Raw genomic sequence first — 205,702 nt, forward strand, 5'->3', positions numbered from 1 at the left:
GTGTGCGTGCTCTTTAAGCCCTCGGGTAATGTGGAAGTCCGTGGCTTCTACGGGGTCTCCCGCCGTCCAAACCGCTTTTTTACGTTTCTTCTGCTTTTCCGGAAAAGCTGTCTACACTGGCCCTTTTCCAGAAAAGCTTTTCCGGAAAAAGGACTTATGCCCGAGCGGGAGCATCGTACGGTTTCCGGAATAGCGGCTGATTTTGTACAGTACAGCATCGTTGCTTTTCCGGAAATTCAAGGGCCAGTGTAGACAGCTCGCGGCTTATTCCGGAAAAGCGGCTGATTCTCCGGAATAAGTGGCCCAGTGTAGACACACCCCATGAGTACTGGGTTGAGAAACAGCTGCAGCAGCAGTGAATGGCTGTATCCCAACACCAATCAGTTACACCGCCTAACTAGTTATTTTACCCTGGGTCAGGTAATGCAATCCTTTTTATCGGGTCCTAGTTTAAACATCAGTTCACTTTCGTTTATTGTTGCGGGAAGTTTCAGATTAAAGAAAGTAGGACAGTTTGGGGATAAAATGAAATTTGTTTAGTAATGGAAATTTAGTGACAGCACTTCTCTTTAGTAAAGCTCTGTGGCCAAACACAGAAGGAAACAAGTGAAATAACTGTTTCACTGCTACAGTTTTACTTTGTAAATTTGTATTTTGTTGCATATAGAATTTGATCCATTCAAAAATACATTACATCCAGACAAGATTTACAACTGAACAAGATGTGTAAGCCTGGCCTTGGTGAAGCATTAGCAAAACTCCCATTGATTTTAACAAGGCAAAGATTTCACCCTCAACATATTTTCCCTGAAAAAACTAAATGCTTTATCATGAAAAAAAACCCACATTTTTGTCCCTTTTCTAGGTATTTATGTGGCCTCAATTACCATCACATCTGATCACTTAAATAGGGCTGATTTTATAATGGAACTGATCATTTTTACAGTGCAATTTTCCTGTACCAAAAAATAATCATATGACAGAATCAGACTTTGTAAGAAAACACTGACAATTACTCCAAGAATTAGTAGCTCGGGAATGTGGCTAGCACTGTTCCTGCAACAGTGCTGATGTACAGAATTTCTTAGTTTTGTAGAATTATCTGAGGCTTCCTGGAACTTGATGCCAAATTTATTATAATTAGTGACTTGAGATTCTTTCATGTATGTGATTAAAAGGCACCTTCCTACTAATTCTGAAACCAGCCCTGGAGGGAGTAGCACAGTGTCATTATGTTGCTAGGCATCACATTTGAAACACTTGGGTTCTCTGGTCCAACAAATCCCAGCAGGGTCAACTTAGCCCGTCCTTCTGAGTCAAATAAATTGCGCTCCATGCAATTACACATGTGGGCTTTTCAGGAGGGATGTTAAAAGCTGAAGTCTGTTCTGCTCTCTGTGGACATGTTCAGTCCCATGGCACCTGTAATAAGAACAAGGGTTTGCTCCATTGTTGCATGTTCAAAGCTCCCCTACCTCACAGGTGCACATGGGCTGTCCACCATTTGATAACTTGTCTGTCATGTTTCCTGCAGCAAATAGCATATTATTGAAGATGCGATACTTGTATTACTGCCAGAGCCACAGAAAGGTGAATGCACCGGCACTGGCTGGAGTCATTCCCCCTGCCATGACACTTTCCAGGTCTGCAACGCTCAGTCCCTCCCAGATAGGTGCTAGCTAGATGACATGTGAAAGGTGGGAGGAAGGGGGCGAGGGAGACATACAGGTCCTGGTCATACCCAGAGAAAGACTTTCTCTTCAGCATGCATGGGTCTTCTGGCCAAGCTACAGCAGCCCCTGTTGTGTGCAAGGACCACAAACACTAGCATACTGGCTGACTTACGCAGGAAAAACCAAACTATAGCCCAGAGCTTTCAGAAGTGGCATGCCAAGATTTAACTTTCCCATCCCCCTCAGTGCCAGACTTTTCCCCTCCCATCCTGCCCCCGCATCCTCCTTCACACACACACACCCCTCTAGTCCCCACTTTCCTGTGCACCCTGTACACACACTGGCAGGGCAGCAGTTCTGGGACTTGCAGCCCTCCTGGGAGCAGCACTGGGGGGAGGAAGGGCCAGGGGGGCGGAGTCACTTCCCTGCCTGGCCCAGCTCTGCCCCTCACCTGCAGGCTGGGGCTCCAGGGCTGGGGCAGGCAGGGGCTGGGGCTGCCCAGGGTTGTCTCCAGCCCCCGGCTGGGCACAGCGGGGCACTGAGGAATGGTCTCCACCGCCCCCAGGGAGCAACCTTGGCTTAGCCCAGGTCCCAGTGCCCCTTGGAGGCAGCAGCACTGTGTGACAAATTGCCTCACCCCAATCTGCAGAGCAGCCGCAGCCCTGCCCCCTCCCGGAGCAGGCGGCAGAGCCTGTAGTGGGGGAAGGGAAGTGTTAACCCCTTCGCTCCCAGGACCTGCACACCCCAGGGACGTGAACCCCAGTGCAGGGTCATGCTGCCCACTTTGCTTGCCAAGCTACCCAGCCCCTACGCCGTGGTGCGCGAGCCACAAAAAATCGTCTTCCGTGTGCCACTTAAGCGCTGTGTGTTGCCAATTCCTGCTATAGTCCAGAGTTGTGCAATGTGTTTCAGGTTAATAGGAATTCAAATCATTATAGGAGCATAAAGAGCTGTCATTTACCTGACAATGCACCATGCATGGCTGTAAATGTGAGTACCATAGAAATCAGGGCTGTTCTCATCACTTGTAATTAAATCGGGTGGTACTCATGCATCCAGAAGTGGGCACCATCTAATGTTGGATGAAAGACCAGATTCCTATTGTAACATCTGGGCAAGGAAGCTCAGTGGTCTATGGACCCACACTTACAGTAGTGGTAGCAGTTACTGAAACATACAAGTCCATGAGTTATTCTTTAGAAGAAAGGTATATGGGCACCTGTCAGTTACAAGTATTATTAGAACTGCCCCCAGAGAGGCTGTATTTAGCATATTCTGTGCCTGAGAATGAAAACATCTTTTGGACAATTTTATTGTAACTGATACAAACTACAAGGTTTACAGAGGTAGTGCACTTTAATTCATGAAAAGTCTTTCTCCACTTCATGCTCAGAATTCAGATTTTCAGACAGCCCACTTAATCTTCTAATCCAATAATCCGAAAATCCAGCAATTAAAGAACATTTTAGCAAAACAACCAGAGGCTTGAATGCATTGGCTTGCTTCATGTGAAATCTGCACCACTCCTGCATCTCAAAACATTGTATTCCTAAAGATGTTTGTAGCTTTTGGCTGGTCTATGTTTGTACAGTGTCAATCACAATGAGGCCCTGGTCTGTTGCTTGGTCTTCTAAGCACTATGATAATAAGAATATAAGAATGGTTATATTGGGTCAGACCCAGGGTCCTTCTAGCCCAGTATCCTGTATTTTGACTGTAGGCAGTGCCAGATGCTTCAGAGAGAATGAACCAAACAGGGCATTTTACTGAGAGCTCCATTCCTTGGGCTATGTCTGCACTGCAGGCTTCTTGCTCAAGAACTTTTTGTGGAAGAGATCTTCCGAGGAGTACAGGATCTTTTGAAAAAGGGTGGGGCTTTTTGTTTTGTTTTGGTTTGGTTTGGTTTTTTTTTTAAAGAACCGCGTCTAGACAGAGGTTTCACTTTTGAAATCCCCATTTTTGCAAAAGAATGCGCGGCAGCCATTATGCAAATGAAGAGCGGGAAATTCAAATCCCAGCTTCATTTGCAATTTCAATTTATCTAATTTACATCCCTCTTTCGAAAGAGGGATGTAGTTTACATATGCCCTGACTGCTTCTGGCATCAGAAGGTTAAGGACATTCAGAGAATGGAGCTCCGCCCCTACCCATCTTGGCTAATAGACATTGATCAACCTATCCACCATGAATTTATCTAGATCTTTTTTTTTAACTGTTATATTTTTTTTGCCTTCCCTACCTCCCCTGGCAAGGAGTTCCACAGGAGGATTGTGCGCTGTGTGAAGAAGTATTTTCTGATATTTGTTTTCAACCTGCTGCTTATTAGGGATGTGAACAGGTAACTGGTTAACTGGTTCCCCAGGAGCAGTCCCCAGCCTGCGGCCTGCCATGGGCGGAGGGATGCTCCACTCCACTAGGCCCCTGTGTGGCAGCCCACCCTGCACATCTGGGGTTTGGAACTGAGAACAGGCAACCAGCCAACCCTGTGCAGCTGGGGCCAGGAGCGGGGAGCCAGCAGCCAGCCCCACTTGAGGCTGGAATTGGAAGCCCCACAGATTGGGGACTTCTCCAGCCAGTCTGGAGTGGTCCCCCACCTGGGATCTCGCTTAGTTGGTTAACTGGGTAAATGTTAGATTAACCTAATGTTTAACTGGTTAACAGATTAAATAGGATTTTACATTCCTATTACCTATTAATTTCATTGAGTGACCAGCTGTGTTATATGAAGGGATAAAAAACATTTCCTTATTTACATTCTCCATATCATTCATGATTTTATAGACCTTGTCACATTCCTGTCTCTTTTCCATGCTGAATAGTACCAATCTTTTTAAGCTTGCTTTGTATGGAATCTGTTCTATACCCCAAATCATCTTTGTTGCCCTTCTCGGTACTTCTTCCAATGGGATGATCTCGGTACGTCTTTTAAATGGGATGATCAGAACTGCATGCGCTTTTCAAGTTGTGGGTGTACCGTGGCCTTAGATAGTGGCATTATGATATTTACTGTCTTATTACGGTTCCTTTTCCTAAGGGTTCCTAATGTTGTTAGCTTTTTGACTGCCGCTGTACACGGAGAAGCTGTTTTCAGAGAATTATTCATACTGACTCTGTGATCTCTTTTATAAGTGGCAACAGCTACTTTTAATGGTATTTTGTATGTATAGCTGGGATTGTGTTTTCCAATGAGCACTTGTTTGCATTTATCAACATTGAATTTCATCTGTCATTTTCTTCCCTGGTCACCCAGTTTTGGGATTTCCGTTTGTAACTCTTTAGAGGCAACTTCCTTCAGTAATTTTCTATTGTTTGTTTCTATTGTTTGCTAACATTGCCACCTCACTGTTTACTCCCTTTCCAAATCATGTATTACTGTTAAACAATGCAGGTTTCTGTACTGATCTTTGGGGGACTGTGCTATTTACCGCTTTCTATAGTGAAAAATGTCTCTGGCCACAAGGAAAGGCTCCAGCTGCACAAAAAGCCTCTGGCAAGATGGAAGTAGCAGAGCATGATTCTAGCAGCTCCCTGTATCCAGCAGCCTTTCCCCTCTGTCTCCTCTGCTAGAGTCTTTCACCGACACACAACTACCCGTTGCAGCATGGTGCAGCTTGCTATTCATTGTGGTGTGTAGCTGCACATAGCCGACGCACCACTGCCTGTGAAGTGCAGTGTAGACATAGCCTTCAGATGAAATACAGGAAAAGGGGAAAGGCTTCCTGACCGTAAGGGTAATTCAGCACTAACAAATTGCCTGTGGAAATTATGGAATCTGTGGTGTTGGAGGTTTTTAAGAACAGGTTAGACAAACATCTGTCTATATGATACTTAGTGCTGCCTCAGTGCAGAGGACTGGTCTAGATGACCTAGTGAGATCCCTTCCAGTCCTTCATTTCTATGGTTCTGTTTTATCTTTTGAGATTAATATGAACAATATTTAAATATATTCTGATGCTGGAATTCAATTTTCTAGAGAGAAATCAATAGAAACCTCTCTCCCCAAACACTTTTATATTTTAATATCTCATGGTATAAGCAAGTAGTTTTAAAATGAGGTGTAACGTGGGGGTATGTGAGACAAATAAGACTCCTGCATGGGGCATAGTAGTCTGGAAGGGTTGAGAACCCCTGGGTAGAGAGCCCATTTGACAAGGGGAGGCCCAGTTCAGATCGTGTTTTTCCTTGTAGCCCATCCCATCTCTAATGCTCAGCTCTGACGACTAACTCCCATGGCCCCGTCTCTGATCTAATGAGAAGATCCCCAATGCTACAAAGCAAGGAAGGAAAGAAGAAAGCTTGGAGAGGGGGAGGGAACTGCAGGTTTGGACTGCTAACATCAGTGATGCCTGAAAGGGACTACAATTGCTTACTTATGTCAAAGGGCATTGGCTGGTGGCCATGTGTGGTGGAGGGCAGGAAGAGGCATGTTCACCCATGGAGGGAGGGCAGAGCAGGCTGGTGAATGGTTGAGTTTGGAGCAGAGAATAGCACAGGCACTAGAGAGGCAAAGCTGCCGACAGAGGTTCTGGGGCCCCAGAAGGGGGAGGGCCCCAAGTGGAAAGGGTGGGACTAGACTCCCTCCTGCCTTGTCAGGCCTGTACTGCCCAGGGCCCTGTGACGATGATTTAAAGAATCTGGGGTAGCTGCCCCTCCTCCCCCATTAGCAGCCCTGGGTGCCACAAGCTGCTGCTGGCCTGTCCAGTGATTAAATCACTGCAATTTAAAAATGGAAGGGGGCTCCCTGCTGCTGCTACCACCACCACAGCCCTGGGCCTTCTTAAGCCATCCAAGCCCCTGGGCAATTGCTCCCTTTGCCTCCCCCTTTTTGTGGCCCAGTAGAGAAGGTTCCTAGTTCCTGTACAGGAAGGGGGAAGGCAGAGATGTGTTAAATCTGGGGAGAGGCTCCAGAGAAAGGTCTGAGGCACCCTGGGAGAGACTGGAGAATGACTGGGTTTTGCGGCAGAGGCTGGAAGGACATCCAGAGGAGGGCTTGTGCAGGAGAAAACACATAGGGGCTGTCTCTAGACTGGCAAGCTTTTCCAGAAAATCAGCTGCTTTTCCGGAAAAACTTACCAGTTGTCTACACTGGTCGCTTGAATTTCCGGAAAAGCACTGACGATCTCATGTAAGATTGTAAGTAATTTTCCGGAAAAACTATGCTGCTCCCGTTCGGGCAAAAGTCTTTTTCCGAAAGACTTTTGTGCAAAAGGGCCAGTGTAAACAGCACAGTACTGTTTTCCGCAAAAAAGCCCTGATCGCGAAAATGGCGATCGGGGTTTTTTTGTGGAAAAGCGCGTCTAGATTGGCCACAGACGCTTTTCCGCAAAAAGTGCTTTTCCGGAAAAGCGTTCTGCCAATCTAGACACGCTTTTCCGAAAATGCTTTTAACGGAAAACTTTTCCGTTAAAAGCATTTCCGGAAAATCTTGCAAGTGTAGACGTAGCCAAGATGTGTAACAGCTGAGGAGAATAAAACTGAGTGTAATGTCTGTTACAGAGTAGGATGTGAAAACAACATTCCAGCTGCTGAAACTTAGTTCAAAAGAGCACAAGCCCCACATTTCCAGCTAGCCCAGAGTTACATTTTCAGTACTGTGAATTGAATTGCAGGTTAAAATTCATGAGGCACATGCCAGAGCCAAGGCAGATTTACTATTACAGTCTGGTACTCGATGTGACTCTGGCAAACGACTAGCTTGGTAGCAGTACAAATTACAATATTTGCTTCCTGAGCTCTGTTGACCTTCAACCCCGTAAGCAGATAAGATGTAAAAAGGTACAGAAATAGACAAGAGCAGCTTTTATAAATGGAAGTACTGTCATATCAAAACTGGGTTGGGTGAGGGTGTTGGAGGAGGGGGACTTTGATGGACAAAACAATTGTGAGACAAAGACATTCAGCTCTGACATTGTCCTGACAATCCTGGGGAATTGAATCCATCCGAGTGATTTTGAGTTCGTTCCTCTAATCCCTTCATTTACCCTTTCATTCAGTGCACTAAACTGGGTACTCCTCCCGGGTGTGTGCTGCAGCTCTTTTGAGTGAGTCAGTGCTGTGTTCACTAGTCCTTTGACTTTGCCTTGAGCCTGAATCCTGCTCTTTTGGATTTTCTGGCTGTAGCATTCCATTACCAGGCTACCTCCAGCTTGTCTAAGGCCTGGGACATTATTATTAGGGATGTCAGAACTCAGCACAACACCAGAGCAGTTTCTGTAGTGGTTCTTCCTTCCTTTACTGAAGGTCTCAGAAAGCTTTGCTCATTCCTAGTTCTTTTGCCTTGGTTTCGTTTTATGTTGTGTGAACAATATTTCAGTGCAATAGCTAATGAGTTAATTAGGGTTCAGTAGGTGTTTGTGCAGAGGAATTAAGATGTCGTCCACGTCTGTTGTGTTTCTCTTGGCTTGGCATGTTTTATACAATTCCAATGACATCAAGTGCACCTGCACCCATATCTCCAAATGAGATTGGGTTATCAAACAACTGGTTTTAATGCAGTTGCCGTGTGTGTGTGTATGTGTGTGTGTCGTGTGTGTGTGTGTGTGAAATTCATCACCCCAAAGACAAACTGATGAACTAAGATGAAGCCCCAACTTTCAATTTGTTTGAAATTGTAGCTGTTGCCCTGCTTCACCCGTCAGAGATGCATCAGGATTTTCAAAAGGAGAGGGGCCACATTACCAGACACATAGCAATTTCCCCACTGACAGGATCTGACTGTAGCATGCATTGCATTGGGAGAGCTGTGCACCTATGTATGAGGTGTCTTCTCTCTTTGCATTGCTGCACAACACATGAATGTCCCTGCCAAGCCACCATCTTTCCTTCTGGATCAGGCCTGGAAGTGGAAGAGGTGGAGGAAGCAGCATGAGGAGATGGTGGACCAGGCTTCTGGGAAATGGGGAGCCAGGTCTCATGGGGGTGGAGCCCCAAAAGGAGTTACTATCCTCACTTCAGACTCTGCTGATCACTGACAGATTCAGCTGCCATTCCCTTCCCATCTCTAAGGACTGCACTGCATGAGAGAGACTAGCCAAGGCCTCTCCCATCCATCAGAGACCAGGACCGTGAACGTATAATACTGTCTATGGGGGATAAAGGGGCTGTTCCCCTTAGTTCCCCTCTTTGTTGTGCCCTGGTGACTCACTGCCACAGGCGCCTCCTGCTGGACACTCTGGGAATTAGCTTTTTAGCTCCAGTGCCCCCCTCCAGCTGGTGTCTCGTCCACTGTTACCTATTTTTCATCCACCTTCGTGTTAGGACCCATGCCCCTCCCAGACCATGGTGTCCTCCCCTCTGGGTACTGCCCTGCCGCAGTGCCCCCACACTCTGGGGTCCTCCCCCTCTGGGAACCTCCAACCCCCTATGCTCACTTTGCCTCAGTGACACACTGCCAGTCTTCATCTAGCTCTGTATCAGGGGCAAACTGCCATCTGAAATGGCCCCTCATCATTGGCAAGGGGGTGTGAACCTGCTGCCTTTGCCTGCCCTGGCTGCCTCTTTACCCCTAGTAGTCTCAGGCCTTGCTTCAGGCCCTGCAGCCTAGGAACTTGCCTGGCCAGAGCTTCCCCAACTCTGCCGCCTTTCCCCAGCCCTGCTCCTATGTCAGGAAGCCGCTAGCTTCCCTGGCAACTAGGTCCCTCCTGCTCCACAGCTGGAGCAAGAGTGAGCCCGAGTCTCTTCTCTACTCCAGGAGCCTTTATTTATACTTCCCTCAGATAGGCCCTAACTGCCACAGCTTCTGGCTCCACAGCTTCACCCTTCTAGCCCTCTCCTGGGCTGGGTTTTAACCCTTAAAGGGCCAGTGTGGGGCAGATGTCCCATCTCATGCCCCGAGCCCTGTGTTGGGGTTCCCAAATAATGGATCAATATGAACTCAGGACCAATGCTCATTACTCCCACGTTCTATTTAATACTGGCATAGTCAGAGCAGGGGTCAAGCGTATATCTCTGGGGGACTCATCACTGAGTATGTCTGCTTGACTCACATATCCCAACCCACGAAGCCCTGCTTTTCAGAGCCGTCAGTGTTCTCTCTGCCAATAAAAGAATGTTGTTGCTTTTTGCTAAATATTAAAGAGAAGAAATTGGTAAGTTTTAGTGGCCACTTGGTGTCTCTTCAAGACAATACTATTTCCTAGGCCATGTAGACAAGCGGTTCCCGCAGCCTGCTGCCGAGCCGGCAGACCTCTGGCTGCCCAGCGCCTCCCCTCCCGCCATGGCTGTTGGGAGAGGCATGTCCTGCCCTGCCTCTCAGCCAACCAGTGCTGGGCAGGGGCAGGGTCTCTTCCTGGACATGGAAAAGCGCTCTGCTGCATGGTGGGAGGGCCACACGGAGCCCAGTATGGCAGCCTTAGAGTAACCATGACCCGGGCAGCAGCACTGAGCTGGTGTCTGGGAGGCAGTACAGAGCTAGGTGATGGGAGTGGGGAGGCACTGGGAGCCCTGGGGGTGGGACTAGTGCTGGGGGTGGGACTAGAGCTCTTGGAGTGGAGGGCTGTAAGAGGCAGGGGGCTGACACTGGGAGCACCGGAGTGTCCAGGGTGGGAAGCTGGCACTGGGTGGCTTTGAGGGTGGGGCTAGTTGTGGGGAGATGATGGGGGCAGGGCTGGCACCTGGGGGGGCTCTGGGGATGGGGCTAATATTGGGGACTGGGGGCTGGCATTGGAGATGGCTCTGAGGGGGTTGGGTGCAGGGGGGCTCTGGAAACAGGAGGCTAGCACTGGAGGGGTCTGGTGGTGGTGACTCTAAGGGGCAGAGGGCTGGCACTGAGGCATTTGGGATGGAGAGCTGGCTCTCTGGGGGGCTCTCAAGGTGACAAGCTGGCACTGGGGGGATTGGGTGCAGGGGACTCTGGGGTCAGTGGCTGGCACTGGGGGGTAGTGGAGGGGTGGGGGGCTCTAGGGACTAAGGGTGGCACTGAGGGGCTCTGGGTGCTGGGGCTTTTGGCAGATGGGTAACATTTTATTTGCATATTTGTTATTTGCATATTGAATATGCAGATAAAATGATGATGTCCACCAAAAGTTTGTGAATGGGTTTGCCAGTCCCCGGTATAAAAAAGGTTGGGAACCACTGGTGTAGACTGCCCGTGATAAGCTGAATGCTGAAAAGCTGCTGCTACTCTACTCTGTTGACCCAGAATATGAGACTCACATGTGTATGATATTAATTGGGAAAAAGATAAAGAAAATATTAGTTATCAGAAGGCGAGTCCTAAATGGTTCTTCAGAAATCTGGTGCTTTGAAACTTTGTGATAGCAACTCTAAGCCTGAGAAAGAGAAAGTCTGAATATATGTTCATAATTTTAACTGCTAATAAATGGGGACATTTTGAAAGGCTTTAGACCAGGGGTTCCCAACCTGGGGTATGCGTACCCGCAGGGGGTACAAGAAGCTTGTCAAGGGGGTACGGGGAATATTTGGTAAATAACTAGATTATCCTAATTGAAATATTCCAAAAGTAGTAGTGTTAGTGACAAAGTTGTGGATTCTAGAGTCTAGAATTTATTTCCTTTCCTATTGAGTAGGGGGTACGGGAAGGTTTACTAAAAACCAAGAGGGTATGGGGACCGAAAAAGGTTGGGAACCCCTGATTTAGACTAACAATCAGACAAGACAATTCAAAAGCATAAAAGTATCAACCAAGCTCTGAGATCCAAAAGAAATTTAATTGCATTGATAAAAGGAATTAAATATAAGTGTCAAAACTAACATAGAAATCATACGCCAGGAGTAGCAATAACTACTTAGTGTAGGAACTGAAAATATGAGCTCTCCTTAGAAATTCTTTAGGACTCAGATGATCTGAAACACAGTGAAAACATAACTATGGCAAACTGAAGTCACTCATATAATGTATTGTGATTATTTATAAATTCTACCAAAAATAGCATTAATATAATCCCAAGGTTGAGAAATCAAGCACTCAAAAGTCAGGAAAAATAATTATGCTTGAAAGCTCAGTCACAATTCTCTCCCTTGGGCTTATACATTAAAATACGGGGTCTGATTCTCCACTGGTCTACACCTTGTGTTGTCATTTACATTCACGCAAAGTGAGTACAATTCTATCATTCTGAGTTGGTGTTTCTACAATAATACCCAATCAGAGTTGAGAACTACACCTGGGTCCATACTTTGAAGCTCTGGCCCATCTCTGCTTTGACTGGTGAAGCGAATAAAAGCTAATTGGAAAGTCTTACAATTATTGTAGCACTAAAGAAAAGGAGCCAATGAAACTGCTGAATTCTAAATTTGAACAGATGTGTTTAGAAAAAAATCTTCAAAGCCTTGAAGAAAATTTATTACTGGAATTCTGAGTGAGATTTTAAACAAACATTTGTATTGGCTTCCTAACTTTTGGCTGAATGGTGTTTTGTTTTGTTTTGCATTTTCTTTATTTTCAGAAAGTTATATAAATGCCAGTTCTCAAAGCTGAGAATCCCTTTAGTGAAAGGAGGAATAAATGAGACAGAGGTTATTTGTACAATTACATCAGAGATAAAAATGAGCACTCCATACTAGTGTTCATTTTCCCACTCTGACATTTTAACAAAAATAAGCCACAAAAGGCAGCAGCATTTTGAAACTAACAGGTTTTCCATACTTCTATATTTAGGTGCTTTTAAACACAGTAGACAAAACCCTGCTCCATCGCAGCCAATGGCAAAATGCCATTGGCTTCAATGGGGCCAGGATTTCACCCAATAGCTAGAACAGAGGGACCATGCTGCCAAATGAAAATAAATGTTTCCAGATGAAAATTAAAAAAAAAAAGTCAGGAGGTGTCTCCTGGAAAAAATTACAAGGCACGAGAGAAACCAGACTGCCAAAAGAGACACCATTCATGGATGGTGTCATGTGCAAAATATGTGTCCACTTTGCACAGCTACGGAAATATTTAGATGATGTACCCACTTGCAAGGCCTCTGAGTACCCCGGGCTGAGAACCACTATGCCACAGGAAGTCATGATACAGGGGTCCCCGCTGTAAGTTGCCCCATTTGTAGGAACTGATGTGTTATAAGTCCTCCTATTCCCTGCTATAAGTCGTGCAAAACACTCCCCCGCAATTCCCCGCTTTAAGTTGTTTCACTATAAGTCCACGTTTTTTGGAACGTATCTTGGACTTACAGCGAGGACTCCGTGTACTCCAAACAACTAGACACAGCATGCTCTCACCACCCAGCCCCGCACTTGTACAGGAGGAGGAATGGGGCCTTTGCCCTTTTCTGTCCCACTGCCTTTGTTCTAGCACCACTAACACCTCCCTTTCTCACCTGGGTTAATGGTGCTGGCTTCTGGCTGCCTCCCATACAGGACAGATATTCTAAGGCTCTAGGCTTGCTGTTACCAAATTTTGATGTCAGTCTTATGAACAAATCATGTGAGGATGACATCACACCACCACTCAGAACTGTACAGTGCTGGTGAGTCCACCTTGATAGTGGTCTTTAAGCTTGGGATGGCAGAGCACAATAAAGCCAGTCTCCCTGAGTCCACAAGCAATTGTACATTTGAAAACTGGTGCATGCTTAGAAGGGTTAACCCACAGCTTTCATTTTCTGCAGTTGCTAGGTAGTATGTTTTCAGGCAATAACAAGAGCTTTGATGATGTAATGTTCCTGTCTTGTGTTACAATGTCTGGGAGTGTTGTCACTTTCTACTCAGTGGGAATGGTTTTGTGAAGCTCTGAGCAGTTTCCACCTTGAAGAACAGTCTCATTCCTGTTCATATAATTAAATTAAACAATTTAATAGTTACTTGTTATCTTGATCTTTCATTGTAAAAGCCTTAAAGAACATGTGCACTCTTTTGAAGTTTTAGCCCACAGATACTACAACTCAAAACAACAAAATTGCTTGACACTTGTGCCAGATCTCCAAATACCCTTTAAGTTACCCTCATGTTGCCTAACTGCTTAACCTCCTCTTTAGATCTGAGTGTTTCAAAATTAACTGTATTACTCCTGCACCATATGTTCAGGTGCCCTGGGGGGAGAGGAGTTGTTTTTCAATTGGCTCACTGTTTCTTAATGAGGCTGGGGACTTGTGACCTCAATGTGTTGTGTTTGATAAATGGTTGGATGTATCCACATTACTTGCTGAAAACCTGCAAATACAAGTGCAAATCTCCAGTATTTATTGGAGAGAGAGCAAGTCCTACAGGCAAATACACAAACATAAAGCTTACACATCATAGCTTGTAAATTTAAAGTGTCAGCATTTATTACAGGGTTCCCTGATCCTTTTTATTACTTTTCCATCCTACCCATTTGTTAATCATTGCACTGAAACAGATATGAACTAATTGTTGTTTAACAATGTTTAATGAACTTTCTTTTAGCTCTAAGCCAATTAACACACACCTGAAATGGTTAAAGCTATTTGCATTAACTTTAGAGGACCCCCCCCCAATTAGACACTTTGTTTCTGAAACGCTGGTATACAACTTGTTCAGGATGTCATGCACTAGCACCATTATGCTAGGATCTGAGTTGATAATTGAGAATTCTGCCTACATTAAAGGATCTAACCCTGATTATATTCATGGAGGCTTCGTTCAGAATGAAAGCTCTAAAAAGGGTTGCTTTCATCTAACAGATAATTCACAGTTTGGTCCGGAACTTTTCATATAATTTGGGATTTTAACTGAGGAATCAGAACCAAAAGCAATAATAGCCTTGTTGTTTTTCTCTGCTGCCAGCTGGCTGAATAGGGACATATCACCTCCACAACTCCTGTTGGGATTTATAAATATCCAAAAGATAAGTGCAAGGTTTGTTTGTATTTGCATTCTCCAAGATCTCTTTTCTGGAGATGTGTTTGAGTCTTTGGTTTTAGGCTTGTATTGCTACAGAACTGATGAAAGTCCAAGATCTCAATCAAGGGCTTAACAATAATCCTCTGTTGCCCTAATTCTTCTCAGAAAACATCTCTCCCTGACAAGCACAGTCTTTAAGATTTTACTTCTTTCACTGCTTACAGAGTATTTCCTAATTAGAAGGAATTGTTTCCTCCTTGCCCCTTTATGCCTAAAGGACGTATTTATTCGAAGGCATCTCTCTATAACTCTTTACCTTGCCAGACACTGTGACTGTGATGACACTTTTAACAGATAAAATGTGACAGCTGAACACTTTTCTCAATCAGCGAATTTCCATTCATAGCAAGAAGCAGTAATAGCTGGAACAATCGTGAATCACAGAATGCCTATCCTTAACATAGACACTGCCTCTTAAGCACAATATTACAACCTAATATTCATTTGCCTTCTTAGATACAGTAATTCTTTCTCATAGGAAGCCTGACCAGAATTTTCAGACAAGGCTTTTAACAGGGATTAGAATTAAGAATAGGCTAATGAGAGGGAGAGAGAGAGAAAATGTGCTAGATAAGCACTAGACACACACAGCGGAGAAAGATCTAATTTCATTGTGGAGAAGAGGAAGGAAAGAAAGGGGAAGAGAAAGGAAGTAATATACTATACTATTTTTTAAAAAATTCATCAGTTGTCCATCTCCATGTGAGATGCAGGTTCCTCAAGGTGCTTCAAGCGTTTGTCTAGCCTTAAGCATATGAGTAGTTCTATTCATTTCAGGTATGTGAGTAGTCCCTTGCTTCCATTTAGACACATACTTAAATATTCTGCTGAATCAAGCCTTCAGACAGTAATACCAATTTATCTGCTGACCCTTTTTATCATGATAGAAGCCTGAGAAACATTACTGTCTGAGAAATGGTTTGTGATAAGTTGCAACATAAAATCATGTAGTTTAATCAAGATTAGGGAGGATCATTAGGAACTTTGGTAGCAGGGTGTATGAGAAGAAGGCAAATGACTGAGCAATGTTAAAGCAAATGAAATTCAGCATAGATGAATGTATGGTTTTATGAGAAGCAATTTCATTCCAGGCACATCTTATTTTCATGACACAAACGCTCTTACATTACTTTAAGTTATGGTAAGAGGAAGCTGCTTACCAAATTTGGTGGGCCTAGTTCTTACTGTTTAGAAGAGTTCTTGAACAGACAGACAAACTCTCTTAAATGTATAGTGGAAGATAATGTACTGTTTAAGAAAAACAAATACATGAACACTTTTTCTTCTAATGCTTGGCACTGTATCTGTGTTCTGCTAGCCCAGTCTTCCTTTTTTCCACAGAAGTGAGAGCCAGACTACTGCTTTATCACTGATAGCTGATGGAAACTGTCAGCTCTCTTTTAAAGCAAACTGTAGTGTAAGATTAGGAACAGAACACTTGCAAAACTAGATCTTGATCTCTTCCTCAAAGAACAGGATAGTCTCTCTTCCACCACAAGAAATACAAATGCAAACACCCCAGCTGCCCCTGCCATTCCAATAAAATAGACAAATATTTCAATTATATTCTGAAACTCCAAAAAGGAAATATAACTTAACTCCCACCCCACCGCCAGTTTGATCTAGTGGACAATTTTTTATATTACCCATTTATATTAAATGTAATTTCCCCTCATAAAGTACGGTCAGATTTAGCAGAGAATATAATAAATGGTTTTATTTCACATATTCCCATGTCCAGCCTCAACTCAGGAGGGCCTGAAAGCAATCCTAATCAGCATCTACAGTGCCTGCCCCAGGCCCAAACTGAAGGGAAGGATTTTAGGTATCCGTTTAATCAGGTATAGAGGGGCTAAAAATGAAAAGGGAGGTCCTCTAGTTTAAATGATAAGATTCAGACTTAGATAACTTGTTTTGGTGTTGACAATCATCTGGCCTGCATGTCTTCATTGAAAGGCTTTATTTGCAATGTCCAGTGTGTGGAATATATGAGTATAGTGCAGGACTTTCCCTTTGAGTTTTTAAGCTTCTATCAGAATTGGAAAAATATTTTAAAAACTGAATCAGTTGAGGCAAACTAAGTTTGTGGCATAGAATGATCTCAGGTAACATTTTACAGAACAACTAAATAACTTAGGAGTCTGAGTCCCATTTTCAAAAGTAATTTAAATCTAGTCTATACTACAAACCTATATCAATATAACCACATTAGTAATGGATGTGAAAAATCCACACCCGTGAGCGGTGTAGTTATATCAACCAAGCCCCTAGTGTAGACACCACTCTGTTGGGGGGAGAACTCCTAGCTACAGTCTATCAAAGAGGTGGATTAGTGGCACTGATGGGAGAAGTCCGCCTGTCTGCACAGGTCGCATCTATGCAGTTGCGCCACTGCAGCATTTTAATTGTAGACAACCTCTATGTTTCTGCAGCAAAATGACTAAATCAGTTGAAAGAAGGATACTGTTCAGTTGGTGTGCCCTCCCTCGCTTCAGTGCTATCAGTGAATGAGGGCTTAAACTGCTGCAATGCACTGCGGCAGTGGTTCAGTGAAGACGCTACCTTTGCTGATGGGAGTGGTTCTCACATAGCATGGAGGCTTGGAGCTCCCCTCTGCAGAGGAATGAGATAGCACTCACCGCTCCAACCCCACAAGGGGGCCTTGAAGGCTCAGGACTTCCTCTAGGCCCAGGGTGTTGCCAGAAATAAGGGGTCCAGAAATAAGGAGGAGGCTCTTGGATGAGGCAGCGGGTTGAGGAGGGCTCCAGTTAGGGTTGTGGGCTTGAGGATGGGCCTGCAGATGAGGGGGTTGGGCTGTAGGAGGAGGTTCCAGGCTGAGGCTAAAGGGTTCGTCGTGTGAGAGCGGGAGGAGGGCTGGGACAGAGAAGTGGGGTGCAGGATCTGGGAGGGAGTTAGGGTGTGGGAGAGGGTGTGACGGATCACTCCCCTCCCCATGCTATATGAAATGGGCTTATGGATATGAATATACATAATTCAAAGCAGTTTTGAGTGAATCATTTTGTGTAACCCATCAATCTTCATGTCATGATCCGCTGGTTCTGATGTATGAATCATGTGTGTGTGTAAAAACTAGACATGTGGAGTGGGGAATACTTGGTGGGTTTCAAATGTTTGAATGAGGGACATGGGGAGTGTTCCTCTCATGATGAGCAACTGTTAAACAATCACTTTTGTCCTTAAGTCTGAGCAGGGGTTGGTAGGGAGTGGCCTCAAATCTTTAACAAAAAGAATAAGAAAGCAGAGGCCTTGGTCTTTCGGCTGGGCAGCACCTGAAGGAAAGGACCCCAGTGTGGGGAGACAGCCCTGGTTTGGAGGGGCAGCTGGAAAAGAGGTTTTAGGGTGAGTTTGAGTAAGTTTGTACTGAGGTTTCAGTGTAGAATTAGCCACGTGTTTTGTTTCTTTTGATTTATAACCTACTTTGTTCTGCCTGTTCTCACTTATTACCACTTAAACCCTACTGCTTCCACTTAAAATCATTTTTATTTTCCATCAAACCCAGTGTAAATAATTGTAACCGAGGGAAAGGGGGAGGGCAACCAGTGTGCACATTTCCCCTTTCATTGTTAAAGGTGGCTTATCCTTATCTAATTCTTTGGGGTTTGCGCCCATCTGGGAAGTGGTATCCCAGGGAGTTGGGCCCTAAACTGCACTCTCCTTAGACCTGAAAAGGTTCAGTGTCCGTACTGCTTCTTGACCGGGGCAGGGACCTCAGCTCGGGGCCTTGGCTAGGGGAGACCAGCGGAGCTGCCCCAGCAGCACTGGGCAGTGAGGAGCCCCAGAGGATGGGAAGGTGAGTGGCAGTGGCCGTTTCAGCACCCTGAGAGGCACGCCCGAGGGGTCATCTGTGACTGGACCCCGTCAAAGCGGGTTCTGACCTTGGGGCAGGGGTGGGGATGCAGGCTCTGGGAGTTAGGGTGCAGAAGGAGTACTGATCTGGGGCAGGAGGTTGGGGTGTAGGCCCAGGCCAGGTGGCGCTTGCCTCTGGTGGCTCCTAGTTTGCAGGGCAGAGGTGCTAAAGCAGGCTCCCTGTCTGCCTTGATGCTGTGCTGCTCCCAGAAGTGGCCAGCACATCTGGGCCCTAGATGGAGGCCTGGCCAGGAGGCTCCAGATGCTTCCCATGCCCATAGGTACCACCCCCACAGTATTCATTGTCCATGGTTCCCAGCCAATGGGAGCTGTAGAGCCAACACCAGGGGCAGCGGGCAGTATGCAATTCCCCTGATTGCCTTTGCACCTAAGGGCCACACCGACAGGGACACACCAGCCACTTTTGATAGCTGTGCAGAGCCGACCAGACTTTTAATGGCCTGGCAATGGTAGCTTTTGCCCACAGTGAGGTGAACTGGTACTGCAGGGTTGGGGAGGAAGAACCTAGGCTCCGGGTTTCTGGCCCATGGTGTGGAAACGTGCTGTGAGGCAGATGAAATTAGGCAGTGAGCTGGATCCAGTGCATGGACTGAGGGGTTCCCCATTCCTGTCAAAGGTCATTCACTTGCCTGAGAGAATAGATTCCTCCTGTTGACTGATCACCAGTTACACAGGGGATTAGGTCATCTCAACTGCATTGCTCTTGAATGTGGGGTTTTCACACTCCTAAATGCCATAGTTTCCTAGAGTACACCACGCAGGAATATTAAGTTAACTGTTTATGCAAGGGGTACACAGTTCAGGATACACAGAGGCAATTCACAACAGTATGGACCTCGCCAGAATCAGAAACTAGTTAAAGTTCTAGCTAGCTCAGTGTCCGTGTTATCTTCTCTTCACAATAACATTGTTGGGAGTGTATAAACTCCCTGTAAGACAGAAGCCTTATCCAACTCTGCAATGGCCTTGTAACTGAAAATATGCTCTACATAGTATTTCTTTTAACATGTTAGTACCAAAAGTTTTCTCAGAAGATAATATCAGTATATGGCAGAAACATGCTTCCAAAAAATAAACTAACTCAAGAAGTTTCCAGAGACATATTTACATATACAGGTGGTAACTTTCACCCACTTCCAAAATATAACAGACTAGTCATGCAACAGTTTTCCTTGCTAAGCATAAACATCCTAAAAATCCTGGGAAGTTTCACTGAGAGAGTTTTCGAAGAATGGCCCAATACTGCTGTCTGATTTGTAGGGGCAGACCTTTGTTACTGCACAGAGTTCCACTGAAAATACAGGGAGATTCACATATGAAAATGAAATTAATAGGTAGCAGGTTTAAAACAATAAAAAGGAAGTTTTTCTTCATGCAGTGCACAGTCAACTTGTGGAACATGTTGCCAGAGGATGTTGTGAAAACTAGGACTTTAACAGGGTTCAAAAAAGATCTAGATAAATGCATGAAGATTAGTGGTTATTAGCCAGGATGGGTAGAAATGGTGTCCTTAGCCTCTGTTTGTCTGGGAATGGATGACAGGAGAGGAATCACGTGAGGATTACCTGTTGTGTTCATTCCTTCTGGGGCATCTGGCATTGGCCACTGTCAGAAGACAGGATATTGGGCCGCTAGATTGACCTTTGGTCTGACCCAGTATGGCCGTTCTTATATGTATAAGTGGCTACCAACATTGATCCAATTATAGCATTGATGCCTTATATTCCTGGGTTTGGATCACCTTGCAAGATTCTGGTTGATTCAGGCTTTAATACTCCTTTCTTGTAACAATTGTGGGGTTTGAAACAAGAGGTCTGATGTGGATGTTTGCAATTTTCAAAAAGAAAGTATGTCATACCTTTGAAAAGTCCAGGATGAGATGGGTTCTCTGTAATTCTTCTCATTCCCGAAGTGATGTTTTAAATTAGGGCAACTGCATTAGTAAAGCACAAAAAAAGGTTATTATTTTACCATCACCTTCTTATCCAAGCCAGCAGTTGGGCATGTACTTAAATACATCCCTTTTCTGGAAAATGTCACTGGGATTTAAGCACATGTTTGCAGTTAAACACATGCTTAAGAACATTCCTCATCAGAGCTGTTCCTGAATCAGTGCATTAGCCCTGGCTAAAACAGTACATGAAAGCAGAGAATTCCAGCAGGTTAAGATTTAAACCTATTTTAGCTTGTTCAGTGGTTTCATGAATTTGCGAAAGTTTTGGTGTTCTCTCTGATGAATGCTGATAGTTAAAGAATGCAAGGGAATTAAAACTGTTCTTTTAATTTTAAGAGACAACTTTTGCTTACCTTACTTATGTAATAGCGCAGGAAGTTTTTCTTACTTTGGCAAAGAAATTACTGGAATTGCTCCCTTAGCAACAAATCAATTGCTAACAATGTGGCTACCTTTTAGTACAGTTTTATTATGATACAATTGAGTAGGGCAGCATTAATAGTGAATTCCTTATCAGAAACTGCCAATGCTTCAAACAGGTTTACAGTGGATAATGCAAACCTAGGATTTCATTTTACTCTGGTGAACTTTTCAGTCAAATACAGATAACTAAGAACCCTTTAAAAAGTAAAGGCTTACTCCAAAAAAGACTTAGGCATATTCTTGAATTCAACAAGACTACTCACAGTGTAGTTAGACGTGTTTAAATCTTTGTAGGGTGATGGCCTAAATGTTATGAGACTCTACAAATGTTGGGAGTTTGGCTCTACAGAGCTGACTATCTTTCTATCATGCTTCCTCAGCTGATTGACACAAAGTAAACTTAGTATGAATGAAAGCTAAAAAACTCTCCAATATAGTAAAAAATTAATGTTCTCATGCTTTTATATTATTGTTACTGAGATTTGTTCCAGTCTGAGCACCAGTACAGTTAAACGGAACATGTCCACCAGGTGGTGCCATTGCACAATATCAGCAAAAGTGACTGTACAATATGCACCAAACTTAAGAGTTAGTTTACAGCTAGCCTGGTGAAATATTTTGGATGAGATATTTCTTTTTAGATTTGAATTTCCTTTCTTTTAAAAACTAGAAAATTGGAAGAATCAACCTCCAATACCGTTTATAGAAAAAAGAAATAATGAAATACAACAGAATTTGAATTTACTGTCCTTGAAACATGAAAGTGCTTTTATCCTAAAGTTTACAAGCTTTGCCTTGCACCTGTTAAGAATTTAAAAATATTATTTTTCTTCAATGAAAGCTCTAATTTTTCATCTAATAAAATGAAATGCACATGCACAGGCCAAAACTTCAGTACAAACTATAAAATGTAAACAAATCTCAAACGTTGCCTAGTTCATACCGAGGCATGTGCATATTTTTATTATAAAAACTGGGCATATGGTAAATTTTTCAAAAGTGTCTAAGTGACTTCAGAGCCTAAATCACATTTTCAAAGATGATTCAGGGACAGATTTTCAAATGTATTAGGGGACCTCAACCTAATTCCTATGCAGGATTCTCATGGGACCTGCACAGAAGTAAGATATGAAGCACTTTTGAAATTCCCAGTAGATATTGATAGGTGACTAGATAGCTTAACGATCTGTCTGGTAGGCATTTAGAAACCTAAGGGCAACATTTTCCAAAGTGTCATTGGAACCTAAGTCCCATTTTCAAGTGGGAATTAGGAACTTTGGGTATGTCTACATAGCATTTTGGAGTCTGTGGGAGCAAGCCTTCCATCCTGGGTCAGAAGACCCAAGCTACAACTTCAAGGAGCTGTCTACACAGCTATTTTAGAGCATTAGCATGTGCCCTGCTAGTCTAAGTCTTTGGACTTAAGCTGGACATCTCACTCCCACAGGCTCCAAAATGACGAACAGGCATATCGTTAACTACTTTTAAGAATCTGGGCCTTAGGAGCCTGTGCCTCATTTTTTCAGGAAGAACGGCTCTTGCGCAAGAGGGGGGTTTTGCGCAAAAAGGGGCCGTCTACACAGCTCCTTTTTGCGCAAAAGCCTCTTATGCAAAAATGGCCCCATAATTAATTATGCAATATGCTAATCCATGATTCATTAGCATAAGCTTTTGTGGAAGAGAGGTGCAGTATAGACATAGCCTAAATGTCTAAAGTAGGATCATCAGGTGTCCAGTTTTTGAACAGAATGCCCTGTCAAAAAGGGACCCTTAAGGTTCCAGTCAGTAATTAAAGTCCAGGCCACAGTACAGCAGGGCTAAGGCAGACTCCCTGCCTACCCTGGCTCTGTGCAGCTCTCAGAAACTGTAGCATGTCCCTTTGTCCCCTACATACAGGATGGCCAGGGAGCTCTGCGTGCTGTCCCCATCCCAAGTGTCACCTCTGCAGCTCCTCTTAGCTGGAAACTGTGGCTAGTGGGAGATGTGGGGACAGTGCCTGCAGGCTTTTAGGGGCCACAGGCCATGCCACCCTTTCTATGAGCCATGCAGAGCCAGCACATAAGGGGAGTCTGACCCGCTATGCTGTAGACTGAGAGCCACCTGAGGTAAGCACTGCCCAGCCAGAACCTACATCTACTGTTCCCTGACCCAGGTCGGAACCCCCTTGTGCACCCTTACTCCTTCCCAGAGCCCTGACTCCAACATCCTGCCCCAGCCCTGAGCCCCACCATGCACCTAAGCTCCCTTCTGGGAGTTTCGATTTGTATATTCACTCCACACCCCCTCCTGCATCCGCACCCTCTGACCCAGCTTTGAGCCTCCTCTTGCACTTGAAACCCCTTGGTTCCAGCCCAAAACCCCCTCCTGCACGCCAATCGTCTGTCCCAGCCTGGTGAAAGGGAGGGTGGCAGAGAGCAAGTGACAGATAGAGGGGGGTAGAGTGAGCTGGGGAGGGCCTCAGAAAGATGGGTCAAGATGGGACTTCCAGTGAAGGGGTGGAACAGAGGAGGGGGCAGAAGTGTTCAGTTCTGTGTAATTGTTGGGAACCCTAGTCTAAGGGTGTGTTTACACTGCAATTAAAAACTTGCAGATGGCCCACTGCTTTGGGCTGGCTGGGGGCGTGTTGAGGGAGGGGGTGTAGGCTCTGGCTGGGGTGAGGAACAGTGAGAAACAGTGTTCCCAGTAAGCTGAATGCTTTGGTAGCCACTCAGGAGGATAAGGGGAAGTTTAATTGCAGTGAAGAGGTTTGAGCTCAGGTTGGACCCCGGGCTCTGGGGCCCCATGAGGAGGTGAGGTAATATGAAAAATCTTACAGTTGTCCTATTTGCATTTTTAGATACCTAAAAACATTTAAATATCTGACCCAAAGTGTCTCTGGTTAACCTAGAAAGGTGTCCATATTGCTCCAACTAGAATAGAAATATACTGGACCAAATTTTGGCACACACTCTTTTCTCCTCAAAAAGATGGTGTTATTAATCTATTATTTATATTATTGCAGGACTAGATATGCTTATAAGTTGTAAAAATAACATTTTTCAGAGAGGTAGCCACATCAGCCTGTTTCAGCAATAACTAGGAGTCTGGTGGCACCTTAAACACTAAGGGTATGTCTACACTACAGCGCTAATTCGAACTAACTTAATTCGAATTAGTTAATTCGAACTAAGCTAATTCGAATTAGTGCATCTAGACCTAAAAACTAGTTTGAATTAGCATTTTGCTAATTCGAACTACCATGTCCACATAGAGTGGACCCTGAACCGAGGTTAAGGCTGGCTGGAAGCAGTGCCGGCAGGGCATCAGATGAGGACTTAGAGCATGGAGCTGCTGTCTCAGGCTAGCCGAGGGCTGTGCTTTAAGGAACCCAACCCCCACCCCAGACAGACAGTTCTCAGGGCTTCCCCGCTCACTTGTCTAACTCTATGAGGGTATGTCTACACTAGAAAGTTAGTTCGAACTAACGGACGTTAGTTCGAACTAACTTTCCTATGCGCTACACTAGCGCTCCGCTAGTTCGAATTTGAATCGAACTAGCGGAGCGCTTAGTTCGAACTAGGTAAACCTCATTTTACGAGGACTAACGCCTAGTTCGAACTAGCCAGTTCGAACTAAGGGCTGTGTAGCCCTTTAGTTCGAACTAGTGGGAGGCTAGCCCTCCCCAGGTTTCCCTGGTGGCCACTCTGGCCAACACCAGGGAAACTCTATGCCCCCCTCCCGGCCCCGGACCCCTTAAAGGGGCACGGGCTGGCTACGGTGCCCGTGCCAGGTGCAAGCCTGCCAGCACCCAGCTAGCAGACCCTGCACCTGGCACGGCACAGAGCCACCCACCCGATGCCCCCCAGCCCACCCCCTCTTGCCGGGACCAGGCTGGCGGCTCCCGGGAGCTTGCCCTGGACCGCAAGAGGCGGGCACCTTCCTGGGCTAGTGCGGACATCGTGGACCTCGTCCACGATCTCCGCACTAGGCACAGGAAAGTGGCCGTCTAGGGCAGGAGAGCTGCCAGCCTGGCCACCCAGGACCAGGTGTGCATGAAAATCAAGGGGGTCCACTGAGACCCCCGACACTGAGCCCTGAGCTTACAATGGCCGTACTGGGTCAGACCAAAGGTCCATCTAGCCCAGTAGCCTGTCTGCCAACAGCGGCCAACCCTAGGGACCCTGGAGGGGATGGACCGAAGACAATGACCAAGCCATTTGTCTCGTGCCATCCCTCTCCAGCCTTCCACAAACTTTGGGCAGGGATACCACTCCTACCCTCTGGCTAATAGGACTCCATGGACCCAACCTCCATCACTTTATCTCACTTCCCTTTCAACTCTGTTCTAGTTCTAGCCTTCACAGCCTCCTGCAGCAAGGAGTTCCACAGGTTAACTATTTGCTTTGTCAAGAACAACAACTTTCTCTTACTAGTTTCAAGCCTGCTACCCATTCCTTTCCTTTGGTGTCCTCTAGTCCTTCTTTATGGGAACTCAGGAAGAACTTTTCTGAATGCACCCTCTCCACCCAACCCCTGCTTTTAGAGACCTCTATCCTGTCCCCCCTCCGTCTCCTCTTTTCTAAGCTGAACAGTCCCAGTCTCTGTAGCCTCTCTTCATCTGGGACCTGTTCCCAACCCCTGATCATGTTAGTTGCCCTCCCCTCTCCCAGCCTTTCTCTTCCCCTCTCCCACCTCCTTTTCCCAGTCTCCCCCAGTTTTGTTCAATAAAGACAGAGTCAATGTTGGAAGAAACGTTATCTTTATTTTGTACATCAATAAGAAGGGGGGCTAGGGAAGGGCAAGTGGAAGAAGGTGAGGGAGGAATGGGGCACGAGCCCCCGATGGGGAGGACTGGGCTGGCTCTGCGGGCTTCTGGGGGTGGAAGCTCTCCTGCAGCCCCCCAATTACTCCCTCTCCCCAGATGGCAGCCTGCGGCAAGTGCAGCCGGGCTGATGGCCGAGTGGTGTGATGTGCCCAGTGTGGGCACTCAGGGCACTCCAAGCCAGAACTTCTTTGCAAGCGGGGCACCCCTTAGAACTGTGTGTCCGGGGTGGGGGTCGGGACCCTTTAAGCGCAGCCCTCGGCTAGCCTGAGACAGCATCTCCATGCTCTAAGTCCTCCTTTTATGCCCTGCCGGCACTGCTTCCGGCCATCCTTAAGCCCTGTTCAGAGTCCACTCAATGTGGACTTACTAGTTCGAACTAGCAAAACGCTAGTTCGAACTAGTTTTTAGTTCTAGATGCGTTAGTTCGAACTAGCTTAGTTCGAATTAACTAATTCGAACTAAGTTAGTTCGAACTAGCGCTGTAGTGTAGACGTACCCAGAGGGACAGCAAAGCAGTCCTGGCTTGGAGTGCCCTGAATGCCCACACTCGGCACATCACAGCACTCGGCTATCTGCCCGGCTGCACTTGCTGCAGGCTGCCATCCGGGGGGGGAGGGGTGTCAATCAGGGGGCTGCAGGAGAGCTTCCACCCCGAGGAGCCCGCAGAGCCACCCCAGTCCTCCCCATCGGGGGCTTGTACCCCATTCCTCCCTCATCTCCTTCCACTTACCCCTCCCTAACCCTCCTTCCTGACATACAAAATAAAGGACACGTGTGTTCAAAAATAGAAACTCTCTTTATTGAACAAAACTCGGGAAGACTGGGAAAAGGAGGTGGGAGAGGGGAAGAGAGAGGGTGGGAGAGGGGAGGAGGAAACCTGGGAGGAGGGAGCTGGAAGGGGGAAGCCAGGGGAAGAAGGAGGAAGGGAAGTATCAAACTACACCATATCTGCAGTACTGTGTACAGATGTGATCTCCTCACCCCAGAAAAGATATTTTGGCCTTGGAAAAGGTTCAGAAAAGGGCAACTAAAATGATCAGGGGTTTGGAACAGGTCCCATATGAAGAGAGGCTAAAGAGACTGGGACTTTTCAGCTTAGAAAAGAGGAGACTGAGGGGGGATATGATAGAGGTCTATAAAAGCACGCGTGGTGTGGAGAGGGTGCATAAAGAAAAGTTCTTCATTAGTTCCCATAACAGAAGGACTAGAGGACACCAAATGAAATGAATGGGTAGCAGGCTTCAAACTAATAACAGAAAATTCTTCTTCACAAAGCAAATAGTCAACCTGTGGAACTCCTTGCTGCAGGAGGCTGTGAAGGCTAGAACTAGAACAGAGTTTAAAGAGAAGTGAGATAAAGTCATGGAGGTTGGGTCCATGGAGTGGTATTAGCCAGGGGGTAGAAATGGTGTCCCTGGCCTCTGTTTGTGGAAGGCTGGAGATGGATGGCACGAGACAAATGGCTTGGTCATTGTCTTCGGTCCATCCCCTCCAGGGTACCTAGTGTTGGCCGCTGTCGGCAGACAGGCTACTGAGCTAGATGGACCCTTGATTTGACCCAGTACGGCCATTCTTATGTTTTTATGTTCTAAGCTCAGGGCTCAGGGTCGGGGTCTCACTGGACCACCTTGATTTTCATGCAAACCTGCTCCTGGGTGGCCAGGCTGGCAGCTATCCTGCCCTAGACGGCCACTTTCCTGTACCTAGTGCGGAGGTCATGGACGTTGGAGGCTTCCCCCCAAACCTCGATGAAGTCCACAATGTCCACACTAGACCAAGCGGGCGCCCGCCTCTTGCGGCCCCGGGCAGGCTCCTGTGAGCCGCCAGCCTGGTCCCGGGAAGAGGCGGAGGGCTGGGTGGCAGCGGGTGGCTGGCTCGTGCTGTGCCAGGTGCAGGGTCTGCTGGCTGGGTGCTGGCAGGCTTGCACCTGGCACTGGCACCGTAGCCTGACTGTGCCCCTTTAAGGGCTCTGGGGCCAGGAGGGGAGCAGACGAGTTTCCCTGGTGGTACCCAGAGTGGCCACCAGGGCCAGCTGGGGAGGGCTAGCCTCCCACTAGTTCGAATTAAGTGGCTACACAGCCCTTAATTCGATCTACTTAATTCGAACTAGGCATTAGTCCTCATGGAATGAGGTTTACCTAGTTCGAATTAAGCGCTCTGCTAGTTCGCATTATGTTCGAACTAGCGGTTTGCCTGTGTAGCGCCTATGAAAGTTAATTCGAACTAACGGCTGTTAGTTCGAATTAACTTTGTAGTGTAGACATACCCTAACATATTTATTAGGGCATAAGCTTTTTTGAGATACAACTCACTTCCTCAGATGCTGGAAAGGAAAGAAAGGCGGGGTTACGGAGATGGGAGTGTCACATCACTGCTAGTTAAATCAGAGTAGATGTGCCTCAGCTTCAACAGTGATGAGATGAGAGTACCCGAATGGGAATTTATTGTAATGAGAGCCATTCCATGTTTTTATTCAGACCTATTCTGACAGTGTCAAGTTTGCATATGAATTCCAGCTCAACTGTAAGTTGCAGTCTGTTTTTAAAGGGGTTTTTTGGCCTCAGAATGGCAACTTGCAAGTCAGTAACTGTGTGTCCAGGGAGATTAAAGTGCTCCCCCACTGGTTTTTTGTATGTTACATTCTTGATGTCTGATTTCTGTCCATTGGGCCTTTTGCATAGGGACAGTCCAGTTTGTCCCATGCACATGGCACAGTGGCATTGCTGGCACATGATGACAAATACCACATTAACAGATGTGCAGGTGAATGAGCCTTTGATGGTATAGCTGACGTGGTTAGGTCCTGAAATGGTGTCATTAGGCTAGATGTGTGGACAGAGTTTGCAACAGGGTTTGTTTCCTGGTTTAGTGTTTGTGTGGTGGGGTGTGAAGTTGGTGGTATTTGTTAAATTGGGCACCGGTGTGCTAGCCAATATTGATATATGGATTTAGGTCAAGTTGCATATATAATCTAATAGGTGCAGCTCATGATCCCTGACCACTGATATACAAATTAAGAAATCAAAAAAGGTTTGAATGCAATACCTCTGAACTATAAAGAAGATATTTAATCAACTGGACTGCAGTCTTGTCTTGAGGATTTAGGTCCCGAGCCTGCAAATATGTACACGTTTCACTTTAAACACTTAGGTACATTTATAGAACTACTGTGTTCATTGTTAGATTATCCACACCAGCCTCTGATAGTGTTACCTGACTATTGCAAACATACTGGGGGGAAAATTATAATACAGCAAATTTCATATTAATTTCTCCCTTTGTTTCTCTTTCCTGTTGAAGTTGGGAAAGGAATGTCTGATACTAGATTAACAAAAAGACATTTCAGGGTGTCTTGATTGCAGTCTATAAATATCATCATAAGCAACAAACATTTAATAATGGTGCTATCAGTCTAGTAGAGAAAGAGATAGTGAGAGCCAGTGACAGAACTCTGAAGCTAAACAAATTCAGATGGAAATAACACATAAAGATATACTCTAGACATTATTTTGAGGCAGTTCTATGACCTGTGTTATACTGAAGTCCAGGCTAGATGATCACAGTGATCCCTTCTGGCCTTGGAATCTATGAATCCACACTGGTCAGGGCCTCAGTGTGCTAGTGTAATACAAACAATCATAATAATAGCTATGTCCATTGCAAAACATTATGTAGTGCAGATTTCATTTACTGTGTGTTGTCTCTTTGTGTAAACTGCTGTGCTTGTTACCATGATGACTGAAGCAATGCTGTCAATATAATTTCTTCAAATACAAATTGTTAATTTCATTAAACTGAGTGACATTATATATGGTGGGCAAAACATTCAATTTAGGCTTATCCCTCTGTAAACCACAAACATTTGGGGGAGGTCTAGATTACCCTTTAAAAAGGTATTAACTACCTTGTGTTAATAGGCAATTAATTAACTCAGTGTATTAGTGTTAAGTTCACAGGTCTAAAAGGAATACAAAACCAACAAATCTGAATTCTGTCTTAGGTTATAGCTACACTGACTTTTTTGGGGGGAGGGGGTTTTGGAAGAAGATATGCAAATAGTGCTCGTATTTGCATATCTTCTTCCACTTCTTTTTGAGAAAGAGGTTTTGCTGCTATTTGGCCCTGTGTAGACGGGGCCAAATGTCGGAAAAAAACTCCTCTTTCGCAAGACCCTGTAAACCTCAATTTACAAGGAATAAGGGGTCTTGCAAAAGAGGGTTTTTTTCCCGACATTTGGCCCCGTTTATACGGGGCCAAATAGCAGCAAAACCTCTTCCGCAAAAAGAATTGGAAGAAGATATGCAAATACGAGCATGATTTGCATATCTTCTTCCCCCCAAAAATGGCAGTGTAGCCGTAGCCTCAAAATGAGATTTCCAAACACACTGAGTATTGGTCTAATCTGCTCAACAGCGTTAGGCGATGTCTACACTAAACAGTTAGGAGGAGCACAACTCTGCTGATGCATCTGAGTCCCTCTAAGATTTCTTGTGTAGCCACTCGATGCTGATGGGAGACAGTTCTCCCACTGACACCATTATTGGACCTAACCATGCCTATTACAAGATCAAGAACACTTATTTCTGTTCATCCAGAAATATAATTTATGCCATCATGTGCCTAAAGTGTCCGTCTGCTATGTACATTGGACTTTATGTATGGGTCTCAACAAAGATGCTAATTATCTCACCCATTACAAAGATAGCTTTCCCAATTCTCACCCCTAATGTCATTACCTCACAGACACTAACCTCACTCTCACTTTGTTCTAAAATTTGATTTGTCAATTTTATGTGTTCACTTTTTTTGATTGTATCACTTTGGTATATATGGTCGTGCCAATTTTCTTCCACAAATTGATCTGAGGAAGCAGGTCTGGTCCACGAAAGTTCATCACCTAATAAACCATCTTGGTAGTTTTTAAAGTGCTACATAGTTCTGTCTTTTGTTTTGACTTTCTTAAACTACCTCTAATGAGCAGTAGTGGCTCCCCATAGGCTCTCACGTTGGTGTAATTTATGTCACTCAAGGATGTGGATTTTTTCAGACCCCTGAGCGACATACGTTCTACCAACAGAACTAGAGAGCAGACATAGCATTAAGGAATGCAGGAAGTTGTAAAGACGGGAATTCTATCAGTTCAGACAAGCAGAGTTTGTTGACTGTCAATATTTAATTATGAATATGCGCAGCAGCCCTGCTCAACCAAAATTCTTAATCAAGATAGGGATCCTACAGTTTTTTTCTTGGGCAAAACTTCCACTGTTTTCACAGATTTGCCAAAGGAAGACATGCAGGACACTGTCTCAACTCATCAAGTTAAATATATACACTTATTTTTTGTCTGTACTTCAGTGTAAAGTTACCTTCTTTACAGGTATTTTTCAGGAAAAAGATTAGTTGTAATTATATCCTGAAGCCGCCGAGCAATATTGTACCGGACACACAATTGTTGCAATTATAGTTTATTATGTACACGCATAAACCAGTAGGGGCCCCCAGTCACCTAAATAAATGCACATAGTAATTTTATCTCATGAATTCTCTACAAAATGATTTACTTTGAAGGTATGGCAGATGGGATTATGTGTCCCCACTTCCTTTCTGTGCAGAGGTACCTTTTTTGACATGGGAAGTATACCTTACCCCCACCAGACCCTGCATCCCAATTCCCTGCTCCCCCTCCTGTACTGCTGCTCCAGGTCACAACTCCCTCCCAGACCCTGCACCCAATTTCCTAACCCTGGTCATAAACCAGATCCATAAGAACGTAAGAACAGCCACACTGAGTCAGACCAAAGGTCCATCTAGCCCAGTATCCTATCTTTCAATAGTGGCCAATGCCAGATGCCCCAGAGGGAGTGAACAGAATAGGTGATCCCTCTGTCATCTATTTCTAGCCTCTGACAAACAGAGGCTAGGGACACCATTCCTACTCATCCTGGCTAATAGCCATTGATGCACCTTACCACCATGAATTTATCTAGTTCTTTTTAAACCCTTTTTTGAACCCTTTAAAATTCTCGTCCTCACAACATCCTCTGGCAAGGAGTTCCACAGGTTGACTGTGTGCTGCATGAAGAAAAACTTCCTTTTGTTTTTTTAAAACCTGCTACCTATTAATTTCATTTGGTGGCCCCACTCACTCTTATGTTATAGAACAAGTAAATAACTTTTCCTTATTTACTTTCTCCAGACCAGTCATGATTTTATACAGCTGTATCATATCCCCCTTAGTCTCCTCTTTCTAAGATGAAAAGTCCCAGTATTTTTAATCTCTCCTCTTATGGCACCAGTTCCTACTACTGTTTGTTACCTTTTCTCAACTTTTTCCAATGCCAATACATCTCTTTTGAGATGAGGCGACCACATCTGTACACAGTATTCAAGATGTGGGCATATCATGGATTGATAAAATGTATCCATGCACCCCCTCTTGCACTCCTGTCCTAGATCACAGCCCCCTTCCAGATTCTGTACTTCCTTCTGCACCCCACCTCCAGGTCAGAATCCTCTCCTGCACCCGAACTCCCTCCCAGATCCCACACCTCCTCCCGCTCCCCAATCCTTTACTCCAAACTCACTTTTGTCCTCAGTCTACATGACAGATCCCAGACCTCCTCCATTAATATCATGAAAGAGTGTGACCCTTGACAACTTACCAAATTCTTGTAGTGGTGCCCCATAAAAAATAATTACGTGTCCCTGCTGTGTGCAGAAATGCAGCAGCCAGTGGAAGAGCTAGGGATGGCTGGCAGAGAGTCTTTTCAGTACGCTGTATTGACTAAAAATAACTTGACGGGATGGTGTATCGTACTGGCCCAGGATAGAGACAACTGAGCATGTGATTCTGATCTCCTGTTTTACATGGACAAAACTCCTTTAGCATCTAGGGAGTCACTCCTGGGCACAACTGTTCCCTCTGCTCTTGCCTTTGGCAAGCCTCAGTACAAGGGGTGTTCTAGAGTTGGGGTTTGTGAGGGGCAGGGTCTCTATGTAGTGCAGAAATCTAGAGTCAGACTGGACAGCTCCAAATCAGAGCAGCCTATTGGGATGCCTAAATTATGCAGGATCTTTTGGTTTACAGCCAACCCAGAATCCCAAGGGAACAGAAGTGAATTAACTATTGCTTTGCCCACACCTTTCCCTTGGCTTCCACATGTGTATACAGCCTTATGTAGCAAGTCAAATGACCAAGGGAGCTGTCTCTGCTAGGAAACAAGGTGTGTTCTTAAGTTAACTAACATAAGGTAAAACCTTAGGGAAGAGAAGGCAGTTTGTAGCTCTCACACAAGTTTGAGGTCAAGGTAAACCATAGGCTGTATCTGACAGGGTATGTCTACATGGCCACGTAAGCCCAGGCTCAAAGCTAACCCTGCTTTATGTTTACATTACAGTTGTGCTAACCCAGGGCTCGGACCCATCCCTATTGCTTTGCAGTGTAGCCACAGCCCCAGCTGACTCACATCTCAGTAGTCATCAGCATGTATCCCACAATTCCAGGGGACAATTTCCTTAATCTTCTATATCCCAACAATCTGCAAACCACTCTGTTGAAAATGCAAGTTCCCTCTTTTTTGTGGCTTGCCCACACCAAATAGTGGCAATTTAGGTCAGCATGCACCTATTCTGTTCTGAGCCCTAGGTTCAAGCACAGATTAGAAGAGTCTTAACATAAGGTTTAAATACAATGTAGAAGCTCAAACCCAGGGTTCCCTAACACAGATCAGGTGACACAAGTCCCAGTAATTCTGGGCTTACCTTGTAATGTAGATACTCCCATAGTCATCAGCTTGACCTCCTAACTTGTGTGTAAACTACAAATGGCTAAGATGTTTGCCTGAGGTCAATTACCCTTTGTTAGCTAACATGAAGTTAGCTTCTTTTCTAGTGAAAATGCACCTAAGATCACATGTATCTCAGCTGTACTATAGTCTCATCCCCTTTTTTCAGCCATTTCACTTGCCACAGCATAAAGTCGGTCTGCTCCTAAAACTAATGTTGAAATCACTTTGTTGGTTGGGGCTGTGTGAAAAAACCAAGCCCCTGATTGATATAGCTATGCCACATATTCCCCAGTGTAGACACAATTATGTGGGCAGAAGAATTCTTTTGTTGTTGTAGCTACCATTGTTCAGTGGTGTTACTATAGTGATGGAAAAACCTTTTCTGTCTTCAGCTGTGTTGACATCATGGAGTGTTGTTGGTACAGCTAGGAGAAGATATACCAGTATAGCACCCATAGCATGAGTGCTCTTATGGTCCTGCCAAATTGCCAGAAAGTCCTGCAGAGCAAGAATGTTTCTCAGCTCCTGAACTACTGGGATCATTCAATTTTCTTAGAGTGGTATGATGTTCCTTTCCACAGTCTTTGCTGATATAGCTAGAAGGATCAAAAGTGTTATGGATTGTATGAGAAGTGCTCCCATGCAGCCAGGACAAGGCAGAATGACATAGGAAAAATGCTGTGAGGCAGGACATGCAAGAAAGGGGGAAAGGGAAAAAAACAATAAGGCTACTTCTACATTGCAACGCTATTTCGGGATATGGCAATATCCCGAAATTGCTATCCTGCATCTTCACAGCAAGCCTGTTATTTCAAGCTCTCTATTCCAATGTCCCTGTACACCTCATTCCACAAAGAATAAGGGAAGTTTTGGAATAGCACTTTATTTCAAAATTTGGCGCTTTGTAGACAGCACCAAATGACAAAATAAGCTATTTCAAAATAGCATTGAAATAAGACATGCAATTTACATAGCTCAAATTGCGTATCTTATTTCAAGTAACAGTGCAGTGTAGATGAATAACCATTTAGGGAAGTCTTCTATCTTCCTTTTATCATAAGAAGAAGCTAAGTTGTCCATCGGGGAAGCATTAGGTAAAAACTGGAAACATTTCTTCAAATTACTCATTTTCCTCAAGAACCAACTCTATAGAGAGTTTGAAGTTTACAAACTAACCATTTCTTGGAGTTATGTGAGCCCAAAAGTGTTTTGACTTTTATAAATGCATGGATTTGTGTTTTATTTTTTCACTTATTTAACTAAAAAATGACTCAAATTTGTTAAAATATTTCAAGAGTAACTCACCCATAGACATTCTTTAAAAAAAAATCTGCTTAAAATTAAAGATTTGAAGAATACCAAGTAGGTAAAAGTAGGGGTTTAGATGTTGTATTCCTGAAAATAAAAAAGAACAAATTTCAGTTTTAGATTGTATTAAATAGTGTTAGTGGTTTTTTAACCAAGGCAATGGGCTTTTATCCTTTGTAATCTCATAACAAAGTTTTACTTTTCAGCCAAATCTTTATAGGTCATATTTTGAAGGGACAAGTTAAAAGCTGCATCTTGAAGTAGTTTTGTGATGTTGTGAAATGTATTTTTTTCTACTGTAAAATTGGTTATTCAGTATCTCTTGAAATAAAGAAGCTAAGAAAGGACATGTAAATGTAAAGCCTCAATTCAGTTTATTAAAGTGTAGGTCTACATTGGTTAGTTATGGTGAGAGGAAAGATCTGCTAGGAACCAAGTACCACATGAAGCCTAATTTTGTTTATAAAAATCAAGTTTCCAAAGTGGTCTGACCTAAATGCTGATCAATAAATTCAGTATAGGGATGTAAGTGACTAGTTAAGTAGTCGACTACCAGATAAGAATAGGCTTATCGGATAGTTGAGTGACTACTTGACTAATCGCTTCCCACTCGTCCTGCTGTCTCTGTATCAGAGGTAGCAAGGAGAGGAAGCAGGAGCCACTGCTGGGTAGAACCCAGAGCTTAAAAGTCACTTCTCCCCAGCACCATCTCTGTGGTGTGGGGTGGTGTGGTGTGGGGTGGGGGAGGCAGAGCAACAGTGGTCCTGGGGGGCGGCATGAGCTGGGGCTGTTCAGCCAGCTCTTACTACATTTAAAGTGCAGAGCCACAGCGGGACCGCCTCCACATCAACTAATCAAGTAGCCAATGGAAATTCCATTGATTACTTGATTAGTTAATTAACTGATACTTAACATCCCTAGGTCAGTAAGACAGCTGAATCTGGAGAATGTTGAACAAAGTTTGGAGTGTGTTAGGGCACCTGACAGAAATAATCCATAGCACAGTGGTCTAGGCCATTATTGTTTGTTTTGCTTTAGTCGCTTACTACATTTTGTATTGTTTTTTAAAACTGCCAGCTAATGAACTGTGCAGTCTGTAAAACATTAATCCCAATGTTAAAACAGTTTTGTAAATAAGGATCTACACCTCTGTTTAGAGGGGAAAAAAGGGTGAGGCAGGATATGGTAGATTACACGGTTAAGCTGATATATATGCTGTATATATTGAACTGAAAAGCTACCTTTAGCACAAGATTATGTTTTCACTGTATTTGTATTCACTCCTTTGACTGTCTCATCCATCTACCTTAGGGGGTCTAGCTAAATTAGGTTTCTGCCTTGCTAGCATTGTTAAATCAAGTACTTTCAAATCTTTACTTTCAAGCAGCCCCAGGTTTCAGGGCTTGTCCCACTTTGAACCTCCAAACCCCCATTTCAGTTGAAGGGCCATTTGCCCCAAACCAAATGGTACTGTAACCTAGCACACAAAGTCACAGCAACACTCAAGTTTGGCCTTTCTGCCTGGCAGTTTCCCATCAATGGAGGGATGTACGATGGGGTATTCCATATGCTTTGTGAAAATATGCTTCTGAAATGAATGAAATAACTAGAATATTTTTTATGCAAAATACTTCATGTGAGGTTTCATTGAAAAAGTTATACTCTACTGAATATGATTTTCCCATGTGTATGCATCTGTCATCTTTGTAGATCAAGTTAGGAATATGGTGTGTTATTAATGTAGTCAGGTTAAGTGCTAATGATGATTCAGTGCTTTAATGGCCCATTAGCAAAGTGACAATGAAGCTTAGCCTTCCTGCAGATGTGTGAGTCAGCCTATGAAGTATGGAGGCAAGGGTCTGGCAGAGACATGTGACCATGTCACCCGATACTGGAATCCATGTTAAACCATGTACTTTTCCATTAGTAGCTGGGAGGGAGTCCAACTAAAACAATGGACTTCCACATTATGTAAATCCTATTTAAGGATGAGGAGTGAGGTAATCCAGGTCATCAATTCTCCCTGACTACCCCACCCAACATGACTACTGGAAATGTCTTAGACCAACATGAGGGAAAGTTTGGGCCCAAATAGAAATGCTTTCCAGTCTGTGAAAGAAGCCAGTTAGAACAACTTTGGAGGTGAGATATTACATTGGTCTGCAAATTGAAACAAAGTTTCAGTTGTTTTGATACAAATTGGCGACTTTACATAATTTTGCTATGCTGATTTTAAAAATGGTATCTATTTTGCTCTATCACGTAAGGATTTTTCACAAATCAGAAAGAAAATAAATGGAAATTTTTCATGCTTTTTATTCCACCTTATACATTAAAAACTTGGTAAATAGTAAGTTCTAGTTCTTTTAGAAGATCTGTTGTAAGTCCTTGTTTAAAGAACAAAGGAGCAAAGTGTGAATTTTAACAACTGAGTAGTTTTAAATGATTAGATGCAACTGAATAAACACTTTTTTGACAACCTTTTATGCATTTCACCATCAGTCTCTCTTTTCAGGGACCAGCAGTAATCAGCCATAATGTTGACATCTCAGCGTCCTTGATATCTCTTTTCCGTTGTCTTGATATCCTGATGAAATCTTTCCCCTTGCTCTTCACTGACACTTCCAAGATTTTCAGGAAAATAAACCAGATGGGAATGCAAAAAAAATGAACTTTCATGCTCATGTTGCATCCAAGTCTCTCAAATTTGTTTAGTATATTGCCAACAATGTTTTTATAATCAGGATCTTTGTTATTTCCTAAGAAGTTTTGTATGACATTTCTGAAGGCCAACCAAGCTCTTTCTCTGTGTCATTCATGGTTTCTTCAGAGTTAGTGTCAAGGATCAATTTCCTGATCTAAGGACCCACAAAGATCACGCTTCTTAACTTTTTGGTAACTCAAAGCTGGGAACTTGTTGCAAATGTAACAGTCACCATTCTTATTTAATGCTTTCACAAAATTGTTTCATCAAACCTAGCTTGATGTGGAGTGGAGGTAGTAGTACCTTGTTGGGCTCAGTCAGTTTTTCATGAATTATATTCTTGGAGCCGGGAGTCAGACTTTCCCTTGGTGGCTACTGTTTCCTTACCCAATGAAGATCTCTTGTTCTGCTATCCCATTCATATAAAAAGCATGGCATTTTTGTGTAACCAGCCTGCTGACCAAGCAGCATACACAGCACCTTCAGATCTCCACATTCAGTCCATTCATGCTCTGGATTACGCACCTTTTTAAGGAGAAGCTCAAGATTTTCATAGGTTTCTCTTAAGTGAACAGAATGGGCAATAGGCCCAGAGGCATATCGATTGCCATTATAGAGTAGAATACCTTTTAGGCTTGTCTTTGAAGAGTCAATAAACAGTCTCCAGTCACCTGGTTGGTAAACTGTTCCCAAACTTTCTATTAATCCGGCAGTATACCAACAGACCACCCATAGAAAAATATGGAACAAACTCTTTCTCGTGGTTCCTGTACCAAGAAAAACTTGTCCCAGAGGAAAGCAAATTCTTTGCTTGAAGTCTGGATCCCAAAATCTCAGCAGAATCTTTAGGCAGATCCAGGTCTCTCACCAAGTCATTGAATTCACTTTGGGTGAACAGTAATGGCTCATTACTGGCATGTTCTGGTCAATAATCAGTATCTCCTCCAACATTATCAGCATCGGTGTAAATTAAATTAAGCTAGATGGCATTCATTTTGATGAATTCAATCAATTTGAGGTATTTTTGCATGCAAGTCCTTGAAAATAAGTCACAGCATATAATGTGTAACACATTATAATAGCATTTTTTTTAAAAAAAAGTAGATTCCAGTTTTCAGAAAAATCTGTACGTCATGGGCAAAAATGGATATAATTTTTTAACTCAGCACCCCAAAATAAGTTACGAACAGTTATTTGTTCTCAAACAATGGAACCCATGCATAAAGGTATTACATGTAACTATTCTCTTTAATGTATTAAGCTTAGCTTGCTTGGAGGTTCTTCTGCTTATTTTAGTAATTTGCTTTGTTCTGTCTGCTTTCTCTTATGACCACTTAAATCCTACCATTTATCTTAATAAAATCACTTTTGTTTGTAAATTACTGTTACTTGGGAGAGAGAGGAGAACATGAGCTTACCCTGCACCCCACTTTATACAGAATAAGATGTATTTATCTGTGGTTCAGGACCCACTTAGGCTGCACTTTTGGGTGCTGAGTCAAGTCCCAGTAGCTGAGCCATCCCAGAGCTGAGCTAATCTCAGTGTCTGTATTATACTGCAGAGTGCTGTGACTCTATCTCTGTGTCACTGCTGGAGAAGACCTGAGGGTCTGGCTTAGCTGGACACAGTTGAGAGGCACTCATAAGGGCAGGAGGGTGGGCTCAGTGATATTTCAGCACATCAAGTAACAGTCCCAAGGAAGGCCAGCAACAGAACCCATCATAAGGTGGATGAGCCAAATTTGATGGTGCTGAATCTCACTTAACACACTTGAAATGGTGAAAGGAATGCTAAATTACTAACCATGCTATACAAGAATAGAATGAAAAGTGAACGATTGGCATGAAAAGATTAAATAAACTCATGCTAATAAATGGTAGTCATGACTGCTGAATGTTTTAGGAGTAGCTGCCTTACTTTTATATGTAGTTATAATAGGTCTTTAGAATCTCTTGAATTTATATTAGAATCTTTAAGTAAAATTTTTCCATGACTATTTTAAACTTTGAATCAACAGTGTCCAACTAAAATGAAGTCATTTACAAGTAACACAGGGAAAAACATCTATTCCAAATTCATTGTCATTTGGGATGACTTGCGATCTATATTATACCTCTGATTATACCTTTCTTTTAAATAGTAAACCTATTTAGTGAAGAACGTGATAGCTCTCTAATGCCCAGAGATAGCTCAAGATACAAGCCGGTCAAATGTTTTACTAAACTACAAGAAAATAAGATGTTGACAAATTTTAATATTTCTTCATATTGCAATTTTTATAAAAGGTTACCATGCTAAAATACCTGAGGATTCTATCTAGCTTTCCCATGTACTTCATTTAATACCTTGGAGAAGTCATTCAAGCACTCTGTATCTCAGTTCCCCCTCTCTAAATAGGGATGATACTACAGTACTTCCCTACATTAGGGGCTGTTGTGAGGTGTTCAGACACTAGGATGATGTGGGTAGAGAGGCTATATAAGCACCTAGCTTATATAGATGCAAGATTAGTCTTATTTGGGGGGATTCCTTTTGAAAGGCAGAAGAAGATTTTTTTTAAATTATAAACTCCGTAGAAACTATTTCCTAATGCAGTAGAACATTGCTGGCTTTCTGCACACTTTGTCCTCACTACTTTGTTTTTCTAGTGTCCACACTACTTTGAATTCCTCCAATGATAGCATTTGGATATTATTACACCATTTCACCTTACTGCTATATAAAGTACTTTCTATTAATTAATCTACAGGCTTCCTTTATTATATGCCATCACCACAGGATGAATCTCTCTAGTCCAGAACTCTCTGGTCTGGCATCATCCGTGGTCCAGCATGTTTTTGTTAGCTGGATGCTTGCTTACCATGGGCCCTGGTTCTCAAGTGCTCTGTGCTGTTTTATTTAGCTCTAATTTATCCCTAAATGTCTTCTAAGAATCCAGTAAGCAATGGTAGTGTTGGCAATGCTGCTAGACAATACTGTCCTCCTGTGCTCTGGCAAATTTTCTGGTTCAGCACCAGTCAAGTCGAGAAGGTGCTGAACTAAAGGGCTGTGTCTACATTGGCAAGATTTTGCACAAAAGCATTGCTTTTGCACAAAAACTTGCCGCCTATCTACACTGGCCGCGAGTATTTGCGCAAGAACACTGACATTCTCATGTATGAAATCAGTGCTTCTTGTGCAAATACTCAGACGCTCCCGCTCAGGAATAAGCCCTGTTGCACAATTGTTCTTGCGCAAGAGGCCAGTGTAGACAGGCAGCCAAGACATTTTGCGCAAAAGCAGTCTAAATGGAAAAAAGCCCTAGTGGCCGCTTGGATGCTCCGTACCTGCAGGCAACTCCAGACTTCCTGGTAATCCGAGACCCCTTAAAGGCAGACGCAGCCTGCAGAGGCCACCAGGCAGAAGCTTTTTGTGCTGCCTCTGCCCAGCGCTCTGCCACAGAGCTCTGCTGCCGTCCCCAACAGCCACCAGAGCAGGATGGCCACTCCAGGGGGGGAACAGCCACCTGCACCCCCAGCGCAGGAGGCCCAAAAGGGCCGAAAACGAAGGACCCCGTCCTAGTCCCCGGGGGAGCTGGAGGCCCTCCTGGATCTGTGGGAGGAGGAGGAGGCCCTCCACAACACCCGCTCCCGTCGCTGCAACATGGGGATCTTTGACCGCATGGCCCAGGCACTCTTGCACCAGGGACATCCAGCCCGGACCCTTGAGCAGGTCCATGCTAAGGTGAAAGACCTACGCCTGGGCTATGTCTGGGCCAGCAAGGGCCAGGGGGCAGGAGCTGATAGCTGCCCCCACTACCAGTGGCCAGCCAGCACCCCAGGGACCGTCCATACCTGTGGACACCTGCAGGTGCCCCCCCATCACCAGGACCAGCGAGGCAGAGTAGGAAGATGAGCCAGCCAGCGGGTCGGAGGACGAAGCCAGCACTGCAACCCTCCAGGCGGAGGCCCTCTCCGGCAGCCCCAATGTCTCCTGTGCGTCCTCGGAGGCCGGGGAAGGATCCACGGGTGAGTGTTGCACTTTGCACTCACAAGGGTGGAGGGGAGCCAGGTGCCCAGAGGGGGAGAGCACGTCACTCAGGCTGCAAGAGCTGCACGCTGTGTAGCATTAGCACTATGCAGCACATGCAACCATGTGCAGCCTCGTGACCGAGTGGCACGTGGCCGCGGCAGGCAGCTCCAGGGCACGCCTGGGACTGTGCTGCTCACACACATCCGTCAGGACCAACGGTGAAGGGTGGATGCGGGCTGGAACCAGCCAGGGCCCCAGGGGCTCAGGCCAGAGCCCACACCTCCACAAAGGGTGCAGCACACAGAACGACACGCTGTCCCATGCCTGGCTGTGAGGCACAGCCACCTGCTCCTGGGAAAACTGCAGTGTCACAGCCCTGTGAACGTGGCCCACTGAGCCCCTCGCCTGCTCCCAGTGTCTTGGCTGGCCCCCCGAGGGAAGTGCCCACTGCGGCCACACATGTCCCTGGGCTACCGTGTGTGAGGGCTAGCGGGACGGGGAGGGACGAAGCACTCGGGCTGGCCCTAGGGCCACCTGAGTTTTGCTGCAAGGATGGTACACTCTTCAGTCACTCTCCTGGTTCTGTCCAGGAAACATCCCACGTGATGGGGATCTGAGAGCCCAGACCATGTCTGCCATATGTGCTCCCAGGCACTGTGTGGGGATTCATCTTGCTCCCTGTCAAACACCATTGATTAGCCCAAAGCATCACAGCCTCCACTGGCAGGGAGTTCCACAGATTAACACAACACAAGCGCCCTCCACCCCCAAGGGGCCAGGACACAGATTGGTGGTTACAATACATGGAGGAGGACCCTACTCCAGGGCGGTCCTGTATGCAAACATGTAACACGGAGGGAGGGAGGTAACCAAGTGGGCCCAAGCCACACTATTGATGTCACCTGGGCTCAGGGATGGAGGGAATGAGGTGTGGGGACAGTGGCCGGGCTGCCTGACTGACCCATCCTTTCTTTTGTTCCTTGCAGCAGGACCAAGCAGGAGCGGGGGACCCTCCAGCCCTGCAGCAGCGGCAGCACCCCCAGCCACCCAACCACCAAGCCAGAGGGTCCAGCAGCGGGACCAGCTCCTTCGGTGGCATGTGCAGGCTGTCGAATGGGTGGAGGCAGCCATCACGCGCCGGGTGGAGGTGGACCTGGAGTGGCACCAGGAGACCTGGGACCCTTCCAGGCCCAGTGTGTGCGCATGGTGGATGCCATCTCCACCCTCACCGCACACATTGGCCATGCCATACATTATGGCATGGTATTGCCACATGCACCCGCCATCCCTCCCCTAGCACTACCCGTGCCCCCTCCTGCTCCTGCTCCTGCCCCCATCATGCCCTCTCCTGCCCCTGCCCCTCCTGCCCAACTCCCCGTGCTGCCTGCCCCGACGCAATATGACCCCCATGTGAAGGTCCACTCCCGCAGAAACAGTCGCAGGAGCCACCCCTTCCAGCAGTAGCTCCCCGCTCCGAGTTAAGAGCCTCCTCCCCCTCCTACCCTACATCTCCCCCCTCCCCATTGTAAATAAAAAGTTCAAACGTTGTGTTCCAAAAAAAAAATGTGTTGGTTGTTCATTGGGAGGTAAGAGGAGGGGAGGAGGGAAGGGTTGGAGATAGGAGGGAGATGTCAACGGAGACAGAGGCGACCCTACTATGGGGCCTGGGAGAACATCTCCGTCAGGGCCTCCCAGATGTACACCCCATCGTGGTGCACCTGGTGGATGGCAGCTGTGTGGGGCTGTTCGAAGGCCTGGCCCTCTCCTGACATCCATGCTGGGAGGAAGGCCTTCCCCCTCCACTCCATGAGATTGTGGAGCCTGCAGCACGCGGCCACTACCTCTGGGACATTCCGCTCACCCATCTCCAGATGGGTGAGCAAACAACGGAACCGGTCTTTCAGCCACCCAAAGGCGCACTACACTTGGTTTTGGGCCCAGTAGAGATGGTCGTTGAACCGGGCCCAGTTGTGGTCCGGCCACCCCGTGGAGGGCTGCTTTAGCCAGGGCAGCAGGGGGTAGGCCACGTTCCCCACAACACATGTGGGCATGGGCACGTCCCCGACAGTAAATTTCCACTGGGGGAAGTAGGCCGGAGTTGCGTAGGATGCAGGCGTCATGTGCCCTGCCGGACCAGCCCGCATAAATGTCCAGGAAGCAGCCACGGTGGACCACGAGGACCTGGAGTACAACTGAGAAATACCCCTTTCTGATTATAAAATGAGCTGATCGATGCTCTGGGGCACAGACGGGAATGTGGGTTGCATTCAGGACTCCCCCGCAGTTGGGGAACCTGAGGGCAGCGAAGCCAGCCACCATAACCTCCACGTCACGCGGGTGGATGACTCTCTGGAGCAGGACGTCATTGATGTGTTCCCTGGGTAAAAAAAGAAAACTTGAGCAGAGCAAGAAGATGGCGTAGGGCCTTGCTCTACGAATGAACCATCACAAGGAAAACTACTTATTGGGAGAAAATGATATGGATATGTCTGAAGAACAATGTGGATCAACTTCACAATGCCTTTTAGTATAAGTCTGATTTAATAAGTAAATTCCCAAGCTATTTGCTATGCTGGATGTTGTTAGAAAAAATAGTTTAGCTTAGCTAATATTTATGGCTTTTTTAATTAGTTAACTGGTGATGGATTCTAACCAAATATACAGTACAAAAAGCTGCAGTAAGAGAAATCTAGAGTTGCCAGTGAGTGTCATTCTCTTACATAACATGTGCCTCTTTTTGGAACATCATGATCACAGACCATAATTGTGATGCCATAAGTCTATTCCCTATTTTACTTAAGCATAACTTGGCTTTCCCAAAGGAACCTGTAGCCAGACACAAACCCCATTTTGTTTTACACAAACCCCATCTTGTTCCCCCCCCAGAGAGCAAGAGAAAGGCAGTCAGCCTTTGATGCCCTGGGAACGCAGGTGTGGTGCCTGTCCCTGACTCTACCATAAACAGAAACCAGACAGTAAATGGGCGCTGACAACTCAGGGCCTCCTGTCGCCCTGATGGCTAGTACCAGTAATTGACACGCCTGCACTGTCTCAGGAAAGGAATCTTCGCCCATCACATACCAGAGGTGCCCATTGTCTGCATCTTCCCAGGTGTGAATTATGCTTTGCACCCTTCGTGGGAAACTTGGTGTTCAAAGCCATTTTTCCTAATTGGCCACTTGAGACCAGGAAGAAGCCTACATGACCCAAGGGGTATAAAAAGAGGTTCAGTAGCCCACCCCATTTGAGCTCCAATCATCTATACCTGCTGGCAGGTATTGTCTCCCGAGGTCTGTGGGACGCCCAACCTCGCCCTACTTCTTCCCGAGGGATTGAGAGAAAGACGCTGGCCACGCCAAGTCTGGAATGCAGGGGTAAGAATATATACCTGCTAGTTGTCTATTTTGTATGCATTTAATAAGAGCTCAGAAAACCAAAAGGGTTTCATGGTACCTGTAAGTGACTTAGTGTAATTTCTGTCCTGTTTTTTTTGTAGTGGCTTTGTTATCTGCAACACAGTAGTAGCATTTAACAGCTAAGTTTACCCTGTAACAATAAAATAGTAACTGTTTAAGCTTTAACCTGACTCCTTCAGTTGCTGTAACAGAACGAGGCACAATTTAAAAGAACTTCAGCCGGTCATTAGGGACAGATATAGGGAGAGCTTGGGCGTTTGGATTTGTGTCACACCCAGGTGGCAAAATCCACTGGGGCACCTTTCAGTCTTTCCCCAAGGCTGCCCGCTGCGAAGGAATTACGAATTCTAGCAGCTGAAATCCAAGGTGTAATAAGCTCTTCCTATAAACTCGGGGCGTCTGAGAGCCTGTTGGCTGCCCTCTGCGACGGGACCCCGGTCCTAGCAGTAAAGTCACAGACGTTAAACTATTTTTTGGGGCGCCCCCCAGCCTCCTAGGCTGCCCACTGCAACGAGACTTTGTGTCTCAGCAGTTGAAGACTTGGGTGTAACACACACGCACACACTGCCCTGACCGTCGGCTGACAGAACCCCATCCAATACTTGTTTTCAGTGGGACTTAGTTCAATCTTAAGTGCACTCTAAGCACAGACAGTCTTAGCTTTTTTGGCAACTTGAAATCAGAACTGTATCAAGGTAACAGTGAGAGTCGGGAAATAAGAGCTAGTTATAGACCTTTTAAGGACATAGTACATTTAGTGTTCCGAGAACTTTCCTCTAGAATTGATAACATGGGGGGGGGGCAGTTTAAATCATCATCCACCAAATGTCCAGTTTTGGGGAAAAAAAGTGGGGTGCAACTCCTAGCAGGGTGTGGAAGAACATGAAGGGTGAGGAGGGCAAGCAGCAAGGCCAGCCCTGAGCAGGAGAGGGGGCTTGGGAGACTTTGAGTTAGGTCAGCCCCACACAGGCAGGGGAAGTTGGAGCCAGTAACACAGGTAGGAGAAAGGGATGCCTTGAGCCTGCGGAAGGCAGGCAGTAGGAGAGTTCTGGATAGCCCTGCACATGAACAGGAGGCATGGGTATTCAGAAGGGAGAGAAGGACCTCAGGCTGGCCACATGGGTGGCAGGGAGATCTGGGAGGCAGACTTAATAGAGGGGGAGAGGGGCAGTGTGCCTCCAGCTGGCCCCATGAAGTGTCACATTTTCCCTTTGGGAAAATATGGTCAACCTAGCATTTTGCAAGGAGCCACTGCAGAAATGTCACAGCTGTGGTATGTCTCACTTTAGTTCTTTCTCACCAGGCAGGAAACACTGGAAAGGTTATGGAAGCTTGACCTCATGCAACTTGTAGTGTAGTTGAAGTGGTTCAGAAAATCTTCCAAATGCTTAACTGTGTCTACCTTTGCAGGTTTCCCATGAACACTTAAGGCTACGTCTACTCTGCAGGGTTTTTTGTGCAAGAAGTCTTTTGCGGAAGAGTTCTTGTGCAAAAACTTGTGCAAAAGCACATCCACATCACTTTTGCACAAGAGAGCATCCACACTGCATGGACACTCTTGCACAAGAAAGCTCTGATGGCCATTCACAAAATGGCTATCAGAGCACTTGTGCTTTTTCGGATAGGCTCTATTTGCGCAAGAAACTCCTGTGGAGCGTCCACACTGGCATGTGCCTTTTTGCGCAATAGCTGTAGTGCATTCAAAAGGGAGTTATGCCTCATAGAAGGAGGTTTACCTACACCACAAAAAGCCCTCTGTTCTACCGTTTTACTGTTAATTTACTTGAGCAAAAGCACACCTGAGGTGTGGATCTTCCCTGGGTTTTTGCGCAAAAATCTTGTACTGTAGGGCTGTGTCTACACTGGCCACGAGTTCTTGCGCAAGTACACTGCCATTCTAATGTATGAAATCAGTGCTTCTTGTGCAAGAACTATGATGCTCCCTCTTAGGAATAAGCCCTCTTGAGCAACTCTTCTTGCACAAGAGGCCAGTGTAGACAGGAAACATGAATTTCTTGTGCAAGAAAGCCCTATGGTTTCTTGCAAGAGAGCATCTACACTGGCATGGATGCTCTTGCGCAAAAGCACAGTTCTTGTGCAAAGGCACATGCTAGTGTAGATGCTCTCTTCTAGAAGAGTTTTTGCACAAGATCATGCCAGTGTAGACGTAGCCTTCATGTGGCCTAAAATTATTGTTTTCTTCTTGGGGGAGAACGCCCCTCCTTGTGTTGTTTGTTTCACTTTACATGGCATCTCAGCACGAGGTGAATAATGTCCTACAGCTGTTGCTACAGGGCAGCTTTGCACGTCCCCGACTCTCTTCTTGCTGTGCGGCCCCAGCCCTCGTGAGCGCGGTGCTTGCCCAGGGTCTCAGATTCCTTGAAATTCACGGAACGGAACCAAACAGCAACTAGCCGGAGCTCTGGCCTCTCGGCTTCGCGCGGAGCTTGTTCTGGCCGGGCTCCGGCAGCTCGAGGCGCGGCGGGGGCGAACGAGGGCTGAGCGGCTCTGGCCGGAGGCGCTCACGGGCTACCCCCGGGCACCGGGAGCAAAAGCGCCAAAGCCCTGGTGGGGGCGGGGCAGAGCCCGCGGCACGGGGGGCTTGTGAGCGGCCGCCGGCCCGAGTGGGGAGCCCCGCGCCCGGCTCACCTGCCCGCGCTCCCCAGGCGTCCCCGGCTCCTCCCAGGCTTGGGGTGGGGTCTCCTGGCCCGGCTGGCCCCCTCCCCCCGGGAGGCGGGGAGTCGCTGCTCAGTCCTCGGCGCGGCAGTGCCTGGCTCGGGCGGCGGGCAGGACGCGCGGGGAGCCGGCGGTGGGCAGGTGAGAGCGGGCAGCGCCCGAGCGGGGCGCGCTGCTGGCCGGGGAACTGCTGGGGGCGCGCTGCTGGCCGGGGGGGAGAGGGCAGCTGCTGGCCGGGGGGGCGGTTTCCAGCTCCGAGTTGCTCCTCTCGCTGACAGTCCGGGGCAGGGAGCGAGGCGGGCGGTGCTGGCCGGGGCGGGTGGGAGCTGCCCCGGGGGGGCACGGGCCGGGCTGCTGGCAGGGGCGCGGGGCTGGCCTGGGCGCTGGTGCCAGGCCCGAAGCGGGGAGGGGGCGGCGGGGCTGCCCAGGGGGAGAGGGGCGGGTTAGACCGTGGGGCTGACCCGCCTGACCTGGGGGCTGTCGCTGGGACGCTGCGCTGTGAGGCGCCCAGTTGCTCTGCTCACTGGCTTTCGGTCTCTCAGAGCTGCTGCTTTCCAAAGGCCATGGGCAGGGATTTCCCCTCCTCCCCCTCCCCGGAAGGAACAAGCTACTCAGCATAAGGCTCCTTGCAACGTCGTCTGACAAAAATGGGGAGGCTCCCTCCCTCCCCGAGACGCGAAGCCTGCGAATGAGGCGTGGCGGCATCGCTTCAGGACAGCCTCAGCAGCTTTGCCCTCCTGATGCCCCCTGAGCACTGCTGGGTCCGCTCACCTGGGCGGCAAAGGTGGGACCCCTAGTGTAGCCTGAGGCTGGTATGTCTACCATTGCACCTGTGGGGCTAAAGGCTGATAAGTTACCAGGCCCCCAGCTGTGCTGGAATGCAAGTGCTTTGGGGCAGGGACTGCCCTGTGTCCCTACAGTGCTTCCCACAATGAGGCTTTAACACCAGAATTGTTAAATAAGAAGGTAATCAAGCTTTGATTTCTGCTGCCATTGGTGGAGCTCAATCAGTCATAATAAGGGAAGTAGGGAGAATATTAGGGGAAGTAAAATCAGGGCATACTAGGCCTGTGTCTCCCCAACTTTTCCTTGTTGTAAAGTCCTTGGCGAGAACTGTATTCTGCTGCCTGCTGTGCAGTTCACTGTTGATACTTATAATAGCAAATATTGCACTGGGTGGTTTCAGATGAATTCACAGCATGGTGTGTGGGGCTGCATGCTAGGTTGTCTGTTGGCTAGAGTTAGTGTGGGCATAATTTTAGCCCCTTCAAACTGTGACCCTTTGGTGGAGATGGGGATGTGTCAACTTGTAGATACACATTCTTCAGCAGATTCCAGGGATTCCTGAAGTGTGTATGTGTGTTTGGGGGAGGATACACCTCTGATTTCTTATCCCTTTTATTATATACATTAACTTATTTTTGAGATCGGGATTGTGCCTTTTTTGTGTGTGTTCACTTGCATTCTTAGAAGACAATTTTCCTATTAATTCCTTTTTCCAGTTAACCATGTGAATGATAGGTTGTATATGTTTCTATATGCTGACAATTTTATAGAGAGATGAGTGCTGCCTCTGGTGAATATGTATTAGTGTCAGCATCTGGCTCAAGAACAAGTTGTCACAGCTTTTATCCTTTTTCTGTACTTCCTGTCAAGATGTAATTTTCTTGCCGTATGAGCTGAATTTTTGTGCAAGGTAGAATATTTTTAAAAAGATCATCACTGAAGATAATAGTATTCAGGGGGAGTTGTGGAAACTCCATACTTGGAGACACTTATTTTTTGTGTTGGTTTTTGTTTTACCTGAACATCTCCAGTGTGCTTGACTTGTACAAATGTAGAAGACATAGTCTCTCTCCCAAGGACTATATTAGACTCCATATGGATGTAAGTATGCCTGAATGGATCAGTTGGCAGGATTAGTTTTGAAATCATACTCTAACTAATCAGTGCAATGATATGGAATAGCTGCAGCATAGTTACACTAAACTTTGTAATGTTAACTTAACAGGAGCTTTAAACCCTTATTTTGTAAACATCTTATTTAAACGGCTAACACCAAAATATAGAATATAAACTTTGAGCACAATTCGAATTTTCCAGGGTGGTTTGAGTAAAACATGAATAAATAGAGATTTTAAAATCACTACTTTTAGCAATTTTTTACTGGACTGTCTCATGCAAAACACAGAATAACTTCCTTAACACATAGAATGTGTGACAGCCAGATGTGTTGATTTGTTGTTGTTAATTGATAGGCATGTGAGGTCACTATTAAAAGGTTTTCTAAGAAGCTGCATATTTGATTACATACGGGTAATGCTTTAGAGTATCTGTTGGAGATGAAAATGAAAATCTTGTAGAGAATAGAATATGTTATCAGTAGCTTTGCAGACAATGTGAAGGTAGAAAGAATACACAATCTTTCCCTTTATGTTCTTATTTCCGTTCTTTTAAGGTATTGTTTTGATAGTGCGTGTTTAATTGTTTGCTAATTTAGTCACAGAACAGAATTTCAGGAAGCATATCTTTTTTTTATTTTTACATTTCATATTGTCCACTAGATTATTGCTGAAAGGGTTTGTGGAAAAATTATGTTTTAAGGGGTGATATAAAGTCAGACTGACTGACTACACTTGAATCTCTTTAATCTGGCAAATTTTGGAAATAGGTTTTGCCAGATTATGAAATTTTCTGGGCCATGGATGTTCACCATAATGAAGGGCACTAGAGGTGCAGAGTCTGGGAGGGAGGGTGCAGTAACATGCTGAGGGTTGGGGTGTGGGATCTGGGAGCAGTGGTGACTGGTGACAGGGCAAGGAGGGGGACACAAGCCAGGTGCCCTGGCCCTGCCTGAGGAAGGGCCGAGACAACCCCCTTCTGCCCCAAGCCGCTCCCTGCCTCTACTCCTTCTCCCTAACATCTGCACCATCCTTACTCCACCCTTGAAGAACCAGCGGGGTCATGGCACTGGTGGTGAGGCCTGCTGGCGGTGGGAAGGGTGCTGGCCAGGTAGCTCCAGCTCACACAGTGCCACTCTCTAGCCACGCTGCCCTGACGCTCTCTGGAAGTGGATGCGGCAGCACTTCAGGGGAGTGCTGGGGTGGTCCCCTCCCTCACCAGTGTGACTAGAAAGCAGCATCCGTGTAATCTAGAGGCACCAGGCCTGCACCATCCCCGCCGCTGCTGAGGGACGCAGCTCAGACTCCTGCTGTTGGTTTTGGCTCTCCAGCCACTAGCTCCCCTGATAGCTTGCCCCTCCCACTTTGGGGGGGCGGTGCGTGTGGCCCCACATGCACCCTCACACATCACCTAGGAAGGGAGGGTGCATGAGTGGAATGGAAGTGTTCAGTCCGGCTATGAGGGGAATGGGGATGGGGCACTTACTTGGCACCCTGCTTCTGGGGGACCATGTGGCTCTGTGCCTCCTCCTGCTCCCTGGCACTGCCCCCTGCCACTATGAAAGTGGCAGGGGAAAAGCCTCCAGACCAGTGCTTTGCTGCACTACTGTTCCTACCGTTGGGAGGCATGCAGAGCCACTTCTTTCTCCTCCCTGTCGGGGTCCAAACCATGGGTGTTCCCTGCTCAGGGACACCCAGATTAAGGAGGTTCAAGTGTACAAAGAAATACTGAGTGAGAAGCAATCTTACTCTAGCCAGTGCAGTGGACTAGGTGACTTTATAATTTTCCTCATCTCTAATTATAATTATAATGAACAAACATATTTCGAAGCATCTAGAATTTTATCTAATTAAAATGGCTTAGAAACGGTTTTTGAACAGTTTTTATTCAGATTACTTTTTTACATACATACATATGGTGTTTGTGTAGTTCTGCACACACTGCAGTGGTTTCCGGTAAACAAAAATGTAGGATGTTTTTTGTGGCTAATTTTTTTCATATTTCTAAGATTCAGAGAAGTTCAGCGTTCCTTTGAAAGTTTCTTTCTGGAATACATGTTCATGGGATCGATCCCAGGGAAGATGAAATGTTTCTTGAGCCTGCTTCAGTGCAATGCAAACTCTAAAAAAATGGTAATCTAAAATAAATTACAGTCATGTTATAAATAACAATGGAAGTGGTAATGGGTGATTTTCACTAACATAGCAAGGAAGAGTGTGTTATGCTCAAAGTTGTGGTGATCTCTCTATGAGTGTGCATTGTAATTATCTGCTTATAGTAGATTCGCTGTGGCCAACCCGAGGCTCGCGAGCCTTCCCCCTCCCCCCCCGTGGCTTGAAAGCTGCCCCTGTGCCTTCAAACACAGCCCTCTCCTCTCGGCTCCCTGTGCTGACCTGGGCAGGGGAGCCATCTGGTGCGGCCATGAAAGCTACAGAAATAAAGATGCGGCTTCTTTTTTTGCTCGACCAAATGTGATCTGGGGCTCCTTTTAAAGGGGCAAAAGGGGCAGTCCTTTTTTTTTTTTTTTTTTTTTTTTTTATTCTCAACAAGTTTGCCCTGGCTTTTTTCTCAACAAGTTTGCCCTGGCTGGATCCACTGCTATCTTGGCTCTTTTCCCAGAATGGGTTGGTGGCCACCCCTGCAGTAAGTACTCTTATTTTCCGTGACAGACTAGTAGTTTCTATTATGTACTATAATAGCTATATTTGTTATACTAATACATGGTATAATTTGTACTATCCAAATTAATTTCTAGTGAAGAAGCATGTATCATATTTTTTTACATATTTTTAGCACTAAAGTTCCTGATCTTGCATTTGTGAATAGAAAGTTGGTTTTACTTTACAATGAACATTTGGAAGAATTTGAATTTGTTAAATTGGAAGTTCTTAAGTCCAATTTAGTAATTTCAAAATAGTTATTAGTGTAGACTATTTTAAAACCTGCAGCAGCGAGTCTCAGAGCTTGGAGCTACAGATGCCCACTTCTGCAGTATTGCTAAAAGCAACAGGGTAGACATTATGACTAAGACTGGAACTTGGGCTCTGAAGCCTACCTTCCTCCCCTGGGTTCCAGATGGTTCAAGGTTTTAAAACCATGTATAGACCTAGCCTAAAAGTGGGCCATGAATGAAATCAGTTTCATTTTTGCCTTGTCCTAGAAGTTTACCTTAATAGCAAGATCAGTTTTGTGGAGAATAAGAATATAATGGAGTTCCTACCCCACACTATGTTGCTAAAAATGGATCTATTTGGAAGCAAATTTAAAGTTGGTTTGCCTGGAGGCTGTGATGTCTGGAATGTATAAGTGAAATGGCATGACCTCTGACTTGAATACTTAACCCTTTGGCCATGGAACAACATGAGATAAATGTTTTTACAAACTGGTAGTAAGCCAATTAGTTAGTACAGATTACGGAGTTTAAGCTCCTCCCCCTCCCTTCCTGTTTTCTGTTTCTACTATGGAAACAAGCTGTTTGCATTGTAAACTGATTACATCTACAAAGGCTAGGAACCTGCAGAAACCTGTAATTTAAAATGGTGTCCAACAATCTGAAAACAAGGATTTTACACTTGAAACACCAGCAAAACTTTAAGTGTAATGTCTTTACTCTGCAGTATTGTGACAGTAGATGACAAGAAGAATCTTTTCAATGTAGAATGAGCTCCCTTTTAAATAATATCACTAATATTATTTGTATTATTGTAGCACCTAGGAACCCTAAGTTCCCTATAGCATTAAATTATCTTAAGTTCTTATGATCTGTTCTGTCAATGTTCTTATTTTTAAGTTAATTTTGTAATGTAATGCTTTTCAGCAGGAATTTCATTCAAGCTTCACATAAGACTGTTATATGAAATGCAAAAACCTGTGTGGCATTAATGTTGCAAAGTCATACTCTCACAGTTCATAAATGGAAGCATCTGATTGTGTTAGCAAAGTTAATTTTCCAGTAAATACATAATTTTAAATATTTGAGTTACGTTAGGTAAATCTTCTAAGTTGTTTTTCTTCATTTAAGGCACTGCTCTGGGTTGGGACTGCCCTGGGGAGAGAGGATAACCTCATCCCTCTCTCAGTGAAGCAGCTTGGGGCCAGGTGAGAAGCGCCTGTCCATGGCCATTGCAACTTCGGTGGGAACAGCCATAACAAACTCTTTGAAATACATAGTAGAACCCTTTCTTCACCACTGCCCCCTGTGGCCCAATGGGGTTATAACTGTTCCAGTCCCCCTTTCTGGCCCATTGCTGCTGTGGTGAGACAGGTTTTTCCTCTCTTCCCAGGGCAGGCTGCATACTGAACACCGTCATCCCCGGTCCCAACCCAGAGCAATGACTTGTGGTCTTTCTGCAGTATAACTCCCTCCTACCAGACCCCTCCCTGTCTATTTGATGAGACCAGTCGAATTCCATGCATATCCCATTACCTTGGCACAATCAAACCCTGATGTTGCTTTAAGTTATGATAAGAAGCTACATACCAAAATTGATGGTCCTAGCTTTCACCATTTTGGAGGAGTTTTTGAACAAGCAGACTCACAGACAGATAGAACAGATGTGCCTTTCTAAAATATATAGTTAGAAGATATATACTGAAACCCTACTGATTAAAATGATGCATATGACCATGGTAATAAGAACGTAACAATGGCCATACTGGATGAGACCAAAGGTCCATCTAGCTAAGTATCCTGTCCTCTGACAGTGGCCAATGTCAGGTGCCCCAGAGGGAGTGAAGAAAACAGGCAATTGTCAAGTGATCGATCCATCCTCTCTCTCACATTTCCAGCTTCTGACAAATGGAGGCCAGGGACACCATTCCTGCCCATTCTGGCTAATAGCCATTGATGGACCTATCCTCCATTAATTTATCTAGTTCTTTTTTGAACACTATTAAAGTCCTGGTCTTCACAACATCCTCTGGCAAGGAGTTCCATAGGTTGACTGTGTGTTGCATTGAGAAGTACTTCCTTTTGTTTATTTTAAACCTGATACCAATGAATTTCATTTGGTGACCCCTAGTTCTTCTGTTATGGGAACAAAGAATTCTTAACATCCTTTTTTTGGATGATTTTTAAAATTTATTTACAAACATGAGTCCCACATTTAGGTTTTCAGGTTCTTTACCTAGACTATATTAATGCACACTTTATTTCTTCTTAAATATAGAAGGGGTAGAGTGTGACCTGGAGTGTGTAGGGGGCAATCCTCACTAGAAATGCCAAGGTCAAGGCAGGCTGCAAAGGGAGAGCAGATACTCCCAAGGCTGGAGGATAATATTGAAGTTATACTTCCCAACCAGTCACCAGCTCTGCTTCTTATTCTATCAAGAATCAAATCAACCAGCCACCTTTCTGTATTCCATTTCTCTGGCTCTCAACCAGCACATAGGTCCAGTACAGTGAAAAGTTACTTAAAAAAACTCTGCTCACTGTCCAAAATGTTCTCCTGACCCCAAAGGGTCAGCCATGTTACCAGGTCAGCATAGGTTTGGCTTTTACCCAAAATTATACTCTGCTATCTTTTAGTGTCTAAAATTAAAAATGATTATTAAGAAAGGGAAAAAAATAGGAGAAATCTTAAATGGTCAGTCAAAGTCCATAAGGTTCTTAGTGGTACAGGTGACTTTGCTGGCTTGAAAGTCCCTCGGTGTAACATCCACAGCGTGGAGCGTCGTTGTTCAGAGCTTCATTTGTAGGAAGAATATTCCAGAGGAAAGAAGCAGGAATGAAGACAAGAAGCAGGACTAAAGATGAGATGGAGAAGATTGCAGCTCTCTTTTGTATTCTTTTGACATGTGTCTTGTAATTCCTCTATCCCAAGCACAGGCTGCCCAGCATATGGCCTGGAAGCCATAGAGTTTGGTCCATAGGCATGCCCCTGGAAGTTGTACTGTGGAGTTGTGTTACTGTCAGTTGACAAACATTGTACAGTACAAGAAAAACCTAATAGAAATTTTTTACTGCACTTGTGCACAAATAAATGCACTTAAAATATTTTTTCAAAATTTTCAGATAATTTTGTTTCTTTTTGAGGACTAACTATAAATGAAGTTTGAATTTCTAAAAAATTCAGGCATGTTGAGTTGCTCATTCATGTATGTTTACAGAGAAGGGAGAAAGTAATTCCTTTTCGTTTTGTGATTGAAAAGATTTTGCTCACAGATTCCAGGAACATTTGCTCTAAATTCAAGCATGGATGCAGGATGCTTCAGCCCAAAAGAGTTATGAAAGGGGTTCAAATGAAAACTGAGATGTAATTTGTTTAACTGTAAGACATAAAATGTTTATTACGTTATTTATAGACCAGACTTAATTGACAAACAATGTAATGGATCCATCACACGAGAGTTTGGGGAACTGAAAAAGAAGAGAATAAAGAGCTAATTTAATAACATATATATGAGAATCTTTTTAGTTTTACTGTAATATTTACTGCTGTCTATTGTACTGTAATTACCTAACAACTAATATTGATAAGTAACACATTCAGTGCATTATTAAGTTTGCTTCATGGTTTATTAATGCAGTCTGGCTTAAAATGAGCTCAATTTTTGAGCTTTGCTATGGAGATGAAGATTTAATATAAAGTGTAGTATTAAGGAAATGCCCTGTGTTCTTTTGGGCCAAGTCATTTTCTTTTTCTTAGAAGTTAGCCAGAAGTAAAAATTGGCTTAGCTTCAGCCTATACACCATGGTATTTTACCAATCTGGCTTCTAAATCCATTGCCATAGTGATAATGACCTAATAGCGTTGCCAGTCCTCCCAGCCAGTACTGTGATGGAAATCTTAAAATAGGCCACTAATACTAGGCACATTATGGGTATGTCTACACTTCATTCCTCTCTCTCTCTCTCTCTCTCTCTCTCTCTCAAGAGGAATGCAAATGCAGACACACAAAATTGCAAATGAAGCGGGGATTTAAATATCCCACGTTTCATTTATGTAATTGCGTTATGGTGCTATTTTGAGAGGAAAAAACGGGGTTATTTCAAGATAAAACCCTTCCCTTTAAATAACTCTTACACCTGAGGAGTAAGGGTTATTTTGAGGGAAGGGTTTTATCTCAAAATAACCCTGATTTTTCTCTTGAAATAGCGCTATTTTGAAATAGCGCCATAATGCTATTATGCAAATGAAGCATGGGCTATTTAAATCCCCTCTTCGTTTGCAATTTCGGGTGTCTGCATTTGCATTCCTCTTTCTCTCTGGAGAGGAATGAAGTGTAGACATACCCTATGAGCCTGAGTCTGAGAAGTGCTGAGTGATTCAGGGTCTAACATGGTTTATGAGAGTAAATTTTCTAAGCCAAAAGCATTTGTGTTCGTTGTTGATGAAGATTTTCAACAGAGTAGTGACTTTTCATGAAGAAAAGTATCTAAATGAAAGTGGAGCTCCTGAGCTGGTTGGTCATGTTCACAAAGATCTTACTGTCATCTCTAGGAACTATTGAAGAGATTTTTTGCATTCACATGCACACATTTGATTGCCAGAGTCACTGCCATACATCGATGACAGCATATCAAAACCTAAACTTTATCCGATCAGGGATGCCAGACTTCTTGCATCTCCTTCTCCAAAAGTGAGTGAACAGGATTTTCCAGAACTGTGCAAAAAGGATAATAAGGAAGATATGTGGCCTGTTTGGTGGTAGTAAGGAGTTTTGTTAAAGGGTGAGTGGAAAGGTGATGTCCAGTTGTGGTGCATTGTCTTTGGCGTGTGATCATTGTCACTAAATGGAGTCATGGAGTACATCTTGAATGCCTTATCTTGACACTAAACAGAGAACTAAGCCTTTTAGCATGAGTGAATAATACCTGTGCTGTAATTTCCAAAGCCTTCCCTCTGTGAAGCTATGCATTCTGCAATTTAAAGAGACAGGTGTGGCCTGCATATAATTGTACCATTTTCAGTCATTTTCTCTATTTAACACATTTGAAAAATTGTCAGTACTACTACAGGTAGAAAAATATTTGAATATATTTTTCAAATCCCTGCGTCAGAATTTGTCCAATAATAATTTTCACCAACTAGTTTGAACCAGCTACAGAATTTGATGAATATAGTGGAAAAAGCAAATGTTGATTTACTATTCAGCATTAATATTGGTCCAGTTACTCAGATGATGTGTGTTGGTGACTATTTGATGATCCCAGTTTAATTTGTTTGTTTATTTAGTGCCCACTATCTGTTGGGGCTTTCCAGACATGCGAGAAGGCATAGTGCCTGCCCTTTGACTCTAGGGATGTCTGTTTTTCATTCTTTATCATTTCTGTCTTTCCAACAATAGATCATGGAGTATCTTTTCTATCTTTTGTCTTCATTGACCTGTTTCTCTCTTTCTTCTGACTCCTTTGTATCTCCCCCTAACACATTAATTACACTCTACTTCCTCCCCCCCTTTTTCCCTTTCTTCTCCCATATCTTCCTCAAATCATGCTACTCTTTTCTAATTTATCCTATCCGTTTCTCCCTCTCTTTCTTCTACTCACTCTCACCCATCCAGACCTAAGCCTTGGAAATCAGGTTAGATGCTTACAGACAGAGGACTAAACCTACTACCTATAGCCTGGTATTAAAGAAGGGAATATCACTGTTCAGGTGGGAAACTAACCACCTGCTCCTAGTTGCTGGGATTCCTGCCAGGATTCTAATTGTGCTTCCTAGATCTGCTCATGAAGGATGGAATGCAGGCTCAGCTATCTGAATAGTGTGATTTCCCGCCCCCCCGCGCTCCCCACTAGGGATGTTAAGGACTAGTCAGTGGACTAGTCGATTTCCCCCCCGCCTGCTGCCTCTATCAGATAGAGACAGCAAAGGAGTTGGGGGGAAGAGAGGGTATTTGAAAGCAGCAGCTCTGCACAGCTGAGCCTGGGATCAGCTGTGCAATGCTGCTGCTTTGAAATGCTGAGGCAAAAACAAAGGCCACCTATAGCCTCCAGACTTGCTATGCACATATGCTGATGTGGGTGGTCATTTCCTTCCATGCAGTTTCATTTCTGTGGGGAAGGCCATCATTTTGCCCAAAGTACTGTCCCTGTATCATTTTTGATGACTTGCATCCTTTTGGCAAGTGGATGTCTGATAAATTGAAAGACTCTTGCTAGGTAGTGTTTTTCTTTCTGGAGAAAGAACATTCTTTCTCTGTGATTTCTCCCTGCCCCCAGTTTCTGAGCTCAGGGTGGACTTGAGAGCCTGTACTCCAACCCAACTTCCAATATCCATACAGCTATTTTTGGCATGCTTTGGGGGGATTGTGGTACTCATATCCCTGCTCCTGTGTATGAATCAGTCTCCTTAGCGAACAATTTTGTTTCATACCTTTTCTGATTATAGTCACACTGCAGGGAAATAAATGAGGTTTTTGTCAGGTAGAATGCCAACCAGTTTTCAGTAACAATAGTGAGAACCAACAGTGGTTGGGTTCCCCTCTGTTGCATGTTGGTAAAGCAATGAATAGCAGCAGAGGCACTGGGGCTGGCTGGCTCAGGAAGACAGCACTTTATTGATTTACTGCTGTTCGTTCTTTCGTTCTTACTTACTTACTTAGATCCTGTAGATGTTACCTTACCAAAGAGTTTCCTACTTGTCTCAGGTGAAGGATTTTTTCTGTCTTCCACAGAGATTGCAGATTTTGTTTATGTTGCCATATGTGGAAAGTGTATTACTTGCCCAGGGAATAATTATTTCAGACATGTTCATTTGAGCAGATTAGCAAACTTCAGAATCTGTGTTGGCTTTAGCTGTGTGTTAGTGGAGATAAATCTAAATGGCAACATTTTTTTCAATGTGACTGCATATTGCAGTTTGAGGTTTAAACCTGAGAAGCTAAGAGTAGTACTGCATGCGTAGAAGATTTAGTAAAGTGGTAGTCATGGCGTCACCAGTGTTTGGGATTAGAGCACAGTGAATTTGCTCTGACCTTGTAACATCTCTGCCAACAGGTTGGCAGTCTCATTGAAGGAATTTATCCAAGTGCAGTTCTATTTTAAGAGAAATGGAATGGGTGATGAAATCCATAGCCAGACATTTTAAATGCACTTTAAATACTTGTTTTTTTCACATGTGCCTCTAAGTAAGCATTGGATCCACTATATTTAAATTACAGTGTTCCATTTATTTGTCCTATTGAGACACACTATTCAATATAGAATGTAAACCTTGATTTCAGATGTGATGTAAAAAGAGCGCCTTTTTATGTCCAAGCAAAATGCAGGACAATGTAGCACTTTAAAGACTAACAAGATGGTTTATTAGATGATGAGCTTTCGTGGGCCAGACCCACTTCCTCAGATCAAATAGTGGAAGAAAGTAGTCACAACCATATATACCAAAGGATACAATTAAAAAAAATGAACAAATATGAAAAGGACAAATCACATTGCAGAACAGAAGGAGGATGCGGGGGGGGGGGGGGTGGGAAGGGGGAGGAAGGAAGGTAAGTGTCTGTGAATTGCTGATATTAAAGGTAGGGAGAGTGGGATGTTTGTGAGTTAATGGTATTACAGGTGATAATTGGGGAAACTGTCTTGGTAATGGGTGAGAAAGTTCAAAGTCTTGTTAAGTCCTTGTTGGCAAGTGTCGAATTTTAACATGAATGACAGTTCAGAGGATTCCCTTTCAAGTGCAGATGTAAAAGGTCTTTGTAGCAGAATGCAGGTGGCTAAGTCATTTAGAGAGTGTCCTTTCTGGTTAAAGTGGCAAGAAACTGTTTTCTCTTTGTGATCTTGTCTGATATCTGTTTTGTGGGCATTAATCCTTTGGCGAAGTGTCTGAGATGTTTGTCCAATGTACATAGCAGACGGACACTTTCGGCACATGATAGCATAGATTATATTTCTGGATGCGCAGGAATATGTGTTCTTGATCTTATAACTCACTTGATTAGGTCCAATAATGGTATCAGCAGAATGAATATGTGGACAAAGCTGGCAACGGGGTTTGTTGCAAGGGAAGGTACCAGGGTTGGTATTAGTGTGGTATGTCCTGTGGTGGTTGGTAAGAATCATCTTGAGGTTAGGTGGTTGTCTATAGGAGACTATGGGTCTGTCTCCCAGAGCCTCTTTGAGTATGGTATCCTGTTCCAATATAGGCTGTAGTTTATTGATAATGTGTTGGACAGGTTTAAGTTGGGGGTTGTAGGTGATGACAAGTGGTGTTCTATTGTTGGTTTTCTTGGGTATGTCTTGAAGTAGATGGTTTCTAGGTATTCGTCTGGCTCTTTCAATTTGCTTTTTTATTTCTCTGGGTGGGTAGTTGAGATTTATAAATGCTTGGTAGAGATCCTGAAGCTTCTGGTCTCTGTCAGTGGGGTTAGAGCAGATGCGGTTGTATCGAAGGGCTTGGCTATAGACGATGGATCGTGTGGTGTGTTCTGGATGGGAGCTGGATGCATGTAGGTAACTGTATGAGTCGGTGGGTTTTCTGTAGAGAGTGGTGTCTAATTTTCCATTGTTGATTTGTACGGTGGTGTCCAGGAAGTGGATCTCTCGTGTAGAATGGTCCAGGCTGAGGTTGATGGTGGGGTGTAGGTTGTTGAAATCTCTGTGGAATATCTCCAGTGTTTCTTGGCCATGTGTCCAGATCATAAAGATGTCATCGATGTACCGTAGGTAGAGGAGGGGTGAAAGGGGACGGGAGTTGAGGAAACGTTGTTCTAGGTCAGCCATAAAGATGTTAGCATACTGTGGGGCCATGCGTGTATCCATGGCTGTGCCGCTGATCTGGAGGTATAAGTTGTTCTCAAACTGGAAATAATTGTGGGTGAGAACAAAGTTACATAGGTCTGCTATCAGGTTGGCAGTAATGTCCTCTGGGATAGTGTTTCTAATTGCTTGTAATCCGTCTTCATGTGGGATGTTGGTATATAGAGCTTCTACATCCATGGTGGCAAGGATGGTATTATTGGGGAGGTTATCGATGTTTTGTAGTTTCCTTAGGAAGTCAGTAGTGTCTCGGAGATAGCTGGGGGTATTGGTTACGAAGGGTTTGAGAAGAGTGTCTTCATAGCTGGATAGACCAGTAGTGAGCGTGCCAATACCAGAGATGATGGGACGTCCGGGGTGCCCAGGTTTATGGATCTTGGGAAGTAGATAGAACAATCCTGGTCGGGGGTCAGAAGGTGATTCTGTGAGGATTTGTTCCCGAGTAGCTGTGGGGAGGCTTTTAAGGAGACAGTGTAGTTTCTTTTGGTAGTCCAAGGTGGGGTCAGAGGGGAGAGGTTTGTAAAATGTGGTGTTCGAGAGTTGTCTGGTTGCCTCCTGGTTATAGTCGGCCTTATTCATAATGACCACAGTACCCCCTTTGTCAGCTGGTTTGATTACAATGTCCAGGTTGTTTTTGAGACTCTGGATGGCATGGTGTTCAGCGCGGCTAAGATTGTGTGTCGCTTGTTGTCATTTGTGAATAATGTCAGTCTGTGTGTTGTTGCGGAAGCTGTGTATATAGAAATCCAGATTTTTATGTCCACTTACCTTGCAACATTTCTGGTTGAATTAGGCTGTGTCTACACTGCACTTTTGTCAGTAAAACTTTTGTTGGTCAGAGTGTGAAAAACACACCCCTGTCCTGACTAACAAAAATGTTACCAATGAAAAGTGCCAGTGCAGACAGCAGTTTGTTGGCAGGAGATGCTTTCCCACCGACAAAGCTATCAGCCCTCATTGGGGGTGATTTTATTTTGTCACCTGGTCCAATCCCCACCCAGGCTTAGGTTACCTTGAGTCTGGGCCATTGTGTACATGCTGGGATGGGGCATCCTCCCTCAGTGAGTCACACCTGGAATTCCCATTCCCATCTAGACAGTGGTGTAGTGCCCAGGGAAACTGAGGCACACACACACGTGGGGTTTCTACAGGACAAAAATCATATGCAACATAACACAGCAAACAGAGCAAATACAATCCCTACTTCATCGCACTGGCATATTACTTGGCCCAACTGTCGCTATTCTTTATGGGTTCCATAGTGACATGCTATCCTGACCGCCTGTAGTTCATAGGCATCCTATGGCACTGCAGCCGCAACTTCAGTGTGTGCAGAGATAGCACTGCTGAGGAAACAGGGAGATGTGTTGGGGGAGATTTGGGGCGCAGAGATGAGGCTTCCTTGTCTCTCTCCTACACAGTTTTCTAAATAAGTGTACCTGATGCCATTTAAGGGCCAGATTTACTGGTACACTTTTCCTACTTTGTCCTACTTTGATGATGGGCAAAGAAGCTGTTAGCCCGTTTCAATTAGAATAACACACGGTCAAAATTATTTCGTGGTTTCTTGTTTTGTGTTTGTGTATGAATTTAAAAAGAAGGCAATTTCAAGACACAAACTACATTCCAATGGAGTTAATGTTGAGAGTCAAGATCAGTAACTTAAAGGTAAAAATCATTACCAGGATATTATAATTATCCCCAACCCAAACCAAGCATTACAAATCCAAGGGAATGCAGAATTAGGAACAGGTAAAAATTGTCCAAACATATTAAAGTAGGGAGATGCATGGTTAAGGCTTCTAAACATGTTTGGGTTCTTTTCATTGAAACTTTAACTGATTGTTTTGCAGTGAAAACTAAAGATTCTCTCTGCAAAATGAAAAAAAAAAGTGTAGAATGTTTTGACATTACAGTGAATAAGCATAAACACGAGGAAACAACAACCTAATCTGCATTTACTAATTTAAAAAAGTCTATTATGTGCCCATTGGTGGAGTACTTTGAGTACTAAAACTACCTATTTGTATAGCTTAGTGGGCTTGTTTTCACTAAATTTTTGTGTTTTAAGTTAATTGATAAGCCATTAACTCGAGGTACAAAATGTATATAAAAAGTCTGATATAGATACTCCCCATTCACTTGTTCCAGGTTACAAACATTATTCTCTATCCAAGGAATCAGCCTTGTACCCTATTTTATATGAATGTCTCTATAAAACAATTTTTTAAAGCCTGATCTAGACACAGTTGTTGTCCCAGCGTAACTAGTTCACATACGGGTAGCAAATGTATTTATTTTGTACGGATATGGTTATACCACTTTATTCCCTAGCATAGACATAGGAGTTTGAGTACAAAGATTCTACTGATGTGCTATATTTTCTGTACGTGAATAAGCTATATTGGAATAACTGCATTCACATGAGGGTGTTGTATTGCTTTAACAATAACCAGTATTATTAAAGCAGTACCATTTTTAGTATGTATTATACAAGGCTGTATGTCTACACTACAAAGTTAATTCAAACTAACAGACGTTAGTTCGAATTAACGTTGATAGGCGCTACACTAGCAAACCGCTAGTTCGAACTTAATTCGAACTAGCGGAGCGCTTAATTCGATCTAGGTAAACCTCATTCTACGAGGACTAACGCCTAGTTCGAATTAAGTAGTTTGAATTAAGGGCTGTGTAGCCACCCGCTGCCACCCAGCCCTCCGCCTCTTCCCGGGACCAGGCTGGCGGCTCCCGGGAGCCTGCCCAGATCCGCAAGAGGCGGGCGCCCGCCTGGTCTAGTGCAGACATCGTGGACCTCATCCACGACCTCCGCACTAGGCACAGGAAAGTGGCCATCTAGGGCAGGATAGCTGCCAGCATGGCCACCCAGAAGCAGGTGTGCATGAAAATCAAGGTGGTCCAGTGAGACCCCCGACCCTGAGCTTAGAATGTCAGTACTGGGTCAGACCAAAGGTCCATCTAGCCCAGTAGCCTGTCTGCCAACAGCGGCCAACACTAGGGACCTTGGAGGGGATGGACTGAAGACAATGACCAAGCCATTTGTGTCGTGCCATCCATCTCCAGCCTTCCACAAACAGAGGCCAGGGACACCATTTCTATGCCCTGGCTAATACCACTCCATGGACCCAACCTCCATGACTTTATCTCACTTCTCTTTAAACTCTGTTCTAGTTCTAGCCTTCACAGCCTCCTGCAGCAAGGAGTTCCACAGGTTGACTATTTGCTTTGTGAAGAAGAATTTTCTGTTATTAGTTTGAAGCCTGCTACCCATTCATTTCATTTGGTGTCCTCTAGTCCTACTATTATGGGAACTAATGAAGAACTTTTCTTTATGCACCCTCTTCACACCACTCGTGCTTTTATAGACCTCTATCATATCCCCCCTCCATCTCCTCTTTTCTAAGCTGAAAAGTCCCAGTCTCTTTAGCCTCTCTTCATATGGGACCTGTTCCAAACCCCTGATCATTTTAGTTGCCCTCCCCTCTCCCACTCTCTCTCTTCCCCTCTCCCACCTCCTTTTCCCAGTCTCCCTGAGTTTTGTTCAATAAAGAGAGTTTCTATTTTTGAACACACATGTCCTTTATTTTGTACATCAGGAAGGGGGGCTAGGAAGGGGTAAGTGGAAGGAGGTGAGGGAGGAATGGGGTACGAGCCCCCGATGGGGAGGACTGGGGTGGCTCTGCGGGCTCCTCGGGGTGGAAGCTCTCCTGCAGCCCCCCGATTGCCCCCCCGGATGGAAGCCTGCGGCAAGTGCAGCCGGGCTGATGGCCGAGTGCTGTGATGTGCCGAGTGTGGGCATTCAGGGTACTCCAAGCCAGGACTGCTTTGCAAGCAGGGAACCCCTGAGAACTGTCTGTCTGGGGTGGGGTTCGGGTCCCTTTAAGCACAGCCCTCGGCTAGCCTGAGACAGCAGCTCCACGCTCTTAAGTCCTAATCTGCTGCCCTGCCTGCACTGCTTCTGGCCATCCTTAACCTCGGTTCAGGGTCCACTCAGTGTGGACATGCTAGTTCGAATTAGCAAAACACTAATTCGAACTAGTTTTTAAGTGTGGATGTGCTAATTCAAATTAGCTTAGTTCGAATTAAGTAATTCGAACTAAGTTAGTTCGAATTAGCGCTGTAGTGTAGACATTCCCTTTGAGAGTTCCGTGGAAGAGCTCATGATAGCACCCAAAGTGAAGGAATTTTTTTTTATCATCCTCAAAGTAATATAAAAAGGTTTTGTGTCCTTGCAGTACTGGCAAAGCCAACCCTAACAGACTCAGGATACGTCTACACAACAGCTTTATTTCGAAATAACTGATGTTATTTTGAAATAACAAAGTGCATGTCTACACAGAAAGCTGTTATTTTGAAATAATTTCAAGATGGAGGATTTCTTACTCCAACTCTTCACAAGGAGTTAGGGAAGTTGAAGGAAAAGTGTTCTTCCTTCAACTTCCTGCAGTGTAGACAGCATCAAAAGCTGTATTAAGCTATTTCGACTTCAGCTACGCAGTCGACATAGCTGAAGTTACGTATTTTAAGTTGAATTTTGCCCTGCAGTGTAGATGTTGTGGACAGGGGCAGATGACTGTTTTGCGGGGCCCCGGGCAGCGTAACTCCGCGGGGCCCTCCCTTTGCCACGGCGCATGCGCATGGCGTCACGGCGCATGCCCAGGGCTTTTTTAAGTGCAGGGACCGGGGCGGCCGCCCCGTTCGCCCTGCCCTATATCTGCCCCTGGTTGTGGATAAACCTCTGCTACATTTCCATATAACCATGCATCATTCTCATATAACTTTGTATTAAGAGAAACTTTGTAAGTCTTTATATAGATAGATCTTGTATAGATCTTTGCTTCTTATAGACCATAGAAACTTTGTATTAAGCCCTTTATTCTATAGGCCTTCGGAATAGGAAAATGTTTTTTTTCTAGTAGAAAAGATCTCTCTTCTAGTAGAAAAGATCTTTCATTGCTTGTCCTGTTGAAATGAATGAGGTGTGAATGGAGAAGCCTTGAGAGGTGAGCACCTCCAGCAGCATTTGCAAGGGTGGAGAGGGGCTGGGAGCCAGATCCAAAGACAACAAGACTTGTGAAGTGAGCTCATTGAAAAGAAGATTGGACATATAGATAGCCTTGGGAGTCATGCAGCAAGTGCCTGCCCTTGGAAGGACTCTCTTTGAATCAGCATTAAAAAAGGTGAGGTGATGACTAACTGGCTGAATGAGGGGGATAAATATGAGGCATCTTGCAGAGGGACCCCAGGGTTTCGTCTTGTCAACATGGGAGCATGGATCCGGATCCGGATCTGCAGAAGCCGGGCTCCACTCCTCCCCCATCTAACTCTCCTGGCCAGTGTAGTTAGGGGGAGCAACTATTGGTAACAAGACGGAGTGTGCGTGTGTGTGTGTGAGTGTGCATGAATGTAATGTATCTTATACATATGATAAAGTATTGATTGATCTATGTATGTTCAATAAATGTGGTGTGTTGCCTTATTCCCCTGAAAAAGATCCCCGGTGCTTCTTTAAGCACAACAACGTGCCCCCAGAGAGCAGTCCTCGTTTATATCTCTTTAAGAAATATTCTCTGAAAGACTTTTTTTTACAAACTTCAGATTTTTGCCTTTGGGCCTCTAAAAATACGTACTGGATACTCTCTTTATTTAAACAATAATGAAATCATTGAGTTACTGTATTAAGAAAATTTTTTTTGGAACAAAATAAAAAGCTTCCAATATTCACAATTGGAGGAAAATGTAGTAAAACAAAAAACCTCTTGTGGAGAAAGGTTTGGTCATATCAGATGTTTGGATACAAACCAGCTATTGTATTTGAAAGCACATACTCCTTTTAGAACCTTTAAGTGTCTTTTCATTACTCAGCTGTGGTTGTTGCCATTTTTGTTGTACTTTTAACAGAAACCTACAAAATCAACATATATAGCCAAGCCAAAATTATACTCAGTAGCATAGTTGGGTAGACATTTTTCTTCAATTCTCTTGTAAATCTGGCAGAAAATCAAAGGAGAAATTGAACATGAGCATATGTATATATTTAATACTGATATAAGTATTTAAAGATGGGGGGGGCTTGAGGTATTTTGGTTTTTTTTTAAGTATTTAAAGATCAGTAGGGCCTTGTACATACACAGAACTTGTACTGCTCTAACTCTCTGGTCCAGCTAAAGTGGTGGTAGTGTAGAACCAATTACAGGCAGTCCCCGGGTTACGTACAAGATAGGGACTGTAGGTTTGTTCTTAAGTTGAATCTGTATGTAAGTCGGAACTGGCGTCCAGATTCAGCCGCTGCTGAAACTGATCAGTTTCAACAGCGGCTGAATCTGGACGCCAGTTCTGACTTACATACAGATTCAACTTAAGAACCCCAGGCATCCCCAAGTCAGCTGCTGCTGAAACTGATCAGCGGCTGATTCCAGGAAGCCCGGGGCAGGGGCTTCCTGTAGTCAGCCACTGGTCAGTTTCAGCAGCGGCTGACTTGGGGACGCCTGGGGCAGAGCAGCTGAGGTGCTGCTGGGTTGGTCCAGTAGCGCCGCCGCTCCTCGGCACTACTGGACCAACCCAGCAGCACCCAAGCTGCTCTGCCCCAGGCGTCCTGATTCTGCCGCTGCTGAAACTGACCAGCAGTGGCTGAATCAGGACGCCTGGGGCAGAGCAGCTGGGGTGCTGCCGGGTTGGTCCAGTAGCACCCAGAGCGGTGCTACGGAACCAACTGGCAGCGCCCCAGCTGCTGTACCACAGGCGTCCGGAGCAAAGCCGCGGAGCACGGGGGCAGCGGGACAGCCCAGACGCGCCGTGGCTGTCCTGCTGCCCTCGGGCTCCGTGGCTTTGCTCTGCTTTGCTCCCCATCCCCCTGGTCTGCAGACCAGGGGGACGGGGAGCAAAGCGGCGGAACACGCGGGCAGCGGACAACCCAGACTCCATTGCTGGACTTTATCTCCCTCTTATAATGAAACTAGAGACTTCCATGATGGGAGCCTGCACTCGGTCAGAGGAAAAGCTGCATACCATCACTGGAGATTTTAAAAGCAGGTTGGTCAAACACCTGTAAGGAGTGCCCTAGAAAATATTCAGTCCTGCCACGAGTGCAGGGGCCTGGATTAAGTGGCCTTTCAAGGTCCCTTCCAGTCCCATGATTCTGATTTTTGGAGAAGTCGTCCCCCATGGAGCCTGGCCCATAGGAGAACATGGACCTGAACTACAGTTACTGTACGTGAATGAACCGATATGGAAATGCAGCTTACTGGTTGGTTGGACTGGTTTTGAACTCAGTGTTTTGGATAAGTTAAACCAAAATATTTCAATTTGGGTTGAACTGACCTGAAATGAAATGTTTCCTTTTGATTTTTTTTGGTACTGAAAATGGAAAGTTTTTGGCAAAATCGCCATTTTTCTGATGGAAAATCCCTGATCAACTGTGGTGGCTAGATTCATACAGGTTTGTATATCTTCTGTTGTCTCTTTGCTAATGAACTTAATTCTCTAGCTCAGTGGTCCCCAACGCGGTGTCCATGAGTGCCATGGCGCCTGCCGGGGCATTAATATGTGCCCGCCGAAACATCTGGGCTGGCCCCGTCCCCGGGCATGCGGCACATACGTGGTGCCGGCCCCGGGCCCGTGGGGGATCCCTGCCCCGGGCGCACGGCACATGTGCGGTGCTGGCCCTGGGATCAGGGTGTGTGGGCGACCCCTACCCCTGGCACGCGGCACATGAGCAGTGCCGGCCCCAGGTGCAGGGCGCGTGTGTGGCCCTTGCCCTGGGTGCGTGGCACATGTGCAGTGCCAGCCCTGGGCACAGGGCGCGTAGGCAGTCCCTGCCCTGGGTGCACAGCACATGCGCGGTGCCAGCTCCGGATGCGGTGTGCGTGGGCGGCCCCTGCCCTGGGTGTGGGCACATGCGCGGTGCCGGACCTGGGCTCAGGGCGCATGGGCAGTCCCTACCCCCGGCGCGCGGCACGTGCGTGGCCCCACCCCTGGAAGCGCGGCACGTGAGCGGTCCTGCCCCCGGACACCCGGCACATGAGTGGCCCCGCCCTTGGGTGTCCGGCAGCCACGAAAGGTTGAGGACCACTGCTCTAGCTGAAATGATCGAGATTCATGCTTCTAAATCCAGAGATCCTAGGTTCATTTCCCGTAGATAACTCAGAGAGGGCCATCATTATGTTTGGCTATGTTGTCTCTAATCACTAACCAGAAATCCTGACACCCAATATTCCAGTTGTGTAACCCTCTGGTAGAGTACGTGTTGGGTCTCTCACTATACGTTGGTCATAGATGATAACAGTGTGTCTAGCTCGCCAGTGAGAGTCTTAAAGTTGAAGTGCAAGAGGTCTGTGCAGTGATCTAAATATCCTATGATCAAACTCTGTCGGGAAAATTCAAAAGTGCAAGGACTTCAGAATAATTATGGTTGATTTAATAATGAAAACTACGCATTTGGAAATGAAGTTGGAGATTATATTAATATTTGCTTTGCTATGTCTGGTAATTGTATTTTGCCTAACGAGAGCGTTCCTTCAAGAACAGGGTGACACACTTAATTATAGAAGTAGAGGAAGATGGAAAGCAGTGTCTGGGAGATGTTGCCTGTGGGAGCAAAGCGTCCATACAGCTGAAATTTATGATTCTATGCAAATTCTTATTAAACAATCTGCACAAAATGTCAGCCATGCTAATATTTTCATTCAGGGTGGCTCATAGTCATTTTTTGAGTGCATAGGAATCAACTTGTCCAGAGTTCCCATGTTACCTACCAATCTTCCTTCTAATTTTTTCCATCCGTGTGTGGAATAAGTGTTACATGCACCAAAGCATCTACAGATGTTCACCACCCGTAGAAAAACATTCTGCCTGCTGCGGGTGGCCGCAGGCACTTTGCTGATGAGCTGAGTGGCACTGGAATCTCTACCGGGCAGCCACCTTGGTGCGCAGCTTATAGGGAACACTGCTACCCACCCACAGGACCTAGTAGCCAAAGTAGTAGGTCAGGCTGCCCCATCTGATGCCTTCATGTCATAGCAGAGAATTATTTTCCAAATTATGCGTCCTATCTGGAAAAACAGCTTTGGTTCAATCTCCTGGCTTTTTGGCTCTTGCAAGGATGAGGATGGATAAGATAGCCCAATATGGGTACAATGAGGGATTACAAAATACAGCTGGAGTCAGGGACAACGTGATTGTGGAAAGATGGGAAACCTGGTCATAGATGAAGGCATTTCTGGGTGGGGTTGTTTTATATAGATTTCCTGCAAAACCTAGGATTGGTCCTGATTTAAGTTCAGTGGTAGCTGGGAAATGTGTTCCTCTTCTAGATCTTTCAAGATTGCGAGGAGAGTGTTTATATGTAGAACTGGCAGATGGAAGGGACATTGGTGCTCAGTTTCAAAGTGATCACTGCAAATCCATTCATGTCTCTGTAACATTTAGTACAGAATATAGAACATTAATGTAATTTTCTATGGAATTTATATGTAGAGCAGTTGTATGCTTCTGTTCTGCCTGTCATGATAAACCATCCTAATCTTCACGGTGGTCTTCAGCCTTTCTTTGGTCTCCCTACCACTGTAAATCTTTCAGTGATGCAGTACTTCTGCCGCTTTGAATTGTGAATAACATGTGCAGTATAGCCAGGATTCCTGGCTACATGTGATTTTGCAAGTATGAAATCTGTCCTAGGATTTTTCATTCCATTTGGGTAGGGACAGACACTAGAATGTGAAAGTCTTTTTGGCTGCTCTCAAAAGGAAGCAAATATTTTTTAAACCCAGTGGTCTATTTTCCAGTTCTTCTTAAAGCAAAGAGTTAGCAGTTTGATGTCACCCTCAAAGAAGCTGTCCTATCATATAATTATCATTTTCATTTCTTTCCATTGTTGTCGGCCAAGTGGACACGGGCCCGTCACCCCGGGGCGCACGGTGCATGCACGCGCCAGCCACGGCCGCTGGCGTGCAGTCCGGGGCTTGCTCCCAGTGCGCACGGCACATGCACTGCCCAGCCCGGCCTAGCCAGCGCTGCTGGCGCGCGCGCTGGGCCGTGCAGGACCCTGCAGCCACCGGGGGAAGGGTGCTGCTGGCCGGCGCCTTGGAGCCAGTGCTGCAGGAGCTGGGCGCGCAGCTCCTGATGGCAGATGTCAGGGATGCTGTGCGCCCCTTACCGCTGCAATCAGGTGCCCCTCATCGGTTGGCGCCCTGGGCAGCTGCCTGGCTTGCCCATGCCTCCGTCCTGCCCTGGGTGCTACAGTTGTGATTATTGAATCTTGCTGCTTGGCCTTATTGCCCTGCAACAGGGGGATTGCTATTGACTCTGGCTGCTAGGCCTCACTGCCCTTTCAGAAGGGGGTGTCTTAGTGCCTGCAGCCACAAAGCTGGAATGTTGTATTGGAGAAGGGGTTTAGTGAGAGGCCCTGGATCCTAGGGCCTGAGACATTCATGAGGTGCCACCAGCACACTTTAAGAGGTCTGAAAGTCCTAAAGCCCCACCTCCTATAATACCAACTAACAAGTTGAAGTAAAGGAAGCAGCAGGTAAAATGGCACTTTATGAACTACCGGTATTTAGGTAGCTGATCCTGCATATATAAATAATGTCTTGATGCTGCAAACAGAATCATGCCTGTACTCTTTTCCCATCAAATATCAGAGGAGCTCGAGGCAGAAGGAAGAGACATATACAAGATCCTATTTGCAGGATCATACCCAGTGATGGCTGAATCTGTGATAAATGCAGTTTGAAATCCATCTCCTTCATCCCCCTCAAAGTGTAAATTGACGAGCTTTGATTAAATAGAATCCTTTGGCTGAAATTACAAGTAAAGGCAAATAACTGTGGCATGTGACAGATTTTTTTGACATAACCTCTCTTTGCAATGACTTTGTTTGGCATTATCAATTAAGTTGAACTGGCTTCACTCTTGTTTGAGTGGGTCCCCTGGATCTTTACATTTAATGCCCCTGTAAAATTTGGAGTCACTCGCTTTTAATGAACTTTGGATTTAGAATGCTTGTTGGTGAGTAAATGCAGCTGCTTAGTCCAATACAATACAACTGCAAAAAGCTATTACTTTCTTGGATTGTTTTCAAAGTTTCCAGGTGAAAGTGTTGCTCAATCAAATTTGGCATAACATGAAGCATTGGATACAATGTTTCTAGCCAGAAAACATCACACATTATTGTTCTAAATTCCAGCTACATTTTTGATCTTCAAAGGATGGTGGGGCTTGTCTATCCTGGGCTATGCATTTTTTATTTAATTGTAGCAATAATTTTTTGAAAAGTAAACAATTTGTTAGAATTAGTTACTTTTCATAAGCAGCTGAATCAGTACACACCCTTATGATGGTTTTCACTTTACAAACAAGAGAGAGGAATTTATTGTTAAGTAATGAAAATGACGACTTGAAAGCAGTGTCATGAAAAGTTGTGTAAAAACACTGTTCCTATCTTTACTGAAAATCAAGACTCCTATGCATTTGAAAAGGACTTTATATATGTACCTTACAGAGCAGCAGTCAGTTTTACTTCATTGAAAATATACAGTTAGAATGTGATACTCAAGCCAACAGTAGTTAGAGAAATCTCAGACCTTGAATTTGTCTCCCTTGATAAACTCTGCTTTTTTCCTTTAACACAGTGTTTCTCAAACTGTGGGTCGTGATCAACTTACATGGGGGTCGCAGGACAGTCCAGTTTTTGGGACAGTCATTTCTCCTCCCAATCTTCCCCGTCCAACCCCGCTGCCCCCGCAAGCCCTGCGTCCGGTGGCCAGTTCTCCCCTCCTCCTCCCAATGTCTCCCAGCCAGCTCTGCTGCATCAAACTCCCCTCCCCCCGTCAGCCCTGCTTCCCACCCGCCGGTTCCCCTTGATTCTGATCTATATAATCTTGAAAGAACATACCAGGAAAACAGTGGAAGAACAATGTACAACACTTAAATCCAACCTTTATATGATTAAAACAAACCACAATATGACTACGACTGCATCTTCTTGCACCTTGATTGGTGCACCCAACTCAATGCACATGGTTTACCAGCGAGCCTGAGCTCATCAGTTAACATGCATAATTACAGGCAGCCCTCCCCTCAGCACTGCTGCCACTGTAGCAGAGGCATTATTGTGTGTGTGGGGGTGGGGGGGGGGGAGAAGTAGGGGGATAGACAGGGGGAGCCAGTGCTCATGGGGAGCTGGCTCCTGTGGAGTTGCTTGTCCCCCTCTTACTCTCTGCTGCCTGTGAGCCGCCTGCCTCCCGCCCAGCGTGTAAATGTGTAACCACTGAACATTTCAGCAGTTAGAACATTTACATAAATAAATGCATTTTAACATCGTTAGCAGTCAGTGCTATTGATGTGGCATTTTTCTTTCTCAATAAAAATGCTATAGTAGCTCTTTCTGAGAGTAAATTCTAAGAAGGCTATAAAACTTCTGAATATTTTAAAGTGATGCATACCTATAGGGAGGAATTGATTCAATAATTTTTTAGAAAAAAGACCTATCATCTGTGTTTGAGATTTATAACAAACCATAATTGCCAATCTGTATAAAGCTTTGTTTTCTGAGGTATTTGTTTTAAAATTTCTGACTTGATATTTATGAGGTTTAACATATACATAATATTCTGGAGACATTCTGAAAGGGAAATATATTCATCCCAAATATCTAATGTATGAAGGAAGGTTTTGTTGTAGCTCTCAATGTGTTATAATTTTTCCCTATTACAAACTTCTTGTTGAAAATTATTGCAGAAAAACTTGTTATGGTCATCAGCATTCCAGAAATAACACAGGCCTTTCTTTTGTATGTTCTCTACAACAAAGCTAATAATATTGGGTGTATTTTTGTGTGTTTTTGATAAGAAAAGATCTAATCAAATTCTCCATACAAATTTTTGTTCTGAGAACATACCAAGCACAGGATCTGAATATTTATTATTGTTGCACGTACAGGAAGGTATTTCACAAGAGTGGTAAATGCAACAAGAAGATGATTAATTGAGTCTGTGAATTAGAAGGATTTGAAACAAATTCTGCTGAGCTCAACTATACTTTAAAGATGCATGCACATTTAATTTTAAGTACAGTTCATGCTCTGACTATTTGGGTGTTGGTTTTAACTATTAACAGTTTCGAGGTAATGATTTATTTGAAGCACAGTCGGTGCACTTTAATTTGTTTTCTAGCTGGCTGAAAAATAAGCTAGAGCAAGTTTACTCCATTGACTTCCAAATAGAGCCGTGGTTCAGATCTAATTTTTCCATAAAATTCATTGTAACATTTTCCACTTTTAACAACAGATTTTAAAGGGCTTTAAATAGGACTTTGAAAGAAATCCTATTATGTGATGCACACACTCAATAAAAAGGCTCAGTCCCTTGATATTACACAAGGAAACTACAGGCAGTCCCCGGGTTATGTACAAGATAGGGACTATAGGTTTGTTCTTAAGTTGAATTTGTACGTAACTCGGAACTGGCTCCAGATTCAGCTGCTGCTGCTGCTGAAACTGACCAGGGGCTGACTACAGGAAGTCCAAGGCAGAGTTGCTCTGCCCACAGCTTCCTGGAATCAGCCACTGATCAGTTTCAACAGCGGCTGAATCTGGAGCCTGGGACAGAACAGCTGGTGCGCTGCCGGGTAGGTCCCCCCAGGACCAACCCGGCAGCACTCCAGCTGCTCTACCCCAGGCTTCTACAACAAAAGCCTGGTCTGCTGGGGGGGGGCGCACTAGCTCCGGAGCAAAGCCCGCCGCCTCTGCGGCTTTGCTCCGGGTGTCCCTGGTCTGCTCGGGGTGTCCCTGGTCTGCTGGGGGGGTCCCCAGCAGACCAGGGACACCCCGAGCAAAGCCGCACAGGTGGCGGGGTCCCGCGCTTCCAAGGCTTTGCTCCGGAGCAAAGCCTTGGAGGCGCGGGACCCCGCCACCTCTGCAGCTTTGCTCGGGGTGTCCCTGGTCTGCTGGGGACCCCCCCAGCAGACCAGGGACACCCGGAGCAGCTTTTCTCGTCCCAGAGGACGCAGTGGCAGGACCACTGCGCGTCTGGGTGGTCCCGCCGCCGGCGAGTTCCGGGGCGAGAAAAGCCCCGTTCGTAAGTGCAGATCCGACATAAGTCGGATCCACGTAACTCGGGGACTGCCTGTATTGAGTTATTGGCATGGGTAATGGGTGAACGTCCATCTGGGGAAGGCAAGCCCCAGCCTTACCCCTTCCACATCCTTGCCCCCCACCCCCACCCCAGAGCCAAGTCTGCCCCCCATGGCAGCAGCCCAGTACCTACCCCAAAAGGGACTTATCCAAGCCCTTAGTCTCAGCCATCTCAGCAGGTGGATTGGCACCACCCTTCCCTATAGCCTGATCTTCCTGGCTGTCTGGAAAGCCGAGCAGCCATGTTATGGCCCCAGCCTACCCTGGCAGCTGCACCATTGCCCAAACCCCTCCTGGTGACCATAGAGCCTGACAACGGGAGTGTGGGCAATTTGGGAAGGTGATACCTTCTTTTGCTTAGGTTACCCACCCTCCATGGTTATTGGTCTTTTTGCTGCTGTATCCATTAGTGCCAGTCAATGTCACCTGTCTTGCGATAGATCTATTTGAAACTAAAATATAACCCCCCAATTAATTTATAAAAAGCTGGAGGAGAAGATTTAAGGGAAATTCTTAGGAAGTTTAACTAGCGTGGCTGCTGCCCTTTCACAAGAATGCAGATGTTTTCAGTAATCAGTCTGCATGTCATTCCCAGTGTTTAACAAAATGTTTTGAAAAATTGATTAGAATGTTTGTGAAATTTCTTGGTCTTTGGGGATCATTTGAGAAATCCCAGGAGTTCTGAGGGACTGCAGATACCAGGGATGACATTTTGAGCCCCGTCCGCGCCCCCTCCCCCCCAGGTCCATGGCAAAACTCCTATTGACTTTCTCCCCAGAAATCTTTCATGCAACATCTTGTTTTTTTGGGTCCGTAACATCCCTAAAAAATCCAGTCTGGGATGCATCCAATGAGTCCAAAAGAGATAGTAGAAGGGTATCTTAATTGTTTGAATACTGTTTTTAGACTATGTAACCAAGGCTCTGGATACTATTTGGTAAACTCATTTTACAGCTAGGCCTCTTAGCACTGTGGCGACTTCATGTAAATTACAATGGACTTGAATGAATTAAATATGAAAAGGACCAATACAATCAGTAAAGTAATTCTGGTGTCATTTACATTTTTCAGGGTGTTACTGATTTTTGGACTGATGCTTAGGGTTGCCAAATGCCCGGTTTTGAACCGGACAGTCCAGTATTTGAGCTTTCTGTTCAGGAAACAAATTGAGAGAATATAAATGAGAAAATAGAAAGGTCCGGTATTTTCTAAATAAGATGTAATGAAGATTGTGATATAATATCAAGTGTGTTTGGTATTTTTGTTGAAACCATCTGGCAACCCTATTGATGCTACATGCCCATATCATTGTGGAGGGTAAGTGGGGAAGAGCTGGGTTGTGGCAGTTAGGCCTTTTGTACCCAGGGAGATGTAGGAGGCAGTGTGGGATTATGGGATAAACACATTAGATGGATGTTTTTGTTAAAAGTTCACACCTTTTAGAAGAGGAGCAGTTCTTTACACTGACCAGATCAAAAGCAATGCAAAATCTCCCTCTTTGAGTGTCTCTTTTTTTTAAAAAAAAATTTGTCTGACCCGTTATTTCAGGCTGACGTTAGATTTACAAAGACATGGCTGCAGTGGTTTACACTTGGTTTACACTTCAAAGGTTATTGTAAGGAAAAGAACTAGAAGCATCAGTGAGAAAATTAAAAAAATTGTTTTAAATGATTTCTTGGAACCTGGAGGCTATTTGTGGCACAAGACTTCACTGCATTAAGTGGACCTTGTATGTAACCATTTTTGTGGTGATTATATACTTAGTGCCAATAAATAAAAGTCTAAAGCAGAGGTGGGGAACCTACAGCCTGAGGCTAATTCTGGCCCTGGGCTTACCTGGGTCTGGCCCCTGAGGCTTGGGGCTCCCCCCCTCCCCCAAAAGCATCAGGGAGCTAGCGCTGGTGCTCCAGCCCTTCAGCCTTCCCACCCCCATCCTGTTGCTGCCCCAGGCTGCTTCTGCACTCTACCACCCTCCCAGACTCACCAACCCTCCCACAATCTAAGCCTACTTCTTGGAAGCCCCCTTCCACACAGTGAACCCCTCCTTTTTGGTCCCATCCCAGAGAATGGGGGGGGGGGGCGGCACAAGATGTACTAGGCTTTGCCTCCCTAGGCTTTGTTGTAAGGGGAATGTGGGGAATATTTTTCTGCTTCTCAGTCCGGGGCCACATTAGTGAGGGTTTTTTTTTTGTTCTAGGGATTCTTTGCTTCTCACTTTGTGCAGCCCCCTGACTGATTTTTCTGTGGGTAAGTGGACCCTGATCCAAAAAAAGGTTCCCCACCCCTGATCTAAAGGACATTTTATTCCAGATCTGATTGGTTACTTTTCCTGTTTTATATGGGTGTTATGAGGATTCATGCTTGTACTTTGTTCTTGAAAAAGGAAGCTTGGGACAAGAAAATGAAGCATTTTACTCATATAAATTCCCCAGAATTTCATTAAATATGAATGCACATTTTCCATAGAATTTCTGTAGGAAATTCAGAAAATTGCATCCTACTTATTTACAGAACTCCAAATGCTTAATCTAAATACAGTACACTTCCGATAATCCGGCACCTTTGGGACCTAGGTGGTGTCGGATTATTGGATATGCCAGAGTACCAGGAGGTACTATAAGGGGGCATACTCCCAACCAATCCCACTCCTCCCTTCCCCTTTATGCTCGGGTCCTGGAGCCGCTGGTACAGCCACACGTCTCCCTCCAGGTGCTGGGGCACATGTGCTGAGTGTCCGGCTTTTCAATGAGCTGGCCAGGATGCCATGCGCAAGCCAATCTGCCTCCCCTCCCCTTCCCCAGAGCCAAACACCTCCTCTCCCTGCTGTCACCCAATCCCCCTTCTCCTCCAACCTTATGTCCGGGTCCCGAAGCAGCTGCCTGTGCTCAGCGGCCAGCTGCTTGCACATGCAGGCTGGACGCTGTGTGCGCTGGGGACCGTGAGCAGAATGGCATGGGTCACAGCGGCCCAGTCATGAGTGCGGATGACCTGAGCAATTCCAGGTGATGCTGGGCTATCAGGAGTGCCGGACAACTGGATGCCGGACTAATGGAGTTTTACTGTACTTTCTTTTCATCTGTGCAATTTTAAGATCATACACTTGCATATTGGGGAATAGGTCTTTCTGCTCTTAAATTTTGTAATCTACTTTGGAATTTAATTGTAAATTTACAAAGTATTTTATTAATTACCATTTTTAATCAAAGATAAGTCTAATAAAAGCTGCAAAATTGCCCTGAATTTCTTGTTTGCATTCTTTTTCAAAAGTTATATTCAGAACACACCAGTAGGTGATGGTCTGAGGATTACTAGGCTCTGGTTGTTTCTGTTGTTGTATTTGCATAATAATTTCTTAGGCTATGTCTACATTAGTACTTTTGTCACTAAAACTCTTCATCCTGCATATGAAAAAACCTCACACATCCTGACTTACATAAGTTGCACTGACAGAAACACTGGTATGGACAGCTTTTATGTGTCTCCAACCAACACAGCTGCTGCCTTTCATTGGGATGGTTTAATTATGCCTACAATAGAACTAAATACTCCCATTGGTATAGAGTGGCTACATAGGAGACCTTACAGTGGCGCAGTGTAAACTTAACCTTAAAAGTTTTGTATCTATTCTGTTGTCTTTTTCCTGGAGATAAATTGTTAATCTTAATTTGTCAGTAGAGACAACTTTTCTTTCTCTTTACAGAACTAGTAAACATGTCTTTGTAATATCAAACCACAGCATGCTGTTGAAAGATTTCAAGTACTGAGTAGTTTTGTTTACATTTCTTTGTTTTGTCATTGGTGGCTTTTTGCTGTCTAGCTAAAGTCAACAAAGTGCCTGTTTTATGCATACTAACACTTTGGTCCTTGAACCACATGTGCATCCTGCTAATTAAATATTAATCATGTTTCTCCTGTGTAAATGGTCACATGCAAATATGTCGTGCTTGATTCTGATGAGATTAATGTTGATTCAGCATATTGGTTTCTGCAAACTAGATGTCTTTTTAGGGAAAACGATTTTTGTAGATTTGTTTACATTTTCTAAAAACATTAACTAAACCATTTAAAACACTCTTTGCTGTCCTTGCAGTTCTTCAGTTTTTGTATGTTTAAAGACTACAACAAGTTCAGAACCAGGGAACGTGGATTAGAGTTTAAAGTAGAGGACTGAGAGCTTGAACATCTGGATTCTGCCCTGTTCTTCCAGTGATTTGTGACCATAGTTATTGCCATTTGGCTCTTTTCTATTTATTTGCTGTTTGATTCTATTACCCAGCTCAGTAAATTCACAGTTTTCTTCCAGGATCTGTTAGCCATCAAGTATTCAGTGCTAAAGTTGCTTTTTAAGGTCCTGATCCAAAGCCCACTGAAAACAGTGGGAATCTCTCCATCGTTTTTAGTGCACTTTGGATCAGCCTCAACATGAGGCAAATATCTATTAGATCTGTCATTGTATCTCCGTAATCATAATACCTGGAAGCTGTGTAGCTGTTTGAGATGATATCATACACAATGACAAAGGAAACTCAAATAATATGGGAAACATATGGCCTTGAAGATCTGAAACAATGACACTTATGAGAATTTGTCATTTCCGTCCATTGTTCATCTTCCATTTCCCCCCGTTTCAAACTTTCTTTTGTTCAATAACTCTTCCTATTCCCAGAAGTCTTAAAGGGATTCAAATTGCATGTTGTATATTTTATTTCCCTGTATTGAAACTAACTTGTACGTTTCACGAGGCGTACAGCTAGTTCGGCTTAGGAAGCCTAGTCCGAACTAGCTAGTTCGTGCTGCGTGTAGCTGTGCGGCACGCAGTCCGAACTAGCCGGCATTTAAAAATGGCACCAGCCGGCTTTATGCAAATGAAGCCCGGGAAATTCAAATCTCGGGCTTCATTTGCAATTCCGTATGACTACATTACCCCCCCTAGTTCGAACTACGGGGGTAGTGTAGGCATACCCTTAGAGACTAATAAATATATAGTATCATGAGCTTTCATGGGCAAAACCCACTTCTTTTTCTTCAGTCATTTGGACCATCAATTGGCCCGTTGGCATCAGAGCTCGGAGACAGGCTGTGTTGAGCAACACTTGCTAGATAAAATAAGTTTCCAGTATCCTTGGAGAATATTCTGAGACTGAGTAGGAGTTCTGGTTGTTTTTTTATAGCAAGGTGGAACTGTAGGGAGGATATTGAACTGGCTGGTTAATGGTGAGCTGGAAGGTCCCTTTAGTCTGAAAAAATGGATCAAATTCTGCATGTTGTCTGAAACCCTCCTGTCGGTCATAACATCTAAGGGGGTCAGTTCTTGCTGGGATACAGGAGGTGAGTGAAACTGTTAAAGTTTTCTGTTTTGATGACTATTGTGTGTCCCTTCTGACCATTTGAATTCTTGACGAAATCTTATGATGCTTCCCTTGGGGAAAAAACCAAGAATCCTTCTTACCTTGGCCCCTGATTTCTGTTATTGCCATGGATTTCCTGCATACTTCTTTTAATGTTGGTGTGAGGCTTGGTGAGCATTTAGGCTTTATCTGCACTGTGCAGCTTTTCGTGACAAGGCAGTGCCAATACAGCTCTATCACTGAAAGTCACCCTGTGACCCCACAGCGGCTTTCACTTTGTTCACAGGAGCGCGCTCCTGCCCAGAAAGCAGCATTCACAATTGCACGTGCCACGTCCGTTGGGGGTGTGTGTTTGAGTATCTGTGAACAGAAGTTTTGTTGATCAGATGCAAGTTTAGATGTTCCCTTCATTACCCAAGGTTTCTTGGCATGCTGTTCACAGAGAGCCACGAAGATTGAAACAGAAATTCAGATAGTTTTGGGGCCTTTGGGACAGGACAGCTGATGGGATTTGAGCTCTATCTATTTGAGGAATGGCAAGTTGTTTTGAACTCTCCCATTGATTGTCAGTTTTGAGTAGTATGTAGTAACCGTCTCCATTCCGGGGCATTTTGGTTCAGTTCCTTTTGGCAAGTCTGTCTCGAGCTAGATGAAATGTGGTTTGCAGGAATGCTATAGACCAAGTGGTATAGTCTCCCTTCAGTGGTGCTACTAATTTCAAACTCTTTGGTGCTATAATGAAAGTTTATCAACACTGGCTGTATGTTAGGCCTCCTCTACACTCGGGATTTGTCCAAGGTCAGTGGCCAAGCACGGATTCAGGTATGTCTGCTTGAAATTGCTCTAAGCGGCACTGCTGCAAATCATGGCTCTGCCCTAGATATGTGCAGCTATATGGTTGACTTGCCACCAATGGTGGAAGTTTTCACTGCAGATAAATTTTTAGTCTATGCTGGGTTAGAGAGGAAAGGGAGGCAGCAAATGCTTGTCCTTCTAATTTTTATGCTGTGGTAACTTTGTGCAGTGTTCTGTATTATGTGACATCTACAGCAGTTGTTTGCTATTTTAGAAGAATTCTTTGAAGAGAGCACCACTGTCCCAAGGTATGATGTGGAACAGCACTGGTACAAGTAGCTGGAAGGACATACTGAGAGAGTGTGTAATGTGCAACACGTAAGCTTGGCTATGGTCTGACAGCCTCTGCAGGCCCCTGGGCAAGCTGGAGGTGGGGGTGGGAGGGGAGGCTCTGCACTTCTGGCAAAGAGGCTAAGATGGAAAGGGTGGGGCTGGGGGGCAGCCAGACCTCAGTGTTGTCTGGAGTGCAGAGTGCCCCTTCCCCTCCCCTAGCTGCCCGGAGCATGCTACGCAGCAGTGGCAGCAGGGAGTCCCAGGCCCCTTTGAATGGCTGGGTCCCTGGGGCAATTTGCCTCTTTGCCCCCCTGTTGGTAGGCCTAGTAATATAACTGTAGAAACCAATGACAGTACCTCCTCACGAGTGTTGTGTCCAATTTTTTATGTCCATGTGCAGAATGAGTTTTATTATGTGCACCACTATGGAGAAGTGCGACACATGATCTATGGATGATCTGTAATGGAGGTGGGCTGAGGGGTTTGGAGTGTGGGAGGGGATTCAAGGTTGGGGGGGGATAAGGGCTCCGGTGGGGGGGATAAGGGCTTTGGTGGGGGGGGGTTGGGATGAGGTATTTGGCGTGCAAGAGTATTCTTGGTTTGGAGTATGGGAGCAGGCTCTGGACAGGTTATTGAGGGGGTGCGGAGTCTGGTCGGGAGTTAGGGTGCAGGAAGGAGCTAAGCATTGAAGTGTGGAGTCTAGGAGGGAGCTAGGCTGGTAAAATATGCTCAGGGTGGGGCTCTGGCTTGTGATGAATTGGTCTGGAGGGAGTTAGGGTGTGAGAGAGTGTCGGGGATGAGGCAGGACTCAGGGTGCAGGACGCTTACTTGGGACAGCTCCCATTTGGTGGTGGAGGGGCAACAGTTCTGTGTAACCCATACTGCCTGATGCTCTCCTGCAGGCATCATCACCACCCCCACACAGCTCCCATGGGCTGCGATTTCTGGCCAATGGGAGCATCAGCAGGTGGGGAGGGGGGGAGGCAGAGCTTGCAGGTGACGGCTGTGCTTCTTGGCACTCTCAGTGACACTGCTGCACTCCAGCCGGGGCGGGAATGAACGGTAGTGTGCAGCGCTGCCTACCCTTCACCATTCACCCCACCAGAAAGGGCTGGCCTAGAACATAGGCTTTGTAGGCTGCAGTCTGGGCTCCCCTCAACCTGGGTCCTTGGGCTGCAGTCCCTAAAGCTCCTTTCTTAATCCAGGGAGCTGTCACAGTTAGGGACGGGGAGGCAAGAGGAGCTCTGTGGGCGGCAATGGAAACAGAAATGATTTCACATAAAACAAGTAGTATAATGTGCTTCCTGGGCAATGTCTACACTAAGAAGGTTTGGTGACAAAAGTGCTGTCAACATACAAAAGTTGTCAGAAGTGAAAACTGGTAAAACCAGTTTTTCTCTCCCCTTGTTGACATTTTGTGGCCTTGTTGCTAGCTCCTCTGTCCACAGATAAGAGCAAAGCAATGTGGGTAAGCATCCCACAGTGCAGTGTTGTGGGAAGGCAGAGCTGCTCTGCGAGCGCTTCCTGCTGAGGAATGTCAAAGCAACACAGTTGTCTCTTCAGCCTTCCCTCAGCAGCAGCAGCGATCTGCCTGCTGCTGTGTTTCTAGCAGGGCAGAACAGAAATGAGTATTCCTGTGATTTGCTCTCTGTTCCCCAAATGGAGCAGCTCACTCCGCTGTCACGCACTTTCCAGAGCTTTGGAAGGGGAGAGCCTTCAGGGCAGCAGAGATCACAATCACTGAGCAGAGCTACCAGGACCAGCATTGTAGGATGAGTTCTCTTGGCAAAACAAACAGCAGAAGCCACATGGTTCTTCATTGACAATTAGGGTTGCCAGGTGTCTGGTATTGAACCAGACAGCCTGGTACTTGCACCTTCCGTCTGGTAAAAAAAAAAATTCAGAAAATACCAGACATCTAAAATGTCTAGTATTTTCTGTTTTTCCTGAGAAAATCAACAGAAGGCCACTTGGGACATGCTGGGGCCCTTGTTTCTCCCCCTCCCCCAACAACTTTTCCTGCAGGGTGGGTTTTTTTCCTCAGCTGAACTCTCCCCCCCCCCCCCCCCCGGTGGGTTTTTTTTGGGTGTGGTATTTTTTTGTGAAACCATCTGGCAATCCTAATTAGGGAGGGGAGAAGTCAAAAGTCTCTCCAGGGATGGAAGTTTTTTGTCCCCAAAACAGTGTGTGTGTGTGTGTGTGTGTGTGTGTGTGTGTGTGATGGAAGTTTTTTGTCCCCAAAACAGTGTGTGTGTGTGTGTGTGTGTGTGTGTGTGTGTTTTGTTAAAGTTGCATTGTAGTGTAAATGCTCTCATTGTTTTCTTGTCATGCCAGTGTAGACAAGGCTCTAGAGCAGGGGTGGGGAACCTCAGGCCCAGGGGCTGGACCTGCTCCTGCTTGCCTGCATCTGGCCCGTAAGGTTTGGGACTCCTCCCACCATTGGAGAGCCTGTGCTGGCCCTCCATTCCTCTTCCCCCCCCCCCCCCCCACTGTCTTCCCATGGGGCTGGAGCACACAAAATCTACTAGCTTGGACTCCCTAGGCTCTGGTCTATGAGGGGAGTGTGGGGAGTGTCTTTCTCAGTCGAGGGCCACATTAGCAGGGCTCGCCAAGCGGCGGCAAGCCCCACTCGCCTTTTGTGCGGTTCTGCGTTCTTCGCATGCGCAGATCACTCTGCTCCGGCTCTGCCGGGTTGTAATCTACTCGCCACGGGCAAGTAGATTTCATTATTCGTCAAGCCCTGCACATTAGTGAGGGTTTGTTTTTGTTTTGCTTCTCACTTCTGTGCAGCCCTGACTGATTTTTTTTTTTTTTTTTGTAGGTCAGTGGCCCCAGATCCAAAAAAGGGTTCCCACCCCTGCCCTACTATACTTAACATTAACAGGCTAAACTCTTGTCTAAGGTAATTCGCTTTAGTTAAGAATCTCTCAGTGTCTCTAACCAATTATATTGGCTGGGCTCTTTCACAAATGCAAAAAACACAGTCCTGTTTGCTTTCCTCTGTGAAGGACAAAGAGGTGTCCTTTTGCCTCCTCCTTTTATCCCCAAAGTTTTTTTTTTTTTTGTCCCCAGAATCAGGATGACCTTCCTTGTGTAATTCCCTGGTGTACTAGCTCCATGTTGCCTTCCTGTGCAGTGCCTGTTTTACATATAAACTAAGGCAGACATCCTTTGTCTGGTAAAAACCTGCTTGCCACCCCGGCTTTGATTCAAGACTTGAAAACCAGATTTTCCAGTATATAGATATAACTCCTTAAATATCCGTACGCACATCTCTCAGGGATTATGAGGCTCAGTATGGGCTAAACTATTATAAGAGCTCTCACTTGATCGTGCCTGGATAAACATTATCAAAAGCAACGTGTGGGTGCATTGAGTGTGTGCAGCATTATGGTTACAGAGCAGCGAGCTCTATGCTAGTTGGCACTGAGGATTTCTTTGGGTTGCACTTGTCACAGAGCTACCCTTAATTCCCTTCACCTTGGGAGGTAAACTCTGGTGCAAGTGCAGCTGAGCCTTATCCCCCTTAAAAGGCCTGGTAACTGACACAGTTTTACTGCTTCCATAGTGCTGACCTACCCACAATCCTTCCACCACCATTCATCTTTCTTTGGTAGACTTTAGCATTTGGCTCTCTGTCTCTAGTGTGTAATTATTGTCCCCATTCCTCTAGCAGACGACCTTATGGACATCTTCTATTTAAAGAGACAATGCAAGCAAAAAAAGAAGAAATCGCTCTGAAAAAAAACACATTTTAATTGTGAAGAATCAGATTTGTTCTAGTTTGATGTTTCCTTGAAATAAAAGAGCTTTAGTGCATGTAACCTGGAGTTGGTAGTATTGGTGCTCCTGCTGGTATAATTGAAACATCAGATTTGGGAATAGTCACACTATTTTCATTTCTACTGCTCAGCAGAGAATCTGTTTGAAATGCCAGGTCCAGGGGGCCGACAGAATTCCCAGTCCCCAGGGTGAGCGAAACATCTGTGGGGGCGGTGTCTTGAGTGGAAAGAACAGGGCAGGGCAGCGCCAGCCCTCAGTGCCGCCTGGAGCACGCTGTGTTCCTTACTCTACCCCCCGGCCAGCCCTTCAGTGTCTCCTAGAGCATGACGTGCAGCGCTCTGGTGGTGATTTAAAGAGCCTGGGGCTCTGGTTTCTGGGAGCCCCGAGCCCCTTTGAATCGCTGGGCCCCAGTGAAATTGCCTTCTTTGTCCCATCCTTTGCCCTCGCCCCCTCCCCCCCCCCATTGGTGGGCCTGGCTACGTCATGATGATGCATTTCCTGGAGCAAGCCAAAAGCAGAGATACCAGAAATGGTGAATGGAACTGTCAGGAAAACAGATGTAAATATTGTAAGATCCAAAAGTAACTTCAATCACTAACATCTCATTTGTATATAGGTGAGATGATATAATGAACCCCCCTTATACATTCTGCTTGCCCACATTTTTATGAAAGTAGCATATTCACTTTTAAGTAACCAGTAAAAATGCAGTGTTACCTATCACACTCTCTTCTACTTTGTTCTTAGTCGCTGGCACTCTTGGGCCATCTTGTAGAAGAAAGGTCTAGAATAAGTTAATAATTTTTGATGTTTGGTTAAATGTACTAGCAGTCTTGCCAGTGTCAACTAAATCAATTGTGATATTTATAGCATTAACGCCATTTCCAATACAATCACATCCCCTGAATCAATACACTTACAGTTGGCAAATGGCAATATTTTGCTAAAAATATGTAAGCTTCATCAAGCCTATTAGACTCTAGTGTAAGAAATATGAAATTATATTTTCCTCCTTGCACATCAGGGTGTTCTCAATACTTTTATGTTGTGATTTGGAAATCTAGAAATCTCTGGTGAGACATTGCCATGAAATGTGTGACTGATTTTAAAAAAAGTGGGGGGAGGGAAATACGCAGAAAATAAATACATTGAATTTATTTTTTCAGAATTTTCCATGAGGTCTGGCCTGTGGGTCTATCACCATAAGTTACTTTTGTTTGTGAAATAAACTTATAAGTGTCTCATTGAAAGTTAATGGCATTTTACTTTGGAAGCGGATTGGTTCATGGTATGAAGTAATGGACTAAGAGTAAAAGGACGTGAGTTCTAGCCCTTATCTGCCATTTGAGACCTTGTGTAAACCATATCATTTTCTCTATATTTAAGTAGTTTCTCTCACCAGCTGTTTAAATATTTCAGCTCTCTACAGAGGGAAGCATTCTGTAAATCAGTGTCCTTATTTTTTATTAGTAAAAATACATGTTGTTAATTTTTTTGGTCAGCACGTACATTTTCTCTAATCAAATAACCAAACATAATCAAAATTAAATATTCTTTGTGTCCTTTTTTCATAGCTGAAAACCTGTGTTAATCATGGAGCCATATTTTGCTGGTTTCAAGCATGTGCAACGGGACTATGGAGTTCATCTCAAGATTGCAAATGATGAGAGACACACAGCTAGAAATACACAAAACTCCAAGCCTGGATCTTATGGTGTCAGTATTAGGGTCCAGGGAATTGATGGGCATCCCTACATAGTACTAAACAATACAGAGGGCTGTTTGTCAGAAAATCCATTGTTATCTGAAAATGGGCCACAATTGACATCTCAGACAATTAACAAATCAGCTCCTAAATTGGGGGAGAAAAGTAGTGAAGAAATAAAGTTTCCTGGAACACAGTCCACAGAGCCCTCTATGTATAAAAACCTAAAGCAAACCAATATGAATGAAGGAGAGACTAGAGTCTCAGATTCTAAAGTTGGACCATTAAAACCATCTAATCTGTTGAACTTTCAAAGGCATCCTGAGCTTTTACAGCCTTATGATCCTGAAAAAAATAACTTGAAGTTGGATAGCTACCAATCTTCTGTGTGCAATAAGCCTAAATCTCTTACAGATGAAGGCAAGATTGAAACAAAGGCTTGGACTTCTTCATCTAAAGTAGTGACCCTACAGAAAAAGCCACAGCTTCTGGAGTCAGCTAAATCAAATGTGAAAACAATTCATTTGAACAGGTCCATAGCAATGGAAGACCAAAATAAGCATGTGTCCGAGTGCCACAGTGTTACTAGCAGCCCAAATGAAGGGCATGTATTGGAGTCACTTTCATGTAGTGATGAATCCCCATATGTTAGCCCAACAGGCCATCCAGAAATAAGGAAAACTAGACCAGATGTTCTTCCTTTTGGCAGACAAGATTCAGCTGGACCAGTATTTGATGGGTCACGAAGATCATCATCTTCATCAACCACTCCAACTTCTGCAAATTCCTTGTATAAGTTTTTACTGGATGACCAAGAGTATGCTATTTATGCTGACAATGTTAATCGACATGAAAACAGAAGGTATATCCCATTTTTGCCTGGAACAGGCCGTGATATTGACACTGGGTCTATTCCTGCAGTTGATCAACTAATTGAAAAGTTTGATAGGAAAATTGGGCGACAGAGAAGAGGTAGATCAGGAAAAAGGAATAGAATTCACCCGGATGATCGTAAAAGATCAAGAAGTGTTGACAGTGTACTATCTTTTGGCCTAGAGGAGAATTCAGATTACTTAGAGGAGTTGAGCAACAATTTGGGTAAATCATCAGAGTACTTGCTAAGGCCCTCAAAAATTTGCTTTCAGAAACAATTATCTCTTGAACAAAAGTTACCTTCCACAGATACACAAGTTACTGCTCGAACTATTGGTAAATTGCTATCAACGGCTCCAGTTGTTCAAAACAGCCATTACAAATCATTGCAACATCATAAAGAAAATAAAGTTAATGGAGAGAGTTTGATGTGTAGATCATCCACGCTTCCAGTACAGAATAAAAAAGAAGACCTTAAGATAGTAACTTCTACTCTCTTGTTGCCAAACCGAATTACAATTCCACCTGACCCAGGAACAAAGAAAATTTTAGTAAAAACATTTTCTTCTTCCCCAAATACACAGGTAACTTTCAATCTGAAACATATTGTCTTTTAAGTTCCCTGCACTGTGTAAGTTAAAGCTGTCTGATTTATAGTGTGTAAGATGCACATTTCTTATGGGTCAAATCCTGCAGTTTAACATTAGACCAAACTCCCATGGTGTATAGTGGAAGTTTGATCTCAGGAAGGACTGCAGGATGTGTTTCAGTAACAGTAAATGTAAACAGTTATTCTCTGGGTGAGGCAGTAGAAAGCCAAGGTTAAGGATAGAGTCACATTCCTGCTTGGGATGTGGGAGAAGGGTGGGGATTAGGAGTGTTATTGTAAAATAATGTATTATTAATGCCTAAAACATACTCACTGCAGCAAATAACATAAAAAAAGGTCTCAATGTGCATATTTTTAAACAGGGTATATCTCCTGTCTGCTGAATGGTAGTACGCTTGTTTCTTTCAATGGCCCCAGCTATACACTTGGTAATTTTAGGATTATAGTAAGATTAGTGACATTATTTATTTAGAATAAGAACATGTGCAATGTTATCTTTCACCTATAGAGATTGATCTGAAACCTGCTGAAGTTGATGGGGAAACTCCCATTGACTTCAGTGAGCATTGACCCATCTCCTCAATGAACTTCTTCTCTGGTAATAAAATTGCAACAGTAGAACCTCATAGTTACAAACTGAGAAGTCAGCTACATACATCATTTGGAACCAGAAGTATGTAATCAGCACCAGTGCCCCAAAACAAGCAACTCTCCTTCCCCCAAATATTGTATAGTATGTTAGATGTAAACTACTAAAATATGAAGGAAAAGGTTTCTTGTTTGTTTGTTTTTTAAAGTTTTGATAAGGCATGTAAGCTATTTCTCTGCTTGTTCATTTAAATGAAGATGATTAAAAGAAGCATTTTTATTCTGATTAGTAAAGTTTCAAAGCTGTATTAAATCCATTGTTCAGTTGTCAACTTTTGGAAGAACAGTAACATTTTGTTCAGAGTTATGAACCTCTATTCCTGGGGTGCTCATAACTCTGAGGTTCTACTCTATAGATAATGGAGAATTTCAAAGCAGAAGCAAAAGCAGGAAGCAAATTCTTGAAAGAGTCTGTATTTTGATATCCAGTCTTGTGTTTTAGGCAACTCCTGATCTGTTAAAGGGCCAGCAAGACATTGCACAACAGACAAATGAGGAGACAGCTAAGCAGATCCTTTACAATTACCTAAAGGAAGGGTTAGTAAACATCATTAACTTGTATAGCAGAAGTTTGGAGATTGAATAAGCTTGAGGATTTTTATTTAATTTTTTGGGGAAATATTATGTGGTCATTTGAAGTATTTAGCAGAGTTTTTGGTAGATGTGATATCCCAGAATGTGCATGTTACAAAAATTGGAACATAGCAGGCAGGACCTAAGCTGAATTGTGTTAAAGTTCAGGCAGCTTGTTCAATATGTGCAGAACCCCCATCATTACTATACCCCTTCAGCTCAGAACTGTAGTCAGAGCCAAGTAATTTCCCAGAAAATATTTGCAATTTGTTTTTTTAATGATTTATTCAAAGTCTTCATGGAATAGTAGTAGAAAATCTATTTGTAATTCCTCCAAATTGATTTTTTCATACTGTTTATGTAATTTGGATGCTTGAGGTATATTTCAGCAGGAGCAAAACAATTGGTATCCTAAATCACTGCGTGGTTTACATACGTTGTGTCCATGTTTCAGAAGCACTGATAATGATGATGCTACAAAGAGGAAGGTCAACTTGGTTTTTGAGAAGATCCAGACGTTAAAGTCAAGAGCTGCTGGAAGTGCACAAGTAAATAATCAAATCACTTTTGTTTGTGTGTTTCATAACTATAAAATACTGGAGTACAGAACTGTGGATCATAGTCTAAATCTGTTTGCATGTTGTATAAAAGAAGACAAGGGTGTGCCTAATACACATAGGTTTCAGAGGGATAACCGTGTTTGTTTCAGCAAAAACAACAAGGAATCCGGTGGCACTTTAAAGACTAACACATTTATTAGCGTATTAGGGCATAGCCCTTCGTGAGCTATAGCTCACTTCCTCAGATGCTGAAGGGAAAAGAAAACAGAAAAGGAAGGGTTACAGAGATGAGGAGTACAGTAACATAATTTGACAGTCTGCATATTCAAAAAAATAAATGTTGCTAAGTTATCAGTTGTGTTTTTTAAATTCTTAAAGAAATTTGAAAAAAGCTTTTATGCTACCATGTAATCGATCAGAGGACTGAAGGTGAAGTACCTTATCAATTTATTTTATTTCTGATTATAGGGAATCAGTCTGAAAATATAAAAGACAAATACTTATTAAAAGTATCTGTCCAAATTCTGCCCTCAGAACTACATACTCAGCTCCCATTGAGGTCTGTCAAAGGTGCACAAAGTAATCGGAGTGGAATTTGGCCTGAAGTAGTAGTGGTTTATTCCATTTCTGTTTATTGGGTTTTATTTTTTCAGAGCTACACAACACATGGTTCTTTTGAGATGTTTTCTATGCTACTGGCAATATGCCTTGAGCAAGCAGCAAGAAGTTGAATAAGAATTACATCCTAGTGTTTTTGAAAATACTAGGTTTTCTCAAGCCATATTAAAACCATCCCATGGTGACTTTTGTAATTCTGACTAAATATACACAACAGATTGTCACTCTGCTTTTTATTAGTTCTGTCTGTGGTTTAATTGAATTTTTAAAAAGGAAATCAGAAAATAATATCTTGGATGTTTAGGATTAAACCTCTCTGTTTAATTGTAGGTTTCTGATTCTTCATCCGAAGTCAAAGCATTGCTGGAACAAAAAAAAGAACTAGAGAGCAAGGTTGCAGAGCTACAGAAGGAGCTGGATCTAGAAATTAGGGTATTTATATTTTGTTGTTTGCATTATAAAGAAGAGACGTGCGGGTTGAATCCCCCTAATCTGCCACTCTCTGGTCCGGCAACATCCGTAGTCCGACATGATTTTAGTTACCAGAATGTTTGCTAATTGTGAGTGTGGTCACGTTTCCCATTGTCCAGTCATACATTATTAAGCAGTATTGCAAGCATTGTTCTGTTTATTCACCTTGGCAAAATAAAGAAACCCACTCATTACAATATTGACTTCCTGTGATTTGGCAAATTCTCTATTTTTTTCTAGCATAATCTAGTTATTTTCTGGACCCACCTGCTCATGAGGGTGCCGTTGTAGAGAGGTTCAACCTGTAGTATTACAAATGTGATGTTCTAAATAAGTGATAATCGTCTTGATAAAGCCAACATTTTCTCCTATGTACTGTATACTTTATGCTAAACATCTCAGTAAACATTCTGTCTCTAAATAATGATTGTAAATATATAATTCAGGGCTCTGATTTTTGGACCTTTTATGTGAAGAGATTATTTGATGGGGTTCTGAGTGGAAAACGTAGAAGATTCTGTGGGTTTCTCATATTTCCTACATTCAAAAAGAAATAATTGTTTATGTATCCATAAATATATGTTAAATCATACTAATGTTCTCATACTAGTGGGTGGAATTTGCGTACATCCTTAATATATATATATATATATATAACAAGTGAGATCATTTTGCATCATATGGTTACACTTTTGCATTTATGGGAGATTCTTCTTTTTTAAGCATGTGCTTTTCTAAAAATAATCTCACCCCATTGTTTGCTTCACATAGCCCTTTGGGATGCCATGATAGAGAATTACATAGGTGAAACTTTGTTAAATAGCTGCAAAAGTAGAGCTTAAAAATCTTTAATTATGGTGAGACATATTTTGAGTAGGAGAAATATTGTTACAGTTCATGTAGTTGCTGATAAAACAGGTATAGCATTCATTTTCAATCTGGAACTCAAAATGATTGCGTGCTAAAAAGCACTTGAAGAGGCTCTGGAGGCAATCTAGTTGTATTAGACCGTGTAGTGTGTTTGAAAACTGTGATAGCGATCAGTGTAGTAAAGACTGGCTAATACTGAGAACGTTTCCTTTTCATATTTCTAATACAAGTCCATAAACCAAGCTTATTTTCTCCAGTACAGGTCCTGTTATGAGCGTTCATAGTCTAAGAAATATAATACTGTAATTGAGAGAGAATTAAATATTGAGTAAATCTTTTCCTACCTTTTTAAAAACAAGGCCTTTGGTTTTTGTTGTTAGCATGGTACCTCAGCTTTTTTATACTTTCAATGTGTACAATTTAGAATCAGCAAAATGCCAAAGAAGAGAGAGACACTACAAGAGCAACTCTGAAAGATCTACAACAGCAACTTGACAAAAGTGTGAAAGAAAAAGATGCCTTAAAAAAGCGTCTAGGAGAAAGTGAGAAGGAACTCAGGGAAAACTTAGAGGAGTGAGTTTCTTGTACAAAATCTATTTGTGGAGTTTATTCCTATTAAATACTACAGATTAAATGTATCTGTCACTCCCTTTCCCCACTAAGTTGATTCTTAAAAGACACTAATCTACTACAATAGTAAGTAGTGCTACTTTTAATATCACCTGAAGTGTTAAAACCTCTACTTTAAAACTGGCCAGCTAGGAGTATTTGAGGTAAAACTAAAATTTTGTAATTTGAATGTTTTTGTCCTAATGTGGGTAGATTTTTATAGTGCATTGTCATCCAGTACAGGCGGGTACTTTTAGACCATTGTGTAAATAAATATGAGCATATTTGCTGCATAAGAGAATATCCATTTTTACCATTTGAATGAAGATAGTCTCCTCTGTGAGGGTGTTGATGCCCAATATCCCCTCCCCAGCTTCCACTGTTACTGCCTCATTTGATCCTATCCCATGGTGGGAGAGCAGGAACAATTCCTCAGAGGCTTATTGTACTTGGAAAACAATTTAACACTGCTATAATCCTAAACATTTCTTTTTCCCCCTTGATGAGACTTTTTCAAGTGAAGATGGAGCGGGAACAACACCAGACTGAAATCAGGGACCTGCAAGACCAGCTATCTGAAATGCACGATGAACTGGATAATGCAAAGCATGCTGTGGATGGGGAGAAAGAGGTCCTGATTGAGGTTAGTAAGAAAAGCTCAAGAATAGTGTGCATGAGAATATCCTGAACAGCTGTATCTGTGTCCCATTGAATTGGAGTTGTGGAGACAAGACCGCGTCTAATGTTAAAGATTGCCAGCTAGTAGATACTGGCTTCCTTTTTATGTAGAGATCCCTGGGATGAGATATGAACGGTTTTGGTGTTTATCTTTCAACTTGTGGTCAGTGCTCTCTTTGTTGGACATGAAAGTACACTATTGAGACAGGGCACACTAAGAAAACATAGTGACTTTCATGTAAAGTATTTTGTTGCAATTTTAAAAATCCTCCCAACAAATCTGCCAGAGTTCTCAATGGAAAAGACTCCAATGAGCAGAGAATGGCTTGAGTAAAACTCCTGGGAGCCAAAGATATCTTGGTTTGACCAATTTGAAAAACACACATGCAGTATGTGGTATAACGCATACACAAGAGCCGTCCTTCAGGCCAATTGTGTCCTTCATCATGGCTTATATTTTCTGCAGATTTTAGCATTTAGTTTTACTCCGATAGAAAAGAAAACAAAGAAATGTATAATCTGGGCTATCCTACCCCAGCCCTGTAGGGAATGAACATTTTACAAATATGAATGAAGCCTCCTATCACACCTGCAATGCAGGTAAGCCTTATCCCAGTTTTACAGAGTAGAACAACGAGGGCCACAGAATGGAATAAAAATGTGCTGAGTGTTCGACTCCTCCAAAGTGACAGTGAGTCTGGAGCTGATCCAGGGATAAAGTTCTGTCAATTAGAGCTTATTTCTTCTCATTCAAGACTCTGAAGAAAAGCTGACCACAGCAAGAGCAAGTATGAAGCACATATGTACACCATTGCTTAACTGTCCATGTAGAGCAATACATGAAAATGTTACTACAGAGGCGGCAATAACAAAAATATTTAAGAACAGAATCATGCAGCACGAGTAGAAAAAAAGATCAGGAGAGCAGTACCCATCCATCAACAAAAATCTAGATTTACTCTGCTCTAGGTGAGCAATAGCAAGGCCTGTGAGAGAAGGAGGAGAGCCAGTTGAGATGACAGAAAAGTTATAAAATATCTTGTACTATAACCAAAGATACTATAATTATATAGAAACTGATTAGGTGCTTCCCAATTTCTAGTTACTAATACCAGCTACAGAAGAGATGAGTTAATTTGGGGGTTTCTAAATATCTTTTAGGAACTGATGCAAATGAAGCAGGATCTGCAAGAAATATTCATGGCAAAAGAACAGCAAGAAGAAATACTGAGAAAAAGAGAAAGGGAACTTACTGCTTTAAAAGGAGCACTGAAAGAGGAAGTATCTAACCATGACCTGGAGATAGATAAACTTAAAGAACAATATGACAAAGAACTTTCCAATGTAAGAGAGGCTCTAGAGGAAGCAACGAAGGTGAGCTTAATGGTGAAAAATGCAGCTGTGTGAGAAAAAGTGAAACTGTGCCATGCTTTTTTGATAATATGCTTTCCAATCCTGCTGTGATCTCAGCACAATCAGTACCCAAAGTTTTGAGTTGGTGTATATCAGTGTAACTTCACTAATTTCAGTAGAGCTATGCTGATTTACAATAGATGAAATGGTGACCCAAGAGTCAAATAATTATTTACCTCTTGATTCATTTTGCTTTTCTGTAGACTGTGAAAGAGAGTGTATGACAGAATGGTGTTATCGACCCAAGAGCATGACTGAAATATTGGAGGTTGCCTTTAGATTGTCAAGGGTTTCTTACTCACCAATGATGATAATAAGGTGGTCTTTCTGGGTTGGACCTGAAGCCTTTTTAAGAAGTGTGAATGTGGGGCTGTTCTCCATCGTGATCCTTCCAGAAACTTCTCAAGAGAAAGCAACTGGGAATTCTTTGTACATTTTTTCTAAGTGTTTTCACAACATCTGAATTTTGTTCTTATGGCAGGAGGCTGGCAGGCTCAGATAGCTCCTTTCATTTTATGTCAATTGTGTCAATTAAGTTTGGGAGTTCTGAAATGAAACATCATTGACCTTTCCCAAAATGGTACACCCAACCATGCGCATAGTGTTGTGATCGTAGTAGACAGGAATCAGTTGTTTGGGAGAGTTGAGGGATTGCAAAATAGTTTTACAGGTCCAACCAAAAATGCTCAGGTTAACGCTGAATGACACACTTGATCTGCATACCTGTTGGCACTAGGTGACTTGTGGGTATCTTGATATTAATAGCCCAAAAAATACTGAAAAATGAAAGTTAAAATTAGGGGTTAGGCAGAAGGCTCTGCCACTTTGTCTAGTGTGAGGGAAAGAACTTTTATAGAAAATGATGTGAAAGACACTGTATATTATTTCTGATACAAATACAATTTATTTGAATAATTTAGATGTTTATACATATCAGTTTATTAGTAGAGGGCAGTACCTTTAGCTGAGTTTGTCTGAAAGACCAATTTTGTCATTTTCCTTTATCTGCATTTGCATGTTTATATTGTGATATGCTTCACAGTGAGCTACTTCAAGTACATTACTCCTTCTTTTTTTTTTGAGAGGGAGAGAACTGGAACACTTTAAAATCATTTTTTTTATTATACAGTAATTGTTGTGACAGCTGAACCCCAATGAACCATCTTACAAAGGTATTCCATAGTAATTTACTGTATTTCAGTTACAGAGCTGTAATTGCAAATGACAGGAAATGAATGAATAGTCTGTTTGGTACAACAATAAAGCAGTCTGGGAAACATTTCTGTGACTGGGTTGCTGTGGCTAAGTGGTAGTTATAAATAGCCATTCTTTAATTGCATGGCAAAGACTCTGATGAGTTTAATCTGATATGTAAAAGTGAAACTTAATTCATTTTCATTGCTCTAAAGGCATCTCCTGTTCTTTTTACTTCCAGTGATTTTCTGTTTAAATAAAAGTTTGTCATAATGCATTTTTATTCCTCAAATGACTCTCAATCAAAAACCAGACACTGCAAAGACCTTTTGACTAAGATCAATTACATTTGACAGATCATCTTTTTTTTTTTTTTAAACTCGTCTTTCAAGGCAGAGTAGACTGTTGTAATGGGTTGTTTCCATCTTGACTACTATTATATTATATATGGTATAGTTTATTAGTCTCTCAACTCTGTGGTGGATACACAACCATCTAATATGAAAAGCATAGTTTGTATAAAAGAAGTTGTATTGACCTTTTTAAGAGTTGTTTGCATTATTTGAGCATGGAAAGATTTACATTGTATGACAGGACACAGGAAGTTTATATTAAAAGCTGCTGAAAAGAGTCATTCTACTGTATGTAATGAATCAAGCAGATGTGTAAATACTGTAGGAATATTTTACACACAGGTGGAATGAATACTGGTATCCTGTAAATGGAGCTATATAGGCTTCAGTGTGTACACAAGATAATTTGTTTCTATGTTGCACTTGTGGCCTTGCATTCACTGTACCAATTTGTCCTGGTCATAAAAGGAACTGTTTGCAGGGAAAACAATCCTTTATCAATAGAAATGTCTCCACTATTGGAGATGAAGTTTATAGGCTTATTTTACTATAGTAGCTTAGTGAAGAAGGTAGAGAATTTTTGGAGTTGAAAGAAGAAGCATGTAATTGTGCTGGCCAAGTTCCATCTCAGATACGACAATGTTGCTACTCTATTAAAAAGTCCCATGGAATCTGTAATGGTCACAAGCTGGCAGGTCAAGTATGTTTTACTTTTTCAAAGAAAAAACCTCCAGTGGGTTCCCTTTCTGTTGTTTTTAACTAGTAAGTCCCACCAGTGTGCTCCGTTCCATTGGAGGCATGGCAGAAGACGAGAACCCCCGTCCCAAAGAGTTTACAATCTTCCACAGAAAAGATAAAAAAGAGTCCTTTTTTGGGTCTCCTCTAACGAAATATTCTTTATAGTGTGAATTTTTGATACTGGATGTGTAATTTGTGAAATTATGGTATCAAAATTTTACACTTCTGGAGGGGGGGAATGTGATGCTGAGAATTGGGTTGAGAAATCAGTTGCATGTGGATTGACAAGCTGTAATGCCACAATTTTCACTTTCTTGAAAACTTGCTGTCCCTTAGAAGCGTCTCTAGTCTAAATAAGAAATAAGCAGGCATGTTCCTGCCTACTTTGTGAGATCACTGTTTCTAAGAAAGTTGAACAACACAATGCTTGATTTTAAAAAACAACTGCAGAGGTGTAGTCTTCAAGCCCTGCTTAACAATGCAAGTCACATTTTACAAAGTACCAAATAACATTTGATTCAGGCTGGAATTACATTGTTTCCAAATAATGGAAAAGAAATGCTACATATCTCCAGGTAACATTTGTTGAACTAAGACAAAAGTAATGGTTTTGCACCTTTGGGGGTCTTACTTGTTTTGTATGAAATTTAAATACCCCTGAAAACAAACAGCTTTTAAAATCAATATCTGTTGTAATTGATACACCCATATTAACTTTGCCTTTGAAGACTCTGTGCAAAATGTTTTTCTAAAAATTCTGCACCATTTTGAGTCTTTAAAGTGAAAAACCTATGACTGTTATTGAATTTTATAATTTCTAAAGTACATCACTATGAAACAAAGTTTTTGCACATGTAGCAAACTACTTAATGAACTTGGCAAGCCATTAGACAAAGTCTACTCAGTACAGCTTATAGGATCAGTCTTTCTATAAACACCCTGTAAAAGTACAGACAGTGTAATCTTTTTTTGAGGCTCTTTCACGTACTGTATGTGTTTAAAAATTCAACCTATTCCTAGCTCACCAATCTTAATCTGTACCCCTACTTTGTCTTCCATTTTTATAGATACACTTGACCCTTTTTAATCCAGCAACTCAGGGAAACAAGGTTTTCTGGATTAAAGATTTTGCCAGGTCAGGGAGGTCATGAGGGGGTTGGGGATGGGGCACTTATCCGGTGGATGGCTGGTGGCTGGACTCCCTGTAGCTGGGCTGGCTGGCGCTCTGCATCTGGGCAGCCAGGCACAACATAATGGGACCAGGAACCCAGCATGCCACAGCAGGGCTGCCCAGCAGAACCAGGATCATAGTGGGGCTGCGTGGTGGAGCCAGGAGCTTGGCGCGCAGGGAGCTGGACTACAAATGGGATTCCTGGCATAGCAGGGAAGGAGTTGGGGAGACTGGCAGGGCTGTGAAGCTGGTGGCAAGCGGGAGTTGGCCAGGAGTCCAGCAGCTGGTCCATGGCTGGGGGAGCCTTGGTTTGGCAAAATCCCTCATCTGGGACTGGTCAGGTCCCAAGGGTGCTGGACCAGGGAGATCCAACCTCTAGTTGTGAAACTGAAGCACAACAGTTCCAGAGATATGGAGCAGTGGTTCTCAACCAGTGTATGCAAAGGGGGTACATCAACTCATCTAGACAGTTGCCTAGATGTACGTAAACAGAGTACATAAAAAGCTCTAGCAAAGTCAGTGCAAACTAAAATTTCATACAATGACTTGTTTATACTGCTCCATGTACAATACACTGAAATGGAAGTACGATATTTACATTCCAATTGATTTATTTTATAATTCTATGGTAAATATGACAAAGTAAGCAATTTTTCAGTAATAGTAGGCTGTGACACGTTCTAATTTAGTAAGGAAATAGCTTAAGTGAGGTGAAATTTGGGGTATGTAAGACGAATCAGACTCTTGAAAGAGGTACAGTAATCTGGAAATGTTAAGAGCTGCTGCCATAGAGAACCTTTAAAATGAAAGCGAGGGTCATAGCTGACGTGACCTGATGGTAGGAGGCTCTCTCATCAAAGATAATGAGTAACGTTTTCCATGTAGATCAGCAGCCATATGTTTTATAAGAGAGCTTAACTAAACTTAGTTTAAAACACTGTAAATGCTATTGAGCTAAGCTCAGGGTCAATGCGTGGGAGGGTACGAGGGGTCATATGCCCCCAAATACTATATCCAGGAGTGGCCAGCTAGCAGCCAGTGGGGTAATTAGTAGGGAGGGGCCTGGCACCCTCAGCAGGGGTTCAGCCTCCCATCTGCTAACTCTGGCAGCAGCGGGGGCCAAGTGCGCTCCTCTGGGGATGGGGGCAGTCATAGCTGGGAAGCGGAGCGCTGCAGCTGGGGGAGCAAAGTGAGCAGATGGGGGCTGCCTTGCTCTGATTGCCCTGCTGCTGCTGGTGAGTGCAGGGGGGAGAGGAACCCCACTGCCGGTGCTGACCCCTACCCCACTCATCCCTTAGGTCACCTTGATTGGGGGAAGAGACAGGCAGGGGAGAAGCAGGGGCAGGGAGAGGCGGTTTCTGTGGTTGTACTCTCTTGATTTGTATTTGGGTTTAGGGAGTGGGCCTTTAATGGATGTATTGCAGCTGTGATAATGTGTGGCCCTAATTCCATGTCTAAAATTATATTAACCTTGAGGGACAAGACGCATAGAGTTGGTTATGAAAAAATGGAAAGTGGGTAGGGAAAGAATAATGCAAAACTGTGACATTTCATTTTTTTAAATTAGCCCTTTTCATTATTTTGCTGCCAACTCTAGTGACCTGTAATAAATAAAACCTGAATTTAGCATAATACATCTGTTTGCACAATAAATATGCTTGTTTGAGCCTTGAAGTGAAAATGAGCATGTGAGCAAAGGTGGGGGAGAGCAAGTGATGGAGAGAGGGGGGAATAGAGTGAGCAACGATGAAGCCTCTGGAGAGAATGGGAAAGGGGCAGGGAGTGAGGGGTGGGGAAAGGATATTTGTGTTTTTGGAATTGGAAAGTTGATAGCTTTCTGTCTGTGAGCTGTACTGTAAAAAGTAGGTGAAAGTTCCTAAAATGTCACAATCTACTATATATTTGAACGAGTCTTTCTATCCAAGAACTACTCCTAAACTATAAGAGCTACGACCACCAAATTCAGTATTCATATTCCTCTTATCATAACTTAAAGCAAGGTGAGGGTTTGGTTGTGCCAGGAAAATGGGATGTGCCTGGAATGGGATTGCTTCTCATAAAACCATACAGAAAAGAAACAGAATCACCAGGCAGCTGAAAGGGGCTGGCTGGGGGCATGCCCTCCCCTTTTCCCCCATCCAGGACTGCCTCAAGGCCCCAGCCTTCCACTTCCCAGGCACCCTTTATACATACAGAAACATATCTGGCTGTTCCCCTTGATCAGGGAATGAGGGGAAAGTGCATATTTTGCTGCATTCCTCACTGTGACTGGGAAGTGTGGGGAGCAGACAAACCTGGATGTACTCCAGCCAGGTGGACAGATCTCCCTTCTAGGCTGTGCCTACTAGAGCTTTAGCATCCATGGAGAGGCACGTCTCACTTGCCCCCAAGCTGTTCTCCTTGGGCAGCTTGCATACTGAATCCCTCAGTCCCACCCCAGAGCAATGATTTGCATGAAACACGCACATTATCATTTTATTTTCCAAAAACCAAACATGAATTGAATTAAGCAGCAACACGAGGTAAATCATCTAGTAATCTAGAATAACAAATGTTGATTGGAAAAGATATGAAAGGGAGACAGAAAAACTGAATTAACTTTACCAATAGGCCTTTTTGTTTAAATTAAAGTTAAGGACTGTTAATTTCTGGTTCCATAGCTTCTGTGTTTACCACACATGATTTTCAGTGACCAAAATCAGTGTGTTGCATATTAGGCATAATTGATGGACAAAATAAGGAGGAGATGAGCTATTCCACCCCTCACTCCTGTTTTGAGTCCTTTATAAAAGAAACGTTGAGAGAAAATTGACAAAAACAGGTGTAAGCTACAAGTGTGAACTTCACCAACATGGCTGCCACCTGCACTTGTTCCTTGGACCCCAGGCCCTTTGCCATCTAATTATTAAAAATAAGAGAGTACATCTTCTCTCTAGATTTCATTGCATCTTCCCCCTCTGTTCCTCGCCTAAGTTACCATATGCTTTATCCCTATAGATAATTCTTAACCTGGCAATCCTATTGTAAACTAGTTTCAGTGGGCAGTACTGTAATTAGTTTTGTTGCAGGAATATTATCTGAAAGTAAGTCCAGTGCCTGTGTCTCTCTAATAGTGCTTCAGTGAGGCCCTTAAAGCTTTATCAGTAGAGTAGCAGTGCGTGCTTGCTGTTTTTAAGTGGCTCTCAGATGGTTATGGCTCATCCTCAAATTTGGTGAGATGGGGATGGAGAGAGAACTTATTCAACAAGCTACAGAACAAGTGCAGAACATTAGTTAATATTTTACTATATTCTTTGCATCTGCGTATGACCTTGACAAAACTGTTGGCATAAACCAATTGGAGCATGTCATGATACGCAGCTAGGACGATATAATGACACTGAAATAACTATTTGTTGAAAGGTTAATTCTTTGTCTGATCTTGCTATTGTAACCATGTTAAATGCTCAGTGTTAGGTCCTATTTACATTATGAAATAAAATTATTTGTTTAGTATGTTCTGTATAACAAAAATAATGAACAAGGGTACTTGAATGTAGGGCTTGAACCTTTTGTTTAATTTCCCACATGAAAATCCAAGTGGCTTTGAAAATTATAATGGGTATAGAACACAAAACAGTGAATGTGTTCCTTGCCACATTTTTTTTTAACTGCCTGGCACGTGTCTGATTTTATTTAAAACATTTGTTCTTCAGTTGTCCTATTTTAGACTAAGTAAAGTCTAAGTGAGTACCCTCAAATTCTTTTTCCCCTTTCTCTGGAGAGCTTAGGGGGAAAACCCCTGTATTTTTCTTATTAGCTGGTTTTGCAGTCTTAGGCATGTGCACACAGAACCTTATGCCTTCTAGGACACAGGAATAATTATGGCAGGGTTGGGCAAATACCAGCCCATGGAACAGATCTAGTCCACCAGGGTTAACCCCTGGCGAGCCCTCATGCTGTCATATTCACCTGTGCATTCAAAGAGATGTGGATCACAGCTCCTGTTGGCCACGGATCACTATTCCCGACCAATGGGAGCTGCAATGGTCTGTACTTGCGGAGGTGCAGGTAAATAAAACGGCAGCAGCCCACCAGGGGCTAACGCTGATGAACTGCCACCATTTTCTTGCCCGTCTCTGGATTATGGTCTTAAAAAGATTATTATTATTAACAAAACAAAGAAAACGTACTTGGTTAATATTACTTGGTTGCTAAGTGTTACAGAGCAACTGAAAAAAATAAAGATTAAAACCCAGAGAATTGCTGTCTTGGGATTTAGTTTGGAAAGTTACACTGTAGGGAGGGTAGGAAATCATATCTTTGCTCAGCACAGAGAAGTTCAACAAACTCAAAAATAAAGAAAATAACCTGATCGCGTCAGACTAAATATTCCCTTTTCTACTCGTATATCTGTTGTTCCAAGTTTAGTCCTTCCTTAAGCATAGATGTTGCTGGATATTCCTTGTCTGGCTCCCTGACTCAATTCCTGTCTCCCAGCTGTCCTCTGGACACACAAAAACTGGGACAGGAAGGTCACCGCTTCCAATTAAAAAACCTGCACTCTTGTTTCTATTGCTTCTACTGGCTTCCTGCCAACTCACTCCCTGCTTCCCTAATATGCTTGGAGATGCTCTAGGACCCACTCACTATGGTTTTAATCCTTACAGGCAATTTAATTAACTGAATGGCTGGGATGTCCTGAAAAGGGAGCTTCAGGGGGCAGCCGAGTTAGTCTGTTACAGAAAAAAAACAACAAATGGTCTGGTAGCACTGTATAGACTAACAAAGCATGTAGATGGTATCATGAACTTTTGTGGGCACAGCCCACTTCTTCAGATGACAGGAGTTGTGAGAAGGGGATATGAAAACTCGAAATAAATAGGAGAAGGGAAAGTGTGTGTGTGTGTGTGTGTGTGTGTGTGTGTGTGTGTGTGTGTGTGTGTGTGTGTGTGTGTGTCACTCTTCCCATTAATCACAGGCCTGCAGGTGACCAAGGAGTCAACTTTGGCTCAATTCTGGACTTTCTCTATCTTAACCCTGAACAGAACAACTGATTGCTACTGTGTCATCTGTCTTTTCATCCAGACCATGCCGTACTCAGCTAGTGGCCCACCATATCCAAACAGAACCAAGAATTAGGGTTCAGGAGAACCCTGGGCCTCTTCCTCAGAAGCTAAGAGACCATGAGACAGGAACTCCAGTCAGTGTTGATATTGGGGTTAATCAAGGCATCCTTCAGTGACAAGAAACGACCAGTGGTAGTAGTCCCCAAACCCTACGGGGACTTTTGCATTGATACCTGCTTTTGCATCAATTTCTGCAAAGTTTACACCATATCAAAATTTGATGCACACCCAATAACTTGGATTAATGAGCTGCTTAGCCATCTCGGAGAGAGAGAATATATCACCACCCTGAACTTAACCAATGGGTACTGGCAGATGATCCCCCTCACACCTGAATCCGAGAAGACAGCATTCTCCCCCCACTTCAGGCTCTTACAGATCCAATCCAGGCCCTTTGGTTTACATCACCCCCGCCACATTCCTCTGGATAATAGACCATGTTCTTCACCCCCACAAGCAGCACACGGCTGCTTACGTGGATGATGTGGTAATTTATAGTAGGGACGTTAAATTTAGTTTAATGAACTTATCGACTAGTTGATGGTAAATCCATCGACTGGTCAATAAGCAGGGGATCCACAATAGGGTTATCTCTGGCCCAGGAACTAACCCTCCTGCAGCAGGAGGGACCCAGCGTGAGCCGGGACAGTTGATTCCCATTTCCCCCCATCTGCTGTGCATCACCCTTTTAAATACATGTGTATTTAAATGCAATGTATTTAAAAGGCTGGTGCACAGTGGTGGGGGAGGCGGGGGACCCTGCACACCAAATAAGGAAGGGGTCCAATGGGTAAGTCTCCAGTCCTGATTCATTACCAGAGCAGGTTGGTCCTGTGCAGACAGTTGCCCTGTGGGCAGAGCCGGTCTTTCAGCCCGATCTCCTGAATTCTCCCCCCAGGTTTTCCTGGTTACTCCCCGAGTCTACCCCCCCCCCTTTTTTTGGCTTGGAAAAGTTTTGGCTAGTGTTTTTTTTTTTTTTTTTTAAACCATCTGGCAGCCCTACGGGCGAGCCGGGCGGTCACCCAGGTCTGCCAGTTGTTTAAGACCGGCTCTGCCTGTGGGAAGCAAAAAAGCAGATGGATGTCCGGACTAGTGAGAAGTATGTTGTATAGTTGTCCCCTACCGGCTCCCTGGTTTTCAATTATCTTTAGATAGTGAAAATGAGTTTAGTCAATGAAAACCATGTAAAGCAGACTTCAAATGCTCACAGAAAAGTCTGTCTTGCTCCAAGTGAAATCAGTGGTAAAATGACCAAAACCTTCTAGGGGAACATTATCAAGTCCTATGTTTGTATCCTAGATCAGCCAGTGCAGCCCAGGCTCCAAAGTTCTATTTCTTATGCAGGACAAAAGAAATAATCAAGTATGTTCTTAACTGTAATCTTTACTGAGGACTCTTTTACATGCAGATTTTCACCAATTTACCTCTTAATTAAAACAGGCACAAAAGGCTCTGTGGGCACTATTAATTCAGTTTAACCCAGGCTTATTTCAGTTTCAAATTAAATGAATTGGGAACACATTTAAACGAAACCAAAAATAAGCCACTGTTAAGTTTTTAAATAAGTGTCCACAGAGCCTTTCACACTAGTTTAATTAAACCAGATTACACATAATTGTGCACATTTATATGTACAAAATGCCACATTATTTTCTGCTGTATGTTTTCAGGGTGGAAGTGGGAGGAAGAGTACTGTCCCTGAACATGTGCTGTGTGCCCAGAGGGGGTACAGCAGAAACTTACCACAATGCAAGTTCCTGCTCTTTGACTTCCTGTAGAAAACAAGGAATATTTAATCTTAAAAAAAACCCAAAACAAACAAAAAACAAAACAGGGAGTTAATGTTACTCATTTGGATGAACCCGGTAGATGAGAATTCTCCCACCTGAGAGGACTACTACTAAAAAGCAGTGCTGTCCTCATGGAGTTCTTTTGTGGAGTTGAGGAACTTAAATGTAGGCTTAGGTGTAATTGTTTCTATACTGAAAAGAAATTCACTTCAATTGTGTAAAAGCTGTATCCAGAGGAATTGTAGAACTGGGCTGTTTTTAGTTGAGATACAGTTTCATTCTAAATAGAGTAGTAATGATTTTTGTGGATAGTAATCTGCAATAAATATTTGTGTCTTTAAAGCCTCACATTCAAAATTCATATTGAAAACAATGACCGAGGCTCTCATCTGCTTTCCACTTTATTTTGGCTGGCATGTTTTTGTTCTTCTTTATGTCTAATGTCAAGTCAGCCATTTAAAATCTTGTAATTGCCTACAAAGCTGATTGGCTAATCCTCTAAACCATCTGTGGAAGGTTAACAGGTTGACCTAGTATTTCTCCAGAATGAAAGTGCATGGGAACTTAGTAAAGATTCCAGTGGTTTTGGTCTGTGCAAACAGATTATTTTCTTTGGCATGTGACCTTTTCCTCACTGATTTTTCACACTTGGTCTTTCCTTTTAGAGTCTGCTCACTTGTTCTGTGTAGGCTGGCTTGAATCCACTTACATAAAACTACTGCCTTGATGTGGAGGTTTTATAAAATCATTCAGAACAACATACACAATGTTTCATATTTAAATTGGATTTATAATTTGTTTCTATTTGAGTGGCAATATATTAATACAAATGCCATGTTCTTTTAATAACAACGTGCTTGTCACTGATTAGATCGAGTGTGTGGTGATCCTCATTAGAGCGTCTGTGGTCACCATATTATGTGCTATTAGTACTTTATCAGAAAGCCAGATTCAATCCTGGTGTTAGTGGACGTTTGCACTAGGATTGAATTTAGATCCAAGGATTTCAAATAGGGGTTCATTTGTGTGTGGGTGTGGAGCTGGGCTTGCTATTGCACAAGTTTGTGAACTGCTAGTGTAACTGGGGAAAGAAGATGCTTGCTTAAATTCTTCTTCCACATGGCAAAGTGACGCATCATGAAAGTAGAGGGTATTGTTTCCCCTGTGGAATTTGAGCATCAATTTATATAATATGATTACAATATTATGATATTTGGGACGATTTTATTATAATGTAGGCACATTGTTGGAAATAATCCCTTGACACAAGTGTGTCCATATGTGATCTTGAGTATGCCGTTTAGGAAGACAAGGTTGCAGATAATACATATCTCTTACGTCATACAGGGTACACTTGTTAGTTTCACATTCAAATGCAAATGAAATTAACAACTTATAATGTAATCCACCCTTTGTGGATTTAATAAAACATTTGGAATAATTGTGTTAAAAACTGCACAAAATATTTTTGTCCCCAAATCTGCTGTGGGAACTCTAAGGTAGCAGTATCTTATGTTCAGTGTACTTTGTAAATACGATTGGGGTCAGGGAATTTCAGTTGAAAAAATTAAAAGGGGGGGGGAAGCTTAATACCAAGAATGTCAAATTAAAAATGCCAATCTGATGTCTCATGGGAGTTGTCATTTGGGTGCCTCATGCCTTTATTCTCTTTTATGAGCCAGGCTACCTAGTTGGATTGTCTCCCATGATACAGCACAGTTTTCCCATTTCCTTGGTAGTCTCGGGCCATGGTGCATTATAGAAGATGCATTCCAGCTGGGAAATCCCGCTCCAAGAGAAGCCTAGAAACAACTCCCAGGCTACGTCTACACTGGCCCCTTTTCCGGAAGGGGCATGTTAATTTCAGAGATCGCAATAGGGAAATCCGCGGGGGATTTAAATATCCCCCGTGGCATTTAAATAAAAATGTCCGCCGCTTTTTTCCGGCTTTTAGAAAAGCCGGAAAAGAGCGTCTACACTGGCCCCGATCCTCCGGAAAAAGCACTTTGAAGTAGGAATAAGATCCTCTGGAAAAGGGCGCTTTTTCCGGAGGATCGGGGCCAGTGTAGATGCTCTTTTCCGGCTTTTCTAAAAGCCGGAAAAAAGCGGCGGACATTTTTATTTAAATGCCGCGGGGGATATTTAAATCCCCCGCGGATTTCCCTATTGCGATCTCTGAAATTAACATGCCCCTTCCGGAAAAGGGGCCAGTGTAGACGTAGCCCCATTGTGCACAATGTGCACAAATTTAAATGTATGTTTTGAGTTAGTTTTTGCTATGAAAAGTTGAAAATTTCCATAGAAGCAGATTATAATTACCAAAAACATTTTAGAAAACCCAATTTTCCTTGTAAAAGCAAGTTTGATATAAAACTTTTAACCAGTCCCAATACTGATGAACTTTTATTTGAAAAATAAATTTGTTATAGTTTAGTGGAAGAGGTGATAGGGAAATTTCTGTGACTCAGGCTCAGAAGTTTTTTTTCCTATTTTGGATGACCACAATAAAAAGGAAGGAGCTTTTAAATGATCTGAACTAAATTCTCAAGGCCCATTAGATTTAATAGCAGCAGTCTCTGCGTGTTGGTGTTATATTGCTTCTGTCTGAAGAGCAAACAGAATTGCAGTTCCCTCACATAGGATCTCTTACCGGTAAATTGATGCTTCCAATAGAATGTTCTCACCTTGCTGTCATTCTTAAATAATTCCTGCTAGGCTGTCTGAAGGAAACTGAGTAAATTGTATTTAAACAAATAGCAAACAGAAAATAGGTGATTGGAAAAGCTGCTGACTTTTAAAGTTAGTTTAGAATTCCTTGTTACCCCATTGTTAAATTAATAAGCCTTTCCAGTGATGGCTTTTTTGTTAATTACATATCACTGGGGAATTTGGATAATACCAACACAGTAAAAAGGTACACATTATCCAAAGATCATTGAAAAAGCCTCAGAATAAAGGTTTGCAGCTGCTGTAACTTTTGATAATTTCTGACTTTATAATAGTGAACTTGTACTTGCTACCATATTTTTTAATACCTCCATTTGGTCTTCTCCTACCATCCTCACTACTTTATATTTGGCAATGAAACGGTATTTGGTGAGAGGAAGGAAGCAGTCAGCGCCACCTTCATCTAACCTTTTATTTCTCAGCATTCCATTTTGTAGAGGTACCAATGTAAAAACATTGATATAAAGGTAGTGAGTTATGCAAGGGGGTTGCATGGGTATTGCAACATCAGTGTAGTTACAGCCATATACACTTCCCTACTGCAGACAAGCCCCTTACACTTTGTTACTTTAGTCTTTTCACCTTACTGTCTTTTCCCCAGATACACCAATTGCCCTCCCTTCCCTTCCCTACTCTCTCCCCCAGCAGGTTATTAGATGATGAGCTTTCATGGGCCAGACCCACTTCCTCAGATCAAATAGTGGAAGAAAGTAGTCACAACCATATATACCAAAGGATACAATTAAAAAAAAATGAACAAATATGAAAAGGACAAATCACATTGCAGAACAGAAGGGGGATGCGGGGGGGGGGGGGGGGAGGGGGAGGAAGGAAGGTAGGTAAGTGTCTGTGAGTGTCTTACCTTCCTTCCTCCCCCCCCCCCCGCATCCCCCTTCTGTTCTGCAATGTGATTTGTCCTTTTCATATTTGTTCATTTTTTTTTAATTGTATCCTTTGGTATATATGGTTGTGACTACTTTCTTCCACTATTTGATCTGAGGAAGTGGGTCTGGCCCACGAAAGCTCATCATCTAATAAACCATCTTGTTAGTCTTTAAAGTGCTACATTGTCCTGCATTTTGCTTCAACTACCCCAGACTAACACGGCTACATTTCTACCAGCAGGTTATGATTCTTTAACACATACCTACAGCTCAGTCCTGCTGATGGGGCCTGTTGATTCTTTTATAAATAAGATACTTCCTAATACAGTGTTTCAGAGCAGGAAAGACCTTTAATTAGTAGGTATCAAGTGAGAAGGTGCAGTGGTTAGGGGAGGTCTGCAAGGGGGTAAACTAGAAATCGTTATTGAGAGCAGCTAGGGATAGGACAGAAGGGAAACAGGAAGGCAGAAGAACTAACTGATGTGAAGGGAGCAGCAGTGAGGCCAGGCAAAATGGCAGTAGGAAGAAGACCATGCAAATAAAAATGCAAACCAACCAACCAAATAACTATACAGGAGACTAACAAGGGTGCCATGCTAGGTTCTTCAATTTAAATAAAAGTAATTCCGGCAGTAAATAGCTTTTTGCTTTTACTGAAGAACTTGCTAGCTGATTTGAAGGTTCTCTGGATTTACCGTGCTGACACAAAGAGCAGAATTTGACCTGGTAAATTATTGCAGCCTGCGTGTGTCTGTGCATGCAGTCCCAGACATTGATTTTTATCTCCTGGTGAGATAACCCGCTTACTCTGCAGTCGGCATTAAGTCTGTTTTGTAAATTTATCAGCAAGGTCAAAAAGAACGAGAAATGTAACTGACCCTCCTCACCCTTTCAGTCCTCCTCTAACTGGATCGGTCTGCACTAGTCTGTGGGGAAATGACCTTAAGTCTTCTCTGAATGGAAATGCAAGTACCACTTAGGTTAACATAGTATTAGAAGATACAGGAGTACAACAGTTATGCACTTCATGGTATGAAACATTTTAAGTCATAATACTGTCAGGGAATGGATTTGCTACACCGAATAAAGGAAAAACAAGCAGTCCTGTGGCACCTTAGAGACTAACAAATTTATTTGGTCATAAGCTTTTGTGGGTAAAACCCATGAAGAAAATGCCATGAAGTGGGTATTACCCATGGAAGCTTATGACCTAATAACTTTTTTAGTCTCTAAAATGCCACAGGATTGCTCATTGTTTTTACAGTTACAGACTAACATGGTTATTTATCCCTCTGAGACTGAATAAAGGGGCAGACAGGTCTATACACCTATATTTATTTGCACACATATATCTGTTAGTTTGGTGCAGGAGGTAGGAAGAGACTAACTAAAGGGCTGGCTTTATCTGTTACTTTGATAATGTGGTTCAAGGTGATTGGATTAGTTCTTAAAATCACTCATTTATTATTATCCAGCACTATAAAAGGTAACCATGATTCTAATAATTTAAACCTTATAGAAATATATACTGGAGGTCCATATATTTTGATATGATTTAAATTACGAAATACTCTAATATATTTAAATATGCATTACTTCATTTATTACAAATGTCCTGATGATCAGAACTTAAATCTGACCAGTCTGCAGCATGGAATGAGCAGCTTTAGCAAGACAGGAATTGTCGGGTTTTAGCAAAAGCATGTTAATCTGTTTCAGCAAAAACAAGGAGTCTGGTAGCACCTTCTGAGTTGCAGCTCATGAAAGCTTATGCCATAATAAAATAGTTAGCAATTGTCAGAAGAGTGTCCCGTGTCTGACAGTAGCCAATACCAGGTGCTTGATAGGCAGATGCAAGATGTCCTGTAGAAACAATTATGAAACAACTTGCCCTTTGCCTTGGCTGGGAGTGGACTTTAGCTCCTTCCTTCCATCAACTGAAAAATTCTCTGGTTGCTCCTTACCTCATCTGACATACTCTTCCTGCCACTTCCAGTTCCCAGATCTGCCTGCCAGTCACTGGTTATTGTTTCATGCCAGTCACTGGTTATTGTTTCAGGTCCTTGTGGCCAAGAAGAGATGGTTACAGTACCTCCACACAGTATTGCATTAGCCATAGCTCTTAAGTCTGTGGAGGCAGGATCACTATTGCCAACACCAAATGCTTAAAGATAGTGTTAGGTCCCCTAAAAGTCATGAGATTGGCTTCAATATTATGAATATTAAAAATAAATTTGGGGATTTTAGTTGCATTCTGACTCTTGAGCCCTCAGGTGTACTCAGGTCAGTTTCACTGTTTCAAAGTTCTCCCCAAACTCTTTATATACTAAATATGGATGTATTCATTCTAGTATGTCTCTTCAGGAATCTCACCCAACCAGCTGTACCTGTTAAATGCATGCATGTTTTTACATAGATAACCACACCTTCATAGTTACTCTTCAAGGGGTTACACGCAGCCTGTTACCAGATTTGCTATTACTCTGGGGTATGCTCATTTATTAGGGTTACTTTTATGGGGGGATTATTAAGTTGTTAATTTTTTCAGGGTGCTGCTTGTGTTACGTGTGCTCTCATATGGAGCTTTACTTCTCCCTTCTGCCAATTTCCACCCAAAGGTGCTCTCCTGCAGGAACTGTCCCCCCCCGGACTGGGTTCTTCCCAACCTAGAGTCAGTGGAATATATGCACGCACGCGCGCGCGCGCGCGCGCTTACATCCACTACAGGAGCACATCTGAGAGGAGCGGTTAATCAGCGCTCACATACTGACCCCTTGTATGTCCCTGGACTCAGTAGGCTGGGTTGCACAGCAGTGCCAAGCTGTGACCCTCATGTGCCCTTGGATTCAGTGGGTGGAGTTAAACAGCACTTTAAGCTGCCACTCTCATATGTCCCCAGGTTTAGCACCTCCCTATCCCACTTGCACGCCACAACCATTCTGCTAGTAAGTAACTCACATAGTGAGCAAACCCACAGGATTTTTGGGCAATGCAAGGATCTTTAGCTTGGATACAAGGAATGCTATTGCAGAATGAATGGAGAAGCCAAACCAGCATCCCCTGGGGCGGGGGAGGGAGGAGGAAAAGAGAAATCAACCAGATTAACAATGAGCGTTATTTATTTGTAGGTAGTAATCACACCTGGGAAGCCAAACAAACACAAATCACAGTATTAAATCTAACTTAAATCTGAGTACAAACGTTAGGGCTAGCAAACCATTATGATTACATAAAGCAGAGTCAGAAGGCTATACCTAGAGTGTGTTTGTGGGGAGAGAGAGAGATTCAGATCTCACCACTCTGTGAAATAAGGGTGTTAAATATTGAGTAATATACTAGTCGAGTCATCAATGGAATTTCCATCTACTGCTCGATTAGTCAATAGGCATTTCCGAATTCCTCCTTTGAAATGTACAAGAGCCCCAGTGGGAGCTCTTTGCATTTCAAAGCGGAAGTGCCCTCATGGAGTCCGGGGTCAGCAGGGGACTCAGAGTTCCCTGCTAACCCCAGGCTCCATGCTGCACTACTGCTTTGAAATGTCACACAGAGCCCAGCTCTGCGTGGCATTTCCCTGAACTTGGGATCAGCTGGGGAATCCCCAGTTGACCCCGAGCTCCATGCAAACACTGCGGCAGCATTTCAAAGCTGCGCCGCATGGAGCTGACCACAGCATTTCAAAGGGACAGCACTGCATGGAGCCTGGGGTCAGCTGTGTGCAGTACTGCCACTTTAAAGTACCTTTTCCGCCCCCCCCCCCCCACACTCCGTTTGCTGCCTCTATCCGATAGAGACAGCGGAGGGGGGAGGAAGGAATCGACTAGTCAGCTTGACTATCTGATAAGCATTTGCGGCGTTTCAAAGCAGCATCACTGCACGGAACCTAGGGTCAGCTAGGGAGTCCCCAGTTGACCCTGGGCTCCAAGCAGCACTGCCACACAGAGCAGCTGAACCTGGCTCTGTGCAGCACTGCTGCTTTGAATTACCCTGCTCTTCTCCCCTCCTTGCTGCCTCTGTCTGGTAGAGGCAGCAAGGGGGGAGGGAAGCGACTGGTCGACTATCCTGTCGACTATCCAAAAAGCATTTGCTTATCGGATAGTCGACTAGTCCTTAACATCCCTAGATCAGGGTTCTCAGATGGTGAAGGTAGCTGGGAGGGCCAGAGTGTTGAAGACAGGTAGGATCAGTGAGGACTCTGCTGCCCCCCCTTGGGGCACACTCGGGCTCTGTTGCCCCCCTCAGGGCATGCTTGGGCTCTGCCCCCCATGCACTGCTGCTCTCTCTCCCCAGCCTGCTGGGGAAGTGGCAAAGTTTGATCTGGCGGGGAAGGTTGGCCTTTCTATTTCCCTTTCCCCCTGGCCCTGTCAGTGGGAAGCATGACCTGGTGCTGCAACTGCGTTGGGTTCTCCGCTGCATGGGCAGGGGGGCGGGGAGGGGGAATGAGCTCCCTCTCTGAGGAACAAGAGCATACTGCCTGGAGGCTTTTCCTGCTGCAGCAGGGTGCCAAGCCAGGAAAGCACCCCCTCATGCCCAGACCCTGCATCCATATTCCCTTCCCTCCACCAATAGCCCGCATTCCCAGCTCGATCTGACACCCTGCCCCAAGTCCCCTCTTGTACCCTCCCTCCTGCCAGACACCCTGCCCCAAGTCCTGCCTCCTATACCGTCCTTCCTAGCCAGACAACTCTGCCCCAGGCTTTCTCCTTTACACTTCTTCCTGGCCAGGATATTGCAGATCATCTTTGTGATTTATACACAAACATCATGAAGTATTTTCCAACCATAAATGACAACTGGATTTGAAATCCATTATGTATAACAGGAAAGCCAGACAGTTTTTCTATGCAAGATTATGAAAACCTAATTGAAATCACTTCAGATGGCCAATTAATACAAAAATTTAAAGAAGTTTCTCTGATTACGTTTTGGAGCATCTTATGTCAAGAATATTGAGCTTTATCAAGATGTGCAATTCGTCAGTTGTTAACATTCACCAGCATATACTTGTGTGAAACTGGGTTCTCGAATTATGCAGCAACACAAAGCGCTAGATATGCAAATCCAACTGTTTAGTATTAAACAAAATATAAAAAGAATTTGCCAGGAAAAGAAGAAAAACCACTCTATATATATTGAAAACTGCCAATATAATTCATATTAGTTTTTGAGCTTTATTTTTTTGTACACATTAAATGTGATTTTTGTTTTTAAATATGTGCAATTAAACTAAATGTTGATCTCATGACCTTATTTAGCACTTGTTCATTATTATTATCCTTACTTATTTGTGGTCTACTTTTTCAGCTCCATATACCAGACTGTCTTCTTGGAAGGTAGGGGAAAAAGGAGGTGTTGTGGCGCTTAGGTCCGGCGGCTGTTTTTTTTTTTTTTCTTCTTCTTTTTTTGCTCGACAAATTTTCCCTAGGGGTTCCTTGAAATTCTTCTGAGTTTCAAAGGGTTCTGTGGCCAAATAAAATTGGGAAACATTGGGCTAGACAAAAGAGAGTGATCATTCCTGGCTATGGATGATGATCCTTTCAGAGAACTCATAATACATTAGGCAATTTCAGTATTTTGGACATCAGTGGAGGATTTAGTACCAGAATTCGTCTGGTAATTACTCATTTGGGTGTGGGCTGGCATGGGTTCATTAGCATCCAGAGCAGGGATTTCCCAGCAGGCAGTGCTACTCTATCCCACCTGCTTTCTCTATCCCACTGTTCAATGCAGTTTTTGCTTTGGAAGTGCTGTTCTTCATTCTGTATGCTATGCATATCTTGAATCCGATTATCCTTGTTTGTAGGGTTTTAGGTGTGTCTTCCTCTGCCGTTTCATTACTTTGGTTCAAGCAGAGAGTGGATTTCTGGGCTTGAAGTCTCATGGCAGTGACACAAGGTTTGGATCCATGACTGGAACCATGTTCTTAGGACTATTTCCTTTTGCTGGTTTCCAGACACCAAAGAGAACCAGAGCACGCAGAACACATGGATGCAGTATGGCAAAGACTAAACCAGCTCCGTTATGCTAGGCATGTAACTGTCCATTCCAGGGCAGGGACCAAAATTTGGGCCTTGTCTACCCAGAGAAATAAGGTTGAATTTATTACGCTTGGTTTTCTAGCACCCAGTTTTGTAAAGTTAAAGGTGCTTGTCCCCACTGTGCACAGAAATTCGACGTGGTTCGAAGTAGTGCGTGCCCACTAGGGTGGCTACCATCGACATTGAGAACAATGCACTCTGAGAAATTTATCCACAGTTCCTGCTGCCTATTTGCATTCTGGATTTTGCTCTCAGTATACACTGGAACCAAACCTGTGAAAGGAGTGGTTCTCGGTCCAGGTCATTAGCATCCCATAATCTCTGCCCCCTGCTTGAAAGCCATGTCAAACAGTCTTTTTTTGCCCTTTCCCCCCTGATTATCTGTGCAGACGCCATAGCAGGATAAGCGTGGTGCACCTTATGCTGGAGTATATCTACGGCAGTGGTCACCAACCAGTAGATCGGGATCTACTGGTAGATCTTGTAGCCTTTAACACATGGGTTCCCAAACTGGGGGGCGTGCAGAAATTCCAGGGGGGCATGAGGCGATCCAGCCACGCCCCCCCTTGTCAATCTCACCCCAAGTTTTGCTGCTATTTTTTGGGAGGAGGGGGGCATGAGGGTTTCCTCAAAAAGGGGGCGTGATGCCAAAAATTTTGGGAGCTGTGCCACGAATGCTCATGATACCATTTACATGTTTTGTTAGTCTATAAAGTGCTACCAGGTCATTTGTTGTTTTTTAAGTTTAACCTGTACAGACTAACTTGGCTACCCCCAAAGCTTTAATTCTTTGAGTAGTGAGTTCTAAAGTGCCAAACCTGTCATGCCTGGAGTAACTATCCTTATGGTAATTGCTGCTCCTGGAAGTGGCTGGCATGTCCCTGCAGCCCCTGGGAAAGGCAGAGCGGTGTGGGGGAGGGTGTCTCCACATGCTGTCCTTGCCTGCAGACACCAGTCTTGTAGCTCCCATTGATCAGTAATGGGGAACTGTGGCCAGAAGAAGCTGTGGGCTCAGTGACTGTAGATGAGGGGCAGCACATGGCACCATGGAGCCATCGCTGTACATGCCAGCTGCTTTCAGGAATGGTGCAGGGCCAGGGCAGGAGTAAGCCTGCCTCAACCCCACTGCTCCACTATCTCAGTTAAACGGTGCCCAGCCAGAGTCTGCATCCTGAACCCCTGCCCCAGCCTTGAATCTCCTCATGCACTCAACCTCCTGGTCAGCTGGAAATGAATTTGAAGTGGGGAAATCTAAAGTGGGGGCTGTTGTGAGCCAAGTCGCCAAGGGAAAAGTGCCCTTCTGCGGCAGAGGGTTGTGACTCTGGGAAACATGGAGGACTTTGCCGTGATGGGGTTCCCTAACTGGCGGAGCGATTGATAAAATGCACATCTCTACCTTGTCACCCAATCACCTTGCCAAAGAGTACAAAAACTGCCAGGGGTACTACTTGATAGTGTTGCAGGCTCTGGTGGATCACAAGGGCCGTTTCACCAATATCAATGTGGTGGGGTGGTTGGGAAAGGTTGATGACACGTGCATCTTTAGGATCTCGGGTCTTTTCAGAAAGCTGCAAGCTAGACATTTTTTCCCAGACCAGAAAATTAACATCCGAAGTGTTGAAATGACAATAGTGATCCTTGGAGACCCAGATCATGAAGCTTTACTGGACCACAGTAAGGAGCAGTTCAGCTACAGGCTGAGCAAATGCAAAATGGTGGTAGAATGTGCTTTTGGGTGTTTAAATGAAAGGTTTAGGAGTCTGCTGGCTAGGTTAGGCCTCATCAAATGCAATCGTCTCTTTGTGGTGGCAGCCTGCTGTGTGTTCCATAATGTCTGTGAGAGCAAGGGGGAAAGTCATCTGCTGGGTGGAAGATTGAGGCAGAGCACCTAGCCAGTAATTATGAGCAGCCAGGGCAATAAAGAGGGCACAGCAGTCAGAGAGGCTTTGAACGACAACTTTATGAATGGCTAGGCAGTGATATGAGTCATGCATGTTGCTCTTAATGAGGTACCCGCTGCATTAAGTGTGCTTGCCTATATACCCTGGTAACCTTTCCACCTTCAATACAAGCAATAAAAAGTCTGTTGTTAAGCAATCTTTTTTTCCCCCCAAGGGAACACAGCAGGAGAAGAAAAGGATGTGAGAAGGACAGCCTTTTGCTCTGGGACACATCCCTGGCAGCTGTATGTGAGGCTGCCCTTGATTTCTTCCCCTCTCTGGCTCCTAACACATTAACAAGCTGTTCCAGGGAGCCCCTGATTTCTAGACAAAGTGGCCACCACAGATCACACCCTATTGCCTTAACCACTTGTAGCATGATAAAAAATATGAACTCAGCAGAAGTGTCCTCCCTGCCTTCATGGCCCAGCCATGAAACATCCTGGGAGAAGGGGATTATCTCCAAAATTATAAAAAGTTATTGGCTCTCTGTGACATTGGTTACCCTGCTTATCTGCTGACCATTCTCCTCTTCCTCCTTTTCCTCATCCACATCATCGTCCCTACTGCTGCCTGAGAAATGTCTTGAGAGGAATCCAGGGACTGGCTTGGGAAGCTGGTCAGATCCCCCTCAGATGCAGCTGCTCATGGAAGCAGCATATTTGCTGCAATGATCCAGACCATCCTTTTGCCTCCTTTGTCTTCTGGTATGACTGCCTCAGCTCCATTATTTTCACATGGTACTGCTGGGCGTCCCTGGTGTATTCTTTCTCCTTCAGGCCCTTTGCAATCGTGGCATAGATATCTGTGCTTTAATTGCTGGTTTGTAGTTCTGTGAAAAGATTCCTGTCACCACACAGCAATGAGGTCCAGTATCTCCTGCACACTCCTTGCTGGTGCTTATTTGCAGCCCAGGGTATCCATGGTCAGGTGTGCTGCTGAGGCGTGCTGCCTGCTCTGAGGTCTACTCACCACACTGGCCAGACAGGAAATGAAATTCATATTTTTCTAGGACTCTTCCTGTGCACCAGGAGAGCAGCAGAGTTGAAAGTCCTGGCCAGAGCTGTCACAGCAGAGCACTGTGGGTCACCGCCCTGAGGCCAAGAACATTGTGTGTCTGCACTGCCCTAAAGTTGACCGTGCAAGGTCGAATTTACTGTTACTCCTTGTGAAAAGCAGGTTACCAAAATTAACTTTAAAGTCGACAGAACGGGCTTGGTGGTGTGGACCAAGGTGACAGAACGGGCTTGGTGGTGTGGACTTAACTGTTTAGAAAATTGACCTAATGTGGTTAAGTTCGACTGAAACTCCAGTTAGAGCTGGCCCTGATGGAGAAGCAGGATGGGCTAACAAACCTTTTGCAGTTGCTTGTGTTGCTAGTTGTTCTTTCATAGCCCTTTCCTGCGGCCACACATTATTTTCACTGGGAGTGTGACAGAAGGCACAGGTAACGATGGCTTTTGTCCCCCAGTGTTTTTAATGGTGTTGAAATGAGGCTGCCTCAGACAAGAGTGCTGACCTCTGTGATCTCCTGTTTTGGGAACTGAATGAACAGAAAAAATTGGAAAGCCAGCAAGACTGGGAGAGCGGGAGTGGGAGGTGGGAGGCGGCGTGAAGGAGGATGGAGTGTGTCTGGAGGTCTATGGGGCCTGTCTCCCCTATCAGGTGGATCCACGCTGGGACGATCAGTCCATGGGGGTCAATTTAGCAGTTCTGCCATGGGAGGAGAGAGGGCTTTGTCTCTCCTGCCCCTTAAGGTTTCCAGCATAAATTCTGTTTGCTGTTTGTGCTGGATGAGGCAGCATTTGGCCCCCAGGGATAAGGACTCTTGCCTACCCTTCATTCTACTGAAAGAATATTCAGAAGGGCTACGTCTACACTGGCCCCTTTTCCGGAAGGGGCATGTTAATTTCGGCTATCGTAATAGGGAAATCCGCGGGGGATTTAAATATCCCCTGCGGTATTTAAATAAAAATGTCCGCCGCTTTTTTCCGGCTTTGAAGTAGGAATAAGGGCGCTTTTTCCGGAGGATCGGGGCCAGTGTAGACGCTCTTTTCCGGCTTTTCTAAAAGCCGGAAAAAAGCGGCGGACATTTTTATTTAAATGCCGCGGGGGATATTTAAATCCCCCGCGGATTTCCCTATTACGATAGCCGAAATTAACATGCCCCTTCCGGAAAAGGGGCCAGTGTAGACGTAGCCCAGAGGTCTAGGTAGGGTTTGGCTCATGGCGAGTTTCAATGTCCAAGTTAAATTCTATGGTCTGGAGATGATCAAAGGTAGACTTGCTCTTTCCAAAGCAATTGCTGCTCTAGTGTCTCTTGACATCACCTTTAAAAATTCAGTCTAGCTATTATGAAAGATCACTAAGCCGTAGTTAAAAGTAAAGTATCTATGGCACTTGAATTAATAAGAAGTGTGAAGGGAAAATAACAGCTGTTCAATTGCTGTGCTGTAAACTTCAATATGTGCAGAGCAGAATTTTCTTAAATATACTGGGGAAAAAAACATGGAAGGGGGGTAGGGAGACAGTGGTAAAAAGACAAGCCTCTTTGGGAAAGAAAAGAGTTTTGTACTTGATACATTGGAGGGTTTGTTCAGGAACAGTTCATTCATGTGAGAGTATAACCCCTGCAACATTGCCAGGATCAGTGGAGACCTGTGGTGACCTGCTGATTACGTGCCGGTCACACACATTTAGGCTGCCTGAGCCAGCTTTTTCCATTCTCTGCACCCGTCCCCCCCCCCTCAATTTTCACTAATGTTGGAAAAGAAAATACTTGGAACTTGTTCATTGGAGTTGGTTTCTTTTTAAGTTTTATTCCCTTTTAAACATGCTTGCCCTCAACTGTGGCCAGTTTCTGAAGATATGCAGCGGAAGAGAAGGGAGAATACCGATTTGGTTTGTGTGATACATAATACACATAAAGCAAAAGGCTGGCTAAGGCAGAGGTGGGCAAAATTTTTGATCAGAGGCCACTTCAGAAATTTTTGAAGCAGCCCCGAGGCACACCAGAAGGGGCGGGGCTTCAGTTGGAAGGGGCAGAGCCAGGACACTTCCTGCTTTTCCCCACCCACAGACCCTGATTGATCTGGGGGTGGGTGAGTTTGCAAAGCCTTTGCCTCTCACCCCCCTCCCCGAGAGAACCGCCAGCTGTTCTGAACAGCTGGTGGTTCCCTCTAGGCGCCCGTGCCCCTGGCAGTGGGAGGAGACTTTACGTGCACTCCCCCTCTACTCCCAAGTCAATCAGGGCCTGAGGGAGGAGGAGCACAAGAAGTCTCTCGCTCCCCACCCCCGCCCTGCAAGGGAGCCCTGCGCTTAGTCAACCACCAGCTGAGCAGCCGGCAGTTGACTTTAAGTACCGAACCCCTTGTGCTCCCTCCGCCAACAAACCCTGATTGGCCTGGCGGTGGGGGGAACACTCAGTCTCCTCTTGCCCTGCCTCCATCTTGCAAGGAGCGTGCGATTCTTAGAAGAGCCGTGCCCCTCGCAGGGCGGGAGGAGACTTTGCGCACTTCCTCCCACCTCCAGGCCCTGATTGGCCTGGGGGTGGGAAGGAGTCAGGGCCTCTGTGGGCTGGATCAACCCATTTGGTGAAACGAATCCCACCCACAGAGGCCCTTTTGCCCACCCCTGCCCTAAGATATGACTGTATTAAGTCTTTGTGACAGGGTACCGAACTTAACTTTTAATTCTGGTGGGTAAAGTTCCTTTTGTTTCATATGTACTGCTTCTTGTTGATGATGGTTCTGTGCTCTAAGGCCATGTCTACACTAGGAAACTATTTTGAAATAACTACATTTGACTTAACTCCCAATTTTACAAAATTGAAATAGCATGTCCCCACTACAGGGAAACCTCAAAATTAGTCCGAGGCACACTCTGTTAATGTGGACGCGCTACCTTGACTTAGAGTCCCAAGAAGCACCAGGGAGTAATTAAACAAATGGTCTGGTAGCACTTTATAGACTAACAAAACATGTAAATGGTATCGTGACCTTTTCTTTTTTTTTTCTGTAACCGACTAACTCAGCTGTCCCCTGAAGTTCAGGGAGTAATTAGTTTGAATTACTCTGGGGCAGGGTTACTCACCATGCGGCCCATTTGTTTGTGGCCATGATGCAGTTTTTTTTGCAGGGTTCAACATGCAGCCGGCAGGTGGGATCCTTTGAATATGGCCTCCACTGGGAACACGCTCCACAACGGTGAAGTGTCTCCCAGGCGGGGTGAGGATTAAGAGACGCAAGCGTCTGGTCTGGCTGGAACAGGGTATTGGCTTTTCTAGCCCCCAGAGAGGAGGTGTTGGGAGCACTGGGGCATTGTGGGAAGTGCTTTGTATTCATGCACATGAGTGTGAAATGAGCTATTTGCATATATATTTACATGTACATGCAACCACACTTAAGTTGCGGCCTTAGGCCGTGCCGGCCTTCGGCTGATTTGACCAAATCGGTCAAATCGGGCCCCCGCGCCTAAGGGGGCCCCGTGCCCCTGCACCTGGAAGTGCTGTCCCGCTGGGGTTAACGTTACAATTCAGAGCCGTGGGCCCTGCTTCACCACTATGTGGCTCTGCCAGAAACGGGCCCCGGCTCCTCCCCTACCCCCCTGCCAGCCCAGGATCATCCCATCCCGTCCCGTCCCATCCTGTGCGCGGCTCTGGGCGGCTTCCCTTTGCCGCTTGCTGCTGCCCATGCACGGCGTTGCAGGTGGGAGGGGCCTGGGCATGACGTGATTTTACGTTGCGCCCGGGATTTTCAAAGTGCCCGGAGGCAGGCTGCGTGGCTGGCTACTGGTTCCAACTGCAGGGCCTGAGTGCAGACTCCAGCCCTCCAATGCGGAAGGTAGGGAAGGGGTTTGGGGGGAGGGGAAGGGGAATAAAGGGGAAGGCACCAAGAGACAAATGGCAGGGGGCCATGTGCACTGCAGACAATGAGGGAAAGGGCAGGAGGGGAGGTGTCAGTGGGAAGGGGGACAGGGTGAGGAGAGGAGAGGGGAAAGGCATTGGGGACTAGAGGGGGAGGTGCTGGGAGAAGGCTTGAAAGAAGGGGTGGGCATGAGAAAGGTGGGGATGGAGCAAGGCATGTGTGAGGGCACAGGGGCATGAGGGGAACGGGGGGCAGAGGGTGGTGAGGGGGTGGCCATCAGGGAAAGAGGGCAAAGGGGGCAGGGGTAGTAAGGGAAGGGGGAGGCACCAGGAGGGTGCAGGGCTAAGGGAAGGTGCAGGTGCCAGGGGATTCTCAGGTGAAGCAGAAGGGCAGACACCTGCAGGGAAGGAACCAGCACCAGAGGAGAGAGGCACGGAAGGTATGTAGATGAAGGTGTTGGAAGAGGGGATGAGGAGGCGTAGCTCACTTGATCAGAGTGGGGCTACTGGGGGAGTGAAGGGCTGGTGGAGGGGGGCAGGTTGCAGGAGGGCTGAGGGCAGTGAGAGGGGCAGGAGTCAGGACAGTACAAGAGGGTGAGGAGTTGGGGGGGCAGCAGGCACCAGGGGAGATGATAGAGCAAGGAGAGGAGACATGGCAGCAGAGCGAAAAGGTAAAGGTTTAAAAATATTTATTATTAAAGTGGTATGCTACCCACGGCCAATTTGTTTGCATCCCACAGAACAATTTGGGTCTATGTGGGGATCAACACGTGGCCGGCGAGTGGGAGCCAAAACCAAAAAGTAGTCAGTGTAATGATCTTCTGTTGATATGTGTTTTAATAGTTAAATACTCAAACAAAAGGCCAATAAAAATCCAACATGTTTTATTTTTAAAATATCTTATGAGTTGTAGACCATTCTCATAACTTTGTGTAGGTGTTCCTTGTGATTTTTGGTTTGGTAATACTGCTCTTTGAATGGTGAATTTAGAGAGGTCTCTCCCTTCAGTTTCCCTTTCCACCCTCCTTTTTTGTCACAGGTCATCAGAATCATAGAGACAATGGAGAGTAGGGTGAGTCTAAGACTATGGTTAATGACTGGTCAGGTTGACAAACTATTATCAGCCAGTGGTCTGAATGAGCTATCTACTGCCATCTGTTAATCAACTGTAGGAAAAGCCTTCAGGAGCAGACGTTATTTATATAGACAACTTACTTTGCCACAGAGATCAGTAGACACACTTGCTGCGTCAAGGTGATCAATTTTGGCTCTTTTGGGTTGAAATTCACTTAAGACTTGGAGCTGGGAGAATGAAATGTTGTTATCCATATTGTATGATTAAAAGACCTGAACTTAATATGACCTGGCTTAGGGTCTACAATAACTTGAACACAATGCAGAGGATAGTGAGTCACATCTAAGTGAAAGTCACAGAAGATGGAAACAAGTTTTATTTCTGGTGGTGTAGAGTCTTTTTGGGAGTTCTCAATTATATCTGGCACTTTACATCCAGTGTTTAAAGGCAGAGCTGACTAGAATCAATTGAGAGTCCTTGTCTTGTCTCAGTGATCGCTTGAGCAAAAATCATTGATAAAATCTTATCTAGACTGACCTTGGACTCAACATGCAGGCAATGTGTTGAAGGGCAGTGCAAGGAGGCAACAGTGGTGAGGTACCATATTACCTAGTGAAATCATTGGTGCTGATCACTAAGGACTGGAATTTGACCACAGAACTGACACTTTCTTAACAAAGACTCAATTTTTGCTATTTAAAAAGTAAATCAATGTAACAGAAAACTGCAACGCTCTCTGGTAACTTTTTAAAAATCAAACTTTAAACTATATTGAAAAAATTGGATAGTTTGCAATTGGAAGTATTTGACCTATACTTAAGGCAACTGATTTAATTTTGTGTAAAATTTTGCATAATAAAGGATGGCATTTTTTTGAAAATGTTCAACTACATTTTTATCAGATCTGCTTCTAATGTGATATTTGTGTGTGGTTGTGGTTTGTTGTGTGGGTGCGTGTTTTGGTTGTTTTATTTATTTATTTTTGCTCAACAAAAAATCCTGGGTGGGTGGGGGGCCCTGCCAAAGTGGTTCAAATTGGGCCCCGCATTTCCTAAAGCTGGCCTTGGCCTTAGGCATGTATTATGAGTATGATTGTGGCCCATGGGGCTTCCAAAGTTGAGTAGCCCTGCTCTGGGGAATACTTATTTTGAAGTGGTGGCACCGGAGCATCCACACTAATGCTATTTTGAAATTAGTGTTATTCCCTGAGAAAAGCAGGAATATAGATTTCAAAATAACATCCTCTTATTTTGAAATAACAGGCTTGGTAGCGTGGATGCTCCACTTATAAGTTTGACCTAAGGGGGGTTATTTCGAAATAAAGCCCTAGTGGAGACAGGGACTAATTGAATAGTGATTCCAATTAAAAAAAAAAATGGATATGACTAGAAAATTGCCCAAGCACACAAGATGACTTGCTGGATACTTCAGGTACAGTATGGGCCTGGGCATTCTGTTCTGCGTTCTCTACTGTGGGGCCGTGTGTAGGCAGTTGGATGAGAAAGAACAGACAAATCAACATTCCATTCACTAAACTCCCCAGCATGTCTAAGCCTCTTTCACTCAGCTAGTAAAAGGGAGAAAAATAAAACAAAAAGGAGCCACTGTTAGAGTGCCTGCTAATTAGTAAAACTCTATGCTGCATTTCAAAAAGCAAAAATAAATGAAGACCGAGGATATTACCACAAAGTATATGTCAAGTTACAGCATCAGCAGAAATTCATTTCAGAGCTCTTTAACCAATATGTATGTTCAGAAAAATTGACTGCCTTTTTGTGTACTTGCAAAAGACTAGAACTTTTCATCCTGTGTGTGTTGCCAGTTTTTGTATAAAGAGTTCATTAACCCAATTGTACAGTCTGAGTGATTTCCGAGTTACAGCTTTATCAGAGTAATTTGCATATTTTTGTTATTGCTTACTAGAAAACAATTAGTGAAAACAATTATTCTTTGTAGAATAAGAGCCTCTTGTGTAACTTTTCAGTACTGTTCTCCTTTTTTCCCCTTCTTCTGTGTTGGTTTTCCAGTAGCATACAGCACTGTATGTCTTTGTTGCTGGTATGTCCTTTTACACCTGGAGAGAAATCTCCATTTAAAAGCAATTGCTTTTGTTTCAGTGTGCAAATGAAATACTGCTTATCTCTCTTTCTTGTCAAAAGAGCAAAAATACTATAAAATAGGTATCACCCCTCTTTTCATTTTATCTACAAAAGAATTCATTTCACTTCCACTGGGCAATTCATTTTGTATTTCTGAGATGAATGTAAATATAATCTATATGATGTCGTGCTTATATATTTTTGAAGTTACTAATGCAAAAGTCAATGGGACTTTGTATGGGAAATAAGGATCTGTACTGAGATTCCTTTGTAAGATTAGGGCCTAAATGCCAGGATCAAGAAAAAAACATTTTATCACAGAGCAGTCTTACCTGCCTAGTGGATGTTTTGGATGAAAAATAAGTGAAGAGCCACAGTTCAGGTCCGACTACGGGTCACCGCTATGAGTTGAAGAGTTTACAAATGTGTATGCTGCATACACATTTAGGCTTGCTTTATCAGCTCTTTTCAGGATTGTTCTGTTATTTGATTCTTCCTTCCACAACCTGCTACACCACATATAATGATAACAATGACACTCCCCTTCCAGCATCTCCTCCTCGTTTATATCTTCCCCCCCTACCCGTAGACTTATGTCTGACCCTCTGTTCTTTTGTTAACATGGGTTTAATTTTGAATATAACAAACCCCAATTCTTTATCAGTTTCAGAAGATTATCATGATTTCATTTACTTTTAAACATTGTTTATTCATTTTTGCAAAACAGTATTAAAATAGGCATTCTGTTTATAGATTCTAAAGTGAAAGAAATTCACTGAAGAGACGTATAAACAATGGGACAAATTTTAAACAAGGCATATGATACGTACAGAGCGAAGATTAGCTCTGAAGATTCAAATGCTGCAACTAAGAACATTGCCAAAAAAACCCAAACCCTATGAATACACAGTGTAATGCCATGTCATGTGAGAACAGCCAAAGCAGCTTTATTATAATTTTGTCTTAATGCATTATATTTTTGTTTCTAAACAAGTATACAAAAGTATACAAAACTTTAAGCATCCCATCATATATTAATAAAACAGAGTAACAAAACTCAGACGCTAAACTCCCAACACCTCTGCCCCTATCTCCCAGTAAAACATAGAGCAACCCACAGCAACTCACGTATAGTTAGATTAAAACTCCTCTTGAGTACACACACACTCACTTCCTCCTCAAAGACTTGCATTGCTCTTGAGGTCTATTAGGTTTTCCTAAATTTACTTCAAAAAATGCTTAAGTATGAGATTACACTTACCTAGGGGCATAAGATGGGATGCAGTAAAATAAATAGATGACAGACAAAAGGCTGCTGTGACACAGTGGCTACTACTTAAAAGTGTAATAATGCCTAAGAAGTGACTGGAAGATAGCTAATGTGATGCCAATTATCAAAAAGAGCTCTAGAAGTGACCGTGGCAATTATAGACTGGTAAGTACCAGACAAATTGGTTGAAACTATAGTAAAGAACAGAATTGTCAGACACATAGCTGAATGTAATTTGTTGAGGAAAAGTCAACATGGTTTCTGTAAAGAGAAATCATGCCTTGTTTATCTATTAGAATTATTTGAGGAGATAAACAAGCATGTGGACAAAGGGGATCCAGTGTACAGTAAACTTCCGATAATCCGGCACCTTTAGGACCCAGGGAGTGCTGGATTATCAAATATGCCGGACTATCAGAAGGGGGGGGGATATGAGGGGTCAGGAGTGGGGTGGGAGGGGATGCCACCCCAGACCCCTCATAGCCCCCCCTTACGATAGTCCGGCTCTGCCCCAGGCGTCCCTGATTCAGCCGCTGCTGGTCAGTTTCAGCAGCAGCTGAATTGAGGATGCCTGCAATAGAGCAGCTGGGGTGCTGCCGGGTTGGTCCTGCAGCACCGAGGGGCGGCGCTACGGCACCAACCTAGCAGCACCCCAGCTGCTCTTGGGGACGCCTGGGACAGAGCAGCTGGGGTACTGCCCGGTTGGTCCCATAGCGCTGCCCCTCGGGGCTGCGGGACCAACCCGGCAGCACCCCAGCTGCTCTGCCCCAGGTGTCCCCAAGAGCAGCTGGGGTGCTGCCGGGTTGGTCCCGCAGCCCCGACGGGCAGCGCTACGAGACCAACCCGGCAGCACCCCAGCTGCTCTGCTCCCGGCTTCCCCGATTCAGCTGCTGGTCAATTTCAACAGCAGCTGAATGGGGGAAGCCTTTCCGGCTGCCCCAGCACTTCCGAGTTCCTGATGGTGCCGGACCATCAGGAGTCCCAGAGCATTGGATGCCAGACTAATGGAGTTTTACTGTACTTAGATTTCCTGAAAGCCTTTGACAAGGGCCCTCACCAAAGGCTCTTAAGCAAAATAAGCTGTTGTGGAATAAGAGGGAAGGTCTTCTCATGGATTGACAACTGGTTAAAAGACAGGAAGCAAAGGATAGAAATAAACGGTCATTTTTCAGACTGGAGAGAGATAACTAGTTGTGTTCTCCAGGGGTCCATACTGGGACCAATCCTATTCAACATATTAACAAACAATCTGGAGAAAGGGATAAACAGTGAGGTGGCAAAAATTGAAGATGATACCAAACTGCTCAAGATAGTTAAGCAGACTGTGAAGAGCTTCACGGGAGCTTCAAAAAACTAAGTGACTGGGCAACAAAATGGCAGATGAATTTTAATGTTGATAAATGCAAGTAATGTACATTGGAAAAAATAATCCCAACTATATGTATAAAAGGGTGGGGGGACCAGTGTTCCCTCTAAACTGTGGGGCAGCACAGCTTCACAAGTGATTAATCAGCCCCGCCCAGTCAGTCAGCTCCTTGTGGGGACCGTTGAGCCTCTGACTGGGCTGGGCTGATTAATCACCCATGAAGCTGTGCTGCCCCACAGTTTAGAGGGAACACTGGTGGGGACTAAACTAGCTGCTATCACTCAAGATAGATCTTGGAGTCATTGTGGAAAGTAGGGATGTAACAGATTAACCTGTAAACCTCACCTTTAATGGGTGAGAATTGCTGTTTCTGGTTAACCTATAGCGGCTAAAGCAGCCCCTGTCCATGGCATGCTGGTTCCCTGGGAGTAAGATTGGCAGGGGCCTCCTCCCCAGAAGCAGGGCTGGCAGAAGCCCGGGCTCCAGTCCTGGGGATGCAGCTTTGCTTAAATAAGCTTGATACTGCAGAACTCGCAGCGCAAGTTATGATGTAACCGCTATGCTCTTTAGTGGTTACATGCTTATATTTTTAACTGCATGTTTACATGCCTAGTGGATAGTTCTCTGAAAACATCCACTTGATGTGCAGCAGTAGTCAAAAAAGCAAACAGTGTTAGGAATCATTAAGAAATGGTTAGAGAATAAGGCTAGGTCTGCACTATTGGGTTCTATCATAAAAAGGTATGCAAATTGTGTTTCACAATTTGCGTAGCTTTTTCTGCTTGTTTTTCTGGAAGAGGCTTTTCTGCCATTTGGCCCCATCTAGGGCTATGCTGCTTGTCTACACTGGCATGTTCTCAAGCAAAAACTCTTTTGCGAAAGTGTTCTTCTGCAAAAACTCTTCCAGAAGAGAGCGTCTACACTGGCATGTACTTTTGCGCAAGAGTATCCATGCTAGTGTAGATGCTCTCTTGCGCAAGAAAGCTCTGATGGTCATTTTAACCACAGGGCTTTCTTGCTCAAGGAATTCATGTTGCCTGTCTAAACTGGCCTCTTGCACAAGAACAGTTGCGCAAAAGGGCTTATTCCTGAGCAGGAGCATCAGAGTTCTGGTGCAAGAAGCCCTGATTTCATACATTAGAACGTCAGTTTACTTATGCAAGAACACACGGCCAGTGTAGACAAGCAGCAAGTTTTTGCGCAAGAACAGCCGCTTTTGCACAAGATTGCGCCAGTGTAGATACAGCCTAGATGTGAAATGAGGAATACAGGGCTCCTTGAAAGAGCATGCTTGCTCTTCTGCAAAAAAAAGCAGAAGCGCAAACGCGTTCCCTGGATGCAGCAGCATAGACGTAGCCTAAGACAGAAAACATCTTATTGCTTCTATAGAAATCCATGGTACAACCACATGTTGAATGCTGCATGCAGATGTGGTCATCTCATCTCACCATCATATCTTGGCATTGGAAAAAGTTCAGAACAGGGCAACAAAAATTATTGGGTTTTGGAATGGCTGCTGTATGAGGAGAGAGTAATAAGACTAGGACTTTTCAGCTTAAAACAGGGGATGCTAAGAAATCTATAAAATCATGACTGTGGAGAAAGTAAATAAGGAAAAGCTATTTACTTGTTTCCATAATGCAAGAAGAAGGTATTTCTTCACACAACCTGTGGAACTCCTTGCCAGAGGATGTTGTAAAGACCAGGATTTTAACAGGGTTCAAAAAAGAGCTAGATAAATTCATGGAGGATAGGTCCTTCAATGGCTATTAGCCAGAATGTGTAGGAATGGGTGACAGGGGATGGATCACTTGATGATTGTTCTGTTCATTCCCTCTGGCTTTGGGTTTGCTCCAAAAGGCCTCCAGTTGATAGTGTTGCTTTATCTATATTAGTGGTTCCCAACATTTTGATACCAGGGACCGTAAACCCATTTACAAACTTTCTGTGCACTGGTAACATTTTATTTGCATATTCATTATGCAAACAAATATGCAAATAAATGTTATCGGATCACCAGAGCCCCAACCTCCAGAGTACCTCAGTGCCAGCCCTAGCCCCTAGAGCCCTCCACGACCCCCCCAGCACCAGCCACTGATCCCAGAGTCCTCTGCCCCCTGCCCCCGTGCCAGCCTCCTGCCCTCAGAGCCCTCCAGTGCCAGCCTCCTCCCACCACCAGACCCCCTCAGGGCCAGCTTCCTGTTTCCAGAGCCCCGCTGCACCCCGCTCCTGAGCCTCCCCTTGTCCCCAGAGCCCCCCAGTGCCAGCTTCTGCCTCTTAAAGAACCCCGACCCCCAGATCTTCCCAGCACTAGCCCTGCCCCCAGAACTCCCAGTGCCTCCCTGCCCCCCTCACCTAGCCCTGCACTGCCTCCCAGCTGCCAGCTGAGTGCTGCTGCCTGGGTCAAGACTGCTCTAAGGCTGCTGTGCTGGGCTCTGCACAGCTGTCCTGCTGCATAGCAAACTGCTCTTTCGCGGCTGAGAAGAGACCCTGCCCCTGCCCTGCCAGGCCTGGCAACAGCCCAGCCCCCAATACATGCACGGGATCATTGGTGTCTGAGGCACAAGCGACAGGGGGCTGGTGCACATTTCTGGTGGCTCGAGAGTTCCTCCCAAGGCTGTTAATAGTTGGGGCCTAAAGTGCAGGGTTACTCAGCCCGTGTGCGTCTTGGGCTCATGGCACCCACCCGACAGCTGGGTGATACTAGCCTCCCCCCAGTACCCGCTGGTTTGAGTTAGGGATGTTAACTAACGATTACTTTTACTAGTCGATGGAATTTCCATCAACTACTCGACTAGTTGATAGGCACGTCTGCATTCCTTCCGCTGGGGCTCTTGTACATTTCAAAGGAGGAATGCGGAACTCCACGTGCAGCCCAGGGCCAGCGGGAACCGCTGATCTAGATGCATCATAAAAGTTTTCCATATTTAAAATTGTCATCCAGGATTACATGGACTGAGAGCTGTTTTTACAGTTGTCTTTAAAAATGGAGGTTTTGTGTAACTGTTACTTTTACTCTTTTCTGACTAGAATGCTGCGCTCTCAGCCAGTGAAAGAGACACTGCCAAACAGATGCAAAATAGTGCAGAAAATCAAGTGAAGGAGTTGGCTGAGCAAAATGAACAACTGAAGAGAACAATTAAAGAGCTAGAGGGCAAAATTAAACAACTTCTTCAACAGATTGATAACATGAAAGGAGAAGATGATACAATGAAGGAAAAAATAGAGAGATATGAGGTAAGTTACAAAACCAGCCAGGTAACTGGTGTAGTGTTCCTATTTGTTATTGGGTGGGCACATTGCACAAAAATAAAAGATGAGATGAAGGCAGGCAAAATCATTGGTGCAGGGAGACCTGTGCAAAGCATGTGAGCTTTAGGGAGAAAGCAGGTTGGAGCCTCGTCTACAGGTACTAGGAGGATGCTTCGGCCAAAACAGCAGTGTAAAAATAACACTGAAAGGGAGAGATGGGCATGTTGGTGATGTGCCTGAGTGAGTATAAGAGGAAATGGGAGCTTGTAAGTAGGGAGTAGTGGAACATGGACTTTTGGTGATATAGCAGGCAAGAGGAAGCCAGTGACGGTGTTTTTATAAGTGTTTGCAGTTTTATGCTTGTTTGTAGGTCTTCCAGAGGCAGGCTAGGGAGACAGCAATATCAGCGTTCCTGAGTCTGTCAAACGTTTGTATTGTAGAAAGAAAAGCAACATTTAGAAAGTGTCCTGGCACATGCTGTGAAGGAAAGAAAGGAATTGGTGTTGGTGAAAAAATCTTTGGAAATCCAGCTGGAGGATATGCGGGTAAGTACAACAGCTTAGTCAAAATATTAACTGTCCTTGTTTGTTCTCTTAAGTAATTACAGCTTCCTTCTGCAGCAGTGACTTTCTCTGGCCCTGTTTAATTCCCATTCTATTACATTTTGCTCTCCCAGCTGTATTTAGATCTCTCTTCTCAGCATAGCTTCATCTAAACAAATTTGCTTCCTTTAAAAAAAAATCTTGGGTGGAGGGAAAATCAGTTGTCAGTGAACTGGTCTAGTTTTTGACAAATCTACATAGCATTTTAAAACTCTGTCAGCACTGGTTGTGTTTCAGCTAGACTTCACATGTGTGAAGAAGAGGCTGTAACCTGGCAGGCATATAAGTAAGACAAATCGAGCAGGAAGAATTAAAGTTCACGGTGAGTGATAGGATGGGGGATGGCAGTTCTCCCTCCCATCCCAGATCTCAGTTACAGAGTTGAGGAGGAGAAGAGATGGAGAGAGGAATTACTACAGGTGAGAAACCTCTAGCTTGCTCTACTCACAGCAGGAAAACAAATATGAAGAAATTTGGAGGCTTCTCTGATGGGCAGATATTCGTAAAGATGGCTTGTGCTCCACTGGAAAGATAGGGACATGTCACTAGCCTCTTTAAGAGGGAATGGGATCTATTTTTCCTGGACTGATTGAGCTTACAGGAAGCCACCTAAGTTTTACAAAGGGGGATACCGCTGCAGGTAGTGGTAGGCAGATGCCTGCAGACACTGTAGGGGGTTAGAAGGCTCCTGCAGGACCCTGCATCAGTTGGGAAGGTCTGTGTAGAAGATCAAATCCAGGTAAGAAGTGCTAGGAAAGCAGGAAGACAAGCCCACAGGGAGGAGGGCTATGGCCCAGCTAAAACAGAATTGAAAACTGTAGGATTGAGTTCTATTTTGAAAGACTTTGTGCAAGACTTAATCAATTATAAATTGTACCCTGCAAAGTGGATGTTTTGAATGTCTGGATTGTGTAGATTTTTAATGGGCCTTGAGTGAAGGGGAAACTGAGGCAAGGGTCAGCAGAGCCATGCTTGGCCAACTAATGGTAGTACAGGGCAGGCATATCCTTTAATAGAATACATCCTAGAGTAGCTCAAAAGGGCACAAACCCAATTTTTTTTCCCTGGCACATTACCTTTATGAGCATTATAAAAGCACCAGTGTTTCTAAAATACTAATAGAGACGTAGCTGTGTTAGTCTGGTCTTTCTGAAACAAAAGACAGGACTATGCAGCACTTTAAAGACTAACAAGATGGTTTATTAGATGATGAGCTTCCATGGGCCAGACCCACTACCTCAATTTGATCTGAGGAAGTGGGTCTGGCTCACAAAAGCTCATCACCTAATAAACCATCTTGTTAGTCTTTAAAGTGCTGCATAGTCCTGTCTTTTGTTTCTAAAATACTAAATTGTAAAATTCACCTTGGAGCAAGTCTAGAAGGAAAGATTAAAGGGATTCTGCAAGATAAATCACACCTAAAATATATGGGTTTCAAGTGTCACTCTACTTCACTGTACTACACACCACAAAGTGAATGTGGATACAGATGGGTTCTACGGCAAAGGAAAACTTTCTTGATGAGTCTGTTTTTCATGGTTCAATTCAATGTGAATTGAATGGAAAACATGATGAAACTAAGAAAAAATGTGAAGATTAAGTTAGATTTTTAAAATTGTTTCCATTTTAGGAATTTAAGTTACTTACTGCATAGGGTAATGAAATTTTGTTTTTTAAAATGTCATTTTTAATCGAAATTTTTTAAATCAAAATAGTAAATCATCTCCCTGCTTTCAGGTTCTCTTTTCATGGTTTGATTTGTTCCAAGTTGTTAGCTAATGCATTGTCAGTGTTGGTCTTGCGATGCCTGACCATTACCTCTAGGCCTGGCTTATTAGCACTTTTAATAACGTGGTAATCTATTTTTATACATTTTTAATGCCCCACAGTAAGAGTGTGACTCTTATCTATGCTTATCACAGTTACAAAACATGTCATTATTAGACCCTTAAATATGGTAGAAATGTATTTATGATGATAATTAAAATAAAAACTTATTCCTACCAGTAACTTTAATGGAGAGTTTATTTGGTCGTTTTGAAAGGGCTTGAGATGGCAGTCACTCAGTCAGGGAATAAAAACATAAGAATGACTATACTAGGTCCATCAAGCTTAGCCCAATATTCTGTTTTCTGACAGTGGCCAATGCTAGATGCCCCAGAGGTAGTGAACAGAACAGGTAATCATCAGGTGATCCACCCCTTGCTGCTCATTCCCAGCTTCTGACAAACAAAGGGGCGGGATACCATTCCTACCCATCCTAACACAGTCATCTGACTTAAGCATCTAATCACACAGCACAAACAGGAAATTATGAATAGTGAATACTTGAAGCAGTAGCTGTGGAAAATTGTTTGTGAGCAATCCATGGGCGGGAAATACGTTCAGAAAGCCATTCAGCAAATCATTTTCTAAATAACTAGTCAGGCAAACTCTGAAGATAATTTGCAAACACAAAGATGGACTAAATTTGTTGAACTGACGTTTTACTATATACTGTTTGGTTGGCTCTAGTTTGAGAATAATCCTGATTTCAAGGAAGGGAGTGGTTCAAGGATGGGAGTGGTTCATCTGACTGATTGTGGCAGAGTTCTGTCCATATTGCAACACTGCTCCTGCAGAACCATGCTTAATAGTTTTTTGAACAGTGGTAGTCAGCATGGTCTGATGCTTCATTGTGAGAAGGGTTTTAATTTACATTCTTTTGTACACCATTTGAACTGTAACCTATTTCTAAAGAGAACATATTAATGATGTGAAATGAGTCCTAGAGTTAGCTTTTTTTGGGGTAGGGACAATCTCTTTTTATTTCTGTTCAGTGCCTGGCACAGTAGGATTCTAATTCCTGATTTTGTGCTTTCACACTACAAATAACTAATAATGGAGTAGCACAGCAAGAACCAATAAAACTAAATAAAGCTGTACCTATTGCAGCAAAACAGCAAGATGTGATACTTCTCCTTCTCAGATTTCTACTCAAAATGGTTAAAGCTGCAAAACACTTCAAAGTGGTTATTGTGGGTAGTTGGAATGAATAGTTTCATTCAAAGTGGACTTCACTAGCTAGAATGATGTGAGCTTATTGCAGTTTTCAGCCACACAAGCTCAGACAAACAGGGGTTTTGTGTGTGTAGTATGACTTTTGTTTTTTAACCACCTTTCTGTATTCCAGCATTGTAGAAACCAAACATATGCCAAAATTTCCCTAGGGTCTTACACAGTCCCTGAGAACAGGAACTTCTAGGAGTTTCCTTAGTGCTATCTCAAAGAAAGTTGCTTACTCTTTCCATTACTCACCTTCATCACAGAACTCAGAGGCTATTAAAAAAAGACAAAAAAACCCCAACAGAAACGGATTATTCTAAATCCTTTGCCATCACTGCAAAACATAGCGTCATGAATTGAAAACTTCAGGCAAATAACTGATCTTGCTCAAGTCGATGGAAGTTGTGCCACTAACTTCAAAGGAATCAGATTTTGGCTCTTTAGCCATGGATGGAAAAACATATAAAGCTTTTGTTGTCATAAGTCAAAAATGTGTCCATGACTCAGGCCGCTTTTCTAGTATTATCCTAGCTTGAGTAAGAGCAGCTACACTATGAAATATTGAGCTACACAGAGCAATTGTGGTAGCAGCTGGTAAGTTATTAAGTTGCACTGTAGCCTATACCCCCATGAGGACCAGCCAACTCAAGATAAAAGAATATCACACGTAAATTGGTGTGTGGATGGGACTCAAGTTTGGGATAATTGCTCAAACTGTAACTTGAGCAACTGCAGTGATGACAAGCCCCTAAATGTACTAAAGAGCGTTCCCAACTTTCAAATACTGCATTCTTATAAAGTATGCATATGAGATTGAGCTATTTACTCATTTGGATACTCAGTAGTAAAGTTGGATTTGTTATATTCAACAATATTTTTAATACTTTGAGCCAAGAGAGACCATGAAAATGTGGGAAGTCAGTTGTTCCATTTCCTGGAATAATATTGTGATTAGTCTCTAAAATATATTCTCAGATTCAAAATGCTTAATTGTTTGTCACTGTTTTTCCTTTCTGCCTCTCTTCCCCATTCTGGAAAAGCTAAGAAGGAATTAATGGTTTATACTGCATAAGGATGATCAAATGGAATATAGAATGCCTATCTTTCCATGAATGATTGTAGAAATACAGTAATATTCAATATAAAAAAATGTAGGCAGGATATCTCAAACTTGTTTGCAGTGCTCTCTTCCGAAGTGGTATCTAATTTTGAATACCACATCTAAAATACTACCCTACTATAATGAATGTCAGTCTTTTTTTATTCTGTTTGTTTTCACACTGTCAGCCTAAAGGATGCTGAGGCATTGTGGATGGTTGAATGAATTCAGTTGTAATGTTGACATCTGAAAAGTGTATTTTAATTGAACTCTAAGGATGAAATGTGTAGAACTGGGGAGAAAACAAAATAAGTAAAATGCTCTAAATCTAGTAAAACTTCTTTGAAAAAAATGTAAACTGCTGCAGGTTGCCAGCAATGGCCATGCATTTGTGGGCTACCCATTTCCAGCAGTGATTTGTTAGTCTTGCTTAGAAATTATGTAAGTGCATTTTAAAGCCATATACTCTGTGTGTGTGTGTGTGTGTGTGTGTGTGTGTGTGTGTGTGTGTGTGTGTGTGTGTGTGTGTGTGTGTGTGTGTGTGTGTGTGTATATATATATATATATATATATATATATATATATATATATATATATATATATATAAAAATGTACTATAATGTTTCCAACAGCTGAAGCCTTTGGTTCTGCTGCCAACAGTTGACAGTTCAAGAACATTGGTCTAATGGTTATGCCATGGGTGGAAATCAGAAGATACAGGTTTCAGCCATGATTCTAACACTCATTTATCAATTGAATTTGATAGGCTATGCAACCTTTCTCTACCTCAATTTCTCCATCTATGAAATGGGAACAATCCCAGCTCATGTAGTTAATTTATTAACATTGGTGAAGTGCATTGAGATACTTTGGCCATGTCTTCACTCGATGGAAGATCGGTGCTGCCACTATCAATCTTCCGAAGTTTGATTTAGTGAGTCTAGTTAAGAAGACTCGCTAAATTGAAATCAGAAGGAGCCTCCACCAGCTGCTGCTACTCCTGCTTCTGCAAGGAGTAAGGAAAGCTGACGGGAAGGTTTGCTGCAGTTGGCCTCTTGCTGTGGGAGTGGCAGGGAATCGTGAAACAAGGTCAACTCTAGCTACACAATTAACATAGCTGGAGTTGCGTATCTTGATTTGAATTCCCTATATGAGTGTAGACCTGGCCTCAGATTGAAAGTGGTAAGAAATGCAATGAATAACTAGAACTGGTCAGAAAAAATCTGACAAAACATTTTTTTCCCGTTGGCAATTGCTAGTTCAGCAAAATCTAAAGGTTTTATGATTTATTTTGACAAAATTCTGACAGAACCCTGCCTGTTTCCTGATAGAATGCCTGGGAAGCTTCATAGTCAGAGACCTCCGGGCTTCCAGCATCCACAGTTGTAGAGTAGCCAGTCAGGAGGACTGGCCTGGAGCCAAGACTCCATTCTCTGTTGTAGAGAACTTAACATTTTTGTTTAGAATCAGAATGAAACCAAAGTTGAAAATATTGTTATGCTCCATGAAGCAGAATTACTTTTTTAATATTAAATTAATAGAGCTCAGAATAATACAAATGTGTTAATTTTTGGAAGCAGTGCTGTAAAATCATCTGTGGTGGGTATACTTGGTGAATATCTCATGGTACACTGTTTATACTCTTCCACTCGCAATCTTTTCTCATTGGTTATCAGAAGTATTATGATAATACTGCTGAAGTATTGCTATGAAAACTATTAAGTTTGAGGGCATATTATAGGAAATGTAATCTCTAAAAAGAGGAACTATATCTTGAATCATACTCTATAATGGAGGCTTCCTTCCTAATTACCTGTTAGCAGCAGCTCTGTAGGGGGACAAGTGTAGAGCCATACTGCTACCGAGAGAGCACCATTAGTGTAGAGTCTGAGTACTCACAGCTGGAACTCTTTATTGGGTACAGTTAGTTTACTAGTCACCTTTTCTCAGACAGATGGAGGGAAGAGAATTGCTGTGATCTTACCTCCTTCCCCTGTAACACCTCCAGACTTTGTCAGACCCTAAGTTAAATGGAGAGTAGAGACTGCCAGAGCAGTTTTTTTTATGCTGTGGTAGCTACAGACCAAAAAAAACAAGTCTTAACATGACTCCGAAGGTAGGGCAGTTAATGTATCTTTTAGATGTAGGGATTTGGAAAATAAGAGAGAGAGAGAGAGAGAGAGAGAGAGCAATCCTGACAGATCATTAGGCCTTTCTGTTTATTGAATGGTCTGGAGTGACATTCTTGAAATAAGTATTCCAGTTTGTTGTTAGCTGACTGGAAACTGAAATTTTCACCCTCTGGAAAATTGCAAAATTTGGCCATTTGTTTCCATCCTGAATTGGGATACAACATTGAAAAAACAAAACTTTTCACAGAACTAAAAGTTTTTACAAAAATGGACATTTAGAAACACTTTGTTAAAAATTTTTTGATTGGAATGAAATATTTTGACATTCCCAAATTTGAAATGTTTCATTTCAGTTTGTTATCCTGAATTTAAAATAATTATTAGTCTGGGAACATGAGTGAAAAAAGAGTAGAGACGCAGGTATATGGAATTAAACTCATTTTCATTTCAGGATGTTAAGAGTATGGCCCAATATAATGAATACAAAAATGGTAGATTTGAAATTACCATTTTCCGAACACTACCACGTATCTGAACAACATTTATATGACTCAGTAGTTGATCCAGTGTGTTGCAATCCAGTAGTGTTAACGTGCAACAAGGAGTCCTGTAGCACCTTATAAACTTACAGATGTATTGGAGCATAAGCTTTCGTGGGCAAAGACCCACTTCGTCAGATGCATGTAGTGGAAATTTCCAGAGGCAGGTATAAATATGCAGGCAAGAATCAGGCTAGAGATAATGAGGTAAATTCAATCAGGGAGGATGAGGCTCACTTCTAGCAGCTGATCTGGAGGCGTGAACACCAAGAGAGGAGAAACTGCTTTTGTAATGACTAGCCATTCACAGTCTTTGTTTAATTCTGAGCTGATGGTGTCAAATTTGCAGATGAACTGCAGCTCAGCAGTTTCTCTCTGAAGTCTGGTCCTGAAGTTTTTTTGCTGCAGGATGGCTACCCTTAAATCTGCTATTGTGTGTCCAGGGAGATTGAAGTGTTCTCCTACAGGCTTTTGTACAGTAATTCCTCATTTAACACATGGTCGCTTAACACGTTTTTGTGATAGCACAATTTTTTTTTAGGGAACATTTTTTGAATTACACGACTGTCCCCGGAATAACACGATTTCCCCAGCATTGCTGGCGGCTGCATGGGGCTTCCCCCGCCTCCCTGCAAAGTGGCGGAGGGTTCGCTGCTCGCTACACCGTTCCCTAGCAATCCCCTCTCGCCAGACGCAGTGCAGGTCCCAGCAGACCCGTCACAGGGGCATACTCCCAACCCAATCCCCCTCTCCTCTCCTCCCCTTTCCTTCCCCAGAGCCAAACACCTCCCCTCCCTGCTGTTACCCAGTCCCCTTTCTCCCCCAACCTTATGTCCCGGTCCCAACAGACACCAATGCTTGAAACGCAACCCCCACCTTTTCCATTATTTTCAATGGGAAAATTGACCCCGCATAACACGTTTTCACTTAACACAATCATTTTCTGAAACATATCTATAGTGCTAAATGAGGAATTACTGTATATTGCCATTCCTAATATCTGATTTGTGTCCATTTATTCTTTTGCGTAGGGACTGTCCAGTTTGGCCGATGTATATAGTAGAGGGGCATCGCTGGCACATGATGGCATATATTACATTGGAAGATGTGCAGGTGAATGAGCCAGTGATGGCATGGCTGATCTGGTTAGGTCCTGTGATGGTGTTGCTGATATAGATATGTGGGCAGAGTTGGTATTGAGGTTTGTTGCAGGGATTGGTTCCTGAGTTAGAATTATTGTGGTATGGTGTATAGTTGCTGGTGAGAATATGCTTCAGGTTTGTGGGTTGTCTGTGGGCGAGGACTGGCCTGCCTCCCAAGACCTGTGAAAGTGAGGGATCGTTGTCCAGAATGGGTTGTAGACCACTGATGATGAGTTGGAGAGGTTTTAGCTGAGGACTGTAGGTGATGGCAGTGGTGTTCTGTTGGTATCTTTTTTGGGCTTGTCCCGCAGCAGGAGGATTCTGGGTACACATCTGGCTCTGTTGATCTTTTTCCTTACTTCCTCATGTGGATATCGTAGTTTCATCCTCCCTGATTGAATTTACCTCGTTATCTCTAGCCTGATTCTTGCCTGCATATTTATACCTGCCTCTGGAAATTTCCACTACATGCATCTAACGAAGTGGGTCTTTGCCCACAAAAGCTTATGCTCCAATACATCTGTTAGTCTATAAGGTGCTACAGGACTCCTTGTAGCTTTTGCAGATCCAGACTAATATGGCTACCCATCTGATTAGTGTTAACATGTAGTCCCTGCCCTTAGCTCCTATAAACAACAAAATCTATTCACATATAAAAATAACTTATATTGGTGAAAAGAATTCCAGGTGAAGTTGGTGATTGATAAGTGTCAGGACTTCTGATTTCTGCTGATAATTTTAAAGTTGAGAAACTAAACAGATTTGCTACAAAGCCATGCATGTTCCTCCCTCCTTCCCTGCTTCAGCACATTGCAAGCACAGAACAGCTTCCATTGGCATCATCATTCTGCCACGGTATAGTTCACTAATCTGTGTCTGTGGGATTTGTTTCTCAAGCATGTGTAAACAGTCTGTAAAACCAAATGGTTTGTGAAGGACTGAGGGGGAAGGGAGAAGAGATTTTTATGGCCTCTTGGAAGATGACACCTGAGCAGGGACCCAGGGATTTTCCAGCTTTTAGAACTACAGGCAGTCCCCGAGTTACGCGGATCCGACTTATGTCGGATCCGCAGTTACGAATGGGGCTGTTCCTCTCCCTGGTCTCCAGCAGACCAGGGAGAGGAAGCAAAGCGGCAGAACACGTGGGCAGCGGACAGGGCTGTCCGCTGCCCACACGCTCGGAGGCTTGGCTCTGCTTTGCCCCCCCCCGTCCGCCTGGTCTGCAGACCAGGGGGACGGGGGGGGCAAAGCAGAGCAAAGCCGCGCTGCCCACGTGTTCCACGGCTTTGCTCCCCGTCCCCCTGGTCTGCAGACCAGGGGGATGGGGAGCAAAGCAGAGCAAAGCCACGGAGCCCGGGGGCAGCGGGACAGCCATGGCACGTCTGGGCTGTCCCGCTGCCCCCGTGCTCCGTGGCTTTGCTCCGGACACCTGTGGTACAGCAGCTGGGGCGCTGCCAGTTGGTCCCGTAGCGCCGCTCTGGGCGCTACTGGACCAACCGGGCAGCACCCCAGCTGTTCTGCCCCAGGCGTCCTGATTCAGCCACTGCTGGTCAGATTCAGCAGCGGCTGAATCAGGACGCCTGGGGCAGAGCAGCTTGGGTGCTGCTGGGTTGGTCCAGTAGCGCCGAGGAGCGGCGGCGCTACTGGACCAACCCAGCAGCACCCCAGCTGCTCTGCCCCAGGCGTCCCCAAGTCAGCCGCTGCTGAAACTGACCAGTGGCTGACTACAGGAAGCCCCTGCCCCGGGCTTCCTGGAATCAGCCGCTGATCAGTTTCAGCAGCAGCTGACTTGGGGATGCCTGGGGTTCTTAAGTTGAATCTGTATGTAAGTCAGAACTGGCGTCCAGATTCAGCCGCTGTTGAAACTGATCAGTTTCAGCAGCGGCTGAATCTGGACGCCAGTTCCGACTTACATACAGATTCAACTTAAGAACAAACCTACAGTCCCTATCTTGTACGTAACCCGGGGACTGCCTGTACAATGCTAAAATAAACCTCTTTAGGATTCTTAAATTTCTGTGTTGCCAGCTAGACTGGGAAGGGCTGAACAACATTTAGTAGCTCCTAGATGACCATGCTTTATCACTGTACGTTGTCTAGACATCTGCCTGTAACTCCAACACACACATTAGAAATGTCTGTGTTCATATGTGATAAACACCAGCATATGGAATTGGAATGGATGCCATGGACCTCAACGGAGAGATCATTTTTTAAAGCTATTGACACTCTTTTCTTGTTCCATATGCAAACCACAGCTGTAGTTAGTATTAATTATAAAGTGTCTGTGGAAGTGCTCACAAATGTGTTTAAAATATATTTTCAAATATAATAAAGCAAACCACATAAATGCCAGATATAATATTTAAAAGGCACTGCTGTGTAAGAACTTGTACATTGGGGGAAAAACCTATTTATCTTGCAGATATTTCTTGGTCCTTTTATAGCACATTTTATCCTTAGAGAGCTTTACAAAAGGACATCCACATCTTTAGTGCGTGCAGGTCCCTCCCCCTTTTTTTCCCCAGCTATGGGATGTGAGGCACACAAAGGTGAAGTGGCCTAAATTCATCCAGAAGGCCACCTGCAGAACTGGGACTAGAACCCAGGTCTTTTGAACATAGGTTTTTAAAAAGCGACTCTTAAATTTTAAATTGCTGTTAACTATTTCTGAATGTTTCTCCCAGTTTGAGTAATTAAAACAGATGAGTTGGTTTCCTTTTTCTGTATCATCTGTTTTTTGTGGATTTCAGTTTTTCATGCATGAACTAGCACATGCTGCACTATTTGTGTTGCACATGCTAGGGATTAGTGACTCTGGTGTCATGTTCTCACTGAATTTTTTTTTTAATGTAATGGAAACATTTCAGTGAAACCTCAGTTTGATAAAAGCCAGCCCTGCTTAAACCTGATAGCAAACCTTTCGAAAAGCCAAGTGACCTGACAGAAAAAAGAGAGACCATTAGTGAGCCACAACGATTAAAACGGAAAATGCCTCTGAAGAAGTTCTCAGATTTGTTGAAGTGTAAGTGGAGGCCTGAGGAGGGTTCTCTAAGGAAAGATGGTTCCTTCTCTCGGATGATGCCACTGCCAAGGCTGCCGTGGTTCCCTCTGTTGGGATTCTCATGGGTGAGGATAACAAAGAGTTTGAAACTCACCAACATGAGACTCGTGCTCTCACTACAGCTAGGCTCCCCTCACCTCTATTACTGTCCTTAAACCTCAAAAAGGAGCAACTTGACATCAATCTCTTCACCTTAAAAAGGCAGCCAGTGAAAAATGGATGCAAGCTCTTAGCTTTGTTTCCATGATAATTTTGTGTCCAGTGTGCTTTTTAATTAGGGATAGAATATATGGTTGAAGATACCAAATAGTTCTGATTGAAGAGGTTAATTTCTTGAACATCTTCATTGATCTTCATGCATAGTTGGTGTTCTGCAGTTCCTAGCCCACTATGGGTACAGTTACACAGTGAGGCTATTTCGGGATACCCTGAATCTTTTGAATATGCCTGCCATTTCGAGAGAGGTCTCGAAATAACGGGCATGCTGTTTCGGCATCCATGTAACTCTCGTTCCACGAGGATTACGGAATATCACAAAATTGCAAGTTATTTCAAAATTTGACGCTGCATGGACGTGCCAAAATTTCAAAATATGCTATTTTGAAATTCAAAATAAGATACGCACTTTGCATAATGCAAACTGTGTATCTTACTTCGAGTTTAGGGTGCTGTGTAGATGCACCCTATGTGACTATACAGTACAGCTCTGCATCTCTTTCAAGGAAGATCCTTAATGCATGAAAAGAGGCCCAGCTGGAACAGTAACATAAAATGCTTTGGTAAAAGGATTATTTAACTTGGCAAGCTTTTCAGGAGAGGGACCCCTGCCTGGTTCTCTTTGTACAGCACTTGAGACAATTATGCTTATTTCTGATTGGGGCTTTTGGGTGCTATGGAAATATAATTAAAACATTAATAAAAATAGTTTTCGTGTTTTTCTGGAAGAGTACTTTTGTTTATTACATCAACTCAAACACATTTCTTGAATGCTGAGGAAAAGGCTAAGCAAATCAAGGTGAAAGTGACTTTTAGCCAGAATAAGCAACAACAACAAAGGAAATATGAAACCAGAAATAACATATTGAATTCTGTATAGAAGATAAAATTTGCTAGGCACTGTGCAACTTCAGCTCACTGTGGACATTGCATGTGATAGAGCCAACAAGACACATGGCCATAGATCCTCAGAATTGTGCAGCATTTCAGGAACTTGCAGACATAAGAAAATATTACGTGGCTGTACAATGTTTTATTTGTCATAGATGGATTGTCAAAGCTTGATGTGGCAACTTTCTTTTTTATTTTGTGTTACAGCACACTATGATTTTTATTATTGTAGCTTCATAGGATATGTTAATGCAGTGTTCCCCAATTTTATTTGGCCAGCGGAATCCTTTAAAACTTGAAAGTATTTTGTGGAACCCCTAATAACAGTCTAATATATGGAGCTGAAAAAGTAGACCACAAATAAGTAAGGATAATAATAAACAAGTGCTAAACAAAGTCATGAGATCAACATTTAGTTTAATTACACACATTTAAAAACAAAAATCACATAATATTAATTTTAAAAAAATCATAAAATGTTATTGTAATGGAATTGTCTTGCTGAACCCCTATTTTCACTTTGTGGAACCCCGGGGTTCCGCGGAACACCATTTAGGAAACACTGTGTTAATTTATTCATCAAATTCCTCTGACTTCTCAGAGGGTTATGGCTGTCTTGTTTCACAATGTAACTTTTCCATCCAATGCAGAAAAAATTCAGTCAGCTTATTCAAGAACAGCAACAGTTAACTGAACAGTTAAAAGATGAAACTAACCAGAAGGAACAATTAAAGAGGATAAAGAATGAAATGGAAAATGAGCGATGGCAACTAGACAAGACTATTGAGAAGTTACACAAGGAGGTAAGGTTGCAGGAAAAAGAGCTACATGAGATTAGATATCTAATGGGAAAAAGCAAATAAACTGCCAAATTACAAAGAAAAGAGCTTAAAAGAAGTGTAAATGAAAGTGAAATGTGAACTTTGCTATTAGTGTATTTGACCTAGTGACTATCAATAAAAGCTTTCTGGACTGGAACAGAAGTTGGAAAGGTGCAATGTAAAAATACCATGGTAAAACACTCCTGCTTTGTTAAAATAAGATGCCATACTTGAGCTCTCTTCTATTATGTACAACTGACTGCAGTCAGTACTTGCTTTGCATAACTTGCAGCTGATTTCGCCAGTTGCTGCTTCATAGTTATATTTATTTTTGCCACCAAATGTGAGTAACCAGCTTAGTTTTGGTATGATAAAATATTCAGTGATGGCTTCATAGAATAAATCCTAATTTGTACAGATTTAAATACAAACCACCTGTAAAAACTTCTGTCATTCTGGGAAATGTATTATCCCACATTTTAGAAATTGTGTATTTTAGAGTTGTGTATTTTTAAGCTGGTGCATAGAATTTCAGCTAGGTAAATATACCAACTTGAAAATGTTCTCCACACAAAGAATTATGGCCCTAATTTTACATACGAGAGACTGGAGTTAGGAAGAAAAACATTTTCCTGTGGTGCTAATGAAGACAGATTCCTTTCTAGCATTGCTTTGCTCATAAGGAATTTTATGTGTCTGTGTTTGTGTTTTGCCAGATGGCTGAAATTGTTGAAGTGTCCCGGTCATCCACTCTGGAGCTTCAGAACCGGCTTGATGAATACAAGGAAAAAAATCGCAGGGAACTTGCAGAAATGCAGAGACAATTAAAAGACAAAAATGTTGAGTTAGAAAAGTCACGCCTCATAGCCACAAAAATGCAGGATGAGGTATTGGCTCAGAAGTCGAATGACATATTTAACCTTTGACCTAACTAGCCTCCTGAGACACTATTAAGAACTAAGACTCTTTGATATCATGCTCTTGCGCACTTCATCAGGAGAGATTGATCTCAGTCATCAAGTTTTTGTGTTTGATTTTGCAGGATGGTCATTAGGCTGGTACCTCTACAAGGGCAGTGGGGTTTACTGGATACAATAGACAAATGGCCCCAGAGCAGTTGCCCTCTCTATTTCCCCCATGCCGCAGGCCTATGCAGCCAAGAATCAGTCACAGCCTTGAAGTCTCTGCCTCTTTAGTATGTAAATTCTACCATAAAATCAGTCCAGCCTCTTCAGAGTTCTAACTACACTTGTTCAGTATTTGGAAAAGCTTTGAGAATGAACAGATCATAGAGCTTCTCAGTGTTATATATATATTAATAATTTGACCTTTCAGGCTGGAACATTCAATTTGTTTCTCTTTCTCTTTGACAAGACAGAGCAGCAACCTGAAACCTACAGGCTGCATGCGGTCCACTGAGGCTCCACCTGTGGCCCACGCACTCCTGTTTACCCCCACACTTCCTACTCCTTCCCCTCCTTCACAGCACTTTCATAGCACTATGAATCCACTGATTCGCATCCCATCTCTGCTTCTTCCCCTCCCTCCCAGAGCTGGAATGCCTCAAATCAGCCATTTGCGGCTGTTCAAACTTTGGAAGGAGGAGGATGAAGGGGATGGAATGCGAATCAGGCAATTCGCACGCTCCAGAAGTGCTGGGGCAAAGGGGTAGGAGTAGGAAGCGCGGGGGTCCATTATCTCTTGCTCATTTTAGTGGTCCTCCCAAATCCGTTTTGAGGCATGTGGCTAGGCAGTGTAGGAATTCCTTTTTACTGTTGTCCATGCTGTAGGTGAAGACCTAAGACATTGGATTCCAGGGATGTCAATCCAGCATCTTTCATAAACACTAAAATAATTGGAAACATTGTCACATTTCAGGGTGCAATCCAGACCAGAAAGAGGTTTTATCACTTTCTACCCCACTAACCTTGGGTGGTACCTCATAATGTTTTGCTATTGTAGCTCCCAATTTGGGCTGCTCAGAAACAGTCTACCAATATGTAGGTCTCTGCACTAGTCTAGCAGTTCTGATTCCATTAGCCTGTCAGCAACACACTGGTCACACTGGCTGCCACCATCTTTGGTTACTACATGTGTTCTGCAATATCCTGGAGAGTTTCAATATTAATGTTCATTTCTCCTTTGTGAAGTCAGTATTCAGCAGTGTATTGTAACTGGCATTACCAAACAGTACAATTTAAACACAGCACTGAATTGGTTCCCTCTCCCCACCATATTTTAATAATGCCAGTTAGGGTTTTAAGAGAATTCAGGAATAAGAGATACATTTAGAAATGGTTACAAGCAAATGAAAGTGAAAAAATGCATTTAAAAGTCCAAAACTTAGTCTAGCAAGTTTTGGTTCAAAGCTTTAAGACAGCCTTTCTCACCCCCTGCCGTTCACTATGATAGTGACTGACCCCTTCCTTGGTCAGGATCGCTCCCAGAGGCCCAAACATGCTGGTGCCTTTGTCTTAAGTGAAAGAGAGAGAACTTGGGATTGTCACCCCTTTCTTTATAGTCCAATGAACCCATGAACTGGATTCTTCCAAGGGTTATCCTTCAAAGAAGGTTTATTCAAACAGTAAAGAAGGCGACAGGTGGAGGAGATTCCATGCCCTTTCTGTTCCGAAGTGTGTGTGAGCTGAAATCCAAATTGTTCTGTTTCCTGCCATCTCCTTCCCAAATCTCTCAGGGTATGTCTACACTGCTACCCTAGTTCAAACTAGGGTGGCTAATGTAGGCATTCGAACTTGCAAATGAAGCCTGGAATTTAAATACCCCAGCTTCATTTACATGTTCCCGGGTGCCGCCATTTTTAAATGCCCCATAGTACGAACTACCTCACCGCAGCTACACGCGGCACGGACTAGGTAGTTCGAATTAAAGCTCCTAGTTCGAACTACCATTAAACCTCCTTGCAGGAGGAATAATGGTAGTTTGAATTAGGAGTCCTAGCCATTCTGTTGACTTCCCTGAATGTGAGGGAGAACTGGAAATAAAATTCGGAGCATGTCATACAAGATTGTGCACTGAAAGGTATGTTAACACCTGACAAATCAGAGAGCCTCCTCACAGAACAAAAGCTAATAGCCTCGCTGCTAACTGTGCCTTCTAATGAGACTTTGGAAGCTTGAGTGAGAGAATATAATGAAACACTCCTAATGTGGTTAGGAGGGAAAACCCTCCCCATGAGATGCACCTCCTACTATATATGTATAGAGCTATAGTTAATATATACAATAGCAGTTATACCATAAACATAATATTGACTGAGTGCCAAAGTAAGGGGCATAAGCAGCACCAATAAACTGAAGTGATGTTATGAAAAGCAAGCAAACCGGATGGAAAGAGTTACCAAGGATGTAATCACCCACAAAGCTGGAGGGCAAGTGGCCAACTATGTGTGGCTAAGAAAAAGAGAATTAAATGCAAATTCCAATTTGTCTTATTTACTACTGTGAAAGATGTAAACTGATGGGTATCATCCTCGTTGAGAACTCTGATCCAAAATTATTTACTTGGTGCCATCTTGTGGCTGAAGTAAAAAATGGCTCTAATAAACACAGAGTTATTTAAAGTTTAAATAACTTTAAAAACAAGTCTTTCAGAAGTGTAGCTTGTTTACTGGCATTACTGTTACAAATAAATATATTATAAATTTGTGCCACCTGCATTTTTGTTTCAGATGCATCTTATGGAAGAGGATTTACGGGACCACCAGAGAGCTCATGATGAGGCAATTACAAAAACTCAGCTGCTAGAACAGACTATGAAAGGTTTGGAATATGAACTGGAAGCCAAAAATCACATGAAAGATGATCGGGCGAGACAAATGAAACTCATGGAGGTAAAAGGTGCTTTTTGATGGGGTGTGCTTTGGATGCTTGGTGCTTATGTATAATACATTTGTTGCTAGACATGAGTGGAAACACTTAATTTTTTTATTGTGGTTGTGCCTTGGAAGCAACAATATGTTTTGATATCATTTTATGGAAAAATCGGAGTTAGGACAGTGGTAACGTAAAAACTATTTTGGCATCTTCCAAGGGTGAGCCTTTAGCAAATCTAACAATATATTATGTTCTAAATGGTGGTTTATATTTTGAGAGCCCTTTAAATACTTTCCTTTCTTTTTCTCAGGTGACAAATGGAAGCTCTTGTCAGTTACCTCTATAATTCTCCTTGAATTTATCAGGCACGGAAATCAGAAAGTTTTAACTTCAGGGCACTTTAAGAACAGATACACTCCCAATTAAATCAGTGGGAAACTTTGCATTAACTTCAGTGGGCATTGAATTAGGCCCTCAACTTGCTTTCATAAATGGCCTCTTTTCATAGCTGTGAAGTTAATTTTAATTTGTAATTTCTAAAGAAAATCCTCTGTTGTAGCATTTCTAGGGTATTTCTAGAAATATTGTTGTTGTTGCATTGCTTTTAATTATATATCGGCAAATTCTTATGCTCATAGAATTACTGGAAGTGTACCTGATCAATGAATATTTAATAAGAAGTTATTGGACACTGAATAAATTATAAAAAGCATTTTTGCCTAGTTCATCTTGTGATAGATTTACAAAATTCCTTCCCGGTGGAGATATTATCTCAAAGATATTTTTTTCTGTTTATTCAGTTTGCTACTGCAGTGAAAAGGAAAGTCAGGTTCAAATTGGAAGCAAGCTGTTGAACTTCACTGCAGAAAGCAGTTCTGAAGTTTTGATTTTTTAAAAATAATGAAGTTAATAGCAAACAGGTTATCAAACTCCTGTAGACTTTTCTAGTACAATACAGATACTTTTTCCTGGGTAAGTTGTCACAGAGAATGTATTTTTCCAACATCTCTCTGCAATGTGTATACACACACACACACACACACACACACACACACACACACACACACACACACACACACACACACACACACACACACACACACACACACACACCCCGTATGTGTATATATAACTATATAACACAAATATGCACACTCATACTTCAGCCAAATTGATCCTTGGCAGTTCTAAAAAGAAATGCTTGGGGGCAGTGTAAAGAGATTGAAGGGCTAATCGATTGAACTACTTTTGCTTTTTCATTTAGGACAAGATGTCCCAGTTGGAACTGGAGCTTGATGAAGAAAGAAACAATTCAGATTTGTTGTCTGAGAGGATCTGTAGGTGCAGAGAACAGGTACTTGTCCAGTGATCAAAGTTTACTTTGTCTAGCTATAGTGTAGTGATGAGGAAGAAGAGTGTTACGAGTAACCTGAATCCATTAAATATTAGTCTTTAAGTTAGGCCATGTCTCCACTTACTAGACAATCAATCTTCTGGGGTTTGAGTTAGCGGGTCTAGTAAAAACCTGCTGAATTGAAAACTGAGGGCACCCCCATTGGTGCCCATACTTCTCACTGTTACAAGGAGTAAGGGGAGTTGATGGGAGCATTTCTCCTGTTTACCGCTGTGGGGCTGCTCTTGAAAATTGATACAAGATATATTGACTCCAGCTACATAATTCATGTAGCTGGAGTTGCGTATCTTCCATCTATTTTCTTTTCCAGTGTAGAGCTGGTCTTAGATGCTTGTTGTTTTGCATGCAAGCCAGATCATAATTAGGTTCACCAACAATAGAGCTTTTAACAGGGCTTGACAAACAGCGGCGAAATCTGCTTGCCAGCCCCGCACTGCGCATGCTCAAGACCCGCATTGCGCATGTGCGCGCCGCCGATGAATGGGGCAACTGGCAAAAATCTACTCGCCTATAATTTGTCGATCCCTGCTTATGAACATTAATGAATTAAGTTTCGCAACACACCTGAAATAAGTAGTAGTATTCCCCATTTGACACATAGGAAAACTGAAACAATATGAGTTTGTGAGTTTCCTAGTTCACCTATGAAGTCTTTGTCAGACCTATGGATAGAACCATAATCTTTTGACTTCTGTTTGTGTGTTTTAATTTATCTTTCCTTTAGCAGTACACACCCTTTATTACTCCTGTCCTATGAAGTGTCCTATTAGACTGACAAACACTGCAAGCAGAAATTGACCTAAGCCACAAAATTCTGACATACATTTTAAACTTTTCACAAACTTCAGGATTGTTCAGTTTTGGATGTTGATCAAGCCAGTTCTATATATAGAAATCAGATGCTTTTCAGACAACATGCATATCACAGGCATTTGAATGTGGTGTTGTGGTCATTCCATTTTTAGATTGTTGTTTCAAAATGGTAAGTAATTATAGTGGGATAGAGCTTTTTATTTATGGTTTACACTAAACAGATTACCTATTAATATGTTGCTTTGTTCTATTGGAATTAGTTGTGCAATGAATTATGAATGAGGCATTACTTATTTATTACACATATGCACAGATTTTTAAAGAAATCCTTCACAATTCCAGATGCAGTTTCTTTCTTTTTCCCCCCAGACATAATATTTTCTGGCTTGGGTTTTTGTGCATGCAAACTGCATGTATGCACACAAACTAAGTAGACAGACAGCACAAAGTTTGCATATGAGTCTTAGTTATGCAAATGTTTGGTGTAAAAAACCCTGTAATTTTGCAAAACAGTCATTTTTTAAAGCAGGATGTTGAAGCCATTTTGAAAAATTTCACCAAAGTTTAGAAATAACACTAAGGGTGTAAAGTCTAAAAAGCAAGGGAAAGTTAAGTCATTGTTCTAGCCTTTATATTATGTCATGTAAATGGCAGCAGATGTAGTAAGGATAAATTGCTTTGTTTTTATTGGCTCATCATTACCTTCACAGAGGGCTACATTTGAGGGAGGCAGTGTGGCCTAGCATAGAAAGCAGTGAATTGGGACTCGGGAGACCAGGGTCTTATTGCTAGCTCTTCCATTGGCCTGCTGATTGACATTGGATAAGTCACTTCAGTAATCTGCGACTGAGTTTCTCAATCTGTGAAATGGTATTGCCTTTATTTATAAAGCACTTAAAATCCACTGATGAGAATTGCCATATAAGTCTTGGGCATTACTACTATTATTTTAAGTTCCTCACCCAGTGAGGAGTTTCCTTGAAATTCTGCTTGCACAGTCATATACTACTTGGTGAAGTGTACATAAAACATTGTTTTAATTTCTAAAGAAAAGACTTGTTGAGATTGGAGTAGCTTCAATTTCAGTGGAAGACACAGTAATAAAACCCTGCTTTCCATATCTTTTCAGTGAAGTGGTATCTCCCACTGAGATGGCTGAAGTGCCTTAAAATGAGTTAAGCCTCAAATTGCTTTTATGCATCATTGAAACCCCATGTATTCTGTTAGTAATTTGTTGGACCTACAGTTTCTCAGATTTTTATTTGATTTCAATAGTGTCTTTTTACCATTATTTCACTGAGATCATACAGCCGTGGAATCAGTGTGTGTGTATCTTCAGTGATTCAGAATGGAAAGGACCTATTATAATTGGAAGTCATGTCATTGCTTAATTAGGAAGCTTTGAATGCTGGAGTCCATGCGTGCTGTGAGTCTATGCTGAAACAACCTTAGCCAAAGCTGTACGAGTGGGCTGTTTAATATTTAATGGACTAGCTAAATGGAAACCTAAAATACAGATGGGTAACAAGAAAGCCACATAAAAGGCAAAAATGTTTGTGTTGAGATCCAGTTTCTCATTTCATGCATGAGTTACAAAGGTTGTTTTGTTTTGAGTTTATGCCATAGTGGCTAAGTTGTCAAATTACTGAAGAGTATTTCAGGGTCTGCTAAGCATCTATTATGGCATGAGGAAAAATAATGGATTTGTTTTGGTAATATCTGTTTGGTCTATAAATGTCTTTTTTATTATGAATATATTATTTTAATATACTGATCATGAAGACTAACACTCCTGTATATAGGAAAAATGCATTACTGGTTACCTTTTATATCCCATTATCATTGTCAAGTTTGATAGATAAAAAATGTTACTTGCAATTAAAATTTATCCTCTCCCCCCGTCCCCTTTTTTGTTTCAATACTGCCTTGAATTTGAGATGGAGCTTCAGAAGACACTGATTTTTCTGTCATCCCCTCCCCAACCTCAACTCAAGATTGTAACAGAGTAAAATCTCAGTTTCTTAGCTAGGTCACCTACTTATAACAACAAATATCTAGCTGCCACTGCAGATATATATGTGACGCAAATATGCCACATTGTCCTGCTACTCTGCTGTATGAGCACTGAACTGCACAGGAATTCTATTCTTTAGTCACAATCTGCCTGCTTGTACACAGATGTGCTTGTGTGCAGTGCAGTAAGAGATCTGCTTCCCAATGGGCAAATATCCCAGTCGCTAAAATCTCTGCCATGTGTGGCACAAACTTGACACAGTTCTCGCTGGTTTCAGCAAAGAGGTCAAAGATTTGAATGAGCATGGGCACTTCAGCCCAGGGGCAGGCAATAAGCAGCCCATGGGCCAGATGCAGTTCATTAGTGTTAGACCCTGGCAGGCTACCATATGTATTTTATTCACTTGGGCGTCAGCAGCTGTGGCCACTTGTGGATCCCATTGGTCACAGATCACTAGTCCAACAGGAGCTGCAAGTGGCTATACTTACAGAGGCACAGGTAAACAAAGTACCTGTGGGCCTGCCAAGGGCTAACCCTGGTGAACTGCATCCAGTCCGAGGGCCACTTATTGCCTACAACTGCTTTAGCCCCTCATGGTGACCCCTCTGGTTCAGAAATGAGGCGTCTCGGCAGGTCAGCAAGGGAATGCTTGCACATCTTATTCCTTGGGTAATTCTAAGCCGAAAAATTCTGCGCACAAAATTTTAAAATTCTGCATATTTTCTTTGTTAAAATACCACAGTCTAATCAGGCTGATTTCAATTATTTTGGAAATTGATTTCAAAATACTGTCAGCAAGCATGTCTGTAACAATACAGCCAACAGAAAATTCAGGAAATGTGTTTTGACAAATAGATTCCTTACTATATGTATTAGTACAGAACTTTGAGTAATAATTCATTCAAACTGCAATACAGAAATGTATTTCCTGGACCCCTCAAAAGCAGTGCAAAAGCTTGGGGGAGTCAGGGATTAATGGAGGAACTGAGGGAAGGGAAGTAAGTGCTGGAAAAGAGACTGGAAGTGAACCTCGATGGTTATTTGAGTGTGGATGAAAGAAGTATAGAACCATTTCTTTGGGGGGGGGGGGGGGAATTGTTAGGGAGCCAATCCCATGCAGACCCTGGCTGTCCCCTAGCCTCCCCTGTCCAGGCAGACACCACATCTCCTGTTCCCATGTGTCCTTGTATTCTCCACCTCTGGTATCCATGTGTCCCTTCACCCGCACTCAGCTACCCTCTCTCCTCTGTACCCTTGTGACTATGCATCTTCACTCTTATTCAGTCTCTGGCTCAGAGCTGTCACCCCCTAGCTCTAGTGTCCCTGCCTCAGTCATCTTCCTCCACCCCCCTCCCCTACACAAACACACTAGCCCTTCTGATCCCCCAGTCTAAATGAATCCCTCAGAAGCCCCATGTGTCCCACTTTGTCCATCTTCCCCATATCACCTACCTCTACACCTGCCTCTGTCCACAGTAAATTACCCAGCTGATAGGCTTATGGGATTGTATTTGTTAGTATGTTGTATCCTGTCAGTATGTTGTATCCTGTTCCCTCTTCCTTCATCTGCCTTTTATTTTCTAGGTTGTAAATTCTTCCAAGTAGGGAGCTGTCTTTTATTATGTGTTCCTATAGCATCTGTTACAGAGATGCTGCCTTAAGCTGAGAGTCTTTGGGAGCTCTGCAATGCAACTAAGAAGTGTGTGTGAAAATGGTTTCTTTAGTTATATGGACTTATCATCAGCCCTACATAAAAAAAAGATTCTGACTAATTTCAGATTACAGGTTGAAGAAGTTTATTTTTCCTGAATTAGTTCAGCCATGCACCTTCAGTTTCTACTATGAGCCCTGTCTAGAACAGATTGCACCTTCAGAGTAGATCCATTTTCAGTGCAAAAATACATGCAGTTACCAGAAATAACTGCAAGGCATATTTGAGAACGAAATACTGGATCACTGCAAAGTAGAAATCTTATCTTGGTTAGTCCTCTGCATAGACTACCACTACCAGTATCAGTTTCTTAAAGAATCAAAAGCGAAAATGTTTGTTCATTAATTTGTAAAGCAAAAGATAGACCTGAATCCAAACTCCACTCCCAGAGAGCTCCAAACCTTGGGAAACTTTGCATTCAGACTTTACTTTCATGGCTGGACCTAACTAAAACCTGATAGTATAACAGATTAAAGTACTGGAGAACATAGCATCAGAATACAAATGTTATGGATTTGGTCCATTTTCATCTGTGATAAATTGCTGCCAATTCTGTTAAAATTGAGGACTTTAACAAACACAAGAGGAAGTAGGGAGACATTCTGCTGCCTTTTGAAGGGCCCAAAGATTTTAGTATACAGTATTTTTGTCTGCAGAGAGAGAAAATTATTTGGGCTACTTATTTTTGCTAACGTAATGGAAACACATTTGACATGGCTTCAGCAATCTTTATGCACAAAAAAAAAAATATAAACATGAATCTGTTGGTATCAGAATTGTTTCCAATAACCGTGAGAGAGCTCAGTTTCCATGGCAATGGCAGAGTAAATTGTAGAGGATAAAGTTGCCTTGGCTGTGTCTTTCACTTCCTTTTGGTAGAGTAGTCCCAAAGGATTGCTGTGCACCTGCTCCTTAGTTGGCACCAGGTGTGCAAAGCTAGTAAATGAAAATGTGGAAATGAAGGTTTCTTTTCAATGATGAAGGATGAAATCTTTGGTTAGCTTTCTTAGTTAGCAATCTTTGTTGTTAAGAATTGTACAAGTATAGGAGGTCAATATTCATTTTTTCCACTTTTCCTTGCTCAAGAAATGTAGACTCTGTACCCAGTGGGAGATGGTAAACAATAGAGATAGCATCTAAAAGGTTATTAGAAATCAAATTACTTTTCACTAACCTCACACTCCACAGCTGCTTCTAATCCTAAAGCTGGCACTAATTGCTGTTATGTCTAATGCTGCTTTGTAGAATCTGATACTATTACTTCTTACAATGCTTTGTTTTTAGCATTTTCTAAATCCAGCTGTGATAACTGTTGCCTTAAGCTGCACAGTTAGTTTATTCTTTGGATGTAATTAGAATATATTATATATGCTAAAAAAGTAGAATTGAAGCACAAAGTACTGCCTGCTACAGACCTACAGTATGATTTAGTAGCTATGTTGTCTTTTAGATCAGTGTTTCTCAATCAATGGTATGAGCACCCTCAGAAGTACTCGAGAAGTCTGGGGGTACGTCAACACTACTGAAATTTGGAGAAAACTGAATTTTTGTTTTAAGTTTTACAACGCTTTATTATTTTTGTACTTTTTACACCCAAAAATTTTGTTGCCCACCCAGCTACGATTAAGTTGTTTACACAAATGTGTTGCAATTGTAGAAAAAAAATGTGTGTGTCTGAAAATTGTAGGTACTGGGGGTACTTATAATTTTTTAGGGGGCTACTTTAAAAAAAAAAAGGTCGAGAAACACTGTTTCAGATCACATTTTTCCTTTGTATTTAGTTGTGTATTTGCTAATGGTAAGTGCAGGGAGATAACGGAGAGCTGGGCTCTAACAGATTTGCATCTTGTTGTCACGCTTTTTTTTTTTTTTTTTTTGGTCAGTCATTTGCAGGGCTCGACAAACCGCGACGAAATCCACTCGCCAGCCCCGCACCGCATATGCGCGTGCGCACACCACCGGTGAACAGGGCGGCGACTGGCTGAAATCTACTCGCCATGGGCGAGTAGATACGCAGATTGTATTTAATTCCTTCCTGGGGTTCTTTCTGCTCCCTAATCAGACTGTATTCTTCTCCTTTCCCTTTTTTGTGACTCTACTTTTTACTATGAAGCATCCAGCAGCAGAAATTATCTTGGCAATCCTCAAAATACTTCCCTAATTTAAGAACTGGTGATGGTTGTGCATATTTGTCACAGCCTCTGAGCCCAGTAATAGCACAATAGTGCTTTAGTGTGTGGAGCTATATTGTGGCCCATTAAGCAAGTTCTAATATCTAACAAAAACCCTTTCTCTAGTTAACAGTTGCATTTTTAGTCACTCATTTTACTTCAGGTCTTGCTTTATTTTCCTGTGCCTATTTGTATCACTGCAGCAATTACAGCACAATGAATAATTTCTTCATGACCCTGATCACAGGCCTTTTCTGAGATACTAACAGGTAGATAGATGTAAACATAGGTGCTGGAACTAGGGGTGCCGGGGATGCATCTGCACCCTTGGCTTCAAGTGATTTCCATTACTCCCACTATACAACTTCTTCCAGTACCTCCGCATTTATAGAGGGAGACTTCTGAAATACACAATGCTCATTTGTGCATTAAAACAAACTTTAAGAAAGCTTTGCTACTCACTCTATTAGTCCTCCTTTTGTGGGGGCATTGAAATTACTCCTAATGTTAGGCTGTTTTTTAAATCCTTAGTTCATTGGTTTTTTAAGTATTTTTTTTAGTTAACCTAGATACTCCTGTCTCATCTTGAATTGGTTTTTGGCTTATAACTGCCTCCTTAAAGGTATCTACATAAAGCATAAAAGGGTAAAGTACTAAAACAGTCTTTCATTAAAGCTTAACTCGGCAAATGTTTGTTTGCTGTATTTAAAGGTGGGGGTGGGGAAAAAACCACCTCAGAGAGATTATTGCACCTCCAGGCCTATATGCAATAATGAGATCCATAAGAACTCTATTCAGTGGTTGCCAGAATGGAGCCATGTGCTATCATTTGTAGTCCAGAAACTAATATGACCTTAGTTTTCAGGAATGTCTTCTGCTATTGTGAAATACTACTTGGATAAAACACATGCAAGCGCATGCATGGCCAGTGCTGTTTGTATTAATATAAAATGTATAGGAACAACTTAAATGACCCTTTTCAACATGTGATTAGTTAACAATATGTTTTTAAGGTGATAATGTGGTGAAAGTGACCCAGGGTAAACTGTTTTATGTTCTCTGCTTGTTTAACCTTCACATTCCCAACATCTTTACTTTCATTTGTATGCAAGATTCCCTGATGGCTACAGAAAGGTTTTTGTATGATAACTCATAGGTTACAGATTTATTTGAAGTGAAAGTTAGTATATTTACTCAACCTGAGTTAATACATAACTATAGAGTCAAGGTGGGAAGGGGTATCCCCCCCAATTTTCTGCTTGGCTTGTGCTGATCTCAGTAACACTGCTGAAGCTGGCCTCCCCTCCCAACCCAGTTGACTCAGGTAGAAAATACAGTGGTGGTCACTACTGAGAGCTTGGTGGAGCACTGCCACTGTATTTACTTGCACCTCTGCAGGAACCAGTGCTGGCAGCTCCTGTTGGCCACAGATTGCCATTCTCGGCCAATGGGAGCTACGGTAAACAGTGTCCCGGTCCATGCCACTAACCTTGGTGAACCGCTGCCATCTTATTGCCCACCCCAATTTAGAGAATAGTATAAATACTGGAAATACACTACCTACTTGCAAAGACATTTACAAAGTTTTTGAAAGTAACCCCTGAAAGAGCTGGGGCAGGAGTTATTTGGGCATCACTGTCTTGTTGCCCTGTATGGATGTATCTTAGTAAAAGCTGCCATATTGATCTTCTTCTGTGGGTGAAGTGATAGGGTTCCCAGTGACTGTTATATTTTTTAATCTTCAGAAGGATTTTTCAGGGAAAACGAGTACTCAGATAAAACTGCAGAATGGTACAGACCGGTGTTAATTCTTTACCGATAGGGAAGTTTTATCAGGTAACGTATGGAAGATATCTTTCTGGAAGGGATCAGTCTTTTTAATCCAGGGTTGTAATTGTAATATCTATTCAAGATGCCATTTATAGAGAAGGGAATTCTGCACTTCTGAATAAATAAACAAAAAAGATTGATTCTGAATTACTGAAGTTTCTGGCTTTTCTTTTTATAATAGATCGAACAAATGAGGAATGAATTACTTCAAGAAAGAGCTACAAGGCAGGACTTGGAGTGTGACAAGATTTCATTAGAGAGACAGGTAACAGTTGCAGCCACGCCACCTTAACCCAGATCTCACAACTTGAGCAAGACCATGCTAGATTAGTGGTTTGATTGGAAGCATCTAAGGACTGTGGGAAATCGTGCTTGCGATTCACTAGTTTTATGTGACCTCATCTTAGTGAGATGCTTGAAGTTCCAACCATCTTTAGAAGAGACCAGATGAATGTGGGGTCTTGTCAATAAAAATCCCAATTCATGTTTCATAAGAGTAAAGATGCTATTCCTAATATCCCAGCTGAATTCCAACTCTGTAATTCCGTGGTCACCAACCCGTCGATCGTGATCGACTGGTTGATCGTGAGGCATTTGGGCACCCCCAACCTCCATTTTCCCCCCACCTCCGAGAAGCCCCACTACCTACCTCTAGTGTAGTGCCAGCTTCCCGCAGGGTGGACAGAAGTCCTGTCAGAAGCCCGCGTCACTTCTGAGGGTTCCGGAAGTGCACTGGCTGCTCCCCTCCCACAGCTCCGTCATGTGCTGGGAGAGGGGGGCGTCGGCCCTGGAGGAGGAGTGTGGCGGCTTCCCTGCTCCTCTGGCGCTGGAGTGGTGAGTTGAGCACAGGGGTTTTTCCTTGCGCCACGGGCAGGCTCCCATGGGGGTTTGGCCCCGCCGCAGGAGAGGCGGTTTGGCCCCGGGGCAGGCACCCGCGGGGGTTTGGCTGCACTGTGGGAAGCATGCACTGGCTTCCCTTGGGGATGTGGGGGGAGAATCCTGGGAGGAGGCGATAGCAGGGTACTCTCTGCCCCCACTCCCCTCTGTTCCCTCCTCCCTCTCCCCTCCTCCCTGTTCCCTCTCCCCACTCCCCAGTCTCAGAAACCTGTCCCCACTGGCACCCTGTCCAAACAGGTTCCCTGCCCTTCTCAGAAATAAAGACAATGCAGAAACTTTTTGTGTTTGACATAGTATTTTATTTGAAAATGAAGCCTGGCCAACACCCCCCCCCCCCCCCAATTGGGGCCAAGCCCCCATCTGGCCACAGCATCGTGACACTCCCCTTTCCCCCAGACCCTACATCTCAGCCTATCATACACTTGAACCCCCTGCGCTGAGCCCCTCACATACCCCAACCCAAATTCCTGAACCCTCACATCCAGAAGTCTGTGGCTTACTTAGTACCCTAACCCTACATCTGACTCCAACACTGCCCGGCCTGGAACTCCCTCCCCAAGCCAGCGTTCCCTTATCCACTTTCTCCTGCATCCAGATTTCCTCCCAGAGCTTGTACTCTCACCCCTTCCCACACCCAAATCCCTCATTCCCACCCCAGAGTCTACACATCCTGTCTCAACCCAGCAAGGGTACGTCTAGACTGCAGGAGTTTTTCAGGATTCCTAAGGTCTTCCACTTCTTTTAGTGGAAGACCAAACATGATCTTTCGGTCACCCCTATATTCCTCTTTCCACGAGGAATAAGAGGGCTTCCAAAAGAAGAGGTTTTTCTGACATTTGGTCCAGTCTAGACAGGTCAAATGTTGGAAAAACTTCTTCCTACAGAAGAATTGGGGGGGAAAAAAAGCAGCAGTGTAAGGGTTGGGGATAGCAAGTGATGGAGAGGAGGCGAACAGAGAGGGCGGGACTTCAAGGAAGGGGCAAGGAGGTAGATCTTGGCTTCTTCTGTCATTTAAAAAGTGATCTTGGGTGTAAAAAAGTTGGAGACCACTGGTTTAAAGGAAAGAGTGCCACCTACTGATACATCAGCAGTTGAGAAGATACAACCCTTATATATCCCAGTATAACCCAGAGTAAATGATAACTTATGAGGTTTGAGGAGATCATAGCTTGTGGCAGCATAACTTAATTTTTTTTTCAGTATTACCCTGATCTTCATATAATCTTCTCAAAGCTGCTAGATTTTTAACTTTCTTTTGTAAGGATTTTAAGGTAACTGTGACATAAGTTTACTAAGTTGAAACTTTGAAAACATTAAGCATATGCCTTAAAATAAATGAACACTGTAGATTTTCATGCAAACAGTATACTAGAGTATAACTTCAGTACCTTGCTGATCAGTGTATTTTGAAACTCATAAAATCATACACAGTGGTATCGTTTCTAACTGTTGTATGCAGTGCTGCTGTGGCTGTGTCAGTCCCAGGATTTTAGAGAGAGAAGGTGGTTGAACTAATATCATTTGCTGGAACAACTTCTGCTGGTCAGACACACAAACTTTCAAAAGCTTAAAAGATATTACTTCACCCAGCGTGTCTTTCAGCTTCTAATTGTAAGGTTATTTTACACTGCTGGTGGTAGAGATTCTGCTTTTTAAGAGACCAAATATTTCCATGTGGCATCACATGGCAAATAATGGATTGTTAAAACAAGAGGAGATACATAAATCCATGGATAGTTTCTAGAGACCACATGAATGAAACTTGAGTGGCTTATCTCTCACTGGTGGTACATTTTTTAAATGTGAGGGTCCTTGGTGGGGGGAAGAAACTTAATTGAAACCCTAGTGGACTTATTTTGTGAGATTAGTTAATATATATCTGAGTCAGTTTATGGATTGTTTGGAATATTATGATCTTGTGTATGAATATAATACAGTGACTTGTCTTTTAGTTTATTGTGCAGTATTTTTCATCATGCATATTCTAGTTGAGATGAAAAATAAATGACTGCTAAAAAGTAACCTGTTTTTAAAGTGCTTATATACCAATCCTAGAAGTCTAAATAATAAGATGGGAGAACTAGAGTGCCTCGTATTAAATGACAATATTGATATAATAGACATCACAGAAATTTGGTAGAATGAGGATAATCAATGGGACACAGTAATAGCAGGATACAAAATGTATCGTAAAGACAGAATAGGTCACGCTGGTGGGAGAGTCGCACTACATGTGAAAGAAAGTCTTACATACCACACTCTCTTTAGTACACCTAAGAGACAAGGTAGGTGAGGTAATATCTTTTATTAAACTAATTTTGCTGATAAAAGAGACAAGTTTTCAAAGCTTGAAAGCTTGTCTTTTTCACCACCAGAAGTTGATCCAATAAAAAGTATTACCTAACCCATTCCGATGTCCTGGAACCAACACAACTATAACAACACTGCACCTAAAAATATTAGACAACTGCATCATGTGGTTTACTCATTTATGATCCACTATAATCCTTACATCCTTTTCAGCAGTACAACCACCTGGCCATTTATTCCCCATTTTGACTTTTTCCTTCCCAAAAGAACTACTTTGCACTTGTCTTTTATTGAATTTCATCTTGCTGATTTTGGACAAGTTATCTTGCTGTTCTTTTCTGTTCAAAACACTAAATTTGATTGGCTTACATTAGGTTTTGCATGGAATATTTCATTTAATTTAAAAAGTACTTTTAAGGATTAAGAAAAAAATCACCCAAGCCAGGAACCTTCTTTGTTTTGTGCACCTGAAACTTAAACCCCATGTGGGCCACCTGCCAGACCAATCCTATAATGAAAAAGCTACAGGGCCTGAGTGATTTACAGTGCAAAGGAATTGCATGACGAAACCACAGAGCTTGTTAAAGCAAGAGTAAATGTATTAATAATGGAAACATTATCAGATCTTTGACCACAACAGTGGCACTGGATACCACTATAACAATTCTCACACGTGTGTGACATCTTTTATTATATATGCTGCAGCTGGACATTGGTGTTCTTTTAGATAAAACAGTTTATCATGGAGATTAAAATAACTTTAGTGTGGCATAGGAAATAATGACCTATGTACAGATGAATGGAGGGGTCACAATCTAGAAAACATAGAGCTACTGCCAAATTTCCCAAGATTCAGGGGACTTCAAGCCAAGAAATCCAATGCAGGCCTGTTTCTTAATCTTGATTAAATTCTCCATAACTTTGAAGCACAAAGATGGGTTTGCTGGGGGGATACAAGCCTCACTGATTGACCTTTTTTTTTTTTTTTTTTTTTTTTGCTTATTCACTGAATGTAAAAGCACCTTAGTCCCTGTGTTTCTTTGCAGGGACTTGTTTTGTATTAAGGTAGTGTGTATGTTTGTTAATATGTAGATGCCGATTTTATCTATGTAGTAGTAATGTAAGTTCTAATTCTAGAACAAAGATTTGAAGAGCCGAATTCTTCACCTTGAAGGATCTTACAGGTCTAGTAAAGAAGGACTTGTTGCTCAGATGGAAGACAGAATCACTGAGCTAGAGGAACGGCTAGAAAATGAAGAGAGGTAAAAGAAGCTAAGTTCAGAGCCTGGAAGGCGTGCGGGCATATAGCCAGGTGGCATCTTGCTAATTTTAGTGCAGCTTGGAAGCTTGTGTGATCAGGGCTGCTTCTTGGGAGAGGGGAGGAAGCATGGAGTTATTTAAAAAGGTCTAGGGCTCTGGGCCACTGCCATTGCTGCTGTGGCAGCTGGAGCCTGGTGCATCACAGTCTGGGCAGCGCTAAGAGCTGCCTGGGGGAGGTACGGTGTGGTCCAGGCAGCACTGAGGGCTGACTTCTTCTAGCTCTTCCTCTTCCACCCAAGGCCCCACCCCTTCCAGGGGGCTGGAAGCTAAGCCCTAGGTCTGGTGAAGTCCTGCATGGGAGCTCCAGGCCTATCATTGCAAAAACAAACAAACAAAACAAAGTCACAAGCACAGACTTTTCATATATTCTTTTTGATTGGTACATCAAAACAAAATCATCAAAACAAAATCAATATGGGAGTTGTACAACCTATAACACTGGGCTGTCTTCTAGCAGCATTAGACCTATATCTTATTTTATCAATAGCTGCCATCAGTTACAGTCACAGAAATGTCAGCTATAATTAAACAGTTCTGTTTGCAGATGCATTTCCGAGTTGCTTTTTTATGAGAAATGCTTCTTCTGCATTTTCTCAGTGCGGCACTGAACAAAATTCCAATATGTTGCACAGAATTTGTATATCAAAGCAGATGCTGGTAGTATTTATTTTTCACTTAGTCTCACAAGGGTGTATGCTTGGAAGAATTGGGAATGATTCCAGCTGACATTTCTGCATGTCTGTTTTTTTTAAGAGATCGGGCTAATCTCCAGCTAAGCAATCGCAGACTTGAAAGGAAAGTGAAGGAATTAATGTTGCAAGTAGATGATGAACATCTCTCACTGACTGACCAAAAGGACCAGGTAAAGGGAAAGATTTATACATAAGCAGTTTGTTATTTCTGTAACTATAAATTACTGTGCATTCAACTGACAAGGATAATCAATGTTTAGAATACAGATAAATGCTTGATTGTTATTTTTTTGTGAACTGATTTTACAAGATTCTTTTAGTCCCAATATCATTATGTTCCTCAGCCTACTAGCAACAAATGGAGAAAATATGACATTTTAGGCTTTTCCTACGACTTTAGTAAAATGAAGGCATGTCATGTACAGATTACTGGCAATGCTCTTGTTTTCGTGTGCTCCAACTCATCTGATGAAGTGGATTTTACCCCCGAAAGCTCATGATTCTATATATTTTTGTTCATCTCTAAGTTGCCACAGGCAACTCCTTGTTTTTATGTTTACTTTTAAAACTTAATTGAACACCAAAAAGTGTCAAAGCAAGATACAAAGAAAGCAATCTATACTGTCTCCTACAAAATATCCTCTCTAAAGAAGAAGATTTTAGATTTTTTTAATTGTAAGCATATACTGCTATTTGTAGCAATGGCATTACCATTTCATGTGACTTTTCTTACTTCTTTGCTTACAACATAATTTGTTTTAGTAAAATCATCTTTGTCCTGACTATTTAACAAGCAGATTGCACTTTCCAGAATCTTTGCTGTGCAACAATAATTTATCTTTCCTTTTGAAATAATTGTTATGTACCAAAATAAATATAATAGTATAAAATCTGTTTATGTACCTTAAACTGTGTAGGCAGTGTAGTACTCTTTAAAAGGTACTAGATATTAGAGAGAAAAGGTGGGTGAGGTAACATTTTCTATTGGCCCAAATTTGAGAGAGCTTGCGTCTCTCATCAACAGAAGTTGATCCAATAAAATATATTGCCTCACCTACCTTTATCTAACTTAAACTCTGATTCTCCAGTAAATCCAGGCACACATTTTACCTTGTTAAACACTGGTTGCTACCCCTGTACAATTTTACATCTTCACAATAGCTAGAAGGCATCTGTTTTGTTCTTTTCAGTTTCAGAAACTACATTTACCATTAATCTCAAAGACTAATGCTGACTTTTAACTACTGTTCAAGTGCAGTTTTGCAATGCCATGACATTGGCAAAGCTGTGACTTCCTTCCCCAACTCACAGATCCTAGGAGAATAGAATTCCTTTATCAAAATATTCCTTTAATCAGCTGCTGTTTTAATATTTCAGTTGAGTTTGCGTTTGAAAGCAATGAAACGTCAGGTTGAAGAAGCCGAAGAAGAAATAGACAGACTGGAAAATGCCAAGAAGAAACTTCAGCGGGAGTTAGAGGAGCAAATGGATATGAATGATCAATTGCAAGGACAGCTTAATTCTATGAAGAAGGAATTAAGGTGGGATTTCTTGTGAAAGCAAGGCCCATATACTACCCAGTGTTATACTTCAATGTAATTCTGACAGAGTACTTATGAATGTCTTACAGTAGCATTGACAATTAGTGCAAAAATAAAAGGCCTGTCTGCCCTTGTAAATGATTATTTTCCTGACTTTCTTGAATGCTTAACTTGGCTAACATAGTCTAAACCTGTGAACAATGCTTTTCTTTGTCAAATTTCATTTTAAATTATACTGTAGGAACGTAAAACCAGGGACACTGTAATTCCAGATCTTTGTTTATACATCTGTTGGACTTATAAACAATTGGAAAATGCTAATCTCTTACTGCTCCAGCCTGTCAGATGGGGACTGCCTCTGGAAGCTTAGGATGTTTGTTGCCTCAGATGCAGTTAGCAGCAATATTCCTGCAAAACCTTTCTCTGCAAATTACCCCCATTCCTCAGTAGGTTCCTCAATTTACCAGGGTCTCTGAGCTGAGCAGAGCAGGTAAGGCAGGAACAAGCACCTATAGTCAGAGAACAGAATAACTATATTTCATTGCAGAGGTAAATTTATTTATAAAAATTGAGGGGAATACTTTTTCTGTGTTAAATTATAAAAGTGTTTTTTTTAAATCAGAGCCATTGCTCATGGGTGTTTGCGTGCTGTTTGGAGATTCTCATAGCTGTGGTACGTTAACTAAAAGGCCCTGAAAAAATATTCTAACCTCACTAGAGATTTAGAAAAGGATCAATTTTAGAGGTTTCCTATGCTGAAGTTAGTAAAAACACATTTTACTATATAGAGTGAGTGTGCGTGTCAGTACACATACATAGCATATGTCCATGGTGTATTACAAGTGTATGTCCAGGGTGTTATGGTGTATTACAAGTACCATTTTATCAGCATGGGTTGGGGTTGGGTGGAATACTCAGGAATATTTCTCACCCCTTCCCATCCTGTATTCTGTGTAAACTACATATGCTAGAGGAAACATTTCAAAATGATAAACATTTGGAGCTGCCAAGAGGTTTGGAAATGTCTGGATAAGTCCCAGCTATGGTAGATCATTAGGCTGGTGAGGTGCTCAGACATGCATACTAAATTTCAGAGCTATATTGTAAATAAATGTAATACATGGGTTTCATTGCACACATGTATGTAAGATAGAGTTATATAAAGATAACAGTTTGGGGTGCTTATGTGCTGTTGAAAATCCTACCCTAACTAGTTTAGGAGAACAAGTCCCTGTGACTTACTTAAAGTAATACAGGCACTAATCCCAACCAGAATAAATACAGCCAGTGCTAACTTAGTTTTACAGAGTACATGTAAATGCTACACATGCATCCAAATGGTATCACTGTATAGACATGTATATATTCTTGTTGTAGCAGACGGAAGAAGTCACCAACTAAAGTACTGACTGACCTTGAAGATGATGATGACGATGATGATGATTTCAGTACAGATGGAGAGAGTCTCTATGAAGCACCTTCAGGATATAAATCCTCAAAGGACAATGATACAAAAAGCTAAAATTGACTCAAACCTGTGATACTGTGAAACTCATTTAGGATAATCTATTATCAAGGACCTACAGAATCCAAGAGCCAAAAGACTAAACAGATTTGAAAGCTGACGATCTTTACAACTATATTGTGCCATGTCCATATTTAGATCTTCTTTGTGTAAACTGAAAACAGAAAGCAAGATTGCACTGTAAAACATTTAGAAATATATGTACTTGTCACCTTTGAGAAAACATTTATAGCTGGGATGATGTTTCACAATTCTGTTTAAATTAAGTAAACCTAAAGGAGAGCCATCTGAAAGTAATTAAAGACTAGTTTTTTTGAGGTTCCTAAAGGTTCCCCCTCCCCCCCCCCAGGATTTAGGAAAACAGTGAAGAAGATTATTTAATAATTGTAAGTAGGGGAAACTGATGTATAGAATGTAAATATTTTAGACCTTTTTATTAACTACTCTAGTGCCATTTTGTAAAGGTTCAAAAATTGTATAGATCAGTTTCATTTGAAAAGTACTTAAATCTATTTTGAACTTTATACGTTTTTAACTAAAAAAAAGAAAAATACATTTGGGAGCAGATTCATTTTTTTTTTAGGCAAGAAAAACAGCTGAATTTTAAATTCAGTATAAACATTTTACTATATGTAATCTATAAGTTAGAGCTCAGATACAGGCTTGTGTGATTGAACTCTAAAGTCCAAATCCTGCTTATGGACTTCAGAGACCATACTTGTGTATGGAGAGCAAGAGGTGGTCCTGAGGTTATAGGGTTCTTTTGTTTACAAAGCCCAGAACAGTGAGAACAAGATGAATTATTACTTGCAACATCTTTTCCTTAAGATGGCTTTTTGTTGCTAGGTGCAGAGCACTCTGGGCTTTATCAGCAAAATACTTGTATCCAGGAGTAGTTCCATTGATTCTGGTAAGATTACTCATGGGCTTCAAGTTAAAAATGTGCTTAAGTGCTTTAACAGGTCCCCGAGTGCTTTGTACCTAAGAGACTGGAACCCCTGTTGGAGAAAGAGTTAATATTTAACACACACACTATAATCTGATTTTATATTTTTACCATGTTCTTTAGTGCCTGTTTATAACATTTTGCAATCTCCATGAATATATGCAGTGTTTCAGTTTATGGCACTTTGGAGATTATTTTGATCAATCCTGTAAAGAAACTTTGAAAAATGTGAATTGCAAATTTGTGGGTTTTATTTTAAACTTTTTATAGTTCATTACTAAAGGTATTGTCACCTGTGTAATTTGCATCATGCCTCCCTGCTTTGCTCTTCTGGAAATCTGTTGCCAAATAATTTTGATAATAAGCCATAGCTAAATCCTATCTGATTAGCAACTTCTTTCAAATGATATTAAGCACTTCTCTGCTGCATAGACCAAATAACCATTTATTTTATTGTAATTCTGAAATTATTACAACTGGCAGTGTTAAAATCTTCCTTCACTCCTGCAGACTTACCTACAGAAGAAGTTAACTTGGCTGTTCTGAAAGCAAAGCAGCTGTTTTTTTTTGTTTTGTTTTGTTTTTTTTAAGTAGGTAAACAGCCACCACAACAAGGAAATATTGTATCTCTTCCAACGTGGTTACATAGAAATGAAATAAGCACCCTCTCCGCTATTCACAATGTGAGGGTACAGCAATCTATCCTCTTGTTGTAAAATGCAGGATCTGAGCCCATTTCTTCTTTTTGATTTGATTTCAATAGCACCTGACATTTATAGGAAATAATACTGTTGTCCAGATTACGTTACTTCTGAAATTTACATGCACTTTCCAGTTAATTGGTGTTCTCCCTTATACAAATTAATCCCTTTTCAGCGATCTCCTTTGTACTACTTCAGTAACATTAAAAAAATCTGTGCTACGCTGTATTGACAATCATCTAATATCCTGTTGTGATTTATTTCATGGACATAACTATAAACAGATGATAATTTTCAGTTCACTTTCAGCACCTTTTAATGTACATAAAACACTATTCTTTCAAGCCATCGAGAAAAGATCAGTTAATATTGCAGCTACCTCCAGGTACACTAAATTGTAAAAGAAAAATAATTTAAAATAAACTTTATTGGCCAAACTCATTAATTTCTACTTTTTATATCACATTTGGGTTGATTTGGTATTTGAACTGCATGCTGCAGAATGCGTGCATTTAAAATATTTTTAAGAAAAATTGTCCTGGAAATATTAATCATATAAGCAAACATCTATATTTCCTTCCACATGGAAAGGTAGTTTTCATCCAGAACATTTCTGTTTTATAAGAAGATGGGAAAAATTTAAAAAAATTTTTTTCATTTATTTGTGCTTATAACAATAATATAGAAAAAAAGAGCCATATGTGTGATAAAATCTAATAAAAGTATGGATGAAATTGACATTTCCCTTAGACATACAGTTAGCTCTTGTTATAATAATTGTGCCTATAACTTTACCCTAATTATAATCTGAATTGAAGGAAATGAGTGCAATTTCATTAACTGTCACAATAAACTAGGGATCTTAAATATCGGTTAACTGTGTAGTTGAATAACCTCATGAATTCTTCAAAAGCAATGAGGAGTCCTGTGGCACCTTATAGATTAACAGATTTATTGGAGCATAAGCTTTCGTGGGCAAAGACCCACTTTGTAAGATGCATCTTAAAACCTGGGTTTTAAGATTGAGAACCTCTGATATTCCAGTCAAAGCAGCTTTCATAATAAACACAAAGTTTGAATGTCCAAATTGGTTAGTATAGCAATTTCTTCTCTATCCAACTCATGTAAAGCTTGTTCTAGATTCATAATCTCAAAAAGGATCATAATGAAAGTTTCCTTGCCATTTTTCACACTATAGGCTGGACCTCCCAGGTTCACCACCCTCAGAACCTGGCCGGTCCCAGATGAGGGATTTTGCTGGAGCAGGGGAGATCATTTCTGGCCCCCCATACCACTGTCCCAGCCATCCCCGCTGGACCCACCGGTCTTCTTGGCAACCCAGAGAATGGGACTGCATTGCTGGCACCTTGCTAACAGCCACTGATAGACCTATCCTCTACAGGAGTGTCCCTAGACGAGCTGCCGGCAACTGGCGCTCTAGGCAAAACATGCGATCGGTGTGCGATCGGTGCCCCCGCCTCCAAAGCCCTCAACAGCCGTTTATCTTGGCCTCCTAGGCGACTGCCTAGTTCACCTGTATTGACAGGCCACCACTGATCCTCTATGAACTTACCTACCTAATTCTTTTTTTAACCAGGTTATAGTTTTACTTTCATAATATCCCCTGGCAACAAATTCCACGGATTGTCCATTGTATAAAGTAGATCTTCATGTTGATTTTTCTGGCCCCACTGGCAACTCACTGCCTTCAACCCACTGCCCAGCCAGCTGGTAGGGTTCCCAACCACCAGCCCTCCCCTACGGCTCTCTGGTCCTGGAACATGTTGCTGGACCTGGGACTCTTGGTTCAGAGAGGTTCAACATGTTGTACAAATTGAGACCTCCCTGGTCCAGTCCTGAATGAGAGATTTTGCCGGACCAGAGAAGGTCATATCTGGCTCCTCGGCTACCAGTTCCCCCCAGCCCTGAACCAGCCACTGGCCTCCTAGTCGACTCCCCCTTGCCACCTGACTGGTCCCAATCGAGAGAATTTGCCGGACTAGGGGAGGTGTTACCTGCTCTGAGCCAGCTGATCTCTGCCTCTGGCTCCCTCTACACCCTCCCCAAATGGCCTGTTGTGCTGCTCCCCGCTACACCTCCCCTCCTCCCCCCGCAGGCTGCCATGAGAGGCCAGAGTTCTTTGGGCTCTGGCACTGGCTGCCGTGGGTAGCTGGGATTCTTCAGCCCCCAGCTCTGCATTGCTGTGGGCAGCTGGGCTTCTTCGTCCTTGGCCCAGCATTGCACGAGCGTATAAGGTTCCCCGGTCCCACACTGCCGCATGCTGCCGGGCTTCTCCAGTCCCATTGCCCTGCACTGCTGCAGGAAAATGGGGTTCTCTAGCCCCTCCAGCTCCATGCTTCTGTGGGTGGCCAGGTTTCCCTGGCTCGGTTGCCACGTGCTGCCAGGCTTCCCTGGCACCCAGCCCCATGCTGCTGCAGGTGGATGGGGTTCTCCAGCCCCCAGCACCACGCAGCTGTGGGCAGCCAAGATTCCCCAACCCCACAATGTCACAGGCTGCTAGGGTTTTAAGGCCCCGGTGCCAGCCCCAGGGCTGGGGGTAATAGCTACCTATATATAGGATGAAGTCCCAAATAATGAGACATCTGCTCACCCTGTATGTACCTAGAGTCTTGGATGGGGTCATCCTTGGGGCAGCTGACCCTTCTCACCAGAGTGGTCACACTTCTATTTTCAGTGCAATAGCTCAATCAGGGATAAAGCTGGTAGGGCAACCTGAGCTGACATTAAACCTCCCAGCTTGAAGTGAAGACATCTGTACAGACACATGAGCCTAAGAGGTTTTGGTAGATTGTACTTTGTCTGAATTCTGAATTTGTCAAACTTTTCCCATTAGCCCTTAGACCTGCTTTAATCCTGGCATATCTCACAAGATAAACAGGCCGGGCCAGATCAGTTCCAAGATGCATCCATGCAGTGGTGATATAGTGAATGTTGCTCTTCCTTTGATCGTATCTATCAGTACTTTACGCCTCTGCATGGGATGAGAGAGCACTGAGGTGGTGTTTCTCAGGTGAGATTTCTCATCTGAGTTTCTAGAAGCTTGTGCTCATTTAGAGATGGCATGTGATCTGTCATAAGAATTAAACTGCTAACCTAGTCACTTTCCACTCACATTGCAGTGGTTATTCTCTCGTCTATGTACCTTTACATATTACATTTTCTGGCAACTCACAGATGGTCTAACTGCAAATTCATGGATCTGAGACTTAAAAGATCTGGTTTCTAGTTCTGACTCATTCACTAACAGGCCATAACCTTTGACTACACCACTTATTTTCTCTGGGCCTTGACTTCCTCGCGTGTAAAATGAGAATTGTAAATCTTGTATCACAAAGGGATTGTGATGGTTTAATTTACTGATATTTATGAAGAATGTTAAGATTCTTTAAGGGGCAGTGCTACACACATGCAAAGTGTCTATGCAATAAGATGTGTCATTCTGAAGCCCAGAATGCCTTGAGTCAGTGTGACACAATGGAAGCAACTACAAGCATGGCTGATTTGTTTTTTGTTTTGTTTTGTTTATCAGCATGTTCAGTCCCCACTGAGCTTTGCAGTCTAGTACATCATATAAGTGCTCAGCCTTTTGAACTTCACAAATTACACCAGCTACAGTAAGGCCTGTGTCTAGGCCAAGCCAAGAGTTCTAGAGCACTGTGATATCAGTGGCATGTCAAGCAATCACCAGCTTTATCCCATTGCTAATTTGAATTAAAAAATGTCATTCGTTCCATGAGGAACCATCCAGATGGTGGATGACTTGGCTTAACTGCCGTGTGGCTGCCATAGCACTGCTTTCACTTACAAGTGGTGTTATCATGGGCAGTGGGTAATGTAGGCAAAGGAAGACCTTGCCTTCCCAAAATTGCCTACTGTGCCCAGCTGCCCAGGAGGGAGTGGGGCTGCACTGCGCAGCAGCCCAGCTCCCTAGCAACCAGGAAAGCCTGGGGTTGTGCTGAGCAGCTCCCCAGCAGTCAGGAAGGACTGGCTGTCAGGGAGCCGGGCTGCCACGCAATGCAGCCTCAGCCCACAGCTGGGGTAGAGTGGGGCTTGGCTGGGGATGGGGTGAAAGGTTGTGAAGGGGCATGGACTCAGGAGAAGGGGTGTGGCTTTGGACAGAAAGGGCGGGGCTTTGGCTGCCTTCCCCAACTTGGCCTTCACCCACCGCCCTTGGTTATGAATGTAAAACGATACCAATCAAATTCATTAACTCCATATTCTTCAACACTCTCTTTATCAGACTATAATGCCTACCCACAGAGCCCCCAATTTAAGGAGGGAATTCCTCTTCAGGAAAACATGTAAACATTTTAAAGGCCATCTTCCTTTTCCTGCATAGGTGGATAAAGAGAAACTAAAGCTAGACACAGGGCAATAGTCAGGTCCCCATCTCCAGCAATTGAGAAATTTCTGGTCCAGATGTGAACTTCATAGCTCAGGTTACTATTAAAGCCTGTCTCATGTTCAAAGGGTGGTGGGGACAAATTATTCACAGGTTCAGCTGACGGAATTCTCATAAGGTAGCTACACAGACCAGAGATGTCCGAATGAGGTTGTAGGTCAATTAGGGCATGTCTAAACTACACTCCTCATTTTTTCAGGAATACGGGTTCTTTCGAAAAAGGTTTTTTCCCCCCCGAAAGAACCCCGCCTAGACTGCGCTTTCACTTTCGAAAAACACTTTTTCGAAAAAGCGCTCTGACACAAATATGCAAATGAAGAGGGGGATATTTAAATCCATGCTTTATTTGCCTCATTTACATTCCTCTTTCGAAAGAGGAATGTAGTCTAGACATAGCCTTATATAAATTGTCATGTAGAAAAAGACGAGAAACAAAATGTTAAAAGAGAAGGTGCATGATTTAAATAAAACAGGTTTTTAAACTGTGTTGATGCCTAAGGAGGAGTGTAGGCTTTAGTTCCCATTACCTGAGATAATTTTATGAACTAAAATGTACCTTTCAGAATTATTAGTGTGAAATCCTAGCCCCTTTGAAATTATTGGGAAAACTCCCTCTTATTTCAATGGACTCAGGATTTCACCCATCCACTCACTGTAAGTAAAATGAAAATGGCTGAATATAGAGTTCATTTAGAATAGTAAGAAATAAAGGTGTTAATGATGTAGAAAGCTTCCCTTTCTGGGACTTGGATGTGAACACCGACTGACATTGTTTTTATAAGACCATGGGGTCTCAAAGTGAATGACCTTTTGAAAATGATGAACTATTTCCTTGAAGTAATGCATATTGATTTATTTTGCCCTTGTTCTATCCATCTGATGTGCTAAGTTGTAAAAATCAATGCAAATTATTGACAATCAGTGGGCAAATATTTTCCTAGTTTAGCAGATGTGTCTTTTTAACACACAGTCTATATAAAAATGTTTTTTCTATAGGTACTGTATCTTGGTTATTGGGTTGTATAATTTGCTGATTAAATTACGTATTTCATTGATTTATCTTCATGTTTTCAAATGCTTTTCTCCTTTTTTGATTAAGTTAAATGGTATGTGCCGCTTTATAGCTGGTTTTGTAACATGATGTGTGCAGCTCTCATTTGTATAGTGCCAGCTACATGCTCTCGTGAGGGAGCACAGTTCTGCACTAGTTGGCTGTGTCTAGACTGGCAAGTTTTTCCAGAAAATCAGCAGCTTTTCTGGAAAAACTTGCCAGCTGTCTACACTGGCCACTTGAATTTCTGGAAAAGCACTGACGATCTCCTGTAAAATCATCAGTGCTTTTCCGGAAAAACTATTCTGTTCCCGTTCAGGCAAAAGTCTTTTTCTGAAAGACTTTTGCCCAAATGGGCCAGTGTAGACAGCATAGTACTGTTTTCCGCAAAAAAGCCCCGATCGCGAAAATGGCGATCGGGGCTTTTTTGCGGAAAACCGCGTCTAGATTGGCCACGGACACTTTTCCGCAAAAAGTGCTTTTCCGGAAAAGCATCCTACCAATCTAGCCGCGCTTTTCCGAAAATGCTTTTAATGGAAAATTTTTCCGTTAAAAGCATTTTCGGAAATTCATGCCAGTGTAGACGTAGCCGTTGAGTCTTTGTCCATTTTAGGATCAAGAAGCGTGTTTCAGTAATTAAATGTTGATGTTTTTAGCCTGTTTGAACTTTCTCACTAGTAGATCAGCGCATTTAAGTTATTTCATTTTTGCTAACAGGCTTCATCAAGTAACATACCCTCTGTGACTGAGCAACATATAAAGCATTTCATTTATTCACATTTTCATAATGTGCTGATTAAGTTACTTACTTAAGCTATGGCCCAGTTTTGCTGACAGAATTTCAGAATCACATTTCACAGCTTGCTTGAGGGGATTTAGCCACCAGGGGAAAAAAACCACACAGAATATATTTTTAATGAAAGGGTTATAGAAAAATGCTGATTTTTCTAAAGGTACTGAGACAGAAGAGACCCCCATGAGAGAGGAGAAAAGGGAGAGCAAGAGCTAGTGTCTGTCACTGTGCAATGGGTCAGTTCAAGCAGACTCAATTTACCTATGCTTAGCACTTATACAACCCTTGACTTTTCCAAAGGGCTTTATAAACATTTACTAATTAATCCTGAGGACTCCCCTCTGAATTACATGGGACTGTCTCCATTGTTCAGACAAGGAAACTAAAACAGAAGGATGAAATGAATTTCACACAGCAAGATAGCAATACAACTAGAATCCGAACTCAAGACTATTGGATTCCCAACCCCGTGTGCCATCCTACGCTGAGCCAGTCCTACAGTTCTCACTCAGGAAAAAGCCTCTTCTATGCAAAAGATATCACAGTAAAAGATGACAAATTCTGGGCTAGTACAAAGTCCACTGATGTCACTATGAAGACTCAAGGATATGAAAGTGGGCCATACAGAGTTAATTTATAAAGACTATCAAATGGACAGAGAAATACAGGCATGGGAGGAAAATGCTATGGAGATGTCAACTAGATAGTGCTATATTTTATTTACTCATTGCACCACCCTAACTTAGACATGTCTGTGATATGGGCGAGTTAAGAGAAATCTTGAAACTTAATTACAATGGTCCCAGCACTGAACACCCTGAGGTGATGAAGAAGATGCCTTCAGTCAACTCATCTCTTCTGTCTTAAGAAAAGCTGAAGTCTATTATAATGCACAACAAGCATTACTGAACTGCATGCTGGCTGTAGCACCTCCTGGGACTCAGTACTCCAAGAATGGCATTTGTGGGCGGAAATAATAAAGAAGAATCCCTGTCCTGTATAAAGTTGTAGAGTTTCACAGATTTCACTGGGGAAGAGCGATAATTTACTACCTTCCTGAAATCTTACCTTTGCTCTTCCCCAACAGCCACTTGCAGTAGGGGTCTCAGCATGTTCTCAAGTTCATAGTATAGTTGGCTTTCTGCAGGAATAAGCCGTTTTGTATAATGCACCTCAACCCCTGAACTTCTTTCAGCAGTGCAGCCAGTGATCACAGTGTTCTGGGTGACAGGAGAAGGGAAAATATGAACGATTATTTCTTATTGTTCTGCCCAGGGTGAACTAGTCATAGATGAGGACCCCGCTTGCCAGGCACTGTACAAACAGAACAAAAAGATGGTCCCTGTCATTAAGGTCTTTATGTTGTTAACCCTGTTTTCCCACTGCTCCTGAGAATCTTGTTTGGAAGATTTCTTCCTCCTTCAAGGAGTATTCCAGGAGTTCACCTCTTGCCCCCTTACCGCTGGGTTTAAATAAATGCCGAAGTTCTTTCTTGGACTTTAAATGACAGGGCAGACACAGATTATAGAGGGGACATAATCCTCCAGAACTCATCTGGGACAAATATCCATGCGAGATAAGAATATAATATGCCAGGTGTGACTGCAGCAGATGTTGATTTGTGCTGGGGCTTGCAGGCACTCAGCTCTGGCATCTCTGCCCGTGGCATTTAGTAAGGCACACAGTTTCTGCATTTGCATGCAAGGTGTGACCACACAAATGGCCTGTGTGACAAAGACACTATTCAAAATTAAGCACTGAGCTGAAGCCATTCCATGCAGAGGACCAAAGCACTCGGATTTACATACTTTAATACAGGCAGTCCCCGGGTTACGTACAAGATAGGGACTGTAGGTTTGTTCTTAAGTTGAATCTGTATGTAAGTCGGAACTGGCGTCCAGATTCAGCCACTGCTGAAACTGACCGCCAGTTCTGACTTACATACAGATTCAACTTAAGAACCCCAAGCTTCCCCAAGTCAGCTGCTGCTGAAACTGATCAGCGCTGATTCCAGGAAGCCTGGGGCAGAGCAACTCTGCCTCGGGCTTCCTGTAGTCAGCGCTGGTCAGTTTCAGCAGCGGCTGACTTGGGGACGCCTGGGGCAGAGCAGCTGGGGTGCTGCTGGGTTGCTCCAGTAGCACCGCTCCTCGGCGCTACTGGACCAACCCAGCAGCACCCCAGCTGCTCTGCCCCAGGCGTCCTGATTCAGCCACTGCTGAAACTGACCAGCAGCGGCTGAATCAGGACCTGGAGCAGAGCAGCTGGGGTGCTGCCGGGTTGGTCCAGTAGTGCCCAGAGTGGGCGCTGCAGGACCAATCCGCAGCGCCCCAGCTGCTCTGCTCCAGGGTCCAAAACAAAAGCCTGGTCTGCTGGGGGGGGGCACACTAGCCATGCCCCCCCCCAGCAGACCAGGGACACGGGGAGCAGAGCCGCAGCGGCAGCGCGGGATCCCCCCCCCGCGGCTGCCGCTTGAGTCCCGGTGCCTGTGGTCTGCTGGGGACGGTCCCCAGCAGACCACAGGCACCGGGACTCAAGTGGCAGCAGCGGGCGGGTTCCCGCGCTTCTGAGGCTTTGCCAGAGCAAAGCCTCAGAAGCGCGGGACCCCCCCGCGGCTGCGGCTTGAGTCCCGGTGCCTGTGGTCTGCTGGGGACCGTCCCCAGCAGACCACAGGCACCAGGACTCGCCGCGGCGGTTCCCCGCGCTTCTGAGGCTTTGCTCTGGCAAAGCCTCAGAAGCCCGGGAACCCGCCCGGTGCCTCTGGTCTGCTGGAGACGGTCTCCAGCAGACCAGGGGCACCAGAGCAGCTTACGAACGGGGCTTTCTCGCCCCAGAGCTCGCAGGTAGCAATCCGCTACCTCGACCTCCGGGGCGAGAAAGCCCCGTTCGTAAGTGCGGATCCGACGTAAGTCGGGGACTGCCTGTATAGCCATATGATAGCCATTTCACGTAGCCATCAGCCGCACAGTTTCAGAAGATACAACATGTCTGCTAGTTGCAAGAATGGGAACGTTACATGTCTCTCTTTCCCTTGCACTAGGTACCAATTCTCAGATTCAGCAGGTCAGTGTTCTTCACCAGCACAACAAAAGCAAGCAATGAAAGTTCATTTGAATTTGTTCTGGGGAGAATGTGAAGATTTCAGCCTCTTCAGTCATCATCCTGCCTGCTTTTAGGTAAGGAAGAGAGTGTTAATACTTCAGTGTGGGTGAACAGTGGCACCCAGTGCCCAAAAAGGACTCATTGCAGGTATTTGCCTGAAGAGCTTTTCTGTGTGTTTCCTTTGTGTATCTTTTCCTCTACACAGCAGCCCTTATATACGTAACCCTTCTGCTAGGTAGCAGAAGCAGCAGCCAGAGCCGGGTTCAATATGTAGGAGTTCCTCTCCATCCATCCAACACAGAGCTGGCTCGAGCCCTCACACAGTGACTTGGGAAATTCACAGAACACCTCTGGGAGGCAAAGTAGGTGGCTCTCAAGTCCAGCAATGTAGATGTCCCCTGCCTAACCCTTCTCTACACCTCATTCAGTCACTGCACTTGATCCGGGCAGACCAGAGTTCAGAGGTGATCTGCAGAGTTCACTTTCCCTCCTGAGTTGCAGCAGTGGGAAGGTAGAAGGCATCCATTCTGAAGGTACCCATTCTGCTGGTCACCTGCTCGCTGCTCTCTGGGCCTGCTCCGCTAGCTATTCTTTGCCCCTCACTGCCACTCTTCTGCTGGCTGCTCCTCACACTTCTGTTGCTCCTTGCTGCTGTCCCTTTGCTGGTTGCTCCGAACACCTCTCCATCACCGCCCTGCTGGCTGCTCATTGCATCTTCTGCTGGCTTGTGGTGGATATGGCTCTGGGCCAAACCTAGTGATTTCAGCTTTTGGCCTAAAGCACAGTCCAGCCACAAGAGATTCCAGCATCCGCTGGAGTACATTTACATACAAAAGAGACCCCTTATGGAGACTTTTTTTTAAACTCATTCACTGAAACAGTGGGGAGGAACAGGTTGAACCAGTCTTATAGCTCATGCCTGGAGGGCATGCAGCTCGCTTACTCCTTCCCCCACTTAATATATAGGGCTCTGAAAGAGCAGCCTTTGTCCATCCAAGTGTATTTACACTGACAGGGTCTCTCTTTCTAACGGAATTAAAAACAGTCTGACTTTTCTGCAACGTGCATTCCCACAATAACTGTGAGCATGGATGGTCATATCTTACAATTCCTGCATTTACTGACCCCCCACAACAGCCAAATTGATTACAATGGGCAAAACATCATTCTAACAACTGAATATCTAGCAGGCCTAAGCAACCTGAGTGAAGTCTATTTACATAACCACACCCAGGATTCCTTTCCCATCCCAGCTGGCTGTAATGGAAGCATTGATTCAGACCCTCCTTACACATAGCATCTTACATGCTGGATTACAAAAGCTGTTCTTTCTCTAGTTCAGAATACAAAACTCTTCTTGCATCCCTCTTGGCTATGCACATTCACTTTAGGATGAAACATGACATGGGGGCAAAGAATGACAAAGGAGCAAATATGGAGAATTAAGAAGAACGTGGATGGGGTACGAGAACAGAAGCGCTGATCTGGCATGTTTTATCCCCACTCTGCCCCTCAAAGAGCCTGGAAGGGAAAACCAGAGTGGAGGTCATCAAGCCGCCTGTTCCTACAGATCTGAGTTGGAGTTGGTGTCGGATTGGAGGAAGGAAAACCTGGGACTGAACTAAGCTTGTAGTCCAGGCTCTTTGGGCCTGTTTCCTTCATGCTTCTCTAGCAAAAATTTACCTAAGAACACCCAGAAAAGCGGCTGTGTCATAGCCAAATATTGCTCATCCTGAGTGCTGGTTTGCCATTTGCTCCTATGTGTACTGTTTTGCTGCATGCTTCTGTGCACATTGTGTCTGTTCTGTTCTATATAGGTTCTTATACCACCCTCCTCAGTGAAAAACCTGAGCATCTGCCAGGAGTGAGAACATAAGCAATATTATTACCATCTATCACATGCCATGCCCAGTCTCTCCTCCCAGCATGAGAATTCTGTGTTCAGTGTAGTGTTCTGCCAGAGAAGGATTTTTTTTAAATAATTTTTTTTATTATTTATTTTTTTAAATAATTTTTAGTTCTTGTGGGAGTTTGTTTCATAGTCTGGGACCAGCCACTGCAAAGGTTCTATTGCTAGGCCAGATAGGGCCCACTGATGGGGGGGAGAGGGCAAAGGGAGTAACTGCCCCAGAGTGTAGTGATTCAAAAGGGTCTGGGGCTCCTGGCTCCTATAACTGTGGCAGAAACAGCTGCAGTACCCAGAGCCCCAAGTCCTTAAAAATCACCATCAGAGCATGCCACATGCTCCAAGCAGTGCTAAGAGCAGCAGGGAGGGGGACATGCCATGGTCCAGGTGGTGCTGAGGGCTGGCTACCCTTCTGGGAACGTGGAGCTACCCCCTTCCACCTTGCCCAAGGGTCTGGCAAGACTGTTAGCTCCCCTGAGCCAAAAGATCTTTGCTATTGGGTGGCCAGTGGGCACACAGTAACTACAGTTCTAATCCTAGAGCTTTAGATGATCTTTTACATCAAGGTGGTGTCAGCCGATGGTCAGGGTAGTGAGTGGTGTGTGTGTGTGTGTGTGTGATACACCCAAGACTTCAACTGCTGAGACCAGGGTCCCTTCGCAGCGGGCAACCTGGAGAAGGTTGACGGGCGCCCCAAGAAGTTTACAGGGAGAGCTTATTACATCTCAGATTTCAGCTGCTAAGATACAGGATCCCTTCGCAGCGGGCAGTCTAGGGAAGACTGAGAGATGCCCCAACGGATCTGTCACCTGGGAGTGACATGATCCAAAACGCCCAAGCTCTTCCTATACCTGTCCCTTATGACCGGCTGAAGTTCTTTTAAATTGTGCTTGGTTCTGTTACAGCAACTGAAGGAGTCAGGTTAAAGCTTAAACAGTTACTATTTTGTTGTTACAGGGTAAACTTAGCTGTTAAATGCTACTACTGTGTTACAGATAACACAGCTACTACAAAGGACAGGACAGAAATTACACTAATAAGTCACTTACAGGTACCATGAAACCCTTTTGGTTCTCTGAGCTCTTATTAAATGCATGCAAAATAGACACCTAGCAGGTATAATTCTCACCCCTGCGTTCCAGACTTGGCATGGCCAGCGTCTTTCTCTCAATCCCTCAGGAAGAAGTAGGGTGAGGTTGGGCGTCCCACAGACCTCGGGAGACAATCAATACCTGCCAGCAGGTGTAGATGATTGGAGCTCAAATGGGGTGGGCTACTAAACCCCTCTTTATACCCCTTGGGTCATGTAGGCTTCTTCCTGGTCTCAAGTGGCCAATTAGGAAAAATGGCTTTGAATGCCAAGTTTCCCACGAAGGGTGCAAAGCATAATTCACACCTGGGAAAATGCAGACAATGGGCACCTCTGGTATGTGATGGGCGAAGATTCCTCTCCTGGGACAGTGCAGGCGTGTCAATTACTGGTACTAGCCATCAGGGCGACGGGAGGCCCCGGGTCATCAGCTAGCCCATTTACTGTCTGGTTTCTGTTAGTCAGGGACAGGCAGCATACCTGCGTTCCCAGGGCATCAAAGGCTGACTGCCTTTCTCTTGCTCTCTGGCGGGGGGGGGGGACGGAAACCAAGATGGGGTTCATGTCTGGCTACAGGTGGGGAAATAATGGCTCACAGGCTGGATCCAGTACCCCAGGTTTAACCCCTGGCAGGCCACTGTACTTACCTGCGCCTCCATAGGTAGGATACTAATAGAGATGTAGCCAAGTTAGTCTGATCTTGCTGAAACAAAAGAAAGAACTATGCAGCACTTTAAAGACTAACAAGATGGTATAAGTGGGTCTGGACCACGAAAGCTCATCACCTAATAAACCATCTTGTTAGTCTTAAAAGTGCTGCATAGTCCTGTCTTTTGTTTCCACAAGTAGGGTGATTGCATCTCCTGTTGGCCATGGATCACCATTCCTGGCCAATAGGAGCTGTGAGAATTGATGTCCCATTGGCTGGAGACAGCGATCTGTGGCCTACAGGTGCTGCAATAGCTTGCACCTGCGGAGGTGCAGGTAAATATAGTGGCAGCAACCCACCAGGGACTAACCCAGCTGAACTCCCATTGTTCTATTGCCCATCCCTGTTTTAGATATTTTAGGCCACAGCCATTTTTCACTTTGAAGTTACCAATTGAAGCCCTGCACTTGACTCCTGGGGCTGGGTGCCTGCTGGCACCTTTCTGACATATACATTTGTAATCCTGAGGAACTTGGGATGGTATGTTTTTAATTTTGTTCTCCCTCATCGTTCGATTCAAGAAGCAGGGCAAGGATTGTTTTAATAAAAGACATGCATTGTGGGTATCCAGCTCCTATGATTAAGCATGCAAGTTCAGGTGCTCACAGAATGGTGTCAACATAAATATTTTTGTGTGCATTTTTGCTAGCACAAGATCAGATCTTGTTTAGACGCTTAAAGAAAATACAATTGTTTATATAAACAGTTGCAGTGGTACTGAGTGTAGTATAAATACGTAGCAGAAAACATTGGAATCTTGATAGGTCCATGGATAGATCCAATGTGAACGAGCTACCACTATAGCATTCCTAGATTTCTCTTAATTCTTTCTTTGAACACATCAAAAACAAAACAAATTAATTTGGACCACAAAGAAATGACAGGGTGGTCCAGTATTTTACAGCAGAGCGTGAGAACAAGAAGAATACTGGTTTCTAATCCCAGCTGAGCCACTGACTCACTGTCTGGCCTCCTTCTGCCTTTGTCAACATGATTAGAAAACAGAACTTAAAACCAAAGCTCCTTGAAAACCAGATACTGTATCTGGACTGAGCTTTCCTGTGCAAACAACTTCATAAAAAAATAAGTAAAGGAAATTTAGTCTGATTTTTCTGCACATCAGCCCATTGAGTTTGTGCTACAACTCAGCACTTCACTCTGCAGTGACTCAGTGGTATGTTGCACTGGTTTCCAAATGGTGGCTGATCTGACACATCACCCCCTAAGAGGTCAAATCAGTGTTGGGAGATCCAGGCAATATCCTATGTACAACAGAGAGAGTTTTAAAGACAGAACTGCAGACTTAAAACCAGATTTTCCTGATTTACTGGGAATTTGAAGTCTTTGTTTTTCTGAAGTAAGAAGCAAATGGTTGGTTGTCATAACAACTATAAAAAAAGGAATGGGGGGAAATTAGAAAAGGACAATAAACTAACGTGAAAGTTGTAACACAAGCCAACTAAAGCAGGGCACTTCCTGTATGGGCGCTGGCGCTGAAATGAAACCCAACTGTGCCTTGTTGTTTCAGAAAATATTATTTGTAGTATCCAGCTATTTTAAAGATAAAATTAGACTGAGAATCCAGGTTTTAACTATGAGTTTAATAAATGTTGCAGGAGAGAAGCGATCACAATGGAAAGGCCAAGGTCTGTGCATTGATCAGGTTGAGGAAAATCCTCATCATTCCTTGGACAGTCCCAGCTTCCTGAAAGGTAGAGACAGAATTCTTCTAATCTTGCTGCACTTCAGAAGCCTTATTTGCACTCTGGTCTTGAATCTTGGGTTCAGATAAGCTGAGCTTAATGAGCTCTGAGCACCCTAGCTCTTACAACTGTTTAGTTCCTGGTACCGCTTAGAGCAGCTCCAGGGTTCTTCTACTTACGACAACCAGTACAGCCCACAAGCGCACAGGGGGTTGTTATACTACCTGGCTGGGGATTAATCAGAGTGCAGCAGTTCTCTGGCACAGCCATGTCATTGGGGGCTTCAAGGGGGAGTAGAACTGAGCCAGTCTATACTACCAAGAATTTCCTCTAAACTGGGGAAATAATCAGCAGGATAGTTTTCTGAACTATGGCAAAGGAGCTGCAGCAGGAAGCAGGCTCTGGGCATCTGTTCCATATTCTGTCCTACCACATTCCTGAAAGCCAGCCTAAGATACCCTTGTAGGTGAAGTGACCTATCAACACCTCTCCAGTCATGTAGCAGTGGTCCTCAACCTTTTGGGGCTGCCGGGTGCCCGGGGGCGGGGCGGGGCTGCGCATGCGCTGCGCGCCCAGGGCCAGCTGAAGCCATTCCTGTGCCCCAAGCGGCGGGCGCGCAATGCATGCGCGGCCCCACCATCGGGCGCGCTGTGCATCTTACAGCTGTAATCGGGTATGCAGAGCCTGATGGCAACTCTAAGGGGTGCAGCGTGACCCCCAGCCCTGGCGCCTGATGGCAGCTCTAAGGGGCGCTGGGCGTGCGGCACCCTTTACAGCTGTCATCAGGCACCTCCCCCCACATATGTTGGTGCCCCGGGCAGCTGCCTGGCTAGCATCCCTTAATGTGGCCCTGCACGGACCCAGGGGTGGGGCCGCCCATGCGCCGCGTGCCTGGTGTGGAAGCCGTGCATGGGCTGCATGCCCGGGGTCTGGGGCGCAAAAATGGCTTCGGCCGGCCCTGGTCACTCGGCGGGTGAACATAAATGCCCCAGTTGGTGCCATGGCGCCTGCGGGCACCGCGTTGGGGACCACTGAATGTAGGGGAAAGGAAAGGAGGGGTGGGGGAGAATGAAGTTGCCGGTGGGAGGAGTGTTAGATTGTTGTAATAAACCATAAATCTAGTGTCCCCATGGGCGGTGGGTGAATGCCCCGATAGGGAAGGCAAGCCTCAGCCCTGCCCCATCCACCGACGGCTCTGCCCCTTCTGCACTCCACCCCCCTCAATCTCCATAGAGCCAAGCCCACCACAGAGTACTGCCCCCAGGTCCAAAGCACACTCATCCCTCTAACTTCCCTTCTTCCAACAAGCAACTCAGCCCCAGCTTTTCCAGCTGGCTGGAGCACCTGTTGGCCAGGCAACCATGCTACAGCCTGATCCTTCCTGACCAGCCGGCTGGCTGCAGCATGGGCAATTTTGGGAAGGCAATGCCTTCCCTTGCTTGCATTACTCATCACCCACCTGTTAATTCCAAGATTTTTAGTGTCTAGCAAAGTTATCAACTTAAACTGCCACGCTCGTCTTTGGAAGGTGGTATGTTTGGGGTGGCTACCAGGTCAATGAAAGGTAGATGTGGTGAGTGATGGATTGTTCGCTGTAGGGTTCCATTATTGAAGCTGATTGTGGTATCCAGAAAGTCAATGAAAATGTCGGAGTGTTCTAGACAGCATTTTATGGATGGGTGGTGGTTGATCACTATCTGGTGGCTGGATTTCAAGGGCTATAGCTGTGCTCTTACAGTGAAGAGATTGTGGTGTGCGCGATATTTGTTAAGAATTTCACAGGGAATTTTTGTCTGGAAGCAATCAATGTCATAATCAAGAGTGAGTTTCATTTGCTATGGAGTGTCCACCCAGATAATTCTGAAGGTGGGAGTTGGTTATTGTGGGTGGTTTCATCATTGTTGTGAAAGAATGTTTCTGAAGCGGAATTGGCTGAAGCATTCTTTTAGTTCTCCTTGTGTTAGTAAGATATCAAGTTCTGTGGTAGGGGCAAAAGTTCAATCCTGTGGAGAGAACAGACAATTCAGTTCCACTTATAGAGAGTCTTGATGATATTAGAGTGTTCTGTAGAGCCCATGTGGTGGGTCCTGGTGCTATGTTTTTTTCCCAGAAGTGATATTCTGCAAGTTGTAGAGGAGTTGTCGTAGTTGTTCTGCTTTTTGTTTGTTTGTGTTGGATGGCTGTGATCAAGTTTTTTATAGTTGTTTTGGGTTTCTTGCACTTCCTGATTCTTCCAGGGCATGGGGTCATGTGATAATATCTTGTTTGAGAGGATCCCTTGTGAAGCATGTGAAACCCATTTGTTCTTAAGTTTCTCTACAGTCCTTCAGTAGAGCTGGTCAGCATATTTGAAGTTGCATGTAGGGGTCAGAAGGTTATAGATGGTGAGACCTCCGGAGATGATGATTTGTTTCTTGAATTTGCTCAGGAAGTAGATGCCAACTTGTTGGATACCACAATCAGCTTCAACAATGGAATCCTAGAGGCAACTATATACAAGAAACCCACGGATCACAGAATATGTAGAAGAAAGTCTGTGATGTAAACTTTAATACCCTTAAAGCCATCTTCACTAACAAAGACTCACCTCCAGAGAAGTAGAACATGCCAACCCAAGAGAACATGCTTCAATACAGAGGAGTAATGGTAGTTCGAATTAGGATACCTAGCCCATGTTGCGTGTAGCCGTGGGCAGGTAGTTCGAACTATGGGGCATTTAAAAATGGCGGCGCCCGGGAACATGCAAATAAAGCCTGGGATATTTAAATCCCGGGGCTTCATTTGCAAGCTCGAATGATTACATTAGCCACCCTAGTTCGAACTAGGGTGGCTAGTGTAGACATACCCTAAGAGTTTAACCGGTTAACCAGTTAATCAATAAGCCGATGCTTATCAGTTTATATTAACAGTTAGACTCTGCAGTGGGCTGCCAATAGCCCCAGCAGCCCCACAGGGCTAGGAGCTGGAAGCCGGCTGCTCCATGGGGCTGGCAGCTGGTAGTCTGCAGCCTTGTGGGGCCAGGAGCCCTGTTGGCCATGCCAGCCCTATGGGGCCCTAGCAGTCTCAGGAGCAGTTAGAACATAAGAATGGCTATACTGGGTCACACCAAAGGTCCATCTAGCCCCGTATCCTGTCTTCCGACAGTGGCCAGTACCAGGTGCCCCAGAAGGGGTGGACCGAAGACAATGACCAAGCAATTTGTCTCCTGCCATCCTTTTCCAGCCTTTAACAAACAAGAGGCCACGGGCACCATTCCTTACCCCCTGGCTAATATCCTTTTATGGACCTAACCTCCATGAATTTATCTAGCTCTTTCTTAAACTCTGTTATAGTCCTAGCCTTCACAGCCTCCTCTGGCAAGGAGTTCCACAGGTTGACTGTGCACTGTGTGAAGAAATTCCTTTTATTGGTTTTAAATCTGCTACCCATTAATTTCATTTTGTGTCCTCTAGTTCTTATATTATGGAAACAAGTAAATAACTTTTCTTTATTCACCCTCTCCACACCACTCATGATTTTATATACCTCTATCATATCCCCCATCAGTCTCCTCTTTTCTAAACTGAAAAGTCCCAGTCTCTTTATCCTCTCTTCATATGGGACCTGTTCTAAACCCCTAAGTGTTTTAGTTGCTCTTTTCTGCACCTTTTCTAATGCCATAATATCTTTTTTGAGGTGAAGAGACCACATCTGTACACAATATTCAAGATGTGGGGGTACTATAGTTTTATATAGGGGCAGTAAGATATTCTTCGTCTTATTTCCTATCCCTTTTTTAATAATTCCTAGCACCTATTGGCTTTTATGACTGCTGCTGCACATTGTGTGGATGTTTTCAGAGAACTATCCATGATAACTCCAAGATCTCTTTCCTGATTAGTTGTAGCTACATTAGCCCCCATCATATTCTATGTATAGTTGGGGTTATTTTTTCCAATGTGTGTTACTTTACACTAATCCACATTAAATTTCATTTGCCATTTTCTTGCCCAGTCACTCAGTTTGGTGAGATCTTTTTGAAATTCTTCACGGTCTGCTTTGGTCTTGACTATCTTGAACAGTTTAGTAGCGTCCGCAAACTTTGCCACCTCACTGCTCACCCCTTTCTCTAGATCGTTTATGAATAAGTTGAATAGGATTGGTCCTAGGACTGACCCTTGGGGAACACCACTAGTTACACCTCTCCATTCTAAAAATTTACCATTTATTCTTACCCTTCATTTCCTGTCTTTTAACCAGTTCTCAATCCATGAAAAAGATCATCCCTCTTATCCCATGACAACCTAATTTACACAAGAGCCTTTGGTGAGGGACCTTGTCAAAGGCTTTCTGGAAATCTAAGAATACTATATCTACTGGATCCCTCTGGTCCGCATGTTTGTTAATCCCTTCAAAGAACACTAACAGATTAGTAAGACATGATTTCCTTTTACAGAAACCATGTTGACTTTTGCCCAACAAATTATGTTCTTCTATGTGTCTGACAATTTTATTCTTTACTATTGTTTCAGCTAATTTGCCTGGTACTGATGTTAGAGTTACTGGCCTATAATTGCCAGGGTCGCCTCTAGAGCCCTTTTTAAATATTGGCGTTATGTTAGCTGTCTTCCAGTCCTTGGGTAAAGAAGCTGATTTAAAGGATAGGTTACAAACCACAGTTAATAGTTCTGCAATTTCACTTTTGAGACTTTCAGAATCCTTGGGTGAATATCATCTGGTCCCGGTGATTTGTTACTGTTAAGTTTTTATATTTGTTCCAAAACTTCCTCTAATGACACTTCAATCCAGGACAGTTCCTTAGATTCATCACCCACAAAGGACGGGTCAGGTTTGGGAATCTCCCTAACATCCTCAGCCGTGAAGACAGAAGCAAAGAAATCATTTAGTCTCTCCGCAATGGCTTGATCGTCCTTGATTGCTCCTTTTGTATCTCAATCGACCAGGGTCCCCACTGGTTTTTTAGCAGGCTTCCTGCTTCTAACGTACTTAAAAAACATTTTGCTATTATTTTTTGAGTTTTTGGCTAGCTGTTCTTCAAAATCTTTGTTTGCTTTTCTTATTACAGTAAAACTCCAATTTTCCAGCATCCAGTGGTCCGGCACTCCTGATAGTCTGGCACCAACTGGAACCCGGAAGAGCTCCAGCCAGCCGGACAATTGGAGCTACTCTGCCCCCGGCATCCCCAAGTCTGCCGCTGGTCAGTTTCAGCAGCGGTGGACTTGGGGAAGCCCTAGGGCAGAGTACCGCAGCTACTCTGCCCCCAGCTTCCCCAAGTCCACTGCTGCTGAAACTGACCAGCAGCTGAGTTGGGGAAGCCGGGGGGCAGAGCAGCTGGGGTGCTGCCAGGTTGGTTCCGCAGCGCCGCTCAGGTGAGGGGCGGTGCTACGGGACCAACCCGGCAGCACCCCAGCTGCTCTATCCTCGGCTTCCCCAAGTCAGCCGCTGCTGAAACTGACCAGCAGCTGACTTGGGGAAGCCGGGAGCAGAGCAGCTGGGGTGCTGCCAGGTTGGTCCCACAGTGCCGCCCTCTCCCATGCCGCGCAGTTCCCCGCCATCCCCCCGGCCCAGACCTCTCTTAGCCCCCCTTCTGGTACTCCGGCTTATCTGATAATCCAGCACCCCATGGGTTCTAAAGGTGCTGTATTATCGGAAGTTTACTGTACATTTTTACACTTAATTTGGCAGTGTTTATGTTCCTTCCTATTTACCTCACTAGGATTGGACTTCCACTTTTTAAAAGGTGCCTTTTTATCTCTCACTGCTTCTTTTACATAGTTGTTAAGCCACAGTGGCTCTTTTTTAGCTCTCTTACTATATTTTTTAATTTGGGGTATACATTTAAGTTGGGCCTCTATTATGGTGTCTTTGAAAGGTGTCCATGCAGCTTGCAGGGATTTTACTTTAGTCACTGTACCTTTTAATTTCTGTTTAACTAACCTCCTCATTTTTGCGTAATTCCCCTTTTTGAAATTAAATGCCAGAGTGTTGGACTGCTGAGGTGTTCTTCCCACCACAAGAATGTTAAATATTATTATATTATGGTCACTATTCCCAAGCAGTCCTGTAATAGTTAACTCCTGGACCAGATCCTGCGCTCCACTCAGGACTAAATCAAGAATTGCCTCTCCCCTTGTGGGTTCCTGCTCCAAGAAGCAGTGATTTAAGTCATCGAGTAATTTTATCTCTGCATCTTGTCCTGAGATCACATGTACCCAGTTGTGACGGGCCAGCGGCGGCCTGCACTAGAGTGGGGCGGGCAGCAGCCCAGACCCCGGCAGAGCACCCAGGAGGGGCTATCGCACCAGCACGCGGCCAAAGAGACGCACCCGCCGAACGCCACCTGAAGCAGAGTCCCGGGGAAGAGAACTGGCCGGTGGGCAGGGCAAGACGAGCGCGGCCCCGGCGGGATATGCCGGGGCATGACTCCGCCCCCGGCGCCCCGGCCTGGGGACACCAGTGACGGCGGGGGCGGGGGCGTGTGGCCAGACGTAACCTTCGTCGGGAGGTTTAAAAGGAGGCGGCGAGCCAAGGCAGGAGGAGGGACGCTGCAGAGACGAGCGGGACACCGGAGGAGCAGAGGACCCGAAACCTCAGCACGGCGGACGAGGAGGTGAGAACCGGCGGCACGGGGGCTGGAGCCCTGGCCTCGGGGCCAGCTAGGAAGCAGCCCGGGACAGGGCCCTTTTGGCGCCCGTGGGCTGACGCGCTGCGGGTCGGAACCCCGTCAGCCAGGTGAAGGAGTAGTGCCCCAAACCTTTAGGGTCCCAGGCTGGGACCCGGAGGAGAGGGAGGGCCCGGGTCCCCCTAACCCTCCCCAGCTCTCTCCAGCATGTCACCCCCACGAAAACCGGGTGAAAGGAGCGGGAGATAGCCCCGCCGCTCGGCAAAGGAGAGTGGATGGTAGCCCCGGGAGAGGGGCGGTGAACATCAGGCTCGCAGGGCCCCACCTTGCCCCCCTCCAGGGGTGGGAGGAACCGGCGGGAGCTCGCACCCATTAAAACACTGAGAACCAAGGGGACAGACGGAGGGCTCGCTGGGCCGTGACCTCGAGAAGGGGGGACACGTGCTCACGCCCGGACAACAAGCCGTCACACCAGTCAATATGGGGATAATTGAAATCCCCCATTATTATTGAGTTTTTTATTTTGATAGACTCTCTAATCTCCCATAACATTTCAACGTCACTATCACTGTCCTGGTCAGGTGGTTGATAATTTATCCCTACTGTTATATTCTTATTAGAACATGGAATTACTATCCATAGTGATTCTATGGAACATGTTGATTCATTTAAGGTTTTTACTTCATTTGATTCTACATTATCTTTCACATATAGTGCCACTCTGCCACCCGCATGACCTATTCTGTCCTTCCAATATATTTTATATCCTGGTATAATTGTGTCCCACTGATTGTCCTCATTCCACAAGATTTCTGTGGATGTTAACCGTGTAACTGATAGAATTTTTATCAGTTACATGATTAATATTTTTATTCATTTTTACACCCCTATATGAGATCAGCCACCATATAATGGAATCCATACAAGGTATCATTAAACTTGATGGGCCCACATCCTGAAAGAAATTTTCCTGAGCTCCCTCATCTGGCCTTCAAACAAACCCCCAACCTCTTCAATCTCATCATCAGACACAAGTTTCCACCAGACCCTGCCAGCAGAACAGATGCAAAAACTGTAGAAATAGCTATACCATGACAATGATCAAAACCCTCCATAACACACATTTTAAGATTCATGTGGTGTACCTCATCCACCGCACTAAATACCCCAATAACAAGTATGTAGGTAAAACCAGACAATCACTATGCTCTCAAATGAACTCACAGAGAACAATTCAATTATAAAAGACAAACTCCATATCACCCAGGGAAATACTTGTCACAAACAGATCAATCCGTATCTGACCTCTTAGTCCTCATCTTCAAAAGAAACCTGCACAATATCTTCAAAAGATGAGCCTGGGAACTCAAGATGATGGTTTTGTTAGACATTAAAAATCATTGACTGAGAATTTTTATGGATTATTACAGCAGTCTATAACCCTTTAACTGTTCCCGTTTCCCAGCTACCTTTTACCTGTTCCCTTTCTCACCTATGAATGGAGATGGGCCAAGCCACTTTTTAATGGTCCATTGAAATATGCTAACTGCTTATCCTGAACAATTGGTTCCACCTTGTATGTAGCTGTGACATTCTCCGATCTGAAGAAGAACTCTGCGTAAGCTTGAAAGCTTGTCTACAGATCCAACTGCAGTTGGTTCAATAAAAAAATATCATCTCACCCACCTAGTCTTTCTAATGTTCTAGGACCAACACAGCTACAACTACATTGGATATGTAGGGAGTTCTGAACTTGGAACCAATGCAGAGTAGCTACAGGAAGGAAAATTTTTCCTTGATATGAATCTCCTTTATCTTGCACTGACTTGGGTTTTGTCCTTCCAGTCAGTGCTATATTTATTTCCTGTTCTGCCACTGCTAATGTCACTGATGCCTCCACCTTTAACTGGTATAACCAGAATTTCTTGTCCTTTTGAGGACAGTGATTCCTTTCAGTCACCTGTCTGTCTCATGAGTGTGAACTGGTAGCAGGAGAGTCAAGTTGCTCAGGCAGAAACCAGAGTTATATTAGGAGCCTTTTTCAACCAACAATCTGAGGTAGATAGAGAAGAAGCTGATGTTATACCCATACAAAGCACATGAGATCTTGTACAGGGGAGAAGGCAGTATGCTGCATTTATTGAGAATACAACAGTTAACATATGCTTTTCAGTCAACCCCCCACACACACCATGCACACAGTCCCGCCAGTCGATGTTATAGTTACCAGTCCAGAGTCTAGATCAATCTAGTGGCCAGCCAGATTGATCACAGAGGGGAGCCAGGCTTTGTCAGTTGTGATCCAATTCTCCTGGTATTGGTGGCAAGACAAATCCAAAGTCCCATGGCAAAGTACCCTGTTCTTATAATCCTCTTTTCTCTGTTGAAGTCTATGTATTTTGTTGTGTCAGTTTGTGACCAGTTACTCCTTAATTGGTGTTATCTTTTGATATTAACATTCCAAAACACCTGAGAGGGTCATCCTGTCCTGGATTGAGTTAATCAATTGTCTTTAGGGGTGCCAGCTCCCCCTTAGGGTCATCAATCTGGCCTTCCTTAATCATAAATGTGCACTGATGGTTCTCTGGTGTTGATAAGTCTCTTCACCCCTCCTCTCTTGACCATCTGGATTTAACAATGGCCTTCACACCTTATCTTTTTCTGATGGATACATTCCTCATTCACACAAACAGTCTTTTACAAAGACCGTCAAAGGTATACAAACAGCAGTGTTTTATATTGAGCAATAAAAAAGCATTGTAAATTAAGCCTTACTAAATCTTGTAATCAAAACAGTTCACACTGTGACCCAGGCCTTCAACATTCCTCTAATCTTATTAACAGACACAATACAAGATCCTGTCTTTTACTTACTATACCTTAAAACAAAGAAAGCTTACTTACTAAATCTTAAAACAAACAAATGTATATTTAACTAAAGGGCCTAATGGTCTGTCCCTGTCTGAACATTGGTACAGACACTGGCAGTCTGTCAGATGCGTTTCTACCAATGCCCCAGAGGGTTATAAAGAGGGTGGCTGGCAGGATGAAATCGAGTCATACATTACTACATTATTAAACCTAAAATATAAATATAAAATCCTACTCCTATTCTGAGAATGATCTTTAAATGGGGATTGGCCTCCACTCCCCCCCCAGCCTCACTAGTGGCCAAAGCTGATTTAGTGCACACAAAGGCTATGTCTAGACTGCAGGCTTCTTTCGAAAGAGGCTCTTTTGAAAGCATCTTTCGAAAGAGCCTCTTTCGAAAGAGAGCGTCTAGACTGCACGGAGAAATTTTGAAAAAGCGGCTTGCTTTTTCGAAAGAAAGCATCCAGTGAGTCTGGATGCTCTCTTTCGAAGACGCCCTATTTACATTGAAGAACGCCTTCTTTCGAAAGAGAAACTTTCGAAAGAAGGCGTTCTTCCTCGTAAATTGAGGTTTACCGCCATCGAAAGAAAAGCCGCGTTCTTTCGAATTAATTTCGAAAGAACGCGGCTTGAGTCTGGATGCAGGGGAAGTATTTTCAAAAAAAGGCTACTTTTTTCGAAAAAACCCCTGAGTCTGGACACAGCCAAAATGTGCTCCCTTTCCTATACTGGTCATACCACCAGTTGTGGTATTAAAGCTGGTGTGAGATGACCAGTGTAGGAAAAATGCCCTTCTTGTTCCTAACACCAGAGTCCCAGTAGGGTATTTAAACAACACACCTTTGTAGTTTCTAAAATAACCATGGAGCTGGTAGGTCACTGCTCTGATCTCAAGTATGGGCTTTCAATGGAGGAGGAGGAGATGAAGTGTTCTCTTATAACAGTTCTAGTTGATTGTCCTGGGGAGACACATGAGCACTATCCTGGAGACCATCCAACAAACCTGACCCTTTTGTGTGACAGCCAAAGAGCCACCAGCTTTGTTTAACTGTGACAGGCTGTATTGTCAAGTAAGCAAAGACAGCCTGCCTCTCTTGTTCCTCAGGCACGGGCTAGTCCATTCCAGGGATTCCATCACTGAAATCTAAGCTGTTACAATGTGGCTATAGAAAAATCAACAGCCCTGGTTCATCATTCAGAGAATGGACTACAGTGCACATGAGAATCCTTCCCTGGGAAGCAGGTATGCTGTTATAGTCAGAGCCCCAACTCCTTCCTTAAGACAGGAAGGTGCCCATAATGGCTTATGAATCCTGCCTGCTTTTGAGTGGGTTGGTGAGACATACTTGAGGTTAATTAGGTTTAATTTAAATATATGCATACTTGAGTGAGTACGTGTTTGAACTACTGCATGTTCACTGCTTCATATGCAAATTTAGCCTGTTTGGCCAGATTCTGTAATGATGAATGTGATGGGTCAAGACCCCTGAGATATCACCTGAGTTGCTTAGACATCATTAACCCTCCCTTCTCTGCCAGCCTGTTACCTAACCTTGCTGAATCAGGCCCTCCAGCCTCCACTAGCAAAACCCACAGGCAAAGCCACACTCAGCTGCAGATACAGACACTGAGATCAGCTCTGGGAAAACCCAGCTTATGGGATTTACTCCAGCACCCAGATGTTCACACACACACCCCTGAGTTGGGGTACAAACCCAAAATTACATGATGGTCTTCTCTTTCCTAAATGTGAAGGAAAGTACGCACAGCTTCTCACCTCCCCCACCTTAGAAATTATATAAACTGGGTTATAAACCAGAAAAAAAAATTAACTAAAAGTAGAAGAGATTTTAAGTGGTAACAAACAGAACAAAGAAGGCCACTTCGGTAAATAAACAAATCACACTTGCTGTCCCTTAGTACATTATAGAAGTTAACTACAACTAATATTTCTCACTTTAAATATTGTTCCAAGCAGATTGTTTCACAGCCTGGGTCAGCAGCTGTTCCCTCCCTCGTTCCAGTCTTTGGGTTTCAGGTGTTTTCAAGTGTCCTTATGGGATGGGAAGGTAGTAGTAAAACCGGCTGAAGACAATCAGGCTACATCTAGACTACATCCCTTTTTCATAAAAGGGATGTAAATTAGACGTATCGCAATTGCTAATGAAGCGGGGATTTAAATCTCCCCCGCTTCATTAGCATAAAAATGGCTGCTGCTTTTTTCCCGCACTGAGCTTTGTCGGAAAAAAGCGCCAGTCTAGACACTGATCTTGCGGAAAATAAATCTTTTTCCGAAAGATCCCTTATCCCTCTATGAAATATGGAATAAGGGATCTTTTGGAAAAGGCTTTATTTTCTGCAAGATCAGCGTCTAAACTGGCGCTTTTTTCCGACAAAGCTCCATGAGGGGAAAAAAAGCAGCAGCCATTTTTATGCTAATGAAGCGGGGGAGATTTAAATCCCCGCTTCATTAGCAATTGCGATACGTCTAATTTACATCCTTTTTACGAAAAAGGGATGTAGTCTAGACGTAGCCTCGGTGTTTTCTTCCCCGGCTTTACATAGAATCTTTGCAAGGCAAGAAGTCTTTGATTCCTTTCACCCCTTGTGGAAAAGCATAGAATTCAAGATGGATTCCAATAACAACTGATATGGTCACGTATCTCTGTAGGGCCCTTGTAGCCATTCTTTGCAGGCTGACCCACACATTCGCATTTACAGTTCATTGTCTCTTGCTGATGGATCATCAGCCGTGCCTGGTTTTTCCCATTGTAGTTCCAGAAGTACCAGCAGTGGGAGTGACTCAAAGCAGGGAATAAAGAGTAAAGATTCACAGGTTAGTGTTCCTAATTCCAATTACAAAATGAGACATGCACACAAACAGGATAATCATGTTCAGTACATCACAACCTTTCCAATGATGATATATGACTGAGCCATCTTGTATAAAACATACCTCAGTTGTGACCTATTATATCATAAGCATATTTACTTAAAGCAAAAGGAATGATGCATCTGACAAAGAGGGTTCCAGCCCATGAAAGCTTTTACCCAAATAAATGTGTTAATCTTTAAGATGCCACAGGACTCCCCATTGTTTTTGCTGAAACAGACTAACACAGCTACACCTCTGAACCACATGGAATACAAGAAGATTTACCCGGCGTTGCTTGAGTCTTTGGGGGCCTCTGGATTGGGGGTGGGAAGGTGCAGCAGTCAGGGCAGGTGGTGGGAGGTGTGAGGGGGCTCAGGCTGGGAGGGTTCAAAGCAGGGGGCTGGGAGGTGGGGGAGGGCTTCCTAGGGCTACCCGGAGTGGCAAGAGTGATGCTGCTTCAGCTCTAGCTCCTCCGGAGGGACAGTTGTTCTGCTCTGGAAGCTCCTCCCAGGGGCAGGGCTGCACTGCCCAGTCCCCGGAGCTAGTGGTTCCTGAGGGAGGGGGGCTGTCCATTCCCTCTGCCTGCTCCCCCCTGCCCAGTGACTCCTAGGTGAGCAGGGCTGGGCTACCTGCCCTCCCGGTCATGTCTCCTGGTGCGGGAGCTGCACTGCCCAGCCTCCAGTCAGCAGTTCTTGGTGGGGGGGAGAGGCTGTCCTGCTCCTCTGGCAGCTTCCCTGTGGGGCTTCAAGGCTGGGCTGCCCGGCCCTCTAGTGGCTACCTCTGGGGGGAGCAGGGCTGGTGCTGAGTTGCTCAGCCTCCTGGCTTCTACTCCAGGGGCCCAGGGACAGGCTGTAGTTCCTGCCTTCCAGCCTCTACTTGCAGAGGCGGGCCGGGGAATGGGTGTGGTTTCTGTACCCCCCCCCCTGCACCTCCTGGGGAGGGCTGGGGCCAGATCATGGTTCCTGATGTCCCCAGTGTTTCCTCTGGGATGGGGGACTGGCCGGGGCCAGGCTGCCATTTTGTAACTGGTTTTTGAAATTATTTTACAAAGGGAGACACTTGAACTGGAATTCATTTTCAGATTCAACACTATCAATTTAGGATTGAATAAGGATCTCAACTGGTTAATGCATTACAAAGGCAATTTCCCTTCTCTTAATATTCACATCTGCAGACCAAATACTAGGAAAGACCCACTTCCATCCTGACTTGATTAGCTTCATTAACACAAACAACTTCTTCCTTTTATATACTCCAATGCATCTGATGAAGTGGGTTTTACCCATAAAAACTTATGCCCTAATAAATCTGTTAGTCTCTAATGTGCCACAAGACTCCTTCTTGTTTTTGCAGATACAAACTAATATGGCTACCTCTCTGAGACACATCACTATAGCTATGTCTACACTGCAAAGAAAAGTCAGAAAAGGATACACAAATTGCGAACCACAATTTGCATATCTTTTTCCGCTTTTCTTCCGAAAGATGCTTTTCTGACATTTGGCCTGTCTACCTGGTGCCAAATGTCAGAAAAAAAACCCTCTTTCAGAACATCCCTTCTTCCTTGTAGAACGAAGTTTACAGGGATGCCGAAAAAATGTGTGTGCTTTGGACATTTGGATGCATCAAAGCTTTTCCGGGAAAAGCTCTGCAGTGTAGACATAGCCTATGAGTGAATGAACAGAGCTTTAAAATAAAAGCTCTAGAAACATCAATGGAAAGAAATAAATGTTAGCTTAACAGTAAGGTGGATATTTTAGACTAATTTATTCCTCTGTTAATTCTCTCTGTTTACTTTCTTTTTGTGTTAATTAATATTTCATTAAACTTTGGTTCTGGATGTTGACCTAATATCCTTCGATAGAAATCAATGTCATACTTGCATGTTATCCAGTAGGTGGTAGCAGAGAGCAATGCTGCATATTTACTTGACAATCTAAGTCAGTTGGCTGCTGCGGTCTGGAAAATTGCTTTGCAGGTGAAGGACCACATAACCGAGACAGTTGTCTCTCACCCAGGGGTGGGGGACTGTGCATTACAGATGGCAAGGAAAGGAATAAATGGACCAAACATAGTCAATATATTTTGTTAATCTGTGGAATGTTGAAGCTAGAGATGTGAATGGGTAACCGGTTAACCGGTTACCAGGTAAGCATCATCCTTAACGGGTAATGCTTACTGGGCAACAGTTAACAGTTACCCAGGCCGAGGGCTGCTCTAGCCTGCAGGGGCTGGGAGTTGGCAGCCTTGCACGGGAGAAAAGGGGACAGAAGCAGCAATGGGCAGGGAGGGCTGCCGGTTCCCAGCCAGTGTAAGCCTGCTGACTCCCAGCCATGAGCCCACGCTGGCTGGGTGGGAGTTGGCAGCTCTCTCCAGCACTTCTCCCCCTCTCCCGCTGCCACTTCCAGACTTCCCCCTCAACCCCCCGCCAGCGTGAGGCTGCCACAGGGCTGGAGCAGCTGGGCTGGGGAAGCTCCAGCCATTTAATTAGCCATCCTCATTTAATCAGTTATCCGGTCAAACCTAATGTTTAACTGGTTAACTAATTAAATGGGATTTTACAGCCCTATTCAAAGCATTTCTAATTCACATTCAACCTTAATCCAAACTCCTATCACTACTAATTGTTACTGACATAGCATGTCACGCTCTCTGTATAGGTTGACTTGATTATAAGTATTCTTTAGCCTGCTTTCATGTTTTTGCAGACCATACCTGTGGTCCTATGAAACAGTGCTTAGGTTGGTGCAGTGGCCAGTGGGGCAGGGAGCAGAATCTGGCAGCCCCACTCTGGCAGCAGCAGTTCCTCGTGTGTGGCTGCTATACCACCACCCCTGCCATGTTCTCCAGCAGGGCTGCTGAACATACTCCAGGCAGGAGGTCTCAGGACAGGCAGCTGTGTAGAAGGGCTGGGGACAGGCTGTGTGCAGGTTCCTTCCATGTCTATCTGCTATGCTGTACTGGCTATAAATATCTCAGTGGTATGACGTACGGGACCATACTACCCTGCTTGCTCCACTGGCCACTTCTTGTTAGTATGATCAAGAAGACTGGTACTGTGACTTCGGGGTGCTATTCCTGACTCAGCCATTGACCCGTTGGGTGTCATCACAGGCAAGTTATTTCACATTTGTTTTCCCTCCTACCTTTTGTCTTATTTATTAGATTATTCAGGGGAAGGACTGAACTGTAATGTGTTCTTACAGCACCTAGCACATGGGGTCCTCACCTCAACAGGGCCTCTAGGTGCTACTACAGTACTACTACTACAAAATAATTCATACTGAGCAGAGAGTCATGTGTTGCCCCTCTGCACCAGCGTAAACTCCACTCTCACTATGGAAATATGAAGGAAGATTTAGTTCCATCAAGCTGATAACAGCATTTGAATTTGATGTGGGGGTAATACCCCATCAGACTTGACACTCTGCATGGGTGGAGTGCTCCCACGGCAGTCTATGGGAAAAATGAATCATCCATTGTTATCCTGGGCTATGCCAAGACAGGCCAGCCAAACTGATATTTTGTCTGCCATTTGCTCCTGCTATGAAATCTTTTAGCAAACCAGGAAATTGTGTTTAAAATGTTGGCTCAGGTTTTTGGTTCCTTGGAAAGGAGATAACCCTGCTGCAGGCAGTGTGTGGAGCTATTATACACTCCTGCAAAATGGACCTCAGAACTGGCTTACCATATCACAGGAACTTCATTCTTGTTCCCATTCAAGTGAACTGTGGATTTATTATGTGGACAAATTGTTGTTAGTAACTAGGACAGGGTGGTCCCATGGTTAGACCATTAGCCTGGGATGGAAAAAACTTGGGCTCAATTTCCTTTGTACCACAGACTTCGTGTGTGACTTTGGACAAGTCACATAGCTGGTCTCTGTCTCAGCACCCCCCATAAAATGGGGAGGTGTCGTGTGGTTTGATTTATTTTAGATCCAAGGGAAACCAGGATACTCCATAGAGACTTAACCACTTTCTTATTTATTACAAGCTTTAAGCAGTTAATATAGTTGTTTACATTTTATAAGCCTTAAAAACAATTACTGTACAATTTAAACATTAAATACTATAAATTCTAAAGCAACTAATACAGTGCAAAAAATGCAAAAGCAATTAATAGAAGATTATTATAATACAATAATTAAGCCTAGTTCACTTACACTTCACCTGTATGCTACCTACAGCACCAAGCAGGAAGTTGTGGTCCCTTTGATTCCCACCCATCCGAGTGCCATGCATTCATGTAGCTGGTGTGAAGGGTCTACTTCTAGTTACAATAAGCAGGAGTTGTGGGTCAATCCTGCTCACTCCTTCCCATTGATTCTTCTTACTAAGCATTTTATAGCAAAGCGAGACTTGGTCATTCTAATAATATTTACCAATTGATTATGTATTGCGTAAGATATGTAAAATGCCCTATTTGGGCTACATCTTGTGACTCAGGATGTTGCAAAAACTATATGCGTAGGTTTTATGGCTGCATCTCTAATTTTTGCTTATCAGAAACAAAAGTACCAGTACAAGGTTGATTGTCATGTGTTCTTGATGTGGTCTCGCTTAATCTGCATTATTATGCAAAACATTCCTGCCTCTCAAAGCTTCTACCTCGAGGCTTGCCTGCGCGCTTACGTGCATCAGACTTGAGACCGGCCTGGGTTCTGCTTTTTAGAGAGTCGCACTGTGGTCAAGGCAGACATGATCATTTATTGTCAAGGAAGGGCCATCCAGGCTCCCCTAAAGGAGGGTAGTACTGCCCTATTTCACAAGGATGTCGGGAGAATAAATCCATTAAAGAGCGTGAGACACTGAGTTTCAGCAGTGATGGGGACATATATGTGTCATAGGCTATGTTCACATAGCAGCTGGGAGGGTGTTTCCCAATGGGGTGGAGCTGGATGTGCGCTGACTGCTTGAGCAAGCACAGCAAACATAGCAGTGTGCTGCAGTAACTTGGGCTAGTTGTCTGATTAAATACCTCAGGGTAGGTGGAACTGTATTCAGGCACCTGACCTAGCCTAAGTCACTGCCATGGCCATGTCATATTTTTAGTGTGCTCCTTCCAGTAGAGCTAGTGTAGGTCTGTCCACCCATGCTAGAAAGCACCCTCAAACTGCTGTGCAGACAGACCCATAAATAGATTAATGTCATTTAGTGCTTAACTACCATTGAATTTCATGTGGAGCTATGAAAATGTCAGGCTACAATGTGATAGTCAAAGGTTCAATTACTATCTAAGCCACGTGGTCTCCAAAGGTGAAAAGTGAATGCATTAATTCAAATTCTTTGTTCCCCTTCCCTGTAAAACAACCAAATTTCTAGAGCATAGAAAATTTTAGAAACTCCTTGGCCCTGCAACATGCAGATGCAGCCCTCTGTACTGCATTAAGCTAGCCTAAAGACCACTGGAATTTAAGCCAGGTTGTAGTGGCCACAAGGAGCAACAACAGCTGAGGACAGTATAATATAAGAATGTCTTATCTACATCAGCCACATGCTACCCTTATTTGCAAATTGGCTGGTTATATCAGACTAAATCATACTGGCACACAGCAGCTGCGCCACATGAGCCCCAAAAGGGAGGAAAGTTTTGAAAATGTGAAGGACATTTTTGAAGCCTCCTCATTTCAAAACTTCATTTCTGTTACTAAATTTCCTCAGGATGTGAAGTGGCACCTGAAATTTCAGGGATCAGTTTATTTTTTGTGGAAGTTGTAACAAGGAGGGCCTGTTAAAAATCAGCCTTTGATTGGGAAGGGTAGCTTCAGCCTTATCTACTCATGCTCTTTTATGAGGAAGAGTCTTTTTATAGGGTTTTCATGCTATCTTATAGAATTGTATAGCAGGGACATAATCTTCAGGTAAATGCCGCAGTGTTCCAGAGTTTCTCTTTCTCTATTCAGTTCTAAAGGGATATTCCAGAAGGGTTAATTCTGTAAATTTTTGATTAATCTGAATTCTGAAACTACACAGCAGAATCAAAACATTAACAAATTGCATCATAATCCTCCAGTAATATGAAAACAGCTTATCATAATAACCAAGAGAAACATGCCCTGCCTTCTTTATAAGAACTCATTGTAAAATTTTCAGTCAGAATTTTCTGTTGAACTTCGTGTCCCAAATTATTTAACATAAACAATTGATAAACTACAAGAACAGTTAAGTGAAAGGCTTTTTTTAAAGTGCTCATTGTTCCCCTAAATGTTTACTCAAATAATAAGCTAAAAATGAAACAAACACCAGGTGTTTCCTATCACTCCAGTTTAGATTTTTATCTCAAAATGCCTATCACTATAAACTCAGTCCTGCTCCCATGGTATTCAATTATAATTTTGCTATTGACATCAAAGGGAGCAGGGATTGGCCCCGTGTTGCTATATTAATGGTATATTTTTTAAAAAGGAAATGTGCAAGTTGCCAGGATGGAACAGAGTGATAGTTCACTGATCAAGATCCTGTTTGCAACAGTGGCCAATTACCAATGATTCGCAGGAAGACAAACCCTCCTCTCCACCTCCCAAGTCACCTCCCAAGCCAATTGTGTAATACTGTGCTACTGGAAATCACTGTCTGTCCCTAGCTGGCTATCAGGTTATGCCTAGATTGATGGTCCTGGTAATTTTCATCCTGACAAACAAATCCTTTTATTGGACCATCACCTAATTAATAGGGAGCTAACCTGTTCTCGAAGTTCTTTGCCTCAGTAATAACCTACAGTAGATGATTCTATAGGTTAATTATCTGTTGCGTTCAAATAGTTCTTTGTTCAAATTTTAAATGTACAGATCCAGATTCTGATCCCAGCTATACTGACATAAATCCTGAGTAACTCCCTTGACTTCTCAACCATTGGCAGACTTACATCAACGCAAATGAAACCAGAAGCAGACCAACTGCCTTTTCATGTTATCTGATATCCCCTTGGTTATGGTGAAGGGAAAATAGATGCTCCAGTCAGGTCTTTTTTAAGCCATTCATTATTTTAAACTGCTCTCTCCAATTTGTTTTTACTGCTTTCTTATAACAATGTAGTTATAAAATAAATGTAAAACATTTCAATTCAAACTGAAACACAGTATTAGGTTTATAGTCTTTTTTTCTTAGCCATAGAATTGCCATGAATTTGAGTTACATAGACACATGAGCCTTAGACAAAGCTAATGGGGAAGTTTTTTCCTGTGGCTTGGGGTAAATACAACACTCTCCTCTATTTGTGCCAAAACATGCATCACAAATAAAAAAAGTTATACCATAATATCCCTTCTACTGGGGGAATGGATACCCCTCCTGGCAAACTGCAATAGACATTGTTTTAAGGGATGTCTCTAGCCAAAGATACTCCTAATTCTGTTTCTTCAAGAGCCCAACATGAGGTATTGGGCCAAACTATCCACAGGTGATCTGCCCTCCTATTATTCCATCCTAAATAGGTCCAAGAAGATATTTTGTAAAACTTGGTCCAACAGCTCTATAAAATTTTCCAGGCACATAGGTAGATACTCTGGGTGTACATGGTTTTATATAGGTAAGAGTACTCACAAACTCCTGATGTCCCATCCTAGCTGAGTTTAGATGCTAAATACCTTAGTAACATAACAAAATATTTAAACATAGTGGAATGATGGCAGGAAAAAATCTACAAGGGAAATTACAATAGTAAAGTGGGGGAGGGGATTCAGAGCTTTTGTGTGTGTATATATATATATATACATATTGCTTTCCTAGTTAATACTATCAAAGATGTTAACTTTAGCCTATTTCTTGGAAATTGAATATGAATTTTTGTATTTTGTTTAATTTCAGGGATTAAGCTACATCCAAGAAGTGACTTTTAAGGATACTTTAGAGAATGGTGGGAACATTTATTGAGAGAGAATTGAAGTGCCATGAGGAGATGGTTGTAATTACGAGAAGTTGCATGGGTAACCACAAAGATGAGGGAGCAGTTAGATCAGAAACTTGATTGGAGCAAAGGCATGAGAGAGAGCAAGGATTTCTCTAGGCTGCTGAAGCAGGTCTGAAGCCTGAATGTTAGGAATTATTGTTGGATAGCATCAGGGCTAAATTTAGGGTCAAGTGACCCAGGTGACTGGGCTTGGGCGACATAGGGCTTGTGGTGCTGTTTTTTGTCCTTAGAGTCAAAAGAGAAAATAGAATGTTTTGAAGTACAGGCAGTCCCTGGGTTATATACAAGATAGGGACTGTAGGTTTGTTCTTAAGTTGAATTTGTATGTAAGTCGGAACTGGTACATATTGTAGGGGAAACTCTAGCCAAACATTTCTCCAGAGCTCAGTTTTATTCTCCCACACCTCACTTCCCTCAGTCCTTTATTCTCAAGCTGAGGTGTCTGCTGAGAAAAGCCGCTCCGCGTCTCCCTGGTCTGCTGGGGGGGGCGGGGGGCGCTAGCTTCGCGTCTCCCTGGTCTGCTGGGGGGAAGCAGCTAGTGCGGGGTTGCCTCACCCCGTTTGTAAGTAGGGATCCAATGTAAGTCGGATCCATGTAACCCGGGGACTGCCTGCCTGTATTGTGTTTCAGGTAGTCCATATGTGGGCTCATTTTTTCACTAATCTCCTAAAATGTTCTGGACATTTGTAGACTCTCATAAGATTATCAACAGTTTAACGAATGGGGGCAGAGGAGGTGTGAAAGATGCTCCTAACCTGGTGCACCATTTGGTCTAAGGCAGTCCTGGAAAGTGTTACTTTTTAAATAGCCTGATCACACTTGATACGGATTTGAATATTTGCTGCTGTTTCTGTGTTCTGCTTGGATCCAGCAAACTTTCTCATGGAGTCCCTTCCTCTGTCTCTATTATAATAATGTTTTGGAATGTAAGGTGGAGAAAGAAGCTTGGTGGTTAGGAGGTCTGGGAACAAGTTGAAGACATGATCTGAAGCCCACTGTAGTCAATAGCAGTCTTTCTGCTTATTTCAATGGGCTTAGATCAGGCCTCTACCATTTGCTTCTGTGGAGATTTACCAGAATAATAATTAGTCCAGAATAAAATAGCTTGGCTATGTCTACACTCACGGCTTCTTGCACAAGTACAGCCGTTCTTGTGCAAGAATCTGCAGAGCGTCCACACAGCCCGCCCGCTCTTGCGCAAGGAAATTTACAGTATGGTGTGGTAAGAGAGGGCTTCTTGTGCAAGAGCTAAGCTCTTTTTTAACAGGTGTAAGCCCTCTTGTGCAGGAGCTCTTGCGCAAGAGGGCAGTGTGGACGCTTGGCAGGGATTTCTTGTTCAAGAAAGCCCTATGGCTAAAATGGCCACCAGAGCTTTCTTGCACAAGAGAGCATCCACACTGCCATGGGCGCTCTTAGCAAAAGCACAGCTCGCACATGGCAGTGTGGACGCTCTCTTGCGCAAGACTTCTTGCACAAGAACCCTTGCGCAAGATGTTCTTGCACAAGAAGCCGTGAGTGCAGACATAGCCGTATTATGTAATAGTTCATTCTGCAACAGCTGTTTTGGTCAATTTCCTAATGTAGACAAACCCTGTGTCATTTCCAGAAAGTAATGATTTGCTTATGCAAGCCTCAGGCTTATCTGGATCTTACGAATATTAGAAAATCTAATCCTACTGGTTTGATACTTAATATTGGCTTGACCCTTACCCAAGTAAGGCTTGAAGATGAATGACTGGGCCTTGTCCTATTTTACCTGGGCTCAAAAGCAGGGTGGTGCTTTTGATTGAGTTCCTGCTACTTGGGTGATGTACTATAATGCTGAAAGAGAAACAAATCTAACCCATTTACTCAGTGCTGTAACTAGATATTTTTGCCCCTGGGGCAAAATATTAATTATGCGCCCCCTCTCCTTAGGTTAGTACCTGTTGCACTTTTTACTTTTGCAGCTTATTATTTTTACTTACTGCATCTTTGTGCCCTAATTTATGATGCGCCCGAGGCAAGTGCCTCACTTGCCCCACCCGTGTTACGGCCCTGCATGTACTGAGCAGTTGGACAAGCAAGGATGATGCATTGAAAATCCTGGAAGTGGCTGTTCAGATTTACAGGCAAAATACATGGCAAAGTTTAAAAGTATTTGGGTGTGAAATCCCATTTCCTAGATCTCTGGTTAAAGGTGAATTTTCCCCGTGTAACTTGTTTACTCACTTGATTGCTGATTGATAAATGTTGATTTAAGTCTCCCTTCTGACCATATTTCAGATATGTCAGTGCTACTCAAATACACACTTTGAATATATTGTTGAAGGAGAGCAAAACCATAGCACCCAACCCCACCTTAAAGTCCAGATATGAAATGGGGGCTTAGCCTCCATCTATGTAATGGGATGAACTGAAACCCTAGA

At 43.6% G+C, this 205,702-nt stretch overlaps 1 protein-coding gene and 1 long non-coding RNA gene across 13 annotated transcripts; one reads left to right on the plus strand and one right to left on the minus strand.

Moving 5' to 3' along the window:
• Nucleotides 1-676: 676 nt before the first annotated feature.
• LOC112547558 (uncharacterized) lies at nucleotides 677-33,624 on the minus strand. Of its 5 annotated transcripts, none has more exons than XR_003091329.2 (4): nucleotides 33,326-33,624; nucleotides 28,610-28,678; nucleotides 20,242-20,316; nucleotides 677-1,422 (listed from the first exon to the last, which is right to left on the minus strand). It is a non-coding gene; the product is annotated as an uncharacterized LOC112547558 (long non-coding RNA). The 5 variants fall into 5 exon arrangements; XR_012895663.1 differs by lacking the exon at nucleotides 677-1,422 and adding an exon at nucleotides 3,006-3,310; XR_003091327.2 differs by lacking the exon at nucleotides 28,610-28,678.
• A 159-nt stretch (nucleotides 33,625-33,783) lies between these two features.
• CGNL1 (cingulin like 1) lies at nucleotides 33,784-168,678 on the plus strand. Of its 8 annotated transcripts, XM_075897318.1 has the most exons (20): nucleotides 47,450-47,608; nucleotides 84,517-84,597; nucleotides 87,053-88,640; nucleotides 89,757-89,851; nucleotides 90,342-90,435; nucleotides 91,396-91,497; nucleotides 92,831-92,979; nucleotides 93,523-93,658; nucleotides 94,855-95,067; nucleotides 130,751-130,957; nucleotides 131,413-131,517; nucleotides 144,353-144,505; nucleotides 145,240-145,410; nucleotides 148,212-148,373; nucleotides 149,621-149,710; nucleotides 158,491-158,574; nucleotides 162,654-162,778; nucleotides 163,590-163,698; nucleotides 164,906-165,069; nucleotides 166,447-168,678. In XM_075897318.1, exons 3-20 carry the CDS (start codon nucleotides 87,072-87,074, stop codon nucleotides 166,589-166,591), a joined length of 3,873 nt encoding a protein of 1,290 aa, XP_075753433.1. In that variant the 5' UTR covers nucleotides 47,450-47,608; nucleotides 84,517-84,597; nucleotides 87,053-87,071; the 3' UTR covers nucleotides 166,592-168,678. The 8 variants fall into 8 exon arrangements, with proteins under 8 accessions (XP_025045846.2, XP_075753433.1, XP_075753432.1 ...); XM_025190061.2 differs by lacking the exons at nucleotides 47,450-47,608; nucleotides 84,517-84,597 and adding an exon at nucleotides 33,784-33,911; XM_075897317.1 differs by lacking the exon at nucleotides 84,517-84,597.
• The last annotated feature ends 37,024 nt before the right edge of the window (nucleotides 168,679-205,702 follow it).

This window comes from Pelodiscus sinensis, chromosome 14 (assembly GCF_049634645.1).
Source record: "Pelodiscus sinensis isolate JC-2024 chromosome 14, ASM4963464v1, whole genome shotgun sequence".
Lineage (NCBI taxonomy): Eukaryota > Metazoa > Chordata > Testudines > Trionychidae > Pelodiscus > Pelodiscus sinensis.

What these genes read in the sequence shown, in the direction of transcription:
- CGNL1 (XM_025190061.2), top strand. Translation starts at nt 87,072, where the DNA reads ATGGAGCCATATTTTGCTGGTTTCAAGCATGTGCAACGGGACTATGGA. An exon ending in CTCTAGAGGAAGCAACGAAG is followed by an intron (nt 95,068 to 130,750) that starts GTGAGCTTAATG and finishes TTTTCTGACTAG; the next exon opens with AATGCTGCGCTCTCAGCCAG. An exon ending in TTGAGAAGTTACACAAGGAG is followed by an intron (nt 144,506 to 145,239) that starts GTAAGGTTGCAG and finishes GTGTTTTGCCAG; the next exon opens with ATGGCTGAAATTGTTGAAGT.